Source organism: Scomber scombrus, chromosome 3 (genome assembly GCF_963691925.1).
Source record: "Scomber scombrus chromosome 3, fScoSco1.1, whole genome shotgun sequence".
Classification (NCBI taxonomy): Eukaryota; Metazoa; Chordata; class Actinopteri; order Scombriformes; family Scombridae; genus Scomber; species Scomber scombrus.
In genome coordinates, this window is record NC_084972.1 from 19,254,560 (window position 1) to 19,542,917 (window position 288,358).

Sequence of the window (288,358 nt, forward strand, 5' to 3'; positions counted from 1 at the left end):
GGTTTCTGCGTCAACGACTGCTGACTGCTACAGTAGCGTCAGGTAACCATGGAGACGGGTGCTGCGCTAGCTAAACTGGCTTCCTACAACTACTACTGCACCCGCTTACCGTTTCTCGCTTGTTCGTACAGTTAAGATAAGTGGCTTTTCAATGTAACGTTTAAAATGCTTCGAGGTAATCTAATGTAAGAAATTAAATATAAAAATCTTGGGTTAAACACTCATGTCAAGTTATTTTTTCTACCGTTGACGTCACGTAGAATGTTCAAGAATAATTATCAGGTAAGCTTATTTCTTCCTTTTCTATTCTGTTATAAATAACACGTTATTTGCTCTGTAAGAGAATAGCAGGGAGCTGACCGGGTGTAACATTAGCTATAGGAGCTGGTGGAAAGTAACAATATACTTTTACTCAAATAGGCCTACAGAGCTACTTCTATTTCACTATAGCATTTGACGTTTGGTGGTTATACTTCCACTTAAGTCCATTTCAGAAGGAACATATTGTACTCTCTACTCCAAATTTACTTGACAGCTTTAGTTGTGTAGATTTGACATAATGGATAATATAACAAGCTTTTAAAATACAACACATTGTTAAAGTTTCCAACCTTTTTGGCTTTTTGTAGTCAGGTCACATTTCAGATGTGACTATGAGTTAACAGCTCCACCAAATGGTGTGTTTTCCCTTTCCCTCCTCCTACCTCTCACATTGTTTAATTTCAATAAATGTTCAAATGATCCAATATTTCACAAAAAATCAAAGATTAGAGAAAGAGTCCAAAAACTTGGTTTCTTCTTGCCTCTCCCATTAATCATCTCATGAACCCTCAGATGTATCTGGTGACCCTTTGGAGGGTCCAGCTTGGGAACCATTGGACTACACTAATTGTGTATAATGTATTTCAAACTTGCTCCACCTCCAGCAGCTACAACAGTAGCATTTTGCTTACACACCAATGCTTCAGTATTAATAATAGTATGATGATATATCAGTCAGAGGGACCAAACTACTACTTTTTTTGCAAAACAGTGAATACATTTTGCTGCTGATCATGCAGGACTTTCAATTGTAATTAAGTATTTTTACATTGTTGTGTTGGTACTTCTACTCAAGTAAAGGATATAATACTTCTTCCACCACTGGTGAAAACAAATTCTGTTTCTTTCAGGGTGGAGCTGTGGTTGAGATCTTCAGTGGACAAGGAAAAGACCCTGTAGCAAAATGGAAACTTTGTGGAGGACCGTTAGCCATACATAAAGTGAGTTTTCAGACCTGTTGTTTACGGTTCACCTATGGTTAAAAGACATGCTCACTGTTAAACAATCAAGTCTAACTATTCTATTCCTTTAAGTTAGTATTTAGGGACTGAATAGCAACAGCACATGCAATCTAATGCAGTCTAATAAACATACTGTTTGTAAGTTCAAATAGCTCAATGATAACCACAGAGCTGAATTAACCTCCTGAATGAAACTGTCCATCAGAAAATGAATAAGAGACTGTAAGCTTCATTGTTGTACATTATAGCAGAGCTACTGTAGGTTTGCTTTATATTGTAGGCTAATAGAGCTGCAAATAGTGATTTTTTTCATCATTAATGGGCTGTCAATTATTTACTTGATTTATCGATTAGTCGTTGTGGAATGTTAGGAAGTGGTGAAAAATGATGATCAGTGTCTTCCACACCCAAGGTGACATCCTCAAATGTCTTGTTTTGTCCGGACCAACAGTCCAAAATCTAAAGAAAAGAAACCAGACAATATTCACATTTGAGAAGCTGAAAGGAAATAACTTCAGCCATTTTTCTGACCTCAAATGATGAGGTGATTATCAAAATAGTTGATTAATTTTCTGTCAGTTGACTAATTGATAAAACGAATAAATACATTGTACAGGTTCACTTGGGTGTCATTCTAGACAGCTGCCCAAAATTAGGGAAAATGCAATCTTATAACTGAATTATTTTATCAGGGACAGGAAACAGAAAGTCCTTCATGTGATAACAGTATTGTAGATGCCTATAGGAACCTACCCCTTATTGTACATTTTCACAGCTCATGCAGCTGTTCTCAACACATAGACTTTCCAATTACAGTAAAACCTCTTATACACGGTATACCCTTACAGACATTTGCAGTCATAGGAGCACTCTACAAGAACTTTCACTTAGTAAGGTATTCTAAGGTATATCTTCTGTATTGTTTCTTTCTTTAGGAATACAATAAAGAAATCAAAGGATTTGTTTACTGTCTGGAGGGAAGCAGCCAGACAGTTAAGATGCAAATGCCAGAGAATGGAAAAATGTCTCGTGAGTCACTGTCATATTTTGCACCCATTTGTAAATGATATGTCCTATTTTCACGTTAATAGAAATTCTTTCCTTTTTTTGCTTAGTTGGGCTTCTACAAAGATTCTTGGTCCTTCAAGTGAAAATTCCTCAGTTCAAAGATTTTTCCATTGAGCTTGTGTAAGTACAGCAGTCAGGAAAATGTGGCAGCTCACCATTTCTGGGAGCGTGCACTGTTGTATATGCTGATAAATCCTTTACTCATTACCTGGTTCATAAAATTAGGAATTACAATATGTTTGCAACGATTGCCTTTAACGGAGTAAATTAACCCTTTCGCATATAAAATGCAGAAAATAATTTGATTCACAGTGAATTCCCTTCAGACCACTTACAAAATGAGTAAAAAACTTGTTTTTATCTAGTAGGAAAACATGTCTGCCTCCTGTTTCTATGTTTGGTAAGTCCCTTGAGCTACCTGAAAAAAATGCATTGTATTATCAATGACTATTATGTAATTGCTTAAATAATTTAAATCTTTTATGATTAACATATTTAGCTATAAAAATGGCTTTTATCTCGGCAGCCCGGGTAAGTTATGTAATGTTGAAAATGAATGAATAAACCACATTATTAAATGCATAAATGTCAAATGGCCCTGATTGTGTGATGTACTCAAGTGTGCTTGCATTGATACGTCTACATTTAGCTGCTGAAATAGAGTGTCATTCTGAGTTACCAATGTTGTATAATAAATAAAGTACAGTTTGTGTGCAATATTGACTACAGGAGTCTACATGTAAAGTCTCTATGGGGTCTTTGTTGTGAATTCACCTCATGGTAAGATTCAATTTATAACAGGTACATACTGCTGTTGTAGGTAGGTGCTCCTGTTTAGATGGGAAGTCATGGGAACTAGAAGAAAAAAACAACTAGGAATATGGACTGTCAGAGAAATGATTTCTTAACAAAGCCACTTATTACTCTTACACTACATCATTTTAAGACTCTGGAGAATTATTGTTGTCAGTGTTGCTTTTCTCCTGTGTGTGGTATGACAGCTGATTTCCCAGCACTAGAATGAAATAAAAATACTCTTAGGAGCATACCTTAGAGACCAATAAAGCGTGAGGCCTCTCCATGGTCAGAGCTTCTTAGTACACCACTGATGCTGATAATAATTAATGTTCTGTCTTGTTCTCTTTTAATCACAGGATTACTGATTTAGGGCACCTGAAAAGAAGACTGTACTTATCAACAGTGCATAAAGAGTTATCTGCCACACTTTGGCATGCAAAAATACCTCTCATAGGATTGAAACGCAATATTGTGAGTATCTGACTCATCTTCGGCCTTCTGTCATTATTTTTAGATTTGCTCTAAGCTTTGTGCTCTTTTATTCTTTGTGTTCATATTTGATGGTTAATATTGAGCTGTATCTCTAAGGGATCCTTGTACTACAAAACCATGCTGTCTCTGTTGTCTCAGTGGTCTACTATGTGCATCGACCTTGTATCTTTCACCGGCAAACTGTTCAAGGACACAAGCTTTTTGACACTGGATGGCATCAGTTTGTTTGCCACCTGCAAAGTCCGGAGAATCTTCACTATGAAAACAGAGCCTACAGAAAAGTCAAATGACGGTAATGCAATTGGCCACATATAAAAGATAAATGTCAAAACTGAATTTTATCAGCTTACCTTACCACACAGGATCACACAAGATAAATATTTGCTTCTCCCTCAAAAACATTGCCCTTGGCATATCCATTTATTGATTGAAAATGTCTTCTTTTCCCTTAAAAATCACGATGACTGGTTATTGAAGAAATAGAACAGAGCAGGAAGTCTTCACTTGTAGTGAATATGTTAGTCATGCTAGTTTATATGACACTGTGTGTGGGAAGACAGGCAGACAGGTCGCTATTTTTTGGTAAAGAGCTCAGTGGTAGGTTCTGTTCAGTGCTGTTGAGGCTTAACTGTTGCACTGCCAGTAAAATCAGCTCTGTTGTTTTGTATTTTTCAGTTGATCAAAGTGTTACCTGTGTTATGTGATATACAGTAATGTTTTTTTGTTTTATTAATCTGAGATTGTTCTCATTTAAATCTAGATGTATTTCTCAGTGGAGCTGGTCTCATAGACTTGATCCCTCGTAGTTGCCAGTTTCCAGCAGATGTAAACCATGTGACTCAGGTGTTGAACATGGATAATTTACAGAAGGCAGATATGAGGAGCAGGCATGTGAACCCTGACTCTGGTGAGTAAGATTAAATCACAGGATAAATAAATAACGACATTAATAATGAAAGAAATGCATTTCAGGTTACACAAAGACATTTTATGTTTGTTAACAAAACAAACACTCTAATTACATGGCCATAAGTGGTCCATGTATTTTTGTGTAGGTTATTGCAATTTAGGGAGGACCATTTCCTGTTTCAGCATGACATCACCTTCATGCACAAAGTTAAATCGGTAAGGAAATGTTTTTCCATGGCTGATGTTAGAAAATTGTTATGCACACAGAATCCTCACTCACTCATCCAACACCTTTGGGATGAATTGCAACCGATCTTATTATCCTCCAGACTGAATGGGAAACAAATCTTAAATCAAAATCTTGTGGACAGCTATCTCAAATAAGTGAATGTTAATGCTCATAAATTTGAAAACAGAGAGAAAAAAAACACCTGTGACTGTAATACTTTATTCAGGTCCACATGCTTTGTTTGGATGTCCACATACCTTTAGCCTTTTCATGTACGGCAAGGAATTTGTTGATTAGAGAGTTGCTTATGACAAGTATAGTGAAGGTTTACAGTACAAGATTAAACATAATCTACACAGGAAACTGCAAATATAGAAAACTTTATGGTGCAGTGATGGCAGTGATGATAATCGATATGTTTTCAAAGTGTGATATTCCTGTGTTTTTACGTTCAATTTCACCTCACCTGTACTCAGAGAGTTGCAATTATCTCCTCATATAAAAAGACATGCACCAATAATCCAGTTCCGCTGACTCTGTGGCCTTTTTTTATCAGTGCTTATTTATTTGTTCTGACAGCTGTCTAAGTCATGTTGAGTCAACTGGCAATGCCCATGGAAGAGAGCAGTAACCACACACAAGATCATAGCTTATCATAATTAGCATCTGCATTATTAGCATAACATTCCTAATTATAATTACGACGATTGCTATTAAAGTAGGCATCCAATTTAACTGTGACGAAGTTGCTGGGTGAATATTGTTGCTTCAGCACCCAACCTGTCAGAAACTGTTAAAAGTAATTTCCATTCAGCAACAAACAAACCCTGATTGTCTCAGTCTTACACTGAAGGTGTTTAAAAATTCTCAAGGTCAGTGAATTTTTACAGATCAAAATTTTTGCTAAGTATTTCTCTGTCTATTAATCATCATATAGCCCCCTCTCCTCGCCTTATTGTTAACAAATATTTTAACGGGCTCCTGCAGATTTAAAGGATGCCTTTTTCTTCTTCACTCTGACTGCATCTAGCCTATAGCTTTGTCTGTATCATCGTGCCAATCCTTTGTGTTTTGTGGAGTACACGTTTCTCTCTGCTCTGATGGGGATCAGCCAGAAAGTGTGTTTTGCTGTTAGCATCAGCCGAGGTGGTCCTAATGAGCCCTGGCACAGATACAGCAGGGTCAGGTCACGGCCATATCACGACTCCCACTTCAGACAATATTTTTTCACACGATGATACGGAGCAGATTGATATTTTAAAGAAACACATCAACTCATTCTGCTCAGTAGTAGAGTCTAATTCATATTTAAGCATTTATTTTATTTGCTGCTTGAATTGATCAGGAGGCTTGAATTCAAACTGTCTGCTGCAGCATACAAGATCATGTGTAAAAAATCCTGAATATTCAACTGGCACTCACACAATATTTTGTTTACATTGATGAGCTTTTGAATATGTCATAACATGTATCATTTCAGTGTGTGTCATTGTTTGAATGTTGGCTCAGAAAATTTAATTATTACAGATATTTTTGATGCAGACTTATCTTTTAAAAAACATGACCATAGACAGAAGAAAATAAGCATAAAGGAGTCTTGTCTGGTACCCGCATTTAAAAGCATTCCTAACATTTGGTTTGGAGATGGAATCAATGTGTCAAAATAATTGAATTGTGTGCTCAGCTCAGCTGATCAGCAGCTGGACTTGAGATAAACACATGTGTATTTTAGGTTTTTTTTAATGTTTGTACTGTACACTTTGTAATAACACAGTGCTGTGAATAATATTTACAAAATACATGTTTTTAAAGCAGTTTATTTACAGAAAGTGCCTGCCATGTAGAACTGATTTCAAGCCTGCATTTCTCATGTAGGTGAAAGCGACTTTAGGAAATCAGAAACATAACCTTTGGAAGTCGCTCTTAATTCTCTCTTTAATGTTGTTGCACTTTCACAGCCCTCACTAGCAGCAGGGTGATTGTTCGATTTCAAACTTGCAGTGTGGAACGTTAACATATAAATGAACATCCGTTACATTCAACCCTTTGCCAAATGAGTTCACACAGTGCTAATTGAACCTATCACTGCCAGAATCTCTCCCTGTATTTCACAGTATACCACAGTTTTTAATTTGGTATCAACGTTGACATTCTCGCACTGACTGGATGAATGCGTAAATGCAGACATCGGATGGCTAACTTCTGGTTAGCCCCCTGCTAACTTGAAGGGGGATAAAATTTAATTTAATCTTGTGGCTCCTCTAGACTGTCCAAATGTTATCCGATCACATGGATCAAATGTTGGTAGTGAAATGAGCCATTTTGCAGGGGGTGTGTGTCATTCAAAACAAATTATCCACTGTTTTATAGCTGCAACAATAGCTATGGAGTAGGTTATGGCAGAGCCTATGATGTAAACCCGTTTCAACAGCGTTTTTTTTCTTCTTAAGATTTATTTTTTATTTTTTGCCTTTATTTGAAAGTACTTTGGCCGCCAGGAAACAGGGAGACAGAGGGGAATGACCTGCAGCAAAGGTCCCTTTTCAGAATTGAACCAGGGACGTTTCTATTATGTGGCATGTATGGTAACCACTCAACTACCAAGGCACTCCAGTGCTTTTGTATTTCTGAGACAAAAAGTCCTGCACTCTAGCTTTAATTTTCAACTGTTAAGAGATTAAGAATATTGCTTAATATTTCAGACCTACTTGGCAGATAGTTGTCCAAGGATGTGGAGATGGTGTTCAGTAAATCAAGCATGGTATCAACAAGATTTGAAAAAAATCACAAAGTAAAATCATATCCAACCAAACAGTGATCAATGATGGTCAATAAGTAATGGGAATCTCTTTGCAGTTCCTGATCAGTCTGCAACTGCCAGATCAGCTACTTATCGAAAAACAAGGCTCCAGGGTCTCCTACACACAGCCTCAGGCTCCAGAGGTTCAGGACCACCTCCTCAAACTGGAAGAAAAAGCAGTGCAGCCTCAGACGAAATGGATAGAAGTGTATTATGTATCCAGAATGTGGTAATCTCATGAATCGTATAATTTGTCTGTATAATTACAAACTGAAATGTGTCTTTCAGGCTGTAGTATATTCTCTTTATTTCTCTTGTGTCCCACAGGGATCTATGGCGAGTAAAATAGACCAAAAACTTACTGCAGAAGGTCAGTGCATTGCTATTCTGACTGAGAAATTATCAAATGGAGAATCTTCCCATCTTCCTCATGAGGGTAAATTTGAATTTTGGGCTCATTGTGTTATCTTTACTGTCAATTATAAAAAGTTCATGTAGTATTTCGCTCATTAGAGTTGTTCCTGGCTTAAAGAGTGCATATAACAATTCAAAGCACAGATCCCAGCTCTGACCGAGTATACTATCCTCCCAACAGCTTTTACAGTTGATAATGCAACATCCTTTGAGCATGACTGAATGTAAAAACGGATGATTAAAATTCCTTAATTTAGCTGAACATAATGTGGCTGGATGTATTCTCTATGCAGCGAATGAATGTAAGAAGCTCAGTTACTCAAATTCCTTCATTAATAGGGATTTTCACAGTGCATAATCAGTTCACAGATATGCTTCTGGCACTCTTTAATAACATTGTTGTTTAACTGTTTTATGTTATAATTTTGAAAGTATTGTGCTGTACGTAGTAATACCTGGCAGTTTACAGCCACATCCCCCAAAAGAGAGAGTGTTTGGCAAGCAGGGACCTAAGAAGCTACGGGCCTACAGTGCTGGAAGAGAGAGGCTAGTATCACCAGGTAACACACGTTGCATGCTTCTGTCTGCATAGTCGAATGTAATGATAAGTAAGCCAGGGTTTAATATGTTATGGTGTTGTTTAATTCTGGTTAACAGTCCTTCCAGATGCTGTGTCTGGTGGCTACAGTAAGAGAACTAAGTCCAGAGAGAAGATGCCGCCAAGCAGACAAGAGAGCAGCCAACAACCTTTGACTCAAACAGGAAAGACAGAGCATGTAACAGCAGGTGAGGCTTAGATCTGCTGTGAATGGAGAGGGAGCAGAACAACAAGAAACAGCAGCAGTAAGACATGCACACTTTCAGACTGAATGATGTTTAGGATAAAACAACAGTGAGAGATTGATAGAGATTGATACACATATTGAGTGATATTGATGTGTACTTTCATTACATATCAATGTTCTGATTTCACCAAGTAGCTCCTTTATACCTGAGAAGAATACCTATTCTTACTTTTAACTTATAAATTAGATCACTTCAAAATATTGCATGAATTTTAATGAGCCTCATTCTATGCTGCATCGCTTTTGCTCCCCTTTTTTAATTTTGCATAACCTACGTCAAGGCCATTTGCAGGGTTTTTGTTGGAGCAAGCCCTACTCCAACTCTCCCACTGCACATACGCACACAAGCTCACCTACACCCACATTGTCCTCACAAAATGAGTGCACATGCTCTGAAAGCTCATTTATGGATGTTTCTGCACAGCAGTACGCTCCTTTGCTGCAGCCCTGCCCACAGACGGAAAGTAGTTAGTTCATTAATGGTAATGTGGTACATTAAATAAAAGTCAGAGTGACATCTCCTGGGCCCAGGGTTTGCCACACAGTGGGCAATTAGAGAAAGTGATTATACTGTCGAGAGGCTGAAATGTGCTCACTCATTCACGTTGAGAGGGGTGCCTCTATCTTTGATCTCAGGCCTATCATGGAATTTTAAGGATTCAGTGTTTCTTGCATACACACATGAATGCATGTAACTTTTACTTAGGGTTGAAATAACTTTTACACCCTTGGAAAGAATCAAACTGCTGTAAGATTTAATCTTGCTAATAAAACTAGAAAAACAAAAGGACAATGGAAGCAATATTAGCTTGGAAAAGAGTCATCTAAGCCTCTAGTCTGTTACTAGGTGTTATTATAACGCTATTTGGACAAAGGTGTGATTTTATGATGAATATTTTGAGAGTAGACTGGTGTTTTTACTACTGATTGTCCTCTCATTAAGGTACTAGTATACCAGCGCAATTAACCGAACCTACAAAAATGTCTGTGCAGGAAAAATGAATGTTCACTTTTGGCAAGCAATGCAATTCATTACAATTTTGCATATTGCGCTTACAATTTTTAATGTGAATATAATCTTAAGAACTTGAATGACATTAGCTGTGCCATTTAAAAAAAAAAAAGATTCATTATTCATTGTAATCAGACCCCAATAGTTATTCTCTACTCAGTCTTCTTTGTGTATTCTTAATCTTTTATTGTAGAAATTGTTCACTTGGAGCCCCAAACTCTGCTCATTTAAAACATTCATGTACAACCATTTCTTTTTCATAAGTTGAAATTATCAAGAATGTTGATATATGAACTTCTCTTGTGTTATAATCTGTTATTTTAGATGAGTGTTGCTTCAGTACACTAATGAAAAGTTCCAGAGACGCTGACACACCAGCAGAGACTCTCTCCTGCTCAATCCGGCCAGGTTTGTCTTCTGACCTGCAGGTCTGGAGTAGCTGGGAGAGTAATGAAGGGTCTGAGCCCCAGCTCACTCTGCCAGAAGTGGTGTTCACTTTCTCATCCCAGCCTCACTCACCCAAACGAGGGCAAGGCCAGGGTGACCAGGAGAAGATGGAGATGGGAGATAATCAGGTTCAGTGCAAAAGTGTGAGGCGGTACGAGGCCCAGCCTGAGGATGACTTTATCGGCAGTGAAAGTGATGAGGTGCGTTTGCCCGGGGGGAGAGACACAAGTTCACTGTACATTTGAATTACATCTCATGTGTAAGATACAGCACATTGCTTTGGCACAAATAACCATCGGCCTGGAATAGGAAAACTTGTTGCATGACAACACATAATAGTTTGGAAAACAACATATTTCAGATTATGATTTGTTCATTTTGTGTGTGTAACAATTTAATCTAACAGCATTCTAATCTAATCTTTATTCATCAGTAAATATGTGCGGTTTGATTTGGTGATAATCTCAAGAGTATATTTTGAAGTCAAATTTTATATTGCACATTTCACAGTGTTCAATATACTTCAACTTAAAAGGTCAATGGAGTTATTTATCATGAGATAATTTATTAATGGTTCTGAGACTTAGAAAGAATAGCAGCTTTCTTTATGCTGAGCAGGGAAATTAAACTTTGTTGAACTATGCGTATAAAGATGACTGTCTTCAAAGAAATGCTAATTGCTTTTACTTATTTAAAACTTTATAATAAGTCTGATAATTCAGAGTTAAGAACCTCGTTTTGTTGTGCAGATGATTAGTTTAGATTTAATATATTATAATTTTTTTTTTGCATAAAATTAATTCAATGCACCACCTTAAAGACAAAAAACACAAACGGCTGGAAAAATTTAGACCTGTGTGGTCTATTTTTTTGTTTACTTATAACATCTATAGATATTTCCTTCCTCTATGGTGAGGACAAAACAGACAATGTGCCATTGATTCAGTTTATTGTCAAAACACTTATAATGGAGTCCAATAGGAGAACATTTCAAAAACATCAATAGTCAATGTCATGTTTTCTAACAGGTATTCTTTCAAGCCTCACTGTTGTGCACCAATACTCATTAATACAATGTGAAGTCCTGTAAGATAAGGGTAACCATAGGCGTGTGACCATAGTTACCATGTTTATATCTTGGTGAAACTAAACATTGTTTGCAAGTGCAGGTGTTTGTGTTTAAAACGTAAACCGGGGTGATCTGGTGTGAAAAATATGTGATCCTATTTTTCTTTTTTTCTTTTTTTTTTTTTAACCTTTTCAAGGTTCAAGATTCAACTGCGGTCTTTGTCTTCTACAAAGAATATATTTTGTATTTCTTATTGTTTTGCTGAACATTCAGCCTGCCTGTTGTTACTGATCACTGTTGAAGGTGCCCGACCTTTGCATTTTTTGGCTGTCATTTTACATCGTTTGCAAGGCAAAACATGGCTTTGAGATGTCTCTTGGTACTATTTACAAAAACAGAAATATAGACCCTATAGTGACCCTAAGAAGAAGCTGCTTTTGACAGGCTGTGAAATAATCATACCACACTGCACATACAAACACATCAAGGAGTTTGAATGATAACGTAGCCATTTTAAATGCTGTGATAGAGTTTACCCCTTGCCCTAATAATGAGCCTATCAAAACACTAAAAGCAACAAAAAAACATCAGGCATATTTGCCTGGGCTCTGATTAGTGGAACAATATGTGCTGCATGTTTGACAAAACTATTCTCTACCCTGCATGCCCATTACTTGTTTAGGTGCTGCCACACTTCCTATGCCTCATTACATAGTTTGTATCTAAATATATGTAAACCATACCTGGATGCAAAATGAACTATTCTTCAGAGGGGAAAATAGGAAAGCGTGTTTGTGATGAAAAACAGTCTCTTTCAAAGTCACAATAGTTATTCCCTCTGGTATCAAAAGGTTCATTTCAGATAACAACCTTTTTTTAGATATAAAGTATACTCCAACAAGCTGAGGTATATCAAAATGTTTCTCCGTGATATATGTTATGATGGCTGATGGAGCAAAGCTATATGTGGTAGAGCACTAAAGCTGCAAACTGAATATTGCTCCAGATATACTGAAAATATATTTTACTGCAGGATGCTCGGTATTACTGTAATATATTCCCATTAGGAAAAGATGACTAACATCCACTGAAAAGGTAATTTAAGTTGTAAGTATAATTGTACTTCACACTTTTTTTCAAGTATTTATTAGTACTTCTTACTTCGCTTTAGCCTGACCACTGCTGGCTCACTAAAACAGGTTGGAGACAAAGAGAGGAGGAAGCTGCAGTTTGCTCAGCAGTTTGCTCAGCTCTGTTCTTGACAATAAAGTAATAGAATACAGTTGGCATAAGTATGACATCTAAATGTTTTCCTTATACAATCAGCTTGGACTACAGACTTGCTCCTCCTGTGTGGCAATACACACACCACTGAAAATAGTACCATAGTTAATGAAGTGTGCATTATTTATTTGCATATAATGACAATGATTCAAGTCCACAGTCTCAGTTGTCAAGAAATGTTCTTATAATCTGGCAAAAGCAAACACATCTAATATGTTACAATTTAAACACCGACGAGCTGTGATGGCATTTGAACTATGTTAAGCAGTGTTCATGGCGGAAAGGAAACATTCTTATCTATCAGATTAGACAACCAGCTAAACCTTACAGATTCAAATGAATGAATTAAAATGAAAGGCGAGGTTCTACAGCTCTGTGTAGTTATGAAAAAAAAAGAAAATATAGGAATGAAAATGTTTCTGCTGTTAAATGTTGACTTTCATAAAAACCGTCCATGTCCAAAAACATTGACAAATATGCCATCACAAACACATTAGGGTCCTAAGAGTCCTGTTGTGACTGGCTCTAAAGCCATGACAAAAGAGAGGGAGACACAGATTGAAGGCAATAATTATTTTAGCAAAGAGCATGATGGTTACAATAAAATAAGCCCAAATGCTCTTCAAGGGTCCTTGCTGCTCCTTGCACTCAGCAGTACAAAGTCGACTGACCATCCTTGTAGAACCGGGGATGACAAATCAAACATACATGAACATATAGCACCAGTCAAAAGTTTGAACACACCTTCCCATTCCCTTGAATGAGAAAATGTGTTCAAACATTTGACTGGTGCTGTTTGACTGAGGCTGTGGATTCCAGCTATGCTTAAACAGATGTACAGTGTAAAGTGCAAGACATGCAATACAGCTCGTGAGACAGCTTATAACGTATTACCTAACTGTTGCGGTGCTCTGAGCATGGAGACCTTTCTGCCACCATGGCTAAATTGATGAGCCAGACTGGTTAGTTGCCATCTGACACAAGTTGGCCTGACGTTGAGTTTCAGTCATTTATGGCAGGTTGCTCATTTCTCAACTTGAAGCAATATCATCTTTCAAGGTGTTGCATCAGGTTCATGCAATTCTTTTGAGCCAACATGTGTTCTTAAATATACAGAAATATTAAAAGCAAAACAAAGCAGTGAGTGAACTATTTTGAAAGATATAAGATCCAAGATAAAAATGTGATACTCTTACAGGATATGCATCTATTTAAATGCAATAATATCCAACACAATAGCACAGAAAAATGCACTTGTGCACAATTATACTCAAATACTTTCCAAGCACTGTGTTGCAACATGCCATCAACAAACAGACTAATACACACACTACAAACCCACATGTTCACACCCGTATAAGGCATTTCAATAATATATGTACTTCATTGTTTATTCACTTGCACTTGTGAAAATGATAAAATATAGCTAGAAAACAGAAAAGAAATAACATATGGAGAAGGTAAGATGAAATCTCTCAGGGATTTTGATAACCTTTCACCCCAAAACAAAGCTCAGAGATGAAAGAGAAACCCACAAAGAAAGACAACAGAGGGTAGTGAATTGAGAAGGATAGTCTTGCAGTAGTTAAGGGAAGCTTTAACCAGTTCAATTCAAGATAATCAATGTCTACATTAACATGTTCACTGATGTAGATGTGCTAGCAATCTGACGAAAGAATGTCACACTATGATCCTCCATGGGGAACTGAAAAAAACTGGTCTCCAAACAGGAGATGTCGCTTATTACTGTACATTTTATTTATTTATTTATTGAACTTCTCAATTCAGTGGAAATCATAGTTTATCACAATATAATTCACATTTGATGTATGTACAGCTGCAACAATTTGTCAATGTATTAGTGCTTTTTAAAGAAAAAAACAAAGGTGTGAATATGTTCTGGTTTCTTTGGTCTTCTATGACAGTAAACTGATTATCTTTGGGTTGTGGGCTGTTGATAGAGATAAAACAAGACACTTGAGGTTGAACCCTTTTTCACGTGACATTTATTATATTTAAATATCTTTTTCTTTGCTGTGAAACTGCTTACCAGTTGGAAGTCATTGGAACTGTTGTGAATACAAGCTGACTACAGCTGTCGCCTTCAGTGAAAGCGCAAGCTACAAACTTTTGAGAGTCAACTTTCCAGACTTTTGGGATGACTGTTTGATATTCAAAACAAACTGAAATTCAGACACACTTGATTTCCTATATGTTTTTGTTTGCTTTGGAACTACATTATTAGTATATTACATTATATACTACATTGTATACTGATATACAGTCAGTACTGGGGTATATATTTGATACAGGACATTACTTGAATGTTGACTTTGAAGTTGAAGGTGTTAAAGATTAGCAGACTTAAAAAGAACACCATTAGCCTTTTTTAACATGAGGTTAATTTAAAGCTAAGCCATCAATGCTTGGTCAATCTGTTTGACATCTCATTATCATGTTTCATTTAACACTCATCAATCTAAAGGGCAAAGCACAACATTAAAATTGCTCAGGAAACATTGGAAACATTAGAAAGAGCCTACCATATACTCGGACGCCATGATTAATCATCCTTTTGCAGTGTGTTATACAATCATTTGAAAACAATCTTTGTACACTTAGTTCTTGTTTTTCTTCCAGGATAAGAACTCTGCCACATTCCAGCATCAAAGAATGATTGTCGACCCCAATCCTGATACCTCTACATCTCCTGATCTAACTTTGGATGTGCAGCCTGAATACCATAACATGGACCAAATGTCTCCAAAAGAGCTTAGTCCAGTTACCACCAATTTGCATTATCAGCTCCCATCCAGCAGGATAGCTGAACCTGCTGGGATGGTCCCCAAACGTTGCCTCTCACCCAGTGGTCGCAGACAGGACCACAAGTGTGGCCCACTTGGACCAGAAGTAGTGAGTCAGGTTCTGGATGGGACCAGCAGTGTATCACTGTCCAGGAGACTCCTGCAAGAAATCAAATTGGATAACTCCAGACAGCACAAGGTACTGCTTACAATTTTAACAACCATCAGCCTTCATCCAGAGTGTTACTGTTTGTCTAAAGCTTTTGTGACAAGCGTATGAACGACTTTTTTGAAGCATATAAATGAATTTTGACGTTCCACCTCTAATTAGCTGAATAGCTGTTGATTTGCCATCGCTCCTAATAACCTTCACTGTGAGAAGCCTATGCTTGATGTTCCATTATACTGCGGCAAAAGACATTGCAAATTTGGATAACTTCTTATTGTGTCAACACTCACAAAGCTCGCCTTATTTATCACACAGATGTCTCAATTATCCTCAAAAACAAGCTTGACTTCCCAACAAACACTTTCTACATTTGCAAAAGCAAACAGATTTTTACAGATTTTGTCAATAATTCTTTTTGATTTTGAAGTTTAGCATCAACATTGAGGAAAAGAGCAAATAAGCACATTTTTGTTCTATTGAAATAAAAAATCTTGTACATTTTAATGTAAAGACATTTTTAATGAAATGGATTTTTTTTCATATGACAAATTTTGTTTTGTTTTTGTTTTTTGTAATAGCAATTTGATATTTGAACCAAAAGATTGTGAATGAGGTAAATCATAGTCCTTGCCCCATTATTTTGGTTTTATGGCCTGGGAATTTACTGCATTGTTGAATCTGAGCTGCTCCCATAAATCCCCCACACTATATGTCTGGCATCAAACAACAAACTAAATTTAGTGGCTGATGAAAAAGCTCCGCATTTAACAGGCCTGACATGTTTATTGGCGGAGACCAAAACAGAGTTACAGAAAAAGTGAATATTACAAGATGCTTTTGTTAGTAATATTGTTTGATGTCTGCTGGATGTGAAAGTAACACCTTACCCATAATGACCAACTTGCTCTTTTTCATAAAATATGTTGTTTCAGCTATACTTTAAAACTGTGCTTATCTCAAATTTTGTAATGTACAATCCAAATGATCTTCATCATATTATCAGTGCTTATAAAAAGTTCTGATTCTGATTATTCCGTTCAGCTGCCTCTCTTTGTCCATACTTATGCGTGATCACTGCTGATTTGGACAGCTAAATAGGACTTGTGAAAAGGTTTGTGTTGCCATGCGGAAAAGGATCAGACTGTGGTGTGTTACAAATTGAGGTAGGCCCTGAGATCCAGGATCAGAGAGGATAGTCAACTGGAGTGATCACAAAGCCTGAAGGGAGATCTGTCACTTGGCTGTTTGTTTCTGCATTTACACAACTCACTGCTGAGACATACCCCAGCATCCTTCATCAGTGCAGCTCCTGCCTACTGATTTGTGCCAACTCCAGCAGGCAGCATGCAGTGAAGGCTTTGACTGAAAGGTTGTCAAAGAAATATGACAAGGAGTTTGTTTCTCTCCCTGCAGCCCTGGCTTATTGTCTGCAATTGATTCAACACTAGGCTTCCTTGCACTTTGTCAGACAAATCAACTTGCATACTACTCTCCTAAATCAATAGCTTCACTGTTAAAAGACTTCCCCCAGACAGTCAAAACAATGGCTTATGTCCAGCACTGCCTTGAGCTCTGTCTGGCACAATAGTTTGTTGTTTTAAGATTTCCACAACTTTTTACTTTGTCGATTGAGTTGTTTGTAATCTCTGTATTTTGTTCTTCTTTTTTCTTTCCCGGATAATAATTTAAAAGACGAAAGAAGACAAGACACTGAAGCCTGTTGATTCCAGTGCTTGTGCCTTACATCTGGTCAGGAGCAGTGTACAAATGCATGGGGATGATGATGATGAGGAGCTCCGAATGCTGGCAAGTCTAAAAAGGGAGCAGGAGGAGGATGAGTCTAGAGCCTCAGGATTCAGTGCATCACAGATCCACCAGTGTAATGTCAGCATCAGCATGAGCAGCGACGATACCTCTACCTGGACCCACATCTCCATGGTCTGTACCATCATGTTCGGCTATTCTTTATGTTTTATTGTAGAATCTTTACTAACAAGCATTACTCAGACACCATTTACAATCATTAGTAGGTTGACCCTCTTTATGTCCTATTTAGAATAATTTAAGTGACCCTGGTTGATCCTCGCTCTTGCTAATTTCCATTCAAAGCCCCAAACTTATGCCACGATTTAATGCTAATGCACCTCTTTCTCCACTGTGTTTTCTGCATTACAAAAGATAATGGAGGTAGAAACACATTAATTGGCAAAAATACATTGGCATAATACCCACAGTTTCCCCAGTGACTACAAATTATTTAGGTCATTTGAAATCATCCCCTGAAGTCTTGAGAAATCAAAGATAGTATAGTTTGCTCTTGGCTATTGAAGGTCATTTGGATCTATAGCTCATTAACATAAGCACACTGCACTTAGGAGAAGAGAACAATGCCCTGGCTGACCCCTACTGGGTCCTCTGTGGGATCCCCAATGAATGCAGCATATATAGACCCACTACCTTTTCTGTACATATAGGATACTGAGATTCAATGAATAGTGGTATTACCACAGGGATTATCATTACATGGTTCTTTTTTTTAGGACAGCAATGGGATCACCATTAAAAACATGTACATTGTCTACAGACCTTACAGTAGGTACAGTTTTCCACAGGGACAGGATGAGATTTACTCATCCATTGCTGTATTTGAATCAGCTGCAGAGTTTTAGAATTGTAAGTATACAAATGGCAACAGCACCACCATCAGCATGTTAAGGAAATGCTTGTCATGTTGTCCAGTAAGAAAAATAAATGAAAGGAAGAGTGATAAATAAAGACACCAGTCCCAAACATATGTATGTGTCAAATTTAAATATAGTAAAGGGACCTATTAAGTGTCTGTCAAGGACACAACAAGAGGTTGTTATGGGACCTACTGTAAGAAGAGAATAGGTACTGTCTTTCTTATCTTCCCCTGTTTTCATCCATACTGTTGCTGTCTCTGTTGTTACGGCAACTGTACCAGCCCAGATATAGTTTTGCTTTGGTTACTAGGTTGAACACAAAAGAATCATCTTGTAGTTTATATGACTTATATATGAAGCTATAGTTCAGACACCCACATATGTGGCCCTAGATTTGATACATATTCTGTATCATCTGTGGGCACAAGACTGTTGGAGGAGCTGATTTTATTCAGTTGGATCGTGATGTCTGATTACAGCAAAAAAAGACAGATTGAGTCAGACAAAGAAAAAGAATAAAAACACACAATAAATAAAACGGCAACCAAATTCAGTTTTAGTGTAGAATTCTCACGCCCTCTTGGGTTTCAAACAGACTTTCTTCTTTCACAGAGAATAGTTGAATATTTGGTTTTCACATAAAGGCAATTTATCACATAGATCTAATGACACGGTGAAATGTTTATGAAGTTTCAGCCAGAATATCATTTTTATTAACAAGAGCAAATTCCAGCATCATTGCACCTTGAAAGTGTGTATAGATAATAATCAGATAATCAGAAGAGATGATGACACAGTTCTTCTGCTGTCTAAAATAATACCAGTTTTTTTTTTTTTTTTTTTTATTGTTTTTTTTGCCAGAAGCTCTCGCAGCAACTGTCTGTTTCAAGGAGTAGGTTCAGAAGAAAAATAGGAATCTGATCTGATTTTTTACTCTAAATGTTTTGAACAGAGCATGATTGACTGCAATGAGGGTACATCTATAAAAGTACAAATCTGGGTTTATACTCACCCTTGAGGACTAAAAAGTGTTTTTCTGAGATTAGGTTGGCCAGAAATTCCCAGAAATACCAAAAGCATTGAAAATACGTCAGAATCATCTTCAACATATACATTCACAGCAGTATAGTTAATGTTCTTAAGGAGAGTTAAATCATTTTACAGTGAAACAGTTCTTAACATGATGAGTTAATACACCAACCTTAACTTTTCCTGTCACATCTTGTTATATCCAGCTATAGCTATATCTTCATTTAAAACACTGGCATTGAGCCAGGTTTTGTGAGGATAAAAATGTCTGGTGCAGTTTCACATAATAACATGTGTAGAAAGTCCAATTTTGGATGAGACCTCCTTAATATTAAGGTGTGCAAGGCTGAGTCTGTGACATTTCTTAAAATCAAAGGATTATTAATATTAGATGTTTTAGCCGAGGAAATAAAGCAGAAGAGTAGTGATAGGTCTGAGTTTCACTAATGTAATACTGCTCAACTTGTGATTCTGCAGGGCAGTTGTGTGATGGGGGTAAACAGCCAGGATAGAATACACAGAATAAGAAGAAAAAAGTAGTAAAACATCCACTGGAGTGGAACTGATGCACCCACCGTCAACTTGGAAACAGCTTTGATAAATAAGGCAGTAAGGTGAATGTTAAAAGAAAGTGGTCTGGCACAAGCACTGCTTGGTTGAAGTCCATCCTTTCTAAACAGGTGAATGCAGCCCAGGAATACTGCAGAGCATTAGATTTACAACCAAACTACTGCTTCAGGTTTCTGCTGAGTATCTGGCCCTTTGCCTCAAAGCAAGCAAAGCTCTTACAGGTTTTCTGATGATGCAGAGGGGTGGGTGTGTAGAAGGGGCTGGATAGTGGATTTTGTTCCCTAAAATCTAAGAACCAGGATAGCTAAATGTTTTAGCATCAGCCAACACTTATTCTGGGTTGTGGGATGCTGTAGTGTCATCGCATTGACTCCTTTGAGGTGGTCATCTACACACTGTTCACACTACTGACCACCTTTTACAGTTGGATTAAGATATGCTGTCTGTACAAAATAAGCAATGTTCTTGAGTGACACACAGATGTGCTTCTAATTCTTTGAAGTGCTGCCTTTTGATACTGTAGTTGCAAGTTTAAACAGCTGTTTGAGGCGCTGGGTTTAATTCTACAGATACAGCACCGAAATGATTCAGCTGCTAACTCCTCAAAACAAAATTCTCCACCACCTTACAGGTAACTCATCATCATCAGGACGTATTACCTGCAGAATTCCACAAGGTACAATTTTAGAAGAGGATTACGTAAAGTAGGCACTGGAGCACACTGATAACTAAAATTTACTCAAGCAATGCAAGGACTACAGTGTCGACATGACTGCTTCTTCATCAAAGTCATGTAATGTAATAGCCTTTAAACAGGCACTAGGCTTAAATAGCCTCCCGAGGCTACAATATGGTCCTTAGCTTTGACAAGATGGAGAGGGTAATGCCCTTGTGTTTCTTTCTCAGATGAAGAATGTCTATATTGAAAGTGAAGCAGTTCCTGTCTTTTACCTCTAATGTTGTCTCAGTTGCATTCTTACAGCTCACTGTCATAAAAGGTCCCAATCATAAATAAAACACAGCTGCAATTCTCTGTTTCCCTACAATGGTTACATCTAAATTTCTGAACAGATAAGATTTTACAGATCTCTCCATCTTAGTTTGTTCATTTTTGGTTTGTGTATCTTGCTTTTCTCTCCATTTTTCTGTGGTATTTTCTCTTGTTTGCCAAAAAGGCAACGATCTTTCATACTTGACTTGTTAGCCAGCTTTCAAGGCATTCAGTAATAGAAAAGGAATTTTCTATTATTATTGGACAACTTGAAATTTCAGTGAATTGCAGGAGCTTTATGCTTAATTTGAGGTTGCGCTAAGGTTATTTGTGAAAATGTCTTACAGTTGGTCTGATGCTGTTGTTGATATGCACCTGCATGTGGTATTTGGCAAATGAGGTGACATTCTGTTTGCCTGTATTCATACCTCAGTCATACTTCGTAAAAAGACAGAGATTATTGAGCGGCATGATGATATGACTGACCTTCTGGCAAGCCTGCACAGATTTATTCATAGATGAGCTTAGAAATTGAATGTACATTTGTATGCCCCCAGTATTACAGTACACTTCAACAGTTGCCTTGACTCTAAAAAATTCTCCATGTGTGCAACAGTGACACTCTTATCTGTCATTTCTGTTGAGAGACAACCATCATTTGTAAAGCCATCAAGCTTCGATACTAGTCTGATGGTAATGACACGATGGCCTTCATTACTGAGCTAAAATGAATGAAAATGGTCCTTCTGAACCTGAACATTGTCAGTCATGATGTGCTCTGAGTCTATGTTATGTTCTATGTTCAACAGATCATTTAGTGGTCTTTTAGTAAACATCCCAGAAATAACTGAATAATATGTTTTGATACATTTTTGCAGGTTCTTGAGATATGAGTATTTAGGGACATTTTTAATGCAACCTTTTATTATTCTCTTCTATTACTGATCTAGCCATCTAATCAGGGTCACCATTATCAGAAGGAAATGAACCCCCTCCTGTGCTCGAACCCCAGGTAAGCCAGCATGTGCCACACACACTTGTAGTGAGAATACGTCACTGATCTCCAGATTTGTACATTTATAATAAAAAATTGAAAAATAGCCATGGTCTAAGAGTACCAAATACTTGTACAGTGTTAAAGAGAGTCGAAAGATTTGACATGTTTTCTGGTACAGCCTGTTATTAACTATGTCTTGGCAAGTAGCAGTGATAATAGTATTTATAATATGTTTATTCGACTGCATCTACATGAAACAACACTCTGAAATTCATAAACAGCTGGTAACTGGTGACTGCAGATTTAAGGCTAAATGTCAACTGTCAGATCTGCAGACTGGAGCTTATCTCCCTCACAGATGAGTACAAATAAATTGAGTGTGCGCCAAGCACTGTAGTTTTCTTCTCCCTTAACTGCTGTTGTCATATTCACAAGTACACATAATTTTTTTCACTCATTATTGTGCTTGTCAGATTCATCACTGGCAATGTTTTAAACACTTTTTATATGCTATAAAACTTCTGGTAGACATCAGGTTTTTGGTTCATGGCCTCCAAAATTAAAATAAAAACCCAAAACAAACAAGGGTAAGACTCACCATTTAGCACAGCTTTTTAGCAGCCTTACAGGGAGAAGTCCATCATTGATAAGGTAAGATCAGTGTCTGCACAGCTTCTGTGATTCATAATGCAAAGCAGCCACAAGACATGCTTCGCCTTATTTTACCTACCAACAGCTTCAAACCAGAGTACAAAGTTAAAGTTCTCACTACAAAAAGAAAACACTGATGAATGGAGCTATCTGACTGGAGCAGGAAGAACTTACAACTGCTGTTCTCAGTATTTGGGAAAGTGAATACAATTTCAGGCATATACAGTGCTATGAAGATCACATATTACACACTCCAGAAAAGCCACCAAATGATGCAGAGGTTGACAAAGTAGGTAAATCATAAAGGTCAATTACAAAACTTGTCATGTGTTGAACATTACAGATTGTTATTATTCAGCAATGAAACTGTACCTAATAGTGGATTTTTAAAAAAGAACTTAAGTGGCCATTGTAGTAGTCAAGGCAAGACATAATAAAAGTATGCACAGTGTAACCCTCATTGATATTTAAGTCAGATCTGTTCTTGTGATGTTCCAGAAGGGGGGAATAGCTCAAGGCTTGAGTCAAATAGCTCTTGAGGGCAAGTTTAATATGTTGATTTAGAGGATGAGGTAGAAGGAACTCTCCTTATATACCTTCAGTGCTATCATTAATAATAAAAAATCACTGATTAACATACAGTATACAGTGCAGTCTCACTGGGTGAATTCTGGGCAGTATCTTAAGCTGGCACAAAAAGAACTGTAATTCCACAAATTGGCAGTGTATGGATGGACCACAGGGGGTTCTGGAGACCCTGTATAGGCTCAGCGCATGCAGATGCTTTATAAAGCTTGTCTGTGCACATCTCCATCTCTTTTTGGGTGTACACAACCATGCGGCATGTTACAAAAGATGACAAAGAAATTGCAACATAGTTCCGCCACTCAAATTATGCAGCCTCCTCCCCTCTAAAAAAAAATTCTGATTTATTGATGAAAAGCAAGGTAGCGTGGTGTGAACATGTGTAGACTCGTGTTTATTTAAATATTTCATTTTTTTGGTTATATAAAACTTGATTTTTACTGTTAAATGTATTAAACCGGATTAATAGTGTGGACAACTTGAAACATTTTTTTTTTCTTGTGCTAACTTGTCTTCGAAGCAAGCCATGATTAACATATTGAAGAGCAGCTACACAAGATTAATCGCTGTTTTCATTTTATTTGTTGCATTTTGAGACACCCTTGCAGTCAGTTCTATCATGGTGGGGTTTGTGTTTGTTTGTTTTTTGAGCATCCATCATCGACATATCAAATGTGAAACTGCAAATAAGGCTGTTATAGAGACCTCGAGAAGCAATTAAACTCTTTAGCAATAAAGACTGCTGTGAATACAATCGCCAGAGAGTCAAACAAACCCTGATTCACTGGGAGATATTTGGAAAGCTTAATTTCAATATAATTCACCACTGTGCAAAAAAAAGTGTAAGGCTTGAATTAAATCAAACTAATGTATTCCTTTTATCACAGGTTCTGCTATGTAAGGATTACAATGACTTTAAAACCTAAGAATTTAATCACTTTCTTCAAGTCCCTCTTAACAGTTTGAAGTCTAATTTGCAGCTCTGCAGCAAGGACCCTTGTCCTTGAAAATTGCTTCCATTAACTTTTGTACTATGTTCCCAAGTTCCACACAGTAAAAGGTGTTGTTAGAGAGGTGTAAATGCCTTTTGTTAGAAAAAGAAACCAGAGCCTAATGCACTTAGTCACCTAACGGCATGAGGATAGAAATGAATGCTTAAATGCTTGAGGAGATCTGATATCTGAATTGTCCTGTTTGTTTGGTTTTCAGTGGCTTGAAATTAATCTATGGTAACCATAGTGCTTTAATATGTATCCATAGGCTTATTCAATAGAAATCTGTGCAATTTCTTTACTATTTCATGCAATAATGTTAATTTGACATACTATGTCAGACTATTAAATAGCTCTTTCAACTACTGTTGACATTATCTTGAGGACTTTTACTTCACATGCATTTAGCTCAAGATGCCACATCACTAAAGTTAAGTGTACCTACAATATGTTAATTTGTATTCACTTCACCACTTTTTAACATTTCCATATAATGAAGAGGGACATTTATTGATGCCTATTAAAACCAGCATCCTTATAAGTCAGCAGTTAAATCAAAGAGGATAGACAAACTGGAAATGTTGTGACATTTCACTTACATTTTTGTGAAATAGCTTCTTTTTTTTTTGCTGTTAACCTTCCCATTCTCCTGAATGAAAAAAAGTATGTCCAAACCTTTGACTGTTACTGTATATTGTAGAAAAGTATTAACATGTACAGATTATGTAGGTAATAGCATCATATAAACTATTCAAAGTGATGAATGCACTTTGTTTTTAGAGAGAGTGACATCATCAGTCATTTGCATTCTTGATGGTGAGACAGACCGAGCAGAGACGAACAGTTGAATTGCCTGCTGTCGGTCGAATATGGTGCTAAAGATTACGGTTCTTCATTAAATATGCTATGATGTGCTGATATAAGATGGTTTGCCCAGAGGCAAAAGATATAAATGGATAATTGTGCAGCTGATATATAGCCCAAAATGATTATGAGTTATGTTTAACAAAGTCTTTCAAGTAATAATTCATCTTCTGGCATTTTTTCTCTTAATCGAATCTGTTACTCCGTACCAAAGGAGAATTGTTGTCATTTACTGGAATTATGTCTGATGTATACTTGTAGCCTGCGTATTTTTGAGACACAGAAGATAAATTCATGTAGAGAGAAAAGAACTCTTACTCTCACAGACACAGGCAAGGTCTGAACGTGGACACTTGGAAGTCACAGCTTGAGTCAGAATCTAATAAATGATCCCTCAGGCGAAAAACCGTAAGGCTGAGAGTGTAGGAGAAGTGGTGCAAGGACAGTGAAGTTTGGTTAGGTCTCTGTGAGCAAAAGATAATGGGGACTTTTTGTTAAGATGTCATGTAGAGACAATTTGATGTGCTGGGTGCAGTAGTAGCATGGTGAGCGTAATGGCATGTGTTGTCATTACTGTGTTCCTTTATGGTCTTTTCCCTAGGGAGTGGATGGATGTGCTCAGCCCTCCCATTATGCCTCCCAGCCAGCGGAGAAGGTCAGACAACACAGGGAACCATTGTGAAGGTCTAATCGGAGGTGGAGTAACCTTAATTTTGGTCCTTTTGCCCCCAGACACCCTTTTATGTCCTTTAAAGTCAGGGAGTCGGCAAACAATCCAATGATCTAACATTACACACACACACACACAGAAAAACACACAATTGCAAAAACACATAGAACTGATGGAAACATTCACCAGTGTCAGAGCTTACAAAAATGTACACTTCCGCCAACGACTGCTCGCAGCATGGTGGGAAAACATATGAAACTGTATAAATTAAGGGTGAAAACCCCCAAAAAAACATGAGGGTGAAGGTCTATGTCCTCCACATAACTCCATAGGTTAAGAGAGACAGGCTCATTACAGGTCTGTACCCCCTAGACACATCGACAAGGTTAATTGATGAAACCTTTCCAGTTTACAACATCATTTTTAAACCTCCTACACAATGTGTCTTATAATTAGTTTTCATTATCGTCGCCAAAGTTCTGATAAGATAAAATGTTCCTCCTGGAGCCTTCCATAACCTTTTTAGCATTTAACTGCCTGTCAGTTTAACAGCTAAATTCTTGTGCTTTAAAGTAGTGGGGATTACAGAGAATCTCTTTACAGCTTCATAATGGTAGTGGGTCTGGGTGTCTTAGGTCCTAATTGATGAGCAAAAAAAGTGGCACTGGCGAAAAACTTTTATGTAAATCCACCTGAATCTGAAGGTCACCCTGCTACCCACGCTTCTCATTTAATTCCAGTAACAGCTGATAGATTAGCATCTTATTCATATCTGGCAAGGCTATGCTACTTTGCATAGAAAATACAATATACATTTTACATTTATATCTGTGCAATTTCCATTCATTTTTAGTTTGAGCAATTTTATCTACGCATGTTTTGAACAATTGCTTGTAACTGTTGCAGAGTGATTTTCTTACATTATTGCAGGAGGAGATGAGTCGTCGAATGAAGAGGAGAATGAGTATTTAAATCTGCTCTATGATCCGTGCCTGAACTGCTATTTCGATCCAAAGACGGGGAAGTACTATGAACTAGCTTGACTCAAAGCTCATGAGAACCTAAATTAACAGTCAAAAGACAGCAAATGAATGACTGCAGGATTTTTAAATTTTTTGGCCTAACTTATTGATCAGGATTGAATACCCCATTAACAAGAAGCTTTTCATGGCTGCTGCTTTTGTTTTTTTTAGTTTTTTTTTATAGAAACTAACATGATGCTTTGTGTCACCATAAGTAGTGTCATAAGGGCGTAGAATTCAATGAATCAGATAAAAGCTTTTTTTTTGCAAGAAACTGAGTTGATGCCCATTTACTAAGAGTTGCACATGTGATGGTTCTTGGCTAGCAATAATGTAAGCCTTCTGAAAGAACATCCTGGAGCTGCTTCTTCTCAAGACTATTTCTGTCATTTCAATTTTACTCTGGATTTGTATCAGAATATATGTCATTTTGTGTTTTTTATTCATCATTTGTGTAAAAAAGTGATTGAAAATACATTGATGTGTGTATATTGTCAGAACTACTGTAAGTGTCTACTTGTGTTTACCTGGATTTTAATGAAGGTTGGATAGAGTTGTTCTTTCCCATGTTTTTAATAGCCCTGACATGCAAAAACAATAAAAAAAAAAAAAAAGATGCTGATTGATGTAGAATGCTTTTGAAATGTTGCATATTCCAAACTAAAATTGGCCCTTGCTCTAATTGTGTTCACAAATAAACCCTGTAGCTATGATTTTTTAACAGCCTGTGAATGTAACCAACAGCAACAACTGTGTGTTGTTACTGGATGCGAATGGAGGCTGGCTGGTCTTTTCATCAATCTTTCCAAAACACTGATCACACCTGATGAGAGGTTGATACGAGATTGATTCATCATTTTCAGCCTGAGATGAATTGTTGCTTTCACGATGGAAAGGAAAAACAAAAAGAGGAGGCTAAAACAAATAGCATGTATTCATCACACTGTGATTGCTGTAGTTTCAATCGGTGGCTGCCAACCAATTGGTCCAGACAGCATAACAAACTCAGGTCAGACGCAACCGTTTGATCAAAACGTGGGGGAAAAGTGTACATAATTGAGTTTTAAAAGTTGTGAACAAGCCATAACTTGTCAAAAAATATTTAAACACAAACAAAGTGCCAGTATGTGTAGCTGACACTTAACTATGTGTACGTTTCAGAGTTCTATACTTAAAACATTATGCATGACGGAAAGAATCATCATAGGTTCCCTTTATGATAAACAGCCAATGCAAACTATTTGTGTCTATGATGGTTTTAGGTCATGTGACACAGTGCTGCTACATGTTTTGGGGAAGTGGGCGTGGAAACGATGCAAGTCGTTTTGTCGCAACAGGTGAGAGAAACTAGGAAGTAAAACAAAAAGAGAGAGAAACTAGGAAGTAAATATGGCGTTCAGCCCAGGGTCAGGCGGAGAGAATTTGTACTAAAGAATTTACATTTCTCCACGTCTAACGGGGAAATTAGATTACATAGAATCCACTGACTGAGCCTCATTTCTATGGAGGAAGATAATAGAGTGACTCGACTTAAAAGTTGTCCAGGATGTCAGCAAAACAGGTACGTAAAGTCATATGGTCGGATCTATTTAATTTTGTCTCACTGTTTACGTGAACCTGCACGTACAAAAGAACAAACACGTCATTTTGACTTGCTTAAATTCACTGAACTAAAATAAACGCAAGTGCGTCTGTTGACAGAACCTGTTGACAGTTCCTGGAGGAATCAAACAAAGCTGTTAACAGGTAACTGACACAGTAAGCACCACTTGGATTTAGAGAGGGGAGGGGCGGTGTTCTCACTCACTGAATACACTGAATGTCACGACTTTTATTAAACAAAACTCACCATCTAGATATCTGGAGTCATTCAAGTTACCATATCCACTGCTCTCTCAGGGCCATTTTAATGCTTCAAACATAAATAAATTCATAAAGGAGTAATTGTGTCAGACTATTGGCTTCAAATTCATTCATGAGGGTCTCTTTACAGACTGCAGAGTTTGTAGGGAAAACTGTAGATTTTGACATTTTGACTTGACTACTTTTTCCACTGCCGAACCCATTGTCAATTATATCTTATAAAATAAGATAGAGTATCACAAGGGAAGACATTCAAGCCTGCTTCAAATCATAACAAAGCTCAAAACTCAGATATTTCACTGAGGCATTTTTATTTCAGTAAAAATTAGACAGTGTTGTGATTCTATTGAGGCTGCAACCAATGATTCATTTCATTATCGACAAATCTGCCGGATTATTTTCTTGATTAATCAATTATTTTTTCTATGAAATATCAGGAAATAGTGAAAAATGTCTGTTATAATTTGTGAGAGCCGAAGGTGACATCTGGAAATGTTTTGTCTGACAGTCTAAAATCCACAGATATTCAATTCATGGTCATGTATGATGCAGAAAAGCTTCACTTTCACACATTTGAGAAGCTGCAACAGGCAAATGATTATTTATGTTAAATAAATGACTAAAACGATTATTTCATTATTGACTGTTCTATTAATCAACTAATCATTTCAGCTCTTGTTTTTTCAGATTGTGAGTGAGCTGATGAATCAAAGGCAGGTTGATGTGAATATGTTGCAAGTGTGGTGATAAAATCTGTGTCAGTACTTCATCACTTGTTTTTCTGTGCTGACACCTTCTCACCTATGTGATTAATCACTGCTGTTGAATTGTTACTTTTTGGCGTTCTGTGAATCTTGATTGTCACTCCAAAGGCTATTACTAGTACTCTCACCCTCTACTCCTACGCATTACATGTGAGTCTGACATGGTCCCGAAATTCACACCCCTGCTGTTGAACCTTTAGGGTTGCACATCAGTGTGATACATAATACAGCTGTTCCGCTGTCATATCTCCTGCCTGTATCTCCTTTTTATTTGAGCCACAAATCATGAACCGAGCTGCTAGGTTTATGGGCTCTTTAACTATCCCACTGTTAGATCTTATTGGATTCATTTGTCTTTTCAGGTTGGGGAAAGGCTTCACCCTGGTATTATTGCATCAGTGATTTTCGTATGCGTGGTGGCAATAGCTGCTGCTGTATTGATCATCCGAAAATACTGCTTCCCAGTCAAGTAAGCAATTTTAATTAATGAGCCCTAACAGGATTAATGTAAATCATTTGTATGGTGAACACACATCACCCTGGCCTGTCATGTTACTTTATTTCAGTGAGGCAACATACAGATACTCAGTGCTGAGGCGGCTGGAGGATCAGGGTTCAGCCGTGATAGAGGAAGATGGCGACAGGAGGCCCTGCACAGTTGGAGAGGAGTCAGACGAGGTCAGTTCATCACGGCTCTCTTCACTGTAGTTTTCACTCTCACTGTCACCAATACCACAGTACAAGTTGACACAGCTGTAAGCGTCCTCATCACATCACGTCATTTGTTGCTTGCTTTTCTTTTCTGGCGACAGGATCTTCTGGAATAAATCTGTGGCCGCGCTGCTGCTGGTCTGCCTGGGGAAGAGTTTGTTGTGGATGAAATGTGTGATTTTGTTTCTGGATTTGTATTTATGAAAGTTTGAGTCCTTAGCAGTGTTATATCTTTATTCTTAATGTGAAATATTGAGCTCCATGCATTGGTATTGTCACTGACAATGATGGCTCAACCAGATCCTTTAAAGGAAAACTTCACAAGCCTGGAGAATCTCTTTAAAGAGACTCTGAACTTTATTTTGGAGATTTTGAGCTTTGAACCTCTCATACTGTAACATGTCACATGCAATGTTTTTAAAGCTGCATTAACATTGAATCAAAAGACTACAGCTAATGTAAAAAGCCTGCAACTTTTCAGTCAGTTTTCTCCTGTTTTTTTAAAACTTGTTGTATATGTAAATGCATTGTCAGTCAGTATGAGAATAAAAAAAATCTGATTAAGTTTGCTATGATAAAATGCCCTAAATCCAGTAAAAAGGGAGAACATCACTATGTAATTTGTCAGTTGCACATAAATACACATGAAAATGAAAGAATAAATAAACCAAAGAATAATGTGGTTTCCAGAATAATTTAACAACAATAAGATTATAATTTGCTTAAATATGGTATGTGTTACAAATACTAAAACTTTTTTTTTTAAAGATATTGTAGCATAATTTCACCGTCAATGTAATACATTTCATTCAGATTGTGCACTTTTACATTTTTTTCAGTGTGAATAGGTCACAGAACAGGACTGAGTATTATCCAGCAGTTATGAAATAAGTGGCTGTTACAAAGCATCACATGGTGATTTGACATTTCAGATGTTTCAAATGCCCTAATTGACTCGCAGCTAAAAATAGTCCTACTGAAACAGCAGCTATCTACCAGTTGGCCACTTCCCTTTGAAACATATTTTCCTTTTCATGCTAACATTAACCCACTTAAAGTAAATTTGCTTTAGAGATCGGAGGCCCACATACTCTTTAATGGACTTCGAGGCTAAGTGATGTTGCAGCAGCCCAGTGATGTTTTTTTTTTTGACAGCTACATTTACCACCAAGGGGAGAAAAAAAAAGTGAACATCACTGTCACAGGATGCCAGTGTCAGCTCAAACTGATGAATCATTAATCAGAAATCATTTTGCTATGCCTTCCCAATCAATTATTGAAAGAAAGATGAAAAATGTAAGCAATGGAATCAGTCTTTTGTCATCAGTCTTTTCTTGATAGCAGTTTTACGTTCATGTTTTATCACAAACATCCTACGATGGGGTTTGCAGTACAGTTACTGATGACAGAGTGAATGATGTTAATGATGCACACTGTTCGTAAATCATTTTACGTATCGGTGCATTTGAATATTTATGTTTTTAAATTTATTCATCCTGAAAACGGAATGATGTGTTGCCACCTTCTGGATTAGTGCCTGTTTGGTCCAACTCATGACCTTAACGATTTATTTTCTCTCTTGTCTAAAGAGTATCCCCACTTTTTTAAAAAAAGGAAATATTTTATTTATTGTACTGTTTTTGTTGTTTTTTTGTTTTTTAACAAAACATGATGTTTAGTTCCCACAACGTTATTCAGTCCTTTGACTCTGTGACTGCACTGCATTCATTCTGATCAGTAAAGAGTAGAGCACAAAGACCCTCTGCTGGTTCTCTTCATTATTACACCATGCTAAGACTTTAAGTGGTTAATATGCTGTAAACATCTGCTGTCATAAAGTCCTTGTCACGTAATGGCCTTGTGTTTGTGACTATCAAGCAACCGAGAAACCTGTGGTGGAAAAAGTACTCAGATCCTTTACTTAAGTAAAAGTATCAATACCACAATGTGAAATACTTCATTACAAGTTAAAGGTCTGCATTTAAAATCCTATTTAAGTAAAGGTATAAAAGTATGGCCAACTTAATAAACTTAAAATACTGTTTGTTGTGCACAAATAAAAGGATTGTGTCTTATATATTAAATATATTTAATAGTCACTGCTTGGGCAACATTTTATTATAGCTGGTTGAGGTGGAGTTAGTTTGAACTACTTGGTAAGATAAATCTGATAGTTGTGACATGATGGATTGAGTAGGAAAAAAGAAAAAAAATTCAAATCTTTTTCTTTAGTCTTTGCACTTTTGTGCAATATTAGAGAGTTTTATGTTATTTATTTGGGAGAAAATGTCTCTTTGGTGGAACTGCTGACAGCTGACATTTAAAACATGACAAGGAGACATAACTACACTCTTGAGCCAAAATATTTGTTATTGGGTAGGAAATGGAGAGAATTACTGCACCACTGTTCACCTCTAGTCTATCTGTTAATGTATATTAATAGTTTTCAGGTGTCAGGAGAGAAATTGTGTTGCCTTTACTGTGTCTAAGCAACCTGAATTTTACTTCACAAACTTTTAATTCCTGTGTTTAATCAATTTCTTTATTATAACCAAGGTAGGGTTACTTACAGGACTGATTAATTGATATAATCTCAATCGAAAAAGTTGAGTTTAGCATCATTTTGATTATGTGTCATTTAATGGTTCAATGTGCATGACAGTGATGTTGCGAGATTTGTATTAACCAGATCTCAATAAATGAACACCTGTAACAGATTTTGGACTGATGTGTTGCACACTGTTCTTCATCACCATCATCATCAAAACTGAGGGAATATCTCTTGTTCATCCCTCCAGCAGAGGTTTACAAACTTGAAGAATCTTTGCCAAGGAGCACTGATGCAGTTCTGGAGGCCTGTGGTAACCCGACCTTACTGATGACCTAACTCAGACATTCTGTGCCGTATTTCTTTTTTCCTAAATTTGTATGTGCAGTCAATCACGTTGAACTTTGGCTCTTTTACCAGCTACTCACCTTTTTCCTAATGGAAAAAATGACATATGATCATATTGACCACATTAACTTTAATAATAGTATAATATATATGTTATATAATATTACCCCATAGCTCCCTATAGGGAAATGTTTATTTTATTTCTGGGCAGGTGTAAAACTGAACTCAGCTTCAAAGATCAGTAAGGCGGATGCTTGCTGACCTGAGGTTTTAATGTCTTAACTATAATACCTTATGTCTACAGAAACACCATAGACCATATTTGATCTGCTTTGTTGTCTGTGCTCACTCGTAGGCAGGTTTCAGTTGAAAATGTATTCTCAGTAATTATTACATGTATAAACTTTTTGTGCACATAACTTTTATATTTTATGAATTGATTTCCATCTGACTCTATTGAATTTTTACTTTCTTATCACTGTGTATGTGTGTTGCTTGTCATCCTTTGATTCCCCCCCCCCCCCCCCCCCCCCCCCCCCCCCCTCATGGTTTGCAGCATTTGTTGTGTATCAGCAGTTTTGTGCAGATAACTCCACACATCATATGGGATTTACTCAAATTTACATACAAATAGAAAAGTCTGATAAATGACAGTCATTCTTTGAACCTTTTTTTTTTCTTCCATTTACTCATCCTTGAAATATGAAGCCTGTGGCCTTTTTTCTCCTTTTAGTGTCTTTCCTTCTTCAGGTTGCAGATGCTTGTTTGCACACCAGCTATACAAACTCTGCTGTCGCAGCCTTTATTGTGTGGTGCAAACTGTATCTGTTACTGGTCAACACCTCCCCATATTTGACATTGTCAAAGAGAGAAACTTGATCATCTGGTTCACTGTGGGTGTGTGTATATATAATCCCACATCCTGTTTGTAATGTAGTACAAGGAGGAGCACTGTCACATTTACTGCACATTCTAAGGCCGTTCCCACAAGTCATGGTGTTAGGAATGATCAGGACAGATAAGATGAAACCGAAGCTCTGCTGTGTCTTCAGTATTTCTTGTTGATAGGAAGTACTTCCAGTGCATTTGAAAGGTCTTGCTTGAAAGGAAAAGAGAGCTGTGATTTGTTGCAGACATGAGATACCGAGGTGAGAATTTTCTTTATCTAAAAAACAGATAATGTTGATTCTCTGGCTGCTCATTTACATCTATATGCACTTTGTGGTTGACAGCTGTTTTGCACTTTGCCGCTATAATTGCTGTCCTCCTTATAACATGGGGAATCACAATCAATTCACCTGACATACACGAGAAAGCAAGAAGGGTCCTTGGTGAGATCATTTTTTTTATATTAAATCTTAAATCCTGAGCTACTCTTTATTTTCCTCATCTTAATAATACTGTCTCCATTCTGTCGTTTTAGGGATGAATAATGCAGATCAAATCACAACAAAACTCAAAATAAGTAAGTCAAATATGCTAAATTTGTGGTTAGTGGTTATTCTCTCTGTCATTCAATTATGGTAGAATTAATCTTTATGACACATTTACTGACTGTTTTTCCACCCTCTTGATCATAAATGATCATAAATGCTTTTTCAAACACTCTGTTCTGCAGTTGCAGCAACATCTGCACCTGTGCCAAAATGTGGCCTCTCCAAGATCTGTCCACCTAACCATTTTGCTCTACATATCAAAAGTGGAGCAGCCAATGTTGTTGGGCCGAGGATCTGTTTTGAGGGTAAAATGTATGTGTTTATGTGTTTTTTCCTGAATGAATGAAATACTGGGGCAATGCAGTGAATCTAAACTTTATTGGTATCTCAACAGCATTATAGGGCATATGCTGAATAATGTGGGACCAGGATTGAACATTGCTGTCATAAATGGTGAGTGAAATATTGTCTGATACCTCTGTAGCACATTGAGAAACAGATCTATAAAGTATACGCTTAACAATTAAAAGATAGGTTCACAATTTTTTCAAGTCTGTCTTAAAACAAGTCATATCAAGTGGATATTTGGAGTTCTGCCACATTTACAGTATTTTTTTTTTAGCATCAAATCCCTCTCAGTGTTTCCCTGTTGAGCTGCAGTGGAAGTATTGTAACAAAAAGAGGGACTTGTGCTGTCTAAGGATTTCTACTTGATTTGACTAATTGGGATGGCTGAAGCTTCATATTAGCTTCAGATACACTTTTATAATTTTTTGCACAGAATGAGGCATGTGTACTTTGACCCCATCACTTAAATTGAAAGTGCATTATGAAATGATCTTAAAATGACCAGTATGAACAGGATGAATGATAATGGTCAGAAAATATTTCATTGTTCATGTGGGCACCTGACTAAGACAGACTTGAAAAATTCCTACTTTAATCCTTTAATCATCCTTTAATTTAATATACTTTTTAAAAAATATGACTTATAGAAAATAATATATTATTAACAGTTTTGAGCTGTAGAGTAATTCTGTAACATTGTAACAGCAGTTGACAAAACAAGGACACCATAATTTATTAGCTTTTGGGGCTTTCTGTCATATTACATGATCCTCATTAGGAGATAGGATTTGTTTAGAAGTAAAGCCCTTAAAATGGGGGTATCCCTTAAGTGCTAAAGAAAACCCATTGCCCATGAAGTTCATGTGATACAATAAAAAGCTCCAGAATAGCTAATAAACAGACCTTGAGGGGAGCCGTTATGTTTGCATTTTGTGTGAAATGTCTATAATACAGTTTTTTTGTTTTTTTTGTTTTTTGTTTCATCTTAGGTGAAAAAGGAGTTGTGGAAAAATCTGGCTATCTTAATATGAAAATTGGTAGTAAGTGTTCTGTTTTTTAAAATCTTTTAACCTTGTTTTCATTCAAGTCTATTGTAACCTCTAACTAATGGTAATAACTTTAACATAAGGACCAGATGAGATCCTGAAGTACCTGAATGACATTAAACCTGGAAGGATTGTTATGGTGGCATCATTCGATGACATGACAAAAAAGTAAGCCCAAATCACAACGATTCAACAGCTAAACTCATTTCACATTACAAAGTCTGACCTTTTTGTGCTTCTTTGTGGCAGATTGACAGATGAAATAAGGGAGGTATTTGTCAGAATGGGAAGCACTTTGATCAAGTCTGTACGAAGCAGAGATAACTGGGTGTTTGTAGGAAGAGCAGGGACAGGAAACAGAAGCTCCTTTGAGAAGGTCAGACCCTGACACTGCTCTGCAATTATATTTATTCTGTTTGTTTCAGTAAAAAAGCATGATAATTAACTGAAAACTGATTTCTTCTTCATTGTTCACTTGTCAGCAAGCTGTTAATGATGAGAAAGCCAACATGTATGAAGGATGGCCTATGACGGTGGAGGTGGGTGGCTGTTTCCCCCGAGGCGCTGACGGACAGAAACCTTGAACGACGTGTGATGGGCTGGAAAATATGATTAAAGTTTCTTTTTTATTGCTTTTCAGGCTTTCAGGACTTTTCTCTGCAAATGAGATTGCTCCAGTTTTACACCTCAAACGTGTCAATTTATTGCATTTAATATTCGCTTAATGTTTTTATTTTATTAGTGTGCTCGCCCAGCAGTGCACACTCATAAACTTGTACTTCTATCATTATTCTTATTCTTATTTCTTCTTCTCCAACTTGCTTATACTTCTTTGATTCAAACTTTAAAATATTCAGCTTATGTCTTACATCTGTGCCTCTGTTCAGATGTTTTATATCTTTTACACTTTTGAAAATATTCCACTTTTTTTGCTCATTCAAATTAAACTTTGAACATTTTGCTCATCTTTTAGACCTTTTCAGCTTCTCTTCAACCTCTTCAACCTCTTCATACTCATTCATGTTTTCACCCAGAAACATCATTCAGACTTTTTACCAGCTACCAGCCTTTGTACTTTATCAGAGCAGTTCAGCTTTTTCTTACCTTTCATAGTTTTGTGCTCTTTCCAGACCTTCATGAGAGATTCAGCTGTCTAAAACTTTAAATCAAAGTGTTGTCATTACTTACATTTCGACAGATTTCACATGTTGCCTGTCGAGTGACATTGTCGTTCAGTTTAAACACTTGAACTGCCACTAATGCCTCTCTGGTTTCTACTTCACCTGACACTTCCTGCTCAGTTCACCTTCACTTCAACTGGCATGTCAACTCCTTTCAGTGCTTGAACTTTAACTCCTCAACTCCTTTCAGCACTTTGGTTTCAACTGGTACTTCAACTTCCACTGGCGCTGACACTTAAACTGATAATTCATCTTCATTGACTTCTTCCAATTACAGTGAAACACATCATTTTTAACCGTTATTTCATTGTGAACTATTTAAAAAACACAGTTTATTCAACTGTATAAAATGCAAAATTGTCATTCTGTCACTTGTCACTATTTTTTTACCATTAAAGGTGGGTTTTTTTGTGTATTTGGGGGTCTTTTTTTCATCCCAAATTAATGGTCTGAGGACACTGGGTGTCATATATTATGTCGCAAATATTAAAAAATCTTCTGAGGCAAATATCATTCGTACTTTTTAACTGTATGAATAAATAAACTTGACTTGACTATTACTGCAATAGTAATAGAGTATGCAAAATAAAATCAGTCAAGTCGTGCGTTATAGTGCTACTGTAACATTTTACACTCACAGTGGAAACTGTAATGATCCAGCTTCTTGGCCACAACAAACAGGAGACACACCATGTTAAAGTTTTAACCAAAAGATGAGTGATGTGGTCAGTGGTGTGTCAATGGGTGGGGTGTGTGTGTGTTGTAAGGTGTGAAACAAGGTATAAGGGTAAACAGCATACATGTTCTGTATCTATTACTGGAAGAACATGCCAAAACATTTGTCTCACTGGGATAAATGAAAAGCATTTCTTCTGATTCCTGGGAAGTCACGGATCATTTGTCATTTCAAGACCAGGTGATATCTCATATTTCACTTTTTTCAGTACTTTCCAAGAAGGAAGTCTTCTTTCTTTTCTCTTTCTCACATCACTTCTCAATATTCCCTTTCTTATTTGTTCCATGCTGTGGCACCTTGCACTTGCTGTACTATATTCTTTGAGCACTTTGGGCCTACTCTCAAGGGAGTTTCCTCTCTCTGGCATTTTGGGTTGGCGGAGTAGAGAGGGAGAGAGAGTAACCTCAGATGATTGTTGAAACTCTGTCCACTGTGAGCCCGGGAGGGGTCTGTGCAGATACCAATCTGGATTCATACTGAGGACATGGGAGTCACTCATGGAAAGAAGGTAAGAGTGTTTCTTTTTTCACTGTCAGGCAAAGCACTCAGGTAAACTTCTTGAAGTCTAATTATAAGAAGATCCAGTGGATGTATCCATGTGGCGAATATGCACTACTTCCTTGATACACTCTGTTCTTGAGAGAATTACTGTAAATTTTAGGATTTTCTGTAATAATAAACACTGTATTATTTGTGTATACTTTATCACAAGGAAGCTTACCTTAGTTTTCCTATTTTGTTGGTTTTCCTGGCATGCTTTTTCATTCATTTCTGAAACACAGCAAATGCTCAAACAAAACACAGGTCATTATCCAATAAAAAAAGCCTTGCCAACACTGAAAAGTAGGCCTCGGAGAGTGTTTATCCCGTCATGTCCTATTAATTCTTCTCCACACAATATCCACTGTGTGAGATTTAGCCAAATGGCAGGGGTCTCTGCTCATCATCCAAACAGCCCAGCCAACAGCAGAGTTTGTCATTAAAATGTAGTCTAAATCTAGTTTGCATTGTTCCTCATTCTTACCATTCACTGTCATACTGGATGCTGTTTTTAGAGTAGATTTAGCACTGTCACCTAATATTTTTTGTAAAAAGGCCAGCCGTGGTGTGGCTGAAATTGAAATGCAAACAAAGGCTATAAAAAATTTATTTCTGCCATGTTGCATTTAGCTACATATTCATCTAACATTTAATCAAACACTAAAAAACAGAAAGGAAACAAGTGAAGCAGTTTATACGACAGTCCAGACTGAATTCCACAGGGCAATCATTCTTGTCTTGACTATTAATTCTGCTCCAGCAAGTGAGTACCTCACTGGGAATCAAACTGTGTTTTGTTTGATCCTGCCATTAATGAGATGGCAGCCTTCCACCTCACCACTAAGGGCACTCGCTTCACTGGAGATGTGGAACCAGAGCCGACACTTTGTTTTGTGTGTCAGCATCATAATATGGCTTTGTGTGGTTCACCGCGCTCACTGACATTTGCATGAAATTACATTGTTGCCTGGACTAGGAGAGTTCTATATATATTTTGATAGCTATCGTGATTCACATGATATACTTTTTTCATTATACACACTATTTTGAAACAAAAGGAACATGTTTTATGGATAAGTTAGTAACAACTACAATATGAATCCATTTGTATCCTATTTCATGTCATTTGTCTTTTTTTCTGTTGACAGAGAGATCTTCAGTATTTTCCAGGTAGAAGTGAGACACACCTGAATGGGTCAAGTGAGTTGATGATACTGTTCATTTTTGTGTCACCTTGTAATTACTTGTCTTTCTTGCTGTATTTTCAGTTCAATCTAAGTGATGACTGAAGAGATTTCCGACTTGCTATTCGTCAGACTAGTGTTTATGTATTCATTTATTACACTTCCAATGGCTCTCTTGCTGTTAAGGAGTATGGTATCAGCCACTAAGCCGCTTTGCCATCTATAAAGTTGATTATTATCATCATCATTATCATAAAGAGGCAGTTTAATCTTGTGATCAGTTGTGTGACTCGGTGAAGACAATGAAAGGAGGTAGGAGTGATATGGATGGTGCTATAAAAGCACACTGTAGTTGTTTGCAGTAGACATTTTTACTGTTTGTGACACGTGTCATTAAAGTCTAGAAAGGTGAGACAGATTTCGTTAAGTCATTCAACTTTCATGGGGCTGTCGATAAACCATTTGCCCAGTAATGGTCAACATTCAAGTCTCTAAACTCATTTCAGGTTCAGGTTTTACAACTGATCTTACTTTTGATCATAAAGACTTGAACGAATCTCTACAGATGAAAATGCTGCAGGTTTATAGACTGCTGGACATCCAATTTTTGGAGACCAATGAAGTATTTTATAAGTTGCCTTACATTTAGTGTCTTGCCAACAAGAATATTTATATGCCCACATCTATCCATTATCTAAATGGAGAACTAATTGACATAGTATAGCACTGTAAATTCTTGTGGCTTTGAGTAGACAGCAGATTGTCCTACAAAACTCATACTCAACACCTCGCTCAAAAACTAAAGGTTCAAATTAGATTGCCTTTTCTTTTTTCTTTTTTCTTTTTTTTTTTGGCCCACCACCACCCCCCACTTTTGGAGGACAAATAAATAAATAAATAAATAAATAAATAAATAAATAAATAAATAAAAAATAACAATAACAATAATAATAACAATAACAATAACAATAACAATAACAACAATAATAATAATAATAATAATAATAGAATAAATAAGAGGGGAAAAAAGAGAAAAAAGAAAAGAGATGTGTTGCAAGGTTCTGTGGAATTGAGATCACCCTTTTCTTTTTTTTAAACAAAAAAACTCAAAATACAATCTACTGTCCACAGTGGATTACGGAGATATCTTGTATGCTCCCTGCTGCTCCCACCACCCTTAAGTCACTGGATGCTTCAGTGCCATTCAATTCATTACCCAAGACAGTTATACTCACAACTGTGAGCTGTGAGTTATATGAAAATGTTGGATGACTGTCACTGACATCTAGAAGGTATCAGGTACTTGTTTCTTCATTTATAAGGCCTTGCTATCTAAGTTATTTAACATCCTTAGTTGAGCTCAGAGCTAATAACCATGACACCATATCACAGAGCAGGTTGTTCCTCATACTGTGCACCTTAATACTGGAATAAACTGCAACACAGCATGAAATTAGAGATGTGTTTATCGGAGGGACTCAAAATTAAGATTTTTCAAAATGTTTGGGATTTTTTTAAGTAGTCAGTAGTGTCTCTGAGTGTATATAAATGATATGAATGAACCATCTTATTGTGATCCTGTGTATAGGTAGGCTAACGCTCAGATCTTTAGATTTCCTAAAAAAATAAAACTTATAAATAAAACATAAATGACATAAAAAACATAAATGAGAAAATTAAGTATAAAATCACCTTGATGGTCCGCTAAGTTTATTTGGCAGTCCCTGAGATTTCCATGGTGTGACTTCATCAAGGATACCTGAAAATAATGTGCCACCAAGGTTCCTGGTTCACCAAGGCATTTTGAGTCTGTTTGAGACTGTACAGTTGTGACATCAGTGTTTGGGGAAACTCATGCCATCCATGTACGAGCATTGTTGTGCAACATAGACAGTTGCTCTGACTAACTCAGCTTGTGTTTGCATATGGTGTGCACTCAAGCAATCTAGGGTTGGAGAGAAACTGTAAAGTCTACAGCTTATTTTCCACAGCAGGGTTGTGTCATAATTTTTAATCAAATCAGTGAGACAATAGTCTACAATAATCTGTGTTCCTACCATATGATTTTCTGTGCAAATTTCCGTCATATTTAGAAGTGCATCATTCACCATTATACTGAATTGTAGGCCTACTTTCATCCTGATGGTTATTATTTAGTAGGTACTGTATACAGTTGTTGCTAAGTTTTTCTCCTTTGGTCTTAGTAATGCAGACACACCAAAATGAACAGGAAGACCGATTCCCAGAGCTTCAGGCTGTTCCATCCCAGCAACAGAGTGAGGACTGTCAGGAGCAGAGCAGTAATCTCATCCGACCCCAAAAACCTCTCAATCCTTTAACTGCCTCCAAGAGCCACCGGGAGCTCCACAAAGAACTGCGGATGACCCACAAGAGGTTGGACACACTGACAATTGTAGACACTGATAGACAATTCAGTCTCCATGTTCAAAAAGATAACAGTGTTTCTGTGTATATCTGTCAGTAGAGTGTCTCAAGAAGGGAGGACTGAACTCCAGAGAGCTTTAGAAAAGAGGAAATGGGAACAAAGGGTGAAAGCAAGCAGGGAGCAAGACGAGGCAAAGAAGAACCGATCACCACTTCATCAAGAGCTGTTGAAAAGACATCAGAGGCTAGACAAGGTAACATAAAAGACAGGTTTTTACATTTTTCACAAATATTCTTGTCACATCTAATGGGAAAACATCATAATAGTTGATATTAGGAATAACACAAGAAAGCAACATCTCATTTATCATTTTATAATATAAAAATGTTCAGTATTTCCTCACAGAAGATGGCATTCGTGTATAAGGTACCGTATAAAGAACTATGTATCATGTTGTTCTACACTTGGCCAAAGGAGGGCAGTGCAGACACTGAATTTCAGTCTTGGCTCTTTGACCAACTCGTTTTAATGCCTCTTGAGTGTACAAACTATGTGAACTCAAAGACGTCACATGTAGAGAATTAACTATGCTGCTCTATTTACAAAGGTTTTGCCGTTGTATTATGGATTAAGGATGGTGTGAATCATTCAGGCGTTTGGGAATTAAACAGTAATCTTGTGAAAATGGTGCCTGGTCACTGCAGCGACACATATGAGCTCTAAATTTAAGTATGTTTTCTTGTTTTTCAGCTGGAGAGCAGCAAAGGGCAACAACAGGGTGAACCAGAGTTCCTCCGAGTCAAAGAGAGATTGAGAAGAACTGCAGTGTTGGATGCAGGAGAAGAAAAGCGTGAGAGTTAAGATAAATGATTATATTATATTGAGACATGAAAGTCTGAGCTGTTGGAGCAGTGTTCAGTGTCCACTGTTTAAAACCTGTTAAATGAATAGATGAATCAGTATTCATGACCATTTTCTTAAAATTCTATATGGCTGAATTAGACAGCTGGATCATTATGTAGACAGTGCTTTATACTAAAGTGATTATACTTAAACTTGTACATGTAACATGTCACATACACGTGTAACATATGTTTTTCTCCATCCATAACCTTTAACGTGATGGATGTGTTGTCAGTTTAAGAGTGACAGAGCCTTCTTCAAATACAATTTCACAATGTAGTTTTTGGGTACTTGCTTTAAGTTTTCCTGCACTTGTCATTATTATCTTACAGCTAAATTAGGTGTGATTTATATTGTGATACTGGAAAGTGAGCTATCATCAATACACTAGTCAAAAAGTCAGGTATATTTGAACGAGGTATCAAGAGAACGTTGACATGATGTCTGGTATCGTGACTGATGTCACCACTGAGAATTACTGTAAATTTAAGATTAGCACTAAGGTAACTCTTGTGTCCTTTGTGTGCCTTTTGATAATGTTTACATTAAATAAATGAACATGAAACTAGAATGTTTCTCATTACATAAGTGCGTTTGCGTAGTAATGAACATACAGTCAAAGTGAAAAAGAGCAAAGAGAAAAACAGAGTAAGGTCTCAACAACTAAGTAACCACATGTAAAAGTAGTTATTGTGAACAGGTACTTGTATTAAAAGATAATAGATTATGCAAATGAATATATATCAGAGGAATAAAGCTGACATATATCTTTATCTTTTAAATTGTGAACATTGAATAATCTTCATGGGGCGGACTACACACCTGAATATTGTAATGATATATTGCAGTATTTTTTGAGGCTGTTAAAGTTACTTTGCTTTGCATTTTGCATATTGTTCCCTTGGTCTGACAATACTGAGTATGTGATAATATAAGGAAAAAGTAAAGTAGTGCAGAAACTTTGCTGGCCAATACTTGTAATCATTTTATATTATAGTTCACCTGTACTTCACACACAACAATACCTTCTTTGTACCCTGCATCTAAAATGTAGTTGTAGTATAATGACAGAACACACAATGCATAGACAAGGAAGTTTTATTTCATTTCCTGCAATCATTTCTCTGTGGGTACAAATCATTGTATTTTCTTACAGCTTGTTCAATAACCCATGATGCATTGCATCCATACATTTGTAGCTCAAAACAGCTTTACAAAAAAGGATATACAATATATACTTATATTTATATATATAATATACAGGTGTTTCTTTATGCATTTAGATGTGTTTGTAATGGGTAAAACAAGTTGTTGTTTTTTTTTTAAAGAAGAAAAATAAAAACAGCCAAGTGGAAACAAATCCCAGGTAAGGTTCAACATAAGGTTATTACCAGACAAATAATAGCCAGTTTATCAAAGTCATCAACATTGGCTATCTTACAGTTAACATGAAGCCCTTCACACACAGTTTGCATATTTTCCACAATTACAGTCATGTAAATCCAGAGTGATTGCCTTCTTTTACTGTACTATGGACAAGTATGTATCAACAATAGACTGAGGGTACTGGTTTCAATGTGTGCAACTACATGTATTCAAATTCAACAAAATATTGTATGAATGGGTTGGCTCACTACAGCCAACTAAAATACCGCATTATGTCATGTGCCATTATGTCATGTGACCTACCTTAAATTAATAATGGTATGGTATGATTAATATCAGGATTTATTTAAGTACTGTCTGCCAGTTGTCACAGGGAGAATTTTGTGTCATTCATCTTTTCTTACAGAATTGCAGCCATACTCCATCTGAGTCAGAATTGCAGCCATACTCCATCTGAGTCAGAATTGCAGCCATACTTCATCTGAGTCATGTATTAAAAGTTGATGACAGATCTGAATCTACAGTCAAACATTCCCACTTCAGTGTATGGCTTTAGTACTGTAGTTCATCAGAGGTTTAATGTAGACCATGCACACTGAAGGCTACTCCCATTGCAAACAGATGATGTTTCCAGCACTCTGATCCTTTTTTTTAAATGTTTTGTTCTGTGGCACCTGTGTAAGAGTATGATATGTTTTTACCTGTGCCTGGGTATTAGAGAGAGAAAAAAGTATTTGATAGATTCTACATAAACAATGTAACTGCACAACAAAACACTGAAAAAATTTGAGTTGTAAATAAACATAGTACAGGAGAAATGTCACTCAGGTAGAGACTTGACCGTCATAGTCAATGCAAATGATACAGTAAGTCCACTGTGCTGTGTTGTACGTTGTCAACAACATTACTTCTGGTGTTACTCACTTCACATTATATAGCTCAAAATTACAGTATTACATCATTTTCAATACAACAGAGTAATAATAATCATGTGTCTTTATACTAATTGATCATCATTCATGTAAACATATTTAACCAGGTCATGCAAACAGTAGACCAAAACTTCTTCCACTAGAGGTGCACAGCACAGAGCAGGCAGAGCGCACAGACTGAGATCCCTCTGAGACACTGATTGACAACATGAGAGCAAGTGCAGGAAGGTCAGATAACTGTGATTTACAGATTTATGGGGATCTCAGTTTGAGCCTCTAACAGAACAGCCATAAAACAAAAACAAAAAAAGTCTCCTTTTGATATTCATACATTTCGATGTTTTCCCAAACAGAAGCATGCAGACACTTCAGGTCAGAACCACTCTTCACAAACCCAGTCTGAGCCAGAATATAGAGTCCAAAAAACCTCAGAATCACCCTTCCCTTTCAAGTATCTCCTCTCCAAAAAGGCTTTAAACAAAAGGAGTAAATACTTATAAAAGACAGAAACACTTAATGACATTATGAGAAGAAAGACAAGAGTGGTCAACCAGAATGAATGGGCAGGTGGTGCCGGCAGTGGAGATGAACTTTATTTAAGTAAACAGCTACTTGGTCAGTGACTGGACTGAACTGGACTGAGTCACATTGATGGGTGAAGAGTATAAAGACATGCAGGAGAAGCTTTCAGCACGGTTTCCCTCTTTCTGCCCTGTCTGGCCAGATTTGTTTTGAGAAAGCTGCCAGAAATGTAGAGCATGTGGGCCAGATGGATGCAGGCAAACAGTAATTGTGATTAGAGGTAGTTGTGACAAATAATGTAGGAACAAAAATAATAAAGAGGACTGCCTTTATACCACTGCCTCAACTTTGATTTAGACTACTGAGGCTTAGATCCTTCCTGATCCAGTTTCCAAATTATCTGCTATAGCTGCACAAAGGACAACTAAGTCAAAGTTAACCAAGTTAAGTTTCTAGGGTATTTATATCAGTTTAATCATGCAAACAGGGCCTTTTTAAAAGAGAAAATCATATCATGAACTCTCTATCCACTTGGAGAAGCCTTGCATACATGTTCCGTAACAAAGTTAAAACGTTGGTATCTCGAGTCAGGATGTGGATTTGAACAAAGACTTACAGCATGTTTCTCCACACTGTGACATTAACGGGCTCACTGTGGATGAACTCTGGTGGACACTGCCTGATAACTACTCTGCATTTCCTGGCCAGACTGGGCGGGTGGGCTCGGGGCTCCAGGGATACAATGTCACCGTGACAACGAGAGGTTGTGCTCAGACACGACTGGCTGGCCTGCAGCAGTAGGTGCAGCTTCTCAGGCTGTCCCGATCCGTGCTGCCCTCTGTGCTTCCACGGCGACCGTCCTCGTAGTGGGACACTGGATATTACAGCAAAACAGGGAACATATGAGGCTTAAGGGAAATCTCACTATTATTCAACTGCTGGACTGGTCTGAATTTATTTCTTTTGGGGAGCTGGTGTGTTTCAGTTTCTTAGTGTAAAACCATAAACCAATCGGTGTTCAGAAGGAAACATTTAAGTCGTTTGAAAGTGTGTAATGATGAAGTTTACAGCAAAATAATAATGAGTAAATAGTACAGATGCTAAAAAGAATACAAAGCCTGTCGGTAACGAAGGTCACATGATTTTCCCGCAGTATGTCACTGCCTATTACAGAAGCAGCTCCATTTGCCAGCAGCTAGAATTGCGAGGGAGGAGGGGAAATGCCCACCACCCTCTGCTTTATCAACTCTCCAAATAGGGTTTTAATGTCATAATTGTGGCCATTCTGACTATAAATCAAAAAACTTTGTACTCAAAACTTACAGCTCTCCTCCTCCCCATTCCCCAAATCATCATCCTCCTCCTCCTCCTCTTCCTCTGGGAGCAGATGTCCATGGCAGGGACTGGTGGGAGTAATCTGACTGGGTCCCTCGAGACTAGTGCCCAGCTGCAACTTGCGCATGTGGCGAACCACCGCTGTGGCATTAAACGCTTGCTGCATGGAGAGATAGGGGAGGGGGAAAATAAATAAAAACAACACCCTTCTGTGTCTGACAGCTATTGAAGGAGAAAAACAGCAAAGGTGTACAGAATGTGCCTGTTACTCCTGCCAATATTAATTCTGCTTTTTCAGCAGGATGCTCTGTGATTCAATTGAAGCACTGACCTTCCATTTACTTTTGGCAAAGTTCTTCTTGATCTGAGCGCTGACAGATTCGTGGATATTCTTGTCCAGAGCTGTGTCTCCACAGATCCTGCAAAGTCAACAGGAATTGGTTAATTTACAGGCATTTAAAGCACCTGCCTAGGGCTTATTTTGATTGTCAATTGAAAATGTTGACTAAAGCTGAAATAAGTAGTTGATTAATTGATTAGTAGCTTGACAGAAAATTAATCTGCAACTATTTTGAGTATTGATTGATTGCAAAAATGCCAATCATTAGCTGGTTTCCAGCCTCTCAAATATGAGGATTTAAATATTTTTGTCACATATAATAATAAACTGATAAACAGTCATAAATATGTCACGTTGTATGATCACTTTTCTGTATTTTTTCAATTAATTGATTATTGTTTAGTCTTTAAAATGTTGTTCTGAAGATAATTCCGGCTAATGAGTAAATATCTAAAGAGAAGAAGGAAATAGATTTTCCTACCATGGATGTTGGAGGGCCTGCTCACATGTATATCTTTTCAAAGGATCTTTTTCCATCAGGTGACAAATGAAGTCTTTGGCTGCAAAGTTTTTAGTTTATGTTATTAAAAAGATACTTTATATTTGTGATATTTGTTATTTATTATTGTTGCATCTGCTGTAGATATTTAAGGAATACCTGAATCTGAGATGTCATCCCAGTACGGAGAGTCAAACTCATACTCTGCTTTCAGGATCTGCTCAAACAGCTTGGCATCATTTTCATCGTAGAATGGAGGATATCCACATAACCTGAAGGAGTGACATTACAATATATTCAGAACAATAAAGAGATCACTTGACATCACAGGGATGAATGAGCTCAGACTTACAGAATATAAGAAATAACTCCTATGGACCAGCAATCCACTGCTTTGCTGTACGGCTTCTGAGCGAGCACTTCAGGAGCTGTGAAACATAAACAGCAGACATTCGGGGGGGGGGGGGGGGGGGGATATATGAATCAGAGCAGCAGTGAGACTGAATTCAAGTAATCTTGACCTCTTAGTAATACCATGTGATCCGGTGGGTCATGTCAAACAGGTAGAGAGCACTTCTGAAACACTTGCAATTGACTCAGTAGTAGATGAAAGAGCCTCTCACAACGCAGCGAATAAAGAGGGGATATCAGCTGAAACAGCAAGTGCTGAGCGAACATAAAAGAGAGGGGGGAGGTGAGGAGAGTCTGCCTGACCACAGAAATGAATGCCTCACCCACATAACCAGGAGTACCGCAGGCTGTGGACATAACGCTGCCCGCTCCCTCAATCTTTGACAGTCCGAAGTCACTGATCATAATCTTGGAGTCTTCGTCCATGCTGTAATACAGCAAATTCTCCGGCTGCAAAAAACAGGACGGATGATCAAAGACGAGGGTTTTGCAACTGACAAACCAACTGCAAGCCAGATTGAGCTGTTACATTTCTGTCTTCCCTGGACCATAATACCTTCAAGTCTCTGTGGACGATCCCCATATCATGGAGATATTTGACTGCATCCAAGATCTGATGGATGAGCTGGCTGGCATCTCTCTCCGTGTAGAAGCCTTTCTCCACGATCCTGTCAAACAGCTCGCCTCCAGATACCCTGATGATTAAATATCAAGGAAAAACAGTACTGGCAATGAATACTGGCAATGACTTTTTGTGACCAACATTTCTATTGCTTTTTTTCTCCTGTGTTGTTTTGTAAGGGTCCAGGGCACACAACAAAAAAAGGAAATGTCAGGGAAAGAATAAACACTCATGTGAATCAAAAACTCAAGAGATGTATCAAGGTGTATCAACATTTCTGTCCAGGGCATATATCACCTCTGCATTGATTTATATAAAAAGTGTCAATGTTTTGGTTACAAGGACTTTTCTTAAGATACGATCACAACTTACTCCTGTCAGGATCTTTACATTACCAAACAAACTTGATAAACAAAAGCAGCCTGTACCCTCCCACCCCCTATACCTTATAACACTTTGCCGCAAATAGAAAAAGAAATGAAAAAACAACAACAAATTTCATTCCTTAACAAGTAGCGGCCTACAAGATGGCAGGTTATTACAGTCTCATGCTGTACTGCCAAATATGGCTTAAAACACAGAAATGTATTTAATATTTCAGATACCAAAGTTACCAATTGTGTCATCAGGCTGCATTGTAGGGAAATTGTGTATACAATGATGCACAGGGCAAAGCATCAAGAATATTTGGTGCAGCTACATGCAGTTTTGTGTCTGAATATTTCCATTGAAACAAAATAAATATGATACATACTGGATATGACATATATGAATATATCATACAGGAATGTGGAATAAGATGATTTCACTACCTTAAGCTACTTGAGGAGAAACAGAAAAGCAAAACGAACTAAATAACTAATTAACTAAATATTAACGTAATAAAATGTCATAAGAAATTCACAAATATCCATCTACAAATGTCTCATTTGGTCTGACCAAGACTCAGAAGAATTCAAACACATTCAAATTGAAACAATACAGATAAGGGCAGCAAATCCTCTTAATTTAGAAGCCGAGCAAGAGAAGCATTTTTGCTTCATACATTGTTGCTGATTAATGATCTGTCAATCAAATTGTTTCACCTCTATATTGAATATTTCTAAAATGCATGCCTTTTCTATGAATAGCCCTTGTGTAGCATAAAAAAGGAAAGAGAACTCACAGCTGCATGACAAGATATAGATGAGATGTACTTTCAAAGATGTCCTCCAGCGAAACAATGTTGGGATGCTTGATTCTGAGGGAGATAAGTGGACAGAAACCATAAGAAATAGAACAAAACCATAACATGTTGCATTGCAAATGAGCCACATTTCTCTAATGCTTAGTGTGAATTGGTCACCAGATGGCATTCTTGCTGCATATTTCACATTTAGAGTGCTCGGTTTTCTCTTTTCTATGGAAAGACCTGCAGTAAACTGGGATCAACCCTCTCTCATTCTCCTGAAATACTCCATAACAAAATCTCCCACATCGAACAGAAAGTCATTGACATTCTTTCTGGGAATGACAATGACTGACTGGCTGTTTACGCAGACAGCTGGTACTAAAAGAAAGACTTGAATGAAAACTGTAAAAAAAAAAAAAAAATCCTATTCTCATGCAAAAAAGAGATAGTTTGTTCTCATAAACCAGCCAACAGACAGTCAAGCATCTGTATTGGCTCTCGAGTCAAGTTGAGTATATGAGCACACCATCACTATAACACAGTGCAGCTGAGAGGGACTGATTTTTGGGGGAATCTCTATTTTTTTTTAGTTTTTTTAGTTTTTTAGTTTTTAACTTTCTTGATGTCTTTTATTTCTTTAATGGTGACTTTAAATGTTTGGTTAAACTCCATTCTTCCCATTCCTCCATATCCTTTTCCTTCAGTAATACCCTACCCCCCCTCTCAACCTCTCCTCCCCATGTATCTTTCTCTTTCTTCAATACACTGCTGCAGGGAACTCCACACCATCTCCGCCTCTGTGTGCTGTTGCCCTGGCAACAGGGACACTAAAAATAGGTCTATCTTCTTTACTCCTGACATTTCCGGTGCACAATCCTACTGTTTCTACTGACACCATGCATTTAGTCACCCATTCAATTGACCCCTGCATATATATTCTGCATCTGCACGTGCATTGTTGTAACAGGCTGTGCTGACTAATTCCTCCTGCTGGACACAGAGCAACAGCTGATGCTCACGGGTGGGTGGGGGTGATGGTGGTGGAGTAGACTTTGGCGACCTCACCTGTGTAGTACTGCAATCTCATTTTCAATGTTGTTCTCTTTGCCTTCCAATGCTTTCTTGGGGATGCACTTGATGGCTACCAGCCTCTGGGTCCTCTTCTCCTCTGCTAAAACCACCTCTGAGAAAGCTCCCCTAAAACACAGGCAATGGACACACACACGTGCGCGCCCGCACACACGCACATATGCACACATCAGAGAGAGCATAAGGAAAATGTGGGAGTGCAGGGTGAAATGGACAAGATCGGAAAGCAAGGGAAAGACTAGGTCTCATTTCTCTTAAGATACAGACCATGATGGATTGAAAAGTGTTCAACATTATGGAGTGAAGGTCATTTTGACACAAATCATTTTTCACATCTTTTAAAATTAATATTTGCTGAATATTCTCTCAATACAAAGGTGTGTTTTTAGTTAATTTTAACACTAATTTAAATAAATTCTGTTATTAGATATTTCTTCTAAAAATGTCTCTCAACACCAGAGCTGATAAACATTATCCTCTAATACTTTTCATTCAACCATCTGGCTGTGTGTTTATATGGCCTGGGTTTGTAATTGTGTGTGTGTGTGTGTGTGTGTGTGTGTGTGTGTGTGTGTGTGTGTGTGTGTGTGTGTGTGTGTGTGTGTGTGTGTGTGTGTGTGTGTGTGTGTGTGTGTGTGTGTGTGTGTGTGTGTGAGAGAGAGTGGTATTTAGATGAATAATTCAAAATGGTGACATTACCAAGAGGTTTTGGAGCAGTGAAAGGCTCAGGAGGTCACATACATATATGCTTAAAAAAAGGGGAAAAGTAACTATTTTTAATCCATTCAATAATAGATACAGTAAATGTAGTGTGGCTGTTTCTGAGGGAGACTAGACTGCATTATGGATTATGGTGTGGTGATGATGAGAGGGAGAATAGTGTGTATTTACACAGTCTCCTCACAGGAGCGTGGGAGGGAGCTCAGGAGGAGGCCTGAACACACAAACATTGTTAGCAACCACAGGGATCCTTTACATGTCGGTAAAACAGCACTGTCATGCAATACACAATGGATAGTCAATGTTCACATTTTAGCAAATATTTCTTCTTCTTCTCCATCAGTCACACAGCAGAGTGTCAGAGTAGCTCTGGAAGGGGGATAACTTCACTTGAGTCTGCGACCTTAAATAAAAGGATGCAGACTTCAGAAAGCTGTTGCCAACAGCAACCATGTGATAAGATGGCAAATGTCTCTCATTTTATGTTTATTATGCTTTTAATGGTTATTAACACTTAATTACAGAACTGGAGCGTTATTATGCAACCTGATGGTCTCTCAGTTCACCCCCTCTCATTTCCATCATCATGCCAGAGTAAATGCTCAGTGTGGATCTGTGCTAATCCTTGAGATGGCTTTGTACTGTGGCCATGTTGTGCTCAACGAACCAGCACAGCAGAAATGTTTGCATAGTGAAGCCAATGCACACGAGGAGAGATGATTTGTCACACGCACATCTCCAGTTTCATTTTCTCAAAAGTCCTTAAAATTATCTCAGCGCAAAATCACATAAAGCTCCAATTCTCATCGACCCATGAAAGCATTTTAATGTGTTTAAGTCTGCAGCGTTCACAGTCAGGGTTTCACCGCGGTATCAAACTTCTATTACTGGTCTGTAAAAATCAATTTAGTCTTATTTGCTTTTTTAAAATAGGATGGTCAATGTGCCAAGTCAATGAGAGAGAGAGCGGTAGGACCCTAAAGGAGATGACTGATATGTGAATATACCATTGAAATGTTATATTCACATATCAAGTCCAGAGATTGATTGGTGTTTTGCTTGATTTACAAAATTATTGGATTGCCGATTAATTTTCTGCCGATCAACTCATTGACTGACTAATAGTTTCAGCTCTAGTTGGCTGAAACAAGGAAAATGATCACATCCTCCCTGAGCCCCCAGCTCCTTCTGAAACAGTAGTGAGAAGTACAATATGGTGCAATATTAACACCCCCCCACCCCGAAAAAAAAAGAATCCAGCTAACTCTGAAAATGTAACAGACCCTTATAAAAACACTGATACGATTACTGTTACTGTAATAATGGCCTTTTCAGTTGAACAAGATAACAATATCTGTTATTTTATCCTTTGCTATCACTCCTATTGTCACATTTGTCAATTGGAAAGATGATAATTTAAACCAAATGTTCTCCCTGGACTCAAAGATGTCCTTTGGAGCAATTTATGGTACTACAGTAAATATCAGGTTACACATTTTGATCTTGTGTTTATTATGTATGAAACCTGATCCACACTCAAAGATCCAGGTATTGTAATCTATATGCCAAGAGTTGACATATTGTCAGCAGTGATTGTGTTTATTGTGTTTAGCATTTGATCTGGACTGATGGATGAAATGGTACTTTGAAATATTACATCTGCATCCTTTCACACAATATTTGTGAGTGACAGCATCACTGAGAGAAAATGAGAGAGCTAGAGGAGGATGTTACAGTAATGGATGTACACACACACACACAGTTTTGTACTGTTGCCTTGAGACACATTGTAATTAACCATCCAGTTGCTCATTTCTCCTTGGAGACGTAGTAGGGGTGGGCTCTCAGCGGGTTCAGCACAGAGAAGAGCAGTAAATGGAGGAAGAGAGGAAGTTACAGCTGCTATTCTGAACTGATGAGATTTAGTTAAGAGTGTCTGTATACATGTTTAGACTTGACATGAGTAAAAAGGAATGTAAGAAATGTTTATGTTATGGTCCAGCCTTATACGTCTTTATATATTTCTATATTTCTTATCCAATTTGAGCCAGTGGGTAGACTGGTTTGCTCACTGCATTTGATTAAGATATTACATGAAATTCTTTATTCCTCTGGCAATTCTAGGTTTAATCCTGAAATCTTGATACATTCTTTTTTTCAATTTTATGCCACTAAATAATATTGGCACACAAATGACAATGTTGTAACTTGCTGTAAACAAATTAAAATAAACAAGTTTCATGTGAGTCATTTGTCTCAAGACTCATAGCTGACGCATCTGTCAGCTCGGCTGTTTTTGTGCACATGAACAAGGCTGTCACTGCACATTTTTACAGATATACTGAGCCAAAGATAGATAGATAGATATAGAGATAGATAGATAGATAGATAGATAGATAGATAGATAGATAGATAGATAGATAGATAGATAGATAGATAGATAGATAGATAGATAGATAGATAGATAGATAGATAGATAGATAGATAGATAGATAGATAGATAGATAGATAGATAGATAGATAGATAGGAATCATGCATCTATAAGAGGCATGGTAGCTGCCTCAAATCCACACAGACACACACACACACACACACACACACACACACACACACACACACACACACACACACACACACACACACACACACACACACACACACAGTTGCTGAAGAAACTGTAATCCCAGCTGTCCATACGGGCAAATATTTATTCACACATTCTCATATCAGTATCAGTGTTGCTCTTTGATTTCACTATGATCACTGTGGTCTTCTTCCTGCAGTCTTCCATGTCTTCAAGGCTTCACCAGACACTGTCAGTTGCAGACAAATAATCTAGAGGTCCACAATTGGGCTGCAATAGCTACTACCCATCACTACATTGTGATGTAAAGTCCTTCCTATGTTCTCAGTGGCTACTAAAATAGTTTCAAACTAGTGATTTACTAAATCAGGTTGCCCAATTAATTTTTTACCATGTCGCATGTCTTACCAAGCAGAGGAGGAACCGTTTGCAGCTCTATCTTATCAAAAGCAATAAACTATAAAAAGGAAGTCACTGTAGCATCACAAATTAAATAATAACTTCCAAAAAATTTAGTTTTTGGGGGACAAATCATATTTTAAAATCAACTGCCAATCCTTGTGTTGTAATTTGTGCATGTTGTGTTATTTTTGGGAAATACAATTTAAAATTTACAATTTACATAATTAGTATTGTGTCAGGTCAGATAATGTTGACCATATTATGGTTTTACTCCTCACTCTAAATGGGTCGTATATTAGCAGGCTAATGTCACCCGGCAGTTACTGGGTGTAAATATTTAAGTATAAACAAGTTTTGCAAGGTGCAACCCATTTTAATTTAGTGGTGCATGAATCTCAATGCGAAGAATTAATTACAGTAGGCTAAGTTTGAATTCTTAGGAGCTGGTGCATCCTAATAAAAGCTTATCGCATTTTGTTTAGTTTTCTGCAAAGGTAAGTATTATTCATAATGTTATTGGTTTTTGTTTATTTCATTTTGTTTTAAAGACTGCACCATCAATCAGGGAGAGAAGGCCCCTCAGACCTGTAGCTGACAGCTACAAGCATCCATCAGTCTATTGATTTCACCTGATGCAAGTGCTCCCTTCCAGCCCAACACGACTCCAAGGCCCAAAAAAAGCATTCTCTTTTTAGCCTAATCCATTTTGTGTGTGTGTGTGTGTGTGTGTGTGTGTGTGTGTGTGTGTGTGTGTGTGTGTGTGTGTGTGTGTGCATGTGTGTGTGTGTGTGTGTGTGTTTGTGTGTGTGTGTGTGTGTGTGTGTGTGTGTGTGTGTGTGTGTGTTTGTGTGTGTCTTTGTGTGGGGGTGGGGGAGTTAGTAGGGGTGTTTGATAGAGGGAGAAAGAAAGAAGAGTGTGTGTGGACATACTCTATAATCCCATTCTGACACACCTCCAGATCCATTTTTACAATGCTGTCATTTTGAAAAATAACATTTTATGTCCATATCAACAAAATAAGGGACTGGACCATTCACTAGCAATTGTACAACTGTATGTTTTCCATTGACTCTGGTACTCATGGGTAGGTCAAACCTCTTAACTCCTCTGCTCTCCTTTACAAACAATTCAACCAGCACAAGTGCTTTCCAACAATGCCTCTACACATTACTAACCTGGCTTATACAAATGGCTATTAAAACTGACCTGCCACATCTGTGACTTTGTTATTTCTTTTTCGAGGCCCCGTGAAATGTAAAGTTCAATTTCTAATTATCCTGTTTCTGAGTGCAGCATTTTATTATCTATCATCATGTCAAATATCTATCTTTTTCAGTCAAGCTGCTCTTGTGTGACAGGATGAAATGATTACTGTTGCTCCCACTGAGAATCAAAACCAAAACTTGCAGGCCTTGCAAGCTGTATGTTCCATGCTTTATTGTACAGCTGCTCTGTTTAGTGTAACTGTTTTGTTTGCTGGATTGTACCATAATAGATAGATCTGCCATGGATAATCAAGCATCAGAGACACTGAGAGACTGTGCTGTGGATGGTTAAAACATTTTTTACTGCTGTGTTGTGGTCTGAAATGTTTTTGCTAATGGCCCCAAGCTCTTCCTTTATATCAGTCAAGCTGCTTTGATATCTTTCTCCACAGGACTAAAGATATCACTAAACTGTGCTAATTTCCAATAATGCAGCAATAATATCACCAATAAATAACCCTCCAAATCATCATATTTCATGCAAAAACACACCAAACCGTTGATGGAATTTAAGAAATCTATGAAAGACAGAGTTATTACACAACACTTAAAGTCATTACACTGGTTACAGACTTTAATCCATAACAACTGCAGGGTTACGGTTAGGTGATGTGCAAACTACTCTAATCACTCCTCTGATGTACAGAGACAAAACACACAAAACTCTCTGGGTAGTGTAGGACTCCAGATCAATGTTTAGAAAACAAAAAAAACAGAAGTATGGCTCCATATTCACCATAGTCCAGCTAAGTAGGCTTCTGACTGTGAATACAAGAAAAAAGGAGTCAAATTAAGATGAGCGTTGTCATTCAGTACTTGCTGGCGGCATCACTCTAGGGATAACAATGTTGGTCTGTCTGTCAGTCGATCTGCTGTTCCAGCTCTTTGTTCCAGACTGAATTATCTAAACAGCTACTGCAATGTTTGCCGTGAAATTCTGAACAGACATTTATGGTCCACAGAAGGTGGATCCTAATGACACTGGTGACTTTTACCATAGCTCCACCAAGAGGTTAATCTGTGGTTTTAAGTTTTTAGATGGTTTCAACAGCTACTGGATGAATTGGCATGACATTTAGTACACATATTGATGTCCCTCTCAGGATGATTAGTAATTACTTTGGTGATCCCCTGACTTTTATATCTAGAGACACTATTGGGCCAAAAATGTAAATTGTCCAATGCTTTGACTGTACTTTGTGTTTAGTGCCAATTAGACGGTGAACATTGGAGTCTTGTTTCCTAGTGAGTGCTATTCCCCAAGTGTTGTAATACCCCTCAAGAGTAGCTTCCAGGAAATGTGGCTTCTCCCTGGAGGTCACAGTGGCAGTCAGAGCCCTTACACAGGATGTGGCTGAGACAACAAGACCCTCGTAGTACTAAATATTAAACATACATTTGTCTTCTTGCAGAGAGTTAGATGAGAAGATAGATGCCACACTCATGTTTGCACAGATTAAACAAATGATCATATTAAATAGTGAGCCTTAGCAGTGGTGGTGGGTAGACTGTGTTACCTTCAAAAAGCCAGGCTACCCTTTCCCCCTGTTTCCAGTTACTGTGCTAAGCTATTGATATCACAGTATCAATCTTCTTGTCTAACTCTCAGCAAGAAAGCAAATTCCTGTAACAGTTTTCAAAATGATTCATTACTTCAAAAGAAACATGACTAGTCTCTTTCTGCAATTCATTTCACCCCATGTTAAATTCATGGCTCAGGATTGTAAAGATAGTTATATCACTGCTACATACCATTTTCCTGTCTCATCAATAATAGGTAATAATATTATTTAAAAGTGTTAATGAGGATCGCAAAGAGTGAATAGAGATATGACCAAAGGGTGACAGATACGATAGCTGCAGAGTGGGGGGATTTTTTTTTCATCTGCTAAACCTACGTTGAGGACAACTTGTCCTGAAGTGGACTCCAAACACAGGTACACTGTGAGGATTAGCCAGAATTGAATATAATATTTCAACATAAATCAATTAACTTCACACACTGAATTCCTGGATAAAGCTCCACCGTAATCTTCTCTCCGAGCATAAGGAGCTTTCCGTCAACACATTAATTCTGCCCTCTGCCAGGTCCAGCTACAGTGACAGGAGGAAAAGAATATTACTACAGTTTTTCCCCCATTCTTTCTGAAATATGAGAACATACTATCATAGCAATTCACTCTCTCAATCCATTATATAACCCTTAATAATCATACTTGAAATTACAATCACTGTTTTAAGTTCATTTAAAGTTCTGATGCTGGCAGCAGTCACACATTTTCAAATATAGAGTTTGCTTAACCAAATGCATTGCATAGCTCTGACACACAGACTGATGGAGTCTTATCTGATGTCCTCCTACAGCACTCGACATAACCAGACAGTCTTATCATCTGCCCACTGCTATTTCACTTTTTTTTGGATGTGGACCAGAGTTGCGCAGTCATTAATATTGGATTCTATGCAGCCTCTCCAGGGAAGCAGGTGTGATTCCAAAAAGAAAGAAAACAACCACACTCCATATGGCACAGTGGTGTCATCACAGGTGGATGTGTGCTAGGTCACTCGTACTTAGTTTGGGGGGTGGATAGGTGCCCCCCCCCCAACCATCTGGGTCCAATCCTGTCCCCCTGTAGAGAACAGTCACAGGTCTGTGAGAATCCATCCCTCAACATAACAGTCTGCAGGCCAATCTTTACCCTGCTAGTTAAAGATTAATTTTCTGCAGAACTAGAGCCAAATCTATATGTAAATAATCTATTTTGGATTCCAGACTATGCACCTGTAACAAAATGTAATCAGGGTCAGTCTCAGGACAACAGGAAATACAGGTTTCTACTAGATTTCACCTCAATTAATTGAGCTTGAGCTTCAAAAGTCTTACAGGAAGATTTCAGTCAACAGTCGCAGTAATCAGTTCATGTCATCTTTAGCCAAAAGTTACAAGTTCACACACTGTCCCCACAGAAGGAAAACTACTTCAGAGCTAGAATAAATTCCACTAGCATGACTCTGCCACTGGGTATCCAAGTGGGATCTTAGTTTAGTTACTTTTGATCACAATTACTAATATAATGTCCAAGGCTGAAAGAATAACTTCACTGACACATTGCTGCACATGTATATTTGCATGTGAAAATAAAACGTGCATGTTAAACACATTGCAGCTCAGTTATGGCTGTAATAAACTTAGACGAATCCAAGCTGCTTCCAAAATGAGATGCTTCTATTTTGCATTGACATTGACCAATCAATCCATATTTGTGATCACTTTCATGTGTTTCTGTGCTGTTCCAAGGACTGTCAATTTGGCTAGAGTGGGCAAAAAAGACTATTTGAATACTTTTAGGTGGCTGGCTGAGTCAGCATCCAAGAGTGGGCGTGAACAAGACAAGTCAAAGTCAAAAACAGACATTTTAGTGGCAGGCACGTCCAAAATGTCAGTAAAGTAAGTGCAGACTCTGGTCCCTGAGGGAAAAATAAGCTGCAGGCCCCTATTGACCCTCCTGTGTCTCCCAGTTTCTGTATATTGTGCATGTACTCTGTTCCCTGCAAGTGCCCGTCAGGTAAAGTACACACAGCAGACAACACATGGCAGCATAATTATATTTGGCCTTGAACTCCAAAAAGTGCAACAACACAGAGCTTAAAGGCTGAACAACATGAAAAAGTCAGGTCAGTTCATCCAAATCATACCCAAATGTGGTGTTCAATTAGGCAGATAGTTTCTGTTTCACTTCCCGAGGGATTCAAGACATCCACTGCTGCAGCCCAGTAGAATGGAGGCAAAAGGAACCAGTGTGATGCCAAAGCATTTACAAAATTATATAGATGTGGAAAACTCAGCAACATTGTGTCTTTCCAGAAACAATGTCCCCAGTTGCTCACTATAATTGACACATTAACTGAATCTGGAGTTTTCAGGACCCCCAGAAGGTCTAGGGCAACCAGTGCATTTGCACCTTGCCCTAAAAATACTATCAGCATAACTTACGTTCCCAGCACTTCTTTGAAGTCATAATTTTCTTTGATGTCTGATGTCTTCTTTTTCCATCCATTTCCATCCTCTCCAAGAGGCATCCTACAATGCTGATCGGATTCGCCACACTACAGCTACGGGGCAAAAAGAACAAAAATTAAACACAGTGACTAGACTCAAGAGCATGCACAATTAACTACAACCACATGAGGGTATATAATAGAAACATCGATAAATGATTTCATCAGGAGGATTGTTCTGAATTGTACCACAGATGGAAATACTGATTCAACCAATCACTGTTAATGAAATTTTAAAGTGATACAAATAAAAGTTCATTCAAAGGCAGCAGTGGTTTTGTGTCATGTTACAGTAGTATTTTGACGCTGTCCCTCAATGACATTACAGACATTATTTCAAACCACAGAGGCAAAATAAAACAGGTCTTTTAATGATATACCACAAGCAATGGACACTTCTTCTGATTCTGATTCTCTATTTGATTCTGCTTCTACATCAGTTTAATATCTATTACCATTTTGTTTGATGTGATTGTTGCATAAAGCATTCAGTCATTGTACTATTGATTGTCCTGATTAAAAGTACTTGTTACTGTGGCACAGGCTGGCATTTTTTTTAAGACCACAAAGTTTTAGTGCACTGAATGACAGGAAGTCAAGTCAACACAACAGCTTAAGCCGCTGTTTTTTCCCTCTTAAGCATGGTCAAAGTTTAACCAAAAATAGAGAAGGTATTTTATCAATCGTTGCACTTTTTATATTCTTTAATCCATCAGAGATGCTAAATTTGAAAGAAAATGCAGTGATGAATTTAAAACAAAAGTATTAATACAGAATAGACCAAGACATAAATAAAGTTGTTCACTGATGAGAAGATAGCACTGCTGCAAAAAGAAAGCCACAACTTATAACAACCAGACTAGATGACAACCGGCCATGCAGGCAACAATAAATAGCAACAAATAACCGCTTGAAAGTAGGACAAACAGTGCAGCAGAGACAGTGGCAAGAATGGGCCCATTCATTGTCGCAAAGACAAAGGCATGGTCAGTGAAGAGGATGATATTTGACATCTGAAGATTTAAACAATCAGATCATAATGAGGAAAAATAAAATTAAAAAATACAACAAGAGCTCTGGTCAAATGGAAACTGTATTCCACTGAGGAACATTTGGCAACCTGCTCTGCATTAAAGCTGCAGGGCGTGAATGGCAAACAGGAGGCTGAATGGAAATAAAATGTATTAACGGTGCAATATGTTTCCTACACTGTAATTAGTAGGATTTTCGTGATGGTGATCATGAATATGTAAGCTACAGAGAGACAAGGCGGTGTGGGTGTACTGCAGCGCTCAAGGGTATGGCAGTCAAAAGAAGGCAGCATCTTTAGGTGAAATCAGGAGGCTGCAGACATGCGACATGGAAGCGCAGCACAAACATTTGAAGTTCTATTACCGAAAGATAATCTACACGGTTGTTGTGCATTGTTGTAAGCATTTAACAAGAGAAAAAAAACCCACATACCTAAATGGCGATCTGTGGCTATGATGCGTTCTCCTTCCCTCTGGGAGCGATGTGGTTGCTGTGCTTGTGCGCAGCGCTGGGTGCGCTCAGACTTCTCCTGACGTCAAGAAAACCAGACGTCTGTGGACGTAGTGCAGCATAAAATCACTCACTGTTCTCTTAACAACGTGATCTGCAATTCCACTTATGACAGTCGAGACGCCGTCTGTTATATAGGAAGCAGCTTTTGGGACATCTGCTTGGTAAGAGTGGCAGTATAGGGCTTTTTGGCAGAGTGTGTGAGATGCGATGTAAAGACTATATGTGAAATTTTAGGTGGTTTTCAAGCAGGCAGAACGTGTCACTGTGAATAATTTATCATACAGCACTGACAAGAAACTCACAAGCAGCCCATATAAGCGCCATAGTTCAGTATGAATGCTGAAAATGCAAACCCCACAGTGAACGAGGACTGTTGTGTTTGAAGAAATGGGCCTTATGTGCACTTGCAAGTAATCAGAGCCGTTTTGCAGTCATTTTAAAGAGATGCTTACAGTCACACACTCCCACACATTCATGGGACCCTGCCCAAACTCCACCAAGGCAATGCTTGGCACACGTGAGGGGCGGGGCACATCAGAGGTGTATGAGGGGTGGTAAATATAGGGAGGCTGAAGGACAAAATACCAGTAACTCCTTAAAATGTAAAGAAATCAAACACATAGGTAGGACAGACCTATTAATACCAAGTGGTTTCTGCACCTCTCTGACAGTATCAACATTAAGCAAGTTTGTATTGTGTTGTAGTATTTACATTGTAAGATGTCCCTGTTATGTTCTCCATCCTATATGTTATAAATGAAGAGCATTGATAGATTACTTTTCTTTTAACTAATGTGAGACATACATTCGTTGTTTTTCTCTTGAATTTTTCTGTTTTCCTTTTGTCTTTTCTTCCTTTAAATGAATGAAAACCCTGCATTAATCTCACAAGTTTGTGTGTCTAACTATAAACTTGAACAATAATTATACACAAATACACGTTTGTAATTATTATTACATATAATTTTATTATATTATTTGGAGACAGCTAATTTTTACAAGTTGGCTCTTAATTTTGATCCTTTAAAAAAAGATTAGGTTATGCTACAAACGTTTCCACTTAACTGCACGCTTTTCATGTCCATATTTCTCTTTTTGTAGTAAACCAAACATTCTGCCCGTAATAATATATTATTGAGGATCATTTACGATTGATATAGGCTGGATCTGGCTGGCACATACTATTGGGTGTAGAACCATTCCTAAACTGTAGGGGGAAGCACTGCCTCAAGTGGCGCTTTCCTTTTCTACACACAAAAACAATACAACCTCAACTTCCGGGCAGGAGTTTTCAAACAACACTAGCTTGCTAGTTAGCCGTGACACATTTTCGCTCAGGGAACTACGGCAAACTTTACTGAGTTTTGGGTAAGATTGCATTTTGAAAGTGAATTTATTTTTGTTTGTTTACTTCCGTGCACATATTTTAAATAAAGTAAGTATATTTAGTTTCGCCGTGTGGTTGGGAAAGCGGTAAGCCAGCTAGGATAACAAGCTAACTGCCGCTTGTCTTGCTTTGTTTCATTCAAGCGGCGCTGACGCTCACCGGCTGAGTTTACACTTGTTCTACTTTTAGTCCTGTTATTGAAACAGAAGATGGACTGTTGTCGTTCTCTTTAACACTGATCGATTTCACGCCAATCCGACCAAAGTCCAAAGTAATTTTAACCTCATCTCATTGTTGCAGCTAGCGGGCTAGCCTGTTGTTGTTTAGACCAGTCAGCTATGTCTGCGAGCTCCAAGAGGAGAAGAGCCACTTCACCCTCCAGCAGTGTGAGCGGAGGAGGAGACCTCGACGATGCCTCCTCCTCTACTCCTGGAAGTGCCAGAAAAAGAAGAAGAACCTCCAATGTTCCTCCTGTAGACACGGTGAATGCTCTAGATGGGTTGATTAATCTGCGTTATTGGTGTTTTAAAAAATGTTCAATGGATGGGATCTCCTGTGGCTTCACATGTGTGTTTATGAAAATATTCAAGCTGGTATTAAGGATTTTAAATGATTTCTGCTCTCCAGATTGCTGTATGCCATGAGCTCTTCAACGCTGTCAGGGACCACAAGGATGACCAGGGGAGGCAACTTAGTGAAGTTTTCCTTAGGGTACCAAAGAGAAGGTATTGTGATTGAACGGCATGGATCAAGTTTAACTTAATCATATATAATATATAAAGCATAATGTACAGAATAGTCATATAAGGGAGATTATAGTAATGTTTGTGCTCTTGTTTTGTTTTTTTTCCAGGAATCAGCCTGATTATTATGAGATGGTGTCCCAGCCAATTGACATGACAAAAATTCAGTATAAGCTGAAGTCAGAAGATTATCAGGATGTGGAGCAGTTTACTGCAGATTTCCAGCTCATGTTCAGCAATGCCAAATCATTCTACAAGGTAGAGAGAAAATATTACTTCAGCACTAAACCTTTTTCTAATTGAATGTTCTTAAGCAAAAATGCCTAACATTAGCTGGTTTTAGCTCGTTTGGGTTTTGGATTTTTATTCGTATTAAAACAAAACATTTTAAGAAGTCACCTGGCCTGTGGGAAAGTATAGCTGATAGTTTTAAATATTTTCTGACATGTCATAGACAAGATGTTTGAGAAAACCAGTAGATTAGTAATTAAACAGCTCTGTTACCATTGCTATTATATGTTTATTAAAGGTAAATTTCATTTTTCTGACATCATAATATAGTTTAACGGGACATGTTTACCATTAAGCCACTCTTTCAAAAATCAGCAACTGTGTCTTCACATCCCTGTGACAGTCCTAATTGATTCCATATTCCTCTTTATGTTCATCCATCTAGAGTGACAGTGAGGAGTATCGAGCTGCCTGCAAGTTGTGGGAGGTATATTTGCAAACAAGGACTGAGTTTGTGCAGCCTGGAGATGGAGATGATGATGACGAAGATGGTGATGACATGATGGATACTCCAGGGATGTCAACTGAAGATGAAGTAAGTTTGTTTGCTCATTAGATGTATTGTTGCTGTCTTTCCAGCCTGAACAATTGTTACTTATGTGCTTTATTTATATATGTAGCCTATTAAAACAAAGAAAAATAACATCTGCATCTTTTTAATAAATACAATTTCAATCTGTTTCTCATGGAAAGTGTTTGTGTAATAAACCACTGTGCTGCGTCAGAACTAACTTTTATATAAACATCCTTTAGACCTCAACTGGCAGTTTGAAGGAGGTGTTAGAGCAACTCTTGGAGGCTATAGTGTCACACACTGATCCCTCAGGGCACCTGGTCAGTGAACTGTTCCAGAAACTGCCTTCCAAAGTGGTAAGTCCCCGAAGAGTTTATGGACCTCAAATGATGTCCTTAAAATTGTTACTCAGCCGATGAGACACTAATATCTGAATATTTACCTTAGCTGAACTTATAACTGCTTTTACTGTACTGTTGGCCTTTTTGGAAGTAGTGGTTACAGTCTTACTACATTTTTTATGATTTTATTTTATCAGGTTACAGCACTGCTCTGTATTTTCTCACTCTGGGCGTCTCTGTCTTTCCTAGCATTACCCAGACTACTATGCCATTATAAAGGAGCCAATAGATCTGAGAGCTATCGCTCAAAGAATACAGGTATTTAACTCACATACTTTTATGTGTGTCAGTCTTCTTAAAATTCACTTAATACAGAACATCAATCATTGTTGTAATAACAGTCGTGTTCTTTTCTAACGGCGCTAATTTATTTTATTTGCATAGATTGGATATTATAAGAGTGTCAATGCCATGGCCAAGGATATTGACCTGATGGCCAAAAATGCCAAAACATACAATGAACCCGGATCTCAGGTTTTTAAGGTAAACTATTTTCTTAGTCTTGATTTGTTTATTTTATGTAGAAAATCCAAATGTTAACAAATGTTCTGTTATCATGTAGGATGCTAACACCATAAAGAAAGTTTTCATCCAGAGGAAAACTGAACTTGAACACGCTGAACCCACTAAGTCTAGTCTTCGCATCAGGTATTCACTTCAGTGAGTTTTTAGTGTATTATTTTCATCATCAACTTCTGAAAATTATTGACTGAAAAGTAAATCCTGAGACGATCCACTTGCTGTGTTTCTTGTGTCTGCACTGTGCCCATTCAGAAATCGCAGGTCTGGTCAGGGGGATCGACTTTCCGGCGTCAGCGTAGCGCTTCATTATGGCTCAGAGAGTGAGGACGACCCCATGCTCTCTGGTAAGTATCAGCATTTTAGGCAGCAGGAAAATGTACTTCGTGTTAATGTTTAAAAAAATAAAATTTTACTATGCGAATGTTTGTAGGCTCTGTGTGCTATGACGAAGGCGAGTCGGAGGCTGAGAGTCAGAGTTCTAGTATGGAGATGGGCAACCCGATCTTCCAGCTGTATGAAGCTGTGAGGGGCGCCAGGAACAACCAGGGGCAACTCTTTTCTGAACCTTTCCAGCAGCTGCCCTCTCGCAGGGAATATCCCGACTATTATCAGCAGATCAAACAGCCCATCTGTCTGCAACAGATCAGGTTAGGAAAATCATTCAGTCGATTTGGACAGTATTATTTCGAGAAGCAAAATGGAAGATTGTTCAAAAATAAGTCAGTCAATTTGATTGATTGGAATATTTCATTACATAAACTGTTGAATTATGAGCTCACACTGAAATATTTAGTTTTGGAGGACGTTCAAATCTTAAACAGCCTTTTGTTTCTTTTTAGGGCAAAAATGAAGAATGGAGAGTATGAGAGTGTGGAGCAGATGGATGCTGACCTCACTTTGATGTTTGAGAATGCAAAGCGCTACAACATGCCTAACTCAAGCATTTATAAACGGGCCTTAAGGCTTCAGCAGATCATGCAGGTAATGACTTCTGCATCCTGCTGCGTCAGCTTGTGCTAGAAGACGTTTTCACTCCACAGTTATGTCCCAGAAAAAGATTAGAAATGTCCACTGAGTTATCGGTCTTTTGATCTGTTTGTATAGGCAAAAAAGAGGGAACTTCTGAGGAGAGATGATGATGGAGACAGCATTCTGTCATCTGATGCAGGGAGCATCAAGAGAAAAAGGTATGAACATTTTTTTCTCTCCTTCTGTCAGTTCTGCTTTTGCATGCATTGCTATTTCTGAGAAGCCTGAAGATGGTTTTTCAAGACAGCAAAATACATCAGTCCTGATTTCTTGGTTTTCATGTTCTTCTTTTCATACTCCTGAGATCAGCTGTGCTTATAGTTGTTCTACTTTGCCTCTTTTCAAGTCACAAGAAAAACGTCAAAAAGAACCGAATGAAAACCCTGTATGCTTCAGTGACTGAGGCGAGGGAGGCAGGCACCAATCGCCGTCTTTGTGATCTTTTTATGGTCAAGCCATCCAAGAAGGACTACCCTGACTACTATAAGGTTATCCTCGAACCGATGGACCTGAAGACTATTGAGCACAACGTTCGCATTGAACGCTATGCCACAGAGGAAGCTCTAATGGATGACATGAAGTTGATGTTCCGTAACGCCCGGCATTACAATGAAGAGGGATCTCAGGTAGGATGTGTGTGTGGGAGGGTAAAAAGCACTGATAAATTACGCAACTTTCATGTTTGCTATTAATAAAGCACAGCAATTGTTACTTGTGCTGTATTTTTCTGACTCATCTATTTATTTCTGTTGATATAGGTATATAATGATGCTGACATTCTAGAGAAGATACTGAAGGACAAGCGCAAGGAGTTGGGACCTCCGCCTGAAGAGGATGATTTGGGATCTCCCAAATTGAAACTAAGTATGTTTGATCATACCACTGTTTTTTGCATGTTTACACTTAACATTACTACTGACTATTTTCTAAACACACTTTAATATTTGAAAAGTGTTATTCCTAGCTTGAAACATGCTGGAGTTGACTAATTCATCACAGTAAATTTGTCTGTGTTTGGTGATATTTACATTATTGTTTTGTAGAACAGTGCAGACTTTTGAAATTATTCTGGTATTAATGTAACACTGGACAGCTGCATACACACTTCCAAGTGGAGGAACTTTGTTGAATTGGTAACCCAATGAGGGGTCACCCCTTATCTCTTGTGCCTACCATCAGACCAGGTTTTAACCACCCTGTTATACCATCAATACAATGGCAACTGTGAAAGTAACCACTAGTTGAGGATACTATTGGGTTGAAGAATTCCGTGGTTTCATATTGCTATTGGTTGCACTGTGTCTCAGCGTTACTTATGTTGTTGCAAATATTATCTAATGTAATTAATTCTATGTGTTTCGTTTCTCTAGGAAAGAGTGGTGTTTCTCCAAAGAAGTCCAAATACCTCACCCCTCTCCAGCAGAGGTTAAATGAGCTCTATGATGCTGTGCGAAACTTCACTGACCGTCGAGGTCGCCGCCTGAGCACAATCTTCCTCCGGCTGCCGTCTCGTGCAGAGTTGCCTGACTACTATGCTACTATCAAGCGCCCAATCGATATGGAGCGCCTGCGAAGCCATATGGCAGCAGGCCGTTACCAGGATGTAGAAGTTCTGGTGGAGGACTTTGCTCTCATGTTCAACAATGCCTGCATTTACAATGAGCCAGAGTCTCTGATCTATCGAGATGCTCTTGTGTTGCACCGCGTGCTGCTGGAGACACGCAAGCAGCAGGAGGGAGGCGAGGACAGTGGGGCTCCTGCTGTGGGACCTCTGGTACGAGAGCTGATCAGGAACCTGTTTGTGTCCATGATGGGTCACCAGGATGAAGAGGGCAGATGCTACAGTGACTCACTGGCTGAAATTCCTGCTGTGGATCCTGCTGCCCCTGAAAAGCTACCACTTAACTTTGATGTCATCAGAATGAACGTGGAACGTGGCCGCTATAGGAGATTGGATGTCTTCCAGGAACATATGTTCGAAGTTCTGGAGAAGGCAAGGAGGCTGCACAGGTATGCATACATTTATGACTATCTCAGAGGCTGCACCGGAAAATGTCATGTGTTGGCTCTGTTCAGTCTATGTACAAAAACAACATTTTCAGAAAGGGGTTTAATTTAAACCTCACAAACAAACGGCTAAAATGTGCACCAATGTTTACATAATGTCCTTTTTGCATTTGCAGGACTGACTCAGAGATATTTGAGGATTCAGTGGAACTACAACAGTTTTTCATTAAGATCAGGGATGAGCTATGCAAGAATGGAGAAATTATGCTGTCCACTGCACTCAACTACACATTAAAACACCTGCACAGTGATGTGGATCAGGAAAAGAGGGAGAAAATTCCCAAAGAGATTGAGGAGGACAAGGAAAAGAAGGGGGATGAAGAGGAAGAGGAGAACAAAGGTATGTGAGCTTTGTTTTCATTATACACAGTTTGAGGAGTATAATGAAATGTTGATGTGACGGTAATTTGAAATAATTATATTTCTCATTCAAAGAGGGTGCAAAAGCAGATGACCAGCCAGGAGAGGCTTCAGAGTCTGAGTCAGAGCGGGTGTACAGTCAGGACTGCAGTTTTGAAAACAAGACCTACCGTGTGGGAGACTTTGTCTATGTGGAGCCGTCAGAGCCAAACCTTAAACCACACATTGTCTGTATTGAACGTCTGTGGGAGGATGAAACAGGTTACCAAATCATTACTTTTTTGGCAACATTTTTTATTCATATAAATCAGCTGGACACAAATCAGATATCGGTGTACATGTATGAAACATATGTTCTGTCACAAGTTATAGGACATAATGTATTCTGAGAACGAATCAAATTATGTCAAATACAGAACTAATCAAATCAATATTTATCATTATGATTTATTTTATTTAGACAAGTTGTTATCAAATATCAAATGATTTCAATTGTATTTTTGTGATTTTATTGCTAATATGACCTTGACTTTGTCTTTTTGTGTGAAGGTGAGAAGTGGCTGTACGGCTGCTGGTTCTACAGGCCCAGTGAAACCTTCCACCTGGCCACACGCAAGTTTCTGGAAAAGGAGGCCTTCAAGAGTGACTACTATAACAAAGTGTCCATCAGTAAAGTCCGTGGCAAATGTGTGGTCATGTTTGTGAAGGTAGGTCTCCCAATGGAATCTGAACCACACAAAAAAAATTTAACGCAGGGATCTGTTGACCTACTCATGACTTTTTTCCTTGTTTCTGTAGGATTATTTCAAACTTCAACCTGAGGGCTACAGAGCCGAGGATGTCTACGTCTGTGAGTCCCGCTACACAGCCAGGAACAAATCATTCAAGAAGATCAAGATATTTGCCATGCCCCCAAGCTCTGTGAAACTTGCCTCTCGAGAGGTGCCGTTGCCTGTTGTCCGTGTTGCTTCCATGTTTGCCAAGCCTGACCAGGAGACATTCTCATATACAGACAACAACAGTTATGTGGACAAGGTGAGATGACAATGTGTTTTCAAGGGTTTAAATATGACATTACTATACATAATATAGCTCTACTCTATAATTACAATTTTGGCCTTTTTCTGTGCTGCTTATAATCCAGTGTGAGGGCTGTTTAATTTATTTTCATGGAAAATGGGTCATTGTAGCAGCAAATAAAATGACACAACAAAGATAAATTGTGGGTTCAGATAATTGTGTGATCTGACGCTTTAATTTTTAGCTACTTTTGGACTTAATCCCAGGATGTCTGCTGAATCAGGATGCTGTAACCCACTAGCCAAGTTCAGTCTTACACATCTGTAGTCAAGTAAAAAAAAAAGAAATAGAACATAGAGTGTTTTGTCGCAGAGTAAGAACCGTCAGTTGACCTCGACTACAGGGGATTAATTAACTCGTAGATGGTTAGCAGGCCAGTCACGACAAGGAACCAGCTAGCATTCAGAGTAGTTAAAACCAAGTCTAAAAGTTTGTCACATATAAACAAACACCTGAGTCCTTTTGTTGCGCATGTTTATTCATTTAGGAGAGAGAGGATGTCCCCATGGAAATGAGTGGAGCTGAGACTGGTTGTCAGCACTATGAGCAGTTGCGCTACAACAACTTGTGGTATAAAGTGGGAGACTGTGTTTACATCCAGTCGCATGGTCTATCCAAGCCCCGGGTTGCCAGGTGAGTGGAAGTTTATTTATGCTTCCTATCGTTGACATGGATTATTATATTGGTTTTATATGATTATGATGGAGTCATTAACTATTGATTACATTGCTCCCTTGTCTGGGCTGTAGGATAGAGAAGCTGTGGGTGCAGAATGGAACTACTTTCTTTTTTGGACCCATCTTCATCAATCCGGAGGAAACCGAACACGAGCCCACAAAGATGTTCTACAAGAGAGAGGTGTTTCTGAGCAACCTGGAGGAGACATTGCCCATGACCTGTGTCATAGGTACTGCATTCATACTTCTTGTGAACCAGAACATCCATCATGTACAGAAACTAAATTTTTACCCTGCCGTTTTTTTTAATTTAGGCTACAGAGTTTGAGTCCCAAATACTTGTTATAATGGTTGTTCATTAACTGTCATCAAATGTCTTATTTACAAACAAGTTTTCTCCTTCTCTGTGCTCTCAGGCAAATGTATGGTGTCCTCCTTTAAGGACTACCTGTCATGCAGACCAACCGAGGTTTCAGAAGAGGATATCCTGCTGTGTGAGAGCCGCTACATCGAGACTGAGAAGCAGATGAAAAAGTTCAAGGGGCTAAAACGTTTCTCATACTCTTCTAAAGTGGTGGAAGATGAGATCTACTATTTCAGGTCAGTAAGTTAAGCAGAACACTGATTCTGATTTAAAGCTTAATTTTTTTTTTGCCCAGTCAGAATTTCTGTTTTCTCTTGTACTGGTACCATGCATAGGAAACTAGTAGTGCCACAGAAGGAAGCGTCCCCCTTTTTGAATAAGAAGATAGAAGAGCTTGAGGTTAAACTGGCAGATATTGAGGATGCAGATGATGATATGGAAGACATGGATGAGGAGGAGGAGGCTCCAGCTACACCTTCTATGCCTCAGATGCAAACCCCAATGACAAGTGATATGGAAATCATGCCATACACACCTTCCCAGGTACCCATACATCTCCAAAGACACTTCTCCTGAACCCCAAATCTTATGTCCAAAGGCTTCAAAGTCCTGTTCCTAATATTAACACGCAACCCGTTTAATTTTTAACTAGTCTGGTTAACTTTTTTTTTTTTGTTCATGAAGTCCACACCTAAAGTGAAGGGCCTGTCAAAGAAAGAAGGGGCCAAGAGGAAGATCAACATGAGTGGCTACATCCTGTTCAGCAGTGAAATGCGGGCAGTCATCAAGGCTCGACACCCAGATTTCTCCTTTGGGGAACTGAGTCGACTGGTGGGCACCGAGTGGAGGAACCTCGAGGCTTCCAAGAAAGCAGAGTATGAAGGTGAGAGGAGAAGATGTGATTGGGTGCAAAAGCTCTTTGGTGTGAAGTGAAGTCAAGACATAATTCTTTCTGTATGTTGCAGAACGTGCAGCCAAAATAGTGGAGCAACAAGAGCGTGAACGGCCACCCCAGAAGCAAGTGTCCCCAAGAGCAGGTACCCCAGTAGGGGCACTGATGGGGATGGTGCCTTCGCCTAACACTATGGGCATGATAAACCAGACCATGACACCTGTGTCAGGTAACCCCTCTCAGAGACAGCACGAGTGCTTGACAACATGGCAGCAGGGAAATGAGTCTGGACTGTTTACGGACCGTAATCTTCTAGTTTTCTAACCATTAGAGACTCAAAACTACATTCTTAAGCAACATTTTTCTTCTTTTGCTGCTGTTTCATTTTGTTTGTTTTATAGTTTTTATTATCATTAGCTTCATATGACCGCATGAATAACTTTATTTTTTGTTTAACTTTCATGCCTGTTTTGCCTGCTAACATTTTAAAGCCCATTTATATCATCGGCCCCTTTCACACAAGAAACCTTTAACATCACCAAGTTGGGCTATTTTAGTCAGACGGCAGTTCTTCATTCACTCATAGGTCTCTATTATGGCAACGTTTTTTCTGGGTTATCATGACCGTTGATTATTTTCTGTGTTGGCACAGCTGAGGAAAAGTAGCAAGTTGGGGAGAAAAGGAGATTTTTTGCAGAAGTTGCATAAATTATGGACTTCAAATCATATTGTTTAATCATTTAATCATCTGATCAACTTAAGTTATGTACAACCATCATCAGTAAGAAAAGAAAATGAATATGCTTTACCCGGGATCATTTCTGCTTTTGTAATTATGAAAGTTAAGTAGAAATATTTTTAGATATTTGAATATTCCTTTGAAAATCAGCTCGGACACATAATGCCACACCATTTATTGCTTAAGGTTAATGTGTGAAAGGGGCCGCTGTGTACAGAAGTAGTGCATGTTATTTCATAGTCAGGTGCATGTCACTTATGCATGGTTATGTTGTCCTCTCCTCGCCCTCTTCCCCCAAGGCATGATGGGAGCTTACGGCCCACCTTACATGGCCATGCAGGGCCCCCATGACGGTTTGTTGAGTTTGGCACCAATGCCACCTCATTCCGCCGGGGGCCCCCACCTGCCTCCTCACCATCTCCAGCAAGGTATGCCTGGGTACCCTGGCATGCTTCATCAGGGTAAGGGCCACTGTCCCAGCCACACCTGCTCAGTCACATCCAGTCGTGTCTCTCCTGCTGGAGGGGGTTTACCTGGTCCACAGGCTGCACAGCCTGATCCACTCACACAGCAGTCAAAGTTTCCCACACTTCCCACACCTTAAATATACAGGATCCACATTTACACATGTAATGCATGTGACACCACTGATACCCAACAACTAACATTCAACTAAAGTTCCAAAACTAACATTGCATACAAGTAACTGTAAAACCTACACTTTTACACCTTTACACATTTGTTTTGGCACATGAACATAAAGCAAACCATCACAAGTTCATAACAATTACCAGACAGAAATTATTATTATTCTGATTTAACAGGTATGATGGGTGCTGGTATGAATGGCATGGCAGGAAGTCCAGCATCAGGAAACTATATGCAACAGGTGAGCCCTGCTTGGCCCTGCAGTTTTACATACATAGTTCATATACTTTTGAAATGTAGATGAATTACTTGCCATAAATACTGATAATTTTGTTGCCTGCATAATCCATCAACATGCTGGTCATCTGTGCTGCAGCCACAGTGGCTTTAATGATAGAGCCATGTGGCAGTTATGACTAGCATGCTGACATGGTTTATGTATTTTTTTATTTTATAATTTAGTATTCCACATATTGGCCACATGATAAGAAAAAAAATGTGTTTTTCCACTTCAGCCTGGGATGTACAGCCCAGGACAGCTTGCTCCTCCACCGTATCCAGGGCAGGGCCAGTTAGGCCAACCTGCACACCTACAACCCACCTCGCCCATGTTTGTGGCTCCACCACCAAAGACCCAGAGGGTGCTCCACTCAGAGGCCTACCTCAAGTACATTGAGGGCTTGAATTCAGAGTCTACCACTGTCAGCAAGTGGGACCAAACACTCAAAGGTGTTGTGCTGTGTTTTGTATTCATATTTTTACTTGCTACTGCTCAGGGTCATCTGATTGTCTGTGTGTGTTTAGAAGCCTCAATATTAACAGAAATTAAACATTATACAGCATTTTCAGCATGTGATTTAATATTGATTCAACATTATTTAATGTTTGCTGTTATGGTTATATGATTACTGTTCATATTTAAGTCAACAACAGTGTATAATAGATAGATGCATAGATACAGATTACTTAATCATAATTGGTGTTTTTCATAGCATGGCTGTTATGGAACATGACACTGCTCACAAAAATAAATCAAGAACCATGTCTTTCTATGACAGCGCAAAGGCGAGATGCTCACCTGACCAAAGAGCAAGAGAGCCGCCTGCCAGCTCATTGGCTGAAGAGCAAAGGAGCGCACACCACCATGGCAGATGCACTGTGGCGCCTGCGTGACCTGATGCTGAGAGACTCGCTGAACATCTGCCAGGCGCACAACCTCTAAACTGCAGGACGCATACCACTTGTAACCAGCTCACTCACTCACTGCTCTTTCCCTGAAGCGACAGTTTAGGAAGGATTATAGACCATAGAAGCAATATTTTATAGTGAATCATGATGAAATTTATATTTATTAGCTAGCATAATGAGCTTGGTAGTTATTTGCGTGTGCATTTTCTTTTTTTCTTTTTTACACCATGGGGATTAATTTAGCTGCAAAACCAGTGTTTTTGGCCGATTGATACTACCAAAATAAAATTCCTAACACCATGTTTTTATTCTGTGTGTGTGTTTTATATTGCTTTAGCTACCAGTCACTCTTCGTGTGAATGAATGAGCATGTGTCAATGACCAGTTGCACATATAAATCAAGAGAAACGCGCTAAAGGTGCTTCTCCACCGTCCACTCAATCCTGCTTTATTCTGGAATCAGTACCCGTGTTTGATGTCACTTCCGGAAGAGAGAATCCAGCTCGGGCCATTCTCTTTAGTGTTTGCCCTGTCTTCCCAATGTCCACCTCCTCGCCGCCCGCATTTTGATATAAAAATAACAAAGACTGACTCTTGAAACTGGCCACTAACAAAAGCAAACGGCACTAAAGCAACGTGTCCTATGGAGTAACTAAAAACTGAACAAAAGGAGCGACGAGGTGAGGCTTATTTCGTGCAGTGACTTGACGAGGGTTAGCTAGCTTAGCCAGCAGTTTGAACGCCTCTTCAGACTAACTGGGTGAAAAAGGAGCTTTGCTTTAGTTAATAAACGAGTGTTAGAGACTACCACTTTTGGGCTGAGAGTACATCCTCCTGAAGATACAATTGCTACTGTCAATGAAGTGATGATATTAGTTTCTGCAGAGGCTGTCCCATTATCTCCATCCCTGATTCTGTAGCTAGTTGGCTAACGTGGTCCTATTGGGAAGCTTTTAGCCACCCGGCGGCCTGACTTCATCAGAGACAGCTAATGACTTAGTGACAGCAAATGTGTTAGATATGTTCACACATATCGTCAAACCATTAGGAAATGTACGAGCCTAGTTAGGTGTAAGAGGCATTACCGTGTCTGCATTTATGCGAGCAGTTTAAGCCCCGTTTATACCAGCTAGCTTGTATCTTGTTGAAAAACTAGCTAATATTTAGGTTAACGTTTTATCAATGAGTCAGGCTTGAAAACCTTAAGTGGCATGATGTAGTACATGTTTAAAACCACTGCATGCGAGTTTTAGTTGTATTCTATCACAGTTTGCAAAGGCTCAAACGGCCCTCAACACTGTGATGAACACCTCCCAACCCTGCACCTGAAATGAAAATATAATAATATAAGTCATATAATCATTTATCTGTCATTGTATCAATTGCATCCTTAATTTACACATGATGTTAATGAAGAAAAAGGCATAAACCGAGCTCTCAGTGTTTGTATTGTTTCAGCTAATGCAGGCTTGGCTCTATCAACACGTTATATGCAGTATTGTCCATGCCACTGGTGACACAGATGAGTGGTTGTCCGCCTTGTTTGCTGTGACTGATGAATAATGTTGCGTTTTTTAATGTTGATATGTGGGCTGACCTGTGTTTGGACTCTACAGTCGCCACTGGTTTACGTTTTTGCATATTTTCAGATACTTTAAAGACCTGCGTGACTATTATGATGCAGTGAAGCAAAACTTGAAAAGGGCTGTGCTGTCATTAATTGGGTTTGTTGTATATGCATTAATTGTGTTGAAGTCACACTGAAATGTTAACTGCATAATGAACTCTGTCAGTGTGTTCACAGATCAGCATATAATTGCTTTCAGATACTCAAGTCTTAATTTAACAATCATATTCAATGAATTTCTGAATTGTTTTCACACTGTCTGAAAATGTTATCATAAATCTTTGTCCATCATCTTTGTTTTGAGTGATGACATAATTTCTACGCACCTGTCTACTAAGTGTGATTGGCAGCAGACGGGGCCCCTGTCACGTGCACTTTTGTTGCTGGGAGCTCCAGCAACTGTCACCCTAAGTTGTTTAGAAGACAACTGAGTAGAGCAACCTCTGCTCTCCTTAGAATTTAGATATCTGCTCATCTGTGTTACTTATTTTATATCATCACTTTCCAGGCAGAGACCATCAGACCTCAATCAAACAGTTCCCCACACCATTTCTGCACTGCAAAATTAACTAAACTTCAGCCTACCATTAACTAAACAAGACCAACAAGGATGTCCCAGCTCCAGTTTCAGTGTCCAGCTAGCCCCATGCCCGCTGCTTCTGCCCCAATGCAGCTAGGGCAGCCACAGCCTGGCTACAGTATCCCTTGTGCCTCAGGCACGCTACCCTCGGAGAGCGCCAGCCAGCCCATCAGGAACTCCGCTCTCCCTGCGGGCTCAGCTACTCCCTACAGTACCACCACAGGTTTGTCCTTTTTGCTGGTTTGTTCAAAAATATAATTTTTCATATTGGCATTTGATTATTTTTTAACAGTGCTATGTTTTGTTAAGCCACTTACATTTCTGTTTGCACATATCACATTTTCCATAAAGGTTTGCAGAATTGTATAGTGTGTATTTGTTAAAGTCACACTTTGTTGTTCAAACCCCTCCCACATATTGTACTGTCTATGCAGAGCTTATATATACAGTAGCTGCATCTGAAATATTTAGGATTTAATATTTATTGTTTTCAAAGGTATTTCATTCCTCGCATGTCTTGCTGATGTTTGTATTTCCTGTCAGATATTGGGATGAGGAGCAACCTTTTGTGTTAGTGGCCATACCTATTTGTTTAGTTGTGAGTATTTAGGATCTTTTTTTGTTGCAGTATCTAACATGGCAAACCCTAAAGAGAAGACCCCCATGTGTTTGGTGAATGAGTTAGCCCGTTTCAACAAGATCCAACCTGAATATAAGCTACTTTGTGAGCAAGGGCCAGCTCACTCCAAGGTATGATGGGAGTAGCCTTTACAAACAGACCTATGTAGTGTTTCCATCTGTGCTGTTGTCATATTTTTATCACAAATTCATGCTAGCAACGGAGAATCTTATCATTTTTCTTGTGGCTCTTGCATCTGTCAGATTTTCTCAGTGAGGCTAACACTGGGAGATCAGCACTGGGAGGCAGAGGGGACCAGCATCAAGAAAGCCCAGCATTCCGCTGCTGCATCTGCCCTCGATGAGACAACACTCCCCAAGCCCACCATGAGGACACCCCGCAACACAGGCAAGAACCCAGGTGGGCTGCTCCCACTGGTTTGGTCGCAGTCTTTTTCTAATGCTTGTTCAAGATTTGCAGAGTTGACTCATATATTTTCGTCTTGGGTTTATTGACCTTATAGCAGATGGCATAACGCATACCATGGAGTTGAATGCACTATGTATGAAACTTGGTAAGAAGCCTATGTTTAAACCCATCGACCCATACCCGGGGATGAGACCACCAAACTTCAACTACAATGTGCGGGCTCCAGGGCCTTACCAGCGCTCTATGCAACAGTGAGAGCATTCTGCCATTTCGTTTCATCAAGTCTTTTTCAGGGATGGAAAAAACGATTGCATCTGACAGTTGACTATGCTGATGTGTGTCCAGGTACTACTACCCATTTCCTCCAGTTGGACCAATGATATACCACATGGAACTATCAATTGGAGGCCAGCAGTTTATTGGGAAGGGACGCACGCGGCAGTTAGCCAAACATGACGCTGCTGCCAAGGCCATGAAAGTGCTGCAAAAGGAGCCAATATTGCAACATTTGCCAGTGGTGAGAACAGATGTACACAGTCAGCATGAAATAGTGCTCGAAAGCTTTTGAGCATGATTATCCCAGCTTATTGCTTTTCTTTTTTAATATGTTTTTTGCTCTCGTCAGATGAACGGAGAGCCCGAGGAAGAGAATCTCAACAAATCAGAAATCAGTCAAGTGTTTGAAATTGCACTTAAACGCAACTTACCAGTAAACTTTGAGGTGATGTATAAATGTATTTGCTATAAACCTTGCATAAATATACTGTACCTCAAGTCAGTAATAATTAGATGTTTAACTGAGCCCAGTTTCTTATCCAGTTTAATCATAAAACATAAGAGCCTCTCAACATGCTAATTTGTGACATCTTGGTGTTTTACAGGTTTTAAAGGAAGAAGGCCCCCCACACATGAAGAGTTTTGTAGTGCGTGTTATAGTTGGGGAGTTCACTGGAGAGGGCGAGGGAAAGAGTAAAAAGATTGCCAAGAAACTGGCAGCAGCAGCAGTACTGGGGGAGTTGAAGAGGCTACCCCATATACCCAGTGTGGAAAAGACGCTGCCTCGCATCAAGAAGAAACCTAAATCCATCATCAAGGTAATAAAACCCACTGAGCTGAAATGAGGATAAATCAGCACAGAACCAAAGACTCTTCACTAAGTAATGTTTAACCTGTCTTGCCAACAGCTGCAGACAAGCCCAGAATACGGTCAGGGTATGAACCCTATCAGCCGCCTGGCTCAGATCCAACAGGCCAAGAAGGAGAAGGAGCCAGAGTACAGCATGGTGACAGAGAGAGGTCTACCGCGGCGCCGGGAGTTTGTCATGCAGGTGAGTAAACTGCAAATTAAACATGACTTCTCTGCCATAGCTTTTTCATTTTTCACCTTTTCAGTTATTTGATCTGTGAACATGGCATACTTTCTGGCACAGGTGACAGTGTGCGGCCAGTCTGCAGAGGGTATGGGACCTAGCAAAAAGGTGGCCAAGAGGAACGCAGCAGAGAAAATGCTGGAGCTCTTGGGATATAAAGTGCCTCAGCCTCAACCCCCGAAACCGGCACTCAAAACTGATGAGAAGGTACTTCTAGACATTTATTAAGGAAGTCTAGTACACATGGCAGACCAGATCCACCTTGATGTATGTATATTGTGTTTGTAATATTCAGACCCCAGTGAAAAAACCTGGTGATGGGCGCAAAGTGACCTTCTTTGAACCTGGCTCTGTAGAGGATGTGGCATTGGGTGAGTTGTACTCTTGATAGGGATCTCCTTTACCAGACTCCCAGTCAGTGCTCATAGAGTACAATGTATTATTGTATTGCTCTTAATTGAGGTCCTCTTTAAAACTCTTTGAAGGTTCCAAGGAGGAGGACTTCCGCCTGCCTTACATGAGCCACCAGCAGCTGCCTGCAGGGATCCTGCCCATGGTGCCTGAGGTGGCTCAAGCAGTCGGGGTCTGCCAAGGATCCCAGGCCAAGGACTACAGTCGAGCTATGCCCAACCCAGGAAAGGCCACAATCACTGCCATGATTGCCAACGAGCTGCTTTATGCAGGGACATCCCTGACTGCTGAGACTATCCTAAAGAACAAAAATAACTTGACCCAGCTGCCCCACGGACCCCTCACCAGGCCCTCTGAACAACTCAGCTTTCTTTCATCTGTGCAGGGCCTGCAGGTAACCACCTGCATATGGTGCTTTGATGTACTTTTAACTTGTGTGCATGCATTCCTTTGGACTAAAACATGGTTAAAAAAAATTGAAATATTTCATTTTGCTTGCAGGTGGAATACAAAGATTTTCCTAAAAACAATAAGAACGAGTTTGTGTCATTGATTAACTGCTCCTCCCTGCCCCCGCTCATCAGTCACGGGATTGGGAAAGATGTAGAATCCTGTCATGATATGGTGAGTTGTTGTTTTTTTTGTTTTTTTCAAAGCTACAGAATGTATCCCTGCAGTTTAAAATAGTGACAGACTTATGTCTAGAATCCATCTGGTAAAATATCACATGAGAGAACATCCCAGAGTAGGAATTATTATAAATTAGAAATTTAGGAGTGTTTAAGTTAATAAATGAAGCAAAGTTGAAGCATGTTTATCTTGATGGCAGGGAGCTTCATGAAAAATACCAGCAGATTTATTATCACTTAGTATTCCATTGTTATGAAGGCGTATTTTGTCCACAGTCAGTATTGCGTCCCTTGCTCAGAACAAAGCAGTGCCAATATGACTGCTTATCTGATTTTTCTTTTATTTCCTTAGGGCAGTAGGAGAAGCCCTCAGAGGTGATCCAGTTTACTTTCTCAGTGTGCACACCTTATGAGCAACTGTGGATCCAGAAAGAGAAGCATGCTAGAAGTAATTTTTTTAAAAATAAAAACATATTTCCCAACTGTTTTCAAGATGTTTCAGGAACATACAATGAAGTGACTTTATCATATATCTTTAGAGGATAGGTGATGCCAAGTGAGGGTGACAAAAGAAAGCACAGTTTAGGTCAGGCTGATGTATGATGATGGCACACAGAAGACTGTAGCACAGCTGTTTCCATAGTAGAAACCGTACACACTGCTACTACCTGGACTTTTTATTGAAGAATACCTGCTGCCACGAAAATGTGCTTTTGACTTTAGAGAGTAGTAGTAAAGTGAGTAACAGTTCACTGCAGTTAACTCACACTGTTCTTCACCACTACAGGCTGCTCTGAATATATTGAAGTTGCTCTCTGAGTTGGACCAGCAGTTAAATGAGAGAACAGGAAACGGACCAGTCTCTGGGTAACACTTTTCTTTACTTATGTCTGTGTTAACATTAAGACTTTTATTCCACTGAAAATTAAAGGAAGTATTCAGAGTAAAACTGTCTTACTTAAACATTAAATAAAATGACTTTCTCTAAAATAATTTCTGTAGTTTGTAATTTACTGGCATTTCCTACCACTTATCCAGGTGATGCATTTTTCCCAGTGATATCCTTTTATTTTTGGAAAGTAAATAGAAGACTCACCTTTAATTCCAGTCATATACTTGGGTAAAACTTACTTGAATACCAAAAGCATATAGTAAAATATTCATGCTTTCAACACACTTATTTAGATTTTATGTTTTACATTAGTCTTTTTATGTGTGTAAAAAATGTGTTAACACTGGACAGTTTATCAGATCACATATGTAAATGGATTCCAGGGAATTATCAGATTATCAGAATATTATTTAACTATTAACTATAATTAATTAATCTGGTTTCATTTTTCACAGCTGTGGCAAGCAGGAGATCGAAAGTGATCTGCACCTCAAACAGGCTAACTCAAGCACATTGGCACAGACGCTGGATGGCACTGTTTAGATGATCAGGTTTGGTTGTCTGTAAAAGCACTAGAGAAAACTCAGACACTGTGTTCTTAGTCTGTTTTAGACGTCCACAGGATGCTTCAGGCACTGTACGCTCTAAACCATCACTGTTCATATCCATTGTTTCCCAAATGTTCACAGTTAAACAAGATTGATTGTGAAAAAAAGTTTCTCCTTGATGTTGTTTAATTGTACACATTATTTATTCTTTCGTTGCTTTGTAGAAAAAGTAGCTGCATCCTAGTCAATGAATTGGGGGGGTTTACTTGGTGAAAAAATAATGAAGCGATTAACTGTGAACTCTTGTTTTGTTTTGCCTAGAACTTGGTTCCTCTCTGTGAGACCTGCTAACTCTTGTTTTAAGTGTTTTATGTTTTATCTCCCACTGAGGTAGTTCAAAATCTAGTTAAGGTTTGAACCTCATCTCTGTCTAGGGTGCAGCTGGACACTGGAAACTCTGATTTTCCTAGAGTGCTTTATATCAACAACCACAAGTGAAGTGTTATCGACATTACCATGTAGGGCTGGGAAGAATTTGTTACTAAATGTAGCGTGTGATGTAATGTGATGTTGTCTCCACTGTGTGTGGCAGGGAAGTTTCCCTTTGGCATCAGTTTCCCTGATGCTTCCTTTTCCTCCCTCATGTCAAACTCCCTTCTCTCTCTGCTCCCCATGGTAATTAAAATTGTGTGCTGTTATGCACAAAACAAAGATGGGTGTCATCTTGTCTTTTTCTGTCTGCTAATGCTGTTACGTGAAAGGGTTTAGGATATAAGATGTCAGTGGTTTCATGTTAGGTTGGTAAAATGATTGTCTAAATGTTTTACAAAAATCTGTTGTCAAAATTAATTATTCCAAGCAGATTTTAAGTATAAACTAATGACATGGGTTATTAAAGTCCAATTTGACACATTGGAAGAGTTTGTTTTCTAATTTTAAGTATGACAGTGGAACACTATTGATTGCACTAAACATCAATTAGATTAATGAGTTACTTTGTATACAATAGCTATATTGTAATATTATAATAAATAATGTAAACACTGTCAACCATATCATCCAGCCCTGGGGTTTTTTTAGAGGTCAGATCCATTCTGATGCTGACAACACATTTTTTAATTATGAAAATGTCAAAATATTGAAAGCAAAGGTGTCTTTAAACACATAATTTAAAAACCAAAAAGTCAGCTATTTCTTTTTTCCGATAAATGGGTTAAAACAAGAAAAAATGAAAATATCTTGCCATGGAAAAGCTGAGTATTTTTTGTTTTAAGTCTTGCTTGTATGCCCCTACAAGCTCATTCTGGGGCATTATGACGTCATTCAAAGCACAACATTCTTGGGTTACGCTTAAGAAACACTTCATCGTTAGTCATACTTTCTTCCTTGCAGGAAATATTTTAGGTGATTACAATCTGCCGAATCTCAGCTGTCATTTGAGATTAGCTACACTTCTGAGCATGTCTAAAATTAGCCACTGCAAGCTCAGTTTTTAAGAATTGGGGTTAAAAAAAGAAAAGTATGTTTCATAGCCATTATACAGGTGGATCCTGTTCCTAATACCCAACTCTACATAGTGTTAGCATCATTGTACTGTTGTGTTAGTCAGCCTGCCCACTTCTTTTTTTTTTGTTCATTTGTATGTCTTCTTCAGTTTAACAAAAACACAGTGCTGCACACAAATGATCTGTTCTGGCCAGACAGAACGTGTAGAGTCATTTTATTTTATGTAAACATCATACAGGACTATATTCTGGTACATCATTAAGTTACATATATTAAAGGCACTTCCCATTTTGGTCAGTCAAGGATTCAATCACTTTCATGAATGTATTCGTTTCCCAGGTTTGTACGAGAACAGTTGGAATAGACTTAAAAGCTTAATCTGATCATTATTGAAATTGTTTTGAGGGCTGATGACCACTTGGCTGAGTCGGCATCTAGGCTTCTGAATGATCAGTCTTACGATATAAAGTCCCTTCCACCTGACCTCTGTAACCTTTGACCATCCACATGTGATTGAATCCTGGCTGTAACTGGGCTGTTAGGCCCTCTGCTGTCCAGACAAGCAGAGGGATTTTTTTCTCTCTTTTTTTGCATCATCTGATTTCCATTCATTTTAATTTAAGTTTTTTTTTCTTTTTTCTTCTTTTTTTTTAAGTTGTCTTACAATACAACTTTAGTGACACCATTTGAAAATTGTTTCTTCATGGTATCAATGAAGGGGTACATGCACTTGTCAGACCCCATGAAACGATACACAACTGCATTGGATTCCCATGGCAATAACCTGAAAGAGAACAGAACATAAACTCATTGTCTGCAGGATACTGGATATTAGCTTTAAATCCATGCAGATACATTTATGAAAGACATTTTCAAAATCCTGCAAAGAACAGGTATCAGTCAGCTGTCTTGATACTCACGCTCTAGAGAGGAAAGGCAGATAGGTGAGACGCGGGATGCACACTAATGGCTGGTTTATCAGGATGGCATTCATGGCCTGCTCAACACAGTATTGGGGATCCAGAGGAGGCAGGAGCAGTTCCACTTCCTCCCTATTAGAGGCACCAAAGGACAAAGCCTGTCACTTATTAGTTGGTAGAGTAAGCCCATATTCCAGTCAGTATTCAACACTAAGACAGAGACCATTGTTGCTGCCAATTATAATTGCAGCCAATGCAGCAAGTATCACATTTAGCTCAAAAAATTAATAGAATTGCCCCAGTTTCATATTTCAGCATTTCAGAACGACCAATTAAAGAAACCTTTTATAAGAAATACATTGTACACGTAATAGAAAACAGCACCCAGGCACTCTAGGTTGAAGGAACATAATGCCAAAGTTGATTATTATTTATTTGTAATTTGCAGTTGCTTTTTTTTAAAGTGTAAAAACATGACATGTTTTGTTTTTTTTAACTTAAGTTAACAACAGAATAATGGATATGTTCAAATTACAATCAAATGTCTTACAATATTTTCAGATTGTATGTTTGTGGTTGAATGTGATTAAATGTGATGAATTAAACATAGGATAATAATATAATGTGATTATTCTGTTGACATACCGTATCTTGCAGCCCTCAAACATGCCTGTGTCCACAATGTAGGGGCACACAAGAGTAGTCTTCACTCCTTCAACCTCGTCAGCCAGCAGCTCATGGGCCAGAGACTCGTGGAATCCCACTGCAGCAAACTTACTAGCACAGTAATCCTGTCTCAAATGATAAAACACACACACATCAACACTTGTCTACAGTGTCATTACAAGTAATTAAATATTTATCAACCATTATATATAAGTGGTGTACTCAGACTGCTGAATTTGTTATTTGTATGAGTTACTTAATTTGACTGCAACAATAAAAGTGTCATGTCTTGGTGTTGCAGTGATGTTTCTCCCTCCCTGGTTCACCTCGACACAAGCTGTGCTGAAGAGGCCGAGGACGCTGGCAATCGTCACAATGTGTCCGTGATTCTGGGCCTTCATTTGAGGCAGGAAGGCCTTCACAGTCTGAGGCGCACACATACACACACACACACACACACACACACACACATATACATATTATGATAGTGCAGTAAGCCGTTGTTATACAGTACTATGAAGCAACAAACAGTAGTGACTTAAATGTTGCTCAATGTGACGGAAGCTTATGTTGCATGAGCAGCTTCACATTAAGAGGATTGATTTGGGAATCCAGTAGTCCACAGCGTGAAGGGGATAAAGCTAACGCAATACATTTTACATGTCATGTGGTGCATTATTTACAATAACCTGCTCTGTATCGGAGTTAATGATGGAAACCATCTTAACTCATACATTTTGCAATTCAAAGCTTTAAATCCATTTTTCCAAATGTCATTCAGTGCTGAGTCTGTGTTGGACTAAAAGGAGTGAATCACATATAAAGCAGGCCTAACTTGATTGAAAGACGAATGAAATAGTGTTTACAAATCATTTATCATAGTGGAAAAAGGGGGCACACCATCATAAGAGTCCAAGTCTCAGAGCATGCATGTGTTTAACAGCAAGACACATGTCATATTAACAAGACAATTACTCCACATCTTAAGTGACTAACTGCTAAACATTAGTCATGGTCAGAGGAAGGCCATATGATACTGCAATAAATGATATCTCTTTGAATGTATATTTTTGAATATACATTCAAAGAGGACAAATAGACAAAATACACAGAGCTTTAATCAATACTTGTCTGTCATCCACAACAAGAGTTCCTGATCAGAACACTTAGACATGACTTACTCCCTTATGGTATTTACAGAAGTATTGTTTTTTTCTGGACTAACAGATCTAAAAGACAGTTGCAAATAAAAGTGTCTGTACTGACTAAACATCCAAAAGCACACAGATATGTACATTGAAATCCATGTCCATATGTATGTCCTGCAATTTACAGAAAATAATATTCTTAAATCAAAAGCATCCACACTTCCTGTGTTGTCTTGAAGACGTTTCACCACTACTACACAGACATTCCCACTGTGACTTAAAAGGCCTCACCCAGAAGAGAGCATGGCAGTTGACCTTCATGGTCCTCTCCATCAATTCGTCTGGACAGTCCAACATACGTTGGCCAGCCACCACTCCAGCATTGTTCACCAGTATTGTAACATCCCGGCCCAGGTCCTTCCTCACAAGTTCTGCATTGCGATACACATCCTCCCTGTTGGTCACATCCACTGTGTAGGTGTATGCCTTACCCCCCATCTCATGCACCAGCTTGGCTGTCTGCTCATTGGAACTGCTGTTGATGTCCCACAGCACCACTTCTGCTCCATGCTTGGTGAACTCCTGAGCAAAGAGACGACCCAGGCCACCACCTGCTCCGGTGATAAGGACCAGCTCACCATCAATAGGCTTTGTACGTGGACGCAGGAAGATGCGTACAGTATTGCGCAGCATAAAGTAAATCACATCCAGCAGCATCATCTGGAGGTCCATTAGAAAAATCATTTTGCCCTAATTTCTGCTAAATATCTTGATTGCAAAAACTAATGTCTAAAGGGGATTTAACTTCACACCTATGTGTTTCCTACTGCCTAAAGTGTACAGACAGCCAAGCTGGTGTTTCCTTCTTTCTGTGACCCTCAGCCTCCATAGCGTTTTTAAACACTCTCCTCCCGGATTAGAGAAAATACTTTGAGCTCTTAATAAAAACACTTTTGTTGTAAGCTGTGAATGTATGCATTTTTCACCCTTACTGAGAAAAAAATAACGTGCTAGACAGTATTACAATGAACACAGATCTTAAAGTTTGAGGGTCTTTGAAGGTCATTTTCCCAAAGTTCACAGCTTGCACATATTGCACACGTGAAACTCCAGCATATACACAGATGCACATACAATATAGGCTATCATTCTTATAGAAATGAAATACTTATCTGAATTACATGGCTGAGTAAATGTCAACCAGAATAATGAGCAGGATTAATGAGTATTTTTCATATTCTGAAGTAATACAGAAGTAAGAAAGTGAGCGAAGAAGTGAGTAAGAATGAGTAAAAATGTAGAGCTGCTAATTAAGCATCAATGCACAAAACCTTGTAAACTCCAAGCCATTTTATACACAAGGGTAGTACAGTGGCTCAGAGTCTAGTGCTGCTGCCTGCCAGCAAAGTTATAGTTATGCAGTGAAATAATCATTTAAGGACAATGTTTAATCTCAGTTCTACCATTGCCCTTAGCAGTGAGCACCACATTAAATGAGAACATAAGGAGATTATGTATATGAACTGTAAATCTCTGTAGAGTTACTTATGTCCCAAGAAGGCTGCTCGTTGTGTATCACATTCTTGTTTTTCCTAGGTGAACACTGCCAGCCTTGTTTGCTCCCAACATTGGCATGTGGGCCATGAGTTTGCATGTTTTAGCCAATTATTATTTATTATATAAAATCATCACTCATCATTGACCATTTCCCAGAGCATCGTGTTTACCTCCCAACCACCCAGTTTTAATTATTTTCTGTGCACAGCAGAATCAGGAGAGACTGGCTCGAGAATTAAACTACTACAATGATCATCAACATTTACAGTATTTGATGACAATAAAAGCAGATGCTCATGTAACTGGTTACCTGACAAGCAGCTAGGTATAAGAATGTAAATAAAAAACAAAGTGTACAATGAAAAGTACATGTGCACAATATGTGTATGCCCATAATGAGTAATGAGATCATTGTTTTTACCAAACAGCAACATCTAGACAACAATATAATATTTCAATAAATGTCCTTTTTTAAAGAATATCCAATATATTTACAGAAAAGGGTCAAGGCTATAAGAGGGAGGTCAGTTTAAACACTGCCAAGAATATTACCCTAATGTGTGTCTATTGAGCAACACTTGGAAATAGCAGCATTTATCACATTAAAGTGAGCACTTTAAATCTAGTGGTAATACCTGATGTCGCCATGCAGCTCATGTGATGTAGATCCTATGTGGAGTTGTGTCTGATTCTTTGCCTGTCAGTTCTTTTAAAAAACATAAATGTTTGTGTATTCTACTAATGGATCAACCTTCAGCTGAATCTGTGCAACTTTCAAGGCACTGCTGAGAATTTAATTTAAAATCCTTCTCCTTACCTTCAAAGTTCTTAATGGTCAGGCTCCATCATATCTTAAAGAGCTTATACTGTAGTACCTTATGTACCTACCAGAACACTGCGCTCCCAGCATGCAGGCCTACTTGTGGTTCCTAGTATCTCTAAACGTAGAATGGGAGGCAGAGCCTTCAGGAACCATCTTCCAGATTCGGTCCGGGGGGCAGACACTCTCTCTACATTTAAGAGTAGGCTAAATTTGACAAAGCTTATAGATAGGGCCGGCCATGCTTGTCCTGGACCAGCTCCTAGTTTATGCTGCTATAGGCTTAGACTGCTGGGGGACTCCTACTCCCAAAATGACTTTCACCTGCCTTGATTGCAAAAACTAATTTTATTTAGAAAATTTTTGTGGCCTAATTGTGGTATTATTTTAAAAAGAAAATCATATTTTACTATTAAAAATATTTGATAGGATGAGAAACACATTATGGGAATGGGGAAGTCTATATAAGCTGTGGCTGTATGCAGTTCATGCTGACTGGCTCTTTACTGAAGTGAACGTGGTCCCGTCTCTGCAAGCATTACAGTTTTGTACATGCACATTGGGGCCACGAGGTAGGGCCACATAGGGACTAGGAACCACTGCCGTCACATTCATGCTTTTCATTGTGTCTATACATATGTTTCTGCCCTAACATATACAAATCTTAGACTTGTGATGGTTGTGTTTTGAGCAGTATTCAATATTTCAGCTGTACCCACAATTTCATATCTCTACCTCTTTCTGTTTTTCATCTCCTCTCTTCCCCTGCACACACACACACACACACCCACACACACACACACACACACACACACACACACACACACACACACACACACACACACACACACACACACACACACACACACACACACACACACACACACACACACACATACAATAGCAGGCTACTGGGAATCTGAGTTTGAGTGAGTGGAGGCCTGCACTGTCCGCAGTGTTGTTCTTTTTGCATGAATAACCCCAGCCATAGGAATTTAATTAATCCACCCTTTTCACATGTTGAGGCACACATGGCCAGGGAAGCTTGCTGCTTCACCAACAGATCTGTAGATAGGCCACAAAAGCACACAATTCAAGCAAACAGAATTATTATTTTCTATAGAGACACACTTACTTTTTCGCTAACAAACAAGCAAACACAAGCAAACAACGAGGAAACACACATAAAAACAAAATAATGTTTAAAATGCAGACATGCAGTGAGCATTTTTTAATCATATTCATGAGGTTAAAGAGATATGAGAGTACTATTCAGTTTTAGGTCACATTGCAAGAGATTCCATCAGTTTGCGGCACTAATACTAAAAGCTGTCTTTCCAAGTTCAGTCCTGGCATGAAGAGCCAGACAGTCACTAGAACAGAATTCCAGTGCAACAGAGATGGGTTATATGACAGTAATTTTACACTCAGGGTTTTAAAGATAGACACGTGATCATTGTGTCTCTCAGTCAGACAAAAGCCAGCTGACCTTTTAATGGAGGATACAGTCTGTCTGATTATTGTAGCTGTTAAGGTAATAAATCTAAGGGCAGAGTCTAAAGGCCTAAGTGTGTAGGCAGCAGCATTCCTGTAAATTACATCACGACAATTTGAGACTGGTTCAACAATCCTCTTCCTACAGATCAGGGGTAAGTTGTATTTATTTCTATAAAGAAAGCCAATTCTTTGTTTTAATTTGTCAGCAAGGTTCTTGATATGATAATGAAAGTGAATTTTTGTCAATCCAGATACTAAGATATGTGTATTCCGTGACCCTTTTGGTGACTGAATCATTGATAGTAGAGAAATGCAGATATGATTGCTATAGTCTGAATTTTTGGACCTTGAAAAATCATTAATAGACTAGTATATAAATGGGATCTAATAAGTCTAAGCTAATAATTGTCTAACAAGTGATTTTGCAAAGTGCCATGAAGTTTAGTTTTGTGGACCAACTGTTCGTTCTGTCTAATGCTTTAGGCTACTTTATCTACATTGGTGAACTGTTCCTTTAAGAGATGTGAAGTTGACACAACACACTGACCTGTGCTTCAGCCCTTGTAGGTCGCAGTGTGGCTGACTGACTGCAGATGAGAGGAGTAAGTTTTAAAACTATTGGAGATTTTATCAGGAGCATTTTTTAAAACACTCTTCAGGTGCATCACTGCTCAATCTAGTGCACTACACCAGTTGGAGAGCATCACCAGGTTGTCATGATGACTGTCTGGAGGAGCAGCTCTGTCACTTTGGCTTGTCTTGGTGTGTTTTTATTCCTTGTCTCTTCGTGCCAATCAACGTGTCAGGAAGCAGGGCTTTGCTGCATCGGCCGGAACCCATCATGCATCAGTAAAGGATGGAGATATGACCGATCATACGGCACCTGCTACTGTGACCAAGCCTGTGTGTCCACCCTGGACTGCTGCCATGACTATGAGGCAGCCTGCCCAGGTACTGTAGCTGACACTATAGTGCTGAAGAGAGTTTATCACACCAATATTGAAACTTTACATAAATGTTCTTCATTATTGGACAGTGTGATTATATTTTGTCAGTAAAATATATTATATACATGAGGAAAAACATAAATAACTCAACATGTAACTACTAACAAAATTACTTCGACAAAATTTTATCACACTATTGTAAAAGCTACATTTTAAATGCTGTTTTCGGCAGGTTAGGTTCACTGATACCTTTATTATATCTTCCTCCACTAATCCTCTCCAAACACAACCAATGAAGCCTCTCTGACCTCTGATGTGAAATGGCTGAATTCCTTAAATTCATGTGGAAACTTGATTTGTAGATATGTCATGAAGAATATCAAATGATATCTATGATGCAGTTTTGTTTTCTCCTCAGCTGTGTCCTGTGTGGTGAGTGAGTGGACACAGTGGTCGGGCTGTGCTGAGCCCTGCAGGGCCACAGTCCGCAGGAGGAGCAGGACTGTCCTGCAGGAGCCACTCAATGCAGGCACACCCTGTCCACATCTGGAGGAGCACGCCGGCTGTGCAGAGTACTGGTCTCAGCATGGACACTGTCACAACTCACTTGGTGAGAAAAAATCTTCCTTGATCCTTCTACTGTCAGCAGTCCTCTCATAAATGATCATCATCTGACAGTCCTTATGTTGTGTTCCGATCAAATCTGACCTATTTAAAAGTTTTATCTATGAAAAATGTAGTTAATTTGATCAGACTGACCTAAGATTCCATGACTTTGTCTACAAAGAGGATTTCAACACACAAAATGAATTGTATTCATTTGCATACAATTTTGTGTGTTTTATTCAACTTTTGTACACTCTTGGTGTTCCTGGTCAAAAATGACCGGTCATTAGAAATGAATGGGGGAGACTACAATTAGTGTAAAAAACTGAGCTCAGGTACATCCTCATTTGTCAGATGGACACACACACACACACACACACACACACACACACACACACACACACACACACACACACACACACACACAGACACACACACACACACACACACACACACATACACACACATACACACACACACACACATTGGGTTCCCTGGCAACCACTACGGGAACCTTTGCCCGGTAGAGTCTCTCTCCCGCGGGAACAACACCTGTTAGCAGTTCTCACAGACAGTTGCAACATTGTTTTAATAATATTGAACTTTTCTCGTAACTTTGGTAGCCTATATAATGCTTTTTTGAGGCCTTGCTCACAGTTCATTGTGTGGCAGCACCATGGCCGATCGATATACCGTAAGTGAGGCTCTGGATTATATATTTGATCACCACACTGGTGAGGAGGAGAAAGGCCAGGAAACTGACAGTGAGGATGGATTAGAGGAGAAAATGTCAGAAGATGAAGACGACACAGAATCCAGACCGAGAAATAACTGATGGGGAGGAATCCAGTGATGAAGAGCATGGCCATGCTGAAGCTACTGTCACATTCAAGTCAAAGAATGGGAACTTATCCTGGTCTTCATCCCCACCTGAGAATCAAGGTAGGCTTTCAGCTTAAAATGTCATCAGGATGACCCCAGGACCTACAAAATATGCCGTATCCCGGATTGATTACATCAAATCCTGCTTTGAACTGTTCCTGACTGACTCCTTCGAAACCATGGTGGTAAACATGACCAACTTGGAGGGGAAACAGATTTACAAAGACAATTGGAAGGAGGTAACCCAGACAGACATGAAAGCATACATGGGTGTTTTGATTTTGGCTGGTGTGTACAGATCCAGAAACGAATCTACCAGCAGTTTATGGGATGCAGAGTCTGGTCAGAAGAAGCAAGATCACTTGCTGCAAGAGAGGTGACAAAGGGAAGAGGTGTCTGTGTGTGCCAAGAGATGTGAAAACAAGCATAATGTGCCATAAATGCAATGCATATGTTTGCAAGGCACATGCAACAACCTGCACATATTGTCCAACATTTGCACGAGAAAAAATGATTTCAAAACAAATGTCCTCGGTAACTTTCACCCAAAGTAGTCTGTGATAAACGGTGTACTATGTTTCATCTGATTATTTCTTATAGTCAAAATAGTCCAGAAATTATGCTTTTTAGAACTCAATTTCATGATGTATAAACTCAGATTAGTGAGGCATACAGGCCATAAATAACAAATAGAAGTTAAAAACTTGTAATGTTCACAAGAACTGAAGTTGATAAAAAAAATCTAACACAACAAATAGTGATAATATATGTATCATTACAGTTTTTATGATGAGTCTTAATGGAACAGTCATTTTTGACCGGGAACACAAAATTGTTTAACATGAAATGAACACAACATGAGGGTTAAAATCAGAATGATTTTGTTGAAAGTTGTAAGTTATTTTATGAAAAAGTTGACAGTCCCAAATGGCTGCTCAGTCAAACACGGTGACTGTATGTGTAAAAGAGTGGGGTCTGTTTTTGTCTGTGTAGCAGATAAAGTATTACATATAAAGTACGAATGGTGGACACTGCCCCCTGCAGGTCAAACATCTTATACAAGAAATAACCTTTTATATACAGTCTATAGAAATAACCAGTAGACTTACAGATGAAGCCTATATGAGTGAATGTGTTTCTCTCCTTCCAGCTTGCCAGAGCGCCATTTTTCTTTCTTTAAAATAAATCAAACTAAATCTCAAAAGAGCATTTGTTCCTTCTTCCTTTATCTGAAAATGACACACCAGAGTATCCTACTTTTATGATCATTTTTCCAGCTCATGCTCATTTTAAATGCCCAGTATTGAAACATATGGTCACATGTAATGTTGTTATCATGGATGCTCTCCCTGCAGTCCCAGCACTCATTACCACTGGTGGCTATGGCAACGCCAGGAAGAAACGAGACATTCCTGACAGCAGCGACATTATAGGGTAACACAAATAAATGTATTGTTCTTGCCCTTTCGTCTGAAGTATTGTCACTGTGTACTTAGGCTCAGTTGTTTTGTGCATGTTTGTGTGTGTGTGTGTGTGTGTGTGTGTGTGTGTGTGTGTGTGTGTGTGTGTGTGTGTGTGTGTCTATCTTAGAGATAAACAATTTCAGTTTTGACCAGTCCTCACAACTTTAAAAAAGGGCAATTTTAGGGCTAAAGTTAATGTTAGAATTGGGTTTAAGTTCAGTCTAGGGCAAGAGTTGGTTTTAGGCATCTAGTTTTGTTGTTTAAGGTTAGGGATGGTTACAGTTAGTTGCATTTTGTCAATGAGTGTCCTCACAAGGATATATACACAAACATATGTGTGTGTGTGTGTGTGTGTGTGTGTGTGTGTGTGTGTTTGTGTGTGTGTGTGTGTGTGTGTGTGTGTGTGTGTGTGTGTGTGTGTGTGTGTGTGTGTGTGTGTGTAAAATAGGTATTGTGTCCAGTTTCAGTTGACCTCTATGACAAAAGGATGCCAGCAGAGTGCAGGCCTACACACTCGATGGATGCAGTACCTGATGGAGGGTCACCATGTGTGTGTCGAGTGCCAGCCGCCTGCTCTCGCTGCCGGACAGAAACACTGTGCCGGAGACGGAGAGGAAAACAGTGAGGAGGGCAGGTAAGAATAGAGAATGTGGTTTGTAACAATGTAAGATCATTTGAAATGTACTGCATTAAGATTGTGGTCGAGGTGCTGTCACATCACAGCTTTGATGTTTTCATAAAGAATCCTTTTTTGTAACAAGTAATAAAAGTTATGTTTGACATTATCAGAATTTAGAAAACATCACCTTATATAGTTTGTATTTTTCATGACCTGTTAATGACCAAAAGAGACAGATGAGTTATTTGTTTTTGAACACCAAGCGTTTATTCAACCATGAAATTAGCTTGAAGTTAATTCTGCTCATAAGTAAAGAAACTCTATTTTAAACAAAACTTAACCACACTAATGAAATGAAGCAGACATTCCCATCCCATCCTGTGGCACAGACATAAATATTCAGTAATAATTACCATCTTAAAACGGTAAATTTGAAGGTAATTACACCTGCTGGTGGTACTGGCATTTGAAAAACAACACAGTTGTCCCTCAGCAAGCCTAATAATTAAAGAAAGGTGATCGTATTTACACAGAAAATGTGTTACAAATGTCCCATATTGGTTTAAATGCCCTTAATATTGCTCATGACACACTTTTGTTTTGGGCTCAGTGCACAGTAAATGGGAATATGATGTATTCTGGGCATGCTGTTCACATGAATGCTACACTATTTTCATCACAGAAAATCCCACAGTTTTTGTTAATGTGACAACATTTACATATTATGGCGGCAGAGAATTACTTTATCCTGCAGGAGAAAGGGAAAAGTTGACAAAGGTGGACAGATGAAATGGCTCCCTCTCTGTTGTCTCTTCCTTGTTAAGGGAGCAATGCAGTTTAACTATCTACTGTCTAGAGTCAAAGGAATACTTTGACATTTTGGGAAACACACTTATTCACGTTCTTGCTGAGAGTAAATGAGAAAATTTATGGCACTCTCAAGTTTGCACGACAGTGGTGAAAGAATCCATCTAACAGCACCTCTAAAAAGCTCATTAATTGACAGATTACCTCTCTGTAAAAGACAAAAAGTGTAACAGTGAGAAGTGCTGGTAGGTGTATTGTGTTACCTTTGAGAGAGTTGTTTAGACTAGCTGTTTCCTACTGTTTCCAGTCTTTGTGCTATGCTAAGCCAATCGGCTGCTGGCATTAACTTCATATTTATCATGGGTAAGAAATTGAATAAGGATATTCCCCAAAATAAAATTCACACTCACACTTATTTTAACTTAAACCACACCTGTATCCAGTGGGTATGTCTATGAGTGTGCTTTTATTGAGCAGAGAGTTTGCACACTGAATATACATGAAGTCACCTATGCTACCAATAATAGCTGTCTCACTTTATTAAAATAAGATCCTGGGTTCAGACCCTGGCCCTTGTATCTGCTAGTGGATGGAATATATAGGTCAGTTGTGATGCATCACATTTCCAGGATTTTTTTGTTTGTTAGTTTCTTTTTCATGTCAGGACAGGATTGATCTGCACCCTATATCTTAGATTTAATAGCTAGCAGTGAGGACTACCACTAGATGGCAACATTGTTTATCATTTAGATTTAAAGAGAAATCTTGGACCATTAACTCGTTCCTCCCTCCCCTCTGCAGAAAACAGTCTCTCCAGTGGCAGGCAGTGGGAAACCCTCAATGCAGGGGTGTGTGGAGACGTGTGGGTAGGTTGGAGGCATGCTCCTGCCCAACAGTCCACAGCTTCCTCTTTATCTGACCTCCTTCTTCCTTCTGTTAGCCATCCTGCTGAACATACCTACTCAGATGCATGTACAAAGAATAGCATAATTAAAAACACTGGTCTATTGTCACTAAATCTATTAGTACTGGTCAATGGTCAGTTTTGTCTTTTTAGTCATAATGATCTAATCTAATCTTCTCCATGTTAATGCAACTTTGTATTTTTATTAATATGGCTGGTTGAGTGCGTGCCAGTGAAAACCCCTATTTCTTAATCAGGACATAATACAATTACTGTCTTTACCACAGAACAAAAACCTTAATATTAAATACATCTTATTTCATCAACAACTTAAAATGAAAGTCGACCATTCTTAATCAAAATGTAAAGTGATCTGATTTATTTCATTTAGAGTCATCCAAGGGAAATGTTGCTTTTCTTAAGAAATAGAAATATTTTGGGACATTGAGACACTTTTTTTTTAACATGACAAGTTCTGGCATTGTGTGAATCACAACCAGTCACAACGCCAAAGTTACAACATGCACCGAACAATAGAACATTTATACAGAAACAACAGCATAGAAAGTCAACAGGTATAAATGTCTTTTTTACAAAACAGACAGCCTCGGGACCTACAAACAACATTGTATAAGAGCTGGCTAAGGTCATTCAAATATCTTTTTTTCAATTCCCTGGAAACAGTGTACTTTACAAAGACTGATGGCTTAGGCAAGGTTGGGGTCAATTCCTCTGAGAGCTTTAAATGTAGAAAAAATATAGGTTATGTTTTTAATTTGTATTAGCTTATTAATTTGTCTCATGCTCTAATACTGGTTCCTTTTATAGTGTTGTGTATGTATTTGTTTTTACTCTATCAAGGCATCCTGAATCGACCCCAACCCTGTAATACAATGTTAGATTCAGTGTATGTAGAATTAGAATTTGCTAAATCAGTAGTTCGCACTGGGTTTTGGTCACTACCTCATCCTTATCCATGTCCTTGAAAGGGCCTATTGGGTTCTAACAAAAATAAAAAACTTAAGTCTCTTAATAGTTAAATTTAGCAGCTAGCGCAACAACCAAATCCTATTTTAAACTTTAACTAAATACATTTACTGTACAGTTGGGAGTCTTGTTATGGAAAAAGTTTAAGAATCTGTGCTCTTCATTGGAATTTGTATTACTGAATGAGAAATAAAACAAATCACTCGATTGTTTTTCATAAAGTATGATGTTTGAGTCCTGTGATTCATGCCAGAATCTCTCCACAGGGATCTCAGTGAAATTAAAAGATTTTCTATACTAGATTTCACTATTTTGAAAGGCTCCCTTGAAAGTGGAGGGGGATTAAAGTGCCCAAATAAAATGGAAACAAGGATGACTTGTAAAAATAAATGAATTTTTTTTTTTCATTATTTTTTTGTGGTGATATTATGTCACAGTATCACAGTCTAGGTATCAAATCAGAACATCATGCTTGATGTTTCTTTGTACTACCTTTTCTAAAAAGAGTATCAATACTAGTGTCAGGATTTTAATACTTGTGTATTTGTTTATGCACTTGGGTGCACAACTGTGTAATATTTGCCCATAATGAATGACAGTTTCCTTCAATAATGCTTGCTGTCTATTCATGAAATATTGATTGTCATCGTTGTCGAGAGATAATGGTCCCTGACTACCATTGTATAGTAAACCTAAATGATAGGATAAAAGCTCAAATGACAGGTTAGGTGATCTCAATGCCCTTTATCTGTGTTGGAAAATTTAACGTAATCATCCAGGTTGTTGATGATGTACTGTAATGCAGTCAGAAGGACATTTAATATCTGACCAGTTTGTTTATGATCTAGAAAACTTTTTTTTTTAAGTTTCAATGAACATTTTGATGAAATGGAGTAAAATATGTTAAAATGTTTTGCATACATTGGCCTTGATTTTTCATAATATTGTTGTCAAGTCAATCAGGAACTAAAATCCAATTTATCGTCTATGAACCACATGTTTTACTATTAAGCCTGATGCACACAAAACAAACATAAAATGTAATTGGAAATTGTAACGGACCAAGTTTGCATTTTTATTACATTTAAGGAATTGAACCTGTGCCATGTCTACCTCATAATACAACATAATTATATATGTTTACTGGAGAAAATAATAAACTGATGACTGAATATAAGAAGCAGCTAATTTTACATAAAATGCAACACATTAGCAGTCAATTGACATGTGATTTAAGCACCCTTTTTAAAATGATACCCAGATTTATGTTTTAAAATTCCTTTTTTCCAGTTTTCTTACTTGTGAACATAGCTCCTAATATTATAAGGTACCTATTATCAGGTAGTTCATGCTCAGCAAATGCCTCTGATTTCATAGACATACTGAAGAGAAAAATCAAGTCAAAAATATCTCCTGAATACAAATAAAGAAGTGTTTTGACATGTAGTGGATAGGAGCTAAGACTGTAATGCTGCATAAAATGATTTTTCACCAGCTCAAATGGTTCATCCTTACCTAATTATGTGATGATGTACACTAAATAAGACTCATTCTCTTCTCAGCTGTAAATTATGCTGAAATTCAAAAACTGAATGTTTGGGAAAGTAATCATATTAGAGATCTCTTGGCATTATAGTCTGTTACTGCTGCATATCATAGTCAGAACTGCAGATACAATATGGAGATAACGACATGTATACAACATGTATACATTCATAGTGGAAACAGTTCATTCTTCTCCATTAAGCAGCACCCATACTGCTCCAATGCCCTGGCTTTACAGCAGTCAGTCACACACACACACACGCGTGCACGCACACGCACGCACACACACACGCACGCACATGCGCGTGCACACACACGGTTCTCTCCATTTCTCACAGTCATTGCTATTCCTTTCACACCTCAGCTTCTCTCACTATGCAAGAGCAATATGAAATGGTTCAGCTCTGTGATTAAAACAGGAAATGAAATCAGGGTTTGTGATTAGACTCTTAACCACAACACAAAAAAATGCAATGTCAATCATCTACTTTTGACTCTTGAATCAAGTTTTATTCAAAGCATATATTTATAATAGTGTAATGACTCATTTTCAATACTATCCTTTACTGATATATTTGTGTCAAGAAGTGGGTAAGAGAATTTGTTTAGTTGTCTGTGATGTTTTTTTTAGAGACATTTGTGATGATAGAAGATGCATCTGCTTTAGATATTTTTAAAGGCATTGCAAAATGTTGTTACTGCTTTACATTTCAACTTATATTTTAAGGAGTTGAAGGATAGGTGCTAAACTGTGCCATTACCAAACCATTTCTGTTTCGTCATTAATTTCTGCTTCTCTCTGCTACACAGCATTGTATTTTTCTTCTATATTACATGTGAATCAGACAGCAAAGAGTATTCTTGTGATAAAAATGAATCTGTCTGTAGTTTTAATAGTGGTTGTGTGTTATTTCAGATGCTATGTAGAAATATAAAAAGATGCATTGTGCAAACTAATTTATATTGTGTAGAATTATAGTACTTATGGGATACTATTTTAGATATAAACCTAACAATGTACATGGTCATTACGTCATAATGTTTGCATTTATTAGTCATGAATATGCACAGTGAGGAGTGGCTATGCTATGATGTGACTACTGTGCATATGTCACTTTATGGGTGCATGCCTGTGTGTGTGTTCTTGTACATGTGTGTTGGCACACGTTACATGCAATCAGGCCTTCCCACCCCAATTAACAAACCATTGCTGAGCTGCTGCCAGGCTTTGAGGACAGCAGCTGTCACCATGGAAATAATGTATTGTGAAGATTGTCTTTCATACCTGTATGTATCCTTTGTGGGCGTGTGCACTCAAGCATGGGTTTCTTCAGTTCTGGCATTTACAACTGATTTATGGTAAAGTCAGCCCGGTTGTGTACAGTCACTGCTGCTTTTTTGTATTTTGTAGATTTTGTTTGGATTATTTAGGTAAGAAAGTAGAGATGCATAAATCCTCTGCTTTCAGTATCTTAAACATACATATTTCATCTTCTAAAACTCATCTCTTTGGCTGCTTTTATGTTGGTTAAAGGAAGGCCAATGCATGCTGAACATCTGTTACTAAAATCAAAATTGTATGTCAGTAATCATATGCTGTAAACATTTAAAAAAAAAAAAAAAAAGTTTTTCATTTATTTAATTAATTCTTTAAATATGGAGGATAAGTGACTAATGTTGCTGTATGTTGACCATTTGGGCACATGCATGCTTCATTATGTGCGCTTTATGCAGCAATCAAGATTATTATTTCTGGCTCTTATGTTAGCCCATATATAAAACTCTTGGTCCACCACTGTCCTCCTTTATAAATTATACTGAGGTGCTAAGACAATATTCACTGGTAGATTTGAAAGTATCATCCATTCTCACATGACATAATAACATAGGGGATAGCAAAATACTGTTCAAGAAAGAGCACTCATTATAGTGGATGATGGGCTGGAACCGTCCTATATCTGCAGCCTCTGTGCCAAGACACTGAACCTTATACAGGACTACTTTTCACATATAATTATGACACTGCAGACTAGCAAATCACATATCTCTATAAGGAATTTTCTCTTATCTATATAAAAATAAATCAGGTAAGACAATCTCAAAAGTGTGTATACATGAATTAACATTAGATCACCCATCAGCATTCACACTCACACACATGCACACACATATGCAGACATGCACACCCCTAAAAATGCAAATGACTAAGGCCAGGTTTAGGAATGGAGGGCACAAGTAAGTAGCTTATAGGCTTCTAGGTCCTCTCCTGTATCTCCAAGACTACAAAATTAACTGGGACTCAGTAGTGGGACAGTGGACAGCTGGGTTTTTTTCCTAGAGAATGTAGAGATAACCCCCCACCACATCATTCAGTTGGGTTATACCGGTAATAACCACATTTCAATTCCTCCGAAGACTGTGCCTCCATGGGGATCTCTGAACAGACCTGCTGGCTACCTGGGAGTGCTCCTTTGTTTTGTGGCTGTGGAATACCTCTAATAGGAATGAATTGAAGGAGGGGCAGTGATATTCTCCAATTTAAGTGTTTTTCTCCCAGAGTATTCACCACACATGTTCACCTTGAGCTAATTGCCCAATTGCATGCTCAGGTAAATTGTGAAATGTTTCGCTAAGACTCCTTGTCTCTCCCTCTTCTGTTGTCTCTGAGTGTTTTGTTGGTTTGGTGTACCTATCACAAACAATCCTTTCCTAGTTTCCTGTTTGCTCTTCTCTACTTGTACCTCAGAGGCTTTTATCCAAAATGTTTTGACGCCCCTTTGGTCTGCGCGCCATCTCAGGTCCCACATGGTTCTCGTGAGCAACCCCACGAATCCCTTCAAGAGGGAACAGACAGTTTTGCCCCAGCATTTTCTGGGCTGCTTCTAAATGGTTGGTTCCCCTCTGGTAATTGATATTGATGCTGCGCTTGGGGCTTGAACCACACAACAGGCGCTCTGAGGGACTGGCGTCAGAGATGTCACGGAGGTGCTCATCCTCATCTGTATCGGCGTCAATGTATTTGCTGATGGAGGAGTCGTGGAAGGTGAAAACAGTTGGTGCCAGGGCAGTGCTATTTGGGGACTTCGGCGGGGTCCTGCTGCTGGCAGTGGTGTAGACAGAAACTTCAGGGCTTAACAGAGAGTGGTCTGACAGGACTGAGCTGTCTGAGAGTGGTGATGGTCCTGACTCCCCATCACTGCGGCAGCCTCCTTTAGGGATAAGGCTTTTTGAGGGGTTGCTGGAAAAGAAGAATCTTCTTGCATTTTCTGAGCAAGAGGGCTTGGTGACAGACAAGGGAGTCAGCATGGGCCCACGCTCCCCAATAGTTTGCTGTCCTGCTTTCACACTGGTGTGCTGGGACAAAGCTGTAGCCGGACTATGGGAGAACCGGTTGCTTTCCTGATTACCAAGATCCATTGCTGGACTATGTTGGAAGCGTGTATTCTCCTGGAAGTCTGTAGCACAACTGATGTAGCTGTCAATACTTGACAAGCTTTTCATGTCTCCCACTCCTTCTCTGGTTCCTAGCACTGGTTGCCCGTGATCTTGGATGGCCCCCAGCTCTATCTCATCCCTCTGTTTTCCAACCCTGGAGCCTCTTTCTTTAGCATTAAGGTTGGGTTGTGACTGTGTCTTGGCCATTTGGTTGTACATCTCCTCCAGCTTCTGAACATTTAGCCTTTGGGGACTGGTGGTCTTGTTGGGAGAGCCTAACTCCTGGGCGTTGAATGAATGGTTTGAGCTTGTTTCTGATGCGGCCCTCTTGGGAGTCCATTTCCAACGGCTTGGAGAGAGGTGGTTGTCATGAGGCCGCTCACTCTTCTCTACCACCACATCCATCAGCTCTGCACTACGGGCAAAAGCCTCTTTCAAGTTCATTGAGACAATGCTACCATTTCTCTTTGCCCTTTCCAGAGCCTCCCTTCGTTTAAGTGCTTTTTCCTGCCTCTTCTGCTCCTTGTAGAATTCAGAGAAGTTATTTACAATAATGGGAATGGGCAGGGCTATCACCAATACTCCAGCTATGCAGCATAAACCCCCTACTATCTTTCCCAGTAGAGTTTTTGGGTAGATATCTCCATAGCCTACGGTGGTCATTGTGATAGTAGCCCACCAGAAAGATGCTGGAATGCTTTTAAACTTTGTGTCCTCCTCATCTTTCTCAGCAAAAAACACCAGACTGGAAAAGATCATGATACCCATGGCCAGGAAAAGAATGAGCAGGCCCAGTTCATTGTAGCTTCTCCTAAGAGTGAAACCAAGAGACTGAAGTCCTGTTGAATGACGTGCAAGCTTGAGAATACGCAGGATACGCATGATCCGGAAAATCTGGACCACACGGCGGACATTCTGAAACTGCAGCACACTCTTGTTGGATTCTGTCAGAAAGATGGTGACATAGTAGGGCAGGATGGCCAGCAGGTCAATGACGTTCAGAGGACCTTTGAAAAACTTCCATTTGTTGGGGGAGGAGAGGAAGCGGAGCAGGTACTCCATGGTAAACCAGGCAATACACACGGCTTCCACATGGGCCAGTTGTGGGTTGTCTGTGGACTGGCCAAACTCATCTGTATCCTGCAGCTCTGGAAGGGTGTTCAGAGACAAGGCAATGGTGGATAGCACGATGAAGAGGATGGAGATGATGGCCAAGATCTGAAAGACAAATTTTGAAAAGTAATTTGATTAAGGATTACAGTATCAGAGAATGACAAATAAGTAATAAAATCACACATGTCTCTGGTCATAAATGTCTTACTCCAATTTGACAATCATACCTCACACGCAAATTATATTAAATGCACTTCTAGTGTATTTATAAAGTGTTATGATTACAGTGCGAAAGTGCTGACTGGAAGTGAATTCCAATAACCTTACAGTGTAAACAAACCTCCAGTAAATGCCTGACTAAATGTGTGATTGGCTGAGAACTAATGGATTGAATTGATTTGGACCACTTATTTATTCATGACTCACTTATCAGGCTTATCCACATGAGTGAGTGTGCTTGAGTGGAAAATAATGTTTAGCAACCAGTAAACAAAAGCAAGGGTATCACAGAGTACAGTATATCTGACTTCCATTGTGAAAATCTTAATGTACTGTATGTCACCAAATGTCAGATTTTATGGAGGATGAAGGTAACCTAACTTGCATAAAAACCTCAAGAATGAGTATGGTCAAGTAGATGCTAGATGGCAAATGCAGGTTATGGTCTATGGTTATAGTGTATGATCACTAAAAGTGCCCTCAAATAGATTCTAGACCACTTTCCTCAATACTGAAGTTTGCAAGAACCTGGTTAAATAATTAGACATGCTCGCTATTTTCACACAGTGCTGACCCTACTCAATATCCACAAAAATAAGTGAATGCTAGATAAAACAGCAGGGTGAACAGGCTTCAGGGCTCTGTCTGTGATCATTGAACTGTGTTTACAAAGTATTATTTTAAAACTATTTCATCCACTAATGGTGTCCCTAGATTTAGAAGAAACATACCACTGCATGTTACTTGCATGCTTGCTGTGACAATACCATGACATGAAAAAGAATAGACTTTTAGAAGGATAGACATATAGTAGACATATATGAGCAGGATGTCCCCAGAATTCACTGCACTAGACAAAGCCTGATTCACATTGCACAGTACAGAAAACATCAGAAAAAATCACCCTGGCACATATGACCTCACCCACACTCCCCCAATCATGCTAACAGGCAAAAACAGGGTTATAGACTACACGTCTTTTAGCCCCATATGACACAGTTCTCCTCTCAACCAGCATTCATGGTATTTACAAAACATTTGCTTGTTTGATCTAAATAAGTGACTACTTCTGTAAACCACACTGAGAAATACCAGAGAAAATTAACTCAGCCGCTGCCAACAAAAACCCTATTTTATCTTCACCTCTTGGTACTGAGACTTGCAAATCTGTATATTTGTTTTAATTTGCATGATCTGAGCTGACATGCAAATACCTCTTACCACAGCTTTCTTTGGAAATATTTGTAATTATACGATTTTAGTCAAATAGCCCTTTAAAATTTTGCTTTTGAACATATTAGTTGAATTTCTTTGGTTGGTTGCTATTTGGGCTATGCATACAAATCTACACTCTAACTTTGTACAGAATCCCTTTAAGGGTTTATTTAAGACATAATTTGGCTGCCCTTGTATGCTTTACATTGATAACAGTTTCATAAGAATCAGCTTTCCTTAAACATGGAAATACAGGTGCACAAATCCAGCCGTTTCCTCTTGATCCTAGTACTGTTTGTTGACGAGTCACAGAGACAAAATCCAGTGGTGTGTTTATTGTGTATGTTCATTATAAACTGACATATGCTCTGATATGCTGGTTTACAATAATTTTAATACTTATGCTTATTCTGATTACTGACCAGAAAACCTTTGTATTATTGTGCCTGCATAATCCATGCTGAATGTACCTGTGGGAGGCTTTGAGACTGAATATGGTGCAGGGATGGTAATGTCACACAGAGGAGCATCTCTTCCTTCACTGGTCCAAGGACAAGATTACTTCATGTCTACATTTGTTATATTAACCCCAAATGACTCAAAGAAATCCTGGCACATGACCAAGCAGCACAACTTGGAGGATGAGTAGGTTGTACAGTAGCTAGAACACAGAGCCTGCTATGGCAATATCCCACACAGAGAGGTCAGGATGCTGTACTGTATGATGAAATAAATCATAGAACGGTTCTTTCTCTAAAAATAAGCGCAGCTAAGCCTTAAATCATAATGCAGTTTAGACATGAGACATACAGTATTAATAAGACACTGATGTTGCATTTACTTTCAATTAAATTAATGATTTCAGTATGTTTCCATTTGAATTATAAAACAGCATATAAAACAGTTGTTGTCTCTTTGCTCTTCTGAGGTTTGATCTAAACTGGTTTTGCTGGTTAAACACACCCTGTCACTTGTGTAAACAAACAGACTAAGGGCCAGCATCGAGCACATGAGACAGGGTTTCCCTATAAATTGTTCAGAGGAAATTAAGGCACAGCAGCAGAAATAGGGCAATAGCAACTGTTGTTAAGAGGTGATTGACAGTGCAGGCATTGACAAAGGTGTAATAATTTGGAGTACACTCCCAAGAGTAAAAGTGATGGCTAAAGAGGCAACCTTATCTACAACCAATCAGAGCAGGAGGACACTGTTGCCATAGCGTCATGGCAGACATGAATAATTACCCTATCAGTTTATTTTCTTCTCTCTGTGCTCCTGTCCTCCTGCCTCCTGCCCTGGAGAAAATCTATTTGCATCAAACACTTCAAGAGCAGAGAGGTACTGGAACCGGAACATGAGGGTGGAGCCAATAACGGCAGAACAAAACTGAAGGGGTAGAGAGGGCACAGGGCTGACAGGAACGGAGAATTTCATGATTGAACTAAAAAATGTAATTCATTGCTCATGTAAGATTGTGCCATTTTTTGGAAAAACAGTCAGTAATGAGTCAGAAAAATAATGGATAGACACTGCTAACAAATCCAAAATATGAAGCTGTGGGAAATGTTAGCTATGGAAGAGCAGGACAAAAAAGGGCAGTGGTAATAGGATTGAGATACTATAAAAAGGTTGCTAATGAAGGCACAGTGGTGCTGCTGTTTAACATTACGGTTATGAAGTCAAGTTTCACCATGAAACCATGCACATCTCCCACTGGCCTATGTCCCTGTTGCCCCTGCCTCTATGCACTGTGCACTCTCTCACACCACTTGGCTGTCTTTATCTCCTTCTTTCCTGGGTTGTTTAATGTCAGAGGGTGTTCATTTCATCAAACTATTGTACTGTAAATCTGAGATAAACCTTTCAGATTACATAAAAGAGACCACAAGCAAACACATGTCTAGAAAAAGGTTGAATGGAGCTCCAGACATGATTGTAATGGCATCAACAAAATTACTGCCTATTTATAGACTCTCAGTTGACCTAGAGGTCCACATAATAAAAAAAAAAGATGTTAATAGTGGCCGCACCCCAGATTATGTACTGTCTGGCTGCAAATTCTGTGTGATGAATACTCTATTATTGCAACTAGATTATATGGACACAAAAAATGAAAGTGACTCCCAGCAAATGCTCCTTGGTGGCCTTCTAAAGGGGAAAAAAGTATGAAGGGAGGGAGATATTTATATCTGGAGGAGAGAGAAAGAAAACATGTGTGCAAAAGATAAAGAGAGAAAAGAGCAGATTGACAGGAAATCCCACTGTGACTCTAAATAAAGCCAGATCACACTGGTTTGGGTCTCTCATGGCACATTGTCACGTGGCTCAGACACAATAGTCCACACTAGACCCCCATTCTGTAAGACAAGGTGACACCAACCCTAATTAGGCTGTTTGAAAAGATGTCTGGGACACAATTGGTGTGAAGAACACCCTAAAAAATCACTGTAACACATGACCAAGTCTGTGTCACATTCTGTGAAATTGTCCTCTCAGTTACATGTGGGAGAGATTTTTTTTTCTTTTTTCATAAGTGTTATAGGGAGTAAGCCTTCAGACATGAAAGTCATTGCACATACTCTTGGGTCATATACTAAACATACACCAAACCAATCTCTGCTCACCAGAGACATGTACACTCGGGGATTGGAGCCGAGAAAAACTCATTCATTTAAAATGATTCCTGGGTGTCTTACTGTACTTGCTCTCACTATTTGCTCCACCAGCAACTCTCATTCAGAAAGGATGGCCTGGTTTTATGTTGGCAGCTGTAATTAATTGTCTTTGTGCTACACTGGTTTTGTCAGGGTCAGATCCATTCATCTACCTTCTCAGCACTCATCCAGCAAGGATGGAACCTTGAACATGGCCTTTTTTATATAAACCTTGAGAAATTTGCAATATTTATAAAGCAGATGTTAACCATTAAACAACATGATGAGAATGTTGCCATGGACTTAAAGGAAATTAGTCATCACTGTGGCATCAGCTAGTAAAGAGTAAAAAAAATTGGAATTGGAATTCATTTTTAAAAAAAAACATTAAAATCCTGATGGGCAATTTTAAAGCAGAATAAATATATTTTTTTTGGCAATGTCATGTTATCACTATATAAAATAATTAACATGTTAGCAGACAATCATCTATTGACACATACATTTGAAATCATGTTTCTGGTCACCCAATGTAAGTCCAAAATTCACTCCTTTCTATCAACTCCTAGGGAAATATCTGGCTCTTTAAATGCTAAATTCTCCACTAGATTCACCCACTTCTCGCTAACTTTGTTTGGCTGCTGTTTTTTGCTGAGCAGGTAGTGTAGAGTGGGTTTATCTAAGCTTTCTTTGCTGAAAACAGCAGCCTAATGAGAGCAGTGAGACTGAACTAACCAGTGAAGCTGTGGGCTGTAAAACCAAAATAATTAGCTGAAAGATGCTAAAACACTCTGTAGCGCATAGTCAACGGCATAGTCAGATAATTCTATGAAACTTAATACACATTTGATTCATTATTATAAAAATATGGATTGGTGCAGCTTTAGAGGGTTTTACACTCAGCTTAGACTGAGATTTTACTTGATTTAGTTGTTTGTTTGGTTCAGCCACTTCTGACTGGGTGCAGGCCAGGTTAGTGTTCTCACATTGTATTAAGTCTGGTGGCATCCCAAGTGACAGTTCAGGAACTCCCAAAATCCCAGTGCTCCGGCTGGCAACTTTCTCATTAGCAGCAACAGACACACCACTGTGCTTTAGCAGTGGAAGGTCCTCTTCCTGTGAGTCCCAATGCCACTGTCTGTTAACTGTGCCAGGCACATACCCTAGAAAACACATCTGACCTACCTAATAATGACAGGTAGTACACTCAAACTTCCACCCAACACTTAAATAGGGATGGACTGAGAAAAGGTTGTGGTAAAGGTGTATCTGTTTTTCCATCCAAGTACTAGCTGACTTCCTTTCCCATCGTCCCCTGAGCAACAGCTGAGGCCACAGGGATACCATGCAGCACTCTCCCGGCCTCGACTGCCAGCCACTGTCACCATGACAACCCCCTTGAAGCTCGACAGGAGGTGGCTACGTGGACCTGCTTGTGAAAAGCCAGTCTGACAGAGTCTCCTTCCCTCCTTCTCTCCCTCCCTTCCTCCTTCCTCCTGATTTGTACCTTATTCAAAGCTCACTCAGCTTTGAACCATTTGTACCGTTTTTCTCTCATTAATGTCAGATTACTGTCTGAATTTCAAATGCTGTAATGTCTTTTGAACATGCTTAAGAGGTTAACAGTTCAGTTCAGCTAACATTGCCTGATTATTTTGGTTCAATATTTGAAATTAAAGCAACATGCAACATGTTTTGAAAATGGAAACAGTATTTTATAAATAAGTCCTTATTAGTCTTTAAAAGTGCTAGACACCATCTTCAGTTGCAAACATTTGCAGTGTATGCCCCATTTCCCATTATGCTGTCACATAATTTGATTGGATTAACAGGCATCACATGAGGCATATAAGGCATTGATCTTTATCTTCATCAGTCAGATGTTATTGCCAGTGATCAATAATATGAGTAATAATGTGAGTGTTAAATAATGTGGAATAATTCACACCCCTGATTCTGAATGTAGAAGGGCTCTGCCTCTCTGCTGCCTGTGAAAGAGATGGGGTTTCCATGGAGACGGGAGGAGACTGTGTCTTCCACATTTTCCCCAGCATGATAGCTTGAAACACACACACACACACACACACACACACACACACACACACACACACACACACACACACACACACACACACACACACACACACACACACACACACACACACACACACACACACACACATATTTGCAGTGGCTCAGCTATAGTCTCCCCACCCTACATCACTTCTGCTTGTAACTTTAAACAGCAGAGCCCCATGTATCTTTATCTCCTACATCACACACAAGTTGTATCCTGTAGTTCTTTAGGAAGGTAAAGCCAGTTCAGTTTTCAACACAAATGCACATGTAGATTCAAACTGGTGACCTATGACCATGACCATGCCTCTCTAACGTCAAGCCTATTGCATGTTTAACCTCTTGTATATGTCTTATTAATGTGCAGTGCTTACTGCAGACTACTTGTTTTAGATGTAGAAGAGAGCCAATTATTTAAATAATCTGCACATTTTTTGCAAAAGACAATCTGAAAATCACACTAGCGTCATAGATTTATGTTTTTTTTTAGCCCAGTGAATTATGCTAAATTTAATTATATTACATTGCAGGCCCTTTGACTTTGATGAAGCTCATGTTCCACACTTTTGCTCCTTGTTCTTTTGATATCTTCATCTTTCATTCAATTGGATGTGTGTAAGAGTATTCAAATGATTATATATTAATATATTTAATTATTATTATTTATTTTTTTTAAATTTCCAAATGTAGCCCCTTGAAACTGTACATATTTTGAGGTAATCTGAAACAAGACATATTTTGGGGCTTTAATCAAACTTTTCCCTAACTCATGTAGTTTCTTGCATGCACGTGCACCACAACCCTATTCAGTAAACCATTAATGTAGGTAGGAAATCTATGCTTGGACCATCCATCTCCTGAATGAATCCCACCTCATCTCCTCTCCCTCTAAATTATTCATGCATTTCAGATGAAGAAGAGAATCCAGACTCAGCATCTATATTTAAACTCTTGCTGGTCTGTGGTGGCTATATAAATAGAAACAGTACAGGGTCTGGTCTGGCACTCCAAAGGAAGCTGGAATCAGGAATTTTAACACAGTTTATGAGAATTGGAAGGAGATGAAAGACAGTGTAGCCAGTGTTGTGTCAAGGCATTTCTGGATTGAGGAAATATCACAGAGCAGTAACAGGGGTAAGGGAATGTTTGGAAAAGGTCAACCTGTTTCTGCTGTCCATTAACTGTTTTTAAAAAGTGTCTTATCTCCACAACATTTTTTCCTCCGCACACAAGAATCTCTGCCTACATATACATACAAAATATATATCTACACAGTATATGCTAAGCATAAAGAGGCAACAAATATTTTTGTGGAATATAGCTTCCATATGGTCTAAGAATGAATTTAAAATGCAGTTCACGCAGTCTTGCAGTCCATGATAGTTCATTTATTGCAGAAATCAGACACCATCATGGTACACTCTGCAGACTGCAGCACAGAGGGAAAATGTAAACATGAGAGAAGCATTGATTTGAAACGCAAAGAGAGACACAAACGCATAAAGATACACACATAACCAAGCTACACACACACACACACACACACACACACACACACACACACACACACACACACACACACACACACACACACACACACACACACACACACACACACACACACACACACACACACACACACACACACACACATACCCCCAGTCAATCAACAATGATGCCTGAATAGAAGGGTGCTGCAAGTCTCAGCATCACAGAAATGACGGTTACCATGGTGACAGTGACAGTGAACTTTTAAACATTTTAGTGATGGCAGAGAAAAAGGAAATAAAGGAGGAATAGAGAGAGTACAATAAAAATGAGCCAGAGAAACAAAGACAAGACTTGGATAACCTAGACTGAAAGATGTGACTGTCACATATTTTATTCACACAGTAACATACAAAGCGAGATTACTTTTAATCCTGAATTCAAACACATGCTTACTGCAGATATGCTTCTTACCACTGAAGTGGTGCAACATTACACTGAACCCATAGTTCACAGTTTGTGAGAGCTCAGATCAGTGGCCATTCATTGTCAGTGCTGTTAATCCCTTTGAAAATTACACTCAGATTAATGTAAATCCTTGAAGTTTTGGTAATTGGACAGCTATAAGTATATGATTTCTGTACTTATAAAACTGTAATTTCTATTGATCCTGAAACTATTCAATAGCCAGCCTGACTGTGACATAACCAGCTGAATGTGTGAGAACATATTGAGGCATTCGAGAACATTATATATTGTGTAATTCAATTACTGCTGCGTGTACAGGAGGCCCTGTGCTGTACTAATGTAAATAAATGTGGATGAAGATACTTAATTGTCCATTAAGCCCCACCTCCCTTACATTGATAATGATGGGAGATTTACTGCCCAGAATTTGTAGAACTTTTTAAAACAATGCCGATCCTTGATTTCATACAGAGAAAAGCAGGATTTTCTGAAATAACAACTGTCAACAACTAGCAGATTTGAGCTATCTTAAGCCAACGTTAGGTCTGTGAATTGGTTGAGAACTGTGCTCTCTCCTCAATATTTGCAACTGAACCATTTCAAAACGAGAACCCTGTAAAAAGGTTTAAAATGTTTGGCTGGGGTTGCTGGAGTGTTAACTTCCCCAAATACAAGAAAGATCCAGACAGAGGTGCTAACGTTACACTAAACACTAATGTAGCGGCATCCAAGACTAGCTGCCACACAGTGGTGACATACTACGAAGTGGATACTGCTGTGAACAGGGCTGTAACCACACCAAATAATGCGGTATGAAATGCTTGCTTTGGAAAGGTACTCCCATAGGAAATAAGCTACATCACTTCATATGCTTAAATTAGTGCAGTTTAATCCATTTTCTTGTACTTTTGCTTTTGTATTAAGAGATGAAAATGTGGTGTTAAGTATTGGTAGATGGGGTGAAGTGCTTGGGCTATGTAGTGTGTATTTGAGACTGTGTGTGCCTGCATTTGGACTTGCATGAAGAAATCTCAAAATAGTCCCAGGGCCAGGTGAAAGTGCTCATCAAGGTGAAAGGCTTCTCGCACTAGTAGTCAAGAGCCCTCTCACTACGCTCACAATCAGCCATTGGCTTGATGAATGTTTCTCCTTCACCTTCCTGGGTTCTATTTTTGCTTTTGGCCATCCTCAAAGTCATTCACTCATCTTTCCACACAGCTTGTACAGTGGAGTAAAATCCACCAATGAGGAAAGCAACAATGACAAGCACAGCAGAGCATGTGGACCTTTGAGTTCTGATTTATAGACCCTGCATGTTGTTCTGTGCACACATATATTGTAGGCTCAGAAGCTGATATGTTGTTGTGCAGGTGGTTGCATATCAAAGTAATGGTGACATGTTCTTTCTGAAGGGCCATGGCCTGCAGAAAGGGTGCTTCAGGGTGAGTCTTCTGTGATGTGTGTGTAACACATGGTAAAGAAAGAAAATTATATGTATAAAAACCCCTGACATATGGGTTATGTGTCATAAATCACTGCATAGCACAGATATAAATGCCATAATATAGACTGCAGATTTTATGCACAAACTGGTTGGCAGCCAAAACATATCACAATATATTGCAGAAATCTTTTTTTAATGGAGCAAAGCCTGTGAGCTAATTCAGGCAGACAACTCCAGTTGTGCACCTACACTCAGCTGCATGACACACTCTACGTGATGCAGAATACAGTATATCCAATGCACCCTCTGCAGAGTAGTCTGACAATGTCCTGTCCACTATATTACTCTGTTGCAATGCTCATTTGCAAACTCTTCTGTAACACTGATGCAGACACTGCTCGTACAGCATTTCCCCATCTCCACCTGTAGGGTCCGATACTAAGAGGAGGACAGTGACTGTTTATTGTCCTGCATACGACCCATGCATGCTGCTATTGTTAATATCATTAATTATACTTCTATTATTATCATTATCATTGTTGTTACTGTGCCTCTCTGTGTTTCACTCTCTCAGTCTCTCTCTTCTCTCCTCATCTCTCCTTCCCTCTTTCTCTCAACCCAACTGGTCAAGGCAGATGGCCGACCACCGAGAGCCTGGTTCTGCTTGAGGTTTCTTCCTGTTAAATGGTTAAATGGAGTTTTTTCTTGCCACTGTCACCAAGTGCATGCTCATGGGGGAATGTTGGGTCTCTTTAAATGAAATCAAAGAGTATACAGTCTAGACCTGCCCTAAGTGAAAAGTGCCTTAAGATAACTTCTGTTGTGATTTGACACTGACAAACCTCTGCTGTGCTGACCTTGGTCTAAGCTTATATGGAGTGGTGTGGTCAGGGCCTCGATACCAAATATCAAGAGTACCCACAATAAATTAATTCCAAATGGGTTAACTGACTAAAATGTTTTATTTTCTACTTCACTAGACAGTGTGCAGTGGAGAAAAAGGAAAATGACATCTCACAACAGTCTCATGTCAGACCTCTAACTCTCAGGCTGGGCATCCTAACATCCTCTACAATGATCCTGAGCACAGGTGTCCCCCAAAGGCTGTGTTTAGAGCCCTGTCCTATACTCCTTATTCACTCACAACTGCGTGTCTGTCCATGAATCTACACCATCATTAAATTTGCAGACAACACCACAGTGGTAGGCCAGATATCTAACAATGAGACCGCCTATAGGGAGGAGATTCAACATCTAGTGACATGGTGTTCCAATAACAACTTTGCCCTCAATGTTAAAAAAACAAGGAACTGATAGTAGATTTCAAAAAGACCAACAAAGGCAGACATGACCCCATCTTCATCAACAGTGCTGAGGTTGTGACAAGCTTCAAGTTCCTGGGTGTCCACGCTGTCTGCACTGTTGAAAGTATTATAACATCCTGCATAACAGTATGGTATGGCAACTGCACCATTGCTGACCATAAGGCTCTGCAGCCGCTGAACGTGCCATTGGCACCCAGTTACCCATCATCAAGGACATCTAGGGTTGGATGCATTTACACAGTTATTATTAAAGGTCTTTTTATTTAAAAAAAACAAAACTTTTATTCTTGTCTTTTTAATTTGCACTTTTTGTACTGTACTGCTCTGATGACGCCACTTATTTCATTGTACATTGCTCTGCTCTGTATAATGACAATAAACAGTAGGGATGTCCGATATTATCGGCCCTCCGATATTATTGGCCGATATTCACTTAACAATGTAATATCGGGAAGTATCGGTATCGGGTTTTTATAACCGATATTGTCCTGTAGGCTTCAGCATTCCGAGCCTGCATGAACGCAGCATGGGACTTTTACCGGCGCGCGCCTGATGACGTATAACAACAACAACACGCTAGACTCGTGGGTCGCTCACCGTGACTAACAAGTTCATAGCGTCCACCGCCATGTACACGAACACACAAACAGAAACAAGGTTTACCTCCTCGTTGTCATTTTCTCTGTTATGCTTTCGGCGAGTCGCCTCTGTGACGTCACCGTCAGAGTCCGGTGGGTCCTATCTGGGTCCTACTCGGCTGGAGACACAAGAGCTGAGAGGACCGAGTGAGAGGACGTTCCTATAAAAGGTCCCGCCTCCCAGTAAATTTGTAATTTGCAATTACTGCAAAGCAGCATAATAAATATGGCAGTGCCATGTTGGCACCTTTTCCTCAACTTAAGTTGAAGTTGTTCTCCTATTTTGCACAGACAGTGTTTACATTTGGAAAGCCATGTTGCATTTATGTTTGCATCCAGTGGGGCATCACAATAAAATTAGGCATAATGTGTTAATTCCACAATAGGAGATATGTTATGTTGTTACCTAACAGTTTTGGTGTAAAAAGCCTGCATATATCGGTATCGGTTGATATCGGTATCGGAAATTAAGAGTTGGGGGATATCGGAATATCGGATATCGGCAGAAAAGTCAATATCGAGCATCCCTAATAAACAGTATTGGACTGAATTGAATGTCAGGCCCAGATCCAACATGTTGTGCAGCTTCACCAACTGAGCCAAGGTGATACAAATGTTTGTATGAGTTTATCATTCACTGAATGGGATTTGCTCAGTGTATATTGTAGTGACTCAGTTTTACAGACATGCCAGATATTATTATTGACGATGAGTCTGTTTGTAATGATAACACAAAGTAAAACTGATCAAATTTGGGTTTGTCTTAGATTAAAAAATGTGTGCATGAAATTTACACTTTTCTTTTATATTTTGTTTTTGATTTAAATCCTACTACACTTTAAGTCCCCCTCCACTAATTTTTTTTTTCTGTCTTTGTTCCTCTTGTTGGATGTTTGACCTTCACTGAACAGAATGATGCATGTGCAGAATTTGAGACTAGAAGGCTGCTTTCAAATTGATCTGCAGAAAGTGGAAAAAATTCTGACTGAATTGTGCTGACTTTAAACCTCACTAAGGCATGTAGGGAGGAGCATGATCACAACACATCTAGTTTGGTAGACAGTTTTGGTCCAGTATGCAATTAACACAAGCATGATATGGAAACTTGAAGCCTATTTAATCTCCAGTGCTTTTGAAAAAAAAATATATATATATAATAGATTCAGGATTTTTCAATGAAAGAAAATGAGTATATGTAATTTAAAGAAACAGACTATATGTTTATGTATTTTTGAGGAAAAACTATATCTGACACAAGTTAGTATTAAAAGAAATGTACTTTTCTATGTCTTAAAACATGCATCTTCAATGCTGTGTTCACAACAATGACAGTGCTGTTTTAAAGTCCCCCTCCATTTTTTTTCCTTGTTCCTACAGTTAGATGTTTGAGCTTCACAATGTGCAGAATTTGCTGAATGGTTAAATTGTCTGTGCTTACTGATTTTTTTTTTAGGGCTGGGCCTACGGGCATGATTTGTGACAACACATCCAGTTTTGAAGCTAATCCCTGTCCAATATGCAATTTACACAAGTGTGATGTGAAAACGTGAAGGCTTCAGTGCACAAGCACTGGACTTTACAGTCAAGAAGGAGACATCTTGTGTCCAGCTGTTAAACTTTTAAAATAATATTTGCTTATTTATATATAATGAAGAAGGAATTTTAAGTTGGCAATTACACTTTCGTTCATTAAAATGTAACCACTGTTTTGGGTGAGTGCTCAGGCAAAAACAAACAAAAGCAAACCAGCAAGCACACATTCCAGGTAGAATAGCTTGTTGTTTCTGCCCTGCAGCATTCTGCTAATTTAATGTTTACCTCACAATCAGTGAGTCAGAGGATACATTTATTGCTGCCATGCTAACTTCCCAGAATTGTGAAATCAACAAAAATGTCAGCACTTTTAATAATTATTACAGACCCCAAGTTTCCTGCTGATTGTGAGAAAAGGGAACTTTGTTGCTCAAAATCTCTTCATTGTTGCACAAACGATGTCAGTATGTCTTTCCCAGAGTCATACAGGATCATACAGCAGCATACTACGTCATACATTTGTGTGATTAAATAGTTCATTGATGTGCACTATCCTTGAGGCACTGATTCGGAAAAAGTGACGCAGAGTTTCAATATTAATCACTGGTTCGCGCACTTGCACAGCACACTTGTTATATGAGAGAGGATTTTACTGGCCAGTGCAAAATAGACCTGCTATGTATAGATTGCACAATCACACATGATTCAGTTCAGTGAAGGTCAAACATCGAACTGAAGTAACAAAATGAAAAACACAGTTTTGAGTGGATGGTTACCGTAGCTCATTTCAGTTCAATACATTTCCTTACATAGCATCATATTAGCCTTCTGGACACTTGAGTATATCATTACAAATCTTTTTCATATCTTTGTTATAATAACGATTTAGAAAAACTTTACCCATATGTATGAAATATGGATAAAAACCTAGGCAACGTAAAATGAAATTAGCTCATGAGTAATATGATTCTGATGCCATAATAAGAATATACTTTTTTTCATAAATATAGTAATGTTTCTGTATATGACGAATCCAAACAGGATAACACTAATACATTTGGCTTGTGATGATCACAGTCATGATTCTATGACGCATTTTGATTCCCATACCCATAAAACAAAATTGAAATCCATACACTGACAACCTAGAATGTGAAGTGTTCTTCCTTGTTACTCCTCCGAGTGAATATTTAACTCTTCATCTCCTAGGTTCTATTTTTCTCTTAGTCATAAGCCTGCTTCCACATTTTCTGTTTCTCTAGCTCAGCCTACATGTCTCACAGTAATTTTCTCTTTCATGTTTACAGTCTCAAACTCACAGGCTCTCTTGATCTATATCTGTTTTTTTTCTCTTACAGTCTTTTCTCCTCAGGCTTCCCTCCTCCTGGGGACAGTGACGTCTTTCGCTCAATGCTCACATTACTGCTCAAAATTGAATGAACAACAGAGCTGTCTAGCTTTGCAGCAGCACGGTTCATGACCACCTTTCATCTACTACACAACCTCAAAGCTATTTCTATGGAAAAAGCATGTATTCATATTTAATATTATTTTCAGTGCTGTAGAACTATGAAGTTTGCATTAGCTTTGTGATTGTTGCTCCGATGGCCACTGTCATGGAATTTACAAGACTGCCTTTAGTTATGGTTATTTTACTCACTATACAGGCAGAAAAATATTCAGCAATAGTAAATAGAGCACAACGAACAAACTGCCTTTACAAAATGTATTCTGAAGAAGTGAAACATACCACGGCTGGGCCCCACTGCAAGCCTGCAAAGCTGAGATGACACAACAAATCTGATAGTGATCCACTACAAAATGCATGACACGACTTATAAAATTCTCACAAACACGACTCAACCACTACAGTGTCAGACAACTGCACGTTAACAGTGAATGAACATTAAAACATGCGATGAATGAGCATAAGAATAATGAGAATAAAACATGTCACAACAGCAACTTAATACTCCCAATTTTTTTCCAATGCCCCCTGTCCAACATTAACCAATAATATTACAGTAAAAAAAATAGGGGAAATATATAACTGGTAAAAATAATCTTGATCATCATAATTGTCTTTGGTCTTTCTATCTTTAGTCATAATGACACGCACTCTCATAACATCAAATTATAATACCATCTCCAGGGTGGTTATGTTATCACTTCTGTTCACCCGTTTGCTTGTTTGTTTGTTTGTTTGTTTGTGTGTTTATTTATGTGTGACAGAATCAGCAGGATAGTTTCTATGAATATTCAGTCTCTTAAGAAGAAACATCGATTCTGGAGATCCCAGATGGCCTTACCCCTAAAGCCACTATCAGCTATCCCTTTCCTACAGTGTCACCATCAGACACAACATTCAGCTTTCTATAAGCGTATCTCTTGAACTGATGCACATCCGTACTCCCAGCAGGAAGGAAACAATTGATACTGAGAACACCATCACTTTTCTTACATTGTCACCATCATGCCAAACTTCTGCTACTCCAAAAAAAACCCTATTGTTTAATCTAAACAGCAAATTGTTGACTGTGACAGTAACAGCTAAGTGGGGGGATTATCAGGCCATAGTGGCCATCTGCAATCTACTAAGGTTTTTTTCTTTTTTTTAAAACTATTTAATTTGTCCAGAGATTCTTAATGCAAACTATCAGACCAAAACCAAAGTTTTATAAACAAAGACAACAGCTGATCAGTGCACACCTGCTACCATTATCATTGTATGACAATGGAAACTGTATTGTATTGAGAGCCTTAAAGCTGCACTAATCAATAATTTACATCAAAAATAGAACAAATGACTACCTAAAATGTGAAGAGTCACTCATAGTGACCCAGAAAAATCGTCTCATAACTCTCCATTTCTCTCTCTATTTTTTCCAGTCTTTTAGCACATTTTTTTGGCTTTATGGCCCACAACATTACAGTTTTGGTTCACATTTCACTGCTTTGTTTAGCATTGTTTTCTACTGTATAGCAGGCAGTTAATTTTGGTGAAAAAAATCAGACAAACGCAGTGTACATTTCCTGCTCAGCACTAAACCGCCAACCAGACAAATTTAGCAACTAGCAGGTGAACACAGCTAAGCTAAAGGGTCAGATATTTGTCAAAGATTGGATGGATGTGTTACATGGCATTACATGTTATTTGCTTATTTTAAACCTGCAGGGCTTGTCTCCCCCTTCTGGCAGTGAGAGTAATTACACAAACACTGTTGATGCATGCTAACATCATAGGCTCCACTGTAGCCTATTCCGTCACTACTGTTGAGGCTGTAAAATGGTGGATAAATTGTTTTGAGCTACACACAACCAATGCGAAATGACACGTTTCACTATCAGAATTTGATTCATTCGGTCCATTAACATTTGGAAAGTCTAGAAGAGCCGCCTAATTAAATGATTTACTTATTATTCAAGTTAGCGGAGGGTTACATCAGAAGTCAGCTGGTGTACATGCTCTATGGTTAACCAAAAACATTTGAGCAAATTTCAAAACAGACATTATTTGGATAAACTAACCACATATTGGGAATCTACATGGTTACTTTCTTGCCTGAAAACAATTAAAAACTTTATAAAGTGACATACTACCAGTCCTACACTGAAAATGACGACAGCTTTTAGCCTGTCTCATCAGATTTACGTCATGTTCAGTATCCCAACCTGAAATTAGAGTAACGATTTGTGTTTTTTTTTTTTTCCATGTTAAAGCTCTGTTCTGTGAGGAAAATATTTGTGGTCCACAGGTCACTATCTGATCTATCTGACCTGTCTGTTTTAGAGCAGTTCATCTCAGGAAACTGAACCAGAGTAAGGTTGAGAGTAAAATACTCTAAATTATCATGTATTTAATGCATTTGCAGATACATACAAATATTTATTATTTTGCTTCACATTGAAGAGGCAGGCATAGGCATAGTGGCAAGCATTAGGTTTCTGCCAGTTTGTCAATATTCAATAATAATTAATAGCAATCAAGATCTAGGAGGAAAAGAGCAATTGTCAGGTGCCTTAGGTACATAGATCTAGTCTTTATTAGCTTGTACTGTATGCAGCGCCTGGAACAACTGGAGAAGAGATTGCAGAGATAGCCATCAACATCCTTTTGAGATTTAACATTCTCATATTTGGATTGCATGGTCATACCTATGATGGTGCAGTCAATTTGAATTGGAAGTACACAGCAGTGCAGGCAATGTTGAAGAGAAAGCCGCCATTGGCTTTGGAGAGTCTGTTTTTGAGTTTGGAGCAATGGCCCGTTGTTGTCGGCCCGTTGGTTCAGATATTGGAGTCAGGGCAAACCGTCTCCTAGACTGTTTTCAGAAAGGGAAAACTGTCCTTGGTCTATTTCTAGCATGAGAGGTAATTGGGAAGCTAGAATGCTTAAACACTGCTTAAGTCACTGCAGCAGAAAACAGACATGCAGACTGCAGCAAAATATGTGAACTCCACAGTTTCATACTGACAAGGCATTGTCCATGGTGCACTCTTTGGATATTGAGGCTATCCAAACCCCTCAGCAAAGATAGCCCCCTGAAAGATTCACTGATGGAGCAGCTCAGTGTAGGCCAAAATCACCAAAAGAATCTTACAAGGTGTTAGATACTGTGGATATGCAGATCAAAGAATGGTTTAATCAGGCAGACATGCAAGTCTTGCACAAATTAGAGAAAGTTCTCCTCACTGGGGAAATGAACAATGTTGTCTCTCAAAACCCAGAGCTTAACAAAGAGAATCTGAAAGTCCAAGTACCCATGCTCATCTCAAAGAACAGGTCTACCAGTGAAACTGCAGATATTCTAAAAACAATGAGATTAGAGGTTTGTTTGATGAGGTTGAAACTAGTGTTAGGCTGCTGTTGGTTATCCAGCTGAAGCTGGAAGAAGTTTCAGTGATCTTAAGAGACAAAATATGGCTCAGGTCAACAATCTCACAAATGTGTCTTAACAACATCACAGGGTGCCATGTCTATCAAGAAAAACTTGTCACTGACCTCAGAGCTGTTTGTCAGCAATTTGTGTCAGTAAATGAGAGGCAAAGGCATGTGTTTGGGTTTTATACACTGGCACTGGAATAAAAGTTTAGATATTTTGTGGAGTAGCCTACTAATCTACTGGCTATAAGTAAAATGCTGTTTGTTTTCTGTTTGCCACCTTGCTTAAATGTCTCCATACTTGTTGGTCTGTCATTTAATGGTGCATTAGGTATATACCATAGACTGTATTTATAATGGACGTAACATCCATGACGTCACCCATTGGTTTGTGGACTGCTGCTCGGAAGCCAATAGTTTCAGATCTGGGCAGCGCCATCTTGAAAATTTCCGTTGCATGCCGGGAAAAATAAAAACACGGATTCCACTTATATGGGCATCAGGAGGGGCATGAGGCGCCCTCCTGAACCTGTGAACCAATCAACCTGTCAATCACGACGTAGCCACGCCCTAATGCATACCCTGCTTTATCGTCAAATATAAAATCAAGGAGGCCAAAATTTCACAAATGAACATCATACTGCATTGAAGAAGGCTTTAAACTAGCGATTGAGACCATAAACACATTTTGAAAACGTTTACTGAGTTTAGAAATCAAGTGAGAAGTTGGTGAATTCTCCATTGACTTGTATAGTGTGTGTGTACGACATAGCATGTATATACACAGAATCAGTGTTAAAACAAAACGTATGCCCTTGCTCAGCAGACACAAATCCTCAATATGCCAACATCCATCCGGCCAAAGTCACCTTCTGGCTCACAAGTTTGTGTGACAAAATTAAAAACTTCAATAAAAAAATCTGTTATGAAATCTGTGTAACTTTGTTAAAAGAATATGGTTTCCCAATTTTGTCAAATCAGCTGCCACGACTTTGGTTTGTCACAAACTTCACTGTTAAAACAACGTAAAAACAGCAGCTTGGGTCCTATGCTTTAGCCTTCAAACCTTTGAATGTGCAGGTGTGCAGGATCTGTTAGGTATTTTACTGTCACAGTTCACAGTCATTGTTATTCCTGAATAGATGTTTGGCACATATAGTAGTAATGTAAGTAACACAACTAATTATGTTCATCTAAAGAACATTTTACTCATAATGCCAGCCTTAACCCCCTGAGGCTAGCTGTGTGTGTGTGTGTGTGTGTGCGTGCGTGCGTGCGTGTGTGTATGTGTGTGTGTGTGTAAGACGGGGGCTAGAGAAAGAGGAAGTAGTGACAGTGGATGATTTAACCTCATAATAAGACTCCATTATGAACCCCATGGGATGGTGGTTCACTGAAACCAGAAACTGTGTACAATGCAAATAAAGGTGTGTGCATGTGTATATTTGCTTGTGCCCTCTTGATAGTGACAACAAAATTGGTCATAGGTCAGAGCTGTAAATCAATAGTTCAGCTCTTCCCTGTCCATAAATCCACACCTTCAGCACACTTTAGCAAAAACTGAAATATGGACCAAACAGCTTTCATTTCACTTTAACCTTCAAAGGTTGCAGCAGAGTTTTTGTAACTGTATTTGAATCTAACTTCGGGGTATGTTAGAAGAGACATAACCAGTCAGAGTCACTGCTGTTGATGAGTAGACACTGTGACAAGCAGAGAGAGCAACCCGTATGAAAGCAATCACTGGGGCACTCAGTCTCTGAGTACACATGATCCCAGCTCATATCTCTGCACCAGAGTATATCTGAGTATATCTCTGCACCACACAGACCCAGAAAACAGACAAATAACCTGGGAAACACTGATATGCCTATTCCCTTTAATCCCCTATCAAGTACAAATTTGCACCGCATGGTCACCCTGCAGCTTCCTGCCAGAGAGATACTTGATACTCACTGTATTACTGCTCTGTCTCTCTGTCGTCTATGTAAAATATAGGAATTAAAGTGTTTTCAAGAAGGTAAATCTTGTAGCTACAGACACACATACTATAGTTATAATGGTCACAGTAAAAGAGGAGCAACTTCAGTCCGAGCACCAACTTCACTAATGTAAATGTTGGATGGTAACAAATCTGACAGAGGTGTTGAATCATCAGTGTGCTCTGGAATTGTTATGAGGACATTGTTTAGACATTACAAATGTATTTATACTCCTTATATAAATATGCAATGTGTGTCAAACCAAAAAAAAAACATTTTGTATAATTTTTAATTGGGTTTTATTTTATTTTAGTTGTATTGTATTTATTGTTAAATACTTGTTCTCACTGGTATTGGTCTGTATAACATTGGTCATTATTGTTTTCATATCCCATAATTGCCCACAATGAAAACAAGTCTATATTGTGTTATCCTGTAGTACTAAACTGCCAAATACAAAGCATATAACGCTGTATCATATCTGGATGAAAGTGACCAGAATTGTTGTCAAAAGTAAACCTCCTTTAACAACAATCCCCTTTGTTCTTTAGTTTAGATAAGTTTACAAAATATGGTGCATTACTGTTATAGATTGTTAAAAATGGTAATGTGAAGAACTCAACAGTGCTTAGCTGGATATCCATGAAATTAGAGTGTTAATTGAAAATGGGTGATCCCTTTCCTCTAGTCCGAAGGCTAAAATTTCCACATACATATGCAACATTTTAAAATATAAAGGACAGATTGCCATAATGTCTGCTTAATGCATTAATTCACCCCAGAAGATGAACCCTGGTTCATGTAATCCATGAGCATTCTCCTAGAGCCACCAATAAGAAAATGTGTTAAATGAGTACATAAGATGTTCCCTGATTGAATAAGCAGATTGCAGAGAAATTTGGAGGGAGTTCTGACTGATGTCAGTGAAAAATACATCACAGTAGTCAGCAGGGAGGGGGAAAAAAAAATAAAAGTATGTGCAGTAAAAAAGACTGCACATAAAAAATGACTGGACAGTATTCTTCACTCCATTTTTTCAAGCAGTCTGCTCAATACTTTGATGTGCCACTTAGATTTATCATAATCAAAATGTTAAGAGGTGTTGGATCACAGTGGAACATACAGTATAATTATGTGTTATCAACATAGCAACAGAATAGGACGTCATGGCTTTGTATCACCTGACTGATGTATATTGAACCTAAAATTGCACAGAGAATGGACCCTTGATTAACACCACAATTAAACTTACATACAGAGATAAATTAATCTTATATCATAACAGAGACAGTTCTGTCTCTATGTTACATTTTTAAAGCAGTACCCGTAAGATGTTACTATAGTGTGGGATATTGGAGAGACAAATAAGGTCAAAAGCAACACTCTAATCTAACAAAAGTATGATTATGTCACCTCTTTAAGCTATCAAAAGAAAAATCATTGGTGACCTTGACTAGCTCTAAAAACTGGCTTCAAACTATTAAAAACAAATCAAGGCTCAATCTTCCACAGGATGAACCTGTGCTTCCTCCTCAGATGAGGGCATCTGAGTTGATGAGGATTTCCTGACGGCTCCAATCAATGCACAATGTATAACGAGGTGCTAAAAACGGCAAAGGATACACATATCCAAATTTAGGCAACAGAAAGCTCTATTAATAACAGACATTTATGGGATATGTGTTGTTGGCCTTTTGTGTGACATACTCAGTCTAGAAATGCATATTTAACAAATGATTTAACATCTGAATTGCAACATAGCATTTTTGGCAGGTGTTCATATGTCCGCCTTGTATCCATCATCATCCATTTAACTGGCTTTGACTTTTCAGCTGTCAGAAATAGTGATAGATTCCAGACTGGTTGCTTCGTGTCTTGGACTGTGCAGCAGACTGATAGGAATACAGCCAACCCACATTTATATGTCATCTTTAGTGTAACATGAGAGGAGCATAACTGAAATTAGTTGCCTGCCATCTGACGCACAATACCCCCTGAAAGAGTGGGAATTGGTAATTCTACATTTTTTTGATGCATGTTGGACAAAAATGTTTCACATTCAACATTCATGTTCGGCCCCTCTTTAAATAGTTTGAACCCATGTTGATACTATTGCCTCCATTAAGCATCAAACATAATCTTAAAAATGTTAGTGTAAACTATCTCAAATGTGATTATGGTCAGAGTTGATATAGTTCAGCGCATTAATAATGGATGGCTTCAGAGGGGGAAATATCTTTGGATGATGCCCCTGAAATTACATAAAATTCCCAACTAAATATCAATCAAAATCTTATGCTGTAGGCTACAAAAGGAGAAAATGATTTATGTTGACATCACTACTTTTGACGTTCTTTTGTGGGTGACATTATAAAGAAGGAATATTTGCCTATTAATGATATACTCAGCATCCTATTCTGGTTATGTCTAACAGTCCTGGTATTATCTGGTATTATTAATGACAGAAACCATCCCAATCTGTGAAGACATTACATAAATGCTACTGCAGGTGGAAAAAAGGCTTTTCTTGGCGCCAATCTGACTGTTAGCCATTGCTTTGCCAGCGGTCAGACACAATCTTATTTTATGGTGACTCAAATCTGATTTGAGCGAGAGACAGACAATGCTGTGGCTCACAAAGAATGTAAACAGAGGAGAGGGGAGCTTCAAATTGGGCCTGGAGTCTCCCAGAGAATAATTAATGTGACATTTCCCTGACATTTAGTCGGAGGTATAGTGGAGGAGCCTGAAGAACGGGAGGAAGGAAGCCAGATATGAGCCAGTAAGAGAAAAGAAAGACAGGAAGGACAGCAGAGCAGAAAGAACACAGGCAGCGATACAGGCTTTTTTCCGACAAATTACTGCAGCTACTGCTCGTTTCCATGTGTTGCTTGGTACAGACATTAAAATACAGGAACTAAGCAGAAGTGTGATCACACATGCACACACACGCACACTCGCACGCACACACACACACACACACACACAACCACACACACACACACACACACACACACACACACACACACACACACACACACACACACACACACACACACACACACACACACACACAGAGGGAGAGAGAGAGCAACACAAATAGACCTACTCTAATGTTCAGTACCCTCTCCATCAATGATGATAAAATTGTACTTTTGTTGCTTGGTAACCATTTGTTTTGTGCTTGTCTCTAACATTCACCATCTGTTACACATACATTTACATCTCTGACCCAGGATAGGAGAGTACAGCTGATGAGCTAACATTGGGACAGTTTCTGGTTGAAGCTTGGCCACTCAACGTGCCCACACTTTGTTCCAGCCTAAAATGGCTTAGACAATACATCAATCCCTATCAGTGCTTTTAGTATTTTGGTTTGTGGTTTTACATTGCCCTTTTAAGCTAATAACGAACTGATAAACTCTTCTTGCTGTGTCGAGGTTGCTCTTTTATTCTGGCATTGCAATGTCTGCTGTAGGGCTTATGATTGCCAAACCAATTTAATGTTTAGCTGTGTTGTTAATTTACAGCACAGCTAAACACTTTTAATAGTAAGCGCTGCATCCACTTATTAATTGGTGGCTATTGATCGCTAAAGATTTGCTGCTAACAATCTCAGATTTTAAATTAGGAGTACCCATAATGATTAAGTACATCAAAACTGTTCTCCGTTGATATTTTGATAAATTGCAGACAATAATGGAGATAACAACGTATGGTCGCCTCAGAGTGGTCATCTCCTTTTTGAAGGCTACAGCACTTTCTTAGCTCTAACACAATAAACATTGATTTTGTATCTCTTTGATTCCCATGAAGAAGGCATTTTACTGACAGACTCGCAGCACTCATCTCAGTCTGATTGTGGGAGGCGTTGACAGCTCTCACCAAACCCTCACCGCAAAGCATCATCCAGCACAAACTGCTAATAGTTTCATTTCCATTTCCTATACAACGACCACTGCAAGCCAAATAAGGCATTCTGCTGCCTTTAAAACATTACAAGCAGTGCCGGAAAGATACAGTGCCCTCTTTGATCCCGTCAATCCAGCATAGAAGAGGGTGATCAAAGGCTGCTTGTGTTTAACACCTCTGTGGTCTCCCAGGTTGCAGTTGCAGGTGTAGCTCTCTGAAAGGACTGCCAAATCTGTCCTTTTGTACAGACTAAGACTGAGCACAGCTGATAAAAGTCAGCACACTAGGACGTGGCCTTCAGACAAGGAAATAATGTGCAGTAGAGTGAGAACCTCAATGTCTAGTTATGACTGGGGGCGTTTAACACACGACAGCTACAACCAAAATGCAGGGTTACATGCTTTTTCAACCAAGTAGTACATACAGTTTAACACAACCATGTGGGTTTTTAATTTTAACAGCTATATGTTTGCACAAGTAGTATGTTTTCTCTTACTCATAACTGAATTGAGCTAACTCCAGAGTTACTAATTCTTCTCTAGCCTCTAGTCTTTAACATTTCTTGTTCACTTAAGTTCAGTAAAATATGAATGGTAATGGCTTGTCAAAACCATCTTCTGTTGATCAAAAAGTGCCCGTCCCAAGCATTAATTTATCAGAGTAATTCGAACAATGCTCAGTCATTTCTGACTTGCTTCATATGTGCACAACGATATGATTCAATATCCCAGCCTCCAGTAGACTGTCTCAAATACAATTGGCATAGGGTGATGCAGGGTGGGTGTGTCACAAACAAACAACTGATAGAATGCAGGGAATATTACTTCAATACTCAAATATATCTCATATACTAAGCAAAATGATATTTAAAGGGATTTATTGGACCTGTGTGTGATGTCAGACATAATCTAAGCATGCATTTGCACATCTGGATGCATGTGCTTTTGTACATCTGTGTTTCTGAAGTTGGGTTCTTCTGTGTGTGAGGGGCCTGGATGGGTCTGATTTGAAAAGATGAGATAATGATGACAACAATTAAATTTTGTAACAAGTATGGTAATATGAGAATTACAGGAGATTGAGATAATGAACTGTGTGTCGTGTTTTAAAGGTGGTTAATAGTGATATATCCATACAGCCCTTTTCACTATTACAAAACTCATCTGGCTGTCGCAGTAACTTTTATGCCCTTTTCTGGTTCTTGAAAAACAGTAAGGGCAGATAATAGCACACAAATCTCACACTGATAAATCCCATCCACTGGCTTCCTCTATGATTTCCATACCTCACTGTGTTCCAATCTTAACCACAGTAAAGTAAACAGAAAAAGCTACTGTAAATGTCCTTTAAAATGTGTTTGTAAATCTGAAAAGAACAAAGTGCATTTTTAGTGGTGCTCTATGAGTAATGGTAAGTGCAATTATCTATGTTCAGTTGTCAATGTTTCTCACAAGAACACTTAGCAGTCCACAGTCACATAAAGGTTGTGGTCTTGTGCTTGAGTATTGTTATGGTGTAATAAAGCCTAAATGGTCTGAAAACCAAAACATCACTCATGAGGTCATTTTAAAATGCCACACACAGCCGGAGGACTGTGTTCACACCACTCAAAAATATGTCACAGTTTTCATGATTCTCTCTGTGTTTGTGTGTGTGTGTTTTGTTGGTCTATGTGCAGGCCTATACATGTCATGCTGGAATCAACCAATTACACTCTTACACCCAATATCCAGTGACAGTTACCTTTGCTGCAACAGAAGAGCTTGGCTTTTCCAGCAGGTCCCAAAGTTTCTTTCGCTTTTCAGCGCAGCAAGTGTTGTCGAACTCTTCTCCCTCTCTGTCTTTCATATTATCTGCTTCTCTTTTGAGCTCCTCGTTCATTTGCTCCTTTTTCTGGTGATACCTCGCCTGGCAACACGACTCCAGGTAGATCTCATCAATGCCCCAGTAGTCAAGTTCTTGACTGAATGACAGGGCACACATTTCCTCCATCATGTGCAGCTTACCCGTGCGGTAAAAGTTCAGAATTGATGTGAATGCCCCAGGGTGCCGGTCGAAAAAGTACTCATTCTCCTCAAGGTTGTAGTCATCACAAACCTCCATCAGAGATTCATGGGTGTTGCAATCTCTTAACTTTCCCAAACGTGTTCGTGGTAGCCTATCTAATGTTCGCCACAGGACTTCATGTGGGAGGCCCCCAACATTCAGCCTGACTCTGCGGAAACATGACTTGCTGCGAATGATGTCCACTGGCTCAGGTGGAAGTGATGAAGTTGAGCCGGCTTTATTGAACTCAGCCAAGGATTTCTCCATAGTGACTTGAAGATGAGGAAGCAGGTGAAAATCCAGGGTTATGGACTACAGTTGGTCCAATCTTCTTTCATTATTGTGTCTAAAGAAGTCCAAAAACAAAACAAAACAAAAAATCATTAGTATACTAAAAATAAACACCAGACTGATAGTTTAAAAAAAACAGCAGGTAACTGCAGGGTCTTGAAGACCAGACTTGACAATCACTTGTTCAAAGGGCTTCTGGGCAGCAGAATGAGAGACAAATACATGTAAAGAGTTTTACTGTAATCAATTCAGGGTATTTTACTCATTACTGTTATCATGTCATCTGCAGGGTTTTTCCAATAAGAAATAGCATAGAAATAGCAAAAAGTTTGAGGGCAGAAAAACTAGAGGCTCATAAATGATTTATTATCTATGAATACAAATTACTGTTATCAAAGCATCTGTAGTACTATCAAATCCTGAGAATCCCGAGTCCACAATAACTATACCCTCAAATATGAGTTGACTCACACCTACTAAAAGTCAGCAGAATCATACATTTCTAATTCAGGAGATCAACTAAACCAGGTATGACCATATATGGCTACACACAGCCCAGAGGGCAAACAAAAAGGATTCCGATTTCCTGATGTGACTTTGTTTGTTTGTTTGTTTGTTGTAGTGTGTCACCCCTAGCATTTTGGTTGATCTTTGCCCCTGCTCATTTACGTCCATGCAGTGTGGGTGCGGACGCGGGACACCACAGTGATGAGTGTGATACAAAGTGTGCGCTGTCCAGTCTAATGGTGCTGAAACGCCAGGAAGCGATGTTCACTCTCTGCACCGCGCCGAGCTCTCCTGACAAAGAGCCCCAACATGTTATAAACAATTTAAGACCGCAGACGTGGCACGAGCTGCACATTTTGCACGCAGTTTATTTTGTTCAGATGGCGTCAAGCAACACCTGCAGGCCTGCCGATGTGATCATTGATCCCTATAACAAAGTTTCTGATACTTCACAAACACAATCAGGCCTCAGTATTACACGTAACAAATTACGTATGCAAAATAGGAACGCTAAATTCATAACTGAGGGTGTCAAAATTGTTATGTCTGCTATGGAACATGCAGTAACATGGTGCAGTGGAGCAGCAAAAAGAAATGTTAATTTGAATGAGCCTCCACCCTTCGATAAAATACACACACAAAAACATCGTTTCCTCCAGTGTACACACTGTATACATGCGCAGCTCAAATGAGAATGGTAATAAAAGCTCGATGTGGTTTTAAATAATCCAAGCAATGTTATGAATGCAAATCTTCAATCGTTAAGCGTTTCTAATGTTATTCAAAGGCTGCCTGCTCCATATTGGTGCAGTTTTTATGCAGGGTAGTCCTTATGCCATTGATAACCTATTGCAATTGACAGTAGGCTACATATAATTCAAAGTCCAGAGATTGAAAAATAAGCTTTAAAATACCGTAGTGAGTTGTTACCATCATGCACTGAATCAAACCAGCACGTACCGCTCTGTGAACAATCAATCCGCTGGTACAAACGGAGAAGAAGCAGTAGCATTTAAAAAAAGGAGGCGCCTTTATTGGTTTACTATTGCCAGGGTTTAACCCAATCCATTTCCCCCTCCTCTGCCTCCGACTTGGCAAAGAGATCCTCAGCACGATCTACTGCCTACCCGCTGTTTTTCCTGTTCCGCACATCGCCCCAATGTTTTACCCGAAGATCAACAAGTATGCCGTGAGCCCAGTCGGACAGAATACCTGTGTTGCCAGTCAACTGTGTGAGGAGGCGCCGCATCTCTCCTAAGGTGGATCCATGGCAGCTCGCCGCTCTCTTCCACATCTGATTTAACGCTTTCAGCCCCGCCTGGCTGTAGCACTGACCAGATTTATGTTGCACCGTTGTTGTTGTTGTTGTTGTTGTTGTCGTCGTCGTCGTTGTTGTTGTGTTTAAGCAGGGGTGTAGTGTTAGATACAAGTATAATGTAATGATATAGTGCAAATAAACTACTACATGACCTCAGGCCATATGATCTGAAGGCACCGAAACAACAATATGAGCCAAAATCAATGACAGTATATGCTCAGAGAAAATTATTTAACCTCTATAATAAGGATTTAATGGCAATTTAGTGCTATTTAATCTGATATGTTGAGGCGTGTTTACCATCTCCACTGTATGTACACATATAAGTATTGGTCAATAAATAAATAATTCTTCTATTTCCAGATATGAAGCAGCACTTGTCCAATATAATACTCTACTCATAATTTACCCTGTTTTTTCCCTTCCCCTCCTCTTCATCAAGTTGTCAAAGGTTAATCTCATGCTGTAATGCTGTTACTAATGTTACTGCAGTGTTTTCTGTATCCCTTTATTTTGGGGATATGTTTTAAGACATGCTTAAGACAACTGTCACTGTAAAATCTATTCTCAATGTGTGTGCCAAGAGGCTTCAAGTTTCCATGTCACACTCAAGTAAGCTAAATACTCGACCAGAACGGGCTTGCAAATTAGTTTTGATGTCACAAATCTTACATGCTTACACAACTTTAACTTAGATTTAAGGTGAGCAAAGAGAAACGTTCCCTCTTCAGCAGATGAATGCAAAAACCATCCTTCTAGTGTCAAACTCTGCGCATACATCATTTTGCACAGTGAAGGTCAAACATTCAAGAGAAGGAACATGAGGGGGAACCTGAAGCCTGGAAATGTTCGAAGGTGTAACCAAAAGTATGGAGGGGACTTGTAGTCATTAACCAAAAATGAGAAATGTCACGACTTTGTTTTTCCTTTTTTATTAAAAAATATTAATTACACACAACTAATTTAAATAGTTATTTACATATAGGAGCATTGAGTAAATACAGAATAAATAATTCTAAATATAAGAAAAAAGGTCTATCAGTGAAACATGTAACATAATTTCAGTTACAAGTCACATGTCTTGCAGCTTCCTCTTCAGTCTGTACCGGACCTGCAGTTCTCCATCTGGCTTGAGCATCCCAAAACCATAACGACTGGCATTAACTGGTGGCAGTTTAGCCTCTGGGTCAATCAACTCCAGATCAAGATGGGTCAAGAGCAAGAACACGAATCTAGACAAGACCAGAGGGGAAAATCAGTTTAGAACAGGTACAAAAAACAACCACCAATAAGCATGTCTAATCAAAACATGCAGGTTCCTCATATACATGGTTGAATCCACTTGATGAAACACAATGATGTGATGGAAAATAGCATTAGGTAAATCAATCAATATGATTAGAAATAGCAAACTTCCAAAACTCTAAACTACCCTGCTCCCATTTTTGACTGCTGTGAATTACAAGGATTGACCTTTAACCTTTGTAACTGGATATGATGTCTGCCAAAGACATCCTTTCCCAAATGAGTGTCCTCTATTACCCTTAGCCATTTTCATGCAGCTCATCACAGAGCATAAGCAATTACTACATTACAGCTTGTTGCAAATAATGATAGAGAACATGAAAGCAGGACTGAAACGATAATAGAGGGGAATATTATGTAGAGATGGATTTGACCAGTTCTGGTCTAGTTATCGGGATGAAATTGCAGGAAATGCTTTGATCATGAACACATCATTTGAAAACTTAAGATACATCACAGAGAGATATGAATCTAAAAAAGACTCACTTTTTAATGGCTGTTACAGCAAATTCTTTCCCAATGCACATATTATTCCCTGCACCCCAAGGCATGGTGTAGTACTTCAGCCTTTTTCCATTCTTGTAGAATTCATCCTTTTCTGTCAGATCTTCATTTAAGAAGCGATCATACTTGAAAACCTGTTAAAAGGGTGACAACATATATGCATCATAATATCATACAAACATGCTTTAAATGCATTCCTATAATGTGCTTCATTACCACATTATATGAGTATTGAAGAAAATGCAGATTCTCAAACCCTTTAAGGCAAATAAAATGAATGAATATTGGGAATGCTGAGATCTTTATCTCGCTGTCTCACTGGTCAACTTCTCATTGATTAACTTGTAGGCATTCACCAGATTATCTCCAAAGGATGTATTCTGTCAGTGATTTAAATCACACCACTTAATCCTGCCTCCTCAAGATGGCTTAGCAATGTTACAGTGGAGGTATACCATATGTATAATGATGGTGGAGGCTCAATATATTCCACAGAATGTTAAGCGATGACAGCAACAGTGCAGTTTTATAAAAGTGTATACCTTATTCATTTTTGTGATGTTAGTACACTGTCTGTAGGTGTTTGATCAAAGTACCTGTGGTTCTTGGTGTATCTCTGGGTCCATTTGTGGGCTGAGGAAAGGGAACACACACACTCTGTCCCCTCGTCTGAGGTGGTATTCCTGTCCCTCGGCCATACGCAGGGTCTTGTCTTGCACCACCTCTCTACTGATCATAACCGCAGCGGTGAGCCGTAGGGTCTCACTCAGAACGCTATCTGCAGAATGGAAAGGACAGCAGAGTGGATGATGTCGGAGGCGTGTCAGTGCGAGTTAAGTCAGTGGTGCCCTCGGGCGTAATTTGGAGAAATTTGGAGAGGTACAAACATTTGCACAGATATGAATACATTAAAAAAAGGCAAATCATCATTTAATTGAATCAAAGGTCAAACTTTAATTGTCACTGTCAGGATGCTTTTCTTATCTTGTTATTTCCAGCAAGTCAAATGAGCCTCTGTTTTCCATCTCATTGGATTGGCTAAACCCTGAGGCAGAAGAGCTGAATGAAATCCTGAAAAGGCTGCAAGCAGCTGTTACCTACCAAACACAGGTGTGCTGCATGTCTCCAGTGGGTTGATGGGGGGATGCTGTAGGGAACTGTCCTGGAGAGTGAGGCCTCTGATCTCTGATTTAACAGCCTCCATGGCATCAGGGTGAGTAAGGAGGAAGCCCAGCAGCCAGAAGGCAGCAGGTCCAGCATTACACTGAATGGAAAAAGATCTAAATTAGCATGCACTCCACACATTTATTTAAACTGCACAAAAGTTAGTGTACATTTTGAATAATCAATTATCTTTTGTTTATCTGTGTATATATATATGAGTTTTGCTTATTTACTGTTAGGAATATTCCAACTAATATTTCCTCTCAGAACTCTGTAGTGCTGCTGTCTGAATATGACTGATATGAGGAAAAGCAAGTGAATGAGTCCGCACTTTGTAGACGCTGCTGTCAGTCTCTCAGGGAGAGACACCTGAGCCTGTCAGATAGTAATGGCCATGGGTTAAGGGAGCTGTTCTCTTTAACTCTGCACATCTCAGGTCACCTCTCCATTGACAACCAGGGCAAATGCGCAAAATCGACTATGTGCGAATCACATTGTCTCTTTGCCCTCTCAGATCTCCAGATCACCTGCCTCAGATAATAATATGAGTCTGGTTACCCTAACATCTGCAAGGAGGTACTTCTTGGTTCACTGGGTAAAAATAGGAACACAAGATTCACTCAGGATTAACGTTTCAGTTTGTGACCTGCTATATTTTACATTAACTTTGACTTTCCACATTTTTTTAAGTGGGCGTGAGAATATACAGACAACACAACAAATCTCTTCTTTTTTTAAAAACAACTTTTCTCTTAAAAGGAAAGTAAAAGGTAAATCAATCTCAGTCTAAATATGTTTCAGTCAATAACATTGATTGTTTGCAAATGGAAAGAGGAGAGCAACCTCCAGTTTGTATAGCTCCCATGATGAGGTAGTGAAATCCTAAGCATTGCAATTTCCTCTGAAGTACTTCAGTCTGCCTGTAACACATATATAAACCATATTCACTCTGGCACCTCTCAGTAGTCTCACATCTAATCCCTCTATTCTCTGCAGTGCTGCTCCAGTTTCCATCCCAGACTGAGACTGTGTGCTCCCATATCCCAGTAGATGTGATAAAGCAAAAACAAACACTGCAGGACTAGTGGTCTCTCCCAAACCAGTAGAGCATCTGAAAATGGTACCCTGGCCAAGGTCTCTCCTCACACCATGTACACTAGTGTTACAGGGTGAGCAATCATTGTGCTAGTGAGAATGGCAGGTTAACGGAGGGCTAAAGCTATTATGAAAGCTAAAATGTAGCATATCTGAACTGCAGACAATAGGACACAACAAAACAGCTTGCTATCTCCCCCAACTGGCAAAACAGAGCAATGGCATTTTATCATTCTGGACTTGTCTAGAGTGGTGAGACCAAAGAAGCAACATTTCTAAATTTACAAATGTGACAATAATGCTAATAATGCCAACTTGGACCCAGTAGTCATTTGAAACTAAATAAACAGACACTATTTGCACAATAAGTTTAATTTATGGGTATGGTTAGCGTTACTGATTAATCCAAAGTGAAAGCTGTCACTAAATCTTGTAAAGTTTTATTAAGGCTATCATGTTTCAAATGCAAATGAGTAGAAAACCTGAATGACAGCATGTTTTCTGGGTATTAGTACCTGAAACTGTGATGTATGAAAATAAGGAAGCAACTACAGCTAACTAACACATGTGTAATCACTTCAAACGTGATAAGATGTCATGGAAACCGAATCACATGATCAAAACTGGTAAACTCCTCTCTGAGCGACAGGTTGAGGCAGGTTTCTCTGAGTAACTGGCAGATAGGAATCCACTGCTGCATTGTTGTCTGTTTGAGCACTGCCAAGTGGAATTCAAGCATGCAGTCTGGGTGTGGGGAAGTTTGTGTGCTTTGGTTTAATTGTGTGGGCTTGTGTGTGTTTGTGGTTTGTGTGTGTGTGTGTGTGTGTGTGTGTGTGTGTGTGTGTGTGTGTGTGTGTGTGTGTGTGTGTGTGTGTGTGTGTGTGTGTGTGTGTGTGTGTGCTGTGTGTGTGTGTGTGTGTGTGTGTGTGTGTGTGTGTGTGTGTGTGTGTGTGTGCTCTGTAATAGGCTACTTTTCGGGACACATTTCAGATTTAGGACCAGTTAAGTTAGGGTTAGGGTTAGGGTTAGGGGGGGACCAAAGCTGATTAACTGGTTAAGGTTAGGGTAAGGGTTAGGCTTAGGCAAGTAGTAGCGATGGTTAGGGTAAGTCTCCCAGAACTTAATGTAAGTCTATGTAGTGTCCCCAAAAGTGACCATGGTCTGATATGTGTGTATGTGTGTGTGTGGGAGGAAGACAGTAAAACAGCTATAACCTGTGTGGTCCACAACTGCAACAGTAAAGCTCTTTTCTGCATTTCAGCATCTACGCCCTCCTCCTCAAGGAAGCGATGGTAGCTCCGCTGCCAGGAGCTTGACACGGACCCTCCACTCAGCCAGTTTGGGGACAGCAGCTCACACAATTGCTCCCGCGCTGAGTTGACTGTTTTGCTTTCCTCTGATAGGGATCCAACATACATTCATTAACTTCCTGCTGTACTGTAACAATGTAGTAATCTTATAAAAAGCTGAAAGCAAAACAGTACTTTCAGTTGCTATTGTGCAACTTGCCTCGCTTTAGTGAGCAGTGAGCCAGTTTGGTGAGAAGATCATCAAACTTGCGGAACTCTTTGTAGACAGCAGCAGTATTGTCTGTCCTCTCAAACAATGTAAGATATCCGGCCCTGAGCACAACAATAAAAATGCTTAATTGATTGATAATAATAATCTTTGTCACTTTTGGTAGTATAAACTCTGACATCTTATCCTTTTTTAAAAATTTGATTAACAGTATCTGGCTAGGTTATAGTCATGTATGTCACCTAAAAAGAAGGCTATAACAGAGGCTGAAGAGGCCCTCCTGACTCCACTCTGAAGGGCTGCAGCCTTTCTGTTCATTCAACAGCAGGTTCTGCAGGTGAGTGGTCATGGAAGTGCTGAGCTTGGATAGACTGAAGCCTTGAAAATGCCTGGGAAAAAAAGCCAAACAGAAACAATATTTAGATTGCAAAACTCACTCAGTGAACCACAAGGTCTTAGGTCGATAAGGTTTGCATTTCAATTATGCATCCATTACATTTCCATCCATTTCCTTTCTGCTGAAGGCCTGAGGCTTGTTGGCAGCTGTAGACTGAATATTCTTTTTTTGAGCTGGTTTCTGTTGCGGGTGAAGTCCAAGAAAACTGTGTCATTCAGCACATCATCAAAGGAGTTTGGGTCCAACAGCACAGTCACGTAATGACCAGCAACACAGACCTGAAGGGACATTATTTTAAATGTTCAAATATTCATTGGTTTTAGTTGCATTCTTCAGTTGGTTTCATTACTGATATTTTATTCTAAAAAAAGGTTCATCTTTGGTCTGTGGGACCACGTGGTGTGGCCATTTACTTGCAAGGAAGCAATTGTGAAAGCGTTGTGGGAGACAAATTAACTTCCTAGTATGACACGTGCAAGATAATATATATTTTAAAAGGAGCATTTTGTTGCTTTCATATGAAGGCCTGCTTTGCATTTCATATCATAATTTGCATTATCAGATCCATATACAAATGTCCTGCTCCTGTATACACACATTTTTTTGGCATGTGTTCAATCAAACCTTGTGATGTTTATCTATTTCATCAATTTCAAAATTTCAAAGCTTCTGTTACTTAAAACAGCCTTCATTAGAACTTACTGTAAAGATATCCCCATGTTTTTCTTTCATCCTGGCCAAAAACTTTGCAGCATTTTTTCCAAATTCAAGTGCATGCCCCAACCATGGCACAAAACCTTTGTCCAGAGGTGGTTCGTTCTTTTGTCTGTCAAGTACAATATAAGGAAACACATTAAAATAATTACGATGTAATAGAGTTGGTTTATTTACATCTTATAAATCTTAAGGCAGGTTTGGAGTTCACACAAAGTCATACTGTAAAGAGACGTCTATTGTGTGGTTGAAAAACCATGCAACGTGTAATTATGCCACAGTTTAAGCCAAAATAATTATTTTTAGTGTTATTTTCTTAAGGAATGTTGCTTGAATATGATACAAAATGCTGAAAATCTCATGTTTAATAAGTAACACGATTACACATTTTATTAGTCAGATTATATCAATAATTGGATAAAGCAGTTCACTTGAATGTGAAAGCGGTCTCACAGTTTTGGACCCTACTGTATGTTTTTGATTAATATTACTTAACTTTAGTAAATGACAATAATAAGCATTTTTCTAAATGGAAACATTCATAAAATGGGATTTTGCAGTATTTTGCAAATCTTCAGACTCATACAATTTGTTCAAGAAACTCGTATTAATAATTTAAAATCTACATATTAATAAATGGCTTTACCTTGTGCGAGTCGAGTAAAGGAGTGCTAGTACAAGCAGTCCATTAAGCATTAAGAATATTATCCACAGCATGTTTTCATAAAGTCTGATACTTGTGCTGTCCCACAGATAAATTACTCTATAGCCGCTGCCACCTCACTTATATTCTGGAGCCTCAACTGTGACTATTACTTGTTAGGAGGCGTGGAAAGGTGTGGTTGGTGACACAGTGTTACACAATACTGTACAGTCGACACTGTCAGACTATATCCGACCACAAACAAACCACATAAGGCACAAACTGAGAAAGCAAAATGAAAGCACTCAAAAACTATTACTACTGTCAAGAACATAGCTCATATTAAGTTACACATTTCAGTATACTGTCAAACAGCTTTCACAAAATCTGTCTTTTATACTTTACTCTGTGTATGGCACAGACACCTGCCAGAACATTTCACAGCACTGACATCATCAAGGTAAAGAGCCTTTTCACTCAGTAAGGGGTGATGTCAGGGCGCGCATATTTCATGACGAATGTCATACTGTCATGGGGGTTGTTGATGGGAAATTCTTTTACGACAGCATTAGATATCCTTCTAACATTGTGAAATCCCTACTATTTTTACCTCCAGATGACTGTTACTTCAGAGACAGTTACAGGAAGTACAAGTACAGTATCCAGTGATGACGTTACCACACCGAAACCGATTAATGTGCTTAATTCTACAGAGCAGATAGCTCCCACTAGTTTGGTTAACTCCCATATATGATACTATGAGTCTTCTAAAATGAATACTTGTGAATGAATGACCAATGACTCATATCTTACTGGACTAAAAGCAAGAACACAACAAATGTAATACATGTAAATTGTAATTATGTGTGTTGTTGTTAATCCCACAAAAGTTCTAAAATAACATTAAAAAAACATTACAGTGTGTTCTTATCTAGTTTAGAGTGAATTACATAGGCTGCATGCTGTACATAAACCACCAGCAGAGGGTGGTCACACACTTTCAGCCTCTACTTTTAAAAGAAGGAGAAAGTTTAATAAAGGAAACTGAAGTAAATTGATGAAATTGGTACATGGTTTAACAGCAGTCAGTTTTCATATCCAAATTCTGCTGAGCCTGGTTAAGCTTGTCAAGATTTTTTTGAAAAAATGCACACAGAATTAACATGGTATCCTGTGGAATAAGTTTAAGGAATATATAAAGAACATAGTATCCACTTTTAAGCCAATGTCATGGCCAAAATAAGAATTAAACTATTAAATCTACTCTACTGTATTCAACAACATTTTTTTTTTAATTTGAGGGCAACTCAGTAGAACACTGCTTGTGTGCTCTTACCTAAATGACACCATATTTGGTCACCCATCAGATTCTGTGACATGCAGTGCTGGAAGAAGTACTCAGATTGTTTGCTTAAGCAAAAGTTTCAATCCTAAAATGTAAAAATACTTAATTACAAGTAAATATTCTTCATTTAAATATTATAAGTACTAAAGTAAAACTCTAATTTTCAGCAAAATTTGAATTTTTACTCCAGTAAATTTAACTGATAATACTTACTATATACTTTATACTTTTATAAGTATGGTAAGTAGAATTGTTAATGCATTTTTACTTGTAATCAAATATTCATATTGTTGTATTGATACTTTTAATTAAATAAAGGATCTGCCTACTTCTTTCATCAATGAATGTCACAGAATCAGACTATCTACAACAACACAAACATTGGTTGCTATGGAAAAATTGACACTGACTAGCTTATGCGTGAATTATCATCGCGTGTTTGTCATGCTGCTATGAAGTAAGCATATCTGTACAAACTTTCTAATATTCTCACTTAGCCCAACTTCTCATCACAGCTTTAAAACATCCAATGTGTGACATTCCATATGATAAAAATAATGTCTAAAATTATGAGTTAAACAAGATTTCCCTCATGAAAGAAGCCCTTGCTTTGGTTACACAGGGTAACCAAAAAACAAAATACAAAATACAGGTGAACAGCAGGGGGCCCCCTATCTCCCCAAGGGAGTAGGAATCTCTATAGAAGAAAAAAATCTAACATTAAACACACAAGCAAACAATGGAAAACAATAAATGCATGTATTCACATAAAATGGCAATATTCTAAATCATCATTGAGACCCGGATAAAGGGTTGCTTTTAACTTGAAGATCCAAAAACTCTCTTGTTTATTAAGTTGTCTAAGTTGTCTAAGTCTATTGCCTCCCTTTATAGTTTGTGGTACATGATCAATACCTATAGCCCTGAGGATGGAGGGATCACTGTTGTGTTTGTCCTTAAAATGACGAGCCATTGGGTAGTTGTCATTTTTTGTTTTTATTGCATATTTATGTTCAGAAACTCTATCCAGTAGACAGCATTTAGTTCTGCCAACATAAAACACATTGCAGAGAGGGCATTCCAATTTGTAAATCACAAATGTAGTCTTAATAAAATGTTTGATTTCATAAGTTTTTCCTCCATGTATATCCTCAAAGTTGTTACATTTGATAACATTGGAGCAGTGATTACAATGGCCACACTTAAAGCTGCCACAAGGTCTAGCTGACAGCCAAGTAGATTTTGGGGGTGCTGATAAATAGCTATGGACAAGTTTATCATTCAGAGTAGGTGGTTGTTTAAAACTGAAAACTCCGAAAAAATACTTGTCAAAGAAGCATCACATTGTAGTAGATTCCAGTTTTTAAAAATTATTTTCTTAATGTGATTTGCTTCTGTACTGAATCTTGTAGAAAAGAAAACCCTTTCAGAACACTGTCTTGATCTACCGCTTTGTAAAAGAGACAGCTCTAGATTCCTTGCTTTGTTTTTTATCACTTTGGACAGCTGTTTTGTTGTAACCTCTCTGGATAAAACGGTTTTCCATCTCTGTAGCCTTAGCATCAAAATCATTAATTTGATCACATATTCTTCTAAGTCTTTGGAATTGGCCATAAGGTATGTTTTCTTTAAGATGTTTAGGATGACAGCTTTTGGCATGTAGTATAGTATTCCGAGAGGTAGGCTTTCTGTAGATTGTGGAATGAAAGAGACCCTCTTTATCTTTATAAATTTCCAGATCCAGAAAACAAATCTTGTGTTTATCAAATTCCAGAGACAATTTAATGTCATCGTTTGTCTTATTGAGAAATTCATGGAAAGTCAATAATTCAGACTCTGATCCTGCCCATAGTTAAAAAAAAAAACAAAAAAAAACATTGTCTATGTACCTGCCCCAATAGATGATCTTATTATGAAAGGAATTTTTGGTGGGTTAAATACAAAGTCTCTTTCCCATTTACCCATATACAATCCTGCATAAGAAGGACTGTAACATGCTCCCATTGCACAACCTTTAGTCTGTCAGAAAAGGCGATCTTGAAAAACAAAGATGTTATTATTTAGAATCCATTTTGTTAAATTTAGAAGAAAATGTACAGGAGGGTTTTCTGTTTGTGGTCTCTCACTCAAAAAGTGTTCTAGTGCTGCTAGCCCTTCTTCATGTACTATTGAAGTATAAAGCGACTCTACATCCATTGTAACTAGCACAGTATCTAGCCCAATGTTTCCTAGTTGTTCTATCTTATTCAAGACTGATGTGGTGTCCTGTATGAATGCTGGAAGTGAAGGTAAACAGGTTTAAGAAAGTAATCTATGTATTTGGAGACAGGTTCAGTGAGACTATCAATACCTGAAATAACCGGTCTTCCAGGAGGAGCTTCCAGATTTTTGTGTATCTTTGGGAGAAGATAAAAAGAAGCTAGTTTGGGATGCTCATCAAACAAGAAATTACACTCATGATCAGAAATCCAGTTATTGTCCCTTGCTTCAGTCAGAATAGTTTTTAATTCCATTTTCAATGACTCTGTAGGATTACATCTCAACACTTCATAATATTCTGGATTATTCAGTTGTCTGTTAGCTTCTTCTATGTATTTGTCTTTTCCCCAGACTACAACTGCTCCTCCCTATCTGCCTTTTTGATCACTAATACATCATTATTCATCATATGATCAAGTGCATAATGTTCCTGCTTTGACAGATTATGGTACTCTGCTGATACAGTTTTCTACTTCAAAATCCACTTTCTTGGTAAAAGTGTTCAATGTAGCATTCAAGGAGACAGGACAGAACATAGATTTAGGTTTAAAGGGAGTCCCTTGTGCATCATTTCTATCAGAGTCAGCCCTTAGCCAAAGAGCACCAGCTTTACAATTTATTCAATAGTTCCAGGTAGCACTCCTACTCTTCTGTTTTTTATACAATAATAGTGTATAACAATGATGACAAAGACATATATGGGTCCTGATAACCATATTAAGATGATACATTAATAATCTTAGCATATGTAAAATTGTATATTACATCAATATTAATGCCTTTCTCTCTCTCTCTCTCTCTCTCTCTCTCTCTCTCTCTCTCTCTCTCTCTCTCTCTCTCTCTCTCTCTCTCACACACACACACACACACACACACACACACACACACACACACACACACACACACACACACACACACACACATACACAATGCTCTCTAACTTATAGATAAATAAAGAGGTATCTAATGTAAAAATATATATATGTTTAGAAAATGATAAAGCAATAAAATGAGTGGATGACATCATCATCAAAAATGGGTTCTCCATGTTCTGCTGATTTTTTTCAAAGTGATGAATTGAGCACCATTTACCATGCTTTTCAGAACTACTCCCTCAATGTGATGTTACACATGAAAAGAAAGATATTCATTGTCTAATGCTTTCCATTGAAGTCTGAATCAGGCTTAAAGTCTTTAGATATCGCCCAAGGGCAGGGAAGGGACCATGTGCCAGCCAATAGGGCCTGTGTCTAAGGAATCATGCTGTTATTATGTTAATGACCCTAAACAGCCTGTTTCGTAAAAGGTGGGAGTGGTGCGTTCGAAACCAAATGACTTAAAGCAAACAGCCTCGGGTAACAACAAACATCAAGTACAATGTAAGCGTTTGTCTCAAAACATTTAGACCCACATTTGCAGTAATGCACAATCTGGTGATCTTTGAACTGTCGCTCTCCCCCACTGTCTTTTAAATATCTAGCTGTTATGTCTTCATTATCATGGACATAACCCTCACAGGCTAAATACATTACTGTTGGCATTTAACATAAACAAAATATATTTTATTTCAAATTTAGAGTGCAACTACCCATTTTCATGCAAGGGGTCAAATATGAGGTTGCTTGAGTGCTCAGAATTTTAACTCAGATGTCTCGTACCTGCTCTAACTCAGACTATATGGACCCAAGTCCAATCATCTGCTTTCCAACACTGCCAATACAGAGAATCGTCTATGTGCATTGATCATATGTGTTATTTTCCTTTACCTGCTCACTTGCATAGTAAATAAAGGTGCGTGCAACAATGCAACTGCCTTGCAACAAATCCTACAGTATATACGTAAAGCTCATAATGTTCTCTTTTTTGTGTGTCTGTTACTACAATATCTATTTATTATTATTATTTCCCCCTTTAAAAAAATATTGGTGGTAAAACAAAACAAAAATAGTGATATTACAGAAACATCAAAATAGGAACAGACGATGACAGGGAAAGAAAAACAGGTTGATGTGCAGAACTTAACATAATACATACATAAAACAAGACAAAGCATGAATGAATATAAATAAGATAATAGTCATTATAATAATTACAGCAGCGTTGTTTAAAACAGTGTAGTAAGTAACATAATGCCTCGGGGGAAACTGTTAAAAATTACATTGATATGATAACAATGAAATGATGATGTTCTCTTTTGTTAAAACTGTGTCATACAGGTGTTGGTTAAACTTCATAATTGATGAAGCTATAGTTGACTAGTTGTTATTGCATTACACTGAAAGGTTTTTAAGGAATGATGCCTTCCTCATGCGCACGTAAATGGTGGTAGACAACACAAAGCGTTACAATAATGTCTGTTTGTTATAGTTAATGTTTAATGTCATCACAGACTTTACCTATAAACGGATACAGTGAGCATTGGATATTCTGGACAACTGCAGCATAAAGACTTCTGTAATTCTTACATTTACACATTTATTAGTCTCCTGAAGGAGCCTAATCTTTTCTTGGTGATCATTCCTCCAGTAAAGGCATATAAGTGGATGGTGTTAAAGTTTCCATGGCCTAGTTAGACACAGCTTTTTCACATTTTCAAACCACCCACCCCAACTTTTATCAGGCCCACTCTGAGGCCAAGGATTGGTGAGTAACATTTGCTCAGGAAATTAGAGGCTGGAGTAAAGATTGCATGGTGGGACTGATCATTTCTCCTGCAGATTTCTCCTGGGCTCCCTCCCAGCTTAAGCACTGTCTTGTCACAGGCTGACAGTAGCCCACAGATTTCCTGAAAACTAGGATCTCTTGACACAGATCAAAATGCAATCTTCCCACAGATAGGCCCAGAAAGAAAGTGCTCAGTTACCCCTCGCCAATACATGAATTCACATTCCATTTAGACAAAAGAAAAAAACACATTTGGCAAGTTGTAAGATCAAAGACGCAGCACACAGTTGCACACGAGAAGACACAGGAAGTTGTTTGACAGTATTGTCTGCAAACTATGCTGAGTGAAGAACACATTGAGTCATTCAGACTTTCTCAGGGGAAATGCTTCATCATCTTTGTCAAAATGTTGCAACTGTGAGGGGAGAATGGGCTCAGTTGTAAGCCAGGTCTGTTTGTAATAAATCAGTTTCCTACAGTTAGAAACAAGTTTAAAGGATAGGTTCACAATTTTTCAAGTATGTCTCAAAGCAATAGTCAGGTACCTGAATGAGCATTGAAACTTTAACTTTCAGTAATCATTCCTTCTGTCTATACAGGCCAGATCCCTTCCCAATTCACTTTCAATGTAAGAATCCTAAATTTATCTGAAGACAAGATGAGGCTTGAGTAGTCTAAGTCAGTCACATTAAGTGGATATCTTCCAAAGTTACAGTCATTTTTCTTTTTGTTACTGTCCTTCCACTACAGCCTAACAGGGAAATACTGTCCAGGGAAACACAAAGAATGACTTTAAAAGCACTGTAACTGTGGATCATACACACTTGATTTAACTAACTCAGACTGCTGATGCATATCTTCAAACAGACCTACATGTTTTCACAGAATGACTCACATTAAAAGAAGTGATCTTTTAAATGGTCAGGATGCCCAAGAGGAGTAATCACAGCGGGCAACACCTCTTTGTCCTTATGGGCACCTGACTGTTGTTTTAAGACAGCCTTAAAAAATTGTGAATTTATTTGTTTCTGAGGTAAACTATCATTTTAATATTCCATATATATTCAGTAATTACTCACTTAATCCTGATAAAGTTCTCATTATTATGAGACAAAGATCCTTGTTTTACCATTTTCTCATAAGTACTGCATCACAATTTTGTGATATGGAGATCATACAGACCCCAAATGGTGGAGTTTCAGCAACAAATATTATACTATATTTAAAAAAAAAAAAAAAAAGGCTACTTACAGTAGGGTCTGCATTTGTATCATTTTCTGGCAGTTATGATTATTTCTAACTTGCTAGGGTTTGCTATTGCCTGGTTTGGGGATGTCTGGATGAGGGTCTCCATGGATATCCATGAGCCAAAATGTGACTGATTGCAGACATTGCAGCTACTCCTGTAGCAAACCCACCCAACTCTCCCTGTGCTCTGCAGTCAGCTTCATGCTCCGGAAACAGAGCAATCAAATCATGATCGCCAGCAAACTATTGATGTAGTCCTTCAGCTGTGAAGACAGTTTTTGACAGCCTATCTGTTATAAGCAGAGGTTTGCATACCATTTCACTCAGACGAATCTTTAACCATCCATTAGAAAGAAAAGTGGTGAAGAAGGGAGGGGGATTAGGGGAGGAGTCTCAGATTGACTTTCACATCCATTCACCCTTTTTTCTGCAGCAGCACTGAACTTGCAGGGAGAGAGAGAGAGAGAGAGAGAGAGGAGAGAGAGAGAGAGAGAGAGAGAGAGAGAGAGAGAGAGAGAGAGAGAGAGAGAGAGAGAGAGAGAGAGAGATTGGATGGTGTTGTGCAGAAGCGCTATCATAGCTGAGGCTACCATAGCTGCCTCTTACAGATTTCACTCTACGCTTTATGAAATGACCATCAAACGCGAACTGTTTTCCGATTCACTAAAGAGTGCTGGTGAAGAGGAGTGGTCAGGGTCGGGGATCATTATGCACTTTTAGGTCGACGTCGCCTTTTACGCAGAGCAGCAACATCGCATGAGCCTCAAGTGCGTTTTTAATATCCGAAGTTGTGTCAAGCGGGCGATGATTCGCATCTGATTGTTGTTCAACTGTTCGGGGAGGACTGCAGACGGGCTGAAACACTGCATTGTGGCAAATAAGAGACGCTGATTCCTGCCTGCAAGGACTGCACGATCCATTCTCCCCCTCAAAATGTCATCTCAGGCGAAAGTCAAGAAGGACAAAGAGATTATTGCCGAATATGAGACCCAAGTGAAAGGTTGGTAACATGCAGGCCCGATCATATTGTTATTCCGTATGTCAAGCCACTATTGCGTAACTTTACCACAAGCTTCATTTGTGTGCGATGCTGTAGGGTGGGACACATTGTATAGTTTTAAATGGCAGTTGTTTATTTGTAACCAATTCCAATAGAAATATCTAATTGCTGCTAAATCAATGGCATTTAACCCAACCATTAAATCCATAATAGAAAAATGAAGGTGTAACTTGGCTGAAACGGTTTCTCTGTACTCATGATGACTGTGTGCTCCAGATCCTGGGTTATAACAAGCCTAGCCCTGCATGTGTGTGGCCAGCCAAGCTACTTCATAGAGCTTCACATGTGTCAAAGTACAGATGATATTTATTTGAGACTGTACTGATACTGAACACCCAACATGGGAATGTAACAATTCACCTTGGACAATTTTTCCAATAGACTGGAGGTCACGCACCTCAGGTATTCATACTTGGAGGCGTCTGGTTACAAATTACAGTCGTTTCTTAGGAAAAGAAAGGTTAAAATGTGAAAATTAATTGTGATAATCTATAGTGAGCATTGATACTTCAGGACAAAGTGTAATATCAGGAGGGTGGAAGGGAAGCTTGAGAAGGTCACACAGCAAACACTTCAGAAAGTCCATCAATAATGTATGCTGTCTGTATGAATTATGAACCATGAAAGGATTTTACTGTCTGCCGCTAAATATGAGACTGGATAAACCACCCTGAGAGAGGAGAGTGTCAGGACCACTGACACTGTATTGGAATAGACAGTGCAGGATGTATATGGGTGGGTTGTCTGCTCAACCTTTTAGAGACAACTTTGTGAAGTGTTAACTGTAACACTTAAGTGCATAACCTTCTCAGGGTTGTGGTTCCAGGCTTCAAACAGTGCACTGGAACAAACAAGGCACAGACAGAAAATGTAACTATTTTGACCTGATTATTAAAACTTTTCTTATCTTTGGGTTTCTGACTTTTGGTCAAACAAAACACACAAGATAAAGACGTCACATTGGGATCCAGGAATTTGTGAAGGCTGTTTTTTTTCTTTCTTAGTTTTATTCTTATTCTTATTTGAAATGAGTGAATCCAGAAAATAATTTGTTGAAATAATTGGCAGATTCAATTATAATGAAAATAATCACACAATGACCCATCATTCGAAAATCATACTTTGAAAATCTACTGAAAGTTAGAATCAATTAAATTGCAGAATTTGAGTTATTAAATCTGCATTCTTTTAACATTATTAACTAGCACACAATGGTGGAAACCACATCACTAATGCTCTTCAGTCAGCTTGCTGCAGTTTCACTGGTTGGCCATTACCCAACACCTCACAGTGTTGGGCCTGGGTACATCGACCATCTTTATTTCAGACTATATGAAAGTTATTGGTCTAAAACAGATGAACTCAGATAATCCTGACTATTATAATGGGATGAAATAGCCCTTTCTTTTCAGACTGTGCTCAAAATAACCCCAGCAGGACTGCAGTACTCAAAAAACACCAAACAACAAAGATGACTGTACAGAGCAAACATCAATTGAAATGTCTACTGTGAACTGAAGGTGTTTGTCGGGGTCTGTATACTTTCCTGTATAGGATAGTGACATCTCAACGTGTTTGTTAACACTGTGTACATTTGAATGCATGCCAGGCAGACGTGTAGCACATGTGCTGTAATTGAAATGCAGATGATGCATTTTACATTAGTGGTACCACTAGATAGTTTTAGTTCAAGTGTTTATTTGCATATAAATATTCTTTGCAATTTCATCTTAACTTTAATATAATGACCTTGTTTGGATTAGTCATTGATTGAGTTCGGGGTTTCACTGTGGGTAATACTGTTGTTGATTAAGTCTTTAGGGTATCTGCGCAAATATGTACATTCAAATATTCCACAAAAGTGACGTGTGTCTGGAATGAAGAGTATGATCAGCATTTTGTAGATAGAGGTGCGGTTTGCTTTTTCCTTGTCGCTTTCTTTGTCTGTCTGTTTATTTGTTTGACTCTTTCAGTTTCTCTCTCTCTTTGACACTCTCACTCTAACTCTCACTCTCTCTCTCTCTCTCTCTCTCTCTCTCTCTGGTCTCCACACCAGCTTTGTGGCTGAGAGCCATCACAGCTCCGTCTCTCTCATCTCAGTTTCAGAGAAAGCTTTTAAGCTGACATCTTAAGCTCATTTGCAAACTGGGCTTGGATCAGTTTGGAGCTGTGAGGGCTTACTCTGACACTGACACTGGCCTCCGATAATGCTGAGTTGCTGACTGCACAGTGGTTCAATCGGGCACAAACCTAATGAGACATTTCAGCAAACTGTGTTTTTTTCTGCTAACAGCTTTACAGGTCCAGGCCTGTGTTTGCCGTTATTGTCACAAGCCATGCCCGATTCATTGATGAGTGATGATTCACCCAAAAACAGGAGATACAGCTTTGTATCAAACCATTAGTCATCATTTAACTGTTGGTACCAACTGACATTATGTGTTTTTTCTATTATTTTTTGTTTGTGACTAAAAATTTGTCTTCCTGATTAATTCAACAATGTTCTATTTAAATAGTATAGTTAACCAGCCTGGAGTATCTCTAAGCTTCCTGCTGAACCCAAACACAAAACACACCAAAAAAGGGGATGCCCCTCATTATGCGTCACACTAGCTGCAGGCCACATTATCTTCAATGCCATCTGGTTTGTTTAGAGTCTTGTGCACAAATTGCTCTAATAGGGTATCATACAAAACCTTTATTGTAAGATTTGCTGTTGCAAAGGAAACATATGGCACTGCAGAGTTTGTGTGTATAGGGATAGTCATCCCTACAGCATAAGACAAATAATGGAAATAGAAAAGCCTGGAATTTTTGTAATAGTGTAATAGTTTGTACCATTTGTAATATGTATGATGTACAGATTACATTTACACCTGTTTGATGACAATCCAGTGACAATCACATAGCATCTCACCATAGGCACTCTTATCCCATCGCCACCAACTTCACTGTAGATATGCATTTCATCAGAAGCATGTAGACACACCCCTCTGTGTGTATTCCTCATGAAAGAATGCTCAGACTGATATTTTCTTGAAATGTCAGGGTTGCGTTACAACTGTGAAACAATATCTTTGTTTCCTGTGTGTTGGTAACATGTATGAGACACTACATCTTGGATTTTCAAATAGTGACGCCTTTCCTTGTTAGAAGTATTTGTATCAGGAGAGGGGGGAGAAAGACATGTGAGCTCAAGCAAATAAATAGACTGTAAAGGCATACCATAGCCATTACTGCATTCAGAAGACGTTCACAGAACACAGCCTTGATTTGTACTAAATTATGTCAACGTGTCAGTTTGGGTTAGGACACATGTGACTAGCCACGCATAGATAACTGCAGACACAGCCCTGGAGACGGCTGCTGGCCATTGCAGTAGCTGTGCTATGCTAGTTTGAGCAGGCTACTGTGGTGACAATCACTCCTCACTATGTGATATCTGGTGCTCACTACCTGCTGCAGCAGTCCATCAGTCTAAATGGTAAACCTGCAAGGCAACATGTAATTCATTACATTACAGTACAGTCTGTTAGACATCCAGGTGTGTGGCCCCTACAAGCATGCTGTTTTTGAGATTAGCAGGAGGACATGGTTTGTCTTTTTGAATTGACAGGGTAAAATAGGAGCAAAATTATTGGGGTGATATAAATTATGTTTCATTTTATATTTAGATGGCTTTAGTGGTTGTATGTATATGTACTAAAAACATTTTACTTGTTTATATTTACAATATGACCTGGGACAATATCTCATTGCTCAGTCACAACCAGATTGATGACTTAAGCAACTAAACAAGTTATTTTTCTTCATTTTCTGCTTCAATGTTGCCCTCAAGTCTCTGGAAGCAATTAATTTATACTCAAAATGGTTGTTAAAGTCACCAGCACATACCAGGATGTTAACCATATGGGTTAGGAGAAAAATAAACATTAGAAATGGCTGAAGTCCTATTAGTGAAATTTCCACAGGCCTTTGGGTGTGGAACATTTTACTAATTTTGGCAAAAGACTGTTCCCAATTTGAACATCCAGTTTGGCATGTGACTCTGCATTTAATTTAAGGAAACCTTCTCTTTTGTGTAATCAATAAAAAGAGAGCAAAGAGGCCACATTTAGCTTTTGAGGCTTACTTCTTGCTATATTATTCACTTGAACTCCTTGCCAGCTTCCTTGTAATTATGCATTACTCTGCAAAGGCTTGAATCATTCATCGAATGTAGTGCAGTATTGCACAGTCCCTAGTAACAGTTTAAGGTCTAAAAATAACACACTCACAGGAGAGTGAATGCAAATATCATGAGTCTATTTGATGTCTGACTGATAAAATTGCAGTTAAATCAATTTAGATTTGCTCGTTATATTATCAGCTTGTTCTTTTATGCTGTCACTGTATGATTAAAAAGGATTAAAGTCATGTAGGCCAACACATTTTGTTTTGTGGGCTATTTTAGCACAGTACTTCAGTGATATTTCTTTCAATTTTGAACTTGATTGCTTCATCGTTCATCAGCGCAGACTGTTGTTTATTGAGCATTATGAAGCAGAGAAAGTTGCCCTTGTCCTTGGCCATTATGCTAAATAGACTGACTGCTGCGACTGTCAGAACAGGGAACTAGCCTGCTCTCAATGAGATGCCTCTAGAGGCATGTAACCAGGCAACTGGGCAACTATGGGGACCATGAGGGGTACATCTCCAAACAGCAAGGGACTACATATTTATTCCGTCTTTCTTTTTCTCCTTGCTCCTTCATTCACATTTTCACTCACACACTCATAGACAACGGGGGAGGAATTTTGGAAATCCTTTATTCTAGATACAGAAACAGCATTTAGAACTGAACAAAAGGTCTTTTCTTCTGCTGGGTCATCTTCTCCATTGATACATTTCTGCAAAGTTCCTTTCAGTACACAGCAATCATATGCATGGTTGAAACAGTCTGTCATAATGGAATCTTCAGCCATCTCAATGTTGCTCAACTGCTTTTCATTGTCTTGTAGAGAGAGGCCTTGTTTATACCCTCGTGTGAGTGAATAATCCCACAGATTTGGACTCACCAGTTATTTAAAATAGTTGTTTATTGACTTTCAGTAAAATTCTGAATGATTTCATCTTATTGTACTATCATTCAATAATGTCTCATTTCAAGCAAGCTTTAATTAAAAACTAACAAAACAAGTTATTTATGTTTTAGACTAGGGCTGGAACTAAGGATTATTTTCATCCTTGATTAATCTGTAAATTATTCAATTAGTTGTTTGGTCCATAAAATCACTGTTTTCCCAAAGCCTGAGATGACATTGTCAAATGTATTTTTCTGTCCTCCTGTTCAGTCCACAACCCAAAGATATTCATTTAATTATCATTGAAGAAAACATAATCACATTTGTGATGCTGGAATTAAAATAATTTTTATCTTTTGTAATTATCTCAATGTAATTTTGTCATACATTTGCCGTTACCCTCATATGTATCAACATTGGAAATATCCTTATTAACATCCTTAAAGTGATACTGCTTCCAACCATATCACTCAGCTCTAGGTTCTGATATGATTTATGGTTCATCTGCCAGTGCACATTCAGCAGCTACTTCACCACTGGATTTATGACGGCCTTGTAATAATCAGTACTGTATATAGGTGAAATGAAATGTTATTTGTATTTCTCAGTGTTAATGTAAGGCCATAAAAGTGATGTTATTGCTTTTGTAGACGTTTTTATTATCTGCAATCCAAGAGGTCTTTAGGAACAGCCAACTACCAATACAGGCTGTCCAGCTGGAAATCTGTAGGTGTTTATTTGTGGCCTTTTTCAAATCTAAAAGGGAATAATTACACTCCTAACACTCAAGCTACAACAGTGAAATCAGGGGCGTCATGGAGTCAATTTTTTTAAAGTGTGAACATTTGCTTATGCAAATGTTAATGTTCACACCAAACCAGGTTGTAACCAGTACATATCTGCTTTGACTTCTGTGTTTATGATCAAACCACCTCTCTATCAGTAACTGAAAAGTAGTTGAATGACACTTATTAACGCTATATTGAACCAAGGACGTGCACAGGTATGGGCTATTGTTGCCCAGTCAACAGCCCATTTGCCTTCCTTGACTGAGCTGCCCCTCTGGGGGGAAAAAATAAAGTTTATTAAAATGTATTTATTTAGCTGCTATATAAATAAATAAATACAAGTAGCAATTTCTGAAATTTGACCCAATTAGTTTAAAACCGTATAGCCCAAACTTGTATTACTTTTTGATTGACGTGCCTCTGTGTGACATAGTTGAAGATGGGAGGGGCCCAGAGCAGAGCCACTCAATCTGGCATGGGACAAAAAACAATCAAACACGGATATCAGGAAGACGCAGCAGGCCAGCAGGTGAAGAAAATATGTTCATGAAATCCGTTATGTAAATTCTTTCTTCTAGTATATATTTTTACATACAAAACAACATATACCCTACTACAATCTAAGTCCCGGGCTTCACCAGGAATGATTGAGCTGACAGTTGATCCCTAAAATCAGGGTGGGCGGTGCCCTTTTTTCGGTTAGAGCCCCTCAAAATATATGTGCACATCCCACTATATTGAACAATATTGAACAAGAACATGTTAGCAAAAAGGCTGTGAACTCAGAAGTAATGTTAGCTGGTTAGCTAGCCAGCACATTGAGTATTTAACGTAAAGAAAGCTCACAAACATGTTACTGTTATGTACTTGCACTATTATAGCTTTTTGTCAGAATTCTCCTTATATCCATCCTTTGTTTTGTAGGTCACATTTTGGTTCTTCATATGTGTTTGTTTGTTTGGTTGGTTTGATCATTAACATAGAAGCCAAAGCTGACATTTAATTGTAAGAAATTGGTTTAAGGGTGCACGTGACCACTCGAGTCAAATGGCCAAGATGCCTCTGAGTGAAATGATCAGTGTTAGAATTAAAGTTAAATTAATGTTAACTTGAACTAACTTGAAGATTGAAACCAAAATTGGTTTGTTAAATGGAGTTGTGAAATATTGTTAATAAGCTTTAAAACATTTAAGTTTTGGAAGTATTATATCTGCCTATTTGTAAATGCCATATCAACCATATTTTCAGAATTTACACCACAGTTAATTTTCCCTCATTCTCAGACTATGAATAGGAGCAGTGAGTTTCCAAACCTCATGAGCACAAAACCACAGTGATCTTGTAATCGAAAGAATGCCTGCAATTTGTTTCTTCAGGACAAACTTCTCTGAAGGCTCTCGTAGCACAATGCATTTTGAGAAGCTGACCTATTTTACATTTTCTGTGCTGTCTGCTGTAATCAACAGACATGCATCTCATATGCACGTGATATCCCAGCATTCAGACACCCCCAGACCCCCTCCCACTACACACACACACACACACACACACGCACATACATACAGACAGCAGACAAATGCACTTTGACGTCCAGTTTTATCCCATTATGATGACTTTGTTCTTGTAATAGTGCTTGTGCTAGCTTGACTGGATCCTTACATATTTGTATGTTGCCACATTATGTGCTTTGCTGAGGGCCTGTGGGTTAAATGCTGACTTACAGCAGTGTTTGGCAGGGTAAAGTGAGGCCAAGCATGTAAGCCCATCAGAGGCTCTATTTATTCTGAAGGTGGTCTCCCTCTTTTGATTGCTTTTTTGTTGATATGCAGAGATCCGAAACCAGCTGGTGGAGCAGTTCCGTTGTTTGGAGCAGCAGTCTGAATCCCGACTACAGCTGCTGCAGGACCTGCAGGAGTTCTTCCGTCGAAAGGCCGAGTTACAGCTTGAGTACTCAAGGAGTCTGGACAAACTGGCAGAGCGCTACTCCGCCAAGATCCGCACCTCCAGAGAGCACCAGCACTTCAAGTGAGTCTGGCCACTGACTGTCTGCTAAGCACTGGAACATCTGTATCGGATGTGTTGGACCCATAAAAAAACATTTACGTGACATATATTTTACTGATCACTGGCACAGCACGAATAGATGGAAACAGAAAGAAAAAAGAAAAAAAGGGGAAGGATAAGAAACAGAAAAGAGAAGAGGTATAAAAGCAGAAGAAATGGCCTGAAATGAATCCAGGGCCAAGGAAGCTTGTGGCCTCAGGCTGCTGTGTTTCTCCCAACTAGGTCAGACTTTTTATCCAGCCCCCCTCCCGTCTTTTCTCTGTGGCTGTCATTTCATTTCCATTCTCAAACAGCTTCACGTTAGACTGCTACTCAAATACTCAAATACATGTTGAGGATCTGCTGCTTGCAGTAGATACTCTGACCAGCCTGCAGCTCTCACTGACTTTTAGATCATTTTCTCATATTTTGTCCAGTTTGGCTGACTGGAGTGATCAAATGAATATCAGATATAATGCATATGAAAAAGAGAACATTCAGCTAGAAGAGCACTCTTCACCTTGAAATCAGATGAAATGAAGGGGTTGAAAGCTCCTGAAATAAATAAATAAAATCTATGTGAAGAAATCTGCTCAGTAATTCTCAGTGTATGATTATAGTATTAGCAATGCAGGAAATCGAACCTACCTTAAAACAGTAAAGATGGTATAATTTATATGTAGGCAGTTGCACACCCTTTCATGTGACCTGGCTGTGTCAGTCATGTGGAACAAACACGTTGGTATATTCGAGAGAGATCTTTCCGTTTCTCTTTTAGTCTCCCGTCACTGGGACATTGATAAATGGAGCGTTCCCTCAAAGGGAGACCCCTGTAAGAGATTCACATTGCATGACTTCTCTCTACACCCTACTGTCCCAGATTCTCCCCCGTCACATTAAATGGACGTCATTATATCTGTCTGTCAGAGGCTAGATTTATACTCACAGACTACAATGGGCCGACTAAGTCTCTATCATTAATAATCCCACGCGGTCTTCTCTTCTTGAGTTTCTGAGCTTGCTCTGTCTGCAATATCTCTCTCTGTCTTTTTTTTTTTTTTTTTTACATCACAACCTCAGTGCCCTTCTTTATTATCAGTGATCCTTTCAGATTTTCAGCTGTAATGTCACATCTAATAAATGGGTTGGCAGAAGACTGTCAGGGAGCATTTTCAAAGCCTCCTACAACAGAGTAGCTGTAGCAAAAATATGATTATAATGACTGTGTCTTGAAAAGACAATGTATATCCCACATGTTGTACAATAGTTAAGGATGAGCCTGGCTGTTATTCTATGTTTTTCTTATTGTCAACAGATCTTATACTACATATGACACATTGTGAGTTTTAAAAGAGTTTCAGTAAAAATGGAGAGGTTGTGATCATGGCCGTAGCTACCATTGAGGACACCAAGGTCATGTCCTCGGTATTTTCATTTCATTGTGAAGTGAAAATAGCCGACGAGACAATTATCCTTGCATCAACGGACCGTCACATGACACGTACTTGCAGATACCGCTGCCATGTCAAAACAAAAGTAGTCGGCTATAGCCAGCGGTGGAGTGAGGCTTTGAAATCCACCGGGAATTTTTTCACTGGCCCCGGCCCCGGTGTTATGTGCCACCTGGTTTCCAATTTAACTGGTTTCCTTACAGAACAGCTGTGTTGCGCTTCCGTCAGCAGATTCGTCACACATTCACAAATATACACGGCATATTACTGGAGATTTTTAAGTCGCAGTTATAAAGTGCTCACTTCCAGAAAAAATATCTGCTGCAGTAGATGTTGAACTGTGACTTGAAAATCACCAGAAATATGTTGTCTACATTTGTGAATTGGACTTGACCCGATTTTACAAACTGTTCATTCATTGGACGAGCCCTTTTCTCCCTTTCCCAGCAGGCCGTGCTCCATTCCACATTTTAAGAACAAACAAAGAAAATAATATAATGCAGTTATAATTTTTAAATATGCAACCATGGAAGTTGTAGAATACTGAAATAGGAGTTGATTTAAGTTGCAAAATTGGAAGTGATAAGAAAGAATTGGACCACAAGAGTGACCATGACTGAGAAATGCACAGCAAGAAAGCGTTATAATTACATCATGGATTACACTGAACTGATATTTAAGTTGTGGTTTTCTTTTTGACCTCGGTATTTGAAAAATCCTGGCTACGGCCTTAGTTGTGATATGTAAGCTAGCAAAACTCTGTAAACGGGAATGTATTCCTGTGCATGTGCAGTGGCATCTGCTAAACAAGGAACTACTCTCTGGAGACTGAAAATGTGATAGCTGTTGAAAGTCTATGAAACCATTTCTAAACAAACTGCAGTTATCATAACCCAATGCAGCGGTGTCACACACAGACAGGTTTCAATAGTTAATATTTTTTGGACAAAAATGAAGATTCACAACATAGAGGAATTGGTTATATCAGCTTTTGGATACACACACAATTGTGAGTTGGATGAGGTCATTGTTGGTTTGGCTTTACACATGAAATGTGTATCACCTGCCTTATCCTTTAATACAGCCAGTATGTGTTTGAAATGTCAGCACACTATAGTTCAGCTGAGAGTTGCATTCTACTTTATGATGCGGAGACCTTGTTGTGAAGCAGTTGTACTTTTTGTAGGCTGTCAGGTAGAAAACCTTCTTCTGTCATCTTCTACGAACAGTTAGGCATCAGCGCCTTTGAGTCCTGAACACTACAGTCTCATCCTTATTCAAGAGCAGCCAACAGCCAAAGATTTACAGTCAGTTTCCTGGCATCTCCTGTCCAGGATCAAACACCTGCTCTGCTTGAAAGACGGGCCTATAGGGATAGCTTGTTCATGTTTTTAATCAAAGTGTCACGGGATGAAAAGGAAAAGCAGAAGGTGCTGATGCCCAGCACTGTGGATTACCTTTAGCATCACATAAGTGCAACACATTGCAGAAACAGAACTTTTCAGATGTCTTTTCTGTTGTACTATGTTTGCACTGCTTTTCAAAAATCATTCATCCAGACAGAAGGATAGAGTTATAAATTAAACCTTGGGTCAACCCATGACAGATATATTTAAGATGCATATACATATACTTGTTCACAGGTATTGGATATCAATATTACAATAATATTGACTACTAGTGCTGTAGTCTAAATCTTATACTAAATGTATACTAAATATTTACACAATGAGATTTTCAATATTTAATCATCAGTAATGTGGATATAATGTCTAAGTGGGTAAAGAACAATTATAGAACAGCTACAACAGTCTGGTCAGACATCACTCTACTTTAATGCAGCCTTTGAAACCAGGAATAGACAATACTGCCATATCATGATATTATGATATTCAATATCTGAGATGATATTTAGTCTCATATCACAATATTGATATAATATCGATATATTGCCCAGCCCTAGTTTTATTTATCAGGAATTCTACAGTGTTGCAGACATTCTTATTATTAACTGTCTGAAAATGGTCAGTGTCAAATACAACCTATACAAAATCACTTAATTTATATGTAAAAAATAATAGAAATAGAAATTAATTTTTAGTTCTAATTCCTGGGACGACTGAATGTGGATTCATCTTCATTATTGTTTTGGATGCATGAAGGTAAATTAGATTGGAAACTAAATCATGCATTCTTACTTCTATGTTGTAGTGTAGAAACAGCTCCACAAAGATGGGGAAACAGAAAGTTTCCATGTTCACTTCAAAAAGAAAACACAAGCAAGAATAACATTGTCCAAGGATAAAAATGTTTTGAAAGCAGTTCAAGGACCTCTCTTTCAATATGAGCTTCAAAACTGAGGTTAGATTCAAAAATAATTGCTGCATTTCTGATTCATGCTTCAAGGTTACACTGTTTCAAACAAAACTATTTTCCATCATCATTTATTAGATATTCTTTTATAGACAAGATTTGCAACACCTAGACAGTTTTCAGAGGAGTCATAAATGGTATATGAGTTTTTGGGCTCATCAAGTTGCATGTTAGCACAGCAGTAGAAAGAAATGCCATACATGTGTATGACTTGACCAGGTGACAGCATGCAGTTACATAACTATTAAGGAGCAAGGATATGACCTTGAGGTTCCCCTCCTGCAAAAAAAGAAGGATGAAGAATTAAAAGATATGCAATATTTAGAGCGATTACTATATTATATTAACACATTCTTCTGTAAGATTGTATATCAATGTTGTGATTATAATTCTATCTTAAAGTTATTATTGGTCATACATGGGTTGATTGGTAATGTGCGTAAGTGGCAACCCTTCAAAAAGAAATTGAAAACATGAATAAAAGTCTCAAAGGATAAAAGTCATCAAAAGTTTTGAAAGCAGTTGAGAGGAAACGCGTCTTGACTGCTCTGTTGTATATTTTACTGTTAAATCACAACTTGCAACATGATACTATTACAAGCCACAACAAATTGTGTTCCCCATGACATGTTAGATGGAAAGAAAAGAGTTACTGTGGAAGTCATGGTGGCTTTGCTCTACAAAGTAAAGCAGGCAATTGAGAGTTAATTTTTCAGTCCAGAGCTACTGATCAGTTGTGTGATATGATAAAAGGTTCTGCGGGTGCAAATAAGTAGAGATAGCTATCTAGGTCTCAAATGACTTTTGAATGTCCTCTTCCCTGTGTGTTAACATCATTCATCCACTCTCATCTCCTTTCACTAGTCATTAAAGAAGAAATAAAGTTGGACTCCCAGCATAGGTCATCTATCAGCCAAGAGCAAAAGGTGTTTCGACACACCGTTATTTAGCAGGCTGTAAAAACGTAATGTGAGACATAATTTTTATATTTCAGTCACTATTGTTAGAGGTTAGAAAAACAGTAAAACAGTTCCCTAAAGACAAAGAAGAACACAAATAAACTGTTCAGTGTGGGGATAATTGAACTCACATGCTCCCTCGAGCAAGGAGGCAAGTGCAGTCAGCATGCCTTCCGTGTGTGTGCATGTATGTGTGTGTGTGTGTGTGTGTGTGTGTGTGTGTGTGTGTGTGCACAGCTGTCTCCTTTTGTCCTGATTTCTCACCACATGTGCAGTGACCCTTTGATGTATAATATGTAAAGCCCTTGAGCTGGTACCAATTGATATAATGTAAGATCTGTGTAGTGTGTAAGGCATGTTTCATGTTCACTGCTAGAGTCCCAAGTAATTTTAGGAGGGGTGAATTAATTGTGCAACAGTTGGTCCATTTAAAACTTTTGCTGTTTTTTCGGTTTGTGTTGGAAACACAAGGCTGGATGACCTGTTTTACTAGTTTTCTGCTGTTTACTTGTGGTCTGAATATAATATGAATATAGTATGAATACATCTATAGTCTGAAATATTACATGACATTGGTCTATATAGAGATTTCAAGAAATTGATTGATGAAACAGGAATGTCTTTGTGAAAACATTCAAACACCACTAAAGTCATATTTTCCAATACTAACAACGCCCGTATTTAATTTTTACCATTGTAAAAACTAATAAAGTCTTGCTTCGGTTTTTGCAGAAAGGACCAAAATCTCCTGTCCACTGTGAACTGCTGGTATTTGGTCTTGGACCAGACCAGGCGGGAGAGCAGAGACCACGCCACTCTCAGTGACATCTACAACAACAACGTCATTGTGCGTCTTGCGCATGTGGGCGAGGATGTCATCAGACTTTTCAAAAAGGTCAGAATTGGAATGAAATGGATGAGAGGCATGTAACCCTGACCGTTTATAACGCACATAGTCACAGAAATCGTCTGCTCAGATCGCATGACTGATGCTCTCAGCTGGGAACTTGACACCACACCAACACAAAATGAATTGAAATGTATCAGGACTTACAGTATGCTTCATGGTGTGAGGCTCTTACAGTATATGGCATATCCCCTTTGAGGTCTGATCACATTTTAGTGATGTTATTAAGTTCACTATGTCATTATCTCTTGATATGACCAATGATGCTTAGTTAGTATTTCAGTTACCATTCAAAATTACATTTTTTGCCTACTAGGCAGCTAATTTATAGCTTGGTGCAAATTCTAGCCATTAGATTGATTTTGAGAGTACTCCTTCAACTCATCTCTGAGGTTTTACTATTGTGAGAGTAGGAAGTGTGTGCACAGTAGAGCTTAACATGGTTGGTGCGATTTTTTGACCCCCCTAATCATCAAGCGTATTGTCATTCTCAATATCATGCTCAGTTTGCTCCCTATTTAGATCGCAAACCATTTCTGATGCTCTTTACACTGCATTGCTCCTATCATTCTCACTCTTTCCCATGAGGTTGGATTTGCCTAATTTTTAATTTTTACAGCAAATTCTGTAGTTTTCGGAGGGAATTCAAATGAATGTGCTTTTCTCATTCAGAAATGTAACATCATTGAAGGTTTGGTTATACTCTAACGTCTCATGAGGCTTATGATTGGTATGTGCGAGGATTGCAAAGTGCCTGTGTTTCAGGGGCTGTGATGAACAATTCACCTTAGGGATATTAGATCAGTATCGCTTGACAGCAGCAGGAATCTCCCATAATTTATGCCCTCTAGGGGGCTCTGCACTGTCACGATGGGAGCTGTGATTGGAATGGGATGGCTTGGGGCCAGCGCAAAGAGGACAAGGACTCCAGAAAATGTCTCCTATGGAAGAAGTTAGCTCAAATGCTCAAATGCTCTTCGAAACAATAATCCTGTTACACTGTAAATTCAACTGCAGAGCTGTTTCGTTGCTAATACATTGCACATGTGGGAAGGGAATGAATCAAACTCTGGCGTTTGTTAAGTCAAAGTTTAAATGTACTGAATGTGCTAGAGATTAATTCTTGTCACATGTGAAAACACAAGGTTGCTGTTTTGTCAAGTGGCTCCTGAAAGGTGGCAAAAAAACAAGATTGATTGGGCTAAGCGTCACTCCATATCCTCTCAACAGGATTTTTAGAGTCACTCTCTACTGGCCCCATTCCTCCTCATGGGCTATAAGCCCTGTCATGGGACATGTCCAATTCATCATAGGCTCTTAGGCTCTGTTACTGAGCTGAAACTGTGACACAACTCCTTGGGAAATGTTCTGAAGTCACTGCTCTGTTCTATTTTTTGTCTGCATGTGCACTTTGAGCATTGTATTAAATGTTTTCTGGTGCAAAGTGATGACAGCGTTTCGACAAATGGTGACATCCCTCACATGCAAAATTGGCACACAGCCATTAAGTTTTCCAATTGTTGCTACTCTAGTAAATAACCCAATTTCTAGTCTTACATGATTAAATATCTGCCTTCATTTTCCTTTTAAATGTGGAATTATTGTCACTTGTGAAACTGTTACCTGCTTTTCTCTTTACAGAGCAAAGAAATTGGGGTGCAGATGCACGAGGAGTTAGTGAAGGTCACCAATGAGCTCTACACAGTGAGTGAAACAAATATCATTGTCCTGTCATGCCTATCCTTTTTCTGTATGTAACAGGCTGAATGCTGTGCCCTTTCTCCTGTGCTAGCTGCCTGTAGGTCATCAATCTCAAATCCAAGCTTTTTTTCAGTTGTCAGAGCAGAACTTGTTACATGTGAAGCAGCTGGCTTTGCACTGCACATAGCAGATATGCCTTATCAGCAGTGCAGACTCTAACAAGTCATTTCTTCCTTCTTGATGAGGTCATAGAAGGAGAAAATGTTCATTCTTCCTCCCACTGTGCATCCACTGAAGGGGAGAGCATTCTTGCCCCCAGCTGTGCTTCAAGCGGACTCAGCAGTCTGGTGCTGCAGAGGTGTACTGTATGCACAGCTAACATGAGCTACTGTAATATTTTTCGCTAATGTTACACGTAATCAGACAGATTTTTTTTGTGTGTCTGTTTGTTTGTTCGCTGATAAGAGTTGTCAGTCTGTCCTTTTATGTTTACATACAGAACATGTATGCACACACAACTCATTTAATGTTCACTGACAGAACTTGTCTGTGTGGTGATGTAGATAGAGGAACAGCTGTGTTCAGTGCTGATGCCTCTTCTTTTGGCTGAGGAAAATGAACTGATGCAGTGATATCATCTGCTGTATGTTGGACACAGTGACACAAACAAACCAGAGTGCTTCTTCATGGGACTCACTGCTAATGCTAACTGTCATATTATGATTTTTTGACTGTTTGACAGCTAATTTGCAAAAAGAATATGATACAAAACATACAGTTAGTTAACATACCAAAGTAAGGCTGGACAATATATTGACATTATATGTGTATTGTAACATATAATATCTTGATATGGCACAATTATTGTCTGCTCCTGATTTTAAAGGGTGCATCATAATAAAGTGATGTAATTCTCTGATTTTACTGGACTGTTCTAGCTATTCTATAATTTACATTTACCCACTTAGTCATTATATCCACATTACTGATGATAATTTATCAAAAATCTCATTGTGTAAATATTTTGTGAAAGCACCAATAGTCATCCCTACAATATTGTCGCAATATCAATATCAAGGTGTTTGGTCAAAAATATTATGATATATCTGTAATGTACATTTAAAGCTTAGCTGATATATATGTTCCAAATGAGGGAAGGTTATCACTATCTAAGAGGAATATCTATGTTCAAAAAACAATTAGTGAGGACGAATGCTAAATATCATTGTATCACAACAAAAGGAGTGTGGAACAACTGTTCTGAAGAAATTAAAACATGCAGAACATTAAATACGTTTAAACAGATATGTAAAAGTAACACTTTTGACCAATATAGACAGGATGAACAAAGAAGTGGACTGGTATAATGTCACTGTAAGTGTTTGTTTGTTTGTTTGTTAGCTTGCTTGTTTGTTTTGTTATTGTTTCATTATTCACTAATATTGTTTTTTATGTTTGGCTGTTTATTTTCCTTCTCTTTTTTTGGCTCGGCTGACTGTTAGAGTTTAAAACAAAAAAAATGAGTAGGACTACTAAAGTTCTTCACCTTATCCTACGGACATTGGATGGTTGTTGTTTTGTTGTCTGTCTGAAAAATGTTGCTGTCATTTCTGTCTTGTTATAATCCACAGCCTGTTTATTACGTTTCATTATTTTAACATGTTAAATTATAAACTGAGTTGTCTCTGTGCAAACAGGGGAACTGCGATTTGTGAATTAATATATCCTAAATCGTATCAATATTTCCAGTCCTCAAATAGTTGTAGTCTGACACATTTTTTTGCAAAGTTTTCCATCACAAATAAGCTGAGTCGCACATACACTGATGGGTTTACAGTAGTTTTTTAAAAAGTATTGTTATTGCCATTGTAAAATTATTCTAACTAGCTTTGGTCTTAAAATGTATAGAATGTAATATCCTTGTAGTAAAAAAAGAATAACTGTTAATCAAACACGCTTATTTTTAGAAATTCTGTGTACACTCTTATGCTGGTCATTTAATTATTTGATTTTACTTTTTCAACCAAAATTCCACCTTTAGCTACATGCTGCACATTTAATCATCTGTCTTATGTCTTGAATGTTATCGGGTAAGCACTGTTGGTGATCAATCAAAGCTAATTTAAAAAGTTTTATGTTTGCTAGCCCTATAAATATAAAAAATACAAAAATAAGCTAACTAATGTTATAAGGAATAGCAAGAAAGATTACTACAGGAAAATATTGGACAATAATAAAAAATAATATTAAAGGAATGTGGAGCATACTGAACAATATTATAAAAAATGGATTATTTCCATTCCAGTCACATTCCTTCCAGCTAGTTTGATGATGATGGTGTAGTTTTGACATTGAATGTATGTTCTTACAGGTGATGAAGACGTACCACATGTACCATACTGAGAGTATCAGTGCTGAGAGCAAGCTGAAGGAGGCAGAGAAACAGGAGGAAAAGCACATTGGCAAGGCCAATGACATTAGTACCAGCCTGCTGCGTTACGGTCATGATGAACGTCCGCAGAGACGGAGCTCTGTCAAGAAGATGGAGAAAATGAAGGAGAAGGTCTGTTTTGGTTAACAGGCCAGTACATGATATTGTATTTTCTGTACACTCAAGTAAAATACTCCCTAAATGTATCTGTAACGAACTTTTAGATGCACTTTCTGTGTGCACAAATGACACTGGGGAATGTAGTAATTACTAAAAGGAGCCATTTTCTACATTGTGCGAAGTATTACATACATATGGTATACTGACTGATTATACAAGATAGAATCTGATTGATGTAGTCATGTATTTTCAGTACATTAGGAATCCATTTTACATCATGCATTGATGTGTCTCTTTTTCTTGTTTCCCTAGAGACAAGCCAAGTACTCTGAAAACAAGCTCAAATGCACAAAGGCCCGGAACGACTACCTTCTCAATTTGACAGCCACCAATGCCCTGGTGGCCAAATACTACATCCATGATGTCTCAGATATGATAGATGTAAGGACATCCACCCAGAAACAAAATATGCAACCACCTTCTTTTGCAGTTTCAGTGCTGGTTCTTGTAATGAAAGGTTGAAAAGACTGTGTTTGACTTTTTGCCCTTAGTGTTGTGACTTAGGATACCATGCTAGCCTGGCACGCACCATGAGAACTTACCTGTCTGCAGAGTATAGTCTGGAGACTTCTCGCCATGAGGGTTTGGACTTGCTGGAGGGAGCAGTAGACGCCATGGACATTAGAGGAGACAAGCTGAAGTTTATGGACATGCACTGCCAGATATTCTGCCCTCCAGCACGCTTTGACTATCAGCCACACATGGGTGATGAGGTGAGCTGCTCAAGAAGGATTGGGCCGTTCATGATTTGTTTACAGTTCTTAGGTCACCGATGTTTTTGTTAATTCAAAGTGCGCCTCATCACGTGAGTGCTCTCTATGTTAAATCCCCCTTGGTTATGTCTCCTTTCTCCTTTTATGCCAGGTGTGTCAGGTGAGTGCACAGCAGCCTGTCCAGACAGAGCTCTTGATGCGCTACCACCAGCTACAGTCTCGCCTGGCCACGCTGGGGATAGAAAACGAAGAGGTGAGATTTTCTGTGCACACAAGTCTTAGTGGGTTGAAGTGCCAGCTTCAGTGAGTCCCAGCGTTTCATTTCAAAATGAAGCAAGCTCACTGCAAGTATGCAAATCAGACTATCTTTCTGCTGATTCAGAGAAGGACACATGGCTAAATATACTGAGTCATATATAAATATAAAGCTGGTCTTTATGTATCAATAATCACATTACAGTAAATGGTACCCCTATACGTCTGTATAATAGTAGTATTCATTTGGGACAATTAAGATGAAATAACTTGTTTGTGCCCCTTCTGCATCTACCAAAGCACACTAATGAGAAAAATAAGGTAATTGGTTAAAGCATGAAGGAATCATCAGGAATGTAAGTGAAAAACATAAAACATGTTGTAGGATAAGGGTGATATGATTTGCACATAATAGTCTAAGTTGTTGAGTGAAATGTAATGTAATAATGCAGAGACCATTGCTTATCAACAGATGATTGCAAAATACTGTGCCAGGAAATGAAATGTCTTATCATTCAAACTATCAATTAAGTGCAGCCACATGTAGCAGAACAGGAAGGTGACACATTGTTTTTCATTTGTGAGTTTTGGAGGTGCTAGTTGGCAGATTTGTTCTAAATTTGGACTCATATTCTCCCGTACTCTATGCTAACCTAAGCCAACAGGCTGCTGGTTGTAGCATCGTATTTACTGCACAGACATGGGAAAGATGAGACACACTTCATTTGAAATGCTGCTTCTCTATCAGGACCTACCTTACTGGCAGACTATTTCTATCATCACAGTTTCAATCAAATCAAAGGGCTGGTATTTGTCTTACTTATTATAGCACCAAATGCGTTTTAATACCTCCTTTGGCATGCTTTATTTTAAACTGATATTGGCAGCCAGCACCCGCAGTTCTGTCACTCCATCATGTAATAGCAAACAGGACTGTCACCCTGCATTTGTATTCATCTTTAATCTGACACTGACCTGTGGGGCCGTCTCTCATCCGGTCTCCTGCCCCCACTGGGGGTCAACCCAGCATGCTTCCTGGCCTGCTGGAGGGGGTCACCATAGCCACAGTGACTCACACAGACCTGTAAAGGTCACGAGGGTGTGTATACGTGTCAGTGCCTGTCTGTTATGAATATGGAAATGCAAAATCCCTCCCAGTCTGCCTCACATGAAAGGAACATAGTTAATGTTTCATGTCACGATGCTTCATGCTAGGAAACTAATTACTCTGTTGTTTACGGTGTGTCAGTCAAACTGCTGTGAAAATGGCCTGCAGTGGTATAATCTTGGACTGTGCTGGCTTGTTTACACCATACAGCTTGCTTGTGATACTGAGGAGAGTTGTTTATATGTACATTTTACCTAATAATATATAACATGAATTACAAATATATTGTAATTGACATACTGTTAAAGTTATAGTCACATATTTCAATTTGTGTTTTTATGCTGTGTGTGTCAGGTGAGGAAGACTTTAGATGCCACCATGCAGACCCTTCAGGACATGCTTACAGTGGAGGACTTTGATGTTTCAGAGGCCTTCCAGCACAGCCAATCCACAGAGTCAGTCAAATCAGCTTCCTCTGACTCATACATGAGCAAGGCAAACATTGCTAAGAGACGAGCCAATCAGCAAGAGACTGAGGGCTTCTACTTCACTGTGAGTCCTTGAAACATTGAGGGTGCAATGGCACCGCAGCATGAAGCAATACAGTACAACTACAAATAGCCCAATATATCACTCACTATTTGTCTTTTTCTATTTCATCTGCAGAAATACAAGGAGTATCTGAATGGCAGCAATCTTATTGTCAAACTTCAGGCCAAGCATGACCTTCTGAAGCAGACACTAGGAGAAGGTGAGACTTATCAAAACATTATTACTGCACATTAATGTGGTGGAAGCTCAGTGTTACTGTCAGTGAGTAGTTACAAATGATATAAGAACATATGTCAAGAGAATCTGCCAAGACAAAATAAGACTGGGTATCCTAGCCTGGCAGATGGTGTTACATATCTGTATTTAGTAGCTATACTTTACATAAAAATGATTGAATAGTAAAAATACAGTTTTTCTGCATCTAGAGATCTATGATGCTTTCAGAGTTTAGAGTTTAATAGAATACAAAATGTTGTTATGCTGAAGTTGTCATTCTCTTAACAACTTGACAATTCTAAGGCCTAAAATAGGGCAACAGACCAAAAAAGAAACAAAATGATTTGATTAAATGTACTTGACTTGAAGGCTATGTCATAGTTTGTTTACAGTATATAGAGAATGTGCATTAACCTGAGCCAAGAGGGGGAATTAAGATGCATGTCTTTCCATGTCAGTGTGTTGGTACTTCAAAATCTTGCGAGCATCGGCTTTTGATTATAGATTAGTCTTTGGGTCATTATGTAGTTTTTCAGGTTCTTTTGTGGATCATCAATAACATATAGTTAATGGTAAAACTCTTGTAGATACCCAAGAGTGTATATAGTGACATTTGATTGATCAATTGAATTTAAAATACAAATTCATTTCAGGCAAATAATTATTTCCTGCTCAAGCCGTGTCTACCAAAGCACACCAAACTGGAAAAGCAGGAAAATTATATAATTACATTATGAAGGTTTGGGAATCTAATCTACATTTTATGATGAGTAGTGCCTGAGTGATAGAAGGGTATTTATTGCCCTACTGTTCATATATTTCTTATATTTAATATGCATTTATCTGAGCCAAAAAATGAACTCTAATGTATAATGATCCATGTAGTTGAGTTTCTACTTCAAACTCATGCATGTTTCTGCTTCAGGGTTTAAAATTATGTGTGTTTGACATAAAGAAGGATTGTGCTGGAAGCTGCTTTACACATGACATGATCCTCAAACAAACATTTCTGATTGACTGATCAAAGTGAGGCCTTAATTTGTTTGTGTGCAGTGTGTGCGAATGTAGTGCACAATGTTACATATCACAAAATCATCACACAGATGTACAAATCAGCGCTCACTACTTCCCACTCTTGTTGCCCCTGGATACGTTTTTACTTTGCAGAGAGAGTAGGCAGGCCATCCCCTTCTGGGGCTCTTGTGCTGTTTCTAGGGCGACCGCTGAATGACCACTGCTTGGCGGTGAGTCAAATGCAGCCATGGCGCTCACCCCATTGAGCCTGTCTGAATAGATGCCCGTTTTCTCATAACACCCCTTTCCGTCTCCATCTGCCAGCCTTGTATAGTCAGCCAGCACTCAACCGTACCACAGACGCCTGTGACTGTAAAACTAGCGTATACTAATTTAGTCTCTTTCTCTTCTGCCTTTCCTTTTAGGGGAGAGGGCTGAATATGGAACAACAAGGTAAGATGTCCAGTGACAAGGGGATGAATAAAGTAGGCGATGATGTGTAAAATCCTTCCCTTCGTGTCCCTGGATGTGGCAGAATTTAGATCACCATGTCCCAACTTCTCTCTGAGTTGTTGAACAATGGGTGATCCCAATTAGAGAAGGTGGTGCTAAGAGTACTTCCTAGTTTGAATTTTTAAAAATGTGTTAAGACTTAGAAATGAAATGCCAGTAAAATGGATAATGTCCTGCTTTTGTTCTATTTATTAAAAAAGAAAATGAACAATATCTACAAGTCAGTCTAATGCATACAATGGTTTGGCTTTTACCAATTTTGATCTATGTTGTATTTAATTACACGCTGACAAATCTTTATTTAGTTTCTTGTGTGATAATTGCCTGTAGTTTTATAGCTAGGAGTGTTTGTTTCAGCAGCTGTGTCCATGGGTTAATTTGAAAGAACAGTTTGACATTTTGGGAAATACACTTATGTGCTTTCTTGCTGAGGGTTAAATGAGAAGATTGACACCACTGCTATCTGTATGCTATATATATATATATATATATATATATATATATATATATATATATATATATATGTAAGCTACAGCCACAGCCAGTTTAGTTTAGCACAAAAACTAGAAACCACCAGCCCCACTGAAGTACACTAATTAACATCTCATTACATCTTGTTAGTTTAATCTGTACTAAAACAGATTAACACATTGTGGTTTTATGGGGGTTACTTCCCTGACAATTTCTTGGCCAGGTGCAGTCACTTTCACTTGTTACAGTAATGTCAACACTCATGAGGATTAAACAAGAAGACATTTTGAAAAAGCTGTTTTCCCCTGTTTGTGCTACACTAAGCTAACTATCTGCTGGTTGTATAGCTTCCTATTTACCACACATCATTGATGTGACATCAATCTTGTCATCTGATTCTCAAGAAAAATCCTTTATTTCCCAAATTGTAGAACTAATTTAATGTTTTTGGAAATTGCAAATCACAGTGGGAAAGACATGAAAACAAAATGATTTAAAAGAACCTTTTAGAAAACATATCATAATGTTTAATATGTTGTTATTCCAGTTGCATTATTATTTATAACTGCCATGTACCAACCATACAACCCCCACCATCTCCCCAGGCCCCCCACTCTTCCCCCTAAACCTCTGAGAATGCGGAAGTCTAGACCTCGCTCCATTTTTAACCGTAAGCTGTTTAACGGCAATATGGAGGCCTTCATCCAGGTATAAGCCCATCTGTGCTCTTTGTCTCTCCATGAGCTCAGCTGTCTCGCTAGCAGTCCTTGGGGGTTCTCTTGCCTTTGACCACTCTTTTACCCAGATATTGGCTCACTCATGCACTGACTTTCTTCTTGCTCATTGCCTTGTATTCACAGTCTTGTGATTTAGGAAAGACAGGATCGGGTTAAAATAAGTGACACACATTTAGGAGTGGAGATGGTTTGTTTTTTGAAAGCGCTGCATAGGAGCAAGGTTTGCTTTTAACATTCTTGCTCCTGTGAGCCTAAGCCTCTAGACGCTGAATTAATTTGGCTTTATGTACAGTGTGTCATTTGGCCGTGCACCAGCCATGTTAGGCTATGCAAATAAACACATGGACATATCCACTCTCATCAAAGAGGCAGGCAAACAGAGTGGGCACCAACAGGACTGGAGATAAAAATCAGAATTCAGTGTAAATAAATCTATAAGCTATTTTGCTAATCAATTAATCTTTTATTTTTACAGACCAAACTATTAATAAATTAATTGAGAAAATAATGGACTAGATAAATTGATAATGAAAATCACGTGTTCAGAGTTTCCCTCTTGGTAAAGCAGTCTTATTTGGCTTTAAAAAGTGCTGTACGTAGCCCTCCCCCCATCCTTTCGGGTAGCACTCTCCCTTCCACACACTCCCCCTCCCTCCCCTAAGTCATGTCCTCATGTCTCACACCCCACAAGGCACTGATGCTTTGGCTTTTCTCTCAGGTCAGGCCTCCTCTTTTTCTCTCTGTAAGATCTGTCTTTCTCACTAACCTGTTGTGGTTGTTGTTGCTTCTCTTCCTCTGTCTACGTGCCTTACTGCTCTCTGCCCAGGGGAAGAAGGAATGTCCGTGCCAGGAGTCAGGTACTCTGTCTTATAGCAGGGCGGGATCATCACACTGTGTTCAGTATGCTAACCAACATTTCTGTGCTTCTGGCCTGTTAGCGTTCCTGATGTATGAAAATACTGTAGTTATAATATTACATGGTGCGGTTAACACTAACACATGATTGTTCTGTACAATTAGTCATTTAAAAAAAACAAAAAAACATAAACAATGTTGTTTGTTTTTTAATTCTGTGAAGTTAATTCATTTGAGGTGGTGGCTCTATAGGTCTCTGATGATAACACCCTGCTAGCATGACTAATTGTTTTCTATTATTTTCTGTTCATGTACCTCCAATAATGATCATTTGAATCTGTCTGGTAGGACTCAGGTCAGCCTATACCAGTGGTGGTTGAGAGTTGCGTTCGATACATCAATCTGTATGGTAGGTTCCTGCTGTGTCCATGTGTTGTCTTTCCACAAACTTACTGTCTCCACACAAAGACCTGTGCTGCTTCATCATATTCTCTCTCCCTTTCTGCATATGTAACATTTTTCTTTAAAAAATTGTTGACTTAAGCAGTTTTGTCAAACTTTCCCAGTCTAAGAATATATCAACCAAAGCACAGTGTCGTCCTCTTTTTAATAAGGCTGGTCAAATTCTTTCTTCAGTTTGTCTTGGTTCAGATTGTGCTTTGGACATTTGGCGTTTTTGTGAACATGTAAATTGTAATACAGTTTATTACAGAGCTGGAAGTTCATACATTTACTTATACTTATCTGTTTTTGCCATTATATGGGATACGGCCATTATGGTGATATGGGATGGGAATTTTCAAAAGTCAGATACAAATGTGAGATTTGTAAATGTGTACATATGTAAATATGAACAATGGCTCACTAGAAAGATCTTAAAGGGGGACAAAATAAAATATATTGTTTCATAAAAAACACCTCCAGTGTAATATAGTAAAGGGTCTCCTAATATACATTGCTTATTAATGACAAAGGCATATTTACAAATATTGTAGTGTAACTGGAGATGTGATTTTCAATTTTTCGGTAATGACTTATAACAAAAAGTTAATTTTCCCTTAAACTGGACCAAAATAAATGTTCTTTATCTTAGCTCTGGTCTTTCAGTAGATGTTTCATATGCAGTCTCACACAATAGTATACACACTCACAAAATATGGTATAATGAAATGTGTGATGAAGTTATATTCTCTTTTTGTTTGTATGCTTCATTGCATTGTACAGTGTTTAAGTGCTGTACCTATACTGAGGGAATTTTTTGGTCATATTTCAATTTTAGAATCATCCACCCACCATAAATGTGCTGGGAAATTCAACAACGTGACTGTTGGTGTATTTTATTTTTGGGTGTGACCATTTTTAGTGATACCTTTTGTTCTCTTTTCCCCTATTTTATGTTAATGGTCTTTCTGTCCACAGGTCTTCAGCAACAAGGTATATTTCGAGTTCCAGGATCCCAGGTCGAAGTCAACGATATTAAAAATGCATTTGAAAGAGGTTAGTCCCAGTGTGCTTGGCCATCTCCTCTTGATTGATTTTAAATTGAGTTTTGTCCACCTCAAAAGCCACAGACTCTCCCACACACATCTAAAGTGGAAATAAAGAGCCTGTGTGTCACATGTAACCCTGTAATGGACATGGTATACCATTTTAGATGCATAATGCGTAAGACCAGCATCTTGGAGTGGTAATAAATGAGGAAACATAATTGCACTCTCAATGTTTATATTAACCTTTTAACTTGCAAAAGAAAAAGAAAAAAAGCATTAGTGGCATTTGAAGTGAATGATTAATAAGTGGACTACATACTATGTATGTATATCTATAGGAGAGGATCCACTGGTGGATGATCAGTCTGATCATGACATCAACTCTGTGGCAGGCGTTCTTAAGCTCTACTTCAGGGGGCTGGAAAACCCTCTGTTCCCTAAAGAGCGTTTCCTCGACCTCATATCCACTACCAGTGAGTCATATTCCAGGAAAACATTTTAACATCAAATGTAAGGTTTTTATTTTGTGTGGCTCCCTATAATTGTTTCATTCATTCATTCTTTGTTTTTTTCCCCCCTTTGTTTTGTTTTTTTGCAGAGCTCGACTCAGGCACTGAAAGAGCTCATCACCTCCAGCAGATAACTGTGACTCTTCAGCGGCCCGTGATCATCGTCATGAGATACCTGTTTGCCTTTCTGAATCAGTAAGTCATGTCAGCACAAATTTTGTCCTTTTATACTAGATCAAAGTGGTACTTATTGCTTCTGTCTGCCCAGCCTTTCCCAGTACAGTGATGAGAACATGATGGACCCCTACAACCTGGCTATCTGCTTTGGCCCCACATTAATGCCCATACCAGATGAGCAGGATCCTGTGTCCTGCCAGGCGCATGTTAATGAGGTCATTAAGACTATTATCATCCACCATGAGGTCATCTTCCCAACCCAGCGTGAGTTGGAGGGACCTGTGTATGAGAAGTGCATGGCTGGAGGAGAGGATTACTGGTAAGTGAAAATAAGGTGTCCAGCTCGAGTCATGTTAGTTTTCTCAACACTCAAATTCATTTGAAACATAATTTAAAACCTGACATACATTTTAATCCTCAAAATGGTAATATCTTATTCATATAGGAAGTGTTTGTAGTCAGAGTTGAGCTGAGTACAGATTGTAGCCGGTGAAACTTTGCCTGTAGGTAATGTTGTGTTCCACTTTTTGGGTATTTCTGACTGACTCCATATTTCTCTATCCAGTGAAAGTCCCCACAGTGAGCCTGGTGTGCTTGATGAGATAGACAATGGTACCGGACCCAACACTAGTGATGAAGGTGAGTCACCAAACACATTCAATCCGCTGTCACGACTGTAACAATGGCTGACGGACTTGACAGATTATAATCAGATTGGATTATGTCACACACTTTTTTATTGCAGAGTTGGAGCAGATAGAGGCCATAGCAAAGTTTGACTATGTTGGCCGAACTCCGAGAGAGCTTTCCTTTAAGAAAGGGGCCTCTCTGTTACTTTACCTGCGGGCCTCTGAGGACTGGTGGGAAGGCCGACATAATGGTGTGGATGGGCTGATCCCACATCAGTACATTGTGGTACAAGACATGTAAGTGAGATGCATTTCTTGTGTGAAGCCCTGTTGAAACTGTATTAGAACAGCAATCCAGTCAAGTCAGTACCTTGGTTCTGCTGCAGGACAAAATAGGGCTGTGTTTGGTTTGGTCATTATTATTTTTATTTTTTTTCCCAAAATGCATGTGGTTTCCAAAGGATTAACTTAGTTTATAAATCTCTGCCTTCCTCAAGATCAGCGTGAATGAAATGCTACCCTGTTTTCCTGCCTGCTTTCCTTGTTTTCTTGCCAGTTAGTTGACAAAAAAATAAAACAAATGGGCCCCTATTAGCATTTAGGAGGAGCACTTTCTTAACTGTGTGAGCACTTAGGTCACTCCTCAAACAAAACCTTTAATTTAAACTCTAGCCACTTGCCTGGTAACCACTTCTGCAGCACAGGTCAGATAATAATATTAAAGCCTGATTAAGAAGAGGAGGGTTGTACTACCAACTGTAGCTTCCAAGGTCTGGTCAGTGGTTAATTTTGTCTGTAAAAAAAGGAGGCTTACTGATTATGTATGGGTTTTCATGGCAATTATGAAGTATAAGCCATTATGAACATTTCCCAAAGACAGGCACCATTCATTTAGAACAATCTCTGTCTGTCTGTATCAGGGATGATGCATTTTCAGATAGCATTCAGAGGACTGACAGTGAGGCCAGCAGTGGACCACACCATGATGACCGAGCACATTCCAGGAATGATCGTCAGTCTCCTTGCGAACACACACCTGAGCACCGCTTTGGACCAGCAATAGGAAGGTAGGGCTTAACCCTAACCCTAACCCAGAGGTAGTGGGAGGGCACAAGGGCACATATAAATGCACACATACTGTATACAGGCATAGGTAGGAGAACTGGGGCTCATACATGCAATAAAAAAACAGAATTTTAAAGCCATTATATGTAGAACTTTTTTCATAGCATCTTTCACATTAATCTAATGGCGTAACTCTTTGTTTATAGAAAAATGCGACAAACCTATGAAAACTACTGCAGTCTATGTGTATATGTGTATGTGTATGCAGTCCAGTCATGTCAATGTCCCTGGGCCAGATCTCAGTAAGATGTGTAGTACCTGAAAGCAGTGTGTTTGGTTATTAATAATAATTAATAAATGATCATAAATCATTATTAATTATTAAAAGGAAATTAAAGAATTATCAATTTCAATTACTAATTTGGTGCACCACTCGGAAACCGGGACCGATAACCAAACAGCAGAATTAGCCTCAATTAAGAATAACACTTTGGAAAATTAAGGATTAGAGTCCAAATTCTGGCTATTTTGATCAGCCACTTATTGCAATAACACATACACAATAATCACAAGACACTTCTCTTTAAATCTATAACAATTAATTACCAACCATCAACCAACAAGTTAATCAACGGCCAATTATATACTGTCCTACTACTATAACTAATAAACCAACACTAAACAACAGCTGTGTATGATTGAGACTATACAAATAGGCAGGTGTGTGATGTGTAGGTGTGTGTGCGCAGGTGTGTGTGCGCGTGTATGAGAGAGAAAGGGTGTGTGTTTGTGTGTGTGGGAATTTAAGATGGCAGACTCAGCAAGGAAGTCGTCTCACGCGAGAACATGAGGGGCGAATACGGGGGCTGTTTCCACTAGACAAAATGGTGTAATGGCGCCGACTGGTGGTCAACCCTCCCAAACACACCGGCTCAGCGGCAACACAAGTGACTGAGGATGAGTTCCCTTAGGATGTAGCTTGGCTATATCCTGCGTTACCTCACCAACGGCTGTGTGATGTGGGATGTAAATGTATGTTGGTGTGTGCGGTTAGTATAGGGAGAGGGAAAGACAAGAACAAAGGTACCCTAACCCTAACCCACGGTGGGGTCTCGCGATCGATAGAGAGACAGTAAAGGTGGCTTTGTCCACAGACAACGTGCGACATAACGGGAGGCTATGAACACGTTATCTGATCTGTGCTAGACTACGCACCTTACTCTCACTCATGATGGTGTTACAATAAATAGTCCCTACTAACCCACAAGCAGCTTGAATGAATAACAGAGGTAGAGTCGTGATCGTGGAGGAAAATAAGTGGCAGCTCTGTCCACAGATGATGCGTGACACAGCAGGGCCTGTGGCTGCGTTATCTGATATGTTAATCGACAAAGCGGCTTACTTTTCTTTCACGGTGGCGCTAACACGGATCCTTGGCGGGATAACAAAAATAGTTTAGCATGTAAACTATGCTGGCAACAACAGTAAACAGACTCCTCAGAGTCCAGCAGCAAACATGGACACGGCGGTCCCACAACACAAGTGCGGGCTTGAAGCGAGCTGTAGTGGGCTCAGTCCGTCAGCAAAATGCGAGGCAGTCCTCCAGCGTTGAGTCTGCAGGCCCTTCCGCTCTTTCCCGGGGCTGACAGGTCTTAGAAGTTATCCATGGTCCGAAACGAAGACTTCTTATTGCATTCAGGTGAACGCAGTGGAAGTCTCGTCCAGCGAGGTGGAGAAGTTCTAGAAAGGAAAGGGGGGGGGGGGTGTACACGTGTAGTACCACCTTTGTAGACACTTGCTTTTAGCGGAGTGACATCGTCTCCCATTGCTTGTAGACTGGTAAAGGCATTGCGTTCTTCACGCTGGTCCCTTTTGAAACTTCGCTGATATCAGTGGAAGTGGACGTGACATCAGCTGAACTGGAAGTGATGTCATATGTCTCTAAGCCAATGAAGGACGAGAATTCAAGGGGTCTCAGGAGGTTGAGTTTACGTTGATTTGACCTTAGGCCTGGGGGAAGGGTCTGAAGGGGCCCTTTGTTGCTCTTTCTTTTGTTTCCTTTGTTTGAGGGGGCAAAGGAAATACTCAAATTAGGCTTCCCGAATTCCATGTAGGCTTCTCAGAAACAAAGGGGCCCATGTGCTTCCAGTCCAGCCCTAACATTAAAGTCGAGGCCCAACAGACCTAAGACCAAAATGCATTACTCAGAAATCAGATCAGAAATATTCCAATCCAACACAGTGACTTTAACTTACTATGTAAGTATTCAGCATCAGGAAACTCATAACTGATAAGATGTACCAAATATCTGATTTTTCATAGGGTGAGAGTGCGATCAGATGGAGCTGCAGTTCCAAGGCACAGGAACGGTGATGGTCACAGCCCCACCAGAGCTTCAGACCAGCCCCCTAGAGTGATGCCTCGGCCCTGCAGCCCACATAAAATAGTTGTTAACAGGGGCCCAGCAGAGAGTCCAGAGAAACGGCATCTCGCCACATTTGGCAGTGCTGGCTGCATCAACCACCCTGACAGAAAGGCCTTCGCCGACAGCCACTCTCAACGATCCTCACCCAGCACCACCCGGCATGCAAGTTTAGGAGACCACAAAGCCCTGGAGGCTGAGGCACTCGCTGAGGTGAGTCGTGTCATTTGAATACACTTTGAAGTGGTCAAATACAATAGAAACTTCAGTTGTTTTTTTTGTTTTTTATTACTTTTTACCTGACATCAGTTTTCTAAATATCAACAGTATCTCATGTCTCCTTATGTTTGTCAGGACATAGAAAAAACAATGAATACAGCCCTCCATGAGCTGCGTGAGCTGGAGCGACAGAATGTAGCCAAACATGCCCCTGATGTTGTTCTGGACACGCTGGAGCCACTAAAACACCCCGGTGGAGCCCAGGAGCTGCCTAGGAGCCCTCTACACACTATGGTAATCAGGGATCCAGATGCAGTTCAGCGACGTAGCAGCAGCAGCTCCTCCTCTGAGACCATGACCACTTTTAAACCAGCTCTGTCAGCCCGTAGGCCGAATGCACCTCTCAGGCCCCCACCTGTCAGACCTGTCCGGCCTGCTCCTGTGATTGGACAGGGCCAGGGACCACACCGCTCCAGCAGCTCTAGTTCCTCTGGTCTCGGTAGCCCAGGCATCACCCCTACTGACAGGGTCTTTCCCAAAGCACCCTCCCCATCACCATCCACCGCCTCCTCATCCTCAGACAAACAAGGTAACATGTAGCGCCAGTCAATCACAGATCAAGTGGTTGAAGAACACTATGGATACAGAGTGACTGTGATTATCATCACGCCCCTACACCTCTTTTTGCCAGCAGAGCAGACATTGACACCTGGTCTGTATGATGAATATTTATAATTAATCTTGTAAACTGTAGGGCAGCTACTGCTGGTTTTTGACAACTCTCTGCCCACACATTGACTTGTTGCTGAAGAAGTCAATGTTATGTTACAAAATATTACACAGACATAGGATTTCAATTCATACAAAATAATTTTATAAAATGCGACCATGCTGGATAGCCATGCTGGATAGAAAAAGGGATGCACTGGAAAATACTTAACTGTTTACTAAAATCTGACAATGAAACTCTGAATCTCTATTAAATGTCATTAGGTTACATGGAGCTTGGACTTTGTGTCTGGTTTCCTGTCACATTATGAGGGAACACTTAAGGGAGCATTATACCAATGTCTATGTAGACCATACAGTCTGTACTTGTGGGTTTATGTATTGACAGAGAAGTTTCCTCAGAGTGCCAACATATACCAGCAAGTGTAAGGTTTTCAGCAACAGGCAGACATCATGACTGAACAGTGAAACCACAGTGGGGTTGCCTTAAATTGCAGTTCCACTAATGGCCACTAGATGTTGGCACCAAGGAAACTACAACCATACTAAACAGATACTCGTATGAGTAGGATTTGAAATAAATGCTCACTTTGGTGCCAAGTGGTAGTATGAAAAAAAAATCTAAGGCAAACAGCACACAGCACAGGGAATCAAGAATGAAGGCTGAAAGCAACACTTAGACTGCAGTGGGATTGTTTAATTTTTCTACAAATAAAGATATAATAATAATAATAATAATAATACATTTTATTTGTATTGCACTTTACAGTTCAGCAATCTCAAAGTGCTGTAATTATTTAAAAAATTCTTAACATAGTAGCTTTGTAATGTAAGAAATGGAAATATCTCCCAACCTTTCTCTTGAAATTGCTAAATTGTTGTCCACATGAAATTTGGGCAAAATAATCCCCAAAAACAGTCCTGGTAAAACTCACTGCAGCATAGTGATTTGGTTTCAGTTAACGTTGGTCAGCAGCTGAACCACAAATATGACTAGTCTCCTGGCACCTTTTTCATCTCAGCCAGCTGTCCTGCAGTGATCTTGCCACCCCAGCACACTATCCAGCCTGGCCGGCTGTAGCAGCACCACTGGCCAATAACCTGCTGGTTGTCCAGGCTGACCGGTAGCAGCGCAACTGCACAATAACAACCTGTGCCTCTGCCTCTCAGTGTTGCACTTCCTGAGCAGTGTACCAGGACTCACACAAACCCACTGTGACTCTGATATTTGATAAATCCAGACTGTTAGGTACTTTTTGAGTCTGATAACAAGAGAAAAGAAAATTAATATCAATTTTCTTTCATTGTCATGTCAAATAGGTGAGTGGCTGTCAGAATTGACCATGCCATAGTGAGACAGAGAACAGTTGACAGTTATTGTGGATATCACAGACATGCCATTCCTATAACTAATATATGAAAATTAAGATGAAAATCAGCAAAAATGTCCTTATAACATTGTCATCTCTGTATAAAAAATATGTAGCTGTGTTACCTCAGCAAACAAGTAAAACTTCAAGTTACTAATGCACTTATAAACACTACAGGGAATTGTGCTGCATTTGTAGACAGTTCTATGTTTTCATTTCGATGAAGTTGTACTAGAAACATGATATAGCACATCAGTATCATTGAAGCTTACATAATGTCTAGATTGCACACAGTCAGTTCGGGCTGTGTGGGTGTTTAGATGAACGTGTTTACTGTCGGTGGTGTTTGTCGTCTGTTGTATGAGGATGATCAATATATCTTTAAAGTGTAATAGGTACATTGATTGAGTATATATATATATATATATATACATACTGTTAAAGGATACTTGTATAAATAACAATGTATGATAGGAACAGGATATATTATCATTGCTAGTCTGTAGATTTTGTAACTCTTATCCTTGCACAAACATTAATAAAAGAATAAATCAATAAAAGCTCACAAACTTGTCAGTGTCTTTACCTTTATTGTAACCTCAAATAAAAATGCACAGTGGAGTTGACTAAAGATGAACAGTTGCCATTGATAGTTACAACAATGCAACACATTGATTGGAAATGCACGTATGTCTATTTTAAAAAGTGAAAACTGCATCACTATTCCTCATGTATTTACTGTCCTTGTTACACTGACCCTCTGTGGTGAAAACTTGCATGAGCATATAACATGAGCACTGTTCAGTTCACTCAACATGTACTGACTAGAGTGGTTTTGCGATGCCATCTACTGGTTAAGATATTCCTTTTATTAGTCCCACAATGGGAACATTTGCATTGTCACAGCAGCACGTGGACAGTAATACAATATAAGAGCAGCAATAAGAAAAAGAATAGAGAACAATAAATACTAAGTACAAAAAAACTATAAGAACAATAATAGTAAGAAATATTTACAAGATTTACAAAATTAATATTGGTATTGAGTGGTAATATACCAGATATTCTTATTGCACAGATTAACGTGAAATAAATATATATGTATATTATATGAATATTGTTAGCATAGGTTTAGTAACAGGTAAAAACCAAGACAACACTAACATTCAATGCCAGAGCAACCATACGCAGATTTGCTTGTACTTTACAAGAGTCTCAATTATTTTGTATATTCACTGCTACAATCAATTATTTGGTGGCCTTTTTGCCCCAGCCAGAGCTTGCTACCATATTGAAATTTGTTTGTAATATGGTGAATGGCTTACATTTATGAGATATTCAATTACCACTTGGGCCCTGTGGATGGAGGCATTGTCATGACCACTGAGCAAGAAAGAAGTGCTTTACCATTTGATGAAAATGTCTTTATTTGTTGATTTTTTACTTGCACTTGAAGATATGTGAACCTAAACAATACCAGGAAAAAAACACATCAGAGCCACAAAATCATCATTACTGTATGGAACAAACATGCACTTCATTTTATACCACTGATTTTAATTAAGTACCACTTAGACTGCAAAGGTGTATTTTACATGTAATGTGAATGTAATGTATTGCAAATCAGCAACATTGTCCCTTAAGTTCTGTAGACACTGTTCTTAATTAAATTCAGTCTTCCCACACTCAGCTGTCAACTTTCAGAGCTGCTTGTCTGCGTGTGCATACATCTTAATAAATAAATATATATTGTTGAGTAAATACAGAATACACATTATTTCAACACTATACTTCAACACCTGTTCTTTAAAACAGTTCATGGATGCATGTGTTTTTGAATCATAAACACTGGTGAACTCACGTGTAGCTCTCCATAATCACACCCTCTCTCTTAGCTCAGGCACATATAGGTTCAGCTGTTAAATCGGATGACTTGCCAGCATGAGGGTCAGTGCGCTGAGAAAACCCATTACTGCTTTATTAATGATAGTCTACAGCTAAAAAACGTGATATAGATTCAAAGGATAGACAAAGAGAAATAAATGTGAATGTATAAAATATACACACATTAAGTACTGCATATATAGTCTTCCGCTTTAAAAGATTCTGGTTTTACTCCTTCCATGGCCAGCACTAAGAGTCGGGTTTAATTCATTTTGCTGTGTTCGTTGAGATTAAAGTGAGAATATAATCAGATTAATCAGATTATAATCAGATTATGACCAGGCCCAGGGCCTAAATGGCTGCCAGGAAGGGAACAGACCACCCATGGACTGACACTTTCCGGCTGTGGTTTCCTGTAGTTCAAAGGGCCTTTTCATTAATGCTGTGATATGATGAGTTGAAGCTATGGCAAGGTTGGAGACTGAATTGTATCAATCCTCTCAGTACTTCCAAACAGTACCTCACTCCGATCCCATGTTATTAGGATTGAAGTGTTGTAATACACATAAAAAATATGAAATTATTTATTTCTGGCCCTGTTGCAGTTTATGTTATGTAAGCAATTTAGAGTACTAACCCTGTGACTAAAACAGTTATGTTGAGTTTCTATATGAGAGGTGGAAATGAGAGCAACAGTCCCTCTGAAGGCTACCTTTCTAATGCAGGAGTATCCAGTTATTAAAATCTCAATTGAAGAAAGGTTGGAATATCTCTATTGTTTGTACTGTTTCCAATATATTGTATTACAAAGTAATTACCCATTTAAGTTGATTCCTGTTTCTGTTTGTATCATGCCCACCGACAATGATTAACTTGTTTGCTCTCACAATTATAATGTATCAAGCCAAAAAGCCCAGTTAAAACACTTCATAACGGTTTCTAACCCTCTGTGATTTGGTTTCTAAGGCCTGCAATTGAAAATGTTGTTTTTTTGGCCACTAAGCGGCAGCAGAAACGAGCTCTAAACACAAAAAATCACCTTTTAAGTTGATAGGGCAAAACTTGTTAGCATGCATTCTCTTATTTACTGTACACATCTGGAAGATATGGATTAACGTGCGCATTTAGTTGGAGTCATGTTTGTTTCTATCTGATGAATGTATGTTCAATATTCAACTCTGATTCACCTACTCCAACATCAACTCTGTATGTAAATATCTGGCTCTTTACCACTAAATGCTTCTCTGTGTTCATCAGCTAGATGTTGCTAGCTTTGTCTGTGTTCTTGCAAATATAAATAAATTAAAATATATATAAATATATTGATTTTAACTGCTGCAATACAAAGAATGGTTTTCTTGTGACCCCTTGTCATAGGGCCATGCATATGAGCTGTGCTCAATTTAATCAAAGAGATTACCCCTCATCAGACCGTTACGTTTAGAGGCCTGATGAGGTGCAACTATACAGAAAAAAACAAGGATTGTTGAAAAATTGGAGAAATATACTTCATTTTTGTACATCAGGAATTTGATTTTCTTATTTCCTACTCCAGATATCGTCTCACAAACCCTCAGAACCACTGTCCTCTATAATAAGACTCTCCTCATAATATGTAATGAAATTGAATACAGCATAAAATAAACTAAACCATGAGATATTTAGCCTTGTTATTTGTAAGGGCTGCTAATGCAAACACATTTCCTCCATTTATAACAAATCTTTTTGTGGTTACGTCACGTCTGTTTGTTTCAGAGCTGAGATTGGTGTGCATTTGTCACTTGCTTGCCCCCGATGTATGCAGTTTGCAATTTCAGTTGCTGCTTATTTGATCAATTGGTCTGTATTAAATCAATGAAATAAAGTGTCTGATTCAATACCACCCATTATGGTCATCTAGCATGCAATTAATTGATAAGATGCTAATCGAAAAACGACAAGCAGCTAACACTTGAGGCTGTAATTTGTACTGGCTCGCAGTCTGATATTACAATGAGTTTTTTGTGTTAATATTCCATTGGTGAAATAAAAATAACGCAGTGTCAGAAGGGAAATAAGTTTCATAATATCCATAAAGTTATGTAACTTTATTCTAACCTTCACTTAATGATTTAAACTAAAAAACGAAATTATTCATGATGTATTCCACCATGAAAACACTGAAATTCAGATAATCTCTATTATAAGTTTTTCGTTATTTCAAACTTTGGCTGAAATATCACTTATGTATAACTTGAGCAAAATGAACACATTTTCTATACAAATACGATATGATTGTTCCTAACTACATAAGTAAGCCTTATTGTTAAACAAAGAATAAATACTGTACAATTAATGCTCTTATATCTAATGTTTATATACAAAAATGAACCAATCCATAGTAGCTGGTCCAGTTTGAGTTCATTCTAAAGCCCACAGTTGGATCACTAGCTGGAGCAAATACCCCTGAGTCATCTCCATGTCATAAATGTGATTAACTACTTATTTCTCTTTGATCAGTGGATGTTTAACAAAGTTCAACCTGACAGGAAAAAACTGTTTTTGTGATTCACACACATGCATGAGTTGAAAGTAATTAGAGTGATTAAGCTTGTCTCCAAACTGAATTTCTGAAGCATAACTTTGATGCTCTGGATTGTATCTATTAATATACAATATATTACCATGTTACATTGTTCACTAAAGATTTACATTAAAAATAAGCAGAAACTAAAGGTTTTTGCAGCAGTGTGGAAAAAACATCTTAATATATTGCATCACTATTTGCCCTCTGCATGTCTCCACATCCCATCTTCTACAGCATTAGGTTTCCTTAATCCATATAGCTTCAAGTGAGCCGAACTAATTGTTGACCATGCACACCAACCACTTAATGTGACTCATTCATTCAGACAGTACATACGAATTTTTGTATCATTCATTTCCTACTGTACTCTCTCTCATCCACCTAACATTTCTTACTATGAACTTACATTTCTCCACATCGACTTTTCTTTTTGTGTTACACATAATGTTAAAAAATGATAATGTTGCAGCATCAGAAATGTATAGCTCTTGCACTTGAGACAACACATTCATTTACAGAGTAGTTTATGCAAATGCATCATTGTTTTAAACAGCCTCTTATTTCTTATTCATGTTTACACACTGAATAGTTAGACTTGTGACCAACTTTATCCATATTATATGACCATGCGGGATGGCCCTGTTTGCAGCTTTAATTCAATTTTATTCCCTTACTGCAGTCATAGTGCTGACAGAACTTTTTTCTGGTTACATAACACAACCTCAGACAAGTTAAAGTGGTGTTTTGACTATAAAATTATCTACAGCAAAAGGATACAAAAGGATTTGAAAGCACTGTCCAGACCAATTAGTGGAAAAGACACACTGTCTCCTGAACATTGGTACTCGTACAAACGGCTTTTTACTTGTCAAAGGTAAATAGGAAAGTGCAGAGCAGGGTCAACTGTGCTAAAATCATGTTCTCTTTTCATCTAATTAAATAAAATGGGGAAGAATATTATTAGTGTAGCTGTAAAAAAAAAAATATATATATATATATAAATCCCCTCTTCAGCCAAGGCTGGATTCGTACATCCATTGGCCCCTGGGCACAGAACGGCCTGGGCAGACAATTTTTATGGCGGTTGGTTCTTTGTCTACATTTCTTTTTGGCTTTTGGTTACCGCTGCCAGTGTCCATTTTCCACTAGTTCATAATTTTTTCCCACACACTCGCTGATACACCCACCACAGTGCATTGTGACTGCTAACCAATCATCACTTGCCCAGCAGTCAAATTGACACACAAAACAGTCAATCATGAGACTTAATTTTCTTGGAAACGGCTTTTATTTTGTGGAAATCTCGTAATTCCATATTTTTTACACTCTAGGTTTTAGACAGCAATGATAATTATCATAGACAGAATAGGTTAAGCCTTGTGTCATATTTCTGTGGAGCCTGACAACCCCCCCCCCCAAAAAAAAACAACATTTTTTTTCCCCCATTGAAAGGGTAGAAAGGGGCCCTCAATGAGGGGCACTTGCCCAGATTGCCTGTATGGTAGATCCGGCCATGTCTTCAATGCTATTATTGAACGACAGGCAACCAAAAAGAGGATGTGATCAAATCTACAAAGTATAAAACTGACCTGTGAGTTGAACATTTTGAGTTGCTGTAGCTTACTTGAGCGTGTCTCATACTATCGTGCCAATAGCAGGTTGGAAACGAAATCTGAATGGAATGAGCCCCTCCATGCAACCTCTTGCTTCTCTTGCTCCCGCAGTGCGAGAAGCACAAACATCCAGGTGTCTGTTTCCAATCAGGGGGACACGGTGGGCTGAGCCACCCCCCTCCAATCTGTTCCCCTGGCTCCCTTAGATATTACTTGCAACAACTGGAAGGTGCTGAGGTAATTGTCAGGAGAATTAGGGGTCTGATTAACTAAATCTCTCAGAAGGCAGGAATTTTGGCCCAAGAGGAAGAAGAAGAGAATATAACTGATGAGTGGAGTCAAAAAGCCAAAATATTCCTGGCAGGTCACAGCATAAATATCTCATTCAGTGAGTCTCAGGAGCCAACACCAGTGGAGCTAATGCACTTCTGGAAAAATGCAGGCTACCTGTGTCCTGGAGAAAAGGGGGATAGAGTTGGACATATAGAACAAAATCTTCATTCAAATTATTTTTGTTTTTAAACTATAAAGTGAGGATAGCCTTTCCACTGAGAACTGATTTCAGTATACTCCACATGCATACCCAGTACTCAAGAACTGATACTTTTCATTTTTCCATTTCTTCTCTGCTGATGTTATTGGAGTGATATGGATATTTCCTGACTTTTCAACTAGCGCCACAGATGAGTTTGACATTTGTGGCCCTGAGTGAAATGTCTTGACAACTGTTGGAAGGATTATGATGGAATTATGATTCGGTGCAGATATTCATGGTCAAAGTTTCAATATGTTCAATAGTTTGGTTTAATCTATCTATTTGGCTTTTCTTATAACTACAATATGTATCTGACAGCAAACGTTAGTGGTTACTTTGCTCTAAATAAATTGTTGATATCCTCTTTTTCTTTCTTTTCTGATTTGTTCCTTTTTACTTTATAATGCCAATGAATGTTTACCTAGAATCGCATTTAGATGTAGGAATTGTGCATTTTTCTGCTGCTGCTTTTATTACTCTTCCACCGTGTGTGAAGGTAAAGGTCAAGTGTCTTTTAGGGGAGCTAAGGTGATACTTCCTCTCTAAACTGTTCAGGGACACATTGTAATCTCAGCAGCCAGCATGGGACCAGGGGTAGGAATCCGCCTCTATTTTAACATGCATGCAATACCATAACTCTTAGCATAGACTAGGTTTCGCTTTGACACATTTTATCACTCTAATTATTTCAAGGGATGAGAACTCACCCACCTCCATCTGTTGGACATCTCACTGGAATTTCTGTCTTATAAGTATGGTCCAGTGGGTCTATTATGTAAATGGCCAGGAGCAGCACAGATTGAGATTGGATATGGATGAAGTTTAGAAAATCTCACGAGTAGCTTGAAGCCTAGTCACTACATTACAATGCTGAGAGCTTCCTCTCTATTGATTTCATGGATATCAAGTGTCTCTGTTTAATATGTGATGCAGATGTAGGATCGCTTTCCCACATTGAAGATGCAATGATTTACGTAAGAAATGCTGTAGCAAGGGATTGTTTGTTTACTTAGCCTCTGCTCTTCCTGTGGACAAGTAGCAGACAGACACAGTGGACAGTGGCACCAGGCAACAAGCGTCTCATGGGTGAAAAAAAAACAAATCACTAAGGGATGAAGCAGTGAATGTGTTTAGACATCCACACATGTTACCACTGTGAACATTTCTGAGCTTGCCTAAGGATACTCAAAGAAAATAACTAATTAAGACTATCTGTCTTTTGAATTTTTCAGATATTTATTATTTATTTATATTTGTCATATGTTTCCATTTCTGTTTGAAGTTAAATAACTAACCTTACCAAAACTAATCTTTCCCAGAATTCAGGAAAGTTCAAATTGCTGCACACACAAAGTGCTTTTTTGTTGCTCTAACAACTGTAATTTTACATATGATTTTCTGTTTACATATGAAAACATGTAACTGCAAGGGTTGTCATTTTAATTAACTTTCTCAGATTTAGGAATTGTGTGTCCCTGCAATAGAAAAGAGTTGAGAACCCATTCAAATCCATTCAGATAAATTAAAATAGTTGCAGTGGTAATGTTAGAAAAGAGAGTGCTTTCTCTGAAAAATAAACAATTATTGCAGTTCATGCCTGATGTATTTTTCTTCAATTTAAATACTGCAGACAGTAACTGTGTTTGTTCAACTACCCCATTAAGGCCATCCTTGGAACATAAAAACACATCCAAGCCCCCTCTCATGTCCAATTTTCCACTGCTGCATTCAAGCAACTCAAATGCTCAAGCAAATTTAACCTATCATGCTTACAGTAATGACTTCTGAAGCCTAAAAAAGCCATTTCAATGTCTTTTTAGGCTTTAGTGAACATGACGGAAAAAAGAGATCATGTCAGACCACATTCAACTGGTAAAGATGAAAACTAGATCTATTGGTCTGGTAAATAATGAGGATCTGAAGCAATTACGGCTAAATAACCATACAACGGTAATCCTTGCAAACAGCATATAAATATTTAGATCCGTTACCAGGAGTTGACAGCAAAAAATGTTAGAGATTTCCTTTCATTCCTCGGCTCCTTTGTGCAAATCCAATAATATAAACTTGCTCGGCAGAGACAGCAGATGCAGTTATGAACACTGTCCAGAGTCACTCAACTCTACAAAAGTCATGAGATATAATAGACTCATCTTAACACAAATAAAGAAGTTATTACAGATATTGGCTGGAGCAGGTGTTGGTGGTTGTCACAGTAGATCAACGTTAACACGATTTGTCCTGTCACAATTTTTTTTATTTTTTTTTAATTCTCTAGTATTATAGTAAGAATGATTTTAATTTAGCCTTTATAGTTTGGTGCTTAGAAGTACTATCATTTTTTGAAGAACAATAAGAAAATTCTGTATCCTCTTATGTTATTTGTAAATTCTTACCCTATATGCTAAATGAACATATATAGAACAAATATGCTAAAGTGATGGTGCTCTCTTTTTTCTATAATGTGGTTGTGATGATTTATTTATTTTCACAGGAAGTCCCATAGAGATCAAAAGGTGGCCAAGGTAGCAGCTGTAAAAAATTCACAGCATATAAAAATTCAACATATACAACATGATATAAGAAAAAGTCAGAGGAACAACTAATCATGATGCCCTGAAATTTGTGGATGGGTATACATGTTTCTAATTTTAGACCTTAGATTATTCCATGCCCAAGGTGCATAATGGAAAGATGCTGTTTTCCTCAGATCTGTCAAAAACCAAGGTACAAGTGTAGCTGGTTAACCAGCGCTTAGCCCAAGAGCTTAGGAGTACTGTTTAGTGTCCAAAATTGTTTGCTGAGATCTAAAGAGGCAGAACTGGAAAAACAGATTATGTTTACTCATTGAAATGACCACCAGTCTGTGGGGAGATGCTGGGAAGAGACTGACATGACACCAGGAACTAAAAATATCTTTTTTCTTGTTTTTTACACCATGACAAGGTGTATTATTGAACATGCAAATGTTGTTTGTTTTGCATATGTTTCTACATGCAAAAAATAAGGGTATTTTTTATGTATAAATAATGTTTGCTAAAAAAAAAGAAAAAGAAGAAAAAGCTGAACACGAATAGCATGTGAAATTGGAAACAACAGTAAAGTTTAGCAAAGTAAAATCTCTCCCAGATGTCACCTTGTAGGAGACATGCTATGAGATGTGATCAGTTTACTAAAGTAAATAGTTACGACATTTGTTTGTCAGTTTGCGTGGTTGTGCAGTACTGGCATACCTGCAGAAAATTGATCGCAGCTATTAAAGAGAGCTGAGATTTCATTTCAACCCGTCACAAAGGGATGCGTGAGAGGTTGGTCCATCAAAGTCAGTTTCAGGGATCCCATCACAGCGATCAACTTTAAGCAACAGTCCAGAATTGTTAACATCAGGCAGAGCAGGAATACATCACTAAAATAACCTCTAAAAGAAACCATACTATGCCAAATGTTCACTATTAATATTCATATCTAGGAGAAAGTTACTCTGTTAAATAAAGAGGTATTAATGAAAATTATAAATGTCCCTCTGTTCAAGCCAAGCAGATATCAAAGTTCAACTCTCTTGAGATGTACATTCTGTTGGTGCCATGGTTCTTCATGCTGTGGCAGGCAGGAGTTATGGACACAAGCTTAATTTGTGTTTTTTAGGTCTCAAGATATTTTCCGCACATTAGCCAATACTTTTTACTGTAAGTTGAATAATTGAGCTAATTAATTTGGATGTCATTGGTGGATATGTCCATCAGTGGCCAGTCACACTGTATCTAAGGAAAACATCGGACTTTTTTGCTAAACAGGATCAGTTGTCAACCAGCTTTCAACACAACCAAGCTGATTGGTGAATGTTTTGTGTTTCTTAGTATGTGTATGGGGATGTGAGGAGGTCTGGTTTTGGTAATAATTTGGCAGAGATTTATTTCTGTTGTATGACCAGCTGAATTAAACCAACAAAGAGATGCATTTAGTCTGGGAAAAATGCATTCAACCTTTTTTTGTATTATTTTCACATTATTCACGCTAAATGAAAAGATACTGTTGTAATCACTCTAAAACAGTACTTTTCCAGATTAAATTATCACCATATTTCCGTGGTCATTAATCACATTGCTATGATTCAATGGAAATTTTGACACATTGTTGTTTTACAGTCCAAATGTGTGCAGTAAAACAGGAGATAAATCCACATGCATTACATTACCATGTCTTGCTGAACACAGTGAGTTACTAAAACATGCTTTACGTGAATCAAGACATGTGAGAGGACCTTAGAAGAGGAGTAAATGCGTAAACTGTAATTTCCTCTGTGCTGGCTGGTGTGTTGCTATCGTATTTTACTCTATAAACATAACAACAGCCTGTGACAGACTCATTTCCTCCAGTATTGCATGATGTAGCGATAAGTTACAAACAGAAAATTAAAAGTTGATGAGAAAAAACTTTAAATTAAACCATGATGAGGATGTAGTTTCATAGCAGCTTCGGCAAGGCTCAAACCAGATTTGCTGACAGAAAGGAAAAATCCCTTCATACCTGCCTTTAAATTGGCAGACACAAAAACAAAAGCAGCATGCCTGCTACTTTCTCTAAATTGAATTGCATTGTATTTCCACTCAGCATTATTATGTGTATTGTATCAATATCTTATTTAATAGCCCAGATAAGATAAATATGACTGATACAGGGTATGATTTGTGGTCAGTTCGAATACATTGTATTGCTGTAAAGAGAGAGATAATGCAGGAAGAGGCTATTTGGCCTGAGGCATAATGCTGTTAGTAGGCCGCTTTAGGCTCTGTTAAATCTTCTCATTACTCAGTTGCAATGAAACCTTTATTGCATGACTGTTTTTATGCTAATATATTTGCAACCGAGATATAACATTTTGCATAACTTTAATTAAAATAATCAAGATTGTTGGAGGTCTTCGTGTGTCTTTCATTTTGCTCACAGTGTGATGTAAAAATACTGTAACTGTGTCTGTGTTCTTCACAGAACCACAGAGACACAGTTAACTTAGAGGATATAAGAGTGCTTTCTCTGCCTTGCCACTGATCAGTGTTGGGTAAGCTAAATTAAAAAAAATTGATTTTGTGAAAATTAGGTCTTGCTCTGAGTGAAAGAACTTTAAAATATATCCGTATGTTAAAAGCAACTGTCTCTTTTTGATGTTTGGGATAAGAAAGAAAGATTGTGATTATACTTGGTGCAATTTCTGCTTGTTTCATGGATGACTCAATTTTATGTCAGATATAAAAAAACCTGTTCGGGGTGCCAAATTATTCTACAGCTGTGCAGCCACAATATCATAAAATGTTTTGGCTAATTTATTCAATAATATTTAGCTTAGATTTGAAACTCTTACAGTCACTAACATACCATTCAGTTGTGAGTAAATACTACTTTTCTTTATGTGAATCACTTCATGGTGCACAAGTAAAGTATTGTATAATAAGATTACATATCTAGCACTATATTTCAACATCAAATAAAGATTTTAGCTCACACAGATGGATTGAAATAGAGGATATGAAACCGGCTCGCTGAAGGAGAGGATATGAATGGGCAGCATAATGTGCACCATGTGTAACAGGCCATGAGATTGCATTGAAGATTAACCACTTACTCCCAAAATGTGAGCTGTAAATGTAATTTTCCTGTTAAAATTGAATCAGTCCAGAAAGTTAAAGAATGTATACATCCTTCTGGATTTTATTTTTGGCCCATATTCTGATAAATATCTACTAACCAATGTACCCAAGGAGAAACTAGTGTTAAATTGAAATACTGCTACTGTGAAGTATGTCTGTATAACTGTTGATAATATGATACAGACCCAGAGGGGGACTCATACGTGTGCCAAATACGCACCAGACATTGTGAATATTTCCATTTTAAGTAAAGGTGCAGTCCTAAAAAAAACACTGTCTTGCCTTTAAATAGTTCATGCAATGACGTGTTGGAACAGCCAGATACTAAATATGTAATGTTATCATGCGTGGGAAAATATTATTACTGTTTGAAGGTGCATATGGGAAATTTTAAGGGGAAAGTTGTAGTCCAAAAGGTTGGTTACTTTTCTTGCAGATTTGCTTATCAAACCACCACACTGCATGTGCTGTCATCACATTACGTGACAAATAACACTGATTTATTTTAGTGTTTTCACATGTTGGCCTGGGTCAACCCACACCCACACTTTCCATTTTGGTTATGGTCTGACTTTAAGGAAAACGTCTCAGAAAACTTGTCATGATACCTGATAAGGAAGTTTTCTGATTCTTGTTCAAGTTTATTGACTGTATTATTAGGATTTTAGATATCTGTGCAGTCTGTCAACTATTTCACTGACATTGCTGTCAAAGTCTAACTCAAACACGAATTACATGAGCATGAACTACAAACATATCTACAGGTTTCACTGGAAATAAGTTCCTCTCCTGTTTGACTCATCAAAGTGGCAGTTCATTTCAGTTGCTCAGTCTAAATGTCTACACAGACAGAGAGAGAGATGGTGTGTGTAACGTGTATCTACTTATTGCAGTGTCCAATAAATGCCCGGGTCTGAATGGGTCTAAATGCACCTGACGGAAACCTTTCCGCTTCGCCGCGGCCCGACCTGCGCAAGGGGGCGAGGTCCCGCCCAACGCTGCTCGCAGCTTTAATTATTCTTAAGTTTTGTAATATTAGTTTAAGTTAAGTTTTGCCCTGTAATTTCTGTGAGGGAGTATATGGGAGCTTCGGTTTTTATTTATTTATTTATTCATTGTTGAATTCAATTTTTATTATTACGGGTTATGGTGTTGACAGGACTCCAGATATTGTTTGTCCCTGCATAATGTCCATTCTGTTTCCACCACTGCTTTCTCACTGATCATGGGAACACTCGACTCTCGACGACTCTAAGACACCAGTGGGCTCTTCACACAGGAAATAATTATATGCTACCAAGTTATTTTAAATAAACACTTTGGCAACATGTTGGTTTCCCAAAGAAAACAGGTCATTTCTGCCGTGTAACTTCAATTAAGTACTGTGCTAATATAAATATGTACATCTATCTGCTTAAACAATAACACATTTCTGCCAACTAAAGGGACTGAAGCAGTGTCTTGTTCGACAAGTTTCTATCAGTTATGATAACATTGTACTCGCCAAAATAACTATTGATACTTGAATAAGATACAAGTCGATAGTTGTAACTGCATCCTCCTATCATACCTATACTGGCATACCAGCAGCAAAATCACAGTACAAAGATCATTCTTCAAAGTTATAATCAAACATCAGCAGGAGTGAACAAGGGCCTTTTAGTAATAGATAAAAATTGAATAGTAATTTTGTCTTGTATGTATTTATGATAGATTTTCTTTTAGACTAAGATTTTTGAAGCTGAAGCCACCTACTGTATATGGATAAAAATGTTTTGTTTATCCATGAAGGTTAAACAGCTGCCTCAAATTTCTGGTTGGTTCAACTGATACATATCAGATAGAGCCCCCGTTGCAAAATGAAAATCCTCCTCTTCTTTAAGATTCATTGCCTGTGGATTTCTTTAAAAATTCAAATGTAGTCCCCATGTTGTTTTCATTTTACATGGTGCCTTTGTGATCTGCAAACACAATATCTTCTTTCAGTTCAATCAGGAGAGACTTTTTATTGACATGTGCACAATGTTTATGAGAATGTGAAAAGGCATTAGAAATAATACCCTTTCGTGTCACTGTGTTTATAAAGGGGGTAGTGATTAGGATATTTCCTGACAGAGTCTAGACCCTGATGCAGTTAGTGGTAGATGAAGAGAATACTGAGATGTGGATGATGAGGAGGTGAGAGGGTGGAGGAGGGTTACAGCGATTTGCACTGATATGACAGCTGATAGAGATGCAGAGGAGAACATATTTTAAGTTTGACAGCTAAGACATGATTGGCTGATAGAATATGTGGAGTTAAGGCCCCTAATCAGCTGATAGACAGCAGGAAAAGCAGGAAAAGCAGGGGAGAAAGAAAGGGGGAATGAGATGAATAAATGAAAACATAAAATATCTTCCTGCTTGAACTTACGTGAAGCTTCATATATGACTGAAATCACGTGAGTGGCCAAAAAAACGTCTCAGTGATATACCTTGCTTATCGTGACAAAGTGTGCCGCAATTAAACCAAATGAATAAGGTTTGAGTTATAATATTATGGTGAAATTTACAAAGCCTGGGTATGATTGTGATGGACTTTTGATAGACAAGTGGTACAGTCTGTTTCTTATAAAGACCACAGTTACACAAACAAATCCAGATGATCTAATCAATAAAATCAAATCAACCTACATATTTTTTCTCTCAAAATTGTCCTTAAAATATGTTTTGCTTTGCAAATTTTGCTTTTATCGTTACAAAAAGAGAAAATACAAATTCTGTCATAGACTTACAGATATACTCTATATCCCAAGGTATTTAACTGGGACTTGTAGTTGCTTTACATCCAGTTGTCTTAATATCCTAAAACATTCTTATTCTTTTGATACTCATTATTTCATTAGAATATCTCTGTTATGGAACCAGTTATTCCTTTAAAGAGAAATTTTCAGCATTCTTCCACAATTTAAGAACAATACGTAACGTTTAAAATTCAATCTGATTCAGATTTATCTGGAGATTTATCACATTACAGACTCTCTCTTGCAGTTCTTGGTATTGAATGCCTTAGGCCATGCCCCATGTACTGTAAAATCCTCTCCCCACATTGGTTGTATAATATGACATTCCCACACTTCATGAAGGGGGATACAACTCTCTGTGTTTTGCTGCACCTCCACACATCTTATCCCTTCAGCTCAACCCCATCTGGTATATTTTAATGGGCGTGAAGTAGACTATCTTCAAAGCTTAATACTGGTGACCTTTCCCCTTTACCTTGGCTTTTATAGTGGATTCTGTTGCATATAACTGTGTCTTATTGTTTATAAATCAACAGGTGTATCATTTTGTCATACAGTTTAGAAATAGGTCCAAATATGAACATTAAAAAAAAGAAAAGAAAAGTGTTCTCTGGCATTAATGAGTGATTATATAACTATGATAACCTGAAGCCAAGACCTACTTTGATATAACAATTGCTTGGTTCCAAGGTGCTGAACTCTGGCTGCCCACAGCTACCAAATAACAGATCACTCAGTGTGAAATGCAGAAGAAGAATGTTTCCTCTGGTACAATGTATGACTGTGGAAAAATCACATCTTCTTAAACTTTGGCACCAATGTGACACGTGCAAAGACAAAAACCTGTAGTTGAAGAATGAATAGTCAAAATGAACCAATATACCTTGTTGTGGGAAACTGATGCTGATGCGAATTAGTAATTTGTAATTAGTCTGTATCAAGCAGAAGATAGTCATTATCAGTTTGAGGCCAATATCCGACAACAGATTGTAGTCAAGGGACAACCTCTGACAAATGAAGCCAATGTGCTATGTGCCAAAAAACTGCAGTTCCTCAAATGGTCACTTGAGACTGGCTCAATACATCCCCATATTAAAATGTCCAACTTTACAACAAAAATAAACAGGTTCACAGCCTAGTAGAAACAATTGTTTTGTTCTCTATGGTTAATTTCACCATTAATGACAACTGTACTGTAGGCTACTGTATGTTTTTATTATTATTTTAAATAGTTTTTTACATTTGTATTAAGGTTTAAAGTTATGAATAATTAAGGGCATGGTCACTTTAAGTGTCAACATTGTTTCAGTGTGTTTTCAGTTAATGAAAGTTAAGTGTAACATTTTGGTCACTGAAAAATGTCTTGTTCAGCTTTTTGTTGTAGTAAAGGACGCTCTAAGGAGTCGGAAGTTTAGCATTTGATTAAAATCTTCATATTCTGATGCCCTTGAGGTCTTTTTCCATTACAGAAGTTTACTTGGTAAAGGCATCATTGGAGCTCTAATTTATAGCATTAGAGAATAATGAAGCACACTCTTTAAAAAGCACGTCACTGAAAGTCAATGTAGCAGTTTGCATGGAAACCTGATTAGACACATGCATGTGACTGATTTTCCATACACTGAGCTCAGGCGCAGACATTACAGATGCTAAAACTAGTATGTTATCGTCTAATAAAAGTGCCAGAGGCTCTATACTGCTGTCTTATGGATTATCTGTAGGCTTGGCTTTTATTCCTGTAACTTTAAATTGAGTCCACATGCTGGAGCAGTTGTTGAAACTGTTGGCTCTAAATCCAATTGATTATTATTGTCTCACTCAGCCAATATAGTTGTACAATTTCAAAGATCTCATGGAAAAAACATCATATTCACAGAAGGACAGTTTTCTTTTGTTTTACTTACGTTAGCAGCTCTGCATGAAACATTTGGTGCAAACTATTCATGACTAATACAACGCACCTCTGCAAAACCACAGCACTGTCAAGAGGTCCTGTAGAATGAAACAGGAAATAGTCTGTACTCTTTTGATTGTGTTTTGCTATTCTTATGTCCATTCTACTAGCGTAAAAAAAAGGCACTGGAAATATGAACAGCTTAATATGCCCTTTTCACAATATAAATCTTAACACAAAAGTGTAGATCAATAAAGGTTGCATTCCATTGAGGTGCCTGTGTCAGGGTCCTGACATGATGCCTTACTATAGCAAGGCTTACTGGGACATGGAGAGACAGACATAGACCACAGCCAGCGTTACAGGTGTAATATTACTTTCTGACAGAGTTGCCACTCAAGATGTGTTTGTTTTGTGGTCAAAAGTACTTGTGATGTCACAAATTAATAAAAACAAAAACACAGAGAAACTTACCACTTTCAGCAGATGAATGTGAAAACAGCCTTCTGTCAAAGTCTGCATATACATTATTCTGCACTGTAAAGCTCAAACTTTCAACTGTAAAAACAAGAACAAAAACAAATAAGCAACATTTACACCTGATAAGAGCAATTACAATGTGTTTACTACTTTTGTATTTCAGGTATGGTGGAAATCAGACTAGCAACTTTTATCCGTCACCAATGACAACAAAATTATTTTAAAATATTATACACATATTCTATTTTTGTTTTTCTCCAGAGAGAAAATTTGAGCAAATGTAAAACCATCTTTGAACATATCCTACACACAACAAGCACATTGAAGTGAAAAAATACTTTTAGAGACAGTGTTTGTTTTGCCTGGCAGCGATCACACAAACCATGTGTTGGTCACGCTAACATGATTTAGTTCTGCATGTGATTTCTGACCCTTTCATCACCACACACATGCTTCAGGTTAGGAGTAAGAGAGTGACTGCTGGTTTATACCTGTGTGAGTGCTTGGAAACCACAGGGCAGCTGAACAAACACACAGGTTTGTTATCCTTGTATCGCAGTGACCCTTGTGTGTTCAGGAATTCCCACAGCAGGCTGCCTCTTCATTTACATCACGGTGCAACGACTGTCACAACACGCCAACATCATTTTAAAATATTCCGATGAACTGATGTGCGTTTGAATCAATGTTACCTTTTGACATTGATGTGTTTATATTTGGTCATGATTGTATCACTTGGGCCACTTTTTGTCTGTTCTGATTGTTTTTCCTCACTGAAGAGCCTTCATTGTAAAATTCTCCATACAAACCACATATGTACACTCCAATACTCCATGTTGGGAATATTAAAAGAAGAAAATCATAATGCTGTAAAGCCAAATAACTGTGTAAATTCAGTGAATTGTATTATGTATGAACAATTTTTGCCACAGCCCACACACAGTTTTCATGCAAAACAAAATAATGAATGTGTCCTGCATGTTTTAGATGTCTTGCCATTGTACCAACATCCACTATTGTCACCTGGCTCACACAGGTAATATTCCAATAGATTTCTGATTTTTTTTTTTTTGGCTCATTTTGTTGTGTATAGTTTTAGGTTTGTGTTGGGTTCGGATTTCATTATTTTCAAATGGTATATGTCAATATGTATCATTTGTTGGAAGTAGGACAGTTAGAGCATGTAGTACAGTATTAGTCTGACAAGCTAATAGTCTGTAATGGATTAAAAGAAAAAAAAACTTGCTAAAGGGAGAATCTCCTCAAAATCCCAAATGATACAGCTGGTTTACTTTCTGGCAATTTTGACCTTGTCTGACTTTTGATCATGTCCACACTCACTGTTTTACTACTGATATTCAGATGAGGCAATGTCCTGAGTTTAACAATATCAATCAAATTCTAAATATTTTGGGACTTGATATTGACAAGTAATGTAACAGTGGTCTCTTATAATGAAATGTTAAAGTTTAGTGAGCTAATGTCTGGCTGCAGTTTGTTTAGTGATATTGAAACTAAAAATGTAAGCTGAATGACGATTTGTATTTTTTGCCAGCATGTGTTGTTCTGTATAGGCAGTGTATATGTGATTTTTTTCCATGTAAGTTTTTTTTAATGGCAAGATAGAATCCTTTGATTCTATCTTTGAAGAATGAATAACTATAACATAACATGGGTTGGATTGGGTTTGGGTTAGTATCAGTCTCCACCCTGTGGACACCTCAATTCTGCTACACCTGAAAGATAAATAAAATCAGATATATCACATTTTTGCTTATCAGTTGCATTTCCATTTTAGTCGCTGTTGCTGTCACCTGCTTTGTTGATCTAAGGAGAGTGTAAGAAAACATTTGCCTGCTCTCAATTACCATTTGTTTTTTTTGTTTTTTTTTTTAAAATCTATTAATAACACATTACACAAAGAACCCCCAACAGCCATTTAACAGGCCCTCATCCAACCAATGGGATCACCTGTCCAGCAATAACAAAAGATTCCCAGGCTATGTCTTTTAGTCAGGTCAGGTCAGGGCCCAACTACAGTTTAAAAGTACATGAGTGCAAAGTTTTGCGTACTGATTTCCATCTCCATGAAAATGGCATGAATTCAAATCAAATATTTCTGAAGAAGGAAACTGCAATCGCAATCTTGCAAAGGGTAATTATTTGATACTCAAACAAGTCTTTGTTATGGAAAATGTGGCCTCCAACTTAGTACCTTTTATGATAAAGAATGTCCAGTTAGAATTAGCCATTAAGTAATTTTATAGCAAATTATGATGGAATACATCAATTTAAAACAACAAATTGATTGCCCATTGGAAATAACGTCTGGCAGGTCTGCATTAGTGTTCACCTGAGGTGCATTATCTCCCACATAAAAATGAATAATCATGTGTACATAAATAATTACTGAGCAGAGCATTTGAGGCAGGTTTCCATTTGAGCTTCTAATGAATGTTAAACCTACTGTGAGAGGAGCTGAGAACCTAAGCAGAGATGGTTTTATTAAATGATTTTTTAAGCTCACCCAAGTTTTGTCCCAATGAATTTCATCTTTAATACATGTACTTGTTTTTTTGGAAGGCCATGTTTGTTATATCATAACCAATGAGTTTATTTAACATGTCATATTCTGTTTATGACCATACTGTTAAAGCATCTTACAAATTAGCTGTTGCCCTTAAAATATGTACACAACAGCACAGAGCGACAGGGCTTGGGGGTGTGCCCAACTACTCATGCCTAGTGTAGTGTAAAGGTTTGCTACAACTTTTAGGAGGGATGGTGTGCTGAGTGCATTATGAGGTCTTCAGAGAGGTACTATGCATCGTATGCATTACATAATGTCTGACACGTATTGTATTATATTGAAGTAGTGAGCCATGCTGTAATTGTCTTAATATTTGAGATGCTTTTGATTGAATGACATTTTGCCAGAGTTTGCCATAGACATAAATGAATTAACTGGCTGCTTGGGGCCATGCAGACATTTTTAAAGTGGAATATTATCAACCCAATGGTCTCTTTGGAGGATTCAAAATCTTCACATTTCATTTGGAGTGTGTGCTTCAACAGTGTTGGTGATTAATGCATTTTGTGTGTGTCATACCTGCAGTTTATTGGGACATGTGTCTAAGATAACAGCACCCAGATCGACACATGATTTACATGCAACCTTCTCAACTTGTTTTATGTTGTGCTGAATGATGAATCGACCATAAAATGTCACTAGCATCAACCAAGACTTGCATATGACAAAACTAGCAGTTCACAGCCCTCATATTGATACAGGAAAATGGTGCATGTCAGCCATCTGGCATACAGTATGTCCTGGAAGATAGTGAACAGAGATGTGGAATTCTTTTCAAAAAGATTTCTGGTTCACTAAAACTCTGCAATGAAAATAGCAATTTTTTTGGCCTCATAATTATAACCTCTATTATTTGTTTAAATTCTACAAGAAATTATTATTTCAGTGCTTTTACTTTAAAATGTCACCTTTTATTTAAACACCCTCAGTTCGATGTGTAAACTTGAGCCATCACAACAAGTAATAGTAACTAAACTGCTGTATTGACTATGCAACCTGACAAAATAATGTAAAATGAACTTGATAATAGGAGTGAACTTGGCAACCTTGTGTGTGGTCAGTGGTAGACGTCAGCTCTTTTTCCTTCAGAGACACGCTGAAACAGCAGGACCAGTTGAAGGACGGCAAACAACTGGAGGATTTGTTGGTTGCTCATTTGAACATTCATATGGAGCCATGGGGATAGGTTATATGGCTAATTAACTCTATTACTCTGTGTTGGCTCATCAGCTAAAGTCAGTGTTCAAGTATTGAATACTTAACACTAGCATTGGCGGACCAGTTTAGCCTGCTAGCTGGTTGCTGTGCTACTGTGCTACTTTTTGTGACCAGGTTTTTGGGTGCAGAAGAGAACATTTTGGATATAAGATCCTCCAGAATATTCTCTTTAAGAGATTGTACCATACCATTTATTTGCACTACATTCGGGTGCTCAGCATTCTATAAGAAAACCCTAATCAGTGTAATGCCTTACCTGATGACATGAGGAGCTGCACTTCCATCAGCACATTTAAAACCAAATTGCCTGCTAAAAGCTTCTCAGCTCTTTAACCACTGACTCTATATTGTATGTGATGTGCTATAGTGTGTAGCTTTGCAGTTTGTGTCCTGTAAGTTTTCTGCTTTGTACTGCTTGCTGTTGTGTTGTTTTATGTTTTTATATTGACCTATGGGACTGCAGATGAAAACTAGCTACAAGCCAACTCTGGTACAGTACAAAAAATGGTAACATTCATAGTCCCAATGATCAAATGGTCATGTTCCCAATAAACAAATTATTACTACAAATGTTCTCTTCAAGGCCTTCTGGGATTTTAAAAGAAAAGCAAACGTTCTATTTAAAAACATGTTTACTGAGACTAAGCATTTTAACGAAAGTTGTTCTTAAAATTCTTGTTGGCAGCACTGATTTAAACATGTTTTAACTGGTAATGCCAACCACATTGTATGTGTTGGAACAAAAAATGAAAAAACTTGGTCCAGCCAGTTAAAAGGAAAATAAAATATTTTTAAACCAATTTGTAAGAATATGTAGTGATACTCTGAGTGAAATTTACTGAAAAATGGGTAAAATGTAGTTTTGCTAGTAAACCGTAGAAGTATTTATTGGTTAAACTTATGCTTATTGGGATGCAGACTTTACTGAGAATATGGTCTGGAATTTCTATGTAGACATTATTACCAAGTCTCATCAATCTCATTTTCTTTTGTGTAATTCTCCCACATCTTCTCTTTCTTCTTCTTCTTCTTCTTCTTCTTCTTCTTCTTCTTCTTCTTCTTCTTCTTCTTCTTTTTCTTTTTCTTCTTCTTCTTCTTCTTCTTCTTCTTCTTCTTCTTCTTCTTCTTCTTCTTCTTCTTCTTCTTCTTCTTCTTCTTCTTCTTCTTCTTCTTCTATTTATTTCTTTATTTTTAACTTTTTCAGCTCATCTTGACTATTTTGTACTACATGTCCTGGGTTTGTTCCACAGTCACCTCTCAATAGAATCACTTTAAAGGTTTTCTTATAGGTGATTAATCCAACTAAACAAAAGCAGAAGAGCAACATCTTGACTCCAGCAGGTAACCTTAGAAACAGCAAGTCACCTTAGAAACCTAATTTACTAAATAAATAAATAAATAAGACATTTATATGTTTAGGGGATATTAGATTTCATCATTATGTGCCAGTTCATTGAACAGAATTGTAGTTCCCTAGATTTGCATACAAAGCACTTTTTTTCAGTGATCACTTATGTGTAACCAATCCAAACTGACTTAATCAGGTATTCAAATCCTTTCTCCTGGGTGGGAGTATTACATAATGCAAAGTAAATTATTTTAGTAGGTGATCATACAGCAAGCATCCATTTGAGAACCATGAGTATTGCGTCATTTCAGGATTGTATGTTATAAATTACAAGGTGTTATTGTATGACCTAACCCACAGATGGATGACTGATACTGACAACCCTTTTAAAGCACCAGGACATCAGCAAGTAACAAACTCAATTATTCAGTATGGACATCAAGATATTTGGCCTTTTTCCAGTAATCTCAAGGATGAAAAAATAATATTAAAACAGACAAAATTATTATACAAAAACAAACTCCTCATAAATTAAAATCAGACACTTTCTATACCATTGAATTGTGTCTTTTGGTTTGTTTGTAGTACTTTATTTTGCTGCAGGTCTGTATATGAGTGCTTCACATCACTTCTGTAGATCAACTGTTATTTAAAAAAAAAAAAAAAAAAAAAAAAAAAGACATGTACTGTGCATGAACTGGTATTCCAGATAAAAAAAGAGACCCATTTACCTGCCAACAGGTCTGGTCTGATTGTATCTAGCACACATTCAACAAGCCATATATTATGAGAGCTGATTGACAATACAGCAGCTGCAAGTGTTCAACTGAGTGTGTCAAAAATCAAAGGAACAAATGTTTTTGCAGTGTACATGTGATGTTCACATGTTCATGTTATGGCTGAGAACAATACATCTTTCCTCTTAGGCAAACGCAAAACTGACCTCCATCTTTGAGGTTGAATGAAACTGGAAATATATTGTAGGTTCATTGAAATCACTGAAAACAAACTACACATTGCAGATGATCCAGTGGATATTTTATTAATGACTACTTTGCGTAGCCTATTTAATGTTCAGAACACAATTGTGGTCAGTTAATTGTGGAAATGGAATGAAAAACAACAAAACAATTACGTTAAATTGGATATCAGTTAAATAAATAAATAAAGCTTCATTCCAAAACATTTCAAGATATCGGAGATCCAACATTTAAACAAAATGACAACCACAGCTCACAATTTGACCACTGCATGAAAGTAAAGTACATCTGTTTTTGTCATTTTAATAATCTTCTCCTTCAGTGTATCACTTCAATGAGAAACTGTGTCCAAACGTTTTACTGATACTATATGTAAGTCATGTATATATATATATACGTATGTAGCCTATGTATAGTTTTATTTGGACACAAACAAATACTAAATCATTCACATCAGCCACTGAGCATGTTTGGTGGATTTATTGACTCACTATACTGGCAAACATCTTGTCTTTGCACTGAAGGATCAGTTATTTTTTCTCTCCCTTTGAGAAAAACAAGGGATCACTTGTAGACCGACTCAGAACCGCACAACGAGATAGAATTGCCGAAATGCTTTTAAAAGTCATTGCACTCCACAAAGTCAAACCTATAAAGCCAATGCAGGAGAAACAGTGAAAAGACAGTGAAAGACTTAGAGTGTATCATGCAGTCTGTTCATACTTAACCCAGACAGTTTCCTTCAAAGAGAAACAAGATGGGGGAGGGAGTTAGTGACATTGATAAGATACCGTGCTTCAGCAAACAGTATTCAAACTGGGCGTAGCGAGGAATAAGGACTGTGGTGCTCTGAGGTCCTTTAACAACTGTGCATTCGTTTTAAAGGTGAGCTTGATATGATAATGTTATTATATCCTTATTTGTTAAGTTTTGATAGTTCCAATTGTTTAAATATGCAGTGAATCAGAGTTTTCAATAAAAGTGTTTTATTACGTTTTGTTGCTCTGCAGACGGGGACCTTGACTTTTGGATCATTCATTCATTTAACCTGAGGGCAACTCACCCGACAAACTTAAACGGAGTGAACTTTCAGTAAATTACAACTTTACAAGGGATAACAGTCCTGAATTGGGATTTGTGATGTGACAGCTGGCTGCGCCAAAGTGGCGCTTTTGCGCACGATGGAGGACCTTTTACGCGAGCAGGATAGCTGTGCGCAGAATGTGTCATGGGACAACTCAAGTCGTGGGAATGTGAGCCATTTGGGGAACACCACAGTAAATCCTTTGAAACGGAATGAAGAAGTAGCCAAAGTGGAAGTGACCGTCCTTGTCCTGGTGATGCTGCTCGCTCTGACCGGCAACCTGTGCGTCCTGTGGGCTATCCACACCACCAAGAACAGCCATTCTCGGATGTATTACTTCATGAAGCACCTGAGCATCGCAGATCTCGTCGTTGCAATCTTTCAGGTCTTACCGCAACTCATTTGGGATATCACGTTTCGCTTCTACGGGTCAGATTTGTTGTGCAGGTTGGTCAAATACGTGCAGATCGTTGGTATGTTTGCATCTACCTACATGCTCGTCCTAATGTCCATCGACAGGTGCTTGGCGATTTGCCAGCCACTTCGATCTGTGCACAAGAGAAAGGACCGCTTCTGTGTGATCACCTCTTGGGTGCTTAGTCTAATATTCAGCACTCCTCAGGTGTACATATTTTCTCTTAAGGAGGTCGGGAACGGTGTGTATGACTGTTGGGGTGACTTTGTGCAGCCATGGGGCGCCAAAGCATACATCACATGGATGAGCCTCAGCATTTACATTCTCCCAGTTGCAATTTTAAGCATCTGCTATGGCCTGATATGTTTTAAACTATGGCAAAACATCAATTTAAAAACCAGAAGGGAGCACTTTCTGACTCTATCTCCACGGGCCTCCAAAGGCGCTCATCCCCTCTCTCGTGTGAGCAGCGTGAGGCTCATTTCAAAAGCAAAAATCCGCACAGTGAAAATGACATTTGTGGTGGTCCTTGCCTACATCGTATGCTGGACTCCCTTTTTCTTTGTCCAGATGTGGTCAGCTTGGGATCCTGCTGCACCAAGAGAAGGTAACGACACACCTTTCGTTTTAAATGTACTAGTGCAATTTGAGTTATAATCTTGTTATAAATATCTCCTGTATTCACCAAAAGCAGTTATTACCTTGTTAAAAACATTCTTGATTGATGATCATGTTTATTGCTTTATGAGGACATTATTCGCCTAGTGTGCCAAGTGCTCAGAGGTGATGAGAAGAGCATCATCTTTGTGTAAGATTTATGCTGGTGAATTTATTGCCCATAATCCTTGTGATGTGAGAAACAATTCTACAACAGTAACGCAATAAATGTCTCACACATAGGCTACAAAGGTTATTCGTCTACTTAACAAAGTATCTCTGGGAATCCATAAGCAATTCACTTCACTTCCAAGGCAACTCAATGGTGTTTAACTTCAGACTTCCCCAGCGTAACACAGATGAATGGGAGTGTCATTTACAGTGGTTATCAGTTCTGAGAGGGTCCTCTGGGCCCCCCTCAGAGTAAATGTACCAGGACATCAAAGAGTTTCCTTCCCTCTCTTTTCCAGTGATTTATGTAATTTCTATTTAACTGCATATTTGTACTGTTTTTGTTTCTCATATCTTTTGAGTCTGCCTTTAAAAGAGACGAGAGCAGTCTAGAAAATACGTTTCATAACCTTTCAAGTTCTGTTATATTGTAAACTTGCATGAGTGTTCATACAGTGTGTCCCTTTTCCTGCTCCAGTCATCTTTCAGGATTCAATTTGGAATAAATGAATAACACATATAACACATAAACCACTAATGCATGCACTGTACACTATGGGGACCTGCATGGTTTGGATTGATGGATTCAACCACTATTCTGCAGGTTATTTCTTACTGGCTTTTAGCATTACTAAACATTATTTGTGACTATTTCAATATGTATTTGGAAAAGTAATGAAAAAGACACCATTAGCATGTCTTTATTAATGAGGAAATTATTCATAGTGATTTAACAGAACTGAGATAATAAAACTAAACTGTGAAACTGTGAAGTTCTGTATGTAGACAAGCTAAATTGTGACTATTCTGTAGAAACCATAGATCTCCAAAATGTCAACTTTCCTTTGAAAAAGAAATCAGCCCTGTTTTCAGTTTCGGCATGCATTTTTCAGATACCCCAGTAGTTTATTTGGCTGAAGAAGTACACTAAATCTCCAGTGTATCAGAAAATGCGAAATCACCAAATTTGGAGATACGTGGTCTTCATTGAACAGTGACTGTATGATAAATTATGTACTATATGACATTAAGAGGTTAAAACAAAAAGTGTTGTACCTTTTATTACTGACACTTTTTACAGTTATGAATAATTACACATAAATCCATAAAATGCCTATGAATCAAGGAAGAATGAACAGATAAGCTTTGTTATGTATGTGGGAGAAAGAAGAAGAGAGAGTAGAGGGAAAGATGCAACACTGTAAAATAGTTCAATATGCTGTTTTGGATGTGGAGCAGTTTCATGAAAGGTGAACTGGTACATATAATATGTTATTCGGCCATGATGGATGTAATTCATATTTGTTTCAAAGGAAAACTTCAGTCCATACCTGAATGAAAATGAATTCAGATTTTGCTAACTTTATTGCTTTCTCTTTGAAGTAAATATCATTCAAGTTAAGAATCTGTGCAGGTGAGTTTTCTATCCCACAGTTCAATCACTTTGTGCAACCATGAACACTCTCTTCCAGAGCCTGAACCTTGGTCATATCATCATATTACACTATCTGCAGATGATCCAAAGATGATGAAGTACAATCTGACTCTATGTGCTAGTGTCATGTTTGCTTAAATTTTTATCCCCAGAATTACTTTTGATATAGTGCACGCTCTTAATCAATGCTCCTAATGACAGTATCATCAAAGTCCTCCTTTTGATTTCACTATCACCTCCTTTCCACTTTTCCAAGTTCAGTCTCTTCAAAAGGAGATATTACAGAAAAGGAGCCAAGATTAATATTTTTCTTTTCATTTCTCGCAACACAAGACAATGGTAAATGTACTGCAAGTCAAAGTGAATTGTTCCAGGGTGGAAAAAAAGAGTTTTAAGTTCGTCATTCTGCCATATTTCCCCTTAAGACGACTGTTTCCTGTGCGGCTGAGATCTTAAAGCATCAAATCATCTCTAGACAGGGTGTTTGACTTATCTGTTATCATAATTTTGACAGGCTGTATGGTTGACACTGCACACAGCACACATTTTTATTAAAACAAATGACTATAGGGAATCAGAGCACCATGAACAGAAAAGGTCAGCATTTTCACTTGAGGAGAGAAGACGACAATGCTCACTAATTCTCTCTCACCCCGTTAGGGATTTTTTTTTAAACGCTTTGAAGTCTTTCACTTGCCACTGTTCAAATGGTATGTGCTCAGTGCCTATAAGGATTGGAAATGTAATCAATTAAATGAATGAGAAAAAAAGAGTTTTTGTTTTAACCCAGGTCAGCCTCTTTTGATTGAAAGCATTTATCCCATTTGTTCTATATAAATGTGTCAAGCAGCTTAAAATCCAATTTCATGGCATCCATCAACCTCCTATTTTTTTCTTAGCTGTAATCCCCAAGTGTTTCTGTGATTGCAGTGGTTCAGCCTGTTATTTCATGTATTTGTCTTGAAATGATGTGTAATAGAAGCACAGCTTGTTTCAGGGACTAAACCATATAACTAAAATACTCAAATGCAGAGTGATTTTAATGTGAATACGTTTCAAAAACCAAAAATAAAAGTGCAAACAAGAGAGCAAAAAAGTATGCACAACAGCACACACACAATGAGTTTGGGCTACATCCCACAATCAGGTGATTGCATCTTACTGGAATAGAGATAAACTCGCCACTTTTAAGAGGCTTTTTAGAGAACCACTTTTCCTGTTCAGGGTAGCAGGGGGGTGGAGCCTGTACTGCATGCATAGGCATTAGGTGAGATGCAGGGCTCACCCTGGGCAGGATGCCAGGGTTTTTTAAAGGGTAAAGCAAGCAATATTCTGTATTTTTGTCATTGGCAATGAACCCCATTAAAAAGACCAAAACAAACAGATGTGTTAGTTTGTCTAATAATACTTTCTAAATTCCCTGTGTGTTTTTACTGAACACTAATTCCTTAAAAAAACAGCTCACATATATAAAGTTTCACTTTTGTTAGCAATAGTTCGTCAAACAGGAGCTAATAGTATATTTGTTGGGAGTATTTAAAGTTGCAGAATGGTGTATGGGGGATTTAAAATAAACAGTTCCCACGTTCCTTGTAAAGAGACATTTTACTGAGTGCAATAGATTTTTAAACAGTGGAGTTTATGGCGCACAGAAATAAGCTATTTTAGGCTCTGGGTACGTCTTAGTAGAATCAAATTATTTTTGGTTTTCTTTTTTGACAATGAGGAAAATATATAAAATTACTTGACTTATCTTTCAATATTCTTTAATTTTTCCTATTTGGAATTAATCGAAAAAGATTTATATTTTTCTTGTAGGAATAGATATTAAATATGAATCATTTGTTCTTCTCTGTGTCTTTTCTCATAGACATGGCCTTTATCATTGCCATGTTGTTGGCCAGTCTCAACAGCTGCTGCAACCCTTGGATCTACATGTTTTTTGCTGGTCACCTGTTCCGCGACCTGATGCAGTGCTTCTTCTGCTGCTGTAGACAGTACCTGACAGCCTCCTCCTGCAGCTGTGATCAACAGTGCAGGCACAAGAGCAACTCCTCCACGTATGTCATCAAGACCACCAGCAGCCAGAGGAGCCTCACACACACATCCAGCACAGGCAGACCTGGACAATGAAAAGCCAGCTGAAAGCCATCCAGACTTCCTGCAGTCGAGTAATCTGGCAATCACACAATTCCTACTTTCAAGGTTTTAATTATCATCAACAGCACTGCAGAGGACATTGCAAACATATTTGTTTTTACATGTTTTAAATTGAGCGTAATAGGCTATGTAAACTTCCTGTCCAGACATTACCCAGCACCCTGTGATAACAGAGAACAGAACAAAATGTTTTTGTGTCCAATATGTGAACAAAATGTGATGTATTGTGACGCTTTGTCTCTTACAGTGATTGCGTGAACTCAGTTTGGAAAAGGATGTGGACCTTCAGCTTTCACCAAACACTCTTTTCCTTTTAAAAATCACATATTTTATTATTATGGGCTTCAGCGTTTCAAAATTAAGCTTGAAAGCTTTTGTGTTTAAGCAACTGTGAGCATTTTAAAATGTCTTTGTATGCCTCCATCTTTCAGCCTTGAATCATTAAAATGTGTTGCATCAGTTATTTTCCCTAATTTGATAGAATTTCTCTATGAGAAAGTAAAGCCAAATTCATAACTGCATTTTAAGATATTTGGCAGATTATACAATATTATAAATTCTTGAATTGGAAAAGGTGGTTGCGTTTCAACAATGGGATTCTCAATGGAGTGCTAAACCCCAAATCCAGTGAACACGTTCCAAAACAATATGAAAAGGTAGCATATCTGAAATTTCCAAGCCAAGGAGGACATTTAACTTGTTTATTTGGCTCACTTCACAATAGAAAAATGGTTATGTGTTTCGGCACAGAGCCTTCTTCGGAGCATTTCAAGCACACAAGTTCCATTCGATAATATACACAAAGGCAGAGTTAATACACAGCTGGAAGTTGGACCCAACAATTTAGAAACCATTCACTGTCCTTATCCCATGGTTCTAGACACAGGGACAAGTATATAGTTGTATTTCATACAATATGAAGCCTCACAAAACACTGTTTCTGGCTATCATTGATTCATTAAGATCAAACACAAGATAGCAATTAATTAATTTACAGTATATGCCTTTACAAACAGTCCTAACTTAAAATGCATTTTAAGCTGTAGTCATCATTAAGTCCATTTGATGTCATACAATTGAGTCTGTATATCCAAAACATTGATCTTTGGGCTTTGTTCTTCAGAACATCACCACCTCTAGTAGGCATTATGATTTTCTTTATTTATTATCTCACACAATTTTAAAGAAGAGGGTGAACCATGATTTGCTTCAGCATAATGTTTTCCAATTGCATAAACCATATTGGCAATACAGATTGCAGTTTTGAGCTCCAATATTTGTTGTTTAAGGGGTTGTTTGGTTTGTCCAATGTATACTAGACTGCCTGATGTGAGCCAAATAAAGTGAAATATTATTATTTTGTCCTCCTTGATACCTTTTCATATTTTTTGCTCTCAGTATAAATTCTTACTCTGAGCAAATGTGCACTAATGCAGACTGTTACATGTGAGGAATATGTAAAGCCCTTTTAAAGAATTATTCGTACAAACATTCCATATTGTATTCACATATTATTCTTTTTCTTATTATAAAAATCTTAATGTGCATGAATGACATTTATTACACTGAGGGTATTATGATGATATGCACTGTCAAGGTTTGGCTTAATGCAAATATCACCATAATGACAAAATATAAAAATCCATCAAACAAAACAGAATCCGTTCGAACGCTTTCTAGCTCAAGGAGGCTGGTTTCAGTGTTTTCAGCAGGCTTTCCTGTGCGAAAGATCAAACTGTGCTTCTCTGTTATGATGTTATATAAAATTCACTTTGTAAATAGTTTCCACTGCTCCACATCTGTGCCTCATTATCTTTTTCAACCATATATCTTCTTTTTAAAGTTGTTTTATTGCCACTGTGTATGAATATGTGAACTTTGGAGCAAATTGACTTCCTTGTTATCAATTTGGAATCAACCCCAAATAATGGTTCCACCTTGTTGCCACATTGATTACTCAATCAAATAATCTTTTCTCTTTAAAAAAAAAAAAGGTAGGATTCCAGGCAAAGTGCCAGTTGTTCATACTCAACATATGGAGAAGCTCAGTGTCAGGATCAGATAATGTACATTCTACACTTATTCAGTTTGTTTGAAATTTTCTTTTACTTTATGTAACCTGGCAAAATGACAAAGAAAACATTGCATTTACGGCACCATCCACAGGGAGCAGTTTTAAGGTGAACTAGGGGAACTGACATTCACATGTATTTTCAATAGTGTGTCATTAGACTGTTATATTTGGCAAAACCGCAAAATTGAATTCATCATTGCAGTTTTATATCTAGGATGTGGGGAAAAGTAATACTGTTTTATTAGAATGAAGCTATTTGTTCTGTATTTACAACATTTTCTGACTCTGCTGTATCATTATGTATTAAAAAAACAATATAAGATCTATTAATGTAATTCATAGGCAGTAAATCAGCTTCAAGTGTGGACAAACAAACAACAATGACAACTACTAAGCTTGCACTTTTTGTTGTTTGTGGCCTGCTGTCCATCGATATCATAAAAGTCAGAGAAATGTCCTGGTCGCCATGCTGGAATAAAGTAGCTGTACAGAAGTTACACCTCCTTGTGTAGAATCACTCTGACGCCGCTGTATATCTTCCCCAGTGCCTCGAAGAGCAGGTAAAGAATGTGTGTATGATCAGCAGGTAGATTTGACTCACACACTGGCCTTCAATGAGACGGCTCTTAATTCAGGGCACAACAGCCCAAATGTGGCAGAATGACAAACAAGCAAACAAGAGGCCCCAGACCAGTGACAAAGGGATGCCCAGAATGACACTCAATATGCAGTAACACCAGTATCTTCAAAGTTGACCTGACACATACAAACAAGGTCATTTTTGGCAGTATGTTATGAGAACAATTTCTATTAAAGTATACATACTGTGATAATATTTATCATACCATAATGAAAGTAAAGATTGATAATATTTATCATAGCATAATGAAAGTAAAGATTGTTGATTCTCCTCAGCCATGTTTTCTGGAAACAGTCCGAGCAGCTGAGTTTTATAAATGTTGTTTTCAATTCTTTCCATGTGACTTGTGAAATCCTATTCATCTCCTGACATTAATATAGTGAAAATATGCTGTTTTGTGATTTGGGTGAATTGACCCTTTAAGGGTTGACTTAAAGCTTAAAACTGACCCTTTAAGCTGCTCAGATAACAAGATTATCTCATTAATCTAAAATGAATCAACCCATGAAGTGCTCTGAAAGTCAAAGGTACTTCTAAACAATAAAGAAACGCGCTCAGTCTCCTCATCTTGTCTTAAAGCAAAACATGTTGTGTTTTAGCAAAGGATTAACAGTTTAAAATCTGTTGGTCATGGCAGAAAAAAATGACCAAATGTTAGGCCAGAATTATCTGAGGCCATTGCTTAACTGTAAAAATGTATCTGTATATGTGTGTGAGAGAGACAGAGAGTTCAGTACACTCTATAACTGATGTTAGATTTTAGTTAGTTTTTTTTGTTTTTTGCATCCACAATGATTAGATTCACTTATTCTCAAAATCAAAAAATCATAATCAAAATTCCCCCTTGCCCCTTGAGACATATCTCCAACAAAGAGTGACATCATGCTAATGGATATTTTAGGTACCATATAGAACACTCACATATCTATGGTTGATAAACCTGAATCTTGACATAACAAACATCTGTCATAATAAAAATAAAAATAGGTTCTTTGCACTTTGACCACATCCCCATTGATTTGTTTAGGGTCCCTGTTGATGAGGTTGATCTCCTTGGTGTGGCTGTCTCTCCTGAGCGCCTGCTTCTGGCTGCATGGACCTGGTTTCTGACTGAAGGAGCAGGCTGAAGCTGAGCCTGAGCTATAGAGGGCAAGGAGTGGCAGTGTATAAATGAGGCTCTGCTCAGTGTTATTACAATCCAGAAATGCCAGCAGACAGCTGCCAGCAAACTGTGTTGCTGCTGCCTTAAACTGTCACAAAAACAGCACCTATTACTGACTTACCGCATCAAGTGCAGGGACACACACACACATGCATACACTCACTCAATAGTGTTTTCTAAATGTTTTAGTACAAATGTGACAACTCACATTGGGACTTTAAGCAATTCTTAAGGAGGGAAGTCGACTCATATTGCATTGTACACTACGTAGGTGCCATATTGTACACAAAGTTACCTATTTGAATCCTTTCTCTGCATGTGTATGGATGCCATACACATATAAATCCACAGTATGTTTGATTTATGTAAAGAATGGCATGTCTCAATAAGTTCATGACCTAGGGTGAGATCATGTAGACATTTATATCCACACCCAAAAAGTGACAGAAAAAAATCAAGTGTTTGCCTGCATTCTCTTTTGTACATAACACTATAGTTATTAAACACACAACTTAATCAGTTTGTTTTCAATGTATGAATAAATATTGGAAGGCCATTGCATTGTGAAACCTACAAATCAGTATGTGCGGCATACTGGATTTTTATTTTTCTAATGATGACTGGCCCTTTATATTATCCATGCCGTAGGACATATGATAAAGAATGATTACAATATCTGTTTCAATCACATTAATGAGTCTAAAGTGGGGGAGGAGTGAGTTACTGAGGCTGTACTGTAGTTGCTATATACAGTAGTTCTTTGGAAGTAGATCTTGTCTTCTAATTTACATACAGTATGTAAATGTGTTTAGAATACTGGCAGAGTGAAACCTCTTCCCACTGGCACACTTAATTTAACAGAATAATTATGTTTTGAATTCAGAGCTAATCTTCAAGACAGAAAAAAACTTTCATTTCCTCCTATCAAAATCAACTAATATAATGTATTTTTATCTAAAGAACTAAATATTCCTACATTTGAAACTAGAAATGTCTATGATAAAAGTTAATTCTCAGTAAATGTTTGTCTCATAGGCTTAAATAACAGAAAATATTAAAAAAACCCACAACATCATAACATAGTTGTTATACAACATTCAATGTGCCAAATACCTGTTTGAAAATGGCACACATTTTGTGTTATCATTAAAAACGATCGACAGATATCTGTCGATCGTGTCTTATCTGTGGTAAACATATTATTATGAACATTTTATTTGAAAGAAATATCAAATAACCAAATATCAATGCCCACCTTTGCTCAGTCCACTAAAAACACATGTGCACATAATTAACAATCCCAGTGTGGTTGTGCTTCTGTGTGAGCCTCATTCTTTGGCCAGGTGAATGCTGAAGCCTCCACAGCATTTCCCCGCACTCATGAAGAGGGGACGCCCAATGATGTCGATCACAATGTTCCACAGGCTCTGTAGCCAGCGTGTACCAATAAACATACACCGGACACAGGGACTAACCATCCTGTCATAGAAAGAGACACAAATGAAAATGTAGAACTAAATTTTAGTTTTAAAAAAAACAAAACAGTTCACAAAGTTCACATAATGTTCCTTTATGACATCGATTTTTTTTGGTATATATTTTATTCTTATCATGCTGTTCATCTTTAGTTTAGTTAGATATGTACAAGTTATTAGATTTCTGTCTTCTAATGCAATGTCAAAAGGCAACTAGTGGTTCTTTCACTTCCCTGAAACCACAATGTTTTTGTACTTATTTATTTTACTAACTATAGCTTGGTACATCCCAATATTTCCTCACCATGTGTCTGCTAGGCCTTGTTGGCCCTTTCCATCCATTTCATAGTTCCCCTTTTCCACAGCACAGAACACATCCACATTATTCCCTCTAACTGAGTCACATTTCAATATACTACTTACACACGTGGACAAAATTGTTGGTACCCCTCTGTTAATGAAAGAAAAACCCACAATGGTCACTGAAATAACTTGAAACTGACAAAAGTAATAATAAATAAAAATTTACTGAAAATTAACCAAGGAAAATCAGACATTGCTTTTGAATTGTGGTTCAACAGAATAATTAAAAAAAAACAACTAATTAAACAGGCCTGGACAAAAATGATGGTACCTCTAGAAAAGATTGAAAATAATTTGACCATAGGGAAATGTTAAACTAAGGTGTGCCCTCTAATTAGCATTACAGGTGTCTTAAAACTTGTAATCAGTCAGTCTGCCTATTTAAAGGGTTTCAAGTAGTCACTGTGCTGTTTGGTGACATGGTGTGTACCACACTGAACATGGACCACAGAAAGCGAAGGACAGAGTTGTCTCAGGAGATTGGAAATAAAAATTATAGACAAGCATGTTAAAGGTAAAGGCTATAAGACCATCTCCAAGCAGCTTGATGTTCCTGTGACAACAGTTGCAGATATTATTCAGAAATGTAAGGTCCACAGGACTATAGCCAACCTCCCTGGACGTGGCCTCAGGAGGAAAATTGATGACAAATTGAAGAGACGGATAATACGAATGGTAACCAAAGAGCCCAGAACAACCTCCGAAGAAATTAAAGGTGAACTCCAAGGTCAAGGTACATCAGTGTCAGATCGCACCATCCATCATTGTTTGAGCCAAAGTGGACTTCATGGGAGACGACCAAGGAGGACACCACCGTTGAAACCAAATCATAAAAAAGCGAGACTGGAATTTGCCACAATGCATATTGACAAGCCACAAAGCTTCTGGGAGAATGTCCTTTGGACAGATGAGACGAAACTGGAGCTTTTTGGCAAGGCACATCAGCTCTATGTTCACAGACGCAAAAATGAAGCATACCAAGAAAAGAACACTGTCCCTACTTTGAAACATGGAGGAGGCTCGGTTATGTTCTGGGGCTGCTTTGCTGCATCTGGCACAGGGTGTCTTGAATCTGTGCAGGGTACAATGAAATCTCAAGACTATCAAGGCATTCTGGAGGGAAATGTGCTGCCTAGTGTCAGAAAGCTTGGTCTCAGTCGCAGGTCATGGGTCTTCCAACAGGATAATGACCCAAAACACACAGCTAAAAACACCCAAGAATGGCTAAGAGCAAGACATTGGACTATTCTGAAGTGGCCTTCTATGAGCCCGGATCTAAATCCTCGGTCCCACATCTGTGGAAGGAGCTGAAACATGCCGTCTGGAGAAGGCACCATTCAAACCTGAGAATGGATCAGTTTGCTCATGAGGAGTAGGCCTAAATACCTGTTGACATGTGCAGAAGTCTCATTGACAGTTACAGAAATCGTTTGATTGCAGTGATTGCCTCAAAAGGTTGTACAACAAAATACTAAGTAAAGGGTACCATCATTTTTGTCCAGGCCTGTTTAATTAGTTTGTTTTTTAAAATTATTCTGTTCAATCACAATTCAAAAGCAATGTCTGATTTTCATTGGTTAATTTTCAGTACATTTTTATTTATTATTACTTTTGTCAGTTTCAAGTTATTTCAGTGACCATTGTGGGTTTTTCTTTCATTAACAGAGGGGTACCAACAATTTTGTCCACGTGTGTAATATAATAGAATCAGTATTTCATTACAGTTAAATCAACATTGCATTTGTTTTAAATTAAGAGGTCATTTACCAAAATTACTCATTTAGCCTACTTAGCATTTTTCCATTACTATTTTTCTTCAGTACTTGTTCTGTTTATTTCATAATGGCATTTACTTCACAATGTCTTTTTTCATGACAGTGGAGTCAATAGTGCCCATCTTAACTTTTCAGCCATTCCATGTAGCTACCTTTTGCCTCAAATGAGCAAGCAATCTCCATTTGGCCACAGAGAGAAAAACAGTGTTTTTGGTTTCCACAGGTTTGTGTGTCTTTCACTGAGAATATCTTCAGAATGCAGCCTGGTGCTGCTGGCTTTTAGTTTTAATGCCAACTCCAAGCTCATGCACCTACCAAGCTAATTAGTTGGCTACCTATGTGTAGCCTAAATAAAACGGGAGGTTAGGTACATTTTAACTGTGCATTGAGTTTTTATTTACATCAGCAGCCTCTATTTGGGCATTGTTGTTGCTCTTGCTAAGAAGAGCTAGCTGAATAGATTTTGGTAACAGCTGGTGAGCTTTAAGAGACACAAGGGCCCATGTGAATGGCTGGCAGGTCTTGGTTGGCGGAAACAACTCCAATGTCATTTAAATTGACATTATAGTGTTTGGGGGGGATTTATTGATTTATTTAACAAATCAATAGTGAAATAAAAATGAGAAACATTTCAGTGAGTCAAATCTTCATTTTTTGTTAATTCATATATTTTATGATATTCTTGTCAATTTATTTATTCAATATTGCAGGCTTTGGGCCTCCGTAGTTCACAAACTAAATTCCCTTTCATCCCTATTTTATTTGGGTGGAAGCAGAAAATCAGAAATGGCCAAATTAAATCCAGACTATCTGTGCAGCTAATTATGAAAATATGTTGTTCCCCTAATATGTGGAGGAAGGCAGCATGATCTAAACCTACCAGATGTGGAAGCAGCTGAAGATTGCGAAGAAGAGACCAGAGATGATTGAAATGGGAATAGCCAGAAGCACTGTGACTATCCTGTAGATCCAAACCCTGCACACTTCAAACAAAGCATTGCTCCAGATCCAGATTCTGTCCCCACTGCGTACCGACACTGGCTCAGCAATCACATCCTCAAACGTCACCTGGAGACAAAGACAAAGTGGCGCTGATGCTACCAAGGCAAACTATTATGTCAAGTTCCTGCAGGGCTTGAGTCACTTTGGACTAATAAATTATATCCACTGGAGGGCAGTACAGTCATCCAAGCAGCTATGTACAATGGTTTTGTACCAGTGGTTTTGTGTGATTTGCATTACCGCATGTGACAAATGCACAAAAAGTCCATAAACAAAGTTGCTACTATGCAAGAATACAATACCTTGAGGCAGTCATTGATACCGCGGGGGTCTCTGACATTGAGCAGAGGCTTTGTGTCACTGATTTCTACTAACGTAGACGTATGAATGTTTTCCTCTTCTTCCATAGCAGGAGGGGCCCTCCACAGCGTCTGAGGTTCTTCTCCATTATCAAATTCATCATGTTCACTGGAGTCCCCCAGATCGATCTCTACCTCCTCTGAATCTTCCCCTTTCATCATAATGTCGATCCAAACATGTGAAGAAAACACAATCCAGAGAGCAGAGTGGGTGCCTATCACTTCCCCGAACAGCTCAGACCAAGGCCACTAACCAGACCCCTCAGCTGGCTGTGTGCAGTGAGGTTATATTGGGAACATTACAGTGCCCTGGATGGTATTTGCAGATGGTCTTCCAAGTGAAGATCACTTTCCTGTGCTGTGGGATTGAGGGATATAAATACTGTGAGCAGAGAGATGGGTCTATATACACTGGGAATGCACCACACATATAATATGAGATAGATTTACCAGCAGGATAGAGTAAAACAAAGGAACAAATGAGTGCACATCATGTAAATTCATATTAGAATATCAAGTGCCATATTGATTATAGTTATATAATCAATATATATATAAATTATATATTATAGTTTATATGATAGTGTTTACTTAAAGCTGTGATAGATTATTTTTACTTCTGTAAAAGTACCAGTGACAATGTAAAGAATAAAAGGAGTATATATATTGCGAAATTAAATTGTTAATACTAATGCTCAATTCATAAGTAAAATTTTACATTTTTAGCTGATTGAAGGGGAGCTTAGGTGGACCTGCTAACAACTCATTAACACCAGACGCCAAGGAGCCCCAACTACAAACAGAAGGCACAAGGTTCTTTGGCAGGTTGGCTGTTCTTCTGTGGATAAGGCTGTCTCAGTTGCTTCTGTCTATTCGTGTAATCCCAGACTGACTTCATATTGTTGATATCAGGGCTCTGTGTGGGCCATACCATTTGTTGCAGGACTTCCTGTTCTTCTTGTCGATGAAGATAGTTCTTTATGACTCCGACTATAAGGAGTAAAAACACAGCATTTAAGAAGAAAGAAAAATGAAAAAATAACCTCAAAATAACCTCAAATTTGCACTCAAGTAACTGCATTAAGTTACTTTCCATGACTGTTTATGGCTTAGTAGGACAACAGAATTGTTATTTGAATCATGGTATTAGTTGTTCTGACAGACAATACTGCCTCCCACTGGACAATAATGAAAATTAAGTTTCTTTCTGAAATTACCTCTCTCCATATATATATAATCTGGTGTGCATGTGTACCCCATTCTTTGACTTAACATTTAATGAAAATGATTCACACATGCTTTTCTAAACTGTTACAGTATCACAACTAACTTAGGAAATTCTGTACTATGAGAGAGGATGGTTTACAACAAGCAATACATTCAGCTGTGAGGGTGCATTACTGCCTTGGGCCTCTTTCCAGTTCATCAATAGCTACAATGCGGAAGCACCAATACATTTATTTTACATGCTATCTCAGCTTCCTCAACTAGGCCCAGACAGCATGAGGGCATTCTCAGGTCTCTGCACTCTCTCAGGTGTAAAACATGTTTTGCAACATGCTTTTAAGGAAAAAAACCTTTCACCTCTTTCAACCTTTGGACCCATTAGCCAGTCATCCTCGCGGCTATGAATAGGTCAGCTATGAATCCAGTCAGTTAGACCTTATCAGACTCTTCTCTTCTACGCTACCTGTCAGACCTTTGTCTCATAGACATGTCATGTTGTTCATCATCATCATCTTCATCAAATAATGTACCAGTGCAGCAGGTGGCAATGTGATCATCTGATAAAATAATGTAAATGTACTATGTACATCTTTCAGAGATGTCATACTTTTTCCTCACGGTTGTTCAGTCCATTTGCAGAACTCAAATATTCTGCAAAGTAAAAAATTAAGGCAATTGATTAAACATTAAGTGTTGTTGTGTGTGGTCAATGGAGCCAGGCGCAAAAATAATGCAATTAAAATTATTTTAAGAGATATGCAGCCACATTTTTTGACCCATACACTTTCCCATTTCAAAAAAATGACTGTGCTTAAATAACAAACTACTTTACCAAGTACATAACAAACTGTACAGCTCTTCAGAGTTGAGTATAAGTGAGTTATATGACCAGTGAACAGTCTCCATGGAAATGATCATTTCTGCCTGCTGGATGAAACAGAGAGAGAACACAGTGTATTGATGACAGAAAGTTTCCTGTGTCGGTGCAGGAGACGACGGTATGCTAATGGGCTGCACACCTCGCCAGATGGGGTTTGTTTGTGTCCATGGCTGCACAGGTAGAGTCAGCAGAGAATGTGAGTGAGTGTGTGAGTAAGAGACACATTTTGTATGTCACAGCTCATTGAACCATGTGGTTCTCACGAAGACATCACATGAATTTGGAGTCTGTTAGGTGAATTTTAAGACAGCTGAATTCTTTTTTTAGAGGGGGAGCTGTCCTTTTAAAAAATAACACTTTTTAGAATCATAGTTGTAAAATGTACAAAACAAAATCTTTTATTGTCTTTTTTTTTTTTTTTAATTTTTATGAAAAATGAAACAAAGACAAGAAATAATGAACCTTTGTATGTTTTGTACATGGTGTTAAAACCCATATAGCTTTTTTTAACTCACCACCAATTATCATTTTAGTAGTCACAACTGAACAATCAACATCAAAGTTACAGTGAAAAAAAAATATCCTCAGGTATAATTTATATTAATTTAATTTATATTTAATTTAGCACTCAAAAACTGATCTTATATCTTTCAGCAGGAATGGCTGTCATTTGATGAGATTTGATTTAAAGTAGCCTGGCAAAATGAGTAAACAACCCAAATATACATGCAATTGTAATTTGCAACTGCATATTTTACAACACATGATACTAACAGTTTTGCCAAGGTGAATGTGATTAAGATCATCACTTGTTAGGATCTTAATCACATTCATATCTGTAAGTGGAGGAAATATGTGTATTTTATTAACCAGTGCTTTAGTTTAACTCCAACCACGGTTTGTATCTATGTTCCCAACAGCAGCAGCGTATGTGGGGCATGACAGTGTTCCTGCTCAACACCTGTCAGTCCAGCTGTTTTCTGTACAATAGGTCAGACTGATTATTTGTTATGTCTTGGTGACAGTGCAGTCGTCAACCTCAGTGGTTCCTTTCGAACAGGAAAAATGGGAGAAGCATTCATGTTTTAGCTCTCCATTCTCTGTATACAAGACAGTTATTTTCCCTGAAAGATAAGTAATTTATAGCTAAATTTTAAGGCGTGATTTTGGAGAGTCTGTAAGATGTGTATTTTCTTGCTTTAATCTGGTTGAAAAAGCTGTCATGTTATATGTCTACATGCAGTTCTGAGGAAACTCATCCTGCTACAAACCGGTTGAGGGAAGATTTGATGAAATAATGTGGCTCACTCTGTCAGACAGCACCATCAATCACACCTTCTCCCTTTGATTCTTCAGGAGTGGCTTTCTCATTATCGCTGCCTGTGCGACAACAGAGAAGCTCATCAACTTTAAAGTAAACAGACAGCGGAAGGTACAGCTGAGCATGCAGAAGAAGAGCATTAGGTCTTTTGAATAGATTTACCATTAAGTACAGCCGAATAACAAACCGCACTTGAATGAGCTCAAGGTACGAATTCTCATTTTCTATAGAGAGTGGGTTTGTGTTTGATCTACAATGAATGTGCTTTGCAACAGACGAGGACAGTTGATGTGATTGTTTTTATTTAATAAAGCCGCCACTGAGGTGGGAGGTCCTTCACTTTAATTAGCAACTTATGAAGACTGCTGAGGCTCAAATATTCATCAAACTGAATCATACACTTTGGAGGCGGAGTGATGAAACAGTTAGTCAGCTCTTTGAACTGTATTTTCATTATCCCTATTCCCCGTTTTTAATGAAATTGTATTTTTATACAGTATGTCATGTTCAAAAGATTGGTTACTAAGCTGAACTTAAGGTTCAGTGTTTTGTATATTCAGCCTCCTGAGTGGAGAAGCACATTCTTTTTATTTGACGTGAACTGAGCATATTCACCTCAGTTTTCCATAATAGGACCTTAAAGCACAATATTTGCATTACAGTACACAGGGTTCTTACTTTTTCCTCTTTTTTCCTCCTTAAGTAGTTTCAAGGTTGAATCAATCAATCAATCAATCAATCTTTATTTGTATAGATCAAATCACAACAAAATTATCTCAAGGCACTTTACACATAGAGCAGGATATAAACCGTACTCTTCAGGTTTAATTTTAAAGAGACCCAACATTCCCACATGAGCAAGCACTTAGCGACAATGGCAAGAAAAAACTCCCTTTTAACAGGAAGAAACCTCAGGCAGAACCAGGCTCAAAGTGGGCGGCCATCTGCCTCGATCGGTTGGGGTAGAGGGGAGAGAGAGCAAGAATAGGAGAGAGAGAGAAGCACATAGAAAATAAACATTGAAGCTAGAAGGTCCGGGACTGGAATCTGTCATCCGGACGTCTACAGGCCCAGATTACCTGTGAGACGAGAAAGCACAGATAACTCCGGGGAAGAAGTTTAGGTTATTGAATGCATTAATAGTACATGAATGTTAATGGATATAGATAGATGGATGGATAGAGGGAGAGAGGAGGAGAGAGGAGCTCAGTGCATCATGGAGGTAGGAGTCCCCCAGCAGTCTAAGCCTATAGCAGCATAAACTAGGAGCTGGCTAACTATAAGCTTTATCAAAAAGGAAAGTTTTAAGCCTACTCTTAAAAGTAGAGAGGGTGTCTGCCCTCCGGACTGAATCTGGGAGATGGTTCCACAGGAGAGGAGCCTGATAACTGAAGGCTCTGCCTCCCATTCTACTTTTAGAGATACTAGGAACCACAAGTAGGCCTGCATGCTGGGAGCGCAGTGTTCTGGTAGGTACATAAGGTACTATAAGCTCTTTAAGATATAATGGAGCCTGACCATTAAGAGCTTTAAAAGTAAGGAGAAGGATTTTAAATTCTATTCTTGATTTTACGGGAAGCCAATGCAGTGAAGCTAAAATAGGAGTAATGTGATCTCTCTTTCTAGTTTTTGTCAGAACGCGTACAGCTGCATTCTGGACCAGTTGGAGAGTCTTTAGAGATTTATTCGGACAGCCTGATAATAATGAATTGCAATAATCCAGCCTAGAAGTAACAAATGCATGGATTAGTTTTTCAGCATCATTTTGAGAGAGGATGTGTCTAATTTTTTAAATGTTACGCAGATGAAAATAGGCAGTCCTTGAAATTTGTTTTATATGGGAATTAAAGGACAGATCCTGGTCAAATATAACTCCTAGGTTCCTTACAGTAGTACTGGAGGCCAAAGTAATGCCATCCATAGTAGTTATACCATTGGATAATGTGTTTCTGAGGTGTTTAGGGCCAAGCACAATAACCTTTATGTCCTTAATACATGTTTGTAGTTTAGTTAACTGGTTGATTGCATTAGGCTTTATTGATTGAGAACTATTGAGAATAGTATTGGTCCAAGCACTGAACCCTGAGGAACACCGTGTCTAACTTTTGTTTGCATGGAGGATTTATCATTAACATTTACAAACTGAAATATATCTGACAGATAGGATTTAAACCAGTTTAATGCAGTTCCTTTAATGCCAATTAAATGTTCAAGTCTCTTTAACAGGATTTGATGATCAATAGTGTCGAAGGCAGCACTAAGATCTAACAGGACGAGGACAGAGAGAAGTCCATTGTCTGATGAAGTTAAGAGGTCATTTGTAACTTTTACCAGTGCAGTTTCTGTACTATGATGAGCTCTAAATCCAGACTGAAAATCCTCAAATAAGCTGTTATTATTCAGAAAGTTACACAGCTGATTAGCAACTGCTTTCTCAAGGATCTTAGAGAGAAAGGGGAGGTTAGATATGGGCCTATAGTTAGCTAAAACCTCTAAATCAAGAGTAGGCTTCTTAAGAAGTGGTTTAATGACAGCTACTTTAAAGGACTGTGGTACATATCCTGTCACTAAAGACAGATTGATCATATCTAATAAGGAAGTGCTAACAGAGGGAAAGACTTCCTTAAGCAGCCTAGTTGGAATCGGGTCTAAGAGACAGGTTGATGGTTTGGAGGAAGTGATCATTGAGGTTAGTTCTATAAGGTCGACTGGAGAGAAACAGTCTAAATAAATATCAGGTTTAACAGCAGTTTCTAAGTTTCCTATGTTAAAGGATGAATCAGTGCTTATTGAGGGCAGGAGGTGATTAATTGTGTCCCTAATAGTTAAGATTTTATCATTAAAGAAACTCATAAAGTCATCACTACTGAGAGTTAAAGGAATACATGGATCAGTAGTGTTATGACTCTTTGTCAGTTTAGCCAAAGTGCTGAAAAGAAACCTTGGACTATTATTTTTTAACACCAGAGCTGCCTACTATTCATCACTAATAGAGGTATCAACAATACAGTCAATCTGGGGGGAACTGAAATCAGAATAAGTCATCTCTGTTGTATTGATACATGGCATTGAGCTCAACATTGATGGAATTATTTCTTTAAATTTAGTGACAGCAGAATCATCTCTTCATTGTAGATATTTGATATTTGCATTCAGGGAAATATTCAAACCTATGACTACATCATCACTTTATAGACATTTCCCTAAAATGTGTTCTCCACTAAAGTTCTGTGGGTTTAAATAATCATGTTTGCCTGCACAGCATGAGCTTGTAACGATTGAATACATTTATTAAATAGAGTCAATTACAGTATTATTAATTACTTTCTAGACAGCATTTAAGAGTGGACTAAACAGTAAAGCTGTGGCCTTTAACCTGCATGAGAAAATCAGCACATAACAATTTACCTAAAAATATTCCTTTTAAAACAATACATTTTAGATTATTGTGATGACGATGATGGTGCATATAAGTGTATGTATGTGACTATTTGAGTGTGTACGTGGGTGTAATTGTACAGAATCTGTTTACAGCAAAACTCTAATCAGGTGTTATATCATATTTGTACGCTGAAATACAAAAGGTACATTTACCCCTGTAACAGGAGACAGGGTGTGTCTGTGCATGTTGATATTCGCAATAAATCACTGCTTGTACTTGGCTATATTTTATTATATTGGCTTTGCTGTACATTATGAATGTTGTATTGACACTTTGCAGCAGTTACATGAATGTGTTTACAGCTTGAGATCCATAAAATGGCACATTGTTATCTTGCTTTTAACAAATCTGACTCAGTGTCTATAAATGAATTGTGCTTTTGGAGATCTGTGTGTAGGTGACTTTTACCCTGCCTGTCAGTACACTGTTTTGAACATTTGTCACTCCTCCCAATTTTTATATCTCAGTGACAAGCAGTGTTTATGGTACATGACAGCAAAGCAGGGTTTATTTTTACACGTTTATTTATTTGTTTACTGATTTATGTTTAGCTCAGCATGTGCTTTCCTTGTTTTTCAGTCATCAGCGTGTCTATTCGATGTTATCCCTTAAGTCTAATCTGTGTGCCAGAGCTACACATTCTCAAAATGTTCAACAGAAATTCTAACATTTTATCATCAAATTCACTTCTGACCGACACATGTAGAGTATTAATGATTCATTTGGTTTGGTAACAATACATTGCATAACCCACAATTTATATCTACAGTATTTGACAGGTAGGTCATATTCACAGATAACTGTATACAAATTCTTTTACATTTATCTGCCAGTGGTTTATCTGCCAATGTACACATATTAAGAGGGTATTAGAGACAACCACTTTAGAGGTTATGAAATGGCATTTTGTCCTTATATAACCATGTGCTAACTGGGCTCAGTATTAGGCTTTTTAATAAATGGAGGATAAATGGGATAAAATGTAAAAAATAGAGGAAAAAGCAAAGACAAAAAGTACAAATGCATGTGCCATATTACTGCTGCTTTTCAGGTGTCCAGACAGAGATGAAAATTTAAATTTTAAATTTTAAAGCATGTAGCTGGCACACTTACCCAAAGCAACTTGCAGTGAGCGAGCCCAACCAGGGTGTGTGATGAACTTTTAATGGGGAGTCTGGCTGTTGAACTCATGGTAACAGGACAGTCTGATCGCCCTTCAGTTTTAGAGGATGTTCCTTTCATACTTTCAGAAAATAAGAAATTGATGACACTTTTGAATGGCCAATCTGTCATTTGTAACTTCCCTGCCCAGAGGATATATGAAATCTATTTAGTATCCATCTATGTAATAGTATTAAGCTTGCGTACATACAGTTTGGCTTGCTTGTGATGAACAGTACAGCAGAACTCAGTGCCTACTAACTATGATTTACATACACGACCAAAAAAAGATCTGTGTTTATTTGCACAATTAAAGCAATAGGAAACAACAAATTCTGGACAAAACGTGATGTGTCTCTTTTTTGAGTACAATAAATTAAGTCACTGCAACATAAATATGACTTGACAACATTGAATTGTGTGATAATTACTCATACAAAGAATATTGCTGTTGTATTAATCCATCATATAAAACAATAGTCTCCAGAATTCACAGATATTGTAAGAATTAATCCTCATTATCACTATCAGTGGATTATAAATTAATTTTCGCTGAGATATTCAGATGTGTTTACCAGCTATATAGTACTGTCATGATTTACTATTCAAGTAAAAATCAATTGTATGTTCATTCCTTTTTAATAAAACAGATGTACCATGATGCATTAGTCACTATGAAGTGTTCCTTTTGAGATTAGTATCTGTATCACAGCTAGTTTTGCCACAAATAATGTTTATTTCCTGATGCGATTTCTTAGCTTTTACTGTACGCAAATACAGTTTACAGACATATTGCAGACATTAAGTACTGTTAACCCCTGTGGATCACTTATTGCTGCAAAATCCTGCAGGCTATTAATCCATGGCACAACAGTGAGGTATATCTAACTGAACTCTTCTGGGATCTGTCCTGGTATCCTGAAACAAGTCTGCCCAGTTTGATCCAGAGTGCTTCTGGGACTGGATGTAGCAAAGCTTGCGCGTGTCTCTACTGTGCAGCTGGTCCTATGGAGGAACTGCAGGAAGTTCTCGTGGCCTGAGCCCCCATGGCTGGAGACAGCTAGCTCCACTGGCCGGGCTGAGTAGCAGCGTCTGAGTTTACAAAGCTCCTCCCTGATCTGCCGATTAAGAAGCCCATAGAAAAATGGGTTCATAGCGAAGGAGGAATATGCTAGCCAGGTGACTGTTTCCTCCAAGTCATCAGGAATGTTGGGTGTGGCATCTACTATCAGATGGAGGTGGAAGGCAAAGTAAGGCAGCCAGCAGATTAGAAACTGGCCAACAATAACCACCAAGGTGAGTGCGGCTTTGCCTCCTCCAAAAGGCCGGTCACGCGCAATCCTGCGTGGGGCATTGCGGGTTGTAATGATAGTAGTCTGGCTGTTTATTGAGTCAGAGCGGTGCTTTAGTTGGCTGTTTGTCCAAGAGGGCAGAGGTCCATGCTGTCGGGCGGCCACACGAGCCACCTTGTACACATTACAGTAGACAGCAAAGATCACAACTGCAGGCAGGCAGAAACAGGTGACACTAAAGAAGATGGAGAAGACCCGTCTGTGGCCACTGTGGCTCCAATGCAGCGAGCAGTGAGCAGCACTGATGGAGCTCAGGCTGCCGTATGATGGCCACCCAAATACAGTGGACAACCCCAGCACAGAGGAGGCCACCCACACTGTCACCATGACAGTTGCAGTTAGCTTCAGCGTCATTTTCACCTCATAGCGCATAGGGTGGACGATGTAGTAGTAACGCTCCACACTGATGGCTGTGATGGTGAAGATAGAGGCAGCAATGAGAATTACATTGAGGAAGACATAGACCTGGCACTCCAGCATAGTGAACACCACACCAGCAAAGTACGGGGAGCTGGACACAATCCCGAGAGGCATGAGCAAGATGGCACATAACAGGTCCACCGCACACAGGTGGCACACAAAGGCAAATTTCCTGAGATGAGGAGCTTTTATTACAACCACCAGAACAGCGGTGTTGGCTAAAAGTGCCAGAGCATTCAGGGTCACCATGAAAAATAACCCTGTCAGGTCCTTGAAACGTGTCTGCGGGTTGGGAAGGTTGCCCAGCTGTCTGCTGGGAGCTGAGGGCATCAGTGCCCAAATGGAGGTGCTGTCATTGTACCCAGGGGTCAGAGAAGAACTGTTTTCCACCATTATTCATAGTCAAGGTTTCAAAGTGCACATCTGTATTCCAAACTCCACAACTGTTCAATAATCAGGTGAAGAATCGGTCAGACATCAGAAAAAATATTCTTGACTCCTGTGAGGGAGAATATAAAATAGATTAAACAGTATATGTAACATTGATGAACTCTTATTAAGTTATAATTACTAGTGTGATTTCATTTATGTAGTATTGCACTTCTATGAAGCTGAGCAACTGATTAGAGACACATTTTTAAAAAATAAGCAGCAGAGTCCGAGATATCCTGACTTTTAGTCCCTATATGGGTCAAGTTTAAAGATCCTACATTTCCCATAATGCAATTATACTAATATCGTATTTTCCTTCCTTCCTCGACATCTTTCAAACTCCACTACCCAAGTTCATTGCCCAAGCTGACCCCACTATTATATGGTTATAGTCTCAGACTTAACAAAGCTCTCCCACAGCCACAGTAGACATTAAAAACTGCTTTTTCTATTAAACTGGTCTTATTGTCCAGTCCAGTTTAATGGTTATTACAAATGCATATATAATACTCACTATGTAACAAAACATACATTTGAATAGATTACATTAATACCTAATTCATGCAGGACTAGTGTTATCCTTCATTATTCACTCCACCGATAGTGGCTGATATCAAATGTGTACATACGTATAAATATAGAGATTCATACAGAGTCATAACCTCCAAGAAAACATGTACCTTAAAAGTATTGGAAAGTTAATCAATAACTGTCGACATATGTAGGAATATTTCAGAAGAGATGCTCTCTCTCCATCTTAGTGAGCGAGGGACATGCTGAATATGAATAATTTATGGAGGACACCCTGTCTCTCCTCCATCCGTCCCCATCCTTTTGAAATGAAAGATAATGAGTGAGCTTGTTTTAGCCCAGCTGCAGGGAACTGGCTGCATTGATTAGTATGTGTTTAGTGTCACCCTGCACTGCACCATCAAAGAGGAAACCACTTACCAGGAGAGGTTTGACCCTCGATCGCTGGGCAGTTTTTTACAGACTGGCAAACGTTGACAGATTATATATTTCGCACTTATTGTACATTTTTATTTAATAAATAGCGCCAAATATCAGTAGTTAAATGCAAAATTTTGACTTAAAACGTCTTTATTTCCTCCTCTCTGTGTTGCCTTGAAATGTGCCTCTGCATATATGCATCTACCCATCTCTTGCTCATAATCATAATCAGGTTTAAAATGTATGACTGTGGAGGATGCTGTGCCCTAAATACATGTGCTTGCTCACTGCCAGTGATCCACTGATGCTCTCCCCTGCTGTAATCTTCTCTGGTGGACGGCTATTGGCATGCCACGTGTCCTTAATATCATCATGTTCCAGTAGCCCAGCATATGCTGCATCCTTGAAGTCCATGTTTTACTTCTAAAAAGGGATGGTCATTTTCAGCCAGTAATCATTGCGGTTACTTGAATTCTCTAAAAGCTTAATTAATTGGGAAAACATGAAATGCATTTTTAAATTAGCCTCTGTTGTAGTTCCCCTCTGTTGGTATTTTTCAAATGGAAAGAAATCATCAACAACAAATCATTTTCTACATTATCACAAAGAAAAGGGAATTGGGCCAGTCTTCTAATCCCTCATAAAGCTGTGTTACAGTGAATTGTATCTCATACAGGGAAACCTCTTAATCCCATCCTTTGTGGTGACCTCATTTTTTATTGGTAATAACCAAGCTCGTGATGATATACATTGCCTTTGATTTTATATCAAATATAAAAATTAGTAGGCATTAAAGATTTGATGCATTTCAGTTGCTAAATATGCAAGTGTGATGTAAATGAACCTAGATACACAAGATAAAATATTTTGCAATGTGAAATGCCTTAATTGAGATACTGATTAGCCACAATTAAACTGAATTATTAAAAAAAAGGCATACTGGATGAATTGCAGTATATTACCATTATTTTATGCACCAACATTTAAATGATAATATGCTGGCATTGTGTAGGAGTACTAGAGTCGAGTGTGATGATACCAGGCCCAATTCTGTCCAAGTACAGCATCAAGTTAGGCTGCAAATATGTCAGATATGTCAGATATGTCAAATATGAAATAGAAAGCTTTTTGTCTGGTCTGTTATCCTAACAAACCAGACAAAAAAGTTAAAACTCTATAGCCAGATCATGCCAGGACTTCAAACTAAACTTTGTAATGGAAAATTTAACTTGTGGGTCACTTCTATGCATTCTTATTACAGAGAGCCTGACTACAATGTTTTTAGAGATTAAATCATTGTATGTTGTTGTTGTTTTTTTCATTTGCGTCTTTCATTCCGATTGCGTGCACCAGGGTTTATGACTCTGACCTTAAAGTTATTGACTCAAACATCTAAGTCCTTCCCACATTCCCAAATCCAAGTACCTCAGTATTTTGTTAATAATTCTCATGCCACTAATTCATTTTACTGTCATTCTTGGAAATAGATGTGTGTAGATGAACAACATCTATATTCCTTTGTATATGATCTCCACTGACAGCCATCAGAGCTGGATATAGACACACAGAAAGTCTGCCTTTTTTACTGCATAACCACTTATTTAACCCCAGGTAACCAATAATAATGATAAAAAAGCTTACCAAGCAACTCTTTTCATTTTGAAAATTGGTTGTGGTTTCTCCAAAAAGTTTTCCTCTGAGTCTTCTTGGGTATGATACTTCCAGAGCATGTTGATAACTGAATCCTTGAAAAGCATCAAACTCAGTGCTCAGGTGTTGTTTCCAGATTTAGTAAGATTTCTGGTCCAAGTCTGATGGCTTTGGCAAAAACTATGCTGCCATGCTGCAAACTGTAGATTTCTACACATGGAGGAGGCTGGGAAGAGGAGCCCAGGGAGGGCTGAATCTAACAGAGAGAGGTGATGTGCTGCGAGTCCACTGAGACAGCACAGCTGGCTTGAGGGAGAGGAGGGGGAGGAGCCGGCAATTGCTGATAGTTCAAATAACATCTTTCAAGAGAAAATGACTTTATCAAACTGCCACCCACTGACATTAACCATGTCACACAAACACATACTCTTTCTTCAGTCAGTATATAGCAGTGACTGTCACACACTGTCCACTATGCCTCTGCCTTTACAAATGCTCCTCTATTCTTTCCTCCAGAAACTGATGTATTGGTTGGATTTGCTCAATTCAATCACAATTTCACAGTTTTTCTTTGATTTGAATTGCTTTATTTCTTGATTTACAAAAACTGTTAGTCAGTGCTTGCAGACAGGCATGAAATAGGGCTCAGTGCTGACATCTGTTGGATATTTGGAAAACAAAACCGTACTCTCATGAGAGCAGATATTGTAATTTATTGTGATGATGTAAGAGAGGGTCCAAGTAAAGAAAACAGAGGTATATCAGTTCCTTAAATTTATTGGCCCTTACGTTGTGAAGCACAACAAAGAAAGTGATGTAAGACATGTTGTGAAAGCAAGAAGATTGATTATCACAACACATTTTGAGAATGGGGGGGGAAAAAAACTATTCTAGAGACACAGTGTCACCTGATGTAATACACAGATTGTCATGAACAAAAAATGACATCCCTATTTTTCAAACATTTTCAATTGTTCTACTTTCACACATATACATACATAGAGGCCAGTTGATTGAATGCTTGACAGAGAACAACTTCACAAACCTGTGAGCTTACACCTACTACCCCAAACACAGTAATTCAACTTAACAAAGCATACCTGACTGTTTTTACCATTGCTGATTAAATACAGTATGTGACATTTTCTAGTCACCGTGTTAAACCGCTTTTCTTATAAATAATACACAATGGGAGTGGTAAAAAAAAAAAAAAGTAAAATCCTAAAACATATTAAACATCAACTGAATTCAAGCACTAGATTCTAACACTGATTAAACTAAACATGGATTTAAAAAAGGCAATTTGTCATGTAATACTGGTGATCAGATGAAGGCCGAAATAAACTTTCCCAGACTCAAACGTCTATACTTGGAGACTGAGAATTTTCTGGAAGGAGTGAAACATCTTGGCACATGTTTTGATCATGGATGGATTTGTTTTCAATTTTAACCAATCCCAGTCTCTTCTTCAATAATTTGTCCTCATTATTTAACTTCGTCCGGATTGCAGTTTTTATTTGACTGCCATCTACGCTAAACTTGACAGCCACATGATCTGAAAGAAAAAACATAAGTAAGTTGTTATCTCCATTTTGCATAATAAAATTCTGAAGTCATGAGCTGCAACAAAGAAGGTCTGTGTGCTTAAAATGTGATAATGTTAACGTTGTTCTCTATATCTTACCAATAATGCTTCTCAAGATATCAGGTGGGAGTTGAGGCTTGTGGCAATCTTCTCCGCTAAAACTGTTCTTTCGGCCCTGCAGAGAGTGTGTGGCCAAAGTTTCTCTGTCAAAAAGCATCATCAGCAGTGCAGAGGTGTACTTCTTGTAGTCTGAAATCTCTGCGATGCGCTCATAAAGATTTTTTGGTACTCGGAGGTTCTCAGCGAGATACAGGAAGCTGATATCATCCTGTGGCCAAAAAAGAAATATGTTGGCACCAGATGTTTTAAGATGCATCAATTTGTAAATCTGTCTATTATAGTTTCTGTATATATAGTGTATCTGAGCCTAAAAACAAGCTTGAAACAGGAGCACTGACAAAAAAACTCCTAGGATAACAAAATGTTGTTGTGCGGTTACTAGAAGACACGTAGTATACGAGTCCTGACCTCCGGGATATTATGAACTGCTCTCATCTCTGCATCAGACTCTGACAGGAAAGAGATTGCTTCATCTTGAGAGTTCTGCGGTGCAACCACTGGGTCACCTCCTTGGAGAACGTGATCCAGAGTGACTCGAAGTTCATGTGTTGTGTGCCTCATCTGCATCATGAGAGTGTTCATCTCTGCACAAACAGTCAAGTATCTTTAGAAATGCTGAAGCAGGAGCAAGTTTATTCATTAAATGTTTAAGATGATTAAACAGCATGTTTACAGCCAATAGGCTCAGAGTTGCAGCTAGGATTTCAGAAAAACTGAGCTCATGAGTCCAAAAATCCCCCAGCACACCCCTGTGCTTCTTTCAATTTTTTTTTCCCATCTAACTGTTTCAAAGCCATCGTTACACATTGCCCTTATCGTTATTTAATTTTGGTGTTGAACACCAAATCCCCTTTTCTTTAGTTTCAAAACATTTTTTTCCCTGAATCTGTATTTTCCTAATACTTTCTTCTGAGGTTTCCTTTGAAAAAACTAAATAAATGTGCTTAGTTATAGGGAACGTCATTAGAAGAAAAACTCAATTAAATATCAGGTAAACATTAATTTATTATTCATTAGGAATGTGAATTTAAATATGCCACTGGAGGCAAATGTCACATGTATGCATGATCAGCTGACCTGCTGTGTACTGAGTAAAAGACTGTCTAGGTTACGTGAGCAATTAAGTAATATTTTTTAACTGGCATTTAACATGGTCTCTGTTTTCCCTACATTAGTACCAATTAACACAGTTCTTTCCAGTAAGCCTCTTGGACATTATTCAGAAAATTACAGACATGTGAAAGAAACCATTACCTTTATTATCCAATTAATTATTTTGTTGTCTAAAATCAGTAAGAAGTCTTTTTACTTTAAAGTCAACCTTAAAAAACAATTACGTGTAATACGTGTTTAATCCTACAGTGTAACTTCCCTTTAGTTTCATTAACTGCCCACATAAAGTTACAGATGTACTGAAATGTGTCAGAGGAAGTGACCTCAGTGGCAGCTACAGCCCTCAAGGCTCAGCTAAAAATAGATCATAGTCAATAGACTGAGTGGTCTTGACAGGTATTTTCTTGAAACATATCAATTAATAAATGAGTCATATTTTCTTTCCACCCACCTTTCAGCTCCCTCAGTTCTCTCTCAGCCAATATTCTGCATCTGCGTTCATATTTGAGTTGTGCCTGCAGTTGCTCTATTTTCATGAGGAGACTGATGGTGTCTGTCCTGATGCCTGGACTTGCAACATTTTCTTCATCAAAATCAATAGTATCATGCTGCCAAGTAAGAAGATATCAGGTGAACCATTGGCACATGTGGAATTAACGTTTTGTTTTTGTTTTATTGCACACAGTAAAATCTCTCACCTCGTTTTGGGGATAAGGTGAGTAACTGGACTCGTCAGCCAACCTGTACTTGTCATCCGATGGATCGCCGCCAAACTCCTCTGTGTCTGCGCCGATCTTCATCATCTTCGCTGGAGGCTGGGATGGAGACGCTCCTGTCCCTTTCTTTGGTGGCATATGGGTACACAATACACTAATCTGGGGAGTGCAGATTGGATTGTTAGTCCTCGCATCAAGTCTGGCTTTTTCTTCACAGGATGGAGTTAAACTTTCAGTGAAACTTTTTGTTCAGTCGCTTACTACATTGTTGATATGAGCCCAACATGAAAAGTTGCAGTTCGCGGTGCGTCCCCCACCCCCTGCCTCCCCCTACCTCCCCCTCCACCCCTCCTGCCAGCCTCCAGCTGGAGCCCCTGAGTGACACTAACTGTCTTTCAACACATTCAATGACACCATCATGACATTCAATGTTTTAACGGGTAGATGAGCCTCACCTGGACGTTCAGCTCGACTTCAGGGATGAACTGTCACGACTCTCACTGAGGACAAAGACAGCGCAGTAAATGGAAATACTGCGTAGTAGAGGAAGTAGTAGTACTACTGCAGTACTGCAGTACATGGATCCTGATACAACTACGGCTCATTTTTGTCAGTAGCGCAAAACGTTTGCTGTTAAATATATGTGAAATACAGGTCCCATATTTATCTCTTGCCGTGTATGGTACACACGTGTAAAAGATTAGTGTGTGGTTTGATTTAAAAAAAATTACAATTATATGCGGAACAAAGGTGCGAAAACTCCTTCCCCGAGGGAAGTATTTTGGCCCAGTACAGTTTCCTGCTCATCAAAATCCGTAATTTGACCAATAGAAATTCAGGGTTTCAATAGAAGGCGGGACTTCTTGGTCTACTTGTGAATATCAACCAATCAGCGCCTAGGTTCGCAACCAAGTCAACTTCCTAGTTCGGTTGCAGAGCACCCATGTGGGTTCAGTGTTGACTGAGAAAGTTGAAGCTAAACTTCAAACTACGGTCACCGTTTACTTTGAAACGCAGTGTCGTCGCGTTTCACCATGTCGTCTTTTTTCATAAAGTCAAAGGAAAAGGGAAAAAATACAGCTGTGACAAAACGAAAGGTAAGGGGGCTGGACTGTTAGTTACCACGTTAGCTAGCAAGCAGGTTGGCTAACACGACTTAATGGTGTGTTAACTGGTGCCAGCCACTAATATAAGAAAGCATTAAATCCTCTTAAAGTGCATGGTCAGTACAGTTTATGCTCGCTGGCTCCAGTTTGTTTCACATTATGTTGGTTAATGGTGTCCCATGTCATGCTTGGACCACTTTATGACTGAGGATAACGATAAAAAATCCCAAAATTGACTATAGCTGCACTATCAAGTATTGTAAGTGAATGCTTCTTTCTGAGCCAAGTTTAACTTATGTATAGTGTTGATAATGAACAGATATATCAACTAAAATTGATAAGGCTTTTAGGAAGAAACCTAAAAGCCCACTCGTTAAGCCCAACCCCTGCAGGTTTTTTCTTTTTGAAACTAAAGGAAAATAACTGTCTTTACTAACCCCTTTCCCCCCCTCCTGCTGCAGCATGATGGGGACAAAATGCGAGTTAAGAAACCAAATTCCAAATACGACGAAGAGATTTCCAGCGACTCAGAGACAGAGAGGTATTTTTTTTGTATAATGTTGAGTTAAGCATTGATTGCCTGGTGTTATGAGCTCAGAAGTAATCCATTACTGTGATTAAAGTGTTGGTGGTTGTTGTTCAGTCCTATACAGGCCAAGAAGAGGCAGTCCAATCAAGATGTTGAATATGATGAGACTCCACAAGAGAAGAAGCTCAGATTAGCCAAACTTTACCTTGAACAGCTAAAAGAAGATGGTAAGTATCTACTACCCACCTGGCATCGAGGTTTAACATTACTCTGCTTGTTTATATTCATTAAACAATCTTTTGTCAATCAGAGGAAAATAAAGCTGAAGAAGAATCCTTTGAAACGGACCTGGTTGCTGGAAGACTCCAAGAAGAAGTGGTAAGTAATTGTTCTCTGCAAAAAATTAATAAATTAATGAAACAACACATTTTTTTCTATATTTTAGGTAGGTGCAATTGCCAATTTTGGGGTCAGTTGCACGTCAGTTTACATCAAGGCTGCCCTACTCTGCATTTAGCGGAGATCATTTTTTGTATAATTTGACTTTAACTTAAGGACTTTATTGTCTCCTTTCATTTCTAAGATCAACCAATCACACTCTACACAGGTCTATGTTATTGATCTTTCTGTATATGTGATTCCCCTTAGCTTGAACAGAAGGGAAAACTTCAGCGACTTATTGCCAAAGATGTAAGTATGAGAATTTATCTCCTTAAATCTCCACTGTGTGCCAAGTGTCTTTATAAACAAACTGGCTTGAATTTGATTTTCTTCTATCTGTCTTTTAGCTCATTCCACCAGATCCTTCAGAGATCAGGCTGTTAAGAGGACACAAGCTTCCAATTACCTGTCTGGTGATTAGCTCTGATGAGAAGTTCATCTTTTCTGCTGCTAAAGACTGCTCCATCATTAAATGTAAGTATACAATGACGTCCCATAAAGTCACCATTTTTATCAAGGTCAGAAAAATACGTCTTAAAATGTACTTATAGTTGGTTGTCTCCATTCATTTTTTTCTTAAATCTTCAGGGGATGTTGAGAGTGGAAAGAAACTGCACACGATACCTGGAGGAAGGAAAGGTACGGAGGATCGCCATGTTGGACATACAGCCCACATCCTGTGTATGGCCATATCATCAGATGGAAAATACTTGGTGAGTATTCCTCCTCCAGCAAATCAGCAATACCTCATTGTCTACATTTACATGTGAACCAGACTTGCCAAAGTGTGACAGAATCAACTTTCTTATCATTTTTTTAGGCCACTGGAGACTTGAACAAGCTGATCATGATTTGGGAAGCAGAAACATGTAAACATCTGTATAAATTCACAGGACACAAAGGGCCTGTATCGGTACGTTCTCAGTCTTTATCCCACATGACACAATAACATCTGTCCTCTTTATCTTAATAGTTGTGTAGAGAGTAGGCTTGTCGTCTTCTTGTTAGTAATATCAAATTGTTTTTCCTTCTCAGGGTCTCTCGTTCAGAAAGGGAAGTCATGATCTTTACAGTGCCTCTCATGATCGCTCAGTGAAGGTGTGGAATGTGGATGAGAATGCGTATGTGGAAACTCTGTAAGTTACTTACCCAAACTAACATTTATTTCACTCCCCAAAACTTGGTTTTGTCTCACATGTAAATATAACACAAATCTGTACAGCTTTGGGCATCAGGATGCCATCACAGGACTGGACAGCCTGAGCCGTGAGTGCTGTGTGACTGCAGGAGGACGGGACCGCACTGTGAGGGTGTGGAAGATAGCAGAGGAGTCTCAGCTAGTGTTCCACGGCCACGAGTGAGTCTTTGTCTGATTCTGTGTCTTGCTTGTTGGAGCAGAGAGTTTAGATATGTTGGTTTACTGTCGGGTCCAAATGTTAGCACACTGAATTTAAAACGTCTTTTTATGTTTTTTTCCCTTTGGTTTTGAGTTAGAAGTGAAGGTTATACGAATGATAAACATGCAATGAGGCGATAATGTAAAGCAAAAAAGTTCAAGTTTGACTGTAATGTAACCAGGGATTGATATGCTCACTGTTTAGTGGTCCAGGATCTGGTGATCTTTAAATTTCAGAGCTGTGTTTATTACTTGAAGGCAAAAAAAACAAAACCTTTGAAACATGTACAAAAAGTATTGATACAACCCAAAGTACAAAAAATATTTTAGGTGACTTGTACTGTACTCCCTGACAGAAGGAAGTATAAATTTGCTTTTGGGGGATTTCTTGCTCCACGTCTAAATGTGGCTACTTTTAGTTTTTGCATGTCAAAACGCTTTAAACATGATTTCTCCACGTGGTTGAAGATTTATAATGGCGCATATAACTTTTGGAAGTAAGAATAGTTTTGAGTAATGAATATTTGTTCTGCTGTGAATGTAGACTCAACTGATAATATCTGTCCTAATATTCATATACAGTGTCCTACTGCTCCTGTTAACTTACAGAAAGAAAAACAATATGTTCTTTACTCATCATTCTGTTTTCCTCCAGGGGTTCAATTGATTGTATCCAACTCATAAATGAGGAGCACATGATAACAGGAGCTGATGATGGGTGAGGCATCAGTGGCATTTTTTTCAAGTAGTATTTTCCAGGATCTTGCTGTGCACAGTTTCATTCATGTTTCTCCTTTGTGCCCTCTCTCTCAATTTTCCGACCAACCTCAGCTCTGTGTCCCTTTGGAGTGTCAACAAGAAGAAGCCTCTCAGTACAGTGAAGCAGGCTCATGGTTGCCATGGCGATGCAGGGCTAGAGCAGCCTCACTGGGTAGCTTCGGTAGCGGCGCTTCAGAACTCCGATGCTGTAGCCTCAGGTGCCTCTGGCTGTGAGAGTCCTCTTAACAAGATTTTTATTAAGACACAGACACAAACGCACACACACATTTATTATGTGCAGAATACGTAAATTAAACCTTTTTGGTGTATAAACGCAAATGTCTTCAGTATAATTAACACACATCTTTATTTCTACACACACACACAGAGTACATTTTATGTTTATATGTAAATAGGATGTTTTTTGGTGTGTAATAATAACTCTGTTGTATAGGTTCCCACAACTCTCAGGTGCAACTGTGGAAGTGTGGGCAGAATTACCGTGGGCTGCAGCCTCTGTTCAGTGTGCCAGTGGTAAGCTCTTAGTCATCTTTGGTTTAAAATACATCTTATTTGATTAGGTAGAATGAATTAGTGGCAGCTAACAGTTGCCTCCTCCACTTTCTTTTTCTCCGCTGCTTTCTCTACCAGTCTGGGTTTGTCAACAGCCTGAAGTTTTCGAGCTCTGGGCAGTTCTTGGTGGCAGGAGTTGGACAGGAGCACAGGTAACTGAACTATTGGTCATGTTTCCATAGAAACTGTCTGTGGAGTTCCTAAAAAAGCGGTCTCCCTTGCATTAAGTGTCCACTAGATGACAGTGTTAGTCCATCTCAGGTTTAGTGCAGTCTCAGCTGTCTGATTTTATTAAGTGATAGTCTTTTGAAATTAGGTGGCCCATGAGTGAGAAAATGAGTGTTGATTGAAGGAAGCTCAAAACATTGGGAATGTAATGTGCATTAGGTGTTAGAAAATCTTATTTTGTCAGATGTATTCATTTATGGAAATAAAAGAAAAATGACTCATAAAGAGGGATGTTTATTTATTATGTTATGCAGCAAATACTCCAATCTCCTCCATACCAGAAAAAATAATTAAAACTTTGCCACCTGATACACCATGTTGAATTTTTTTTTCACTCAATGGTCATTTTTAAAGAAATTAAATACAGCAAACAGAGCTGTCAATCTGAACATAACCTGAAGGCTAAAGTGACTAATAATTTCCAGGAAAGGCTGGAATTGCATCCAAATTTGACAGATCGATGTGTTCTGTTTTGGATTCGTGATCGTACACAATATTTAAAATAGCTATGATATTAGTCCCTATTTGATTTCCAGTACTTTTTGTCAGATGATGGGGAAACAAATGTTTGAGGCACCACTGGAAATTTGATAACTAGTATGATTTAGTTAACATGTAGACTTCCTCACCCCTGGTTGCTGAATCAGTTTGAAACATAATTTCAGCCGGAAGTGGCAACAGAGTCGATCACTTGTCTCGTCTACTTTAAATAATGTTTGAATTCTGTGTGTAATGATGATCTGTTTCTATCCATCCTCTGATTCTATGTTCATGTTCATGCAGGTTGGGCCGATGGTGGAGACTAAAAGAGGCCAAGAATGGGATCTACATTATTCCTCTTAAAAGGAAACCACCTAATCCAGAAGAAACCAAGATTACCAAATAGTGAACTGTTAAGTTTCTTTTTGTTTTTTTGTAAATTAAAGGTTTAAAAACATCCTGAGTATCATGTTGTTGTTTATACATCAGCATAAGTCTTATTTGTAAAAAAATAAAATAAAACCAAACACATTTGCAGAGTGATTTGATCAGGAATTGGCTGTTTTTCTTTGTTTTGTTTAGTTTTTTTAGAAGAGGTTGTCTGGTAGAAGTGTCTACATCCTGACCAAGACTGCTCTCTTACTCTTATCATGGTTTTCTTTTTTTTTCTTTTTTAAATAATTCTGCTGAAAGTATATGAAGGGAAAAGTTAGCGTCACTTTTGTTTAAATCACCAGAGGCAGTCTAAGAAGCAAAAGTTTGGGTTTAACCCTGGCCTTCGTTGTCATGGTAACTGCTTCTTCGTAGGTCATTGTCAGCCTCTCAGAGCCAATTGTAAAATTAAACTCAACGGGGGAATCATTTATCTCTGTTGGTAGAGAACTTTAATTAATGTTTTTTTAAAGTATGAATAGCAACTGTTCCATTCAAGACTTGTACAACTAAACTTATTTAAACACTTCTTTTTGAGGTGAAGGTGTTTTGAAGAACACATCCACCGTTTTCCAAATCCTTTATTTTGTCACAGAAGAAGTGTTTATGCTGTTGCAAGGTTTTTAGAGGCATAAAGGTGTCTTGATCACCTATCAAGATGTTCACATTACTGTGAGATGACTGTAAGTATCAGTGGATGGAATTTACAGAAGCAATGTGTGCTGAAATCCTTTAATTACCTTGAGAATAGTGATATGTTAGAATAACCCGAGGAACACCATCTCATTAAAATATAACTGAGGCAACAATTAACTTGCTGTAGAAATGTTTCAGTGATAAGCGTGCTCAGTGTTGCATTTGCACTATTTTCAATTTCCCTGCAGGTGTCCCCTTAGGCTTCGTCAGAAGTGTTACTGTCCTCTTCAGTGCTTCATATTTGTGTTGGAAACTCACTTTTATTTGGGATGATAGTTTGTACATAACAAATGCTGGGAGGCATATATTTTCCACTTTCACAGTTTAACATATTGAAAATGAAATTTCCATTTAAGTGTTGATTTCTGCAAGTTTACTTGATGCACATTTAACCAATTAAAACAGACCAGGCAGACATTAGGTAGTTTGTGTATATATATATATGGGGATTACAATTTAATATCAGGAAACTCCAATTAGTATAAAAAAATGAAAAAGTCCAAGTAGGATGAATATTATTTTAGGCACTGTACATGTATATATTATCACATACTAAACTAGTTACAGCAGTTGTTACAGTTCAGAGATTGGAGCACCAATACAAGTCTTGGTATTAGAACAGACTCAAAATCAAATAAAACTATACATCATCTGCTGTAGTCCCTTTTGGAAAGATTTCAAGGAGGCAGTCCATTAAATTGATGCAACTAAATTAAACAAATTGCTTGAAGTGCTTAAATTGGTTTCTGAAATTAAACGATGAGCTAAAAATCCAATAAAGCAAAGCAAAAGGATCATTGTCAATGCCTTTGAATAGCTGCTCTCACTTTGAATAGTGTCAAATATTGCAATTGCGAACCCAAACACAGAGGCATTTAATCTTTTAATATTACAAAAAACATTTTATTTACATAAATTACAGGAAATCACACACTGTTATACCAGTCTACATGAACACATTGTCCTTTATATTGTCTAGCCGCCTAGTTTTTAACACGTTCACTATGGTTAGTCACATATTTTGTTTAACAGAAGGGCTAAATTTATTTAATAGCATTTTTTGTCAAAGTCTAAAACATTTGGATATATTCACAGCACTGTAAGGACAAGATAAGGACAGCCTTTTGTATAACAATTTTGTATAACACTATTGCTTCACGACCACCCATTTTACAACAAGACTTCTTAGGACAAGGCACGGTGCATTTAATCACATCTATCTGTAAACCGAAGAGATCACAGCATATTAAATCTATACCAAAAAAAAGGCTTTACATTTGATACATACTGCTTGCTGTTGGAACGTCATTTAGCTTTCACAGTTGGAGTTACCCTTGCCACTGTCAGTCAGTCTACCCAGACAGAGTTATCTCTCTGCAGCATGTTGGATGACATGGGGGCACCGTCACACTCTCTCTTTGATGAAGGGATGACTGATAATGGGATGGTCTCTTGTGCTTAGAGAGGAGCCTTTTTTTTTCACAAAGAGGACGTTGTAGAGTCCACCACCTCACGGCCGTTACAAACCGCTGGCACATAGTTGGAAGCTGATCCTGAGAGAGTAAAAACAGCAATGTTACCCAGACAAGGGGTCATTCACTGTCAGGACATAAAACTGTAAACAAGAAATAAAGGCTATGAGCACAATTGTGGAAACAGACAGCCATGGGCTCTACCAGTATGTGTGTGTGCGTGCTGCTTCGGGTGAATTTCTTCCACAGTTGCAAAACACTTGTACTTGAGTGCAAACTTTTAATATTATTTTAAACTTCTACTTCAGTCCATGTCAAAGGGACAGTAGCCTACAATTTACATACAAACATACAGTATATTATATATAATATAAAAATGAGCTTCAGCTAAACCAGCTACAGCTGTAATATCCTAAACACGTAAACATTAATGTATCAATCAGAGTATTACGTAAGATGAATGTGTATTGAAGTTTGTGATGTGAATTAGTTGTCAGTTGATTAAGAAGTTTAGATAAGGCTTCTCTTATTATCCAACATGAAAAGAAAAATAATGACTGGATTTGTATTGCTTGGACACACTGATGCAGAAACAAGCAGAAATAAACTCTCACCAATGTCTTAGTTTTCATTCTCAGACTTCTGTGCATATACTTTTGCATAATTCGTCACATAATATGTAAAAAACAAAAAAAAAAAAAACATGTTGCAGGGGTCACTTGGTAAACTGCTGCTAGAAATAAGGCTGCAAATAAAATATGCAAAAAAATGTAAATCTCATTAACATAAAGTCTAAATGTGTGATATAATTACCAGTCAAAGCATTCATCAAAGTGTATATCATGTCTGTAGTGCATACTGAACAGAGCAACAGTTTTACCTTTAGAGTAGCTGGAGCTGGGAGCAGAGGCCGAAGCAGACACTGTCGCACTGAAGCGGTTGGCTGTGACTCTGAGTGTGGCCACATTTTTCTGGGGCTGGAACAGGATGATGTGGACCTTAGGAGCAAAGAGGCAGCCGAGAACCACCGAACCACTCAGACTGACAGAGATACACATGGTGGTAGTCTGCACCTGTGAGGGCAGAGAGAGTTTGTGAGGGCAAACACACATCTGCACTCTGATTTTCTCTTTTTGTCTTCAAAGGACTAAAGAAGTTTTTTGAAAGGCCAGATGGCCATGACACACATGCACATACACACCTGTTACTTCTGTTAAAGCTTTGATCTAATCAGTTAACTCACAATTTTATTCATTTCCTGCTCTGGTTACTCCCAAACCTTTAATCCAATCAGTGCGATTCTCTCTTGCTGCTTGTCTGGTAATCCCAAAATCAGTTCATTTCCTTCTGTTTCAGAGGCCACTCACAAACCAATCATAACTTGCCTGTCAAACTGTATACACAATATACACTGTGTGTTCTTTAGCATATCTTTGTCTTTCAGCTCACAGAACACTTCTTCTCATCTTTCTCCCACCTCGCCTGTCCTAACCGTCACTATCACAGATAACCTTCCTGTCCATCTTTCCTATCTCCTCCTAATCACTCAATTATAAAACTAATACATAAGTGAATAACCAATTTCTCGTTAGTCTCTCCTGGCTTTAATATTGCAGAGATATGTCTAAACTGCGACTTCAGTTTCTAGTTTTTACGTGTATAAAATTCAATCAAAACATATTTCAGACCTCAACATCAACTATTTTGATGTAGTTCTATAATAAGACAATTACACGTCAGATCATGTACTTTAACTGTATTCAGCCTCTTCTAAAATTCAGATTAATACTTCTGCTGCACTCTTCAGTCGCACCAAAGATGAAACCCAGAAATGTCTTATGTCCTTTTATGTGTCATGTAGTTATTATTCCAGCTTTAATGGCCACATTTCCATTTTCAATTATGTGTGTTCAAGTTTTCAATTATGAATGTTAGCAATTCTAATTGTGTATCTGCATGGGTGTGAATATGAGGGCAAGAAGAAAAATGTTGGATAATAAGCACAGCTGGCTGTCCTGGAAAGTCAGGGCCTTGTTAGTCATATTTCAGCTGCTAATGTGAGCTGACTGCTGGGGTCATCTTCCTGAGTACCATCTCTTCCCACCCCACTGGTTACCCCTGCAGTCCAGGAGCTTCTATTTGCAGAACCACAGCATGAAGTGAAATCCCTCCTAAACATACAGCACAACAACACTGCAGAAATATGAAGAGTCCTCACACATTCAAACTTGAGACTGCAAAAATAACTGTGAGTGATATCACTGAACTTGTCTTTTGTCTGAAGCTCCTTTATCTCTTTTTACCAATTATGTATTTCTGACAGCTATTTACATTTAACAACTTTTTACAAATATTATAAAGCACCAACAGGACATGCTACGCCACTGTAAACCCCACTGTGTTCTTATGTTAAAAACAGCTGCCAGGAGAATTACATCTCCACTTATGTTTACTTTTATTAATGCTTTTATAGTGCTTTATTTTGTGTAACAAATATCTTGGCAGTGTTATGTGAACTTTTTAACACTATATATCTGCACATTATCAATTATTTTCAATCTTTCTATCATGATTTCTATCATTCATTATTTCAATATACTGCCATTTATCTTTGAAGAAATCTATTGCAGAAATTGATCATTACTGTATTTATAATGTTGAGTTTTTACAAAATAAAAGTAAAATGAGACCATATAGGAGAAGTAAGTTTCCAAATATATGATAATATCTGTATCCCTCTGTGAAACCTTGGGCTCATCATGATTCACTGGGCAACAAGGCTAGTCTCTCATTAGAATATTTCTGTGCTATCCAACACTAATTTGAAATGTTGCGACTGAACCCACAGCCATTATTATTGGTGTCACGCAGAACCAAAGCATCAGGGTCTCTGTTGCAGTGCCAGACCTCTTATTCTTTCAATTACTCTGTTTGCTGCCACTCCAGTACGAGGCCTAATATTCTACAACGTTGAGCGGGTCTCAAAAATCCCACTGGGGATCAGGAAGGGTAAAGGTTTTCAGTTCACGGCGTGGGTGCCAGGAAGGATGATCACTGCAGACATGAAAAGCCTGGGGTACTTCATGATGATACAAAGCTTGTGTGATCCTAGACCTCCCCCCATCTGTTTTCACAACAAAGTCCTTGTTGCACACCCTGACCAAATGCTGTGGCAGTAGCCTTGAGTCCGCCTAAGGCACCAGTACTCATAACTTACATGGTCTGTCAGATTTATGCCCGCTGTTTTGTTTTATTTGTTTTACTTTTCACTGCATGCAAAATAGATTAGTTTGTCCTTGCAGCGATACATTTTCTACTTGGGCAAAATAAAGTGTGTATTCTAATTTGTTTTGGGCTGCTACAGCGTTACAAACAAGTTTAGTGATAGTTATGCATATTCAGCCCATTTATTCAATGTCATTTTTGAGATGCAGGTTAAATTGAGCCTTTAGCAATTTTTGTGTAAAGGCTAAAAGCCGCAAAACTGTATCCTTATGTGACAACTCTGCAGCAGGGAGACAGTGCCACTAAACAAGCAGGCACTCTGCTTACAATTATTTTTAGCACAGGTCATGATACTGTGAGGTGAGCTCACTATAAAAAAGGTCACTTGTGATTCTGTCTCAGCATCTAATAACATAATCTCTGTATTCAATCTCTTGAATGTATTCTTTGCACCTGAAATGTGCCATTAAGCATTTAGTACTGACACGATTCAATGAATCAGTTTGACTGTCATTAATTATTTCTACCTGTGTATTTATGTCTGATCTGTCTGTAGAGTCTTTGCTCTCATCTTGAAAGATCCTTCAACACAAATGAAAAGAAATCTTGCTCTTTTATGAGTCTGTGCCATGGTGATAAAATGGAATGTGAAAGTGACACCTTTGTCTTTAGGAATGGTGAACACACAAAGGATAGTCATTTATAGACTGTTTACATGTGGCTCAGGAGGCTGTGGCTCAGGAGGTAGAGCGGTCGTCCACCAATTGGAAGATTGGCGGTTCGATTCCCGGCTCCTCCAGTCCACATGTCGATGTGTCCTTGGGCAAGACACTTAACCCCAAATTGCTCCCGTTGCTGTGCCAACGGTGTATGAATGTGTATGAATGATTAGCTTCCCCTGATGTGCAGGTCGGCACCCTGCGTGGTAGCTGCCTGCCATCAGTGTATGAATGTGTGTGAATGGGGTGAATGAAATGTATTGTAAAGCGCTTTGAGTGGTCGAAAAGACTAGAAAGGCGCTATATAAGTACAGGCCATTTACATTTACATTATTCGGCAACAGTGAGCATGAGAGGTTTCTAAAAATATAAATTGTAATTGCTCAATTGGCTTTTTAAAAAACACTTTCTCAGATAGTTACCCTGTAGTCACTGGCAGTGACATAGAAGATAGGCTGGAAGGCAAGCCAGATGATGCAGGTGGTGTACATGGTGAATCCAATGAACTTGGCCTCATTGAAGTTTTCAGGGCACTTTCGGGTCTTGAAGGCGTAGACAGTGCAGAGTATAATGAGGATGCAGTTGTAAGTGAGTGATATGAGCATGCTGGAGTCCCTGCTGTTGCACTTGAGGGTGACCACATCTCTCCTCTCTGGGCTTACTTCCTTCCGGACCCCTGGCACCTCCACCAGCAGCCAGATAACGGCCACTAGAAGCTGGCAGGAGATAAGAATGCCACAGATTGCAACTTGCGAGGCTGGGCTGATGAAGCGAGGCCGCTGGGCTCCATCCTTCACCCCGCTGAAGATACGAGCGATTCTGTTAGTCTTGGTGAGCAGAGCTGAGTAACACACAGCGAATGAAGTGCCCAGACCTAGTCGACGTAGGGTGCAAACGGCAGTGGAAGGCTTAGCAATGTAAATGAAAGTCATGCTGTAGCACATCAACACACCCAGCAAGAGAATGTAGGAGAGTTCACGTCCACTCGCTTTAACCACAGGTGTCTCATTGTTCTTGAAGAAAACGCCCACTACTGACAGAGTACACAGTATACCTAAGCAAGATATGGTAACAGGCCCAATGGCCCAGGCATCTTCCCAGCGGATGTACTCTTCAGGCAGATCATAGCAGCCTGTCAGGTTAGCCAGGGGCCACTCCCCAAAGTTACAATCAGCACAGGTGAACTCATCCTGCAGGTACTGGTAGGGCTGACAGGGGATACAGATCCAACAGCATACATCCCCAGGTTGCATACTCTTCACCTCGTTCTTCTTGCAAGGGTCGCTACACTGAGAGGTGGGTGGTACATGGCCACGCCAATTTACCCCGGTAGTGTTCAGAATCATGTTCTGGTCCCAGTAGCCAACCTTCTTGTAGACGAACTTCCCTTCTTCTTTGTGGTAATGAAAGATGTTGTAGCGGCTGATGCTGTCGCCAACAGAGTCAAAGCGCACCATGTTCTCTGTGTCTACAGGTCTGAATGGAGCTGGTAGGAAGCAGAAATACCAAAAAGTTGATTTAAAGCCACTTTCAATGATTAACAGCCTCAATTATTTTCCAACAAAATTGTTCTTTCGAATAATCATAGTCATATCATTATCTATATGAGTTGTATGCATTAGTGTATATACTACTACATACCATATATCATAATTGAATAATTGTTTTTTTAAGTAAATAAATAAACAAACAAATAAATAATAATAATAATAATAATAATAATAATAATAATAATAATAATAATAATAATAATAATAATAATAATAATAATAATAATAAGCCATTTTCAGTGCTACAGAGGAAATCATTTGAAGTCTAAATTCAGTACCATGCTTGTTTACAACCCTGATTTCTGTTACACACAGTTAACCAACATTGAATAAATGTAATCCCATTCTAAGATATATAGAACTATCTAACAGAAAAAGCTATAACATAAGCATGTAGGCTACATCTGAAACATTTTGTGTCTGTGTTTGCTTTGATTGCTTTGCTGACCTTCAAACTTGGTCTTCAGGATGAACTCCTTGTAGAACCTTTTGCCATTACCTGGTTTCATGGCATCACAGACTTTGGATGTGTTGGAACACACTGCTTGCCTCATGTTGTGTAGAGCGTATGCCATTGCATAGACTGCATTCACTACAAACATGATCTTGGACTCCTGCTCAAAAGTTCCATCTCTTAGGCTGTGGTTACTGCACCCGGCTTCCTCCAGGTTGCAACCAAACCGGTGCTCCCAGAACTCTTTGAACCATGGGTTCCTTGTGTTGGTGTACGGGTTCAGCTTGGTGAAGTAGTCTTCAAACTCTCTGATTGGGTAGGAGGCCAACTCGATGGTAAATGCTCCCTCTGCTGCCACCTCGCTGCCCCTCACCACACTTTCCTGTGCCCCCCAGCCATCACTGGCCACCCAAATAAAGGTGACGTTCATGCGAGCAGCAGCAACCAGTAGCTCACGGGCATCTTCACTGCGAGTGAACAGGATGACCACTTTGGCATTGGACTTTTGCTGTAGGGAACGGATCACATTGTCATAGCTCTGGCGGTTCATGGAGCGGCTCACCTTGGCTGAAGTGGCAATGCAGATTTGGCGAGTACGGGCCTCCTGCTGGAAAGCGTCAATGCCAGTCTCACCATAGTCACCCTCTGATGCTACTGTTGACACGTAGGTCCAGTTGAAATAACGCAGGATCTCAGCCATGGCCTTGGCCTGGTAGAAGTCAGCGGGCACGGTGCGAGCGAAGTAGTCATAGCGAGTTTTATCGCTGAGCTTTGCGCTGGTGGAGGCATAGCTGATCTGAGGGATCTGGAACAGCCGCAGTAAGTTGGCCACCTGGGAAAACAGAGAAAATTCTTTATTAGGTTTATTGTGGCATTTTATCTCATTGCCTTTATTTAAGTAATTGTTCAAAGATTAGTAGCCTATAGATAAGTATTTTGACTTTATTGAATATGGTTTCAGAGTTGAGTGGAAGGAGCATAACATGCTATGCTACCAAGCACTTTGTTGTTATGCATTTTAGACCACAGCTCACCAGAATGCCCCTGGAAAATTGATGAGCTACTGTAAGTGTTCAGATCTTGTTTAATAGCAAATATAGTAATTTTAGTTTAGTAATATCTGTCATTGTAGTTGGTTAATTATTGTTGGTGATGATGTAATAGTTGCCAATAACATTTCTAAACTACTAAGTTCAATAAGGACATTTTTGTAAATGCAAAACTATAATAAAATACTTCAATCCCATTGGTTCTTTAAAGCTTTAAATGCTTTTTTTTGTCCACTGCGGGGCAGAATAAACAAGTTCTAGAGATGACAGACATACAGTATCATCAACTTTACAGTTGATATAGCGAACTTTGTTGCTCATAGTTGCCTAAAAGTTGCAGCAGATACAGAAAAAAATGTATTTGAGTGTGATAACTGGTCAATTTTGGGTGACATAAAATCCTGTTTTGCCATATTAGCCTACAATCCTACAGAGTCTACAAAGTCTCAAAAGTGACTTTTCTCATCAAAATGTTGCAGTGCTCCCTTTCAAATCTTTCACTTTTTTAAAATGTCTTTTTGCTTTTGAACTTGTAGATATCCATCTGCTCTCTATGTGAAGTGTAGCCATTCAACTGCAGAGCTGCTGTCTGATGTGCTTCAGCTTTGTGGCAGGGACTGGCAGCAGAAACAGCGACAATTCAGTGTTCCTCTATCTCAAACTGTTTACTCTGTCAGGAATTCACATCACCAGCTGCTAGTTCCACAGTCCCTTAACAGATTCTGCAAGATAACAATGGCACAATGAATTTTATCAACTTGTTTTGCTGTTTTTTCTAGTTAAAGTCATTCTGTCAAGTTGAAGTCTCATGACAGATTCTGCCAGAAGTTATGCTGCTTACCTAACCCAGACAATATATTGATTTCCTTGGTGATAGCTGGTGGTGTCAAGTTGAATCGGGGTGCATGATAATCTTTGACTGAAAACTCAGCGACTGAAATGATTGTGTCAGAGATGTAACATGAAATCACTGCAATTGTTTTCCCACACAGCATTACAGCGCTAACTGTGACAGAGAGATGGTGAAAACTTGTCATTTTTCAGGATTCTCATGAGACGCTTTGGTGATTAGTGAATGCCCAAAAGCTTCAATATGACTATCTCCTCCCTCTGGCATTATTGTATGCCTGGAGGCTTCCCAAACAATGGCATCCCCATGGATATAATTGGAACCTTCCTCTCACAGTAAGGCCTATTAAAAGTATTGTTTTCACTTGCAGTTCACTCAGTCCAACCCACAAGAACTTAAACAGAGCCACTAATCCATTCAGAAGGCCGTAGGTTGCAGTTGTTAGCAGTGCAGCAGTGTTTTTTAAATTTTTTTCCTTTCAATAACTCCTAAAATGATGCATCGCTATTTTGAAGATTTTTGCTTTTAGATGTTTTCTTACTGAGTGTGTATGAAACCTATGACCAAATTATAGACAGAATTATATTGACAATATATGTTTCCCCTTTTTGCTAGGGGCCTCCTAGAGCCCCCTTCAAGGACCCCTGGGGATTCCCCAGAGCCTGCTTTGAGAGCCATCTTTAAAAAGTATTGGATGGATTGTAGTACGTACATGTCAGGTGAATTTTGATAACTTTTGACAAATGGCAATTCCCCAGACTTTTATCTTGTGTGGTCTCTGGTCAATATGTTTATTTGTCAAGTATCTTGGCCTCAGTTGTACTTTTTTAAGGCTGCATTAACATCAAATACAGCTATATGGCACTATGACGCAGGGGGGCTACAATGGTGTGTGTGTGTGTTTTTTGAAGTACCGGCAATATCTGGCATTCACGTTACGTTACAGTAAACTGCCGGCAATGTGCGCTTGCTTGTATTTGATTGGTGTGACGTCCAGTTTCAGCAAAAGTTGAGTCTGGTACATCTTCTTGCCGGATTGGCCGCTGCATTTTTTTCCTGAGTTATATTTGTTGCCCTCTGTTGCAGCATAAATGCACTAACCCAATTCAAATGAATGGGAGCACTACTGTTTATCACACATTATCACGCTAAATTGAATCTTGAGATAAAAGGGCTAAGGTGCATATAACTAACATGCAACTTTTTTTTTTTACAACCCATATCTTATATCTTATATATACACAGCAGAATCTAACAAGACAAATCTAAAGTTATTCAAGTAACTGAATATTAATTACATTTAAGAACAGAAAATTTAATAATAAAGTAATAAATTAATGAAAACAACTTGGTCATTGCTTGCACACTAAACTAAGATTCTGAACAACATCATATCTGCTGAACATCAGCATGTTAGCATCATCATTATAAGCATATTAGCATGCCGAACAATCATTTGTTTTTTAATTCATCATTTTCTACTGCAGTAGTCCACTGGCCCAAATTGGCTACAAGGTTTTCTTTTATTACTTGACTGGGTAATACACAATTCACATAAATTCTCTCCTCCTGACATATTCACCTTTTCATTGCTATGACCAGGCAAACATACATCACTGGACTGAGGCAAACAGGAGAGACTACTTGACATTGTAATATAAAATGCAAACACACTGAATTTGCCTGACATTAACTCATTTGCGAGCGGCCACGTGCTTAACCTCCTTTAGCTAAAACACCCCGAAGACAAGAGCCAACAGAAAACACAGGCGCACTACAAGCTCTTGAGGGGATGAATGGAGTAAATATGATGTATTTAGACAAGCGCAATGCACCCGCCAGTAGTCCTCTCCAATGTTCCTGGTAGAATATAGGGCAGGGGTCTCATCAAATTACCCACTGAGATGTGAATTATTTTGTTAATTTAAGAATGAAGCCTGATTAGATTCCTGCATTTACTATTTCATTTATGTTGCCTCGTATACATTATTCTCTATGCAGCAGGCTAACGTATGAGCAGCTATACTGTCTCAGTCAGTCACACTTGCATGGTAATAAGGCAGTTTCCTCTTGCAGTGTTTTCAGACATGCAGTTGGCCTTCATCAATAGATTCTTGGAGAAGCTTGACAGCACACCTTTCAGGACAGCACTGGAGTGTGTGACAGTAACCGTCTGTTCATCCTCATGCAGTATTTCCCTCTTACTCTCTCTCTCCATCGACAAGTCAAATAAGAACTGCCACACTACCGGCTCAGGTATATCATACTGTGAATGTGCCCGCAGTGGATGAGACTTGAAAACTTCACAATTTGCTTATAATTTGACTTACAGTTATTTAAGACTTAACCATAGCAATACATGCAGTGCCAGTCACAAGTTTGGACACACCATCCCATTCCCTTGAATGAGAAAGTGTGTCCAAAGTTTTGACTGGTATTGTACCTATGATTCTAACCTTTACTCTGACCTGAACTCATCTCTTATGAAAAAGCCTCTAGCATCTACAGTAGCTTGTGTGGAAAACAAATTTGAGACACCAATTAAATGCTATTTACAGTCGACAGGTTTAAAATCCAAAAGTGGTCCTCAAATGTGACATAACTTCCACCATAATAACTAAAAAATAATTAGTTTAGAAGCATGTTTACACCACAAACTCTCTCAATACAGTGATATGATTAGATTTTCAGGAAAATTTCTGCATACATTTTTTATGTATTCTTCTTGAAATGACTTTTTTAACATGTAAAAATACATATTAATAATGCCCATTTGTTGTGTGGGGACAAGTATATTGGCAACGACTCACAGTATTTCCAAATTATTGTATTAATTAGATTAATGACCTCATTAGCATTGCAGGTTATATCTAATATATCATGCTGATTATGGCAGTACATTATGCAGTTAAGGTCTTGTTGTCATTATTAAGGGGGGCTCATTAGTGCAGCATTTATTGTTTTCTGTGATGGTTCCTCATAAGGAAGTAGTTTAGCATGCCTCTTTCCCTTCAGTGTTCCTTTAAGCTAAAACGGCCCAGTAGGAGTCTCTTTGCAGTGCAGCAGGCACTAATAGAGAAAATCAGAATCAGGTTTATTGCCAAGTATTGCTGTACATGCTTTATTTTAAACACAGTGAAGTGATTGGATAATGCTTTGTACAGAAATGGATACTACTGCATAGATGCCAGATGTTAAGAAAGTGTTATGCTGATTGCTTGTTTATTTCAGTGACAGTGCCGTAACATGGACCTAAAGTCCTTAAAGCCCCAGATTAAAAACAAAAATCTGCTTCTATTGAAATGTTTACATAATTATGTGCAAAATAAAATAACACAAAAAAAACCCAAAAAACTTGAGGTAGTAGCGGGTGTGCCGGTAGTGCCGTTAGTGCAAAGGTAAAGGTATGTAATGTGCATAAGAAGACCAAATATTTTAATGTAAATTTGACCAATTATTTGTTTAATGTAACTATTACATGTTACATTAACTTTTTTTTGTATACAGTACCAATTAATTTTAATCTGTTTCTAAATAATTAAAAACATGATTTAGTATATATTTACTGTATATATTTAACCACTGCTGTCAGCAAGAGTCTCTGTGTGTGCAGAGAGTTTTTTTTCACATTTCACATATATTTCATACTATATATTGCACCAACAAATAAATATATGAAAGGCTCCTATTTATAGGTCCCTATGCTTTCTCTCTTTTAGCACCGGTTTTATGCTTTCTCTTTATGACACAAGACAAACAAATACATTGCATGACAAACATCCCATGAGCAATACAAAACATCTGTAGTTTCATGTTTACAGCTACAGCTACTTAAAACTAAAGCACTCTCCTGTGAATCTCTACTGTAATATCTAAAGAATTAATACTATGGCTATTAAAGTAATTTAATATGTCAAAGAAGGCGAATGAAGTGAACACTGATATTTCAAGGACAAAGGTAATAGATTAAGCAAGGGAATGTGAAAGGATAGTCGTAATGGTGTTTCATTTTCTGGACTTTCACAAGCTCATAATAAACCCAGTTGGTTGGGTTAAGCTTAAACGTGTCAATATCTGTTCAGTTAATACCATCATAATATAGTCAATCGATGAAAATTGCAGATAAAACCTCAAAACTTCTTAGATCATAACTCTATCACTATCTTAAAATCCATAAGCTCAGCTGCTGCCAATAATGCTTGATTTGATGATGCATTGTGGGCCGCAAGACTATAAGATAGTCCAGGCAAGAGTTCATACAAGACAGCAGAAGCACTGAGGCAAGATATGAGACAGCTGGAACATGGGCAGTCTCTTACTCATGTGTTTGTCATGATTTTTTTAACATGGAAAGTCCATCTGTATGTCCCCGAGGTCCCTGTCAAGCTGAGCCTGATACAGTAGATGACATGCAGAGTAAACTTCAGAATGTACAGTACACCAGTTCAACCACTTAACAGACATCCAGAATTGCATCTTGTGCATAATAGATACAGCTGCTGGGTTTCCCATAATGTATATAAATAATGATAATAAAAATATGGCAGCTGATTGTCACAATCTTTTATACAAACATACATGTCCAGTGTGAAACATTTAGGTATTTCCATCATTTCAAGTATATCCAATGCTATACACATATAATGACAGGCAAGTAAGTTACACTGAGTAAAGCTGCAGGGTTTATATGTGTTTATTGATGATGTTAATTCTGTTAAAATCTGATATTAAAATGATATTAAAAACTGTACAAAAACACCAGGGGTTAAATTCTGGTGAAAATATATAGAGTTTAAAGACAGAATTGTTGCATATACATACTGCTCCCTCTCTTTATATTACTTTCAAAATACCATCTAATTACAAAAAGAAACACAGATCATAATCATTCGTGCCAAACTTGTGTCAGCTCCAATTTGGGAATAATCTAGTTCAGTTTCTGCAGATGAGAAATCATTCTTGCAACAGGGGAATCACACATGAATGTTTACCAAACAATATAATAAAAAAATAAAGTCATTGGAATTGATCTAATGGCTAATGTAGCATGATATGAGAAAATGGTTGTCAAAGGCAATGACAGATGTGCATTATATTAATGTATGCACAATCTGAGCTTTGATCTAAACCTCCGCTGAGAGGGAAAAAAGTATTCAGGCTAAATTGTGCTAAAGTGGATTATGAAGAGATGGCTGAAACAGCACACAACACGGGTTTGATTAAATTGATTGTATAATAACAAACAGACACACACGCACACACACACACACGCACACACACACGCACACACACACACCCACCCTCTAAACATGCTTTGCACTCATGCACTTGGATCTAAATGATTTGTCTCTAGCTAACTCCAGTGCCAATGACAATCTCATGAGATTGACTACTGCTGTTTGAATCTGCATTGCATTCATATATTTACATGTAAGTATGTTGGTATATCCAGTTAGTATTTCAATGTACATGTTAATAACAAGAAGAATAGTCCAACATTTTGTGAAATATGCTTATGTTTTTCTTTTCCTGGAATCAAATTACAGGTTTAGGATCACTCTCATGTCTGTATGTTAAAGGTTAATTCATTTTTTTTTTTTTTTTTATTAGTGAAACTACAAGACGACAGACAAGGTGGTACAGGACAAATAAAGTGCAAGACAAGCAGACAAGAAAGTAACAAAAACAAAACAAAACAAAACAAACAAAAAGTGAGTGTGTGTGCGTGCATGCATGTGTGCGTGCGTGATGTTAATGTTATAATGTAGTAAAATATGGTGAATCATTTAATATAATACAGTTCAACAAAACAAACTAGAGTACAGTATGATAATAATAATAATATATCTATCTATCTATCTATCTATCTATCTATCTATCTATCTATCTATCTATCTATCTATCTATCTATCTATCTATCTATCTGGCATGTTTAATCAAAAGTAAACTCAGTGTGCTTTATATTAAAATGTATGTGCAGACACCCACTCACCTATAAAAGTAAAGAACAATAATCCACTCTATAGACCTACAGCACAGATACAGACATAGACGCACACTTAAACAAACATACATACAGTGAAGTCGTTAACAGCTGATACATGTGTAAACATGTTTCCTACATTAGACTATGTACCCCACGTATCTATATGTGTTTATGATCCAGACTTAATATTAGTGCTTATACAGCTGGCAGTGTGGTGGCAGAAAAAAGGAACGTGCAGTGATCTGCTTGCATGCGCTATTTCAAGAAGAGGCAATTCTTCACATTAATCTCACATCTATTATTTCCTCCCACCACCACAACAATGCTCACCAACACAACAGCGACCTTTCGAGCTGCTCTCAAGTACGTGGATACATCTGAGAAAAATGCTGCTCTTTATCATCTGCTTGGCTTCATGCTTTAAACTATCACATCCAGCCTCTAGCATTTATGAAATAAACTTTATATGTCCAGTAATTCTTACTTTTATTGAGACTGGAGTGCAGGGCTCCTGTCACACAATCTTAAACATAATTTTAAACAGCAGCCATGGGTTCTGAGAAATAACTAACTAATTTATTCTTCTGATAACGTGTGAACAAAGAGAAAAAACAGCAGCTCTAAGACAGACAAGATGAAGGGAGGTGCGTCTGGAAATCGATACACAAGCAATATTATTGAACCTGTCCTGACTCGAATCAACCTTCCAGTGATTACAGTGTTTCCCCTCACTTTGAATGACATTCTGACATGCTAATTAAGGAGCTCCCAATGTGCTAAAATGTTCAGTTGAAAAATAACAGAACATGAGAGGAGAGGAGAGGAGAGGAGGAGGTTGAAGGAAGCAGGGGGGGTTCAGCTATAATATCACATGATAAACGAGACCCTTTTGAAGTTAACACCAAAGCAGGGTTTTTTTTTTATCACCCGATGCACTATGTGAAGGCGGAAACACAATAAAGACAGAGCCCTCTACAGTTGCTCACATCAACAGACTTAATAAACAAACACAAACCAAAAATATTAAACATCAATACACAGCAGAACAGATATAACCTCTTATAACCTTGAATTGCAAAGGACCAGCAGCTGCAGGAGTGGTAAGAGAGAGTTTGTCTAATGGTCTTAAAGGATTTTGGGGGTGCACATATTAAATTTTAAGAATACTAGATTCTCAGTAATGATTGACTGAAGGGTGAGAGGTTCATATTGCCATATCACATGTTTAATTTACTGGAGAAAAAGGCTGTTGGACTGTCCTACCAGGATTTAATAATTCTGTGGTGATTATTGCCATAAAAAGTACTTGATTTGTCTTCTTTGTGTGCAAGTATGTTCAATTATTTAAGTACGTGCAACGTTTTCTGTGTGGTTTTGGGCTAAAACGTATTTGCATAAAATATTGCCTCTCAAAAATGTAAGCAAAGAGTAGTGACTTGTGAATTTAATACAGATGTTTGTTTTCTTGTTTTTCTTTTTTGTGTGGCAAAAGATAGGAGATACTTCACAATGATTTCATTGTTCTTTTGTAAATTATTTTTCTATGTGGTTGATGCTAAGTTAAATTTGTATCTGTAAAATGTGTAGGCAGTTAGGACTGAATCATCATTCCATACAGCTAAAATCCCAGATGGCAATAAAAACTATTTTGAAAAAATTTACCAGCAAGAAAACATATCAAGGACAACAATATGCACCATGATGATAAAGAAGGTGATGAAAGTCTCCTAAATATTGCAGGACTAATTATGAGAGAATCTTTTTGAGGCTGATAAGAAACTGGCTCCTTTCCATCTTTCCCACATCTCAACCCCTGCCTCTTTCGCCGGCAGCTTCAACCTCCTCTCCACACGCAGGTAGACATGTCCCTGCCAGCCAATGGAGATGCACCCCACAGATGGGAAAAGCAGTTTCTCTCAAGTTCCCTGGGATCGTCCCTGGCACTTGCCCTCCTCAGTTTTATAATGCCCCTTCATCCCCACAAAGTGCCGCGATGGGATAAATAGGGACAGAGTAAAGCAGCAACCTCTCAAAAAAATCCCACCATTGGCTTCACGCCACTCTCACGGTTCGATTCAATGTAGCTCCCAGGAAATGGAGGAGCCAACAAAGACACTGTTGAGCATAGTGACAGTAGAGGTATGTATTCAAATTCATACAAAAACACTCAAAAGCAGGAAGCTTTCTTTTTGAGTCTTTGGCGACTGTGTGGTCACTCAAGACTCATTCACAGGAGGACACACAGATAGTCCTTTTCATGGTTATTGAAACGTGCTGTTCTTTTCTCAAAGCCATCATCAACATTACAGAGGAGGAAGATCTATATTATCCACTTCTTTCTAAGTGAAGAAGTGTTTAATGGAGGCTTTCCAACATATGCTTGACATCCTCAGTCCAGTACTTTTTGTTTGTCTATGAATATAGTCCTATTCAGCATTATGAACATTCATCATTCAGACTCCTGGCAAGAATGTATGCAAGCTTTACTTTGTTTTAGCAGATATTAACATGGGGAATCACAGTCAAAGAGGCTGTTGCTCTCAACTTATTCAAAGAATCAGTTTCCCATACAGTAAATTACTTACTGTGGAGGTACTGGGAATTATAAATGAATGAATCAAAAATAAATCAAATTTGTATATTCCCAAACCAGGTTACTCTTTCTCAAATGCAAGGCACTAAGATCTATTGTAAAGACATTTAAAAAACACATTTAAAGTAAAAACATGTTTCATGTTTCTTTTAATACCTGAAGGGTTTTATACTTAAAGAATGGTAGAAGCATATTTTGCCTATGTGATCAAAAATGTGTGTTTTCACTTTTGTTTTGGTGACCTTAAAAAGAAAAAAGAAACCCACAGTAAATATGATGTAGGAGTAAGCTACCTGTGATGCAGGGAATGATGGGATGAGGAGTATCTTGATAAGGAGGAATTTTCTTGCAGCAAAAAATTGTATTGTCAAAGTAAAGACATCAAAAAGGACAACAAAAATATCACAAAGACTTGGAAGATGACTTTTTACATAGTGAATTAATTTCACGAGTTTGTGTGCGATGATTTGAACGCATCAGCAGTTAAACTCCTCAAACTCTTGAGGTAAAGAAAATTGCAGACCATGTTCCCTAATATGGACATTACTCTAAAACTTTTCCTTATCATTCCAGTCACCAATGCAAGTGGAGAGTATTTTTTCTCTAAACTTTGCTTTTAAAAGTATTATGTATGACTACATGACATTCTTTTGGCCGTGGATTTTTAAGACGCAAACAAGGAGTTTGTGGCAAAAAGGCCAGAAGAGAGTGCTTCTGAAGATAAGACAATATGCTCTTTTCATACCAGTTCTTTGCTTGTGATGTTTGCAGGTTTTTAATTGAAAATACTGATGTTCTTATGTTGCAGCTGTGCACACACACAGGCTTATTTGGCTGTGTAAACTAGCTTTGCCTTGATTTATTGGTGATGTATTGTCTCATTTTGGTGAGTTTTATATTCTGTTTTCTGATTATTAGGGCGCTCCAATCACTATCCATTGATGTAGGGTGCTGAATTAATGCTGCCACGGCATATTTTGAAGGGGGGGAGGTGTGGGAGATGTGTTAAGTAATGTTAAGCCCTGCGCCTGCACCGCAAATACAATTTCAACCTGTGGGAAACACTGAAATCAGTTCATTTGCATCGTTATATCTTCACTGCCAACCCTGTCAATATAAACCATAATACTGAGAAATCTAACATGCATTCATTGCAGCTATGCTTCTGGTTTACACTCCCATTTACATATGGTAGCATACACACTGATTAAAATGCATAAACTCTAAAGCACATTTATAAACAGTGAATTAGTCATCAGCAGTTTTTTTCAGGTGTAATATCAAATATTCATGTTATGCATGAGTCATAAGTGTGATTGCCACATGCAGCATCTGTTTATAGCTATACTATTTTCAATAGGCTGCAATGCAAAAATGTGTTTCCTATAACTTTAAAGTTACAGGAAAGGAGTAGTTAAAGGAGTAGTTAAATTATTTATGTCATATAAGTGCTGTTACAGAATGATGACAGTACAACTGTTTTGTTGTTGCAAATGAATGGAATATGTCAGGGGGCAGCGCCAATGATATTGCCAACCAATCACAATAAACAAAGTCTCATTAGAGTCACGTTTGGAGTTTTGGAAACCAATTTTTTTTTTTCGTGAGAATGAAAAATCTTTTGTGGAGAAAAAATGTCACCATTGGATTTAATAGACTGCCTAACTTAACTAAGTCATACCAATTTGTCAGCATGACTGAAACATCTTAAGAATGATAAAAATGACACAGTTTAATCTGTGTGTGTGTGTGTGTGTGTGTGTGTGTGTGTGTGTGTGTGTGTGTGTGTGTGTGTGTGTGTGTGTGTGTGTGTGTGTGTGTGTGTGTGTGTGTGTGTGTGTGTGTGTGTGTGTGTGTGTGTGTGTGTGTGTGTGTGTGTGTGTGTGTGTGTAATAAATGTGTTATTAACAGAGTTAATGGAAAGTGTAACCAAAGTATACGTACACACTGTCTCGCTAATACTCAGTGCATCATGGTAATTATAGTGTGTGCGGGCAATCAGAATGAATTAATTATGCTTAGATGCATTGCCTCTGGCAACCTTTCATACGTGTGTGAAAGGTCAGTTTTCTTTGCAAGGCGGAAATGAAGTCGCTGACAAAGTGATGGATGTCTCTGTGAATGCTGATTCTTCAAACGCAAACCCTCCCAGGTGGATTCTTATTCAAGCCAAAGCTAAATCTACTTCCACTGAAGGCTCAGTCCTCTGGCTCACTAAAGTAGAGATATAAGACATTTTTGGGCAATCTAAATTTGTGGAGTGTGTGAGTGTGTGTATGAGTGAGTGTGTATACAGATTCAAGTATACAGATTTATCCATAACAGAACATGACATCTTAATGATTTCATCAATTACAGAAGAATAAAAAAAGAATAAAATATCCACTATATGCACAATTGAAATCCTTGAAATATTTACAGGAATTACTTGTTGCAATTTACCAGATTACAAACAAAACAGCAACATGACAGCTGCAATCAAAACAAAGAAATCCCAATCCCATTTCTTGAGTAAATCCGTATTAGATGACTTTGCACCTCAGATTATGTCCAATGCCAACATTTTTAACATTCTCATTTTCTGCAATATTTACACATGGCAACTATGTAATGGTAGATTAGGAAAGGTCATAGTTAGGCAAATAAAATATGATTGATTTAGGGTAAGGATTAGGCATCTAAAAGAATTGTTTAAAGGTGAGAAATGATTAAGGTTACGGCTAAAACACTTACAAGTTAAGGCTATGGAAAGCAAACATTAATGACAAGTCTATAATGGGATATGGACTCTGGTGTCTTGCATTAAAGTCAGACATGCTACATACCCCATCCAGCACCCTGACCTCCACCCTGACTTTCCATCCCACTAAATAAAGAGCACATTATTTTCAGAATTGGTACTGAGGCATTAGACAAAAATCGTGAGTTGCAGAATCATCCCATATGGTCATCATGTGCAGAGATACTGGGCTGAGAAATGATCCATCAGCATGACTTTCACAAAATCAGAGGTCACAAAGTCTGTGATGGTTGCAAAACTTGTATTCTGAACTCTAAACATAATCAAACTTCCAAAACTTGAGGTGAGAATATGTAAAAATGCTCCCTGCAAGTTAAAAGTCCAGGCTTCAGTTTTTTCTCTTAAAGAGACAGGAGCTAAAACAGCCTATTTCAGACTAAGGGGCTGCATAAAGGGACAATATAAGATTATAAGAGTTGCTGTTTTTTTTTTAAACTCCAAGTCATTCAAATGTATATCAGTAAAGACTCACAATATAAATATAGACTTATAAATGTGCATGATAGGTTCCATTTAACTTACTACTTACTTACATATACAGTGGGGTATGGGTGAGATATTGCATTACATGACTATAGTAATGTTGCAGTGCTGAATGTTTATGTATATTAAAAAAAAGATAAATAAAATGGCACATTTACCTGAATGGAAACGTCACTGTAGGATCCTCCGATGACCCCTGAGATAGCCAGTGGAACGTCATTTTGGATGGGTCTGGAGCCGTCTGGGCAGATGAAGCCTGGATCATGCACCTTGGTAAGGGAGGCCCTGACAAAATCTAGGGACTGTTCCAGAGCATAGGTGTCCTTCGAGCAGGTGTCCAAGATGTGGGCCCCTAGCAGGAGTCCAGGAAGGATGCGATCACTGGAGTTGATCTCGTCAAGCGCCAGCAGCATGGCCTCCAGTCTCTGGATCCCTCTCTCCGCATTGATCTTACCACAATCCTCCATCCCTTCACCTTTATGGTGCACTGGGAACAGACCTCCAATCACCAAGTCTCCATCCATGATGATCTCACGTTTGGCTGCAGGAGGTAATCTGGAGATGCTGGGCAGGACTACTGGTATCAGCAGATCCAGCATGAGCATGTGGAGAAGCCAGTAATGGGCAGAATTGGCCAACAATCTGGGGCATAACGCTGCACTCAGCATGGCAGGATCAGGTAGCAGGGTTCAGCTGGTTGAAGTAGGGAGGAGCAAAGGTTCACAGGGTCGGGAGGCGGATGACTTTCAAGTCTTCTCTCAGTGAGTGCAGCATGTTTGATATTTCCTGATAGAATGAAAAAAAAATATTTAATCTATATATCTGAATCCGTGTGCAGAAAATGCTATTTAACTTATGAGGAATGAAACAGAGCTGAGTAATAACTTGACCATATGTATCAAAATGTGCATTGATGACCCCAACTGACAACTTACACTTTTTGCTACCTTTCTTTCAACTTTTTGCCCACAGTTTTTTAAAGATACAAAACAGTCAATGCTGCAGTATAAACTGTATAAAGGCAGCCAGCTTATATCAAAACTTTCTCTTACAGTTAGGTGGTTCTCCACAGATTTCTTATCGCTTCTTAGCTGAACTACATGATTTTTTTTTCTGAGCTTATTGTGATCAATAGAAATCTATCAGACAAATAATGCTATTATTGGACAGTCAAAACCTGACACTGTTTGTCAGACAGCTGAAAAGGAATCTTATGAATCTCGTCACTTTTTGAAATGAAAAAGAAGTAGCATTTAGATGAGTGATTCTAGTGTGAAATACAATCTGAGACACAAACTCAGAGCTAATGCTGCTGAGTGACCATATCAAACATATACAGATATTCAAGGCAAGACTCTCAAGTGAAGTGTATTTTCCAAGCTTTTGACAAGATATCAGATAGATTGTGGTTCTCCTCAATGACTGGGGTTGCCATGGAAACATGGTGGGTAAAAAATAAGGGTTGGACTGCAGGAAAGTGGGCAGTATGAGACACGTATGCTAATATAGATTCCTATCATGTCGAGGGTACAGGTTTAGATCTCACTAGGAGTTGTAATGATGTCTGATTAGGGAGGTGGGCAGGTTCAATCACTGCACTCTCAGAGAGAGCGAGCCAATCCTGTTTTCTTTCAAACGCAGCCATTCATCACATTGATAAAATGCACAAACAAGTTCAGTAAACACACTCATTAAGCAGTCTCACATGATGAAAATGAACTTTATTATCTTTAACATGTATCAGCAGCAGCAGCTCTGTAATGTCACAGGGATGCATCAAAGACGTATCATATCAACAGGAATTGTCTGTGAGGCAATTTTAGATTCTTCTTTTTACACAAGTTCAGATTTCAGAAGAGTCGTGCTGGTTAACCCATAGAGCATGGCTGCATTTTGGACTGCTACCCTCTCCATTAATGAGCAAAGGAAAGCTTACGACTGACTTTCCCTATTCCGTTACAGGATGTTGTTACTGAAACTGTAACATTACATTACAACGTATCACTTTCAGACACACATGTATTATGAGCTCTATTGTTGGCATTTCTCTCAACTGTCATTTTATTCAACCTGAGTGTGTCCTGTTTCCAGTGCTCACAGAAGCAGAAATCCCTGACCGCAAACATCAGCTTCTGCAGCAACACCGGGATTAAGTTCAATTGGTGTGAGGGAGCTCTAGAGAATATTCTGTGAGCAATAAACAATAGAGAAAACAAGGTAGAAAAAGGTGTAATAAATTGAATTTCAATCCTTCTAGATAAATATTACATCAGGTTGTGTGGTGCATTGATGTATCTACTACTCTCTATCCAGTGAGGAGGACTGCATATAGATTGTGAACTCCAAATGTAAAATCTGTCTCGGTTCCACCATGTGTCCTGGACAGTAGGTGCAGGTGTTGGTGTTGTTTCACCACATTTGCCTTATTATTAGAATCAAGGTGAGAAAGTAACTTGAAGAGTTCAACATTAAGAGTCTAATTGCTCTTCTGTGCTGCCTGTTGGAGCAGATGGGGCTTTCTGGTTGCAAAGACTAGGTCACAGTGTGAATTAATGGTGCAATAAGGAACAGCCAATTAGGCAGGCCGATGCAAACTAGGCCAAAGTGAGGTTGGAGGTCCAGGACAGCCCCTCCAATCTTTAAGAAGTGCAAATAAATCTGTAGATTCTGAAGTGGACATGAAATACATCAAAATTATATTTCCTACCAATTATTTGCAACACTTATTAAACAGGAGCAGTGTTATCATTAAATCTCAGCCACTGCTTAGTTCTAAAGTGGCTTCTATCGGGCCTCGATCACATCATTAAAACTATCTTGATGTAGAAACGATCGTCACACTCAGCAGCAAGAGAGTCACTCGCTCCCCAGCTGTGTGCGCACAATATTCCCTCTGAAAGGCAAGTTCAAAAAGAAAAGGCAGTGTGCTTTCCTCAGCCTTGAACCAGCTAATGCATTTCTGCTCCCACCCAGCGCTGTGCAGAGAGGATTTATCCAACATTAACATAAAGATGCTCTGAGAACACCATTCCTTATTGTCTTATCCAAACATAGCTAATGTGTAATGTATGATTTTTTGCTGAGTTGCTGTTAGTAATAATGGTGGTCCGCATGCACAATCATATTGACATGTATCTGTGAAGAAATACTATGATATTCATCTCTGGAAAAATGAGCTGAAGAGATGGTTTTAAAATTGAGTGCAGGATAAAGACATTGAGAGGAACCACCTGTTTGTAATTGTTGTCAAGGTCCACCTTGACCAGGTATAATACAAAATAAATCTAGCCTGCTTGAAATGTTATATTCTATAAAACTGTTACATAAATTGGTGATCATTGCGATAACATCACCTGAAGCCTTGAGACTTTTCCATCAGGTTTGTCTGACTCATAGCATGTTTGCTCTTTTGTTGAATACTTGAAAGTACATGACATGACATTTAATTTAGTGTCTAATCCACTACACATGAATCATTAAGATGGTTGAGTAATAACAGCCAAAACACAGCACTTGTCCCATGACATGCATTTAAAATATTAGTTTGAAATGTTTACGTGACCGATACTGATAAAATGGTAATTTATGGTGGAGATTTATTTCTCATTATGAAAAAATCCACAAGATGGATGATGGACAAAGTGTCATCCCCTATCCCCAAGTGATACCTTTTTTTTTTAATGTAACATTACACAGAAGAACAACAAATGCTCATCATTATTCTATTCAATCAGTACACACAAGACAGATTATATTTATAAAGTTCAACCATAAACTTGTCTTAATACATTATGACCTTTGATGATCCTCATCTAAAGTTAACTAGTTGTTCAAGGCAATAGACTATAATTTACAACTAATGAAACACAAAAAAAGAAGAAAACACAACATCCATCATAACACCACTAATGATCTCCGTCCTTAAATCATCTCCAATGAGGACACAGTTTATCCCTCCACCTGGACTTGTCAGCTGAAGGAATTAGAATGCCTCTATAGTGGCCGGCAGCCAGCTAATTGTGATTTTTTTCATCGATCAGGACATCATTTCATCAAAACAGGACTGTGTAGCTCTCAAACACTTCACACCATTTTATTATGCTATGCTCAAAAGAAAACTTAATGTGTCTAAATAACATCTCAGCCTCAATTCACATGTTGCATACTAAGAGACAAAAACACCAGTGAGACTGTAAGAGACAAAAAGGGAAGGTGACACCTCTCAAAAACATGATGGTGATGATGGTGGTGTTCCAGTAGCCTCTATAATTTATCACTGTCACCCTCTCACGTTTGAGAGAAATCCTGCTTGTTAAACCACAATCTGTCTGATCTGCTGACAACATTATGATGAATGCGACGATGATTTTCTTCAATACCAAATCTTTTTCTTCTTCTTTTGTGTGTTTTTTATATTCTTCCCTGAGCAAATACTTCCACGAAAACAGATCAGTTACTTTAACAGCAGGTCGCTGTTGGGGCGCTGCCTGAAAACAAACGCTCGGTTTTAAAGGAGCAGATGCATTACTAGATTATGCAATTTTAAGTTGAGGGACTTGTGATAGTACTGGATATTCTCTTGGGTCAGAGAAACAACTTTATACATGTATCCCTAATTGTGCCAGTGTGCAGTTTCACTCATGTGTTGGATGGTTTAACGACAAAGCTGCATTTAACTGTTCAAGTTCAGCAGCTGCACATGCTTGTAGACAAATTTACTTGAAATGTACATCGAATAAAGAGAAACGCTTATAAAAGGTTGCATGAGGTGCTTTTATCAGCTTGTCATTATAATGCATTCAGTGGCAGTTAAGTTGAGGTTGAAACACTTAGAAAATGCAAAGGGACGTCTGACACGAAAATGCACAAAGTGGTGACAGATTTCTTTGGGAAAACGGTCATTATTTGGTTGCAAGGAAACTTATTAAGCCATCATCTCTTACCTTGTGGTAGCTGAGGCTCTGTCTTACCGGATATATCTGCAGGTATCTTTTCCAACAGCCGTGCGACAACAGACGGGCAACGTGAGGAGCTTCATGTGACGAGCGGAGTCCAGATGTTGTTCACTTTGTGCATGTTTGTCAGGCAGCGGCTTGGATCTGTCCTTGGTTCTGAAGTGTCGCTCACATTGGCAAGTCAGACAAACTCCTCGGTGCTCTCCAACTTGTGCCTGCCAGCCACCTTGTGTGTGAGTCTACAGTCCGGAGCAATATAACAACCGACCGCCCAAGTGCTCATATGTCGACAAAATCGGCAGAAATGCTGCACGAATGAGACTGAGAAAATAATCTAAATTAAATTATAATTGTTTTCATATTTCATTTACGCGCCTCTCTCCGGAAAGTTCATCAAATCAACTTCAAAACAAGATCTGGTGCGAAATCCTCCTGCTGCTGATCACACACATGCACACATACACACACACACACACACACACACACACACACACACACACACACACACATGCAGTCACTCTGCAGCCCCGCAGCTATAGTCAGTGCAACGAGTCGACGCTGTGGTCTCGCCTTTTCAGCAACCTGACTGTGCTTCATATGGCGTTATTTGCGAGGCAGCGAAGTGAGTCGCAGACCTAAAATGGGGAGTGACTCAAAAATAAAGGAACGTAACTCAGAGAACAATAATACGTGCAGAATTCATCAGAATAAAAACAATGGCAATATGTACATACAATTAAAAATCCCACATTCCGGTTCTCAACTTCTCACACAGCGTCTCTTGCATTCCCAGTGGAGCTGCCTGTTAGGTGTCAATCTAACTTTTAATGATAAACATTGTTGGGGGGGGGGTCTGTCCAAATATATAACACAAGGCGCTGCCTCTCTCTGGCTAAATTTAGTAAGATGAGAAAAGAGAAATGAGCATCAACTTTTTTTTCTTCTATGGCCAGCTCCTCATTCACCTCTATCTCATTAAAACTGAATCACACTCGAGATGAGTGGCGTGGCACTTCAAAACTCAAGTGGCACGTTGCACAGTTTGTTTTTCACTGAAAAGGCTACGACAACACACACACACACACACACACACACACACACACACACACACACACACACACACACACATACACACACACACATTCTCTCAAAAGCAGAAGAATTCAATTCATTGAATCTGCAGTTCAGACTGAGGGCCCACTTGAGCTCAAGGCTGAATCAAATGCAGAAAATACATAAATCCACCTCATGTGTTGTTTTGTTTCAAAAATAACTGCATCAACACAACATATAAAGATTTTTTTGACATCCTCTGGTCAAAAGAAAGCCCTAACTATGGAGTCAGCGCATTAACTATTTAAAGGCAGTGTAGCTAGCAGTAAAAAAAAAACTTCAAAGTCTCAGTGATAATTGAGGGTTAACCTACTATAGCCTACTACATGCTGTTCTGTAGCAAAGCATTCTGCAGACATTATTTCCTGCTGCAAACTGCACTTTTTTTTCTCCTCTTCCCAAACAATATTACACCAACAACATTCCTGCTGCATAATTAGTGAGACTTTGTGTGAGTTCACAAGATGTCTGCTGCCCCCATTTGCTTTTTGGTTGCTGCACAATTACAATTAAATCTGGTAATAGTCATGAAGCAACATGTAGTTCATTCTTTGTGAATCCAACCTCATTGCTTACCCATTTTGGTCACCTCCACCTCTAACCATTAACACCAACCACCCTCCCCTCACCCACACATACAACACACACATCTCACCCCTTGTTTTCAAATGTTTCATTTTCGGACTGCCGATAGCTACTTTGCAGTGAGGGGTTGGGAAAAGGAGAAGTTTTCCTGTGTACAGTGGCAATTAAAATGACGAGCGGGTCCTGCTTGTTGCATAATTCCCTCAGCTAACACAAAGGGACCAATTTTCTCCTGAAATAGAATTGTAGTTTCCATTACAATAGTTGAGGGGATGTGGGTGGAATGCAGAGTTTAGATAGGAACATGCCAATTAATGTCGAGTGAAATTATAGAGGATAGAGACAAGTGTTCCTGGCCAGTGGTCAGTGTGCTTCTGACTGACTTCTGCTTTCCTTGTGGTTTTCTAATAATTCAGCTTTAACAAATGATTAGAAAACAATCATTTAAAAAAACTCCATTTCTCTTTTTTTTGCTATTCAGAGACATATAAACATGCAAAAACAATAACTTGAGGAAGTGGACAAGCCTATTGTGACCTGAGTGAGTCATAACTTTTCACGGCTTGACCTTTACATTTCCTGCTCAGTATATGTCAGCAGAGGAGTTCTTCTTCAGAATGAACTATTAAAGGATCAGTTCACTCAAATCAGGTTACGAGATTTCCACTGCCAATCAAATTCGGTGGCTGCATTTGTAAAAGTAAAAGCATTTAAAAAGAAATAATTTCACAGTTCCTCTAGATAATTGCTTCTCTCACTTCATTTAAACTATAATGTTTTCCAACAAAGACACAGGAAAACTGCCCATACCGACATCTTTGGATTATCTTCAGTAAACTGAACAATGTTTTTTTTGGGGGGAAAAACGTTACGCTGGTGAGTTTTTCCAAGGATTTGAACAGCTCAAACTTATTCACCCTAAAAATCTAACTATCTGCATGGCTACACAATGCTTCAACTTCTTCCCTCAGGAAAAAGACTGAGATCCATAAAAACCTCCACCAGCAGAAACAGCTTCTTTCCAAAAGCAGTTTCCTACTAAATAGCTGACATCTTTTAATTCCTGCACTGGCCACTTATTTTTCATATATTTCATCAAACTGAACTTATTTAATGCAAATGTCATTTTTAACTACATAATTTCTTGGTACACAGAGGTATAAAAATATAATCAAAACCACTTTTTGTCAATGTAAAACTGAAAGTGAAAGCAACTGAAATATCAGTAATAATCCATTTGCACAGAAAAACTATCTGCAGGCTAACTATTGAGAAGGTAGGAGAGTTCAACGATCAACCAGGACGTGATGTGATGGATTTTTAAAACTGAGAGTTTGAGTTATAAGCTTTTCTAAATTGGGGCTTTGTTTAAAATCTGTATGATTGTCTGACTGCTCACTTTGTCAGACTTTGTGAAGTTGCCAAATCCCCAGATCTCAGAATTTACTTTGGCGAGTGTCAAGTTATTACAGATAAGAACAGTGGTCTGAAACTACAAAAATATTTTTAAAAAGTTATAATAATCAGAAATTATGCTTTACAGTAAATGTCTTTGAATTTAAAATGGTATTCCTAGAGGCTCTGAAGGCTCAGCCAGTCTAGAATTTTTACCCAATGATACTCAGAGATCATTAGTGTCACACCAATGATGCCATATTACAGTCAAATTAATGCTACTTTCCCAATGTGCTATCTAATAAACAACATGGAAAGACAGAGTGGAGTACACCCACTGCTCCCCAAGATGTTTTATAATTATACATCTCAGGACTTCTCTTACACTCTTAAGGCTCATCGATCTCGCTTATCTTTATCCTCTGGGAACTTAACCCCATCTTTCAGGTAAACAGCATTCAGATTAAAAAGGTAAACACCCGCAATATTTCATCTTATTTGTAGAAAATGTGTCAGTTAAAAGCTCAGCATTCTTCCAATTTAGTCTCAGAGGCATCTCCAATTTAGAGTAAATAAATCAATGAGTGATACCGTAAGAGACTTGGCTTGTTAGTTGTTTCATGTTTCCATGTTCCTCAGGACTAAGTGTATACAGTACATTATGGTGTGATCATTAACAAATTCCATTTAGAACTCAATTAATCATGTGTAATAATGTTCTCTGGAGACCACGAAGGGTCTTTGCCAAGCTGTGAGGCTGTATTTGTGCATAGTGATACTTTAAGCCAAATGCTAACAGTATGTTAACATGCTAATGTTTAGCAGGTATTGTTTCCTGTAGAAGGCACTTTACTGAAATGTTGGTCATTTGAAATGAATGCATCAGAGTTATGAGTGTGCAGCTTTTGCTTTTTTTTTGATAACATGAACCAAAGTATTGGACAAAGATGATGACACGAGATGAAAAGTTAAAGAATCATCAGTTATTGTTTATTACAGTTATAGTCTGTTCCAAAAACTACTGTAGGTTTATCCAGTTATCTGAATAACTTGCTACTAAAATAATCTGCTACTTAGAACAAGTCCCTGTGTGTATTGTAAAGCTGTATGAATTGAGTGTCTGGATTTGGTAATGTATATTTATATATATTTATTTTACTCACATGCATATCTGTGTCTGCACCCTAAAAGTGAGCACGTCTTGCTGTGAGCAGCTTGTGTGATCTCTGGTTTGTTGTAAAATAAAAGATACGGACATGACTAGAAATACATTACAGGCTCCGGGTCAGCAGGTGGTCTTTCATGCTGCAGCTGTCATATTTATTTCAGATAGAAAGAGAGAAAAGAGTGAAAAGGGAAGAAAAAGGCATACAGAAATTAGCCCGTGCAAAGAGACAGCAGATGGGAGCGAGGTTGAGATAGTAAAATAACAGAATGTGATGGCTAAACAGAAAATGAAGGTGTGAGGAAAATTTGAGTGGTTTGATGGTTGAGGTGAGATGTAGAGTGAATACAGGGCCTTGCTTTGAGTCATAGTGAAATTAATATTCTGTCAGCCCACTTGTCTTGTCATCTTGCTCCTTGACTGATCATGGCATCAGGCTACACACTCACCATAATCATGTCATCGGGCTGAATCACTCACCATGATCATGTCCTCAATCTCAGAGGTGGTCAGGAGGACCAGGAAGAAGGTCATTAACATGCATTCATTCACACCTGTCTTTTTGGAAATAAAGTAGTTTTTATATTCAGACTTGTGCATCACTAACAGACCTATAAGAACACAGTGCTTTGTGAACATATGCATTATAACAATCATAACAAGGTTCACAAATATTTAAACATGAGACATTTTTAAAACAGTACCAATAGTTTTGTGAGGTCTGCAGTATGTGCTTTTAGTCACTTTCAAGTTGTGTTTTATTAATGAATGAAATTAAAGGCTCTTGTAAACAAGTATCTTTGAAATAAACAGAATTCCCTATTTGTGTTACAATAATAATAATAAACAGTACAATCAATTTGAAATGGATTAATAAAAGTACTAATAGTGAAAGACATTCAAGTGAAAGCTTTGGCTAAACAATGTTCCGTTCAGTCATCTCGTATCATTTTGAAAGCAATACCTGTAAAAATGTTTCAAGGAACTCAGGCTACCTGAATAAGCTCTGCAAATCTTAAGTGAATTTTTCAGTCAAAAATCTATCTGGTTTTAACACTTTCTGTTTAAAATGTGCATTTAAAACATTAAAGGGTAGGTTCAGATGTTATGGTGATATTCTTATTGTCAACAAATCCCATGAAAAGAATAAATCAATTGATCCTGATATAGAGCCATAATCCTCTATTGTTTCCTTAAAAAAAACCTATAATCATCATTCTGTTGTACTGAGTGAAATGTTCCTTTATTACCAAAAACATGAGCACTGTGGTTTATTTTGAGCTAACTCTGTGTTGCTGAAAATACCCACTAGAGCACCAAATGTGTATTCATCTGAAAAATAATTCCCCAACAAATGCCATATTTACTCCTGTTTGAGTTACGTTTGCTAAAAACCACAGAGCCCAGCTCTTTTAGGACATTACTTATCTTAAAAAAAAAAAAACAACTTAAACTTTACATTCATGACCATTTTTAAAAAAAGATGTATTTGTTCAGTAGGAAGAGTGGGCATGTGGTTGAGAGCCCCCAGACAAAATAGGGAGGGCAGAGAGTGTTGAAAGACGGATTGACACAGTTGGTTTTGATCTTTTTATGGGATTTGTTGATGGAAGGAGACTGACTGGACTTTCACTCCTCGCCTCCAACAACACCCAACAACTCCTGAGGCGGAACCTCCGCACTCTTCTGGTTCGAGTCTCCATGAAGTTGCTCTTGCCTCTCGTCCTGTCGTTCACCAGTCTGTTCCCAGTCCAGCTCTATTAAAGAGGTTCCCCCGAAGCTTCTCTCTCTGAACTCTCTGTCCCCTTGATCATGGATAGGAGTGGAGTGGACAGAGGACGCTGCCAGGGATGTCTCTCTGCTGTCTGACAGGAAAACCCCACTCCCTGAGCTGTATTCACTGTTTGACTCTGCACCTAGAGCAGTGATAAAAAACAAAGGGAGGGGATGGACAGATGGTGAGAGGACTTTTATAAACAAACACCACATGAGAAAAGCCAGGCTGTCCAAAAATCCAGGGCTGAGATTCAACTAAAATCTGCATGTTTGTATTTGAGATAAGCCAGTGTCTCTGCAATAAATGTTCCTTTAATTTACCTCAAACCCTTGAATCATGTAGAAAATTATTATAAGTAGAAATACATAAAATATCAGGTTAGAACATATTAAATTACTATGATGAAAAAGGCATTAAATGATTTCTTAAAGGAATAGTTTGTCATTTTGGGAAATTGTACAAATCAAACAAATAAGCTATAAGATGCTTATTAGTGAGGTTCAGAGGTGCTGGTAGATCGTTACCTTTTCGACAGAGCTAGCAGCTGTTTCCAGGCTTTACGCTATACTAAGCTAACCGGCTTCATCTTCGTCATCAGTCTGCTCAGCTAACTCCCAGCAAGAAAGCAACTGATCATATTTCCCAAAATGTTGAATTATTGCTTTGAGCAATTATAAAAACAAAATCAGTAACAGAAACAAAACAACCAACACATTAAAACTTACTAGTTACTTTCAGGTCTTGTCCAAGAGCTACCATGCTGTAGAATTTTTTTTACTGGTGCAAACATCTGATAAAATATCCCCCAGGAGGCCTGCTAACACCACAATCCAGACATAGACACATACCACAAAATAAAGGAAGCCATTTTTATTAATCCTTGCGTGTCTTGCCCTGTATTTCATTAAGATCCAAAAATGTTGATACTTTTATTTATTTATTCGCATTTTTGACAAGACACCGTAGATGTAATATATTCGGCATGTCACACGTTTTACTGGTTGTTAATGAACAATAGGATACCAGCAGCAACACATTGTGCTGTGATTTAAAGTCAGAGCTCAAAATAGGTCCTGAAATGTTAATTAGAAACTCCTGTCACATGTTCTTCTAGATAGATAAGGTGTTCTTCTATTTATTGGTGCAGGTTCATATAAGCACTCAAACCACTTGACTCCATGTGTTTCTGCATGTTAATAGGATCAATTTCATACCTGTGCATGCCAGTCAGTTGACCTTTTGCCTTTGTTTGGCAGTGATTGTTTCCATACAACACTCTTCTTAAATCAATATCTCCAGAGACTAAGACTAAAATTATCAGCAGACCTGATGATGATGATGATGATGATGATGATGATGATGATGATGATGATGATGATGATGATGATGATGATGATGATGATGATACACACAGCAAGGACTAAACTTTTATATGAAACCGTGGAAAGAAGCCAGAGGGAGGCTAATGGTGATGTCACAAGTGATAAATATGGAAAAGGAGTGAATTCTCAGAGGTCACTGTGGTTCAACAAGTTAACAGAGTGACAAGTTGAAAAACTGTACATCTACTCACTGCAGTGCATTTAAAGTGAGGCAGAATATGCAAAAAGTATCAAGATTCAAACTGAGACTTAAGTCACAAGTTATCTGTCATCCAGGGCTGCTACTAACCACTAACTGCTACTTTCATTATCAATTAATCTGATGATTATATTTCTTAATTAATCAATTCATCACTTTGTCTATAAAATGTGAGAAAATTGTGAGAGTGCCTGTTAAAAATTCCCATTTAAAATCTTTTGGCATATTTGCTTAAAAAAATGGTAATGATTATCTGATTATCAAATTACATGTAGATTCCTTTTCTGTCCGTGAACTAATCGACTAATCGTTACAGCTCTAACTGTAAATCAACACATTTATTTACACACATTCAGATAAACATGTTGCTACATCATGTTTTGTCATGTTTTGTCATTGGAGTTGCACTTAGTAAAAACATAAAAGACCTAAAGGTTCATGTTGTTGTCTCACATATTTTCAAAATATGATATTAGCAAAGAGGAGGAGACAGATATTGCTGAGGATCTCACTTCATATTGACAGAGAATACGAGAGTGGAGCCACACTCAAGTTTGAACAATGCATAGACTAAGAATTCAAACTAATTGCATATAAGCTGCATAGCTGATTGCATCATAAATTATGCATTTCTGACAATGACATTGCATACAATGGAGTAAAACTATTTTTTACCTCGTTGAACACACGTTGGCTACATGAGAAAATGTGCATTACAGCGTTAGCAGCTTTAAACACAGTGTACAGTATAGAATGAAGCTTCTATTCATCATTATAAAAATGCATTCAAAATTCAAATAACAAATGACCAAATTTATATCTTGCCAAGAGCTCTCACTGATTAATTTACACGCATCTCATGTGCATGTGATTGATGCAGGCGAGAGAAAAATTAAATAAAACATAAAAAATATGCACACTGTTCTCTGACAGAGAACAGAGGGTTTAGTCTCTTGTTGGTTTTCCACTGCTGGTTGAATGCCTAAAGCAAGTCACAAAATTGAATCAGTAAATGAGGAGGAAAATCCCATTTGGATTGGAAAATACACATTAGGCATGATATCTTCATATTTTTTGAGTGAAAATTGTTTCTGCATTTGATTGGAAGGGTTTAGTGGTGCCTTCAGGCATCACTCTCTACATGCATCTGTGTGACAGTTGATCCGTTATTGGAATGAGACGGAGAAATATGCTGCACAATTTGAGCGTGTCGAGATTTAATGTGCTTATTCAAACTAGGTTTACAGAAAGATAATGATTGCATTTCACCTCAAATCCTGTCAGGTCATAATTAGTGCAGACTAATCTGTTGTGAAAGGAATGACAGTCAGAGCAAAAACATCAAAGTTGAAAGTTATAAAGTTGTTTAATTTTGAGGGTTATTCAGGACTTATTCAGGAAAAAAAACAACAACAAAGCTTTTATGGAAAATGTTCAAGTGATGTGTTATTTTAATGGTCTGCATTCAGTGACCTCGATGACTCGCATCTTGACTTAAATATTCCTTGAGGGGTCAGAAATCTTTATTCAAATTGTTTGTCAGATAGTCAAAAAATGTCTGAAACTTCCTGCCACCACACCTTGCCAACGTTTGAATTTGGGGGGTAATTGTTGGATGCAGCAGGCAACAATACAGAATATCCAACGGCCACAAACAAGTTACACAGCGGTTATCTGTGGAAATTAGAATGTAGGAATAGTCTGGACTTCTCTCAAAATCTTTTTTTTAATCTTTTTCCCCACACAATTATGTCCCTTCTTGCTTCATTTACTTCTGTGTTAAAGAGTTATCCTGTACCTACACGCATGGTTTCCGAAAGGATCCCCGTAGTGCCTCATAAATGTAACTGTCAGGGCTACAGCAGCTATGGTGATACCATGTGGAGACAAGAAGAACTATGATAAGCAGCATGCGCTGCTTGAGTTTTATCCTACGAGTTTTTAATGCTGGTAAGGATTATTAAAGACGACATGAAGCAAGTTGAAAAAAAGTTATCCTCTCCTTTTCAGCACTATCGAAGCTATTTACACAGAAAACCTTCTACTCACTGTCTCTATCACAGTGAATCAAACAGTGTAAATACAGCAACTGCACGACAGTAGTCTCATATCCAGTAATGAGACAGGGTGAGCCTTCCTGCTGTCGCCATTATCATGAAGTGAATGAAAGAATATAAACAGACTTACTGTGAGGAACCTAATTAAAGCATGACACAGCCACATCACATAAAATACTTCAATTAATTGTTGCAGTGGTGCTATCAATGGGTGAAATCTGACTCTGAACTGTAAATCAAAACCTATGCTATGTGACAAGTTTCCTATTAGCCCCTTGCATCGACAAAAATTCCAGCTATACAGTCTAGTTCGTTTCGAGCATACTTCCTCCTTTATGCAGGCATTCTTCCACAAGGCTCGAGACCTGTCTAACCAAAGCTAGAAGTAAACTTGTATATGGATCACTGTTGGATAATGCTGCAATATACCACTCAGAACAAAGCCACTTGTGTCGCGGAGTGAACCATGTTAGAGGTTGACAGGGTGATTTTCTACACTGCTGTCTAAGGAGCCTTGTGTGGGAATGCTAGGGGTTGAGCCGGTCACTGAGACGGGATCGGTATGGTGGAATGGTGGATAGAGGATGAGTGGGTGGATGGGTCAGTGGACCAAAGAAGCCTCCAGTCTCCCAAATGCTCCACTGACCTGGCTGAGTTGATCCCAGTGTGACAGGAGCACTGCTACCTGTCACATTATCATTCACAGTCATGGACCCAAATGTCACTTCCACTCTCCACTGCGCCCATGACACATAAAAAGCACTGGATTTGTCAACGCCTCTGAGAGTTTCACTGCACATTGTGGCAAAGCGTGGAGATCCACAACAGGAATTTTGAGGTGTGGATTTCTGTGATGCAATTGGAAAGTTTGAGCTTATGGGTGGAAGTGGAGGAGAGATGTGTTGCTTGGTGTGAGGGTTGGAGAAAATCAGACATATACATCAATATCAGGAGTGACAAATAATTATGTTATAACACCTATTTCTTTCAATGAGTGTTTTTTTTCATGTACTTCCGTGTACAATCATTAATTTCCTCCCAATTTAAAGGGGATCATTGATGATGAGTTGGACCCAGTTTTAATCGATTTTTCATGCAAGAGGTGATGTAAAATGATTTTGTTTTACTTAGAAAATATGGTTATTTTTGGAGAGCATCAGTGAATTGGAGAGGGGCTGGTTAACAGGATATACTTAAAATAAAGTAATAATAGTCAGGATGTCACATTGGCCAACTGTGACCATACCTGAGTAAATTATTTGATTGAATTGTTTACAATTAAACTAATTACAAATAAAAACGTGTCCGCCTCTATTCCAAAATCAGAGCTGAATGTGGAGACAATTGCCCCCTTAATAAATCAATCACTGTACACTGTGCACCTCAGTGCATCCACCACTGCACCCAATAGGTAGAGACTCATGCACTCATTTCTTAAGTGCATCTCAGACTGTTTTCTGTACTTTCTGACAAAACCTGCAGTCATTTGACTGAAGTGGGCATCAACTGTATTACAAAATGCACTTTAATTGTCTTCAAGCATCATTAGCAGTTCAATAAATAGATATACAAAATTCTTATGTCATGTTGTTTTTTTATATCTAGGGTTGCAGCTAATGATTTTGATAATTAATTATTAGATTTAGTATAGAAAATAGTGAAATAAGCCCATCATGTTCCCACAGCCCAATATGACATCTTCAGATTACTTGTTTTGTCAGACCAATAGTCCAAAACCCAAAAGACATTCAATTTACAATGATATAAAACAGGGGAAAGCAGCAAATCTTCATTTTTGAGAAGCTGGAAGCACAGAATATTTGGTAGTTTGTCTTAAAAAATGTATGTAACACAAACGATTTTATAAAATGCCCAAAATGGAAAAACAGCCAATTTATTTTCTCCAAAATAAATAAATAAATTGCTGTAAATAAACTGCTTCAGCACAGATTGTATTCTGAGTTTGTGAACAACCAATTCTATCTGTTGTCTTCATGTCAAAATCAAATATATGCTGTAACAGATGCTGACCCATATCTTTTGTCTTCTGTGGTTATTTTTTATTTGTGTCCTTTAAGTTATATTTAGATTCAATATACACTCAGCTTGCATTGAATTGAACAATATGGCCTCTGCTTTAAAGCTGTGTCAATTAGGAGCTATGCGGTTATCATCAAATAGGCTTATTTTCACACTCCATGTCAACGCATGATTAGACTCGCTTCATCTCACTTCATCTAATACTGACTCCTGAAAATACTCCTTCACAAGCTTTCACATCTCATGAGGCAGTGGAATTGTGTTAAAGTGTGGTGCATCTTTTACATTGAAAGCAATTTTTCCATATGGTGCCTGTTTAGCTGTGGACAGCCCCTTAGTGTGAGTGGCAGCACACTTCCACCAGAGGCTGTTGTGTCTGGTCTTTTCATTAACACCCAAGAAGGTGTCAATCGCAGTTTGCTACTGAGAGGCTTCTCATAAACAAAACAGCTTTAGAAACAAGATACAGTTCCCCTGTGTCCAGCCCTAGTGGTAACCACCATGGTCAGTACACAGGTGACTTAACATAAGGTTTTCTAATTGCCACAAGAAAGTAGCTGAATGACTTGACCTGACTAAGACACGGCACAGAGATGCGCACACACCAAAAGAAAAGAAAAAAAAGATTGGTTTTCTATCACTTATTTACACGTCATGTCTTCTTTTTATAATGCCACCGAGGTTGAAAGTAACGAGCCTGTTTTGACAATGCAAGGAGAACGAAGCACAGATATAAATTAAAGCTGAGAGCAGCGTTGGGCGGGACCTCGCCCCCTTGCGCACGTCGGGCCGCGGCGAAGCGGAAAGGTTTCCGTCGGGTGCATTTAGACGCATTCAGACCCGGGCATTTATTGGACACTGCAATAAGTAGACACACGTTACACACACTCTCTCTCTCTGTCTGTGTAGACATTTAGACTGAGCAACTGAAATGAACTGCCACTTTGATGAGTCAAACAGGAGACGAACTTATTTCCAGTGAAACCTGTAGATATGTTTGTAGTTCATGCTCATGTAATTCGTGTTTGATCTAGACTTTGACAGCAATGTCAGTGAAATAGTTGACAGACTGCACAGATATCTAAAATCATAATAATACAGTCAATAAACTTGAACAAGAATCAGAAAACTTCCTTATCAGGTATCATGAAAAATTTTCTCCACTGGGTGGCACACTAAGACCACAAATGAACCTGGCTCAGCCAACACACAGTCGTTGCCATGGTAGACTGCAGAGCATTGGCAGACTGGAGATGTGGGATTGAATGGGAGAGGAACAGGGTGCACATGTGTATCCGCAGATCAAAAAGTGTAAAACATAGCCGGAACAAATTACACACATCTATAGATGAGACTTGTGGCTACATTTCGACGTTTGAATGAAGTCTATAGCTGAAAGTATGCAGGAATAATATATATATTTTGAAAAAGCCTGAAAAATCGTCCAAAATCATACATTTAAAAGGCAAACTGTGCACTTCCTGTTGGATTTAGGTCAGTGGTGTCAGTGCGTGATTTGTAGGTCTTGATAAGACAAACAATTGAGTTTTGGTTTGATCTTTCTACGACATTCCTATCAGGCGTAGTGGCCATTTTACTGTTTCTAGGTGGCTGAAAAATCGTCGAAGATCCCACATGTAACGGCAAACTGTGCACTTCCTGTTGGATTTAGGTCAGGGGTGTCAGCGCGTGATTTGTAGGTCTTGATAAGACAAACAATTGAGTTTTGGTTTGATCTTTCTACGACATTCCTATCAGGCATAGTGGCCGTTTTTAATTGTTTCTAGGTGGTGCTAGAGCCGTTTTACTGTTTCTAGGTGGCGCTAGAGAGTCCATTTTGGCACTTTTGGGGTTAATTTTTCCATTTTATCAAATTTATGGCCAGACCTGATGTGCGTGTTGAATTTGGTCTGTCCTGGAGCATGTTTAGGTGGTCAAATTTAGGGTCAAAGTGGCATGAGACATTCCTCCAATTCATTGTCTATGGGAGCGTTTTGGCGAGGGTTTTTGGGCACTTGACCTTTGAGGGCTTCTAAAATCCAAACCAGACGAGTAATGGAAAAGTTGTTCAGATCGTTTGTGCAGCAGGGTGTGCTCAGTCAGCTATTTAAGTTTGAAGCCGCAACGATGAACGCCCTCGGACAAGATAGCGTTTGTAGCAGGCCAAGAATCGTCAAAAATCGCACATGTAACAGCAAATTGTGCCAGTGTGTCAGTGCGAGATTTGTAGGTCTTGATAAGACAAACAATTGAGTTTTGGTTTGATTTTTCTACGACATTCCTATCAGGCGTAGTGGCCGTTTTAGTGTTTCTAGGTGGCGCTAGAGAGTTCGACGTTGTTTGTTTTCCCATTTTGGAGCAGGTTTAGGGGGTCAAATTAAGGCGCAAAGAGGCGGTAGAAGAATAAAAAACGGTACAAATTCAATAGGGTCCTTGCCTCCAGGCACTCCTCTGGAGTCCTCGCCCTCTTGCCTTTCGGCTCGGTCCCTAATTATATATTATTATAAAGTAAATTACAGATACCTGGAAAATCTACTTAAGTACAGTAATGAAGTACACATACTTTGTTACTTCCCACCTTTGCCACAACCCAAAAAAATCAGTTTCAAAATGATGAATTACTCGACTAACCATTGCAGCTCTAGTTGGTGGAGACCAAAAACAGAGCTGAAAGGAGAGTGAATATTGAACTTTTATTCATCAGGTGTCCAGAAACACCCTTCCAAATGGATGCAAAAATGTTTCTGCAAAGTTTGCTGTATAAAATACAAATGTATGAGGGTCAGCTTTTGGTTTACAGCTCATTCAGGTGAGCCCTATGTGACAAACATGAAAAAGACTGATACTGATTAAAACATCATTTGAAACAAGTATACAGAAAGCTCTAAGATAGTGGCTTGTGTCTCAAATCCAAATGTCAAAATCCAAACTTTCAAAACAGTAACCTACGGGTGACAACAGAGGTTTTTATGTTTTCTATAGTCCTACCACACAGTAATAGATTATGTGGGAGCCTGACACAAATAATGATAATGGTCGTTATTTCATGCTTGTCAGTATTGCTCTTCCTTATGTGACCACTAATTTGTTAAAAACAGGATTATGTCCTAAATAAGACACAAAATCCATGACATCCATAAAACACTCTAGATATCCTTCTACACTGTATTTTTTACAAGTGAAAGTGGCATTTGTAGGCCTGCTTCTGTACCATATTTGAATGACAGGTTTGGTCTGGTGTACTGGAGCTTGAAAGAAGGTTTGATTCCCACTAGGTTTACCTTTAAGTACCAAACACATCTATGTATTTATGAAGCACAGCATGAAGTACACATACCTGAGACATCTGTGTCACTGTACGATTCCTCTTGTTCTGGCGGCTTCTGTTCTTTCTGATGGGCTTCAGGCACATAGAAATCTTCCTGTCGAGCCAAAGGGGCCATGAACAGGATCTGACCGTCTCTGTAGATCTCAATGATCGGGTATGCACACAGCTTCCTTTTCTGGTAGAGGTGTTTAAGTTGGTGAGAGTAAAACAAAAAGTTAATGATTTAAAGATCAGTAACATTTATATTGATGTTTCCTTTAAAACCACTCACTACTTTAGTACATTACTTGCAGGTGCCCAATTTAAAATAATTTTCAAATCTACATGTTGTCACCAACTGTTGATTAAAAGTATGCTTGTAAAATAATAATCAAATCTGAAGGTGCTAAGTTAATGTTAAAATGAGTCCCATCAACACTTATTAACATGTGTGTTTACATACACACAAACATGTACATGGACATAAGAAACACAACAGACAAGACAAGAGTAGACATGCCAATGATCCCCAAAGTCTGTGTTACAGGCGACCATGAGAGGAAATGATTTTGTTTCATATGTGGGAATGTCATCGCTCCACCCAAGAGCCGACATGAAACCCTTTTTTCTTTCTCTTCACACCTTCACACATCTTAGATCCCCACAGTCTGTCTTTAAGATCGTGAACCTCCACATGCCATGCCAACTCTGTTCAAACTGCGGTTTTTCTTATGTTGCTTGCCTCGCTTCTCTAGAAAGTGGGAAGTCTCACATGACAGAGACCACTCCACTTCTCAATGCTCATTAACCTTTTATACATCAGGTTTTGTTATTCTGTTCATGCACAGCCGATGTCTGTTACATTCACCCTTTTGGCATATGCTAAATGTCGAGCAATACTCGAAAACACATTGCAGCCACATTGCAGTATCTCAACATGGTCAATTATTCAAAGTAAAGTTGTTTTAATTTACCAAAATGTGTGTAGGGTTTCATTTGACCATTTGTTCACTTTACTGCTGCCACAGTTCAACAGATATGGTGCAATTTGATGATTAAATAAACTATGTGTAAATCATTTTTTGATGTGATATTATACAGGCGACTAAATCACAAGCAGTCATTTTCTTATGATGAAAAAGGATATGGATTGGGAATCAAAAAATGAGACTATTGCTTTTATTAAAGTTTGGTGTGGCATAGGTACATTAAATGAGAAGTAAGAGAATTAGGAATGTTATTGTAATCAGTGCTTCTTTTCCTTCTTCTCTGAACCCTAGGTTTTGTTGCAGGCTTGAACTATATTAGCTTGTGTGTTTGAGACCATAAATCATTTCTCACAATTTGGCAAATTTATGACATCTCTCCAAGCGTTGACATAGTTCAGATTATTATTTATTTTCTTGACAGATCCTGGGTGTACTGAGTCCCTGTACCCTTTGCTGACGTTCCAGTTTCAAGAAAAGGGGAAGTGGTGACAGGTGGGTTACTGTTTAGTGGAACAAAAAGAATGTTACAAACGTTGCCTGATAGCTTGCGGACTGAAAACATTCACAAATAAGATAGTTTCTGTACAGGAGACAGCTGACTTCTTTTCAAATCTCTCTCACCATCTGTCTCTCAGCCCAATTATGACAGCAGTGACATTCCTCCCGCTGCTGTCTACAGGAACAACGTTGTCAGTTTCAGTGATTTCAGCTACATCAATTATTGGTGCATTTTTCCTTCAGAAACATCTGCGTATCCTCATTGGCTTGGCTCATCAACTGGAGTCAGTTATAGACTGCTGCATATTGAATATTGATGTGCATGCATGTACACACACAAGTTTAATTTTGCAGTTCAGACCCTATCAATAAATGATCAAATGTAAAAATGAGGAATAGTGCAGACCCACTGTTACTACAATAGCTATGTGGAGGGGCTCAGCATTAATATTTCATGGGTAAATTCTGATTTGTCAGGTTTATCTTTGCTTTAATTGGAAAAAATGGAAGCCCAAGAAATTTGATTTGCTGTTGGTGTTGAAAGCAACAAAACAAGCCTTGGGTAGAAGATGAGCTCACAAATACAGTACTTCAGGTAAGATAAGACTCAACAGTCTAATGGTACATTGAAAAGATGCAAGCACAAAAGTATTATACACTAAGGGAGTGAGTGGGTGGGCAATTTAAAGCATTGCATTTACCTGTTACCCCAAATAGAAACACCTAACTAAAACTGAATATAAAGTACCTAACATAGAAGGGGCACCCTTTGCTCTCTGAATAGCTTTAGTCCTTAAAAAAAAATCCTTGCTTGAGAACACTGAACGGCTTTTCAAGATGAATACCCTCCAGTTCTTTGAGGGAAGAAGAAAGTGGGCATCTGTTTGCTTTACAGTTTTCTATAAAGACTTAAAGACATTATGGTCTGATGATTCAGAATAAATTATACTGGCATTCAAAACTACAATTTTGAAATTGTTTCACAGTATTCATGCGGTCCTGACCGAGGTCTAATGTCATAGGTACATTATTATTTACATTGTCGGAAGTGGAAAAATTACAAGGAAAGCATTATTTGTAATGGAAATTAGGGGACATCAGGTCCTGTAAAATAGCCCCTTAAACCTCAACAATTATGTGAAAGTGCAAAGCAATAATAGGACCTAATGTGTCCTGCAAAACGATAATAGACACTTCAGGTTTAAAACATAGTTTGACTTTCTCAAAATGTAAACAAAACCGGACAAAACAACTTATCAGGGTTCTCTGCTTAGGCATGTTAGGCAGGTTATTGTTCTTGCTGCTGTTGCTATGTGCTTGCTCATGGGGGAATGTTGGGTCTCTTTAAATTAAATTAAAGAGTTCAGTCTAGACATGCTCAATGTGAAAACTGCCTTGAGATAATTTTTATTGTCATTTCGTACTATATAAATACAAATTGAATAGAATTGAATTGAATGTTTATGGCTAATGTGCTCTAATGTGCAAGACTTGACTATAAGCAGTTTTGGAACTAAATATTTACAGCTTTTTGTTAATTATACAGTGAGTGAAAGGATGAGTCCTACTGACTTTGGTAATCTCTAGACATTTTCTTCAAGTTCTATGATGATGTTTACGTTTGTGGCTTTAACTGAAATATCTCCACAATTATTGGATGCATTGCCAATTCCTCCCCTCTGTCTGTTGTTTTTAAGTGCCACTGTGTCAAACCACAACCTCACAGATAAACTAGCATGACTGTAGACTCAGTACTTTATATTGATGATTTTGGGACTGATGTTGCTTATAAGTCTTTATTTACTGACAATCTGTTGCCTATTTTTCATATGCTTTTATAAAAGTATCAAGTTTCAGCTCAAAGCTGAATGAGTCATTTGTGCTTCTGCCTTTGTAAGAGATTATGTCAAGGTTTTTCATGTTCTTTTCATTGTTTTGTTTGCCTAACCATTGAATATCTACTTAAAATAAATCACACTTAAAATTAATTCCTGGTAAAAGCAGAAGGCTTGAGTTGCATTAGGACATAAAAAATGCAACTGGTCTTTTCAATGATGAGAAAAAAAGCTCACTGGCAAGAGGTGGAGGGGTCAGTGCTTCTGACTTTTTCAGACCAACAGTGATGGTCAGACGAGTGAGTGAAGAAAAGAAGGAATTTTAAATGCTAATTCATTCTGAATGGATTACTATTCAGCATGATCCACTCTCCCCATGTGTGCACTCAGTATAAATTGATCTTTTTATTGCTTCACGAGCTGGAAGTTCTCAAGGAACAAGATAAATATGTGTTCTACTAAATATGGGTACTTTTAATTAAAATATGAATAATGACATAACCAAGATCATTTTTTAGGATTCAACAATTACCACATCGACCTGTTGAATGCCTAAAAATCATTGCTGAAACTTTTACTCATTTAGCAAATAGTATGACCATAGCACTACTAATAACATGTCTCAGCTGTACTAAAAAAGGTAGATTAATTAACCATTGTGTCATCCTCCCGGGTCAAATTCACCCCGTCTGTTTTGACTGTTCCATCTTTCCTCCCTTCCTTCCTTCCGTCTGTCCTTCCTTTCTCCCTCTCTCTTTCCTTCCTTCCTCTCTCTTTCTTTCCTTCCTTCCTTCTTCAATCCCCCTTCCTTCCTTCCTCCCTCCCTCCTTCTTTCCTTCCCTCCTTCCTTCCTTTCCTTCATTCCGTCTGTCCTTCCTCCCTCCCTCCCTCTCTCTTTCGTTCCTTCCTTCTTTCCTTCCCTCCTTCCTCCCTTCTTTCCTCTGTCCTTCCTTCCTCCCTTCCTCTTTTCCTTTCTCCGTCCCTCCCTCCTACCTTCCTTTCCTTCCTTCTTCCTCCCTCCCTCCTTTCCTTCCTTCTTTCTTCCTCCCTCCCTCCTTTCCTTCCTTCTTCCTCCCTTCCTTCCTTGACTCGAGGACAACAGGAGGGGTAAACTCTATGTGCATAATACATTGTCACCAGAGGGTAGCCTGGCAGCATGGCAAGACTGTCTATTATGTTTGAAGTAGTTTTAAAAAATGCCCAGCTGAAATGGAAGAATTGCAGATTTTGCCTAAATCTTGAGTCAACACCAAAGCACTGGATGTGCATAAGTACAACATTGGTATTTTTTGAATAAAATAAGTAGTGTTTTCATTGCAGACTGGTTAAGAGTGCTGATAAAAGGAACAATGGTCAGTTTATACTGCAATTATTTACTGTAGTATTCTGACTTTGTGGCCCTGTTTGTGGAACTCAGCGTCAAGCCCATTGGTTCCTACTGAAAATATAAATCTTCACAAGTCACAAATATACACTTTAATTTCCACAAACTGGCTGGATACCATAGTTTTTAGTAAATATTACTACTTAAATAATAGCAAATACTGCATTTGACTTTCAGAGGGCAGAGTAATTGTTCTAGTATTTACATCAGCAGGACAGTATGTGGAACTGACAGCCATGTTGAAGGAACATGTCCCAGTTAAATTCTGTGGCTCATTAATGGGCTTTTGATGTTTTCTGCAAAACAATGGCGCTCAATAATACGGAAGAATAAGATATATCTAGCTTAAACAGGCTACACAGGAAATTCTTCAGTAGGATCAATTTATTGTTGGTTTTCGGCTTTTTTGGGGATTTATTGACAATCAGGAAAATACAGAAAATCACCATCCTTTAGATGTAATCTTAAACTACATTTCACTATATTTAAGAACTCTTAAGGCTTTAAATATTTCAGTGAGATTTTTTGTGATACCTGAGGACACCTTTATCATTTGCGCACCCAAAAATGGAGACTCTTACTCTTACATTCTGTTCTGGGTGAGTTCAACAAAAACCTAACCCGGTGAGCCTTAAGGTCAGCTTCTCTGTGTCTTACAAACAGAAGACCTGGGACAGAGTGCAGGCAAATAAATAGACCAGCTGTGGAATCACTGAGACAAACTGTGCGCGGTAGGCTTTTGTAATTGGGTAGGGGATTGTGGATGGTGTACTATTGATTTTTGTTTGATTTTCTCCATACTCTCCTCTTGCTGTATCAGGACCACAGGGACGCAAGACAACACTTAAGGCGGTACAGAGTATCAGGGTCATAGTAAGGTCTTTTTTTTCTCTCCTCTCCTCTACAGCACAGATATGACAATATTGTTAGACGGCAAGATATCTGTTACTATGTTTCTCTGGCATGAAAACATTATTACATTATTACATTATTAAGGGAATAGACATGGGAAATTACACAGGCCAACAGAACCTGACTTACTTCGATTAAATTCAGAAAAACTGAGGCAGAACTGGATATATCTATCTTTGCTTTATATTGCTGCATGCTTGTTTTCTGGTCGTAGGAGGAATTACAGTCACGGAGGGTAACTCTTGCCAACCATAACTGTAAATGCAAATAAATTCCCATATGACTAAATAGACGATCCCAACCATCACCGTCAATAACTTTCAAAAATGAGTCCAAATATTAAAGCAATAACCCATCCTTATTTGAGCTTTTCAATAACACATCAGCCCATGCCAATGCTGTTTCGTGGGGAACCATGCAAAGGTACC

At 38.4% G+C, this 288,358-nt stretch overlaps 18 protein-coding genes across 22 annotated transcripts in view; 9 read left to right on the forward strand and 9 right to left on the reverse strand.

Annotated features, from left to right (window-relative positions):
- The first annotated feature begins 261 nt into the window (after window positions 1-261).
- cfap20dc (CFAP20 domain containing) lies at window positions 262-26,699 on the forward strand. Its single transcript, XM_062445154.1, has 17 exons — window positions 262-282; window positions 1,173-1,262; window positions 2,219-2,312; window positions 2,399-2,471; window positions 3,506-3,620; window positions 3,780-3,933; window positions 4,402-4,548; window positions 7,636-7,808; window positions 7,907-8,015; window positions 8,443-8,553; window positions 8,660-8,779; window positions 10,175-10,497; window positions 15,291-15,653; window positions 17,316-17,561; window positions 21,848-21,909; window positions 25,588-25,682; window positions 26,587-26,699. The coding sequence occupies exons 1-17, from the start codon at window positions 262-264 to the stop codon at window positions 26,697-26,699; spliced, it is 2,409 nt and encodes an 802-aa protein (XP_062301138.1).
- Window positions 26,700-34,047: 7,348 nt separating this feature from the next.
- Window positions 34,048-36,326, forward strand: si:dkeyp-67f1.2 (uncharacterized protein LOC556106 homolog). Its single transcript, XM_062445166.1, has 8 exons — window positions 34,048-34,060; window positions 34,145-34,255; window positions 34,531-34,660; window positions 34,743-34,801; window positions 35,686-35,742; window positions 35,832-35,910; window positions 35,992-36,118; window positions 36,225-36,326. The coding sequence occupies exons 1-8, from the start codon at window positions 34,048-34,050 to the stop codon at window positions 36,324-36,326; spliced, it is 678 nt and encodes a 225-aa protein (XP_062301150.1).
- Window positions 36,327-41,589: 5,263 nt separating this feature from the next.
- LOC134006101 (actin-associated protein FAM107A) lies at window positions 41,590-42,630 on the forward strand. Its single transcript, XM_062445181.1, has 3 exons — window positions 41,590-41,777; window positions 41,869-42,022; window positions 42,520-42,630. Exons 1-3 carry the CDS (start codon window positions 41,590-41,592, stop codon window positions 42,628-42,630), a joined length of 453 nt encoding a protein of 150 aa, XP_062301165.1.
- Window positions 42,631-46,007: 3,377 nt separating this feature from the next.
- Window positions 46,008-60,031, reverse strand: camk1a (calcium/calmodulin-dependent protein kinase Ia). Its single transcript, XM_062415570.1, has 11 exons — window positions 59,946-60,031; window positions 50,956-51,087; window positions 49,885-49,959; window positions 48,654-48,792; window positions 48,421-48,547; window positions 48,039-48,114; window positions 47,846-47,958; window positions 47,669-47,747; window positions 47,179-47,266; window positions 46,836-47,007; window positions 46,008-46,386 (listed from the first exon to the last, which is right to left on the reverse strand). The coding sequence occupies exons 1-11, from the start codon at window positions 60,029-60,031 to the stop codon at window positions 46,283-46,285; spliced, it is 1,191 nt and encodes a 396-aa protein (XP_062271554.1). The 3' UTR covers window positions 46,008-46,282.
- Window positions 60,032-62,839: 2,808 nt separating this feature from the next.
- Window positions 62,840-74,765, forward strand: pbrm1l (polybromo 1, like). Of its 2 annotated transcripts, none has more exons than XM_062442468.1 (30): window positions 62,840-62,923; window positions 63,243-63,424; window positions 63,570-63,667; window positions 63,796-63,943; window positions 64,362-64,511; window positions 64,730-64,846; window positions 65,081-65,149; window positions 65,276-65,374; window positions 65,454-65,551; window positions 65,666-65,757; window positions 65,844-66,060; window positions 66,253-66,394; window positions 66,518-66,600; window positions 66,789-67,068; window positions 67,201-67,306; window positions 67,813-68,452; window positions 68,626-68,849; window positions 68,945-69,130; window positions 69,419-69,576; window positions 69,668-69,904; window positions 70,437-70,582; window positions 70,699-70,856; window positions 71,043-71,226; window positions 71,326-71,533; window positions 71,675-71,873; window positions 71,956-72,111; window positions 72,921-73,082; window positions 73,446-73,510; window positions 73,785-73,998; window positions 74,328-74,765. In XM_062442468.1, exons 2-30 carry the CDS (start codon window positions 63,281-63,283, stop codon window positions 74,489-74,491), a joined length of 4,944 nt encoding a protein of 1,647 aa, XP_062298452.1. In that variant the 5' UTR covers window positions 62,840-62,923; window positions 63,243-63,280; the 3' UTR covers window positions 74,492-74,765. The 2 variants fall into 2 exon arrangements, with proteins under 2 accessions (XP_062298452.1, XP_062298461.1); XM_062442477.1 differs by having other exon boundaries at window positions 65,454-65,539.
- Window positions 74,766-74,970: 205 nt separating this feature from the next.
- Window positions 74,971-82,273, forward strand: stau1 (staufen double-stranded RNA binding protein 1). 2 transcript variants are annotated; one of them, XM_062415242.1, is made up of 15 exons: window positions 74,971-75,137; window positions 76,593-76,887; window positions 77,293-77,414; window positions 77,547-77,703; window positions 77,807-77,963; window positions 78,058-78,229; window positions 78,338-78,433; window positions 78,594-78,806; window positions 78,897-79,040; window positions 79,143-79,289; window positions 79,378-79,453; window positions 79,568-79,887; window positions 79,995-80,117; window positions 80,910-80,989; window positions 81,470-82,273. In XM_062415242.1, the coding sequence occupies exons 2-15, from the start codon at window positions 76,695-76,697 to the stop codon at window positions 81,555-81,557; spliced, it is 2,088 nt and encodes a 695-aa protein (XP_062271226.1). In that variant the 5' UTR covers window positions 74,971-75,137; window positions 76,593-76,694; the 3' UTR covers window positions 81,558-82,273. The 2 variants fall into 2 exon arrangements, with proteins under 2 accessions (XP_062271226.1, XP_062271230.1); XM_062415246.1 differs by having other exon boundaries at window positions 77,547-77,691.
- A 1,455-nt stretch (window positions 82,274-83,728) lies between these two features.
- Window positions 83,729-86,546, reverse strand: rdh20 (retinol dehydrogenase 20). The gene is made up of 5 exons (XM_062445193.1): window positions 86,094-86,546; window positions 84,981-85,079; window positions 84,634-84,779; window positions 83,989-84,120; window positions 83,729-83,852 (listed from the first exon to the last, which is right to left on the reverse strand). Exons 1-5 carry the CDS (start codon window positions 86,544-86,546, stop codon window positions 83,729-83,731), a joined length of 954 nt encoding a protein of 317 aa, XP_062301177.1.
- A 3,849-nt stretch (window positions 86,547-90,395) lies between these two features.
- Window positions 90,396-95,919, forward strand: si:dkey-7k24.5 (somatomedin-B and thrombospondin type-1 domain-containing protein). Its single transcript, XM_062445205.1, has 5 exons — window positions 90,396-90,627; window positions 91,042-91,233; window positions 93,467-93,545; window positions 94,023-94,208; window positions 95,802-95,919. Exons 1-5 carry the CDS (start codon window positions 90,396-90,398, stop codon window positions 95,917-95,919), a joined length of 807 nt encoding a protein of 268 aa, XP_062301189.1.
- A 5,259-nt stretch (window positions 95,920-101,178) lies between these two features.
- kcnb1 (potassium voltage-gated channel, Shab-related subfamily, member 1) lies at window positions 101,179-130,913 on the reverse strand. Its single transcript, XM_062445217.1, has 3 exons — window positions 130,833-130,913; window positions 128,564-129,178; window positions 101,179-103,089 (listed from the first exon to the last, which is right to left on the reverse strand). Exons 1-3 carry the CDS (start codon window positions 130,911-130,913, stop codon window positions 101,179-101,181), a joined length of 2,607 nt encoding a protein of 868 aa, XP_062301201.1.
- A 1,141-nt stretch (window positions 130,914-132,054) lies between these two features.
- Window positions 132,055-138,435, reverse strand: ptgis (prostaglandin I2 (prostacyclin) synthase). The gene is made up of 10 exons (XM_062415976.1): window positions 138,326-138,435; window positions 137,668-137,791; window positions 137,065-137,243; window positions 136,811-136,957; window positions 136,560-136,672; window positions 136,265-136,446; window positions 133,893-134,055; window positions 133,388-133,569; window positions 132,774-132,925; window positions 132,055-132,214 (listed from the first exon to the last, which is right to left on the reverse strand). The coding sequence occupies exons 1-10, from the start codon at window positions 138,394-138,396 to the stop codon at window positions 132,055-132,057; spliced, it is 1,473 nt and encodes a 490-aa protein (XP_062271960.1). The 5' UTR covers window positions 138,397-138,435.
- An 8,136-nt stretch (window positions 138,436-146,571) lies between these two features.
- On the forward strand, window positions 146,572-180,397 carry LOC133977571 (SLIT-ROBO Rho GTPase-activating protein 3-like). Of its 2 annotated transcripts, none has more exons than XM_062415768.1 (22): window positions 146,572-146,838; window positions 154,579-154,774; window positions 160,308-160,470; window positions 162,124-162,186; window positions 164,555-164,746; window positions 165,047-165,175; window positions 165,286-165,507; window positions 165,659-165,760; window positions 167,225-167,422; window positions 167,537-167,621; window positions 169,078-169,105; window positions 170,242-170,344; window positions 171,577-171,637; window positions 172,648-172,725; window positions 173,057-173,191; window positions 173,317-173,422; window positions 173,496-173,723; window positions 173,970-174,043; window positions 174,150-174,330; window positions 174,954-175,100; window positions 177,421-177,733; window positions 177,875-180,397. In XM_062415768.1, the coding sequence occupies exons 1-22, from the start codon at window positions 146,772-146,774 to the stop codon at window positions 178,337-178,339; spliced, it is 3,336 nt and encodes a 1,111-aa protein (XP_062271752.1). In that variant the 5' UTR covers window positions 146,572-146,771; the 3' UTR covers window positions 178,340-180,397. The 2 variants fall into 2 exon arrangements, with proteins under 2 accessions (XP_062271752.1, XP_062271753.1); XM_062415769.1 differs by lacking the exon at window positions 170,242-170,344 and adding an exon at window positions 171,200-171,230 and having other exon boundaries at window positions 146,573-146,838.
- A 24,158-nt stretch (window positions 180,398-204,555) lies between these two features.
- oxtrb (oxytocin receptor b) lies at window positions 204,556-209,269 on the forward strand. The gene is made up of 2 exons (XM_062415461.1): window positions 204,556-205,480; window positions 209,007-209,269. Exons 1-2 carry the CDS (start codon window positions 204,556-204,558, stop codon window positions 209,267-209,269), a joined length of 1,188 nt encoding a protein of 395 aa, XP_062271445.1.
- A 5,146-nt stretch (window positions 209,270-214,415) lies between these two features.
- On the reverse strand, window positions 214,416-218,408 carry cav4a (caveolin 4a). The gene is made up of 3 exons (XM_062415934.1): window positions 218,090-218,408; window positions 217,666-217,853; window positions 214,416-214,651 (listed from the first exon to the last, which is right to left on the reverse strand). The coding sequence occupies exons 1-3, from the start codon at window positions 218,306-218,308 to the stop codon at window positions 214,501-214,503; spliced, it is 558 nt and encodes a 185-aa protein (XP_062271918.1). The 5' UTR covers window positions 218,309-218,408; the 3' UTR covers window positions 214,416-214,500.
- Window positions 218,409-227,061: 8,653 nt separating this feature from the next.
- Window positions 227,062-228,342, reverse strand: si:ch211-213o11.11 (probable G-protein coupled receptor). The gene has a single exon (XM_062416421.1). The coding sequence runs from the start codon at window positions 228,340-228,342 to the stop codon at window positions 227,062-227,064; it is 1,281 nt and encodes a 426-aa protein (XP_062272405.1).
- A 3,401-nt stretch (window positions 228,343-231,743) lies between these two features.
- Window positions 231,744-235,203, reverse strand: LOC133977773 (uncharacterized). The gene is made up of 6 exons (XM_062416049.1): window positions 234,972-235,203; window positions 234,499-234,675; window positions 234,252-234,408; window positions 233,096-233,271; window positions 232,667-232,895; window positions 231,744-232,537 (listed from the first exon to the last, which is right to left on the reverse strand). Exons 2-6 carry the CDS (start codon window positions 234,652-234,654, stop codon window positions 232,338-232,340), a joined length of 918 nt encoding a protein of 305 aa, XP_062272033.1. The 5' UTR covers window positions 234,655-234,675; window positions 234,972-235,203; the 3' UTR covers window positions 231,744-232,337.
- Window positions 235,204-235,453: 250 nt separating this feature from the next.
- rrp9 (ribosomal RNA processing 9, U3 small nucleolar RNA binding protein) lies at window positions 235,454-240,485 on the forward strand. 2 transcript variants are annotated; one of them, XM_062415764.1, is made up of 15 exons: window positions 235,454-235,613; window positions 236,084-236,163; window positions 236,266-236,378; window positions 236,462-236,529; window positions 236,800-236,841; window positions 236,940-237,066; window positions 237,181-237,305; window positions 237,413-237,505; window positions 237,628-237,728; window positions 237,815-237,949; window positions 238,644-238,706; window positions 238,820-238,977; window positions 239,202-239,281; window positions 239,399-239,472; window positions 240,332-240,485. In XM_062415764.1, the coding sequence occupies exons 1-15, from the start codon at window positions 235,551-235,553 to the stop codon at window positions 240,432-240,434; spliced, it is 1,425 nt and encodes a 474-aa protein (XP_062271748.1). In that variant the 5' UTR covers window positions 235,454-235,550; the 3' UTR covers window positions 240,435-240,485. The 2 variants fall into 2 exon arrangements, with proteins under 2 accessions (XP_062271748.1, XP_062271749.1); XM_062415765.1 differs by having other exon boundaries at window positions 238,820-238,965.
- Window positions 240,486-242,635: 2,150 nt separating this feature from the next.
- grm2b (glutamate receptor, metabotropic 2b) lies at window positions 242,636-263,005 on the reverse strand. The gene is made up of 5 exons (XM_062415761.1): window positions 262,496-263,005; window positions 248,571-249,408; window positions 246,995-248,058; window positions 243,509-243,701; window positions 242,636-242,709 (listed from the first exon to the last, which is right to left on the reverse strand). Exons 1-5 carry the CDS (start codon window positions 263,003-263,005, stop codon window positions 242,636-242,638), a joined length of 2,679 nt encoding a protein of 892 aa, XP_062271745.1.
- A 9,276-nt stretch (window positions 263,006-272,281) lies between these two features.
- LOC133977569 (testis-expressed protein 264) overlaps window positions 272,282-288,358 on the reverse strand; it is a 36,649-nt gene continuing 20,572 nt past the window's right edge. Inside the window, exons 3-4 of the mRNA XM_062415766.1 lie at window positions 282,343-282,508; window positions 272,282-273,466 (exon numbers count right to left, since the gene is read on the reverse strand). Coding sequence (XP_062271750.1) covers window positions 273,180-273,466; window positions 282,343-282,508 — 453 coding nt within the window. The 3' untranslated portion in view covers window positions 272,282-273,179. The remainder of the gene's footprint in view (window positions 273,467-282,342; window positions 282,509-288,358) is intronic.

Coding starts and splice junctions, on each gene's coding strand:
- rrp9 (XM_062415764.1), top strand. CDS start 235,551: ATGTCGTCTTTTTTCATAAAGTCAAAGGAAAAGGGAAAAAATACAGCT. Junction 236,530..236,799: donor GAAGACTCCAAGAAGAAGTG/GTAAGTAATTGT, acceptor GATTCCCCTTAG/CTTGAACAGAAGGGAAAACT. Junction 237,729..237,814: donor AATGCGTATGTGGAAACTCT/GTAAGTTACTTA, acceptor AAATCTGTACAG/CTTTGGGCATCAGGATGCCA.
- si:dkey-7k24.5 (XM_062445205.1), top strand. CDS start 90,396: ATGACTGTCTGGAGGAGCAGCTCTGTCACTTTGGCTTGTCTTGGTGTG. Junction 90,628..91,041: donor CTATGAGGCAGCCTGCCCAG/GTACTGTAGCTG, acceptor TTTTCTCCTCAG/CTGTGTCCTGTGTGGTGAGT. Junction 91,234..93,466: donor ACACTGTCACAACTCACTTG/GTGAGAAAAAAT, acceptor CTCTCCCTGCAG/TCCCAGCACTCATTACCACT.
- LOC134006101 (XM_062445181.1), top strand. CDS start 41,590: ATGCAGACACACCAAAATGAACAGGAAGACCGATTCCCAGAGCTTCAG. Junction 41,778..41,868: donor CTGCGGATGACCCACAAGAG/GTTGGACACACT, acceptor ATCTGTCAGTAG/AGTGTCTCAAGAAGGGAGGA. Junction 42,023..42,519: donor GACATCAGAGGCTAGACAAG/GTAACATAAAAG, acceptor CTTGTTTTTCAG/CTGGAGAGCAGCAAAGGGCA.
- rdh20 (XM_062445193.1), bottom strand. CDS start 86,546: ATGATTTTTCTAATGGACCTCCAGATGATGCTGCTGGATGTGATTTAC. Junction 84,780..84,980: donor TCAGCACAGCTTGTGTCGAG/GTGAACCAGGGA, acceptor CATTTGAGACAG/GATTACTGTGCTAGTAAGTT. Junction 83,853..83,988: donor CTGCCTTTCCTCTCTAGAGC/GTGAGTATCAAG, acceptor GTTCTCTTTCAG/GTTATTGCCATGGGAATCCA.
- kcnb1 (XM_062445217.1), bottom strand. CDS start 130,913: ATGCGGCGCCTCCTCACACAGTTGACTGGCAACACAGGTATTCTGTCC. Junction 129,179..130,832: donor GCATACTTGTTGATCTTCGG/GTAAAACATTGG, acceptor GACCAACTGTAG/TCCATAACCCTGGATTTTCA. Junction 103,090..128,563: donor GCTCTTCTGTTGCAGCAAAG/GTAACTGTCACT, acceptor TTTGTCTTTCAG/ATCTTGGCCATCATCTCCAT.
- si:dkeyp-67f1.2 (XM_062445166.1), top strand. Junction 35,911..35,991: donor TTCGATGACATGACAAAAAA/GTAAGCCCAAAT, acceptor TCTTTGTGGCAG/ATTGACAGATGAAATAAGGG. Junction 36,119..36,224: donor ACAGAAGCTCCTTTGAGAAG/GTCAGACCCTGA, acceptor TTCACTTGTCAG/CAAGCTGTTAATGATGAGAA.
- grm2b (XM_062415761.1), bottom strand. CDS start 263,005: ATGCTGAGTGCAGCGTTATGCCCCAGATTGTTGGCCAATTCTGCCCAT. Junction 249,409..262,495: donor ACAGTGACGTTTCCATTCAG/GTAAATGTGCCA, acceptor CTGTTTTCCCAG/GTGGCCAACTTACTGCGGCT. Junction 242,710..243,508: donor CAGCTCCAGCTACTCTAAAG/GTAAAACTGTTG, acceptor TTACTCTCTCAG/GATCAGCTTCCAACTATGTG.
- pbrm1l (XM_062442468.1), top strand. CDS start 63,281: ATGTCTGCGAGCTCCAAGAGGAGAAGAGCCACTTCACCCTCCAGCAGT. Junction 64,847..65,080: donor AGAAACTGCCTTCCAAAGTG/GTAAGTCCCCGA, acceptor TGTCTTTCCTAG/CATTACCCAGACTACTATGC. Junction 65,758..65,843: donor GGACGACCCCATGCTCTCTG/GTAAGTATCAGC, acceptor GAATGTTTGTAG/GCTCTGTGTGCTATGACGAA.
- cfap20dc (XM_062445154.1), top strand. CDS start 262: ATGTTCAAGAATAATTATCAG. Junction 2,472..3,505: donor GATTTTTCCATTGAGCTTGT/GTAAGTACAGCA, acceptor TTTTAATCACAG/GATTACTGATTTAGGGCACC. Junction 10,498..15,290: donor TCGGCAGTGAAAGTGATGAG/GTGCGTTTGCCC, acceptor TTTTTCTTCCAG/GATAAGAACTCTGCCACATT.
- cav4a (XM_062415934.1), bottom strand. CDS start 218,308: ATGATGAAAGGGGAAGATTCAGAGGAGGTAGAGATCGATCTGGGGGAC. Junction 217,854..218,089: donor GTATCAATGACTGCCTCAAG/GTATTGTATTCT, acceptor CTTTGTCTCCAG/GTGACGTTTGAGGATGTGAT. Junction 214,652..217,665: donor TTCAGCTGCTTCCACATCTG/GTAGGTTTAGAT, acceptor TTTCTATGACAG/GATGGTTAGTCCCTGTGTCC.
- si:ch211-213o11.11 (XM_062416421.1), bottom strand. CDS start 228,342: ATGGTGGAAAACAGTTCTTCTCTGACCCCTGGGTACAATGACAGCACC.
- ptgis (XM_062415976.1), bottom strand. CDS start 138,396: ATGCTGTGGATAATATTCTTAATGCTTAATGGACTGCTTGTACTAGCA. Junction 136,958..137,064: donor GAAAGGAAATGGATGGAAAT/GTAATGGATGCA, acceptor TTTTTTTCCCAG/GCATTTTCAAGGCTTCAGTC. Junction 132,215..132,773: donor GCTGTAACAGCCATTAAAAA/GTGAGTCTTTTT, acceptor GGTCTTGTCTAG/ATTCGTGTTCTTGCTCTTGA.
- LOC133977773 (XM_062416049.1), bottom strand. CDS start 234,654: ATGCCACCAAAGAAAGGGACAGGAGCGTCTCCATCCCAGCCTCCAGCG. Junction 234,409..234,498: donor CACCTTATCCCCAAAACGAG/GTGAGAGATTTT, acceptor CTTACTTGGCAG/CATGATACTATTGATTTTGA. Junction 232,538..232,666: donor TATCTTGAGAAGCATTATTG/GTAAGATATAGA, acceptor TTTTTCTTTCAG/ATCATGTGGCTGTCAAGTTT.
- LOC133977571 (XM_062415768.1), top strand. CDS start 146,772: ATGTCATCTCAGGCGAAAGTCAAGAAGGACAAAGAGATTATTGCCGAA. Junction 167,622..169,077: donor GAAGCAGACACTAGGAGAAG/GTGAGACTTATC, acceptor CTTTCCTTTTAG/GGGAGAGGGCTGAATATGGA. Junction 169,106..170,241: donor GCTGAATATGGAACAACAAG/GTAAGATGTCCA, acceptor CCATCTCCCCAG/GCCCCCCACTCTTCCCCCTA.
- stau1 (XM_062415242.1), top strand. CDS start 76,695: ATGTCCCAGCTCCAGTTTCAGTGTCCAGCTAGCCCCATGCCCGCTGCT. Junction 79,888..79,994: donor CATCTGTGCAGGGCCTGCAG/GTAACCACCTGC, acceptor TTTTGCTTGCAG/GTGGAATACAAAGATTTTCC. Junction 80,990..81,469: donor GGAAACGGACCAGTCTCTGG/GTAACACTTTTC, acceptor CATTTTTCACAG/CTGTGGCAAGCAGGAGATCG.
- camk1a (XM_062415570.1), bottom strand. CDS start 60,031: ATGCCTCTTGGAGAGGATGGAAATGGATGGAAAAAGAAGACATCAGAC. Junction 48,793..49,884: donor CTATATCTTGTCATGCAGCT/GTGAGTTCTCTT, acceptor TTTAATCATCAG/GGTATCTGGAGGCGAGCTGT. Junction 48,548..48,653: donor TCGTCCACAGAGACTTGAAG/GTATTATGGTCC, acceptor TGTTTTTTGCAG/CCGGAGAATTTGCTGTATTA.
- oxtrb (XM_062415461.1), top strand. CDS start 204,556: ATGGAGGACCTTTTACGCGAGCAGGATAGCTGTGCGCAGAATGTGTCA. Junction 205,481..209,006: donor TCCTGCTGCACCAAGAGAAG/GTAACGACACAC, acceptor CTTTTCTCATAG/ACATGGCCTTTATCATTGCC.